The sequence below is a fragment of the Ammospiza nelsoni genome, chromosome 2 (assembly GCF_027579445.1).
Source record: "Ammospiza nelsoni isolate bAmmNel1 chromosome 2, bAmmNel1.pri, whole genome shotgun sequence".
Lineage (NCBI taxonomy): Eukaryota > Metazoa > Chordata > Aves > Passeriformes > Passerellidae > Ammospiza > Ammospiza nelsoni.
This window is the reverse complement of record NC_080634.1, coordinates 44,300,819-44,589,176: the sequence shown is the minus strand read 5'-3', so window position 1 is coordinate 44,589,176 and position 288,358 is coordinate 44,300,819. Positions and strand designations below refer to the sequence as shown.

The following is a 288,358-nucleotide window of genomic DNA, read 5'->3' as shown; positions in this document are numbered from 1 at the left end:
AATAACTACCAATGAGGGAAGGAAAGAAAGAAAGAACAGCATGTTGGCTTTCTTGACACAAATATTCTCATTACAATTTCTAGCTCAAGTTCTGCAGATCCAAAAGATTTTGGCTCTCCTAACAACTAGAAGCAGAAAGAACTGCAGAAAAGGGATCAAATCAAAATATGTGTGCCAGAAAACGAACTTTTATTTTTGAACAACATTTCTTCAAAAAATCATAATAAAAGAGAAATTTAAGAAAGCATTTCTGTGCATTACAGCTGCTGCCGAATAACTTCTCTTCCATGTGAGAGATTTCTGTAAGTTTACAATTTGAGGAGAAGCAGTAACCACAGCCATTACAAAACTGAGTTACAAAATAATCAATGTCCAAAAAAATAGCAGCTATTGTTTCATAATTAACCACAAGTTAATTTTCATATAACATAATTTTAATGGGTTTAATCTTTAAATATTTAGCAATGGTGGATTATTTAGCATAGGGGTTACTCATTGATTTATGTTACACATTTCCATTTTAGTTTTAGTATAGTTCTATTTTTTTCTTTAAATTAGGAAATCATTTCTACATTTAAATATTAATTATTTTCTTTAAAAAATAAATAAAAGTGTATTTAATGTAATTATTACACAATTTTTAAAACCTATTTACCTGAATAAATAAATAATCTTCATCCTGCTTTAAAACCAGTTTAAACTTCAGGCAGAAATCATAAAGATTTAATATTCATGCTATGTATTTAATTCTTAATGCTTCAAATTCTTTTTATGATTGTTAAACAAGTTCAGTAACCAGATTGGTGTGGAATACTTGAATTTAAAATATAAAATTTTGTGTTAATTTTGCAGTGACAGGCTGTACATTTAAACACAAATATGGCGAAGAGAAAAACCTCATACAGTTATTTGAAACACCAGTACCTCAGGCAAACTGCCTACTGCACACATTTATATCTTGCTGGATCAAAATAGGAGTTGAACTTGATGATCCTTCAAACTCAGTATATTCTATTATTCCATATGCACTTACAAGTCATTTGTTTAAATTATAGGAGAACTTTTCATCAGTTCAGAAATGTTATTGGAGACTACTAGTCTACCCAGGCTAAACGCTCATGCTGAAGAATCACACCCACTAATATTTCCCCTCAGATTTTTCCATTCAATTTAAGATACAATAGGTCTTCTAAAACAGAGATCTAATCTTAATCTATAGATACAGAAGAGCAGAAGTCCCTGGTTATTCTCACCACTGAAATGTCTTCATTTCTATTATTGTGATGGTTTGTACAAAATAAATTTGGACTTTGTTAACATGAATATTCTTGGCCATAAGCCATTAATATTATAGGGCCATATTATTATTGGGCCATAAGCCTCAACGGTCCTATAAACAAGGATAAATCTCTGCTGTTATTGAAGTAGTATTTGCATGTAGTGAAAAGTCATAGGATAGCACATGAGAATCTGAGCTACTCAGCCCACAAGGGCAGCAGCCAGCCCTAATTACTGACTTGAGCTACTGGCCTTATTTCCTCTGCTCTGAGGGCTTCATATTGCATGAAGTATGAATGCTTCTGAAACACATTTCAAAGATGAAATAAAGCCAGTGATACTTTTGACTGAAAAATACAAGGATGATCATTATAAATTCTCAGCAGAGACAAATCACTTTACAGTCCTGGTTTTTTCCAGGTTTTCCAGTGCCTCACTTTCACCACTGAATCTTTATCTGTCTTCTCTTTCAAAATTCGTATTACCTGTCTCCCAGGTTTTAGTTTGCAGAATCAACCAGACTTCAAGCATTACTTTAATAACGATCATTTAGTAATTTTTAAAAGAAGCAAGAGGATACAGACCTAGAACTAGGTTAATAGAGTTCTGGTTTGATTAAATTTCCCCTACTGTACTTCATATACAGTCCTAAAGTCATAAGATAAAAAGAAGAAATTCTACCAAAGCTAATTGTATAAAATTATTAAGTGTCTGGATTTATCAGTGTAAACTTTGATGTATTTGATAGATTCCCTGACTGACCTGAGCTAAGTCTCACAAGCAGCTGGAAGAACACATTACAAAAAATACCAGACTGGTATAAACCACAAAGCTTCTTCATGTCCTGTCAGATAAACAAAGGAAAAACAAAGGAATCCCGAGGTTAATTAAACGCACAGCCTATCTCCACAGACACACCACAAGCTGCAGAGGGAGGCTGCACATGATTTCTGGTTAAAAGCCAATTCCTATGGTCTTCTTGCAGCAGAAATACTCCTTTCAGAAATAAAGAAATAAATGCTCTGGAATTGCCACATGAGAAGAATCTATACATTACAGAGTTGATGCACTGCCAGGAGTGTTACAATTTCTGGCCACAAGTGATGGCGCTGTAAGAAAGGTCTGCTGGGGGATGAAGCCTCAGAGGTGACCCCTTTCAATTCTGCTTTTCTTGTGAAAATGTGGTGACCTGGAGGGAGAGCAGAGCAGCTGTAAGTAGTTCTCTGCCTGCTGTGCTGCACAGAGAAATGCTGGATGTGCTGGCTTTCTACACAGAAAAATGCACTGTTTCGATTTAGACAGGTAAAAATTATAATTGACACATTTATCTGTACATTCTTACCATCTTGTGTTTTTCAAGCAAATCAAGACATTATGTCAGAATGCTTATGAAAAGCCTGTACACTGCTAGATTTCTACTGGTGTAGCTCAGATATTTAAAGCATGTAAAGGGCAATCTTTACAGAAATAATTCATAAAGAGATAATGGGTTGGAATATTTTTGCCTGGTTTCTAAGGAAATGAAGAATTTACAGTCCCTCTTCCCATTAGCTCCCCCACAGTCCCTATAACTTCTGGAGCTGTCAGGCAACTTCTACTACATTTGACAGGAACAGATGTCTCACATTTAAGAACATAAGAAATCCCTCTCAACTCACTGCAGTAGCACATCTACCCATCCCACAGTCCACTACTGCAGGAATGTTGGAGGGCTTATTCCTGCCTGCACCTCCTAGCAATTAATAAATAATTTCTTACATATTTTGATAAAACCAGCAGGAGGGCAGAAGAGAGACCTCAAAATTAATGCCCTCTCTGAAATCCTTTTTGCAATTGAGTTTGATTAGATCTTCCTGGCAGCAGCCAGCTAATCAATAGATGGGTATCATGAGCCAACTACTGAGTGTGCATTTTGTAAATGGTGCCTCTGTCAAGCTGGCAGGGCAGGGAAGGACAGCTTAAGGGAAGATGACTGCTGGACAGGAGCCAGGAGTAAGCATAACAGAGCTGGTGTACCTTGCATGTTTGTTTGCTCATGCTTTCTGTGTTACTCTTTTAAAACATTTCTGGTGCTGACTGGCTTTATAACAAGGCAATGGCAGTGCTTTCAGAAACCAAGCTAGTTTGCAGTAGGTCATCTCATCCCCTCAACATTAAAAGCAGAAGACAACCTAGACACAGCACAGTGAAACATGTCTTCTAACCCATTTGTCTGAACACTTACTCTCACCAAACCTCAGGAAAAGAAACCAAAGAAGGATTAAAAACAGCAAGTGTATATAACTTAACTGTGAGTTGACTAAGAGGAAGGGTAGATGAGAACAGTCTGGAAACTTGGGCAACAGAAAAAAATACTTGATATATATAAGATATATATAAGAAAGAAGGTAGAAATCTAATGAAGACAAATTAAATGGGTAGAAAGCTGGTTTGGGGGTTATAATCTTTGCTTCCTTGTGGAAAAGAAGAAACACCAAGGCTTCAGATGGATAATTAAAACAGCACAAAACATGGAAACCTGGACTTTAGAGAACACTTTCAGAAAGGTAAAGAGATGCTGTGGGTGTATGTGTTTCTATTTTCGATGAGGTTTTATCCACATGAATCTGCTTTTATTTTTTTTCAGATATAGCTTAGAGAAATCTTGTATTCACATAGAATTTGAGAAGAAGTCATCAAAATTCCAAAAGGACATCCTCTTAGACTTAAATCCAACTTTCTGTTAGTCAAGAGGAGGAGGGATTTTTTGTCTGAATTGGAAAAATCAGTCATCATCTGGTACCCTGTGTCATCTGCCATGACAGCTGGTGAGGGCATACATAGTAAGGGGTGCACAATGACAGATGTACCACATCTGAGTGGGAGTCAAACCTGTTTCACAGACAGGCATCCATAACCAATCTCACTTCCCACCTGCCCCACACCACCCTCTCCATGTAGTCAGACGCTGCTGTGCCTCCTCAGTTTTCCTTTTCTTTCCTTTCCTGTCCTCTGCAAGACAGCAGAGGTCCAGGAAAGGGGAGTGGGTAGAGTTACACTGGCCACTGATTCACCACAGTTCATGCTGATGCCTGTGATAGCTCAAACCTCAGACAGAAATAGCTCAAATATTTCAGCGAGGAGCAGTGCTTCTCCTTGTTTTCCAACTGTTTAAAAATATTGGTGGCATACATGTGACTGCATCTGGGCATGATCAGTGTTCTCAGAAAATTATTAATTAAACACCAATTATTTATGTAAATAAGAGACTACAGGACTTGCAATTATTTGTTGTGCTTGCTATCTAAAAATGTCACCCAAAATTCAACACTTGAATTCCCTCCCCAAGGATACAGCTAAGTTCCCTGGTGTTTTTAATGAGCACACAGTTTAATTAATTTGGAGAATACTTTCCTATTCCCTGCCAAGATCTTTTTTTTTCCCTTAAATGCATAGCAACAATTGCTGGGTCAAGGTAAGAATCACATTGACCAGGTCTGTGAATCTATATTACATTAAGCCAATACAGTAATTTTTATATACAGCAACCTTCAGAGCTGCTCAGAAGTGAGCACTGGCCAGGTGGGAGTGATGCAGCATTACTGTGGCATTCCTCACCATTACTGTGTGAAGCAGTACTGTATTCTTAGCAGACAAAGCCCCTTCTTTTTTTAATTGGTGCAGTTTGAGTGGCTGATTATGAACTTAGAGATCATGAGGATCATGGATCATTGATTTAAGTGATTAATCCATATAGATATCAGTTATGAGAGGTGATGGGTGGAGGCATTGAAAGCACTGTCTTCTTGCTCCTAATGCCACTGTTTCTTTTTTTGCACCACCACAAGAGCAGAGATTTTTGGCCCAAGGTGCAAAACTGACCTGAGAAACTGGGAACTGCCTGTGGGTTATTTGCTGGGCAGAGGAAATCTCCCTTCACATGGATGGAAGCATATCAGCCCCAGATAACAATAACACTCCAGTAACATCAGAATTGAATCCCAGCCTTAGGCTCTGAAAAAGAGACTTCTGACATGCTTTTAGGAGAATTAGCATTTGTAAGTAAAATGAGGGGTTATGTTTTTATTATAGGCCTTTTACTATATCTATGGGGCCTGTGGAAAATTCTGCTTGTACTGCAGTGGAAATACCTATGAAGAAATATAATTGTATTTTGACATGTTACAGGCAGTTAGATATGTTGATAGTTGGGTAGTTATGCATCATCTGTAAATAAATATCTTCCATCCATCAAGCAAGCGTACAAGCAAAGTGTCACTGGAAAAATACACATTGCATTAATGCAATCTCTGATGAAATGTTTTTCCATCTGTCACAAAATTTGCCATAACAAATGGGAACTCTGCGCAAGCTTTATTTTAATGTATGATTTAGCACCAGGCCTTTTACATCGTAAATAGTTAGTAACAACAGTATTTCAATGAATTTTTACTGACCATTTATTTCAATGTTTAAAGTTTGATAATATCTCTTTCCTCTTTCAGAAAGACTGGGGTAGCATTCTATCTAGCTGGCATGACACCAAGAAAAACTCCTCTTTGTGCTCTCCAACAGCAGATATATTCTTAGCAGAGGTTCAGGCATCACAGTGTAAGTTACCACATTATTAGGTATAAGGAAGAAGTCTTTTGCAATGATGGTGGTAAAACATTGGAACAGGTTGCCCAGAGATGTGGTGGATGCCACGTTCAAAGTGAGGTTGTTCAGGTGTCTAAGCAACTTGATTGAGCTGAAGGTGTCCCTGAGCATGCAGGGGGGTAGACTAGATGACCATTAAAGGTCCTTTCCCATGCAAAATATTCTATGATTCTACAAATTCTCCTGGAAGACCACAAAGTAATGTGTGGGACAAAGAAGCTTCTTTCTTTAGTCAGTCTGGGTGGAGCGGTTAAAATGGGTAGGCAGACTGTCATTGTGTGTACAATGTCCAGTTCCCTCTCATCTCTGGGCTGAATGGTGGATGCCCTGCCCCTGCCTCTATCCCAGTGTCTTCATGTGCTTCATGGCTAAATGAGCTGCCACATGAAGAAGACTGCAAGTGCTTCCTGGGTTTAGCTTAAATAAAAGGCAAAGGAGTTTGGGCATATTTCTTCTTGTGTGTCTGGCTTCTCTGCATTGCAGGAAAGCAGCAAGTATCTATGGCTGCACTACAGCACCAGTGCATCTTTCACCAAGGTTACACCAGGAATGGACTTAATATTTTACCCTTTGGATGATGTGAAGGAAAGAGATTAATTTACAGGAATATTTCAGTGTTTGTGATTAGACTATGACCTGGGCAGTGGCAGTATGGCTGACAGTGAGAATTCTAGAACTTCAAAACCTCTAGAGGTAAAAATTCTGAAAGAATACTTAAAGATCAACAACAGTGGGCAAACAGCACTACAGTAGTGGCACCAGAGTTCAGTTTAATCAGGAACATTAAACATTCATGCTGTAAAACTCTGGCTCATTGTGTTAGAATGTCTTCTACATGCACAGACTGTAACAAAAGGCTGGTGGGTTGGCTGTAATGTAATCCCTGCAGAAGCAAAGAAAGTTAAAAATTAGGATTAGAGTGTTATTCAATGATACAGAGTTGCACTTGAATCTCTTTGGGAGTTCAAGCTAGAGAACTGCGTTCAGTTTTCCACAGAGTTCCAGATAATGAGACAGTGGGAAAAAAATACTGTGTTTTATGTTTTGTCTACCTTCTTATTTATGTATATTTAAATATTTTAAGCAAAAAGCTTTTTTTGGTACTTAAATATAGTGCTTCTTTGCTAATATCCACTGAATTTATTCTTTGAGTTTGCATAATAAGTTTTTGGCTCTATGAGGGAGGCTATAAATTCAGTATATTGTTTTTTATTTTTAATGCCTTTTCACCACTGTAATAAGTACACTTGTTGAGAGCTCTAAAGATAAGAATAGGTTATATATGTTTTTAGCAGTTGAGGAAGGTGCCCGTTCTAGACTCTGGAAAAACCTTGTGAAGAAACTCATAGATTCATGCAAGGAACCTGCTGAAGGATAAAAATTGTTGACTCATTTCCCTGGTGAATTCTGAACTGAAGAACACAGAGTGAAGAGCTGAGGGGGAAAAAAGCCAATTCTTATCTACATGGTAGTTACACTTTTTTCAGTAGCATGCCTCTAGTTCTACTAGAGCAAATCAATGATAAATGTGTGGAATTCCTATAAAACTAGTATTAGTTTATTTACAGACAGAAACTGATACCCTAAAATACAACAGGTCAGATCTTTAAACCTCAGTTTCTTTTTTCTTTGCTTGTGTTTGCTGGAGATCCTATTACTGCAAAATCATTATTTTTCCGGTTTTCCTCTTTCTGGGTGATATGCTTTGAAATTTGTTACTGGTTTGTAACTCTTCTTCAAGAATTTTTCCATATACTCCTCCCTAGTCATTGGGTCTGATGTAGCTGTCCCTACATACTTTTATTTCATCCAAGTGCTTCATTTCATTGAGGCCCCATCCAGGAGATATTTTGAGGAAAGACAACGCAGCTATTGGTGTTCTTGTGCAGAGTGCACTGCAGCCCCAGTCTCACACTGGGGTGTGCCATGGCTCCCCCCATTGCATATACTACAAAGCTTTTTCAAATAAGCCAAGATTCTGGGGAAGGCCTTGTGAATAGCCAGTCCTCTCCTGATCTGCTCTGGGTACACAGTCATAGAACATAGCCAGATCTGGGAGCTGAGAACCCTTAAAAATCTTAGCTTAAAAAGCTTAGAGGTCTTCTAGAAGTGAGGCCTGAATGGATTTTGTATGGGACCCTGGGACAAAAAGACACTGAGCTATGTGCTCTGCATACATCTTTGCCATTGTTGTTGCCATTATAACGGCTCAAAGCTTCAGTACTCAGTTCATAGATTTTTTTTTTCTGGGTTTTTTATGAAGTCTAAGATATGAAAACAGCCGAGCGAACAAGCGAACACCTTCTGAAGAGAAAAACCAGCTGGCAAGTTAAATAAAACAGTTCTGTTAATACAGCCCTGGTGACATTTGCACAATGCACGCAGTGACACCTGACGCTGATGACTCCTATTCCTACACTCTTGGAGTCTTACAGAAGTGGTTATTTACTGCATTAGGCTGATGTTTTTTATTACCTTAAAGCCAGTGCTTTCTATTTGCCCTTAACAAATGTCATTGCGCTGATTTTTATGTATTCTCCAGTTTATATTATTTGGATTTTGATTCCACTCTTCAAAAGCTTCCCACCGTTTCAGATTGGTATCATAGAGACATTAATGCAAATCACTGAATAAGTAATTCCTTGAAGTATTGAGTGGGAGTAATCCTAGGACAGATTCTTCCTGAACATACCAAGACTACCCAGGAAAATAAGCCATTGATAACAGTGCATTGAACTAGACGTCAATAAATAGCATCACAGATGGAGGAAGGATGAGAGGAATGATTCAACAAAAGACAATAGCTGGAGCACCACCAGGCTGTGAAAGGTTTTAATGATAAACAGATTTTATTTAAGAGTGGGAAACATATGTGAAGAGGGACACACCACTTTGGGCTTTGGGGTTATTTTTCAGCAGTAGCATGTGGAGAAAATTCTTTTATCAACAAAGTGAATCAAGTTCAGAATGAGAAAAGAACATGCAGTGGTCAAGTCAAGAGGGTAAAATAGAGTTGCATGAGAAGCTGAAGTGTTTAGAAAGAAAAAGTCTAGGTACTCGAGCTAATGGACAAGAAAAACCTATTTATTAAAGTAATACCTAGGAGGAAGCAACCAGCTCTCCACATGTACTTTGCTTATAAGCTCTTGAATAAAGATACTCAACCTAATTCCAGATGGGTGTTTAGTCATCACAGTATCGTGCAGAGATAGTCGCTTGCATGGTACATTTAGCTGTAGATATTTTTTGCCACCTATCTGTAGAGTTGTTTAGCTGCCTGAATATATTTAACTACCTAAGTGAGTTACCTCTGCATGATTTTTCATTATGCAGGATAGATTTGCGCCAAACAACTCAGCAATTGCATAAGAATTGCATGCTTTGAAATGCAGACAAACACAATATTTCAGAGTTCTTGCTGAAGTCGCTGAAATAAAAGCAGCAAAAAAAGAGTATTAAATTTTCAGTATTAGTTTAAGAGGAAATGTAACTCCATTCTTTTCATATGTTTGTTAACAGTAATCTCTCACACAATTAAAATTTTGCAGTGATGTTTACCAAGACTGTACCCTCAGAGAATCAGGACACTCATACTCTCCCTGTCCACTTCTGGCAGAATAATTGCTAATCCCTGCTTACAAAAGGAGAAAGAAAATTTATTTTTTAACAGGTAAAATTTATAAAACCTTTGCAATGCTGTAAAAACAAAATCTATATCTACCAGTTTAATCTGGCCTGAGAATGAAGGGCAATAAGAAAGTTTTTTACAGGTGCATCAGCAGCAAAAGATGAAGACAAGGGAGACTGTGGGTCTGTTGCTGAGTGAGGATGAGGACCTGGTGGCATAGGACACAAAAAAGGCTGACATACTCAATGCCTACTTCACCTCTGTCTTCACTGGTAAGACTGGCCATCAATAATTCAAGACCCCTGAGGCCAGAATGGAAATCTGTAGCAAGGATCACTCCTTCTCAGTGAAGAAGGATCAAGTTAGGGAACATTCAAACAAACTCAAAATATACAAGTCAGTGGGACTTAATGGGATACACCCAGCAGTGCTGATGATGCTGCACTATGTCATTGCAAGGGCACTCTGGATTATCTTTAAAAGGACTCAGTGATCCTGGGAGGTTCTTGAGTCCCAGTCCTCCCTGCCATGGGCAGGGACATCTCCCACTAGACCAGGCTGTTCAAGGCCTTGTCCAAACTGGCCTTGAACACTCCCAGGTTTGGGGCATCTACAACCTTCCTGGGCGATCTGTTCCAGTGCCTCACCACTCTTACAGTAAAGAATTTCTTTCTAGTATCTAAACTAAATTTCCCCTCTTTCAGTACTGGGTACTACAGTACTTGCCCAGTACTATGGCTCCTGACAAAGAGTCCCTGTCCAGCTTTCCTGTAGATGCCTTTCAGATACTGAAATGTTGCTACAACATCTCTCCAGAGCCTTCTTTTCTCCAGGCTGAACAGCCCCAGCTTTCTTAGCCTGTCTGCATGGGAGAGGTTCTCCAATCTCCAACTTTGTGGCTTACTCTGGACTTGCTCCAACAGTTCCAGGTTCTTATGTTGCTGGCCACAGAGCTGGATGCAGCACTCCAGGTGGGGTCTCAAAGAGCTGCGTAGAACGGGATCACCTCCTCTGACTGGCCACACTGCTTCTGGTGCAGCCCAGGATGCCATTGGCCTTCTGGCCTGCATGCACATATTAGTGGGTCCTGTTGAGTTTTGCATATGCCACCAACCCCAGTTCCTACTCTGCGGGATTACTCACAATCCATTCTCTGCCCAGCCTGTAGGTATGTCTGAGTTTGTTACAGCCCAGGTACAGGACATTGCACTTCACTTTGTTGAACTTCATGAGGTTTGGACAGGCCCACCTCTCAGGCCTGTCCAGGTCCCTCTGGATGGCTTCCTTCCCTCCAGCATGGGAACTTTCCCCCTAACACGTCAACTGCGTCACACAGCTTGGTGTCATTGGCAAATTTGCTGAGGGTGCATTTGGTTCCCTGTCTATGTCACCAACAAAGATGGAATGCTGAACAGTACCCTACCTCAGTAGGTATCAACCCCTGAGGGACACCACACATCACTGACCATGTGGACAATGAGTTCTTGACCACAACTCTTTTCACAGAATAGAATCATAGGTGATTATTCTTAATTTCTCCAGTTCCAGAAAAAAATCCTCAGCATCCTATTTATTAATAACTCATTGTATGTGATTAGTGGGTTATCTCACACTGCAATCTTTAATATCTCACTGCTGCTAATACCAGAAAGGCTGTACAAAATGCAGCAACTACTACAGTGGATAAGCTGCAAATGATGTCAAACTTCTGCAGCTCCCAAATACATGAAGTATATTTAGTTGTCTAAGAAGACACAGATGTAAAGTCACTCTTGATTGCTGTTGGTTAAATATAAAGCAATTTCACTGAAGCCTTTCATTTATGATGCCATAACACAACATGAGCTATGATCTCTAAACCAGTAAAATTAAATTGTTCATCTGAAAAAATGTTGCCAAGCCTTGCATGGAAAACATTGCAAAATCAATACTCTTGGTAACATTACTGCCACTTAACAAATCATACCTGGGCCTCATACAAAACATCTCTAAATAGGGTAACATATAACTTTTATGGCAGAAAATGTGTAATACACACCAATTGCAAAACCAGAACAGTTACTGGTAAATTTAAATGTGTATATAATTCCATCGTTACCGTTTTCTCTTTTAAATATTTCAATGTTGTTTGGGCTCAAGGACCTGAAATTTCAATGTTTTGACTCAATATTTTTAATTTATTTTAAAGCACTGTATCAAGTACTATTTCTTTAGCTTTTATATACTACTTTTTCTCTACATCACATACGTAATGGAAATTATTGAGCAACCAGGTAGTGGTATAGCACAGCACAGCCACAAAACATATAAATATGTATGCCTAGGGAGTTAGACTGATCTCTGGATGCATAGATCAATAGCAGACATAACATCAGCAATAAACAGATGTAAGGTATAGGGAACAAGCTTAACTTTTTCAGTCTTGCTGTCATAGTGACTAAACTTAAATCTGCATGCCAGCTTTACAACAGTGCTGGATGTCCACTCTGGTGTGTATGCAGCGTATGATAACTGTGCTTAGTGGTGTTTAAAATGGTCCAGATTGTGGCAGAACAGAGAACTGGGGAACATAGCTTGGAAACAGCAAGTGGGTCACTGCATATTTCCAACTCCCCCTCTAGAGAATTTCCATTCGCCTGGCTGGCTGCCCTGCTGCCGCCTGCCCAGGAGCAAAAGAGACAGGAGGGCATTGCAAAAGGTGGAGAGAGCTTCAACCCCTGCTCCCATGAGCCTACTCCTTAGGCAAAAAGAGGAGAGAGATGAAACAGAAAGCATCTAGCAAAACAACTTAACTCTTTCCTAGCTGCACCGTGTGAAGGAGGATGGTAAGGACAGAGAAGGAAGCAGGAGGAGCAGCCAGGACTGCAGCTGGTGCTGAAGGACTGGGTGAAGGGAGCAGACTGGTGGGGACGTGGGAAAAATACAGTTGTGTGATGGCAAGCTATCTAAATGCAGTAATGGGGATCGTCCTTATACATATTTTTCAGGCTACCTTAAACACTGAGTTATCTACTTTAAACATACACCCAGTTTTTCTACCCTGCTCCTCCCTCCTCCTGTGTTCTTCCTTAATCACTAAATAGATATTCCAATTAGGAGCTGTGGAAAGCAGGTTGTTGTCAAGGTAGCTGAATATCTTCTTCTCCCTGTGTGGAATTTTAAGTTTTATATTCAGTTTCTTCTACTTTTCCTCTAGCTTCTGTGCAATGTTCCACTTAATCTGATTTTCTGTTTTAGCAATTTTTATTACTGTTGTATTTTACATCAGAGCTCTTATTTATGACTCAGTCATCATAGTCATGGTTAAATACTGGTAGTCCTCGCCATATTTATGCAAGAAGGGAATCAGGAACTTGCCATTCAGGAATCCCAATAAAAATATGATGGATTGAATTATGCCCTGATTAGTTAAAATTATATGCCTGTCAACAAGCAGAAAGTCTGTCTCAGCATTCAGGATACAGAAGACTATTGTGTTCTGGTAAATGAGGCAGATTGATGAAAAGCCTTTTAGACAGATGAGAGAAATCTCCAAATTCATACTTCAACTATTGCTCCTAATGGATCCCCCAAATACTTGAGTCTCTGGAAAATACTGGATGTTCTTTTATTTCTATTGCTGCAGAGTATGAGAATTTCTATCATTTTTAATAACATGGAAGAAAAATTAGATTGACAGACTATATTCACAGAGCCATAGAATCTTAGAAATGTTAAGGCTGGAAAAGATCATGAAGTCCAGCCATCCACTCAACACCACCATGTTCAGCATTAAACCATGTCTTCAAAGACATTCTTTTTTAACATTTTCAGGGCTGATGATTCTACCACTTCCCTGGGGAGTCAGTTCTAATGCTTTGAAACCCTTTCAGTGAAAAAGGTTTTCCCAATTTAAACCTCTCCTGGCACAACTTGAGGCTATTACCTCTTGTCCTATCCCTTGTTACCTGGGAGATGAGACCGACCCCCTCCTGGCTACACCCTCCTTGCAGATGATTAAATAGAGCAGTAAGGTCCCCCCTGAGCCTCCTTTTCTCCAGGCTGAGCACCCCCAGCTCCCTCAGCTGCCCCTCACAGCACTTGTGCTCCAGACCCTTCCCCAGCTCCGCTGCCCTTCCCTGGACACGCTCCAGCCCCTCAATGTCTCTCTGGCACTGAGGGGCCCAGAACTGAGCACAGGATTGGAGCTGTGGCCTCAGCAGTGCTGGGTACAGGGGGACGGTCCCTGCCCTGCTCCTGCTGGCCACACCTGGCTGAGCCAGGCCAGGATGCCATCGGCCCTCTGGGCCACCTGGGCACACCCTGGATCATGTTCAGCTGCTGTTTGCCAGCACCCCCAGGTCCTTTTCTGCCAGGCAGTTTTCCAGCCACTGCCCCCAGCCTGTAGTGGTGCATGGAGCTGTTGTGACCCCAGTGCAGGACCTGGACTTGGCATTGTGGAACCTCATACAATTGCCCTTCTATTCAGCTTGTCCAGATCCCTCTGCAGAGCCTTCCTGCCCTCCAGCAGATCAACACTCACACCCAACTTGGTGTCGTCTGCTAACTTGCTGAGGGTGCAGCTGCTTCTCTCATCCAGATAATTGATAAAGATATTAAACAGGGCTAGCCCAAATACTGAGGCCTGGGGAAAACCTCTAGTGACCACTAGCACTCCCTGGGTCCAATTTATTGGACCAATTTATTCCAAAAAACTCAGAAGACTAACCAGATATTTGTTATCAGTAATCTGAAGTCTTCCACTGGTGGACTACACTTAGGTTCTTTTTACTAACATTTCTGTATGTGGTATACAGTATATATAAAATGAGTCTCAATGAACTAGCTTTAGAATTTTTCTCAAGACATTCTGCATTGTTCCAAAATTGTCGGAATACACATTATGTATACGTTGAGTAAAGTTGTAGTGAATACATAACTTGAATATTTAATATAGTACATGTAAGTTGATGTTTAATTTAGTTTCTGCTTGTCACACAAAGTAAAAATGCATTTATTTTATTTAGAGTGATTCCCTGCAAACCAGCTAAGTCAGCTGAAATCGGTCATTTATTTTTAAAGTAAATACGGTGCTCCTTCTGTCCCTGTTTATTTTTTATTTATATATACAGATATAATTATGTGCATGTGTGTGGATGAAACTGTAACTGCATTTTCCTCTGATTGTGAGCTTTAAAATTCTGCCATCTATATTTTGTTTCTGTGATGTCACTTCAGGGACATTTTATGATTTCAGTAAACATTGCCTTGAGGTTCTTGAAAATATACGGCCTCTTTAAAGCAAGATAGAACAGATGGAAACTTCATTGCTTAAACAAATGGCTACAATTTTCTTCAGGGCACAAAATACTATCATGAACTTGACTGAGATCCTAGGAAGCTTCCAGAAGCTTTTAGTCCTTCTTTGTTGGCAAATTATAGAATTCACAAATTTTGTTCAATAAATGTTTTTTTAAAATTCCCTTGTGTCTTTCCATTTTCTTGTTTTCTTTTTTTTTTTTTTTTCTGCTTTGAAGGAGAGAACCGGCATTCCTGATTCAGATGACCTTTTGGATTAAATTATTATGAGATAGATTTTGCATGACAACACAATTTTCTTGTTAGCTGTAGAAATTACACTGCAGGTGCAACAACCTAGACTATTTTAAAAGACTTCACATTACTCAGTTACCAATTGTCACAATTTAATCTAGTAAAAAAGTGCTGTGAAGAAGTGATATGAACTACCAAATAAATTTTCTTTGTAGCATTTTTCATCCTTGAAAGAAGGCATAGAACTTATTCTTTCATAGCCTGCACCAGGCAGAAGCAGGACTATAATTTTCCCATAATACACATTAATGTAAATCTCAACACATCCTCTGAGTCAGGATCTTTATTGATCTCGGTTCAGAACATGCTTGTATCTTTGTGTGTGAGAGAGAATAATCCTAGTGCTTCTACAGCTGTTTTAATTTAAACTCCACTGATAAAACACATCTATAATAAGGTCTGCTGGAAGAGTTCCCAGCCCTGACAGTTATCTATAAATTAATGGGAATCATATACTTGTGCTTGTTTGGAAAATATGTATGACAGCCTAAAGCAGATAACAGAAGTCGCATCTCCTGGAGGATGCTTGCAACAAAGGTAAGCTCTTGTTACAAGTTTCTAGTTCTGGCAACACAGTCATGATGTTAATACAGTCAAGAATAAAGTTTGAAGTTTAGTTAGAAAAACAAGCTCAATATGTTTCTGTGAATCAAGCATAATTAGACAAATTATCTATGGCCCAGTCTCTAAGTTGCTCTTTATGATACTGTTAAGTGTTAACTTGATTTTGGCAGAAGTCCAGACTGGATTTCTTTGAACCCTCAAAGTATTTGCTAAAGGTCCATACATTTCATGTTCTCTTGGCATTGCTTCAGCACCTGCAAGTTAGTAGAAACAGATGAATCCTTAGCATCACAGAGAGCAGATTTCCCCGGTGAGACACACCAAAGGTTTTTACCTCCGTTAGTAAGTTTTGAGGGTGGGCAGTGTGACATGGCAGGTATATGTATCACCTCTGTTTGTATCCTGCAGGCTCATAGAATTGACAAGACAAGACACGACATTGAAAGCCAAGACAACTACGCTTTGCCTCAGCTGTGCTTATAAACCAGGACCAAAGTGTGGAGTGAAAACTGAACCAGGTCACAATGACCGCAAGTGTTTACACAGAAGACAACAGGAAAGCACAAAGGGAATATGAAGTAGCCATGGGACAGTGCTGGTGAATGTGGTGGGAAGTCGTCATAATATGGTTACAGTCTAGTCAAATATGTGAGTTTTGTTAGCATCTCTACAGGATTTTTGTGAGAAACTGGAAAAAAGATAGTGAGGCAGCTTTGTTTAAAGGAATTTGCTTAAAAGCATGAAAGGCAAAGTTGGAGGAAAATATGTGTAAGGTTGGTTGGAAATTAACCAGGGCATGAGAGAATGGTGGCATAAACTGATTGAGAATGACAATGTGCCCTCCCAAAACCCTTAGAATTAGGGAGAAAATATTGTGTGAAAAACTTTGAATGTGAGGATAAGCTAAATAGGCTTAATGCAGTAGCTGTTGCCAGTGGAAGGGCTATCCTGCCAAGTATCAGGCTATCACTGCAATGGCATTCTGCATCAATAGCAGAATTCACTTATTTAGGGCAAGAGAAAAGAATATTGTAAGAACTGAGTCACAGAATCAGGTTAGTCTAGATAAACTTAGCTATGAAGATGAGGCTTTACCCGGAATTTCATAAAATAAATGAGCATGCACACCGAAGACCTCAACTTTGAGTCCAGGTGACAGGCAGGTTGATGATTTCCACACTGATGAAGAAGAGAGTTGTTAAAGATATGTTGGATAAAGAAAAATTAATAGGAGTTTAGCCATTTTTGAGATTTAGGCTTTGACTACTCTCCCTGTCAGATGTGGGAACAGCACTGAGATTTTTACTTCAGTAGATTTGTGCTTATTTATATTAGGGGATTATCTGGCTCATTAAGATAAAAATTGGATAGTGTTAATCTTTCCTTTGAAGTGCCTACATGTAAGTTCTGTACCCCATGAACAGCAGTTCAATCCAACTGAAACACATTGAAATACATTAATATACACACACTTGTTTGTATAATAATTGAGATATTAGGCTCTGCTATGCAGAGCACCTTTAACAGTATCTCTGAGTATTCCTTTAAATTGCTCTATAGTAACAATTTTCATTAGCAGTTAATTTGATGTTTTCTTTAACTCACAGGGGACCTGATTCCAATCTTAGTTCATGTAGCAGCTTATTAAACAATCCTGAGTATTGTGTCTCTGTTTTTTGCCTCAGTTTCTCTTAGTGTGTATGAAGAGAATAGCAGTGCTGACTGCACTTGTCAAACATTCTGAGAATAGCTGAGAAGCACTATGTAAGATGTGGGCTCATCATTAGCAGCTTATTCACACATCAGAGTTGCATCTCCACATGAGGGGAAATGTCATAGCAGATGAGTTTGTTTCTAATCTATTTAAAAATCTTATAATAAAGTACATAAAAGATAGTTTGTATTGCAGTTTAGACACTTTAAAAAAAGCAATAAAAAAGAGAAGTCTTATTCTAGCTCATGTACTTCTTTCTTGAAATGTAGCCAAGTCCGAACACTAAACCCTCTGGTTTAACAAGCCAATTCTCAGTCATTAAAAAAAATATTCAATGGTCAAAGTTATAGTAAAAAACTTCATTTACATTTTGAAATGTTACCATTTTCTCTCTCATCTTTTAAAAGTTCCCATGATCTCAACACCAGAATTCCCATTGCCTGTGTGCACAATTTCAAGTCAAGTGATTACTTGAAAGCATTTTGGGGTCGTCTAGGTTGTATGATTGAGGCCTTATATAATAACATTTATCCCTCCAAAATCTAAACAAATTAATTGTTTTGACAAACAGACTGTTTCAAATGGTGTGCTGGAGAATATATAATAGTGGATGTTATATTCATTCTGTTTCAGTCTGCTGCCTGCATGAGAGAGAACACTGGAAGTTGAACAAGCAGACTCATATGTGTAGGTGCTCATGACAGAAGGAATAGAAAGGTGGTAAAAAAAAAAAAAAACAAACACGTTTTTTATTTTAAATAACAATTAAAATTTCAATTTTAGAGAATAATCACAATTGATTATACTGCCTATAATTTTGAAAATGGTAGATGTGTCTCAGAAAGAGTTATGGGGTTTATCCAAGATCCAGGAAGTGAATGAAAGGACAACTGGGTTGGTGTTTTTTTTGTCTATTGGAAAAAAAAGAAAAAAAAAAACAAAAACAAAAAAACAAAAAACAAAAAACAAAAAACAAAAACAAAAAAAAAACAAAACAAAACAAAAAAAAAAAAAACCCAAAAAAAACAAAACCAAAAAAACCCCACTTCAGATACTGTACAGAGAGTAAAAAAGGTAGCACTATCAATCCCCAAGCTAACTTGTAATTTTCATTATAGTTGTACCAAACCTTGTAAATAACAGTTGTACAGCCTTCAGAGCCTATTCCCTTATTACCTGCCATGTACTCCATGCTAACACAAAGTCTTCTTCACTGTGCAAATGTCCTCATTACCCCCCGAAACCATTCTCCTGCATAAGTATGACAAAAATAGAATTTTTACTCCTTAAGAACAAATTAGTTAGGAAAGCCAAAAGCCCACAATATCTCTACAGCATAGAATTGTACTCACAGCTCTATCCTGCTATCCGTCATCCTGGGTAACACTTGCAAACACCTCTTATCCAAAGGCAACAGCAACAGTCATCCCATGGGCATTTCTGACTCTTCTCTTTTTATTAAGGCATTATGGTCTTGGGATACCTTAGGAGAAAGAAGCCAATGACACCTGCTCTGTGACAGCCAAGGGATAAGAATTCCTTCATTCTTTATGAAATGTGACTAATTTTGGCCCCTTCTTGTCTTCCACTGTGGCACACAAAATTTTGGAAGCACAACACTGTGCTTTGCCAGAGCAAAGAACGGAGGCATGTTTGGGGCCTCTCTTTAGAGCAACCATCACTTTTCCTCAGGGACAGGGAATGAGTAGGAACCTTCCAGTGTTTATCTTGTTATTAAGTACTGATCAGTGTTTTTTCTTTAAAGTATTAGAAATTGTGAATATAATGTTTTTTATTTCATGTTGCATTTGTAATAATCCCGTGCATTATTCATCAGTCAGTAAAGAGCTCAAGTTCATCAAAGAAGGAAGTAAATAATAACAACTAGTCTGTTCAGTGTTATTTAATAATAGCAAATCTACTCCAGGAAGCCAGGAGTAATCACCATTTAATGTATTATACAGCAGCTGAGAAAAACTGATTTATAAACCCAGATGCCAGGCAACAATCTAATAGTGATGTCATGTTGTAGAAAGCTGAAGTGATTTTGCATATGACCCCACTGATCTTTACAGTCATTTTTACAGTCATGGATGGGCAGGCCACTATCACTACGTCATCCATCCAGAGTGATTAGGTCTCCAGTGGCACAGCTGGCATCTTTCCTGGCTGCTGGAAGACAGCATATGAGTGATGCAAAACAGCTTCTGAGGAGCCACAAAATGTAATTTGGCATTATTTCCTCGTTAGGTGGACTGCAAAAGCCATGAGCATCTCTCTGGGAGTTCCTTATCAGAAAGCCAGGCCAGGGACAGTCAGGGTGAACATGACAGCTGGGCACATGAACAGATGTTTAGAAGGTTCTCCTGTGGCTGACCAGCACGAGCAATTGGCAAACTTGAGGTTGTTTCTACAAAGCAATGTGAATGTGTTTTACTTCTGAAGGTGGTATTACAAACAACTAATGAGGGACTACAGTGCCATTTTTAATGACTAAAAATAGGTAAGCGTCTCTTAGTCCGTGGAGACAGAGCATACAGAAAGACACTGCAGTCATTGCAACATGACTCATTTGTGCCAATAAGGAAAAGAATAACATACTTTTCAGGCAAATCAAGATTATTGCTGCTATGCTCAAACAGAAACAAACCTTTGTAGTGTTTATTTCGGAAAGAAGGAAGATTCTTGCTTTCTGATGCATCATTAGGAAAATGTTGGATTTGTTGGAGATCTATCAGCCTAAATAGCCAATGACATCTTTCATTGTGACTGTTTTGCAAAGATCTCATTGGCTGTTTCACCAAAGTTTTTTTTGGTACGTTCGGTTGTTTCTTGTTAATGGTGCTTTTTGCTCCAGTTCAAGATCATTTTTACCCCACTGAAATACCTGTGCTGAATTCCATGCTGTCTAAGAGAGCAGGGTATGGTATATTAGCAGGAAGTTAAGAGAGCTCATTTCCATTCCTACATCTGCCAATACCAGCTTTATGAGGCAAATCACCAGCTCCCAAATTCCCTCACATATTCAGACTTTAAGGGAAAGTTTACATGAGATATAGTGCTTTTCTCTCTCTAGTATTTGCAAGTATTATGCCTACTATTAATATAACATAATTTGAGATAGGGTTAAAGGTTGCTTTCTCTCAGCATCCTCATTTTTTCCATGCCAATCAAGAGACATTATATACTTTCAAATCCCCCAGTTTTCTGTGAATGATTTCTTTTGTGAGAATATGCCTATTATCCATCAAGAGATCAGTTGCTCCCTCATGTGGGGATCTGTTAATACCATGTATAGTTCATATAAACCTTTGTTTACATACCATGAGTAAAATCAAGAGTTTACAAGCTGAGGATCTATTTTAAATGCAAATCTGTGAGTAACTGGGTCTCATAAATGTTATTGCTCATTCCCCTCAAGTGAGCCACCCTGATCCACAGCAGAACAGATGCTTTGCAGTACTGATAGGTCTGGGAAGTCTGAAAACCAAGAAGTAACCTTAGTGTTACTGCCACTGCATACTGTATTTGGGATCACAGCATGGCTATTCTTGCTGCATTTACAAACGTATGTTTCCTGTAGATGTGGCACTGAATTGTGGCTGTCACAATAAAAGTTCCTGGTCTCATTGTTCAACTCCATGTGCATATCTGATAATGAACAATAACTGGTATAATTTTGTTGCATTCTGGGTTTCTTACTGCAGTATATATGCAAGAGATTCTCAAATTTCAAAGGAAAAAAATTCCATTACTATAAAACTTGCTCAAAACTATAACAGCGTGTCTAGTGAGAAGTTAGGGTAAAATAGCTGGTATGATGGGCCAGGGATGAGTATAATTTAGCTGTTATTTCAGACTAGTGTTGCCCTGGGACCACCATATCAACTTCTTCCTCCCAGAGGCACCTCTGATTGCTAGCACTGATCCACCCTGCATCATACTCCTGTATCCTAAGCATGCAAAAATTGGCTAGTTCTGCCTTTGCTGATGTCTCAGAAGATTTATCCTATCATAGAATCATAGAATGTTTTGGGTTGGAAGGGACCTTAACGATCCTGTCATTCTAACTCCCTGCCATGGGCAGGGATGCCATCCACTAGACCAGGCTGCTCAAAGCCCTGTCAGCCTGTTCCTGAACACTTCCAGGAATGAGGCATCTACAGTTTCTCTGGGCAGCCTGTGCCAGTGCTTCACCACCCTCACAGCAGAGAATTTTTCAATAATATCTAATTTAAACCATTTCAGTTTAAAGCCATTCACAAATTTCCTATTACTACATGCCCTTGTAAAAAGACCCTCTCTAGCTCTTTCTCATCCACCACTGCTGTAGCCCCATCATAAAACATCAAATTTTTTGAGCACAATTTTCCTTTAGTAAAGTCATGTTGTTTGTCACCAATAACTTTGTTATTTTCCATGTGCCTTTGAATAGTTTTCAGTAGCATGTGCTCCATGATCTTTTCCTTCTTTAAAAATGGGGAGTATGTTTCCGTATTTCCAGTTTGTGGGAACTTCATTGCCACAATTTCTCAAATATGATGAAGAGTAGCTTAGGCACTTGATATGCCAGTGCCTACAGGACCCACTGATAAATTTCATCATGTTTAATGGACTCATGCACCTTTAATTTCCTTAGAAGGTTCCTCTTCTCCCATTTCAAAAGGTCTGGCTTCAGTCTTGCTTAATGGGGCAAAACTTTTGCTTTGCTTCAACATAGGCAATATGACTGATTTCAAGAATACTTTTAAAAGTCCATTTACATTTTTGCTTTTTACTCCTTTCAAATGTCTTTAGATTTGGATTTTTATTTTAGTCACTAGGTAGATCTCCAGTTTGTAGACTCAGTCCCTCTGGGGTTTTACTTTTCTATAAGTCGTATTTATTTACAGAAGATTAGACAAAAAATTAATGAAGGCGTTTTATGCAAAGCTTCATCCCATTGTTTTAATAAGGCAAGACTGGTGAGAGATTAGATAAGAAAACCTTCAGTATTGAGGTGAACTCCCATGAGTATAGAAAACATACAAAAAATTGGCTTATAGTTAAGGTTATTGAGAGGAGACTATGTCCTATACAAGGATATATTTGATAGAGCTGTATTTCTATACATCTCAGTGTCTTGTATGCACTGGCATGCAATCAGTAACTTATATATGCTGGTAAATTATATGTACTATTTTACATATAAAAACATAGAGTAAACTAGAGATTTTGGTTATATTAAATAACCCTGATTCTGCTATTTTCCAATGTTATAAAAAAAGAAAAAAATAAATTCAGATCTTTACTTTTTCCACCTGGCAAGATATGTAACATTGACATGCTGCATGGGACATTTCAGCTTTATTTATGTGATGGACAGCTTGTATGAAAATTTCTCTCATAGATTGAATCTGAACATTTTATTGCTCAAGTAGGAAGGAAAAAACTCAGAATGACCTTTGAGTATCATATCTTCTTTTAAAGTCAGATTGATGGCTTCCCTTCTTTTCTCTCTCCTGTGCATTTTTCTCAATAATGCATAAAAGCCTGGAATAAAATCTCCAGTGTGTAATGCATAACTAATTTTATTTTTTTTACTCCAAACCCTGGCAATTCAAAGCCAAGTAAACACCAGCAGGCTGCATTCACTTACACTATGCATGTTGATGCTAATTGCAGTTCCCTAAACATTTTACATTGTTTGCACAAAATAGCATTGCTCTGCCTTCAAACAGTCAGTTCAGTGACAGCTGGAATGAGTTTATCTCATACTGCTTAGTGTCAGGTGCATTCTTACAGCTTTCCTGTCTCCTTTTGAGGGCTAATTAAGGCATTCTTCTCTCTTGTTTAACACTTACATTTAAACAGCTGCATCTCATTTGGATATAATGCAAAGATGGGCACCTGGCTTTATTTCCCTGAGATAATTCTGGGAGCTTTTTTTTGCTCTCCCTCCTCCTCCAAAATGGTTATTTTTGTGCTTATGTAGGGAAACGAACTGAAGTGGCTGTAAATGGAAAGAGCTGCTCTTCATTCACAAACAGGGCGCATCTTCCCAGGATCCTTCACAGCTAGTCTCCGTAGGATTCTTGGGATGAGAGCAGAATGCAAAGCAGAGTCCTTGAGCCTTTCATCAGCCTGCTGTCTTTGTCAGGCTCTGGTCACCTCAGGGGCTTCTTCCTTGTTACCTTTTTGCATCTTGGGTTCTTTGGTTGTTTCTTCCCACGTGAACACAGAGTTTGCAGGAAAAGGAAAAAAAGGAACAAGTTCAAAACATTATCCCAGCAGAAAAACATGGCAAAAGTAACCATAGCAGTTCCATAAAACCTCTTGTTCTATGTTAGCAGAGGTCCGCACACAGGCCCAAGTTCTCCAAGGAGCACACCAATATACAGAGAAGTGGCCCGGACTGCAGCCCAGCCTTCAGGCATTAAGAATTTTGACAGATTCAGCAGCACCTTGCACAACAGTCTTGGTGCAAGGTACAAGCCTGTAAGATGTAGCACCTTTTGTGGTTCTCTCCATATCTGCAGGTCTCCATCTTCGATGAGGTGACTTCTTAAGATTATGAAAAAAAGAAAGAAAAATGTTTCCAAGAAGTTATGGAAGAGAATGGCAAAGATCTAGATCCATAAATCTCTGTGGGACTAACAATCATCTTTGCTCAACTTTTTATGAATTTTTCTTGTCAGTAAAATATTACTAGGGACATTATATATTAATTCTGTGTTTTAAGAAATAGAGTACTAGGCTGCAATAATCCAGATAATAATAATAGTATATATACACACACGAGAGAACTAATGAAATAGGAAAACTAGACTGTAATCAGAAGTTTAAGGGCAATATGATTATTGATACAAGTTAATGATGACATGTTCTTATTTCTATGCAATTGATCTTCATTTCTCAAAAGGAGCAGGGCAGGAAAAGCCTTCACTCCTTGGGAAACAGTCTGATGGGAAGCAGAGGAACACAGGAGATGTGTCACTCCTGTGCTGCTAGGGGCCAGCAGGACAGCAGTGCTGAGGCTTGCCCACCTGGGGACCTGGGACAACTGAGGGCATCAACAGGCTGGGACTCCAGCTGTATAGGACTGCACACAGAGAGGGCTTTTCAGATTACTTAATTTTGAAGCTATAGCAAGTATCAGCAGGTGTAAATTGTATTTTTTTCCAAAGGGTTTGTAACTGGGCAGGTTTGAAAATTACAAATGGCGCATCTGGTTTGGAGGCTAGAGACCTCCAATGAAATTTTCAAGCTTGTATATGAAATTATGGGACACTAGAGCACCAAAATATGAAGAGTAGCCAGGAAACATTAATCCGATTACATATAAATGTCTTTATCTGACCTTACAGTCACTGAACATTCAAAGTACTAAAGAAAGAGAGAGGCATGTCTACAACAGACTTCTGAAGTAGTACATGCATTCATTGTAAATTTGTCCTAGGAGAATTATCTCACATACAAACCTCTAAAGGATAGATATTTGAAATAAGGTGAAATTGATATCAAAATTCTACTTGAGCAGCCTCCTTTCCAACCTCCTACTTAAAAACACCCAATGGATATTTACTAAACCACTCTGTGCAGAGCAATGTGAGTCCTGAATATAAAACATTACTGCAGCATTGCATATGGAATGCACCAAGCAATCCTGAGAAGACAAGATGCTTCTTACAACATAGAATTTTATTATTCATTTTTTCACCTAAAAAAATCAACCTTTTATGTTACAGCAGAAGTACACTGTCTCTGAGGAACAGGACTGCACTGAAGACAGATTGTTGCTTCTCATAACCCATTTCTGCATACATAAGTTTTCTGTTCCTCAAATATATTAATGATATAATCACAGGGGAACTATCTACACTGATCGCTGTGTAAAAACTGAAGCTTTTTAAACAGCCTTTCCTTGCACAAAGGCTTATTATCAACTTGGACAGTAGTGCAAGGTTTGGAACAAGGACCTGGGTTTATTGCCAGATTTTATCATGAGAAAAAATGAAGACTAGATGAGTTGGTTGTCATTTTGTTCTTGTTTCAATAGAATATTTTTCCACTGGAAGAGTCATCTCCTTCAAAACCTAAACTTGCCTCAGGAACTTATTGATTTTTACAAATAAGTATCAAAAGGCAGTCCTTAAATCTCTCCATTTAATTCAAGTGATGTTAAAGTGCTTCATGGAGACTAGATGAATAATTTCATTGAATTTGAGTAATTGCATTCAATGAAGTATTTTACTTGGGTTATATATTTTTTTTTCATTTTAAATTCTAGATTACAGCTTTACATTTACAGGTTGTGCTTTACATTTTCCTCTCTCCAGCCTGGTTGATATCTTTCACTGTAAGTCCTTTTTTCGCTATTAATAATGGATCCCGACCTTTTCTCTTTTTGATAAAAGTTCAACCTGCATTAAGGATAAAGATGGGAAAAATAATACATGATAATATGTGATCCATGTTAAAAGATCATGTGGTGTTTTCTTTGAGCCACAATAAGCCATTCTATGGGGCAAGAGATTACATTCCAGTGAAATTTTAACCAAAAAGAACTTTTTCAAATTTGTTTTTCGCATACACTAAAAGACACATTCTTGAATCTATTTCAGCTCCTGATGTTGTCTGAGCCATACATCACTTCCCCACCCAGCACAGTTGTCCATTCCTCCCACCAGTACAGGGCACAAGGATGTCGGTGCTATGATATGACCAGAGATCAGATGGGCACGTGCATACCAGAAGGAAACTGGCACTGAGTATGAGAGGCATTTTGTCCTTTCTGGGAAGGTCTCTCAGGCAGCAGAATTCTTCAGGTGAAGAAGCTGGTTTTAAGAATACAGAAAAGCAAAAGCAAGATGGGGAAGAATGTAGAAAGTGGGAGGATATTCAAGCGTACAAAGAAACACAGATCTGTGCAGAAAAGAAACTACTTTTAAGCATTACAGGAGAGGAAATTGGTCAGAGGCAGGAAGAATAAATATTGGATATGCAAACTGGGACTAAAAACACTGGAGTGATTCTATGACTAACAGCTGATGAAGGTAGCAGGATACATATGTGGTAGAGAGAAACTAAGCTAAAATCTCTGGCAGCTCATGCCCTCTGATAAAACACATGGGCAAATGGTCAGAGTATGCCAGGAGGTCAATAAAGTCACAAAGGAACAAGGGAGAAGATGAAGTGAGTGTGATGCAGTAAAACAAATATAGGGCTTGGGCTGTGTGCAGGGAAGAAGACATTAATGTCAGTAAAACACTGACAAGAGCAGTCTGAGAGGAACATGAAGGTTCCTTGAATCAGGAGACCTATGCAAAAAGGTGGTTCCAGAGAAAATGGCTTTCAGGAACCAAAAAAACCAAACCAAACCAAACCAAACCAACAAAAAAAGTGACACTTTATTTTACTGAAAGATAAAGAGAAGATAAATAAGAAAGTGCAAATTAGAGACATGCAAACTAATGAGAAGCATTCAGGTGGCGAATTGAGCGCTGCTCTGTACTTTCTTCATTACTTCCCTCTAACAAGGGGACATTTAGGGAAAGGCTGAAGATGAAAAAACTAGTAAAAGGAAGTGTATTTTCCCTGCTTGGGTTCTAGAACACCTGCTCATGAGGCAGTAACACAGCCAGGAGCTCAGCATGACTGAAAAAGGGATGGAACATTTGCATGCATGAGGCCATGCAAAGTTACAGGCTTATAAACTGTAAACAAATAAAAAAATTGGAAAGGGTAGAAGCCTCCTGCCTCTGGTTGTTTCCCAGCTTTTAACAAAAAATATAAGAAAGATGCTTCTTTCTTAGGGGCAGTTTTTGAGATTTCCAGTCTCATAAAACTCAAAAAAATTTATCATATAATAACATTAAAATACTCTGATGTTGGTGATTCTCTATTGTCAGTATTTATGTGCTCTTTCAGCTGGCTGTCGGTCACGTGCACATTTCTGGCTATGTCTGGGCAATCCCCATGATGTGCCAGTCACTGACTGATAACTCTTGTCTAGATGTGTGCTCACAAAGTCAACTACCCCTGGTCACTCTTGCTGGGGAGGGCCTTTAACAACACACCATTGGAGCCTGGCTTGTACCCAAAGGCAGAACTGCTGTTGTTAGCACTCTGGAACAGGTGTCAGTCATGCATTAGTTGCAAATCTGATCTCTCTCACTTAAATTAGGACGGGTGATCCCATGCTGGGGGCAGATGGTTGCACAGCCATCTACTGCAAGGAGTGCCTCTGCCTTACTCTGGGGAAGGCTTAACACCACTGCAGGCAGCACCTGGGCCCAGCAGGTTCCCCCTTGGTATCCATATCTCAACATATGGCCACATTCACACTAGGGATAGATAGGTGAGGACTACCAAAGGAAAGCATTATTGTAGATGCCCCAGCCTGTAAAAGTCTGAACTTTCCATGGGCTCAGATTCAGCAAAGAACTAAGTAATGTGAGCTCTAGGAACTGTATATCCTCAGGTATGTTATTAAATCAATGTCTTTCATTCCAGCTCTCCCATCTCTATTTCTAGCTGCTACTTGCAAACCATAGTGAAATAAGAATATTCCTTGCTGCTAAAAACAAGCCATTCAGTGCTTCTAAATGATATATGAGCTCCTCAGTGTGTGTGCCAGTACAGGATCTTCTGTTGAGTTAGAAACAGTACATTCCATCCAAGTCCCAGAGGGGTGCCTATTTTGGTGTTTCAATTTAAAGGAAGAGTGAGATTTTGAAACAAATTGCCTATTGTCTCTTTTTGTTGTGCTTTGATTTGCACCACAAAAATGGTCTTGGAGCAAATGACCTGGATTTCTCTGGATGGAACTAAAGGAAGATGTGCTCCTGGGAGTGTACTTAATGCACTCCAGCTGTAAAGGACACTAAGGTCATGGGACCAGTTGAGTCCTAATATAAACCCACTGAAATGTGCATATCACAGATGTCAGACCCTAAACATCAACATTACTTCTGCAGATCTTACTTGTCCACATAACTTAATAATACTGACATAGCAAAAGTCACAAAATGACCCAGACAAGTGTAAGAGAAATGACTGCATAAAAACTATTGTCCTGTTGCTCTTCCAGATTCAATATGCAGACAAAATTACTATATACTGATGATCTACTTTTCCTCAGAGGTACCAAGGCATTTATCAACATGATATCTTAGCAATGTAAAAGACAAAAAATGTTGTGAGCACCATTTTAAGGCTCTAGTTTTTCTATTTCTCTTTTCCCATCATTTTTCCCCCTCTCCATCTTTTTAAAGTTTTTTAACTTACAGACACCTACAATTATGATTTTTATAGCACTCCCTTAGCAGGTATATGCTTAACTACTAAAAAGGATTCTCAATTTAGGTACAGTGCTTGGGGGCTGCAAAGCATTATGTGACTGCTAAGTATTATTAAGATGAAGAGAAAGCAGATTAATGAGGAAGGCATTCTGCTCTGAGATGAAAGGGGCTGAATTAGCTTTTCATACAAAACCTTGTCGGGAAATCCTGTTTTTGCGAACATCACAAGCTCCTGATAATTTGTTTGTGTAATGCCATCAGAACCAAAACACCTTCCCTGTTCATCTTTAAATGATTAAGCAGGTTACAACAAGATGCTGAGGTAGATGGATGGCATAGTACTTCATAAGACAAACAGAACAGGAAGTCCTGATTCCCTGGAAAAATAAAGAGGAGAGGCTTGACTTGACTTTATTGATGACACTTAGGATTATCACTGAAGTTTTGAAATTTTTCTTTAATTTACTATTTCTTCAGGTTTTACATTATTAAGAACAAATTTTAATATTCTTGCTTGCAAATACAATTATTTCAAAAAATTTAAAATTTACCAGCACATAAAAACCAAATCAAGTTAAAAAACCCCCAAACATTTCCTTTAAAACTTTGTGACAACCACTCAAAGATATTTTGGACCAAACTGCTTGTGAAAAACACTGTGCAGTCAGAAGGCAAAAGGAAAATCATTTGAATTAATTACTTACCTTCTGATTTATCTTTGGAATTCTATAAATCAAAGCTCTGCTGTAGCTCAGCGCTCAGCCACTTCTCACTAGCTTTACAAAGGTACAGCTGGGCACTAGCAGATCAGAACCAGACCCATAGGGCACTCCTTCAGTTTGACCCTAATATTCTCACTGGCACTATGGAACATGGCATAGACTGAAAATGTCAGGGAGGACCAGAGATGGGCTGCACTGTACTTTTAAATAACACCTTTTCTTCATTGAAAGAAGAATACTTCAGAACATATGAATATGTTCCTAAAATATGTCAATATTTAGAGATAACGCCACAATATTAAACATAAGTAAAGCATTTTCCAGATATATCTGCAAATAGAGTTTATTATTCATAAGTTACCCAATATGCAAACATTCTTATTCAGCAGGGAATACACCACATGGAGATATTTTATTCCCAAGTACATTCATGTAGGCAAGAATTTATTGAAAAAAGGATGGAAGTCTATGAAAGCAGAAAATAGCAGTGTCTAAATTTAATGATGACTCCATTTCAACTCAGTGGTACTGGGTCTGGAAAAAAGAATCCAAACAAATTTTCTCCATAAAGACCAACGTTAATTGAAATGGTGAGTGGAGGTGGAGAGAAGAATATAGTCACAGGTTATAGGGCCAGAAAAGGCTTTTTTCACACAGTCCAACAGTGCCTCAAGATTTTCCAAAGGTTGTGTTGTACCTTTGATTTCCAATATTCTCTTATCCTTAATGCTAAAAATGGATTAAATAATCTCACTCTGAACTGATCTGACTCCAAGGGAAACATTTAAATTCTGTTATCAAGTTGCTCTTAAAATTTCTCTCAGTTTGGCTGAATGGGGTGAGTGTATTATAACTCTGACTGTAAAAAGAGCCTCACTGGAATCACACTGTAGGTCCTTCAGGGAGCCCCTAACTCACTGCATCCTCTTGCAGTTCTTGGCCACAAAATGGACCCTGGGCTTCCGTTCCTCATTTCTTCCCTACAGAGCTGCAGTACCAGATCTGCACTCCTCTCAGTCATGCTTTCTCTATGCATGTTAACTCCCTCAGCCATAACTGACTGCTCCTTACTCAGCTGACTCTTTCCAGGCTGCTGCTTTCCACAGCACAGTCTTCCCACACTGCCAGCACAGTCTGTGCTGCTTACAGATGTGTGATCTAGTGCTAAACCGTTACAAGTTTTCAAAACTAATAAAACTTTCCTAGAAAATGTTTTTATATCATCTTCTAGAAGATATCTCTGGGAATATTTAATGGGTGTTATTTTTAAAAAAGAAATTTGATTTTCTTTTCCTGAAAACCATTACGTGTGATCTCTGATCTAAAACTTTTTATTGTTGCATTGTAGAAATGAACTTGAAAGTAAGTAATTTGTGGTAATGTCCTACTAATGCTGCCAAGATCTATATCCTTAAGCAAATACAGGTTTCATTCCAGACCCTACTTTGGGATTTCAGACAGTCATGAGTCAGATTTTCCATGCTGCTAACACCCAGGCTGCTCCAGTGGCTCAAACCTTGGACACAGCTATGCAGCCCAAGGACCAAGTCATGAAGTTTACATTTCTCAACTGGACCAGTGCTATACCATTCTCTACAATCCATCTGACAGGCACCCTACCTGCCATAATGCTGGTATGAGCTTTGTATCATTGTTGATATGCTTTTTCAAGAGAAAAATAGTCTTGCTACGCAGCATAGCTTCTGATTATTCAGGCTTGATAAAACTCAATATTGTGTACCACAAATGGCTGCTTCTGGCAGCTGCTGCTATCAGTTCTTAAAAGTGCTGAAATTAGATGGGAAAATAGGCAATAGGAGAAAACAGTTTCTCTCACCCACATTAACACAGCAATGTATTATAGCAGCGGGAAGTTCTTTTTTGCCTAACAAATGGCCAGAAAAAAATACAGAAGAAATATTAGCAATTTTCTTTGAGCATTAATTGAATTGATCTAGTTCTGATTACCACAATCTGAAAACAGCTTCTCCAAAGTACAGAGGATCTAATTATTCCCAGAAGAAATTTCCTGTAAATCTGAGCTATAGTAAGTATGTGAATGGACTAAATATTCTTGCAGTTCATAACCCTGTAGGTATCTCTCTTCTTACATGGCAGAAAAGCAAACAGAAACATTAGAGGCACAAGCAGAAAGAACAGCTCAAAAAAAGGGCTGTATCAAGCAGAAAAATGTGCCCCATGTAGCCCCATGAGCTTCTCTTTGAACTCTAAAGATGTTTGAGGATTCAGAGCATCGTAAAGGGTCAGAACAAGGACGCCAGGGCACCTCACAAAGAACAGCTTCAGCAAAGAACAGATTGTTAAAAAAGGGGTTCCAGATTATCTCCTGCTTGACAAAGACAAGACTGTTTTGTAAAGGCAGCATCTAATGCCATGTGGCTGAGGATAAAAGAACAGCAAGAGTCATTACCACAAGTAGCAAGTCATCAGCTTTCTCAATATGCATGCCCAATCCTTTAATCATTTACCATGCACATGCATCTTGATGGGAATTCTGCCAAAGTATAACTGTTAGATTAACTGCTACAAAATCTTGAAAAATTAGAGCAAACGGTCTGTGCAGGAAGGGTAATGCACAAAAAATATCAATATCTTTTGCATTGGCAGCTGAGCCAAAAAAGCCATGAGAAGAAAACAATAGGAAAGCCATTTGGTCATACCATTTACTTCATTAATATGCTCCCTTTTTGCATGGAGAATTTTCTGAGATGCTCCTACCATGTTACCTGCTAAAAGAAACCCAACCTAAATATCCTGGGCACAATATCAGGTCTGAAAAGGAGCAGTTTCATGAACTTGTCAGAATTTGATTAGGCAGACAAAATGATCTTTATTTCATGGTTTAATAGAATGCTACTGATATTGCGTCTGTGGTAGAGCTTATGTAAACCAGCATGGCATTTCTGAATTCATTCACACAGAATGTAGTGCAGGAGTGACTATCATTGCTCACAAACCTCATTTCAAAGCCTGAAGTGTCTGGGATATACACACCTCTCCAAGGCCTTAAAGGAAGAGACAACAAGAGTAGCATTTGATAAGTGAACAATGACAAGATTCCCAAACTCTTTGTTGCAGAATAAGAACTGGCTGAACACTGAGCTGAGATCCCATCAGCATCCACCTCATCACATCTTCTAGCCTGCTACTTCCCATATTTGGAGATTCAGATTTCCTTCCATGTCAACAAGGCCCCAGACTGCTCCTAATGATGATAAAAATGATAAACAAAATTATAAACAAAACAATATTACAGGAGCTTCCCCACTAAGCTTAAAACAAATTATACCAATACTTCAACTAATTACCTTCCCAAGGGACTAGGATCTCACAGAATCTATAAAAGGCCAAGAAGCAATTCTGCTCTGAGCATACTCATCTATGTTCTTGTATGCTAGATTACTCTGACCAACAGCAAAGAGAACATTCCTGAGGCATGTGGAGGGAAAATCTAACCAAGATAGTCTATTTCTAGGCATCTGGCCTTGTCTTATAACCACTGAACTACCAAACAATTTTAGGGAGTAATTGCTAGAATTTAGGCAATTAGTATGGATCTAAAGTATTTCACTGCAGAGGTGGCCATTTCTATCTCCTATCTTGACCTTGGCATAGTGCCCTGGAGCAGCACGTTGCCTTCCTCCCCTTATGCAATGATGGGCTGTTTTGAACCTGTCAAAGTCTCATTCTCACTTCCAAAAGAGTTAGAAGACGACGTTAGGTGTGCCGACTGCTGATTGTCTTGGTAAGCTTGCACCACAGCTAGAGGCCAGTTTAGGTAATCTTTGCTCACAGCTGTGACTCCTCACAGCCTGCTCTCCCATGATCCAAAAATATCAGCCAAGAGTTTGCTTCAAGTTTAATAATTAACCTTAAAATAATCTACAGAATGGATCATTGGCTGAAGAAGGGGCATCAAATAATTTCACTCGGGGGATTTTGGTAGTTTGCTTTTCCATACAAAAGCAAAGTTTATAATAAATGCAATTCATACCAAGTTTGATGTGTTCTATTCATAACAGTGACTGGTGTGCTTTTATTTCAATCTATATACACCATAGAAGTCTCAATAAATGCATAAACTATAAAGAATTTCCTGTGCTGTAGCAAAGTGTCTAGTTAGTTCTGTAAATAGGGACTTGTGGCAGTGATGACAATTATTTCAACAGGATTTCCTCAAACAGTGAGAGTTTTCAGAACCATCTCTGATTGTAAACCCATGACTTCAGTTTGGCTACAACTGATGCCTTCCCACCCAATAATTCATAGGCTGATGGGAAGATAATTCTTTTTTCTTTGCCTGCCCAGAGGCCAAAGTATGGTCACATGAGTTATTTTAAAAACTTTTTAAAGAAACACTATATGCACACACTCTTTATTTGGGCATTAATTCAGTAGTATGATTGGTGCATGTTTTTCCATTTCTAAAGCTTTGGTTTTCATTCACCTCTGGGCTGTAGTCCCAGCCTTTCATAGGCTTCCAATAGGTAAGTTTAATTGGCTAAACTATATATCTGATGGATGCAAAACCAACGTGGTATAATTATCTCTCTAAACACCTTTTTGTGGACAAAGGCAATCAGTTTTAAAGGAAAACAAAATATTTCTTCCTTTCTGGGTGTTTGTCTCATATATTGAATAAAAAAAGTTCAAATTAGTGATTTCTTACAAGTATATATCCATAAAATTGGTAAAAGAAATAAGTTACTTGTAATTTTTTTTCTGAAAACAGCACAAGTGGAATAAAAATCCTATTCAAAATGAGAAAAAAATAGAGTACTGAAACAGGTAGCCCAGATTTCATTCTTTTTGCATTGAAAAGAAAAAGCCAACTCATGCAGACGGAATAGGAAGAGAAGAGGATTGGAGAGGCAGACCCTTGTGATTTGTGCCATTGTAAAAGAGATTCTGACGTGTCTGATCCACTTATAGCACCACACATTAAAGAAGACAAAGAATCCCTCCTGATATGTTGTTTCACCTCAAGAAAGTGGGAACCAAGCCTTCTGCAGAAAAATCTTACACCAGATCCTGGGCAGCAGAAAGAATCTGGGGCTACATTTGTTCACATCTCAGCTGGAAACAGCCTTCTGGGCTGGAGGGACTGAGCTGCTGTCACCTCTGATGGCCCAGGGACAGCAGTTTTCCCCCCAGACTTCTGGTTTTGAGCACTTGCCTCCTTCTCTTGGAGAACTCTCCTTTGTTCAGAGGGAGTATTTTCCGTATTTTCTTATCATGTCCCCCTCATTTTGCCTTGCTTTCTCTTCTGCAAGCTCTGCAGCACAGGCGTGGGTGGGAGCACGGCCTCTGCCAGCAGCACCGAGGATGAGCAGTCCTGACTCCTTGCAAATAGGAATTCAAAGACAGCATCAAGGCCTAGCTCACAGCAGGAGACCTTTCTCACCCAAGAAGAGCACAAACACCTTAGTTATGCACATATGGAATTCCTGCATGGGTTCAGCTTTTCTTCCTCTGCATCACTGAAAAAAATCTACTTTTTTCTAATATCATGCCCAGACAGTAATTGCCATTTGTTGTCCAGACAGATGTAGTCTCTCTAATTCTTAACGTTCTCAAGTTCTTCTTTCCGCAGTGCCAACATTAAAGATCAAAAGATTAGCTCAAATACGAAGAGTAGCATAAAGGACAGATGAATACCCAGAGGTACAAGGAGAGGCAGAGGGAAAAAGAAAGGAGGAATATCTTGGTTCATGGCAGCATGGTTGAAGTATTCGTCTTTAAAGTGTTCAAAAGAATATAATGGTGATCTAATGAAATTTCAGTCTTACCTTTCAAGTACTCAAATATACCCTGAAGCAGAGTCAACTTTCTTTATTGTTAAAGTATCACAATAAATGTTGTATGGTTTAGCCGGATTTTTGGAGGTTTTTTTCCGTTTTTAAAATTTTTTTTTCCTCTTAAATGAACGTTCGTTGTCAGTGTACAAAAATTTTTCAGACAAGTGCTCACAACCATGCTACTGAAATATTTTTTTAGAACTGTGTTCTCCAGATTAATTTTCAAAGGTTGACTTGACCTTCAAAAGACTATGTTATCTGTCCTTTTTCTTGTCATTTGATCAAAGAGGCTTTGCCTCTGTCTGGACAAGAAGAAATCACACAAATATTCCTTTCCTTTTTTTTCTGGGAGGTTCCACCTTAAATTTTTATTTCTTGCCTTGCTAGACAAAAATTGGTGTCTGCATTCTAACTGCTGACACCAGCTTTCACATCCCTCCTGAAATTTATTCAGCTAATCGTGCCTTTTCAGTTAATACACTTACATGGAACTAATAACATAATCAAAACACTGAGAGGTTCCTTGTAATAAAATATACCCTGCCTCACTATGTTTCTATTCTGACCTTGACAGTGAGCTTTTTTTTTTTTGCTTCAAGTAATTAGTTAGATGGCTCCTACTCCCTCCAGAAATTCCATTGCCTTTTGTGATCTGAGGGGTGTCTGAAATTATTGCTTCAGTGTTTTGTCAGTTTTTCAAATCATTGCCCAGCTGGGCTTTTTCTTTTCTTCATGGACACTGGAGTAAGGACTAATTTCTAACACAGATGAGAGCTTCTAGGTGAGGTGAGCAGTATCCATGGCACTGGTCACCAATAAACTAAAGTCATAAAAACCCAGGACATTTGAACCCCAAAATAGCACAGGTGCACCCAAATAACAAGAACCTGTGGCATGACTAAGAATGAAAAAATAGAACTTTTTCCGTGCAACTTTTCTTCTAGATAAAAGTAAAAAAATGTGTTGGCTAGAAAACCAAATGATGCACATTAATTTGTAAGGTGTTTTTTAATGGCTATTCAAGGCCATTACAGGGAAATGAGTCACAGTCCCATTTTCTTCTACAGTCTGGACCTCCAAATGGGACCACACTTTCCATGAAGCACTGTGAGAGAAAGTTCCTCACAGCCTCAGAGCCTAGAATGCAGATAGGGATAACCAAACCTTTACCCTGAGGTTCTGTGGCCACAAAATATTTCAAATTATCTATGCTCTTCTATCAAGGATTTTTTTTCCCCAAAGGAAAATAGTGATATTTTCTGTGGAAAAATCTATCTCAAACTGTTTATAGTATAAACAGTTTCATCCTATTTTTCTCTGTCTACCTTGGTACTTTTCCCCTTTTTCAAATTCCTCAGGGAAAAAGAGCCTTGAAAATGGAGAAGATGAGCAAGATTCCCTGAGCATATTCTCTTTTTATTTTTTAGAAATATATTAGACCTCAAGGAACTTGTATGTCCACATATAAGTAAAATATAGTATTTTACATTCTTGTAGAGAAATTTGCAAAATAGTCATTGTCTGAAAGGATGTCCTCTAGAAAATGTGTAAAGCATCAAAATGTGGTATTTTAGAAAATTTTGTCAGGTTGGGCTAAGAGAAACAGTACCCTTAGCTTGCAAAACTTAGAGCCAGAAAAGTACATCTCATTCTTTTCTTTCTTCTTTATAAATCTTTTTGTTTTTAGAATAGTTCCTAATGTGTGACCCCATCATCTAATGTTACATAACCTGAAACTATTTCTTTTTTATATTGATCATCTCTAGCCAAAAACTTGAGCAGTAGGCTCTGCTGTTGGATCTGCAATGTAAATGACCTTTTTTCTTTTCCTGTGCTAAATTTCTGATACAGCTGGTGCAAATTCTGTGCAGACAGGAGAGCAGCAATCTGTTCTTACAGAAAAAAAAATGCAGAGAAATTGAGAATATTTTCCTTATCATTACATGAAAATGCTACAATATTAACAACAGCATAAGTTGACAAGCACAAAGACTCCAACCCCTTTACAAAAACATTTTTTGAAAGATGTTTTCCACCACTGAGCCTTTTTTTAAAGGATCTTTAGAACGGAAATCTAAAAGAGAGTTTGATCATGCATTTCAGAGGATATAAGGCTGAAAAAATTCCATATGCTGCATTTTCAAAACAGCAATAAAATCCAGTTCATATTCCATTTTTCATTAAAGATATATAGAGATGAGTAACACTAGAGTGTTATATAAAGGTTGTGCCAGTAAAGCTTTCTTTCTGCCTTTATCACTTATTCTATGTAGGTCATAAAATTTACAGAAAACCTCAACCCAACTTTCAAAACATATTCTCTCTCAAAACACTTATGAAGTCTTTTAATATCCTTCTTCATTTACAGACATACCTGGTACCCTAGGTCTGCCTAGGTACACCTCTGGGAGACAGAGAGAGAAAACCAAAATATAAGATATATGCTTTAAAGATTGTGAACATCCATCAAAAAACTTGGGTTATCCAAGTACTATGTATGTTTAACTTTATTACAAGCTTTCATGTGATAATTGTAGCATTGAGAAGCTTTTGAGATGTTTCATTAACCCAAAAACAACTTTAAAATCTCTGATACAGGCAAATGCTGGCTATTGTTACAGCGCTCACAACATGGAACAAAGCTCATGCTTCACATTTCTGTGGTTAAGTTGGACCAGAGTGACTGAACAAAGCAGCCTAAAACTAAAGCTAAGGATAACACTACTGTGAGATCTCTAGAGAGGCCAACATGGCAAAATTTTATGAAATATAGGATACCCCAAACTATTGCTCTCAAAGAAGATTTCCGTTTGTTTCAGAATTTCCACAACTTAATAAATATGCTTCATGGAGTTTGAGTGATTGATTTCCTAGCTTTAGCTTTATGCACAGTTTCACTTTTCAGCCTGCCAATCGAGGATCATCATACACAGTACTAACCAACTATTTGTTTTTTAGTGTAGCTACTGGCTGATAGCTCCTTACTGAAAATGCTCCTGCTGTTCCATGCGGCATATAAAGAGAGAAACTTACCCAGTCCCAGGAACAACTAAGAAATTCACAACATGGGGACTGTATCTCACAGATCTTACAAATAATTTGAGCTCCAAGAAATGAAAAAATAAATAAATAGATTCTAAACTTTACAGAAGAAACCCTGAAGACGAGCTGACACTTTCTTTTTTTATAGACGATGCTGCGTCTGCACTATCTGTAAGTCATCCATTTCTTGTGTTGGACATGACGTGTATTTATTTATATTACAGAAAGATAAAGTCCAAAAAGTAATTCTGGATTGAGCTAAGCATTCACCTACTTAAAAGTTACTCATGCTTTTCCCTCCACCCCCCAAAACCCCAATTTCAAAATTTAATTTTTAACATTGACAGCTTGGTCAATCTGAAATCCCAGAAGAATTGAAGTAGAACTGAATTAACAAAGTTAGGAGTCAAAATCATCTGTCTTTTAGCACAGGCTTATTCCTCAATAACAAAATTATCTTTCCTCTCTGACACTGGATGTTAGGTGAAGTGGACTCTGCTTTGTTGTCAAGCTCTGATTAATTAGCTTGTGAATTTTGCAATTCCAGAGGCTCGAGCATGTCTGTGTAATTTGCACATTGTATACACAGTAAATAGAGAGTACACTGAGCTCATTGGCAGACTCCTGTTATTGTCATATAAAGCTATCTAAACAGAGGGTTTTTTTTAGTGCAGCATTATTAATTCTTTCCCTATTATTGTGTAACACGAGGAACAGAAGGCTTTTATCTCCTTTGTTGGCTGCAGGCTTTCAGCAAAGTTTAAACACGAACTCTCTTCTGCAAGTACAATCTGGTTCAAAACTAAATGCAAACAAATGCAGGTTGAAAAAAGTTCTTCAAGAGAAACTTTCTCTAACAACATCCTTCCCCATAACAATCAGTTCCTGATTAGGACTGACCAGTCTTCACTCTTCATTATGGATTTTGGAGTCTGATCTTCCTCTGCCTCATATTTCTCTCTCTGCAGATATGCCAAGCTTTCCTTTTCAGACACACCCTATTACTGCTCTCCTCCCACTAAAACTGGTGTAAGCTATGCAGAAGCCCCATGCTCCCAGTCCTTCGCACCCATCCAGGCAGCTCTGGTCCCAGTGTCCCTGTCCCTGTGCCCAGCAGGCTGTCCCTATTACTGCAGAAGCAGCACTATGGGTCCGGGCACCAGCAAGGCTGGAGTTCTTTGGGACTCACCCAGCACTGGCCTCCCACACACATGCAGACTTGAGGGAAACCTCTCTGTGCTGCTGAGAAAAGGATGAAAGGGATAATCCTGCCAGCACATCAAAACAAAAAGGGAGGAAGATGCAAAAATATTTAAGGAAATAAAAAAGTAGACAATAAAAAAAATTCCTTTTCCATATAATCCCTTTCTGGAGGCTTTACTGTTGAACATCTGGATTCAAAGCTATATTCCAGGTGGGTTTTTGGTCATTTGACCCTTGTGCATCTCACCCAGCATTTTGCTCGTTGGAGGCCCTTGTGTTTGTCTGATGGGTAAATAAAAGTAAGTGGCATTAGCATGAACCTGAAATAACTGCAGATACCACCAGTACATGTGAGAAATCACATTAAACTAATTTTAACCTGTGATCCTGCCCTTTCTCAATGGAAGTTCTCTCTCTGTTTAATGAGGTGTGTGTCAAGAGAAATCTGCAACAAACCACTTATCTGATTAACCAGGCAAAAGGTATGGGAATTAAATACCAACAGACATTTCTTCTCATGCCTCAAGCTTAAACATCCTACTCCCTACCCTGAAATATACACTTTAATTCTGTATTTGGTGAGAACAGATGACAGCCTCTGCTGTAAGACTGAGAATCTTGTAAGTAGCATAATTTCAAGCAGCCAGGAAGCTGCCTTCTGTTCTGTACTGGTGAGTAGAGGACTCAGTGGGCTGACATACATTTCACAGCTCTGCATATTAGAACTCCAGATTTCAATTATCACTTCAGGTACACATGAATGAGAAAAGAGGGCAAAATTGTAGTGAAAAGCTCTTGCAGGCATAATTTGTGCTTCTTAAGGTGCTTGGTTATGAAAGAGGAGTACAAATGACCTACACAACAATGTTTAACAAATAAGAGACTAAAATGTTGGTGTGATGATTAGCCTTTGGTTTTCCAGCAAAGAAAAGTCTCCATTACTGTATTCTTATGTATTTTTTCCCTAACACTTTCAGACTGTACTGGAGATTCAGATCAACAATCATAAACATGTGCTAGCCCTCTGTCAGGGATGACTACCAGATTTCACCTTGATGACCATCAAAATCAAAGCAGAACATCTTGTGAAAGAGAGTACAGAAGGAGACCCAAAGAATTTTCAGCATTACTTCCTTTAAATTACTAATACTCTGAGCCATAGATATTTTGTAATCACTGATCAAAGTTTGTCAAACTTCACCTTTGAGATCAAGGGTATAGATTTTCAAGTTTTCATTTTTGAGTGTAAGAGAGCTTACTCTCAAAAAGTCTCATAGGTGAGATGCATAACTATGTGTGTGTTTCAAAGGGAGTGAAAAGTTTGAATGTATCTTTTGAAAATTAGCGGATTCCCTAATGGTGAGATTAGATTTCCTATTGTTTCCATGTGATTGCTGGCATATCATAATACAAGAATTCTAGACTAATTTTCTGTGCTTTGTTGTTTGTAACAAATTTTTTTAAAAAATTATTTAAAATTTATTTCTTTTTTCTCTTTGTTTCTACTTCATCCTATGCATACTTTGAACTGAAATCCTTAAAGAGACAACTGTTGGACATCTGTTTCACCTTACAATGTAGGCTGCCAGAGCAAATAAGCAAATCAAATGAGGAGAAAAAGTAATATAAAGCCCTACTGTTCAAAAATTTTGGCATACCCCATTGTTTTCCATCAGCTGGACATAAATTTTTTGGTGCTACACATCTTAGTTTTTCATGTGAACAACAGTTATGTGTCTGGCTCCCCATCCTCTAGCAAACGCACTGAGAGCAGCCTGAGTCACTCTGGATGCCCATGGTGCAGGCATGCACATCTGAACAGAAATCATGGATATTTTACCAATAGAAATTGAGTTAGTGCTGTCTGTGGAGTATAAATGCAATTCATTGTCTTCTGAGGCAGTCAATAAAGTTTGTTTGATTAGACCTTCACTATAAAGCAGGACAGGGCTACTTCAGATACAGACCCCCAGTGGACAGCTTCAGCTACCTAAGTATAGATGCCTCGTGTCGTGTTAGGTGCCGTGGTACATCTCCTGGTGCCTTCCGTAGTCAATTCAGAGAGGGGCAGATCTATTGGAACTCTTGGCTCAAACATACCATCACAAATTTAGAATTTCATGACATTGTACAACAGTTTTAAACAGACCTAGATGCCTCTGGACCCGAGAGTAAAAGCAGATGAATCCCAACTGTCAGGACAGAAGAGCAAGTGAAAATATGAATGGCTTCCTCAGCTTAGCTCCAAGCCCTGTAACAGTTTACATGTGTCACACAATGGCAGTCAGACCTGAGCCCATGTCATACTACTGGCCTTTGGGAATTTTCCTACAAAATGTAAAAGAAACCTTTTTCTTTTCTATTGGTGCTCTAGTCGTAGCTGTTGTTATTGCATTTTGATACTGTCTAATCAAAAAAGTCAAGTATTAGATCAGCAGGAAGCACAAGAGCAGAATCTGACTTTCAAAAATCTGATCTGAAGCCCAGGCTCTGGGCCACATGGATTCTGTTCCTACTTCTTCCCACTAGTTTCCTATTCTTACTCTTTTCCTTAACACCACTGCAGTGAAACAGCAACAGACAATTAGACCCATTCTTCTAATTTTTCTGACTTTCTTTCCTGACCCTAGCTGAGCACACTTCTTGTTTCCAGGCTGGAACATATTTTTTGTGAAGTCATCCAGGTCTCCCTCTCCACTGAGCCCTCTCTGTCTGCCTGCTGCTGTGTTTGCCTGTAAAACACACTCTCCCCTGCTGACTCTCAGCAGGCTAACTGCTGGCATAGATTTTCACATTTTCTCTATTGGATAATTACATGGAAGGACTCCACATGACTAACATTACTTGTCTCTAAAGGTTCTCATTTTCCTGGGGTGCTGAAGCTAAAGCTGGACTTCCATCCATGATACCACAGAAGGAATGCCAGGGGTTTTTCCAAAGCCTTCCCTTGTGCACTCCAGGCTTCCCTTGCTGCATGAAGGTTCTAGATCATTCCATGGCACACTAGCTAAAGGCAACATCAGACATGCTCTGCTTCATTTCTACAAGAAACATAGTTCCTTGAATGAAATTGAAAAATTCACGCCAGAATTGGAAACATTAATTGGAAGTCCCTAGGAGCATGTACAGGGGAGCTACATACCTCTCTTGCTCCCGATTTAGATGTCACTCACTGTCATAACTGATGTCATTGCTGCAGTTATGCACACAGTGAGGACGTCCTTGGAATCACGGTTGTAAAATATGGAAAACACTGATGGACTGATACAAAAATATCTTAATTGGTGTCATATTCCTAGATTTACCTGTGCCCCCTAATCTGCACAATCACTGTCATGTACAGAAGGTTCATGGATGAATGTTGTGGTAGGGTTTCTCTGAAGAATTTCCAATCTCGGAAAGGAAGCTGAAGCATTTAGATACTAAATTGGGAGGAGCTGTTGACTCCCTTGAAGGCTGAGAGGCCCTGAAGAAACACCTTGACAAATTAGGGAGCTGGGCAATCACCAACCACAACAGGTTTCACAAAGACAAGAGCCGGATTCTGCTCCTGGGACAGGGCAACCATGGTTGTGTGTGGAGACATGGGAATGAGTTGCTGCAGAGCAGTGCCACACAAAGGGACCTGGGGGTCCGGGTCTGTGCCAAGTTGGACATGAGCCAGCAGTGCCCTGGCAGCCAGGAGGGCCAACCCTGTCCTGGGGGCATCAGGCACAGCACGGCCAGCTGGGCAAGGGAGGGGATTGTCCTGCTCTGCTCTGCTCTGGGGCAGCCTCACCTCCAGGGCTGGGGGCAGTTCTGGGTGCCATGATGTAAGAAAGGTATAAAATTATTAGAGGAGAGCCAGGAAAATGGAAAAAGGCCATGAGGGGAGGCCATATGAGGAGTAGCTGAGATCACTTGGTCTGTTCAGCCTGGAGAGGAGGAGACAGGGGAGACCTCAATTTGTCACAACAGGATACACACAAAATCCAAGTTGTGTTCTGTGTGGCATAATGATGTCAAAAGGTCACTGGACTGATAAGTTTTTAAGATTTTCCTGCTAAATAATCCTCTCTTAAGTTGTCCTTAATAGAAGAGATTTACACCTCATGTATGGAACGATGACAATAAAAAGGCGGTCAGATAGAGAAAGCGTCAGGAATATGCTGATATTTTTATAACATACATCAAATAAATCAATCCACTTACCCTTCTCTTGAGATGCCTTGGATAACTACCTTCAACATGTCAGTGGTTTAAAAGAAATTGTGTAACCTTGAGATATAGTAATCCAAGCATTCCACAGTTTCATTCCACCTTCTCTCCCCCTGCTCTGTGCAGCACTGTGTTTGGCCATGCCTGGCTGTCAGGTCAGGGCAGGGCAGAAGGCCTGACTTTCCAAAGGCTGGCACACTTGGCTAGGGCTTCTCTACTTCTGTGTTTCTGTATGTGTTATATAGGCCTGTCACTAAAAAACAAATATACTGGATGTCACGGCAATAATAACTCTGATACAACGTGACATTAGGCACATTCAGAATCAGGATATGGTGTCTGCTCTGACCACATTGCTCAGTGTCATATGAGGCTTTCACTCGTTACCTACTGAAGTACTAAATATTGATCAAGAAGCATCCCTGTTAGCTCCAAAGGCTCCACAGCTTCTGAATAAGGATACACTAGGATCTCTGCACTCTCTAATCTATTAGGCAAACTGAGAACATCAACACCAGCCTCTCAGTCTTATGAAAATTTCAGTTACAGATCTTTTTGTTTTGAGAGGTGTTTTTAAGTGATTTTTTAAAATCTTCTCCAGCTACACGTTTCCTCACCTACCTTAAGCTAATTTCTGTATATGTTCATGGCAAAACAAATTTCAATTTCATGCATCTAGATTTGCTTCTGTAACTGTTTATTTGATAACTGCTGACATGCTTATCCAATCAGAGAACAAATATAATTTCTTTTCAGTCTATGAAATTAAATGGTGGGGCCTAAATACACAAAATTAACTACTTTCAGATCCTTCATCCTATTATCTTTTGAATCAGGTATATTAAAGTGAAAAATTAATGCAGTGAAAAAAGATGTCCAGAGATGATGTGAAGTAAAAAAAATGACTGTTGGCTAACATAATACAAAGTGAGTGTAAATGACCTGGTACTTTTTCATAACTGCTGCTGCTATTCACAGACACCACAGAATCACTGTGATACTGTACAGACAAGGCTGAACTACCTAGCAACCCATCATGGATGTTTCAGTCAATACAGATTACAGTACAGATGCACTGCAAAAGAAGTCCTTTATGTATCAGCTGTTTAGGGACTTGAAAAACACACAAAATATTCATGTCAATCTAAGAAAATACACTAAAGGATTAGAATAACATCATGCCTCTTTGCTTAATGTTTTTGACAATGTGTTAAAAGTGTGGTTAATTAGATACAGAATAATGTAATCTATAAAATTTTTAGCTCTGCATTGGAAAACAGTCTTCTAATTTAGACTGAAGACACTATTTGCAGAGAAAATTGAAAAGAGATGCAGTAAAGCATATTGAATAACCTTCGGTTTCTTAGAAGTTTTAAAAAAGCATTTTTAGATGGTTACAATTAATCTCTTGCTTTACAGACTAGTAATATTACTAGTAATGACTACCTGTTTTCACAGAAGTAAATTCACTTTTTCTTTATTGAAGCTCCCACACTTTAAAAGACATCCTTCTGACTGGCATTCTTGGAAGATGGTTTGTTCAACACTTTGGATTTCATAAATGCACATGTAAATTATCCTGCACTGTTACATATTTTACAAGTACCTCTGGATCCATAATCCCAAGGTGTACTGGACACAAAAATCTGAGGGAAGTACTGGAGTTTCATATACAGTCATTGGGGAAAGCCAGCAACCAATAGGACTTCCAATGTCAGCTTTGTATGTACTAACAAGAAATGAGAGAAAATATTTTCTTTCTCTACATCTTTCAATGCCTATGAGAAGAAAATTATAGCCTGAAAACCCTTCCTGAATTTCCACATCCCTTCCCCTTCATCTCTCTCACAGCCTACTAGCCACACAGGTAGCAGGAGCAATCAATTTAATGCCTCAGATCAGGCCTGTGTCTCCTCATCAACACTCTTGTAAAAGAGCTGAAGGCAAAGCCTAACCCATCCATTTTCCATTCAAAAGTGGAGCCAGAGGCCAGAAAGGACGGAGCCTGATTTTGTAACTTTGCAAAGATGACACCACCTTCCTACAAAGGAACCCTCTCTACTGCTGTACTACTTTAGAGTGTAAAGTTCTGACCCCATTAGTCTAAGAAATGCTGCAGTCTCTTGTCCTCAAACAGCAGCTTCAGCATTCCTTCTACCTTCAAGGAGACTTGTAAGGCCACTCGCTGCCATGTCAGACACTAGGGGAAAACACAGGGAGTGGCAGGAAAGGAGGCAAATTGAGGGACATCATTTGTAATGTAAGATTTTTCCACAGGGAAGGCAACTACATCTACCCTGATTACAACAATGAAGCAGATGAAGCTGGAAGTGGTGCAAAGGAAACACAAAATCTGAGTGGTTTTGCACATTTACAGGGCTGGAAGCTAATTTTCTCAATAAAGAAAGGGCTGCAAGAATTTCCAAGGAATTATGACCTAGTCTGTCACAGAGGTGCTTGAGAAAGCACTTATCTTTTCCAAGAAACTGAAATTATTCTTTGGGCTATTGGAAGTTGAACCATTATTCTTTTCAAAAATATTTTTCTTCAACTCTCCAAATTCTGCAGTGTGCTTTTGTGAGTGCTCAAGTCTGCATGACAATTGTGATTCATGGTGGCCTTGAAATCTGTGAGGTTCAGCCTCTCTATCATCAGTTTCATAGATGAGTAGATACTGTTTTCAGCCTTACCTGTATTTGGTCAACACTTGCATTTTCACTTGTTATGGCACTTCTAATATAGCATTCTTCTCTGCAGTAGCTGTTCCTCAGCTCATTTCAAACATTTCCAATATAATGCTGTGATAAATGACTAAGCTGAAATGGTTACAACTCTTTGTATGAGGCTCTTTAACTGGAACCAACGGGAATTTGGTACTTTCAGCAAAACTTGACCTGACCATATTAGTAAAGAAAGATATTTCACAACCTGGTGTCATGAGCAGGGAGTCAGAAGGTAGTCTGACTTATGCTTGGTTGGTTTTGGCACACAACTCTCTGTCATGGTCTTCTGTCAATAAAAAGGACACCAATCACTGTCTCCAGAGAAAACCAATACTGCAGTGTGAGATATTCAAGGCCCTACCCAAGACCTACAAAAGAACCTAGAATATGTTGCTAGGAAAAACTTCCTTATAAGAAAAAAGGAGTTGTCATTAATTCTTTCCTAATGTCCAAGTCGACTCAGAGAATATATAGACATAAGGAACACCTAGTCAAGAGTATTAGCTGTGTTTATCTGGATCAATCTAACAAAAGTGTCAGAAAGAGAATTTAGAGTGTTATTTGTTATCTGAAATCAATTAAGGGCTGTAGAGATAATATCTTTCATTAAAAACGTATAATCTTTAAAGGGTAAAGATATTTGATTTTGGGCACCTGAGATGTTCTCATATTCCAAAAAAAAAAATATATACAGAATAAGACTTCACAGCTATGGAGTGGAGCCAACTGCTCTAATTCAAAGAAGGTATGTCAATCAATCAGGTAGGGCATCAGAGGGAAATAAAAATTGATACTTGCTCAACAAATTACAGGAAGGTGAGAAGTGATTATGGCCACTCCCATAAAAAGCTGCTGATAGAAGTCTTCTATGCTCTTTAAAGGAGCATTCAAATACAGAAAAAAAAAGTTCTTGTTCCATACAAGTGTGTTTCTCAAACATAATAGCAAAGTAAGTTTTTCTGCACTGACCAGCAATGTTTGCAGCCCTAAAGAAGAGGAATTCAAATATTCTCATCACTCTCAGAACTTCATATTTCATATATGAAATATGAAACAAGATATTTTCCAAGTTATAGAGTGGGACCTAGAAACCAGGCAGCAATTTGTGAATTTGGGATTGGAAGCTAGAACCACTTTTGTCCATCTTTTTCTTGATATGATCACGTTGGAAATTAAAAAAAAAATCATTGCGATGTCAAATTACATCTTTATTAACTGATATTAATTAGCCCAAGAATCTGCTTCACAATTAGTATGCTAATTTCACACAAACTGCTAAAATTACTTTTCTAAAAGCTGTGCAAAAAGATTGGATTTTAATTTGCTTATCTGTAAAGGGCTCACATTTTTCCTTTCTTACTGGCTTGATCACTGTTGGAATGCCACTGTTTTGTAAACATTCATCTCTATAACATGCTATTACCACCCTCTCTTTCATTATCATCTCATAGCACAAGACCTTCTAACTCCCAAACATACCAATAAAGAGTCCTTCCCCTTAGTGCAATTCAACAATAAAAGTTACTGCAACAAGAGGATGTTTCCCAAGAAAATGATTGTAACAGTCTGGATCAGGTAAGTAAATCTAGTTACTGCACCAAAATATCAGCACAAAGCAAAATTACATTTCTATATCAGGGAACCAGATCTGAAGAAGACAGAGCAATGTTACATGTGCATAGGTCCAGTCTGTGCCAAAACTGTAGGAAACTACCGAATAAGTAAGGAGGAAAAGACTTTACTGAAAAGCATTATGAAGGTGACAGATTTTTATGATTTTACTAACATATACTCTTGCACATCCAAAGGCAGCCCCTACCTTCAAAGTAATCTCAAAACCTATTGAGCACTCTTTCCTTGTGTTCTTTTAAGAAGCCTAACTTCTTTTCTGTCTGCTCTATTCTGGCTGTTCCAAAAGACTCACACATAGTGTTGCCACACCTGTATTGATGCAGGTAATATCTGAGCCCTACTAGTATTCTGCATCATTTACAATGATTTAGGCAGGCAAAATGAGAAGAGATCATATTGGTAGAAAACATTGGTTATAGTCAGCTGGCCTTGTTTTTCTTACTCAGAAGCTTCTATTTTTCCCTTCTGCCTCCCTGAGCTTACTGAGACAAATTGGATGTAAATAAATCGTATTATCAGGTCAAACAGACTAGGTATGATTATTCATGGGCCAGACAATTGTTCTGAGAAAATTTCATTGACATCTAAGCCTGGGAGCTTTTACATTTCATTTTATTTACTTCTGTTCTGCATAGAAATGAATGAATGTTACTTATTGACAGAAAGAACCCTTAAAACACCGTGGCACAGAAGTCTCTTTCACAGAACTGTCAGAAGAGACACGAGGTAACTGGTAGCCCTTCCTACCCAACATCATCTCTCTGAAGTCAGCAGGCTACAAGTCAGGATGCAGTGCAACCTGGGGAGGCAGAAATGAGGTAAAACTGTCTCGCCCAACTCTGGCAGCTACTGCAGTGGGATGCAAACTGGGAGAAAGCAGAAAGCCCCTAAACTTCAGTGTATGTCCATGCCTAGTGGTGAAGCAGCTATGAAGAAGGGGAAGAAGCACAATCTCTAAGCCTGCACAGTAAGAGAGGGAAGATTTCAAGCATCTCTTCTCTTCTTCCTTCAGTTCTCAATACAAATGTGTTGCTTACTCATGCAAAACCACAGTTCTTTGCACCCAGACCCCTCCCACAGTTCATTATTGTTCCTAAACACAAATATATTGAGTACACATCAGAAATTGCATTATCTTGAAATAGCTGCACTTTTCATCATCCTCCCTTCTCCCATCTTATGTCTGCCTTAATTGCTTCAATCAAAACAGCTCTTAGAAAGAAGCATCAGCTAGACTGAAGGTACTTAGCAAGATTTAGGTCCTTCTGTTTCCTCCCACATAATGTTAGCAGATGAAAATAGATGGCCCTCTACAAACAGATGATCTGTGTATTACCTGACATCATATTCCACTTTGCGACCAGAATGGGGCTGTTTGGAGCTTTTTATTCCGAAAATTCTAAAGAATGCTCCTTTTCCCTGAATCTTGCATTTTACAAGTGAGTTACCGTTCCCTTAGGTCAGAAAAAGGAAGCCTTGATAGCCAGAGACAGCTGCAACATAGCTGATATAGTATATCCATTATGAGTTTGCTTTAGTCACATAAAAGTTCTGTTGATTTAAGTATTCATGTGTGTCTAATTCTGCTGCATGAGACAGAGTTTTCAGGCATCTGTGTGCAATATATCTTTCTATTTACCCCTTCCATGTGAAATGAGGGAATAGTTTGTCAGTCTTCATCCTGATTTTTTCCTCTGTAGTGTTCCACTTTGCCTTTTGCCATGCTCACATCCCTGCATCCCACTTTTCAATGCAACTTTATTTTGGCAAGGAAATCTCCTCAATTGTCATTTACAGGTGGTAAGAGAACAACTGGCACTGAAATTTTTCAATTTGCATCACATAGGTCTCTTGGAAGCTTTAAAATTCCAACTTAATTTGAATCACATTTCCTAGAGATCAAGTAAAATTTCATACTAATTAAGGGGAGTTCGTGTCTCCTTCTAAGCCCATGCAACTCTGATAAATCAAACCAGCTTCCCTAAATTTAAGTCAGCTGAAGCCTTGGTCCTGACTTTTTCTACTACAAGAAGCTAAGAAATGGGATAAAAGACATATAATAACAGATTTCTTGCACAAACAGATGGAATTTTTAAGCTTTAATCTGTCCAGGTGTTGAGTAAATCTTCCTTAACTCATATATTGTACCTCTTTAAGTAGAAGAAGGGGCTGGAAGTAACACCACTGATATTGCAAAATACACTACAGGATTCACTGCATCATCTAGCTGTATCTTGGGCATTCAAGAAAAAAATGAACTTATCCACATGCCTAAGATTTCACACTAAATTTCATTATACTCCCCATGAAGTCAGTGCAGTTATTGGCTTTGATAACTGCAGAGTGGGCATTTTTATAAACAATGGTTGTAGCTTGGTAGCACAAATACAAACAGGTCTCTCTGAGATCTGTTGGCTGAATGACACCTGTTGATATCCCAATAATTGCTAATTAATTGTAATATATTTAACACAGCATCTTACAGAGCAGTAGGTCAGAGGCATATAGCAAGGCTGTGGAAACTGAGCAATGAATTAAGCAAAATATTAATAAAATAATATTATATACAACTCCATACATGTTAGAGAGGAGCTTCAGACAATGAGAATAAATGTAAAAATAAATGTAAAAATATGAAAAAGACAAGGTAAAAAGACAAGGCAGTAATTATCATAATTAACATTGGTTTTGTTAAAAATAGGATTTCTTTGTATAGCAGGAATTTAAGAGAAAAAGAAAATGGCACCATATTTGATTTAGAACAGGCTATGCAGGAAAATCCTGAGGTAGGTGTTAGACATACAAAATTAAGTGAGAACAAGTGTATATGGCACCTGGTACTTCCTTCAGCACAGCGCAGTTGAACCTTTTCTAGGCAAAGTAGTATCTTACCATGGATGCTAAATACAGACTACAAAGAGGCAATCATGGGACAAGAGCACTTACACAGCCTTTACTTCTTTTTAATAATATTTTAAATTAATTTTGACTTTGTATTGTCTGCAATTTCCATGCCTTGGGTAATTTTTTCTAAAACTGGTTTAGCAAAAATATACTATTTGTTAAAAAATATTTTAAAATCAGAGAATATCCTCCCAAGAATAACCATTACATGAAAAGGTCTGCGCCTTTTTAAGGAGACAGTTCCTTCAACAAGGGCTTGATATTCACGTCTCTTTTTCTCTTTTATGGAATGAAATTACTAAAGGACCACTAGAACACATTTGCTGTATGAGAACTGGCTGCTTTACACAATATGAGATGGTGCTCAACTTAGTCATGAGATGCCTTGGGTACTCTGCTAAAGCAATACAGTAATACAGGACTGGATTAATATGATGCAAGAGTCTGCAGAACTGCCTTGTACACCACCATGGTTTGAAACTGATGGATACCACAGTCCATAGGGATATTTTGTACAAAACTTTAAAAAGCTTGAGAAAACTTTCCAAGTAAGGAGATGTATTTTGAGTGATAAAAATAAATAATAGTAGAAGTAAAAAAAAAAAAATAATCAGAACTGTACCAGTAATATAAGTGCATATAAAACCCTAAAAAAATAAAAGAAGTCTCTTTGAATGTTACTGTAGGAAGTATAAGTATTTTCCCTTACTCAAGACAAAGTCACTCAAGCCCAGCTGCAAGGGCATGAGATTGCACATAGCTCAATCCTGTCAGCCCAGTTACACTTAGGAATTGTTTTCCACAGGCCACTTGGAAAGGGAATTATAGCTTCTGCCCTTATATTCTCTTAAGAACTGCTGCACAGCCTTGGGTCAGTCTTGTCCCAGGGATAGATCTTCATCCCTTGAATAAATAAAAGACTTTAATGAATCAAGTTCTTGAGTGGAAATTTCAAAACAGCATTAGGCTTTCATTAATTTCTTAAAATGATCATTTGCTGGCTGCCTGATTTCTCACATGCAAGACTGTAGAGAGACATATATGCCATCTGGTAATATGTTATATTGCATTTACCTTTTATAATGTTCTCCAACAGGTGCTCAGATTGTGGCCTACATCCAAATCATGAGGTCAATGTCTAAATCATAGAGTCATAATATATATATTTAATTAATGCAATTTATAGGCTTTAAAGTTAAGACATATTTTAGTATGCAGAGGTATTTGGTGTGGCCAGTAGAATTTTATGCATCCATCCACAGAGCTGTAAATTGATTTTCTACTTGAACTCCCAAGGTTGCTCAGTAATTTCAAACTATTATAGAAAGATAATTTTCATTATATTTTCAAAGATCTCATTAAAGAAGAAATTTGGGGTTAACATCTTCTTGCTCTTCATTTTCAATAAGCATTTCTGTGAATCTTCTATTGCATTTTTTAAAATGTAAATAACATGCACACTGATTTATAATTTTTGTGCATATTGTCCATATGTATGCAACTGTGTGTGAAAAGGAAGAAATTAATTACTCCAAAGCTATAGTTTATCTGTTAAACATATTAGTTACATATGGATCGCAGAACCAGGATCATAATTTTGTGTGAAATTTGTGTCACTGTTTTGCAATCCCAACAGGTGGCCGACATTGTTAACATTCTGTCAATTTGCATCTTCTGTTTTCATGTTCTTTTTCTATTATTATTTGTTACAATCAAAATAACATTAGACAATCTTTTACCTCTCTTCCTTGCAGCCTCTCCAGGAAAACACACAGGCTCCCACACACTTACAAACAAAACCAGCACAACTTAATCAAACTGATTTTTTCCGATGAGAAAGCAGCAGAGATTGTCATGGCAAATGCGTTACTGAACTACTGCAAAGCCGTGGGGAGAGAGCATGGTGAGTTACGCCAAGCCATCGTCATTCAGGTCAGAGAGTGGGCACGGAGACCAAAGCAATCCTGAATTCAGGGCTGCAATCCTAAATCCTGTTAGCAAACAGCTCCTTGCAGCACAGATCTCAGTGCTTTTCACTGGTATTAATCAGCCTGGATAGACCCTTACGCTGCTTAGCCAGGCTGCCTCCAGCTAGCCAGAGCAGTTTAGTCTGATGCTCACACCACTCTTGCCTGTGCAACAATGTGTGGTGGTACAGTCTATCTTTAGAGGAGCCAGAAAGAATGAAAATCAAGAAGAGTCATGAGATGAATTTATTTCAGTGATTTTTAAAAGCTCACCACAGTTAAATTACTGTATGAATTTCTTCAGCATATAAATGAAATGCAGCTCTGCAACTGAGGTTTTATTCTTTAAACATCCAAGAAAAAATGTTATATATATTCAAAGATATCTGCAATTATTTTTGTGCTGAAATTATGAATCTATTATTTTAAAAAAGATAAATATCATTAGTAAGCAGACTACACCCTGTAATGATCATTTTATCATTTAGATGACTCCAATGTAAAACCTATATATTTTCTAGCCTTCCTCCAGATTTTTATATAATCCTTCTGTCAGGATAACTTTCCTTAAAGTCTGAAATACATCTCAAGGTTTTATTTGCAAAGGCAGGAAAAAAAAATTTCTATGCACAGGGAAATTACCTTCCTAGCATAGGCTCAAAGCTAATAAAAGCTTCTACTTAAGATTTGTCTTTATGTCTATTATTCAGTATTTTCCAGCTTTTTTTTCCTCCTCTTGCTTTTAATTTTTTTTTTTTTATTGCTACTAAATTGTATAAAATACTGTTCTACATGCAAAGTTGTGTATGTGAAGCATTGATCCTGCAAGTGATAGCAAATAATTGAAGTATGTACTGCCAAGTCCTGAGTAATTTGTATGTAATGTGGGAAAAAAGAGAAGTCTAGAAGATATTCAGAAGCCTTTTTTATCTATCCATCTACCTATCTGTCTGTTTCGACACTTTAGCTTGCAGCAGTGCTCAAAATGATTGCAATAGTTAAATCTGTATCTTTGCTCCTACTTTAAATCCCAGTCTTAAGAGGATGAGAACTCAGAAAAATTCCCTCCAGGCTGGTTTGACATATGGTTTCTGACAACACTGCCAGTGCTGCATGGTGGAAGAAAGACCAGATAAAATAACTTTCAGGAGGAATCTTGTACACACCTAATCCCACCTAGGACTGCACCCAGACAAGCTTGAAACCTGGGCTCATGGGAATATCTTGTGCTTTGGACAAGGCCAACTACAAGGTGCCGCACATGTGTCAGGGCAAACCCCAATGTATAAGCCCAGGCTGGGGATGAGTGGATCAAGAGCAGCCCTCCTGAGAAGGACTTGGGCATGCTGGTGGATGAGAGGCTGGACACGACCCAGCCATGTGGACTCACATCCCAGAAAAGCCAACAGTGTATGCCAGGCTGCATCCAGTGGTGGGCAGCAGGGCCAGGGAGGGGTTTCTGCCCCTCTGCTCTGCTCAGAGCCCACTGCAGGGCTGCATCAGCTCTGGGGCACCAGCACAGGGAGGACAGGGACCTGCTGGAGTGAGCACAGCGGAGGGACACCAAGATTAGAGGGATGGAGAACCTCTCATAAGAGGAAAGACTGAGATAGTTGGCATTGTTTAGTCTGGAAAAGAGAAGGCTTTGGGGTTACCTAGTTGTAGCCTTCCAGTACTTGAAGGGAATTACAAGACAGATGGAGAGAGACCATTTACAGGGGAATGTAGTGAAAGGACAAGGGGGAATGGATTCAAACTGGAAAAGAGAGTAGGTTAGATTAGATTTCAAGAAGAAATATTTTAGTGAGAGGGTAGTGAGGCACTGGAAGAAGTTGTGGATGCCCCATTCCTGGAAATGCTCAAGGTGAGATTGGATGGGGCTCTAAGCAGCCTGGTCTAATGAAGTTTCCCAGCCCTTTCTCTCTATTGCATAAAACATTCTGTTTCCTTTTCCTGATGTCCAAGATTATTTCTCACTTTTTTTTCAGAGAAGCATTTTCATGCCTTCTCCATGACTGCTGCTCCTTTCAGAAAGAGTTTCCTGTCAAAGGACACTTGTCAAAGCTACTTTCTTATCCTTCAAAGTTTCAAAATCATGCCTAGGTATTTTCTGGCTCTATCATTGTAAAATGTCGTTGCTTTCTTTCACCCTTACACTTTGACTGTGTATTACAATATTAGGAGATAGAGCTCTTTGGAGCAGGAGCCAGCCCTCTGCTGTGGTGGGACTGCAGTTTGGATCTAGATTCATCAGCAGGTGTTTAGGTGATGCCACCAGCAGAAATATTATCACTGTGCTGAACCATGGCAGTGCTGTTTCTAAGGCTCCCAGAAATTAGCATGACATCCTCTAAGCCTTCACAGGCACAGAAATGTCCCTGAAAATTTAACTGAACTGTCAATCCTACTCAGGGCAAATATGGGTATTGCTCCCTGTATCTCACTGAGTTTACCTTGGTCTGAATACATGACTTACTCCATATGCTTAATGCATTAGGAAAAGAACCCCGATTTAGTCAGAATAAACTACAGGAGATTGAAATGCAACAGATAAATCATTAGTAATTACAACTTCATATCTCATTTCCCCTAGAATAACAAATGATTCCTCATACTCATGTGGCCTAACAAGCCAAGTTGACTCCTTATGAGCCAAACTATGACTTTTTCCCAGTACAATTATTAATTTGTTCCTTTCCATTGTACGTGGAACATCACCAAAAATGATTCTTCTTTTAGCAATTAGAATACTGTAGTCATAAGTATTTACTTACTATATCCCTTCAAATTTCACTAAGACATTGAGTCCTTACTACAATCTAAAATTAATGTGATCACCTCCCTGCCCCTAACAACTTTTAAGGAAATTGTCTGAAAGAAGACACATGCTGCAGCAGAACAAATCAAACAAGAAAATTTTAGGAGAAGCCCCCTTAGCCACTGTTTTGGACTATACGTTTTAAAAGGTTGACAAGAGACAGATGATGTCAGAAAAAAAATAGGATTGTTGGATATTTCATATCTAACCTTTTCTTTATTTTTTGAACTGTCATAGTTCAACCCCAGCTGGCAACTAAGCACCAGCCAGCCATGGACTCAATTCTCCCTTAGTGACATGGGGCACAGGATTGGAAAAGTGAGAAAAATTGGTGGATTAATATAAAGATAGTTTAATAGGCAAAGCATGGTGTGCAGCCATCCCCAGGAAAGCAGGACTCCGTCACACATAGAAGTTGCTTAGGAAGACAAATGTCATCACCCCAAACATCCTTCCATTCTTTCTTCACCCAGCTTTTTATTACTAAGCAGAACACCATATGGCCCTGAGTATCCCTTGGGTGAGGGGGGTTCTGCTGTCCCAGCTGTGTGCCCTCCAAACTCCGTGTGCACTCCAGCCTCCTCACTGGTAGGGTGGGGTGAGAGGGTGAAGAGTCCTTAGCTCTGTGTAAGCCCTGCTCAGCAGTAACTAAAACATCCCTGTGTTATCAGCTCTGTTTTCAGCACAAATCAAAAATTCAGTCCTGTAGTAGGTGCTATGAAGAAAAATACCTACCAGCCAAAACCAGCATATTAACCAAGGGAAATAATTTCCCTTTCTCCCCAAAAACCCTTTCTCACTTGGAAACCAGTAGGAAAAACTAAATAAAATTGCAATTAACCTCCCACTCCTTTCCATATTTAACCATAAAAAAAAATAATGAAGTTGTAGCTATGATAAGCCATTCCACACAGCATAATGCTACTAAGTTGCTCTCCACACATTAAAAAAAAAGTTTAAAATCACATGGGTCTGATTGCCATTTGCACAAAAGCCACTAATCGCCCGCCACTTTGGCAGTATAAAAGAGCTTTGAAGTGGGTACAAATTCTTGTTCTGCATTCTTATTAAGTCTCCTTTCATCTGTCAGAAACATCTAAAAAAAGACAATGGTAATGTCTGTAAAAACTTCCCATCTCACTGTAAAACACACAATCTCATAGTAGCTGTTTATCACAGTGTAAAATTCAGGGAACCTACAACTCAAGAAACTACATCAAAGTAACTGTGTCTTGTCTCCTCTAGCACTTTACACTGAACTGTCTGCCTATAAAAGCAGTGTTAATAGAGTTTTCAGATAAGAATATAAAATGCTGAATCTTATTAGATTCTATTAGATTTGAATAGGGTACCCAGTTGTTATCCCTGGGTCTGGCAGTAATGATCACTTCACTCTACAAAGGCAGGCTTTTTAATAGGAAAGGGCTCTGCTATTTCACCCTCATTTTAATCTTCCTGTCCTATTTCAGAATAACAGGTATCTGTTTTAAACAGGAACATGTGATTAAATCTTTATTAAGAAGTTCTGAATCAAAAACATTAGTAAAGGGATTCTTGTTCTATAAAAGATGTTGATGAGGTGCATGTATGGATATATCTGTAGGTATGAGGCATGCACCCATATAGGACAAAACACTTTCAAATGATGTTGGGCATACATGTGAATAACAACTGATGTCACTGGAAACGGTCTGAATGTACAAGCATAAATAAATGCTCTTGCAAGAATCACAGGACTGACTATGCTCTGACTCTTCTCTCATCTACCTTCATGACCTTTCCTTGGCCTACTTTCTCTAAACATCCTGCAAAGTCTACAGGTCACAAAGCTCAGTGCTGCTTCCAAAGGTCTATTACCATCCAGACTAAGTTTTTCTGGTCGTACTGCAACCCCCTACCCCTGGTCATTCATGGCTGAGACAACATCAAAACATGAAAATATTAAACAAGAGAGTAAAATGGTTTATTTTCATTTGTCCTGTACTTCAGCAGTGAGATTGGTTCAGAAAACAATCTGCAATGCACCAGCCTAACATTGTACTAGGAAACCACATGGCAAGACCCACACAAAACAGCTTGAATTTCCTAGCATCACTTATCAAAAACAAAGAATCAATCTATTAATTTAAAGAAATACCAAAGAAACAAAACAACAAAAAAACTCCTCATGAATCTCCAATGACAACAAGAAAATACAACCACCACAAAACAAAACTGAAAGAAACCAGATGTAAATTTGAGCAGCAATCATATTTGAATGAACCCTTACACCACTACAGTGTTTGAGAGAGAGCTCTTTGTGTTTGTGTTCTTGCATGATGAATGGTTTTTACAAGCCTGTTTCAGACAGCAGAGTGGGGTGAGAAAACTCCAACAGTAGCTTGGGGAGAATGCCACCAGCCAATAGGGTATAGGAACAAACAAACAAGTTACTCAACTGAGAAAATTCAGGAAATTATTTTCCACATCCTGGACTAGTCTGTCTGGCTGCATTTCTCCCCATCCTTAGCTGTAATTCCTTTGGCTAATCTTAACATTTGAAGATAATCTTTCCCTAAGTGATTATTGATTACTACTTTGAGTATCATCTACTCATAGCTGACTACTTGCTGTGCCTGCAATGTGCTATTGCTGCTGTCTGTGCAATGGATGGGTTTCAATCCTAAGGGTTTTTATGCTGATTTTTAGCTGCTGCCAATACAAGGAGGGCATCTAAGCACACAAATGGTATGCTCCATTTTTAGGAATACTCTGATATGAATATTCTATGAGCTCGCTTGTCAAGGAAATTGGTTTTGCATGAATCTTAATTTTAAGTGACTAAAGGGATCACAAATATTATCTTGGTGATTGGTTTTGTATCATTCTTGCAGCTAGATTTCTAGTTATATAGAAAGTTTTCTAGCTCCTGGATAACAGTGAACAATTCATCTCCATCCAAGGAACATATGCTTCTCAAATAATACCTGTAGATCATTATTAAAGGCAGAGTAATTGTGATTTAACCAAGCAATATGTATAAAGTTATTTTAATCTTTTCTCATAAATCACTTATGCTGGCCATTTAATCAATTAGGTAGAAGTCCACTAAAGGCCTGCTAATTTGAGGAAAATCTGCTGCTACAGAGACTTACGGTACTTCAAAGTGTCCTCTAGACATTATTTTAGAAATGGCAGATTGAAAAAAAGGTCTTTCCCCAAATAAGAGAGTAGCTCTGCACTGCTTTCAGGAGAATTTGGTTGACTAGCCCATAGCTATCACAGCAAATGAAATTGAGGGGAACCAGAACACTGTAAAACTAGGAATTGTGGTCTTCCAATGCTCTCCAGTAACACAGACAATATATTCAAACAGTACCTCACTAGCCATATGCACTGCAAATTTCAGTTCCTGATCCTGAATTAGTTGAATGGGCTCAGACTGTATATAAATGTTCTTCTACTGGTTAGCAAGCATATAATCTTATTCTTGGAGAATATTTTATCAAGATAGACTGAATAAAATTGAATGACTATTTCAACTGTTCTGTCATTTTTTCCTGAATTTTGGCAGGCTATTCTTTACTCAAAGATTTAGTAGGGCGACATGACAAGTCTTATTGTTGTGAAGGTAAGTAGCTTTTAACAGCAATGTTGAGTTACTCAAGAGAGAAAATTTCAGTCCATAATTAGGGAAATAGAATTCTTCTCTGTCACAGCAGCACTGGAACATCTCACATCTTTAGTTTAAACAAATGTGTGCCACTTATGTCATAGGAAATCTACCTTTCAGTTTGATCCTTTTGGATGTTTGCCAGCATAGTATTGAGGGCTTGAAAAGTGAATCTTTTAGTGGTACATAATCCTGGCACCTGGCATCTTTAAAACCATTGCCTGTCAAGCCAGCAAAAACAGATGTTCCTGTCTGTTTGGCAGTGCTGTTGAAGCACATTTAACTCTCTGTATCTATCTTTATGAGAAGGAAAATCTTTATCATTTTTCTGATCATTATTTATCTAAGAATCATTACTCTGCTATACAGTTTATATAATAACAGAAAATACATGAGCCCTTCTCTTTGGCCATCCACATCTTATAATAAATGTGGTAAACATTTCTTACAGTAACTATGCTGGGTGCTTGTAAGGAGAACTGACTTCAAATTATCTTCCACTCTTTACCTCATTGCCTTTCTTCTTCTCTTTTTTTTTACTTTTCTTTCATGGAGTGTGGATGGACTTAGTACAACTTGCATGTTCAGCCAATGTTATCAATCTAAACTTTAGTCTCAATCAATTAAGATGGTAAAATGCATAAATTTTCACCGCTGGCTAAACAAAAGCAGCTATTCTAAGAGGAGTATTGGCTATAACCATGGTGACCTACCAACACAAAACCTCTGCACTGTCTTGTAACTGTGGTATTATATTGTAATATCAACAGCAACCTTTCTTCCTTTTGCATTTATATTTTCAAGAAAAAGAAGCTTCAGCCATAAACCCCTGGTTACAAAGATGTTTCATTCCCCTGATCATACCAGTAACTTTTCCCAGCATATGACACTATGAATAAAGAGAATTTCACAGGGACTGTGAGGGCAGCCACAGCTTTAATGCTTCCTTGTCTTTACTAAAACAGCAGAACCAAACCTGTTCCACTATGTTTTAAATGCATGACTGCATTTTTGTAGTGTTTTCATTTCAGGAATACAGACTCATCCTGGTATCAACATCTGAAGTCCACTGACTCCAACACCACCCAGCTGCTACTAAGGTTTTGTATCAAATGCACATTCATTGTGTCTAATAAAATTAATTCAACAGTACCTAAAGAAATAGCTGAAGCAGCATCAGAGCCATTAATGTTTCTCTCTGAGAAATGACAAAGTGAAAAGGCAGCAAAATACTTGGAATGTTAAAAAAAAAGACCGAATATTTTGTTGTTTTTAAAAAAAAGGAGCAAAATAAGAGATTATGGACTATATACTTACCGTTTTTACTTACATTCCCAGCAGATTTTTTAATACATAAATAATCTAGATATTGGCAAAAAGCTTGCAAAAGACATGCACAATGGCTATCATGTACTTTTGAAGAACACCTTGTGTTAAATCAGTCTATATTGTCTTTTATAAGCAAGATAGCAAAGACTCAAGTCTGGACATGAGCTATCTGATATTTAGGAATTTTTACTCCAGGTAGCTCAAATGATGCTTTCACAACCAAGTTATAAACATATGATCTAGATTTAAGCATCATACTTTTTGTTGCTTTTCAAAATAATGTATTTTACCAGTAATCAAATAGAAGAATGCCTAGCATAAAACTTCACCTGGGTTTGAGTTTGTCTTTCCCTTCATGGCAGGAATTATGAAATAGAGTTTATGCTTTTGAAATCTGCAAGAAATGTGAAAGTGGGAATGGATAATTCAAAGTAATCTTGACAAATTGGACACAGGGAGTAGAAATAATAAATAAAATTCAAAGGGTGATAAGGGGCAAGTTGTACACTTGTGCAGGAAAAATCCATTTAAACAGAATACAGAACAACTGCTTAGGAAACACACTTCAGAGTAGGGTCTGAGATTACAGCAGATGACAGCTGAATATGAGTCAACAGTGCCACACTTGTGAAAAAAAGTAGCATCGTCTGCAGGTCATACTGAAAGCATAAGAATCTGCAGTTCTTGAAAAAAATTCATGCTGAGGCAGCTGCATCTGGATCATTTTTGATCAAAACTTTCCAAATAAGAAAGTCCAAAAGAGAATTAGAAGAATGATGAAAGGACAGGAAATTCACCTGTCATTTGTTTAGAACAGTTTAGCTCATGGTGTGAGCTAAAATCAGGAAGACTGAAAAAATTAAATGGTTTTGTCTAAAGGGGAGAAGATTGAGGAGGTAGCTAATAACTAAGTATGGCGGCCAAACAGAGAGAATGTCATGCTAATAAGAGCTAAGATAGGTAGATAGGAGATTGAAATTGTACTAACAAAAATTCAAGGAGGACTTTAAAGACATTTTTCCTTTGGTAAAGATAAAGGAATTAAACTGCTGAAATAAACTGCAAAGAGGAAAGGGAGAAGTTGTTTAAGAATAAGCTAACTGAGCATTTGTAATGATATATCTTAGAAGGTACAGTGGACTACCTCTCCCCCTCCCACCACCAAAAATGCCTTCTAGTCTTATTTTTCTGTTATACTTTTCCTTCATTCTGTTACATTTCCTTTGTCTGGATATGGATTGGACTATTTCTTCATTTGTTATGTAAGTGTTTTATGATATTAGCTAAATCCCATTAAATCATCCCTTGGGAAGAGTTATCAATTATAATATCAGCTTCTAGAAAGTTAATAAAATGTCCATTTCTTTGAGATATGTCACTTCAGCTTTGCAGTTAACCATCCTGCATTTGAGCACTGCCAAGCTGTTTACTGTTGTATCTTTGAGATTTGACAGATTTTATTTGATAGATGGTGATTTATTCTTTCAGCATATCAACATTATCCATTTAACTAAATAAATAATACTACAGATGAGTATTAAAATATAAATGGCTTACCCTGCTGCATGGATGAAATAATACTTTCTAGCAGGCCACATTCTTGGAATAAAAAGAATAAATTATTATCATCACTTCCAAGATTCCTAATAATTTACAAAATATATTCTGTGTTATCATTTATAGGGGTACCTCAAACAAAGTTTCACTATTTTATGACCTGAAAGCAAAAGGTAAACTACTAAATATAGTTCATATTGTGCAATGGAAATGCCAATGAAAAATGCCTACCTCAAAGAAGAATTTTAAAATCAAACCTCCCATTTGAGCAAGAATTTGTCATTTAGAATAGCAAGAGAAGCAGTATTGCTTCTTGTGCAGATCACTTCTTTCAATATCAGTTGCCTATTTTATTGGTACAATTACAAATCAGTGCAGAAAGGGAATGATGCCATCAGTTATTTATGTCTATAAAAACATTGTTGTAATAGCTTTAAAAAGAGTTAAGTACTGGTCCTTAGGGAAAGCTGGGGTGCCTGTAGCCCAGCCAGCACAATGTAGGCATGAGTGGCACTTAGATGACCCAAAAGTCCACTTGTTGGTGTTTGCATCACTTATCACACACAACATTAAACTCCCTTCTGAAGGCTCTCTTGAGGCAGAAAAATTGTTCGTGTGTGGAATCAATCATCACTCTTTACTCCCAAAAATGGGGTGGCCAGAGCCAATTAAGGCAATGCTTATTGAGGGTGATCCCCAGCCCTTGCAAACTCCAAAATCATTCTTGCTCTCTGTCTGGAAGATTTCTGTTGGGCCTAGGCCCAGGCTATCATGGAGTCCAGACTGACAGACCTGGAACAGTGCCCTGGGGCTGGCACTGGTAGCTTGCCAATTGCAGTCTTTACCCAGCTCCTGAGGCACCAGTCAGGAGTGGACTGGGTGTCTGATTTCAGACCTCCAGACTGAATCTAGTTTAACTGAGGCATTCACTGGAAAACAGGAAATGGACAGAGATACCTTATGTACAGCCATTTACAGTCACATATACTCCAGAATATGAGTCCAGACACCACTGTAGTGCCATCATTTCCTTTTTTTTTTACCTGAAGAGAGCCCCAAAACACATATGGGGCTCCTCTGAAAACCTCCAATGTTCACCACTGATTGCAAAAGAAGGTTAGGGGTGTTTTATAGATCCTCTATATCATCTTGCAATGCAGCGCCCAAGTTAAAGGCTCTTGAGAAAACATTTCAGGTCTTACCTTAGACAAATTATAAAAGAATAGTTGTTCCATAGTTCTGAAGCAGCAGAGGAGAATTTGCTTTCAGGATTACTCTAGAGTTATGAGTTCTTTCCTGTGAGGGTGGTGTGACACTGGAACAGGTTGCCCAGAGAAACTGTGGATACCCAGTTCCTGAAAGTGCTCAAGTCCATCTTGGATGGGACTTTGAGAAAACTGATCTAGTAAAAGGTGCCCTGCCCATGGCATGGGGGTTGAAACTAAATAATCTTTAGGAGGAAGGTCCCTTGCAATTCAAACCCTTCTATGATTCTGTGATCCAACTGAAACAGAAGATACCTGAGAAACTTGAAAACATTTTCCCTACATGTCTTTCCCTGTTTGTAATAACTACAGACAGGGACTACAAAACTTCATGTAGCTTTTAAATGACAATATAAGGTTACATCTATCTAGTTACATCTAACAGAACAAATAAATTGAACTACTACATTAAGGCCTTGTTCTACCTATAGTCTCTCTGTTCAAACCTCCCCTGACATCCTTGGCAGTTGTGTTGTGGACTCAAATGAATTACAAAGAACAGAGGTACAACCTGTTCTGAATCAGTGTGAAACCTTTGCATTAAGGCCATAGTTCCAGTTTCCCCCCAAAGTACCATGACTTTTCTCAACTGATTTCATGGAAGTTTTCCCAATAACCTTCAGGACTTGGGAAAAAAAGAGCCCTTTCTGAGCACTTCATAATACTGATTTAGTACTGCAAACCTCACACTTGCCATTCCAATCTTACTTTACATATTGATGAATATCACATTTCCTCACCCAACTACTAGCAATCTGCAAAGAATTGCCTGCCATTGCTTTGTTTTCAAAATGAAAAAAAATCTTTTAAATCTGGCCTTTCTTTGTGTGCCTTTCCTTTACTCAACACTCATATGCAGGTGATGTTAAAGCACACTATGCAGTCCTTTAAGACTGCATTACCCATGGGTATGCACAAAAGAAAAAGTACTTTAGTATGAAAAATTAATGTAATATACAGTAGAAATAATCTCTGAATCTCAATTAACTTGGCTTCTGAAAGATTACAAACCAAAAATCAAATTTTATTTTATTTACTAATTTATTGCCTCCGGTTAGCATATGCTGTTACAAAACACCTTGGAATTGCTGTCAATAAGAATTGAAACATCTGTCTCAATAAGGTTCTATTAGGTAGCTGTTGTGGTGTTGCAAGCGTCCCCAGAATGAGATGAGAGATGAGAATTTGACTCCAAGTTCTCAGAAGGCTGATTTATTATTTTTAACATTATATTAAAGTAAATTATATACTAAGTCTATACTAAAGAAAGAGAAAGGAGTCATCAGAAGGCTACACAAGAATGAATAATAAAAACTTGTGACTGACCGGAGTCCCGACACAGCTGGACTGGGATTGGTCATTAAGTTAAAACAATTCACATGGAACCAATGAAAGACTCACCTACTGCATTTCAAAGCAGCAAAACACATGGAGAAGCAATCAGATAATTATTATTTACATTTTTCTCTGAGGCTTCTCAACTTCCCAGGAGAAGAAATCCTGGCGAAGGGATTTTTCAGTAAATATCATGGTGACTGGTAGCAGCATACATGTTGGGGCCGACTTTTTTCCAAAAAAGCTTTTCACACTGGCAATTAATCTTTTAGCTTTCTGAGTGTTCATTCAGATCATAAAATTATTTAGGAGAAACTGATAACCTGACAATATCCATTTGCCTTCCTCTTATCCCTGACATTGCTGCAAGTCCCTATTAGTTCTCACTTCTTTGGAAAGGCCATGAATCGGAGTGGCTCATGATCATATTTGCAGAAATCACACAATTACCTAGATACAGGTTTATTCAAAGAATGAAGCCTTCATTAAGAATGTATAAGGCTCTAAAAATACAACAGACACCACCTCTAATAATGCAATGCACAATGTCAATTTGATATGACATGAAACAGCCTTGTAGAGAAGATGCATTTCTGACTGGCTTTATATGTCTTTTTACCACCATGTTTGAAAATAGGCCTGGAGGCAGTACCAGCAGCTTTTTTGTTTCATTCTTTGCAAGATGAAGTCTAAAGATGACAGCAGTAACTATGAAATGCAAATTCATAATAGCCACATGGAAACAATATAAACTGTATTATAATGTGTTGAAGATATCATAACTCACTTAATTGAATACTCTACAAAACTTCCGAAATACTGCTGGGATGGGAGTTGGAAGATCATATGATAAGCTGTGCAGATTCTTTTATTGCCCTGTCAATCCATCCTCATCCTCACCATTAAGTCTTCCATTTATTCATTTGTCTCGGTGAGTCCCTGTAAGCCTTTTCATAAAATGGAATCCAGGGATTTTTTGGGCTCAATTTATCATACAATAGAGTTTGAAACACCATATCTTTCCCAGAAATTTATTGCTGTGTGACTAATAACTTTTTTCAATGACATTGCAAACCCAGCCACGATAGAAATATCACAAAGTTATGACCATTTGTCTGGGATACAAAACTTCACAAAAATGAGTTGATGCTTTCAGTAGATCACTGCTCTCAGCAAGACTCATTACAATAGACACTAATAACTCAAAGATTAGACTGACCAAGGAAAACTATATTCCTTAGGTAGTCTTCTTATGATTCCAGGTCACAGACATGCCATATCAGTTCTATCAATTTGACAGAATAAACAATTTGGGCTTCATGGAAATGTTATTAAGATGTGGTCTTTAAAACACTGTTTTTTGAGAGACATAATTTTCAAAGATAAGAAGCTAAAGCAAATGCTATATTAATGTTTTTAATGCTGATGTTATTTGCATGCATAGAGGCAGAATTTTTCATGTATTTCTATGGCCATGCCAATAATCAGATATAATTTCCTTGACTAACTAGGTATGTGACACACTGAATATGTATACTGTATGTGATTGATGTCTACAGTATTGCATGTATTGTTAAAGGTGGCATTGTGGTTTCACCTGCTAAACATTTGTTGTGCAGTATTCAGTGCTTGTACAGTCCTTCACTGTGCAAAAACACTTTATGTTAACTGTAAATACCAACCAGGTTAATTAAACCTGATATGCAGCATACTGAATATGGACTTGCAATACAATCAGTAAACAGCACTTCGATCTAGGAAACATTGGTTTTACTCCTGACTGCTCTGGATTCTGTGGTTCTGAATAACGTCTCTTAATGTTTAGTCTTCCTGAGTGACATAATTACAGATTTATAACTGCCTACATAGGCCTTAACTTTAAGGGTCAGTGCGTTCAGCTGGTTGCAAGTTCTTCCAGTCACAGATGCTCCCTGAGATGGAATCACATTGCCCTAAAAACTCACTGTATCCCATTAAAGTAGTCAGTAAGAAAAATTAAATTGCCTAAAGCTACAAGGAGAAATAGCATAAGCAAAGGGGACTGGTAAACATAGAGGCAGGACACTCAAATATTTAGGTTTTTATCAGTAATTTCATCCTTAAAAGATATATTTTTTAATCTAATTTATTAACTTTAGTGCACTTCCTATTATCTTTAGCTTTTTAAAAACTATTTATATTTTTTCTAGAAACTTTTCTGTTTTATAGATGAAAATTGCTTGATATATATTTTCTTATTTTCTTCAAAAAACTAAGAACAGTCACTTTTTCCTTTCTTTAGTCTCACTCAGTAGATAAATCATTTTGCAGAAAACCTGCATGAAATCTAAAAAAGCACTAAGTTGTCCAAAGTGCAGGCATTAATGGCATCTGCAAAAGAGTTTGACAACCTTTCCTATGTTTCCTACATACAGTTTATTTGTTTATGGCTTATCAGGAAAGTAAGCTTTCTGAAGGTGTTTGAAGTTGTGTTACTGAAGACAGGTAACAGCTGACAGCAAGCAAGCTGACAGATTCTTTGCTTAGAGTGCAAGACACAGCTTTTCAGCTGAATGATGGAGGTATCTGGTTCCAATGTTGGCCTAGAACTCTCCACCTCAGCAAAATGCTTTAGTTTGACCCTCTGCTGTGAAGCAGAATGTTTAATTCCATCCAGGAAATTCAGGAATCAAGCCTGCGTGCATATTGCCAGAAAATGCTCTAACTGAGGAGCTCTGCTGCTGCAAAGGAGCCAGTGGCTTGTTCTCCCATAATGTGCTTTTTACACTCATGTTCCTGGCTGTAGTGGGAAGGAAATCAAGGAGAAAGGTGGTTTACTGGATACAGCCCCTTTGGCACTCCCTCTTTGCTTGTTTAGCCATTCCCTGTTTTGTCTACTAAACATAGCCACAAATGTCATCTGTTGACATCCACCTTTCCCCATTCACTGTCCTCCAGCTTTGTCTCAATTGTATTCCTGAAGCCAGGCAACTACATCTTTGTGCTGTCACCCTGGCTGCCAGGGCAGGAAAGGCCCTTGGGGGCCCTCATGCATATGCATAGTCCATTTGTATTTTTCTCTTGCTCATCATTAGTTTTTCTGTTCACTGACTAGTTTCAAAACTTGTTTTATGGAAAGGTCAACACCTGAAAAACTATTGTATATACAACACTTGTAGCAGTGATCAAGCAGATCGTCAAGCAGGTGATGAAGGAGAGAATAAAGAACCTATTAACACCCCAAGTAAACTGTAGGGTGATGCAGGAGCTAAAGATGTCATTGGTGCCAGAAAACATAAGGGAGATGAAGTTCTTCCTTTTTCCTCTCTTTTCCTCGACGTACTAACCATGAGAAAGCTTCACTTGGATTTCACAAAGAGACACACCAAAATCAGATAGTCATGGGACACAAATCTGAACAAAGCCAAGATTTTTAATTTCCTATATTCAAAAGACTACTTGGAGCACTCTATTCCTGATAATATTTTCACACAACAGTATCTGAAGCAGCTATCATGTAGGCATAAGGACTAATTGTCAACAGATAATTTATGGGAAAGGTTTTGGTTTGTTCTGGTCACATATTGTCAATTCACAGCCAGATTCCTACTAATGAAGTAAATCAGCAGGTATTTCTCTTTAAGTGTGTATAGGATATTCACACATTCACACTAGAAGAGAGTAAATAATTGTATCTGTTATCCCACATTTAACTGCAGTGGCTCCTTTGGATAGAAAAAAATCAATCAATACCACAAGTTTTCACAGGAGGCATAAAAAGCTCCCAAACTTGTAGTGATTAACTTGAAAATGCCTCAGTGAATATTTTTTCTTTTTCTGTCTTAGGGCTAGTCAAGCAGGATGTTCTGGCATACAGCTGGAAGGATGATGGCCAACACTTGTACTTTTGTGTTCTGGTCCCTGAAACAGGTGTTCTAAAAAGACAAATGCACTTTACAGACCCAGAGATTATCAGGGCTATCAGAAAGCAACAAACGTTAAGAAAAGTTGTGGCTTATATAACAATAGCTTCAGTTTTCTATGGAAGAAAAATAAGTAGACCCATTACTGAATTTAAGAACAGGATCAAAATGGGATTTTTGACAATAAAAGTTGAAAGAAGGTTACCTAGCTCCCACAGCAAATATAAAAAACAAAACAAAACAAAACAAAAAACCAGAAAAACAAAAAGAAAAAAGAAGACATAAGAAGCCCATATGAAATACCAGAGAGGAAAAAAGGTAGCATTTCAGTTGCAGGCATAGAATCATAGTATCATAAAATGGTTTGGCTTGGAAGGGACCCTTGATATCATCTTGTTCCAGCCCTGTTGCCATGGGCAGGGAACCTTCCACAAGACAAGGTTACTCAGAGCCTCCTCCACCCTTGAACACTGCAGGGATGGAAAGTACACAAAATCTTTTGATTTATAGATTTTCTTTTTTTTGAGTACAGATGTATAGTAGAAGATGAACAGAGAGGACACTAAGAAAAAAGGAGCTGTCTAAAAGACATGCAGCTATCACTTAATGTCCAGGGACTTGACTAGACCTCTTCTTTTTAGGTTGGCCAGATGGATGAACTAAAGAAAGGTAAAACTGAAGCAACACATATATTCAATGTATACCCTAACAAGCTCATTTACAAATAAACTTTAAATTTGCTTTCAGCCTTGAGTGGTGGAAAGCAAAACTTTAGTAAAGAATGATGCTTCATCATTGCCTTGCTTTGCTCGTGAGTGAGTGTAGGAATTACATACTCTGCCTCAAATTCACATGGAATATTTTCATTTTATTTTCTCAGCCATGAAAATAAATATTTATTGAAAAGCAACATAATATTTCATTTTAGTACTTAGGATTTTTTCACGTCTATGCAATAATTGATACCATGAAGAAAATCATTACTGTACCCCTGATAAGACAGGAAACAAGGCCTTAAAACTCACTATATTGAATTTTCTAAAAGACACTGGTGTGGCAGGCTGATTTTTCATTAAAGTGGAGTAGTACAAAAAACTAAGGAATTACTCATCCTACTGAGGTACTGCCCATGCAGCGCAACAGTTGCCTGTAGTGCTTTGTTTAAAGATGCATCTTTGCAAAGGCTTCCAAACATTCAAAATACAACTCCTTTTTCAATCATTTCAATTCCAAATATTCAAAATACATCTCCTGTTTCAATCATTCCAATTTCAGTAGGATCTGCATGCTCCGTTTTCTTTCAAAGTCAGAGGAGAACATGGTTCTGCCTATAAGAAATCTACAAAAGTCAACAAGACAAGATACCTCTGATGCTGAATTACATTGCACTGGTGAAGTTATTACTCTTACTATGAAGGACCAGGCAGACTGATTAGAACACAATGCAATCATGCTTCACGATGCTCATGCAGGGGGATGAGGAAAGCCATTTGCTTGCTGGTTGGTGTGCTACTCCCAGAGGTCAGAGGCCAGCTGTATCTAGTGCCCATCTGAAACATTCTGGGTGCTGGCTCAGACTGTGGAGCCAGCCAGTCCAACCCAGGAGTGCTTAGCACCAGCCCTCTCTATTTAGCCAGGAGCAAAGCACTTGGAATGCTACCAAACTGGGCCATTGAAAGAACAATCAAGCAGTACAGATGATCAAGGCCCCAGTGCTTCAAATAATTTCCTGACCTGCTTGTTTAGTCCTTGAGTTACCTTGACAGACGCACTGCCACAACACTCTGCTCTCTCTGTCCCTGTAACCTCCTACAATGAAAGCAAAATTGAGAGATCATGAAGCACATTGATTATGAGCAGAGGCTGGAAACACAGGAGTCACGCTTTTTTCAACATGCATGCTGAGAATCACCAGTTCTTGAAACCAGCAAGAGCAGATGTATGACAAAGTACTACTCCTAATGTTGGGTTATTATTGAAAAAAAAAAGTTTGCTTGTTTTCCCCAAGGCTTCTTCTAAAGGAGTTAAGCCTACCATATTGCCTGGAAGAAAAGACTCAGTTTTACTAGCCTTTGACAACCAAGTAGCCTACCGAGAGGATGGAAATAATAGAGAGGAACCTGGTTTCCATATCTCTTTTATCAATTTACAGACACTATAAATTCCAATTTGCAGCCACAGTTGCAGAATAAAAAGATGCCTGTTTTCTGCATCAGGCATCCTTCACCCATAAATTGTTCCAAAGCTACACTCAGTAAACACAAAATGAAAGGAAAGGTGCAACAGGAGGATTTCATACTCATGAATTTAATGTGAAAAGTTTCAACCCCATTGCATTTATGGGTTTGGGAGACCCAAAGTAAAGCTCTGCCAAGGGAAGAGCCCTCACCTCAACATTTCTGGGAAAGCCCAGCTCCTTCTTGTGATCATCTGTACAACACTGAGGTTATTTAAGCTCTCCATCTAAAATAACATACAAATAAAATACTACAGTAACTCATACGGGCAGCAGAAAGAGCAGGCCTCTGAAGCGTCCAGATCCTATGTGATCACACAGAGAAAGGAGGAGAATAAATTTGGGATTCTTTTGTCAAAAAACTAGAAGAGAGTAGAACTGGGTTTTCTTTTTTAGTTTATGGGTTTATTTTTTTTTTTCTTTTTTGAGAGTTTGTTGGTGTTTTGTTGTTTTGGGGTTTTTTGGTTTTGTTTTTTTTTTTTTTTTTTTGTTTTTTTTTTTTTTGTTTTTTTTTGTTTTTTTTGGTTTTTTTTGGGTTTTTTTGACAAAGCATAAATCTTTTCCCAAGTTCTTAGGGAAACAAAGCAAAGAAAAAGTCTTTCCAATGCCACAGCTAGACAAGGTCAAACTTGGTAAAAATGTCAACCTGTGTAAAAATTAACTGAGCCCTTTCTCTAGTACAGTTTCACAGAGAAACAAATCATGCAAGGAGTGACCTCACTGAAAACCACATATTTGGTCGAATATATAACATTTGAACATTCAGTTTTAAATATCTTTTTACTTCTTTTAATCTTTCCTTTTCTTTTTAGGGGGGAGAGGGGGTAAAGAACATTAAAGCTGCCAATGGCTTACTGAAGAAAAGAGTCAAGTGAACTCAGCTGAATTTGTAGACAAGCAATCCCCTTATGGGCATCACAGAATGACTGAAAACTACCACTGGTCTTATAGCTCAAATGCAGCTTCTCAGCAAGTCTTTCTCCCTGTGCATAATAAAATCAGAGACCAATTTTTTTCGTGCCAGAAGCCCATAACTCACCCAACAGCTTTCTTCAAATTTTCTGCATGGGGTGAAGGAAGGGGCATTGAAAACATGAATTAAACATTGGAGGAGAAAGCAAAACAAACAAAAAAATGGAAGGGAGGTTTTATTTAGTTTTAGCCTGAACAATAAATGTTTGGGTTAAATTATTTCTGAATATTTCTAAATATGGTACAATTAGCATCTTAGACAGTTTTCATTTTATGTGCTGTGCCACTGATTAGATATAACTTCACTGAAATAAAATCAAACCAGAAATTTAGCCTATTGTAACAGATCTTGTCATTCTCAAAGGAAATTTTCCAATGTTTCCAGCCTATTTGATGTTCAAGTTTATTTTGTCATTCAGTATAGGATGACCTTGGCTACCAGTTAACAAGGGACATTGTCTACTTAATAGAGCTGACAAAAGGCACATAAAAGACAGTGAAATATACATAATACTTACTAACTATGACTAAATCCCACAGGGCACAACTTTAAGAAAGAACATTTGTGTTCTGTAATCTTCCATTATGACTGGGGGGTTTTATTTCTCCTACAGTGTCACAAAATACTGGCATGCAAAGCCTTGGTCTCCATGAAGTGTATAAATCTAAATGAATTTCCTTATACACTGAGATTACAAGCTAGAAAAAAAAATCGGACAAAATAGCCAACTAACAGAATGGAAATTTAAAAGCTAGACAAGCTAAGAAAATGAAGAATGTAACTCTTGGCAGTATTTGAGAGAAGTCACCTAGAAGGATGGTGAGGAAAATAGACTAGTAGAAGAAACTTGGCTTCACCACAAATTCTGGCCTTGCAAAGGCAGATATCACTTCTCAGTTCCACCATAATCAATGGCGCAGTGCACAACTAGATAAATGTAATTTATACATATAAAAAATTATTCAACAACAGGGAAAATAATCTGCTTTGTGAAAGGAAGGGTTAAAGGATTTCTCTTCCCATTACTTCACATTATTTGTCCTATGTGAAGAAGTGCACTTGAGTATTCCATGGACTACATTTATGAAGGGAAAATAAATCTTTTGGATGTAAGCCCAAATAAAGAAGAAAGAAAGAAGGTACAGCTGACAGTATGTGACCTGACTTCTTAATGTAGAATGGGGGATAATAACTCAGAGACACCAGAGCCTTCCAAACCCACATTGTTATAGCTGAAGATAACATTTCAGATAATTCAAATTATGGTATATCTTCTCTATGTCCAAGGAGATCCAAAGGGGGCCCACTGTGATATTTTATAACCTAAAAGCTAAGTGCAATCTCCAGAGGAACTGATGGCATTATCTGACATAAGAGCTGCAGAAGCTTGTTTTCCAAAAACTGTGCATAATTTAACCAACTATTTTCCTGCACTGTTTTCTAGATGGAAATTTTTTAAGCTTCAGACAGAAAGAGGACAAAAGTGTTTATTACATCTGAGAGAGATAAAGAATTTTCTTCCAGATGACCTTTATACTTGCGTGCATGTATTGCCCAAAAATTAAAGTGGGAAAATGAAAATTATTTAAGCTGCAGTAAAACCAATATTATTTATTTCCCTTCCCTAAGAGTTATTGTCAAGACTACAGAAACTTGAAGCAAGTAAAGAAATGAAATTAATTTTAACAATGATTCTATGGCTCAAGTGAGTGAGTTATCACATTCTTATAGGCCCAAACTCTTCTTTTTAAACAGAGTTTAAATTTTCTGAATTCTACTTCCAGTTCCATGAAGGCTGATGCATACATAAAAATTAAATAGTTGAACAATTATTTGCATATCTAAAGCCTAAAATGTAGCCTAAGTGAAGTTTGACATTACACTCAAATTGCAGTTGACATCTTTAAAGTGCCTGTTTTCAACAATCTAGCCTTTGATATTGTTTAAGACCCTCTTGTAGAGCAAAAAAGGGGCATTTTCCAAGAGAAGCAGAGATTTTACAAAAACACTTTAAAAAAAATTCATTCCTATGCAATCTTTGTTTTTTCAGTATGTTTAGCTATGCACATGAAAACATGAAACTTTTTTTTCCAGCTTGCTCTTCAAGACTGGCACAGTTACAGGTTTAACCTTCCCTCTTAGACCAAGACAAATTGCTCTATCATTACTATTTTATTTTTATAGTCATTACAACCTAAAATTTTGTCTCAGCAGTGTGGCTTTTTATTGGCCTTTTGAAAACACTGGGTCAGAAAATTCAAACTATAAAGCAGCCATTACTTGGTTATTGATGCTAACCCTTTGATAGGTCTGAGGAGAAGTCAGGTACATTATGTCTGAGCCTTTGAACATTTTTTTCCTTTTCATTTCAGCAAGCATTAACATCAGAGACATCAAGCTAATCCTTTCAGCTTCTAATCAGTGTTGTGGACACTTTTATTTCAGCAACTGAGCCTCTCTTCAGCTGCTGAGAATTTCAGATTGAAATGTTAATGATTCTAAAAATGTCACTGAGATGACAGTGCCCCTTTCTGCTGCCTACAGTTTTGTAGGAAAACAAAGTTACTGGAAGAAACACTTAGTGCAGAGGAAGTACAGCCCGACTGCAACCATCCTACAGGTGTAAACTGACATTTTAGAAAAGACACTATCCTAAAGTACCACTGTTAGTAGTCAGCATAAATCTGTCTGCCCTCGTCCGTGCCCTCTTCACTCATCCTGCAGGAACTGGGTGTACTTTCTGCTATTCAGTGGTTTCACTAACCATGTCCTGTCTGGTGAGCTTCCCTGATGATCTCAGTGAGATTCCCTGAGAACCCCAGACCTCAAGACTAGACTTTTCCTATAGTGTTATTTTACCTTCTCCAGAAGATACCTATGTTGTCCACCAGAGAGATGCCACAGAGAAGCCAGAGTGAGTGAAAGGGCTATTTTCTGACTGAACATGTTGAATGCTAGCATTTGTTCTTAAATAATCAAGCTTGGCTCTGCTTTCTTTTCTTCCTCTCTTGCGACCAAACAGCATGAAATAAAAGTGAAGAGAGTGCTTTTAAATTTTTTTTGAGCAACATGGAGCTCAAAAAGAACGGATCACACTTTAAACCCCCAGGAGAAGGAAAGAACAAAAACAAAACCAAAAACAAAACCAAAAACAAATGAAAAACAAACACAAAAGCAAAAACAAAACCAAAAATTCCTTTGTTATAAGCCAGGATTTTCATACAAGTCCCAAAGTCCCAGATCTCAAACTCCAAAGAGAATATTAAAGCTTATTACGATTAACGCCCCCCCCCAATAATTTACAAAAATCACAAGACTTGACAATACTAAAAAATTTAAAACTTTTGTCCATTATAGAAGTGCACTAAAGAGCTTAAAAAGTTTTCATATTTTTGCAGGGGAATAAACTCTTTCTCTTCTACCTGCAAGAAAACTTTGATTCAGAGTGAAGGGAGAGACAGCTACTGATGCTTGCCAACAAAATGAGGCAGAGAAATTGTTCCTGCTCATAAAGGCACAGACACTGCTAGAAAGAATATCAAAATAATAATTATTCAAGATTTCTAAAACCATTAACAAATTTCAAAATGTTACTACAATCAAACATTGATCAAATCTTTTTTGCTTACTAGCTCTTTTCTTATAACAACTCCAGAATACTTCAGTACTGATGGAATATTTTGACCAACCTGGCTGAAAGTATATATGCAAAATACTTAATGCAGAATTATGGAACCCAGAAACCATTATAAACCCATGATTTTAATCTCTAATATGTGCTGCTAAATATTTTTAAAAGTATTTATTAATAGTGTCTGCAGTCAAAATCAGCAGCAAAACCATTTTTTACAATTCTAATACAAATTAATTGGTGTAACATCCGCAAAATCTTATCAGCACTGTCTTGCTAAGACTGAGCACTGATAAGCAACTCCACTATCCCTCCATCACACTTTTTTATACAGAATCAATGTTTAGCAAAAGGAGTGGTGTTAGTGATTGTTATCTGCCATATTACAGGCCATTTTGATATATCATGATAGGTCAAGCTCTTAAAATAGACATCATGCTTCAGAGCTTCGAGACTTCTAAATTTTGTGATAGCTTTAATTGATACACTTCTAAAGAACCAAGTCCTCTTCACTGATTTTATTATATGAACAAGTGGGGCTGCAACTAATTTTTCTTGATGGGTAAGTCAGGTACATTTCCACTGAAACAAGTGGGCACTGGTGTTTCATTCTCTTCCACTCTACACTGTATATGGTCTACAGCAGAAACTGTCTTCATTTTGCCTGAGTCTTTCTAGATGGGTGGTGGTGTTTATTTAGTGACCGAATTTGACTTTCTGATAGTTTATGTACAAAGACTTCACAGTCCTCAACAAAATAGTAATTTTTATTTCCAAGCCTTTCTTGCAGTAATTGCAAAGGAATATGGGTGCACAACACACAGAATTATGGTAATTCTTTCTAGTAACATTTGTCATTGGTAAAAGTGTGTTTTGGATTTATTCACAAGTTCCTCTCTAAGCAGGGGCAGGCCTGGTTTCACAAACCTTCTCAGCAAAACATAAGACACACAGACTTTCTGGATTCATGTTTGAATTTTCTTGAATTGTCACTATTCTGACCTAAAGACAGGTCCCATATTTTCCCAAGATGGATAATGTTGGATATCTTTTTCCTGCCATTTTTAAATGTACCTTGGTCCTGCTTATGAAACAATCTATTTCAATTAGGTAAATATATGCATACAATGACCAGCTTTGTCTTCAAAGCATTTTACGGATATTCCAGCCTTTTAGAGCATTAGCCTTTTCTTGATTAATTTGTAATTCCAGTATTAACATCTAGGTTATTCTTTTTTAAATAAGGAAAAAAATTCCTCAATGATCTCTATTGACTGAAGTTTCCAAAATAATGTTTACTTTCGCATCTTTGCAGTTAAATTAAAAGTCAGTACTAACACAAGCAATAGTTTGCCAATAAATGCAAACTACTTTGGCCTTTCCTGAGTCCTTCTAAGACAGCTCATTCCTAGAATAAATGACAGTAGCATTTTCAAAGCTGCTAAATTATTCCAATCCTACTGAAGCAGATACTGTCTGGCATGAAGGATCCTAAGACTGGTGAATCTGAACAGACAGGAGTAACTGAGTGAGCAGAATTCACTGTTAAAACTGTGATAAAGAGCTTAAGATAAAAGGAGAGATTTATATTGAAATAGCAGCTTACAGTAGCAGATCAGTTTAATTTACTCCACCATGTAGTAAGCAAAAAGCGTGTAAAAGGTGGGTAGACAGATTTGACTTGTGGATCAATATTCTGTTGATCTCTGGCCACAAAATAATTAATCTCTGCAGTGCAGGACAAAAGTAAAGGGGAATTTAATGTCAAATCAGTTAACCACAATCTGAAATTGAAAAAGCAGTATTGATAATGATGGTTAGCACAAGTTCCTCCTATTAAGTGATATCATCCAGTGCATTCATTGTAATGTATTAATTACACAGTGCAGTCAGCTTGATCTCCCAGGCTAACATCATAGCAATCAATTCCAGCAGTGTCTCCACCATTCTGTTAAGAACTACATTTCCTTAGCTGATTCTGAACTTCTTAGAGAAAAATGTAATTTCAGCTATCTGCCATAAACTCTCTTTATCTACAGAGCTCGTATTTCGGAGGGAACACAAGTCTTTGGAAAATAAATTTAGACATAATAGATCATTATTTTAATATATGTGGAAATTCCATTTGGAGACCAGCTTTATTTGTCAGGTGAGACTTTAAGAGACACAAATAGATTCAGTCTTCTTAAAAAAGGAAAATAAAAGAAAAGCATGCAGGGACTGATGGCAGAGGGGGTGATAGTAAAAAAGAGAAAACAAAAGGACACAGATAATTAAGCTCTTCCAAGAACAGGATATTTTTTAAGGAAAAAATACAGACAGTGTGCATATTAAATTAATAATGGAGAAGATTAGAAAAAAACAAAAACATTATGCAATTGTACTAAAATAATAACTGCTTGAAATTACAGGAATATTCCAAAGACTAACATTCTTACTTCTGGGCATCCCCTCAAGTAGTTGATAACTCATCCCTTATTTTAAAAAAGTGAGATCTTGTCAAGTTCTCTCCTGATGCATTGCAGTTTTACCCTGAGTTGTTCACGTGAAAAGTTCAAACATTTTTTTTCTTGTCCCTCATCAGAACCAAGGCTTCTCAGTTTTTCTCACGAAAGAGGAGTAGCCAAACAGACACATTGACCATGTTGGACTGAGATTTATTCACTTAATTTCAGCCAGCTGCCAGAGCTACCTGATCAAGAAGTAGCACTGAGGTTCCAGTGCCACCATGGGACACAGCATTGCCTTCCCACACAGCCATAAATCAGATCTCATGGCATCAGCTCAGTGCAAGAGAGACCCCTGCTAGAGCCACATCCACTTGGGTGAATTTGGAACAGGGCACCTTCCCTTTGTCACAGACACTGCTGTAAAACTAAGCCAGGTAAAATCAAGACTCATGTGGTGGGACACCTCAGTAAATGTCTGCTCTGAAACTAGTTACTCAAGGATCTCCCTCTAAACACAGAGAAAATGGGGTTTTTTTAAAGGTTTGGGTTATCTGATCCATTTTAGCTGTCCACAAGCTAAATCTCAGAAGCTCCTGTTTCTCTCCACTGACTACAAAACAAGGTTCAACAGCCACCTTAGGTGTAAGAAACCACAAGAAATATGAATTTGGTCAGATAAATGAATTGCCTACTCCTTTCACTGGCTCTCCAAGTATCATCCTGTATCTTACTGCAACTTCTCAAAAAAGCATTTTTCCCTATCATGCACTCTTTTTTTTTTAACAACCAGTTATTTACCTGCAACCTCTGCTATTAAAGATCCTTGAAATGAACAGGATAGAAAAAAATAATATTTCAGGAAGACTTTTTGCATGAGTTAAATGAATTTGTTTTGAAACTGCTTCAGATACAACAATTATATCAGTCATTAGGGATTAAAGAAACATTCTTAACCCACTGTAACTTATTGTCTGCATCTGTAATCTACCTTGAGGAAGAAACATGAACCAGAGCTACAAATACTTGAAAGTTGTAGTGGAAGACCAGCAGAAATAAAAAATAAAAAAAAAGACAACAGATAATGCAAGTATGTAAAGGGGCAGTACTGTCAATTAGAACTAATTTTTCAACAAAAAAACCCTTTCATATTCATACTACAAAGGCATACTGCCTCTGCTGTTAAAGAGAGTATGTTTGTAGATTCACTGGGGGAGGTAGAGAAAAAAAATTGTTGATCCTTCATCATGATCTGCCATTATTGACTGTACTAAAAATGAATTATGGCATTTTAAGATACTTACTGATATTGGCAAAACTCTTCCTGAATGAATCACTGCACTAGAAATCAGGGAAGAACTATTTAATCAAGATCACTGGTCCAAATGCAGGTAAAACTCAAATGAGTAATTTCTAAACTGAAGCATATTGGTAAACCAAAAAATTAATTACTCCTGAATGAATTACAGCTTAAATTAAAGTAACGCTACCGAGTACCTGCAAGACATGAACATTCTTAAGTGCATCTTGTTAGCACGGCAATATCAGGACCCTATTCCCACTTCAGAGGCACTTACAGCTCAGCTCTGCAGGGTGCCTTTTTCCCCTAGTTGCCTCAAAATGTCAAAGGAGGTGTCAAACATTTAAGTACCTCTTCCAAAGTGCCAAAGGAAATATTACAAGGGTGTCTCTAGAGTCCAACAGTGATATCAGAGAAGTAACCAGGTTAACTCAGGCAGCTCTCAGCAGAGAGCAATGCCAAACAAGCAATTTTACACCAGCTCCTGGTGTATAGCCAGTGGTGATTAGTTTACAGGTAATGTGGGCTTAAAAACAGCTACATCTGTACCTCTGCCAAAGGGGCTTGAGTCAGATGTACACAGGGGATGCTCAGAGAAGAAACAGACACAGAAAACAGTTCAAATCCAAACCCATCTCCAATGCTTAATTTTTAGACTAGATCTCATTGTTTATATTCCAGGTATTTTCCTTTGTTGCCACAATGTGAGCTGAAGACATCAGAAAACATGTGGATGGTTCAAATATTCAATAAAGTTAAGTGATGGATGTATACTTGTTTTCTCTGAACTCTGTACCAAACCATTAAACATTTGATGTTACATTCTCTTCTGCTGTAAAGACAAGTAGTTCTACTTAATCCCAGAGAATTTCACCCACTCAGACCTGTAAAACAATCTAACCTCCTTCAGTGTTGAGTTTGCCTGCATATCACTCAGGTCAGAAGCACTTGTCTGTGTTTTCTTGGTTTCTACCTTTTAATGGCTGCACTTTGCCCTTTTTGCCAAGAGGGAGCTAGCAAGCGAACTCAGAGCAAGATATTATTTTTGAGTATGAAAAATGTTTATGCCCCACCAGTCCAGCAACCATTCCTTTTACACTAATGAGCCGTTAAAATCTGTGTTAGAGGATCACTAATCTTTCAGGAGGTTAACATGTAGCTCATCCAATTCTAACACTTTGATCACAGAAGCAGGATTTTTGGGAACAGAGCATGTTTTATTAAAAAGAAAAGGAAACACATGGAAAGAGAAATGCATTGTTAAGATTTAGGAGTGCCTGTGTTATTTCAGATATTTATACAGGAATAAAAGCTTTGACTCTGATCCCATTTTTTCCACTGTTTTGTCCTGCAATGACAGCCTTCTGACATGATTAAAGTCTTGAAAATGCAGAGTAGTATAAAGTCAAAGATGGGGCAGAGAATCAAACATTAATAGCAGTGACCCATCATAACAGCACCTCATAAGAGGCATCTCTTGTGCATCTTCAAGACATTAAGCATGGACTGAGAGAGGCTGGCCCCCTTTGGGACAATGGAGGTCACCAAGAGGCCCCCAAAAATGGGGATTCTCCAAAAGCCCAGGTCACCAAGTGATGCATGGTAGACAGATAGTGAAGCTGGTACTTAAGACTCTGTAACCTGAGTTTTAGCCACGAGGAAGAAAAATATCTCTAGTGGAAACATGAAGCTCAGAGGGCTCATACAGTGCAGCAAGCAGAATGCCTATGTTCTCAGCAATTCTCAACAGTATGCAGCTCAGAAACCAAATCTTCTGCAGAGATAAAGCTGGAATGTGCCCTTGTTTCCAGCAGGAAAAAGAGGGGTGGTTTGGTCTCCTGCCCTCTCCTGGTGTTAATACTTGGTTGTGCCCTTGGTGGCCTCAGCAGACATATTTATCAACAGCCAGTGAAAAAATAGCCTTCAGGTCACAGCATCTCACAGTCACATGCACTAAAACCTCCTTTTTCAAATGCAATCATTTATTTTTCAGCTACATCTCATCCTTTGAGATGGATCTTCACGTTATAATTCACCTATGAAATTCACTGGAATTATTCACAATATAGAAGAGGGTGCAGCGTACCCAGCTATGCTGCACGTAGTATAAGAAAATTGAAAATCAAATAGGCTTACCAACAGCTCTCTGCTCTCTACAGTAACCTGTCAGCGCCGCTTCTCTGCAGCAAGTGACAGCAACAGGAAATGATGGGATGCTGACTGCTCTCTGCACTGCTGGGACCCAATAATACAGTATTTCCTTTGTGGTACCAGAGGAGCTACCTAGACCTCAGAGATGAATTCTCTAAGGACCCTGCAAAATATTATCAGCCTCTTTCTGAGACATTTGTAAAAACACTGAAAAAATAACTGAGTGATCTCCTGCTGCCTGTAGCTGATGCACAATTTGGTGAGCTCTGCAGAACTATGCTAAACAGAAGCATCTGTACATTTCCTGCTACTGCTATTCTAGGTTGGCTGTTTCACTGTAGCAATGTAACAAAATACATACCAAATTGGAAAACTGACTGTGGCTGTTATGAAGATTGCTTTATTTTATTTTATATCCTCACAAATTATCACAAATTATTATTAGCAGATCATGGAGGTTTTTTTCAGTGCTCTAGTCACTACTCGAAGTTCTTTGTTAGATAATTTCCAATAATCTATTCTGAATGTCAATTAAGAGTGTTCAAGGTAGGAAGGGTTTTGGCTGGGTAGTGAGCACACTATCTCAGTTCCCAAACAACCCAAATTCAACTCATCGCAGGCACTCATCAGAAAAAATATGGACCTTTAACTTCTCAAAACTTTTATGGCGCAGTGTCTTGATTTGAAAGACAGGTGTCTGCTAAGGAAGGCAGGAGCTCCCCTTGGAATGGAAAAATATGACCCCCTTCTGAATTTTTATAATTTTGAAATTAAAGGGCTTTCAGGCAAAGTCATGGGAATAGGAAAAACAGTTCTTCACTAGTATGTATAACAAGGCAAACAAACAACAACAACTACAGCATTAACACCAAACAGAGCTGGGAACCCAGTGTCAGCCTTTCCGCTGTGGCGCCTTCCCCGTCAGTGCAGTTCCGGTCAAGGCCAGCGGGGGCACTGGTGGCTCCTGGTGGGCGGGGCAGGCGCTGTGATTCCCCCGAGGCTGCAGGGGGCGCTGTGGCGCGGGGAGCACGTGGTGACAGGGGAAGCGCATGGCAACAGCAGGAAGGGATGGAGAAGGGATGGAGGAGTTTCTTTTATGGATCTCCAGAGGGCGCCGGGATCGGCTGCCCATCTGGATAGCAAAAGGAGCTGTAGCAGTGTGAGACACAACTGCTCACTTTGAAAATTTAAAAAAGGTTTATAAAACCTTAACAAAAATACAACAAAGGACTACATAAGGAAAAAGCTGCAGTGCTGGGAACTGCCCCTTGTGCATACTACGCGGCCAGTTCATCTTCAAGATGGATGAATGCTCAGTCTTTTATACCCCTGGGGGTTGCATCAGCCAGCCCTGGCCCCTCCCAAAGTCTGTCAGTCAGCTCTTCTTTGCCATTTATCGGTGGAAACCATTTTCTTGTAACTTGATTGGAGATCATGTGTTGCCATGCCACACCCCCAAAGCACCAAGCTTGTCCATTCCCAACTGCCCCAGGCAAGGGGTACACGTGCACACCTTCTTTTTCACCTGTCCTAGACAACTCTGGCTGTCTGATGGCAACAATACAGGGGGGGAAAGGGAACTATGGGGAGAACAGAGGACATCTAAACTACAATAACATAACTATACATCACTAAAGCTTTTCTTAAGATTCAGACAATAGTTATCTTTTAATTGTGAGAGCCAATCATCTCATTATTCATCTATAACAGCACGAAACCTCTGGAGAAGCAAGCTGGAATGGCAGGACATCTGGCAGGCAGAGGGGGAAAAGCTGCAGTGCAGCACAAACCCGGAGCAATGGCAGAGGTACGGTGTGGGTTGGGCAGTAGCAGTATAACTCTGGGGTACAGTAAAAGGTTCCTTGGGCTTTTCTCATCGGCTCCGGTGGTCCCAGCTCCCGGTGGGGCATCCACTGGCTCTGGGCTCCTTGGCAGCAGAGCAGCAAAAGAAGCCAAGAGGGCAAGCTCAGTGTCAAAGCATAAAACAAAAGCCAACAACAACAAAAAAAATCCACACCCAAAAAAGCCCAAAAGCAACAAAAAAAAAAAAGAACAAAAAAAACAAAAAAAACCCCAAAACCAAAAATAAGCAGGCAAACCCCACAGAAACTGGAGGATCCCTGGTCAGAAATACCAGCCAGGCATGTTCAGTCTAACCACCCACTGGAAGAGAGCAGACTGCCTCTCGCCTTGCTCCCAGCTCTCCCCAGAAACCCTGGCTCAGCTTCCCTTTGTCACAACAGCCCCAGAACCAGAGAGGACAGCAGGTGGACGACAGCTGCCACCCCTGAGCACACAACCAAGCAAAACAGATCAAAAACCCCAAAAATGGGATGGGATAATAAACAATCCCCAAGACACATAGCCTGATTTATGCATAAGAAAACCAAATCTCTTTATGTTGCAGAATAGAGAGAAAAAAGCATCAGTTCAAAAGCCACTCTGTGCACTTCCCATATGGATATGGCAGTGAACAGTGTGGTAGAAAGGAACCTATGTTCTGCTGTGTCTTGGTTTCTACAAGTAAGGAGAGGCATAAGACAAGAACAGCAAATAGATCAAAAGTCCCAGAAACTCACAAAAAAGGATGAGTAGACTTAGCTCAGAGAAGAAAAGAAACAAGAGATGTTCTAAAAATGCCATGCAACCAAGGAGGGTGAAGATGGGGCAGATTACACTTTCTCATTTGTAAACAAACCTGTGAAGACCACGTCCTTGTTGTGCTCAGTGTCACTTGAGAGAACAAACCAGGGTTTCAGAAGCCCCTTTTGGTCCATGTGCAGGACAGAGCAACAGCACCCTGCTCTTGCCTCTGCTTCCAAGTAAAACCATGTGATTGTTTCTGCAAATGCCCTAGCAAAGGGCTGTGGAATGAATGCACATTAATGTCCAGGCTAGGCCCTGTCCAGTAGCTGCCCAGTTGCTCTGGCTGCATTATTTTGCTGTTAAATAGCTCTAGCAAATCTTTGAGAGTTACCCAAAACAATGAAAAAAAATTTTTAAAAGTGCCAATAAAATAAACCCTCAACACTGAGCAGGTGACAAGGATATTTTTAAATATATTTATTATATAAGAGATAAACAAGACTACTTTGCAGGCAGAAACACCTTCTGTTTCTGTTTCTTCAGAAATATTTTCCACAAAGCAAGCATGAGTTTCAGCCATTTCTTATCAGAAACTGAAGCTGACTAAATCGTTCAAAGAACATCTGTTTTAAAAATACCCTACATCATATTGTAGACTTCAGTGAAAAAAAAAATTTAAAAATCACATGCAGCTGGATGTCTAAGAAATTATAAATCCAAGGAGACATGTACAAGGAGAGGTAAATTGCTGTGGTTTAATACGGTAGCTAATTTTGTCAAACTGCCCATTTTGTCTGACACACATCCTACTAGTTATTGAGTTACAGCTTCTTCAGTATATTTATTGATAAGAATCAAAGGATTATTCAAGTTGACTCTCACTGGCATTACTGATGAAAGACTGTGAACTTCAGTATGACTGAAACAATGATAAATTAATAAACTATTTGCTCCTTATTACATAAATGTTCAGATGCTATTCTTACTCCTAGACATCAAAAATTTTAGGAAAAGTAAGCCAAAAAACTTTTAAGAGTGGAGTTTAGAGAAGGAGGGGTTGGGGTGGTGGGAAAGGTATCCTAAGTGTAATCTGTCCAGCTTATCTAGAATACAGACAAATGCAGTGAGCTGGCAGCAGTTTATAGTGCGACTCCATAAACAGTTGGCATGTAGATGGCATAACAGTACCACTAGTCAAGTGTAAATCTGTGTGCACTGTGTTCAGACTGCAGCTAAGAAACTTTAACTATCAAGACTACAATGGAACAATGAGTAGGTTTTACTGAAATATAAGCATCAAAACCCTCTTATTCCCCATGAAAAAACAAATCCTGATCCTTATATTACATTTGATGTGGTTTAGAATGCCTATAGTTGTTTTTCTGTGTTTCCAGCAAATGCACTAAAGAAGACTCATGGCTGTTTTAAGCCCATATACCTTGATTTACTAACCTACCTCACTTATTGGAACTATTGCAGAAGAAGCTGGATCTGTATTTGATATATTGGCAGATAATACTCCAGTTTACAAAAAGTCATTAGCTATTTATCAGAATCATGTGACAAGCAGACTTGAGAGGCACGAAGTAAATGAGCAGTTGTTACATGTGAATTAAGTAAAGCCAAAACAAGATGCATGATCCCCTATTCCAATCTTTTCTATAGTTCTTCCTGTGATTCTGCTTCCCCTTATTTACCTGAAATAAAGTCTACAGACTTTCAATATCCAAAAAGATGAAGAACCCACTACTCCTCATGGAAGGCACTCACCAGTTTTTTGATCAGAAAAAAGTTTTAAACAAAGTTGTCTTTCCTTCACAGCCTTTGGCTTTTACCTCTTCCCTGCACCACTGACACACATTAAAGGTGTCTCCCTGTCACTGCTTCAAAACCACAAGTAACATTCTGTCACCACCTGCTTAGCTCCTGCAACCTGACTGAAATTGTAGTTTAACAGTAGGCAGAGGTGTTGGGTGTTACTGAAGAACAAGGCACTGGGAGGCAGGCAGACATTCAAAGTTCTGGCCACACAAACCATCAGGCATCTCTGAGGAAAGGAACTCTGAAAACCTCGAGCTGTGACCCCCAGGCTGTGCCTTCAGCAACCAACAGGCTGTGTTCATCCTGGAGTTCCTTCCTGTAGATCCCTGGATTTTGCTGAAGAAGAACCATCCAAGTTTCAAGGTGTGGTTACTCACTGGCTCACTATCAGAAACAGTGCAAGATAAATGTGACTTTGGGCAACGCTGCTATTTGGAAGTATGTATTTTGTCAAATTTTCCTGCTTTGCATGGAAAAGGTACCGACAAGGTATCTGAGGAGAAAACAGCTGGACTACAGGGAAACTTCCAAAATGCTATTCAGAGTCTGAATCCATCTAGTTTCAAATTCATGATTTTCATACCTTCTTCAGTAATAAATATTCTCATAGTTCCCTAATATTCCTCCTAAAACACCTTTAAGTTTTACTGGTTTTAAATCTGGACACTCTAGGTACTTCATCTTACTGTAATTCTTGCTTCTATACTTTATTTTTTTTTTAAAGAGCAACTATTTTTTAAAAATGCATTGAGAACAGATGTTTCTAGTTTAAAAATTCAGCTAGTAACTGCATTTGGTAGGGGGAGGGAAGTGGGGGAAAAACCCACTTAAAGGCATAGGGAAGGGGAAAAGGGGGAAAAATGTTCATTTCTGTAGCAATCTTAAACAGCACTTACATGTTTTCAGACTTCTAGTCTTGCCATGTAAACAAATGTTAACGGGTTCAATTGCAGACAATTTTTAAAATTATTTTTGTATTTTTAAGGAGATTGTCTATGTCAGGCAGAGTGAGCATAGTCTGAAATATGTCTTAAAAAAAATAGCAGCCCCATTAGATGCAGTCTGAGATGCATTTAAAGAAATGAAATAAGGGGGTTTGATGCTATTCTATGTGGCTAGCAGTATTCTGATAACACTGCTTGTCTTTTCATAAGATGTATCATGATCTCTTAGCAGGCAAAACCAAAGTCTCTTGCAGTCACTGAGGCAGGCAGATTTGATTCAAGAGATATATCACAGCTCAAGGACATGGTGTCAGACACATGGAGCTGGCTGTGGACATGGAAAAATCTTCCTTTAACCAAGGTAAAAGGAAGTGTTATCATACTGTGTTTTCATTCATAGTAAAAAATAGCAGTCACTACACGAACAGCACATAAAAAGCCTGACACGAAGCCAATTAAGAAGTAATATGAAAATTTCTGCTGTCATAAAAAAGTTTCAGATCTCACCTAAACTGTTTTTGAAGTCCTTGATGAGACTTATCCCTGAAATCCTAACATAAAGAGAATTACTGTAGTTTTTGTAAACATATATAAAAAAGCATACGCTCTTCAATTTTATTGCCAAAATTTATTACTACTCTCTTGTAAAAATTACAGTGTTCCCTTTCTAAAGTACTTATAAAAAGACCAGAAATTCTGTCAAAGCCTTTTGTAGACATGTTCCATAGAAAGGCACCATTAAAATAAACTGCATCTATACTGGTGAGACTCACTAGGAGCAATCATTCTCCATACTCACATAATTCCTGGACTCCTCAAAGGTCATCAATAAAGAGACATATAAGGACATAATTCACAAAGGGAAGTCATGTAGTGCATCCTGTCCCTGGGCACAATTATTTCTGCCTAAATCACTCCTGACCTATGTTTATTTACCCTAATCCTAAAAAAGGGAATTAAATCTTGCCATTTCAATGAGGATCTATTGGGCAAGCTCTGGTCCATTTCCTTGCTCTTCATGTCATCCCATTGGCTTCTCTTGTTTTCTCTTTGTTCAATATTTTTTCTTTCTATCGGTAGTATTTAATTTCTTCAGCTTTTTCAGTTTTTTCTCTGTCTCTTTGTTTGGATTTCTTCCCTGATTTCTGGATTTCAGTGGGAATAAATTTGGCAAGTTTTGGTCCTTTTCACTGCACCTCATTTCATCTCAGTGCAATTGCCTTTGGGCTCTGCATTTCAAATTTTCTGTGTTTTTTTCAACTGTATTTTTATTTGAGCATATCTCCTTTCCAGAGTGTTTGTTCCCCCTTTTTCCTGCAATTTAAGAAGAAATTCCTTCCAGGAAAGGTAATGTAATCTTGTGATTTCAATAAGGATCAATTGGGCAAGATTTGGTCCAGTTCCCTGCTCTTCATGTCATCCTATTAGCTTTTCTTGTTTTCACTTCATTCACTAATTTTTTTTTTTTTTTTAATTTTTGTGGTATCTCGTTTCTTCAGATTCTTCTTTGTCTCTTTGCTTACATTCTTCAAGTTTTGGTTTTTTTCAGTGCATGTAATTTCATCTCAGTACATTCGGTCATAATCACTGCATTTCAAATTTTCTGTTTTTTTCAATTGCATTTTAATTTGGTCATATCTCCTTACCAGAGCGTTTGTTTTGCTTGGTTGTCTGATTTCAGGATTTCATTTCTTTTCCTGATAGGAATTATTTTGTCATTTCCGTTATTTTCACAGGCACTTCAGACACATTGCAGAGCTGTTAACACGTTAAAGTGAGGTGTTTGCTCTCACCTTATCTCATGGCCCTAAGATTTTCTTTCTGTGTGGCTTAGGATCAGTATATACCACATCTGGTCCTGTCCTTTTTTGTACCTGGAGTTGTAAAAGGCAGAACAGGCAATATTGCATCTGTACTTCCTGGCCTTAGCCCATTCCCATGGCTCTACAAGTCTCTCCATAACTTGGTGTCTGTGTCGTAAGAGAAGGTAGGGAACCTGTGGCTGTGTGGCTAAGGACTTAGGGCCAGAGCCTTGTGTGAGCCTCTGGCTCTGGACAAGGAGTGGCAGCTGCCCTCTGTCACACCATGGACAACCCCTGCATGCTGTGTGGGCTCAGCCAGCCTGGCCTCCCCTCCATGCCCCTCTTCCCCTCCCCTCTGGGCCAGCACTCACACAGCCTTTGCTACACTCATCCTGAGCCCCTCTGTCAGCAACAACCAGCATTCTCCCTGGTGCCACTATATCAATTGAGGGAGCCACAGCCAGAGGGAATGCCCAGGCCTTTGGCTGCCTGGAGAAAATGGGCTGTCACTCTTCAGCCTTGTTAAATGTTGTGAGATGGATAAACCCCAGAGCTCAGGCCCATGGGGACATTGCGGCATTTTCTGGGCTTCCCAGATGGAGAAGGAATTGAGAATCTGACTCCATTTTCTTAGAAGGCTATTTTATTATTTTATGATCTATATTATACTAAAAAATACTATTCTAAAACTATACTAAAGAATAGAGAAGGGATACAGACAGAAGGCTAAAAGATACTAATGCAAAACTCATGTCTCCCTCCAGAGCCTCAACACAGCTGGGCCATAATTGGTCATAAAGTTAAAACAATTCACGTGAAACCAATGAAACAATGACCAGTTGGTAAACAATGTTCAAACCACATTCCAAAGCAGAAAAACACAGGAGAAGCAAATCAGATAATTATTGTTTTCATTTTTCTCTGAGGCTTCTCAGCTTCCCAGGAGAAGAAATCCTGGGCAAAGGATTTTTCAGAAAATATGATGGTGATAAAAAATGGCCAACATGGTGATCTGATGTCACTTCTGTCTCTGTGGACAGCCTCTTGGGCCAGTGCTGTTGTCACCTCACAGTAGTTTAGCCCCAGAAGTCACCCTTTATTCTCTAAATTTTATGTCACAAGTCATAATTATATGAATGGGTGTTCAATCATTTACTACATAATTCCTATATTTTAGTAAATACTGAAAACAGAATGACTGCCATGTTGGCTGTTGCTGCACAACATGAATTGTATTTAGCTAGAGAATGATGACAAAGCGCTACTCCGTTCACAGCCCTATAAGTTGTTTCTTGGCAAGGTACTTTTGTCCTGATCCAAAACAAAGTGCACATTGTTTCTTCTTTGGTCTACTTTTGATTATTGTCAAAATTATACAGATTTACAGACTTTATAACTGCCTTCCAAGGTAAATCAGCACTAATTTTATTTACAGGGATATAAAAGAACTTTAGGAACAGAAAGTTTAAAGTGTCTGCCAATTTGAGATGCCCAGCCTCAAAATCTAGTTTTGCAGGTCTCTTAGCACAATATTTATCATTCGTCTCATACTGACTTTGTTTTTGTAACATCTGTGTACCACCAAAATCCCTAGGGATTGGTATTTGTCTCCTTTGAGCACAGGAAAATAGACTACTGACATATATAAAGATGTCTGTCTCTTTAGGTACATAGACAATTGAGTCAGTGGAGAGCGATCAGTACTTCCACAGCAGATGACCCCTTTGATTAAGATGAATAGCAACATTAAATGTTTCTGTTTCTCTCCACTGACTGTAACAAGAGTCTAATACAATCAGTCCTAAGGACAAAGGATGCCTCTTCAGCATCACAGACTGGTGGTTGTGGAGCAAGTCCTCTAACTACATGAACTGTTCTGCTTCCCTAAGCCTTGATTCTGTACACCAATGATTTTAAACACACAAGAGGAGGAAGTTCTGGGTGTCACCAGGGCTATTTATGCAATCTGCATGGGATATTTATTGAATAATACATATAAACAGTAGCATCAAAAGCCTTTTTTCTTCTAATTTATTATTTCTTATTCTACTCTAACATGATTCATGTTAAAAAAATACTTCAGTACTATGTTTATAGCTCCTATGGGTACTTGTGCCATGTAGCAACACCCTTTATTAGGGATAAAATCTGAGCAGGAAGTGAAAAAGTCAGGACTTTATTATGAACAGATTTCCTCTCTGCATAATACTGAAAAAAATATTCCTTCAGCAGCAAGGTGAATGCAAAGGTCAATAAAAATAAGCAATAGATATCTTCTCAGACTTGCCAAATCTACTGTTCTGCGCTTACCATTCTCTCACCTTAGGAACAAGAGAACCTATTCCAAGTTTTTGAAGCCAAATTGCACACAAAGAGATTTAACAGAAAATATGTGTATTATTTTTTTCCTAGTAGCTTTGCTCACAGAAAATTTGACTTTTATTTTCCTATTATCTCTTTCAAACACCACCATTTAGATTACCCAAATCAAAGTTTCTTAGATTATCCTACACATGTCAACAAAAAGTGTTTTTCCTACACAAAAAGTGTATAGTGTGTCATTCCCCAGGCACCAAGCAACCCAGCATCCCTTCTGTCCTTTGCATGGCACAAAGTATTATGTTACTGTGAGTGGCACAGGTCTTGCCTGTTCTCACCTTTGCAAATCTTGGCAGAGAGGTCCCTGCAAATTCTGCTTCTCTGCTGCTGGCATCCATCCCCTTGCACAAGAATATCAGCCTAGCAGTCATTGTCTGTAACCTCTGTCAAAAGGATGCCTGATCCCAAACATCTTTGAAGCTAAACACAAGGGACAGTAAGATATGGTGTGTGGGAAATTATATCACTCTCACTTTACAGAAGTCCACTTTTCTACTGTGCCCTATTTGGCTGCAGTTCAACATGGGCCACAAATATTTCTTGTCTTCTCACCCCCCATAGTTTTTCCTTCCCTTCAAGAAAAACACTATTTGGTAGGAAACAGAAAAAGTATGTGAAACCAAATAGATATCATAGCCTTCTGACCTGGAGTAAGCCATTTCCCAGCACCTTCAATTCAGATCTTGCCATTTAATTAATACACATCAGTAGAACAAAACAGTCCTCTTCACCATTAATTGCAACTAGTTTGTGACCAGTTACTTGCAACTTATTTCAGGCAAGCTTATGAGAGGATGTTGGCAGACATATTTTGGTAGTAGTCCTCAATATGGAGGACCTGACCCTGCACAGAATACCTGAAGAATCACTCTATATGCCTGAGAACATTGTCCAAATACTCCGACAGGCTGGATGCTATGACCACTTCCCTGGAAAGCCTGTTCCAGTGCTCAGCTACCCTCTGGATGAAGAACCTTTTCCCAAAATCTAACTTACACCTCCTCTGATTCAGCTTCGTGCTGTTTCAAGTCCTTTCACCGGTCATGACAGTGAAGAGATCAGTGCCTATCCCTCCTTCCTCTTCTTCCACTCATGAGGAAGCTGCAGACTGCAGGGAGGTCTCCCCTCAGTCTTTTCCAGGCTGAACAGACCAGTTGACCTCATCTGTTCCTTGTAAGCTGTTCCTTCTCCCCAAGACCCTTCAACATCTTTGTTGCCCTCCTTTGGACACTCTCCCATAGTTTAATGTCTTTTTTATGTTGTGGCACCCAGAACTGCCCCCAGCCCTGGAGGTGAGGCTGCCCCAGCCCAGAGCAGAGCAGGACAATCCCCTCCCTTGCCCAGCTGGCCGTGCTGTGCCTGATGCCAATGTTCTTCGATGGTCATCTACAATCTTGGCAACTAAAATTCATAGTTCATTCAACTAGTGGAATCATAGACTGAATAGGAACATGGGTTCACAACCCTTGACAATTTTCCAGTATCTTCTTCCCTCTGCCCAATCTGCTTTTTCTCTGGTATAAAAATATATCCATCTTAATTGATCACAGTTGTAATTTAGTTTGATACTTACTGTGTTACTCCTCGTGGAAAGCTTGTTCCTCTAACAGCTTGTCTTCTTTTTGATATAAATATAGATATATATGTATATACACAAAAGCTACAGAAATACAAATATTCCTCATTCCCACAAGCATTTTACTAAGTGCTCTTCTGTCTGTTTGCTAGACAAATGAAACAAAGGCTTTATTACTCTACTCAGTGATCGTTTTAGATCATGGTTGTCAGCATGATTCATTGTCAAACTGAACTTGCATCAGGCTGTAATTTTGTTTCCTTTGGAATGCTGGTTTCTGCACAAAATGGACATTGCTTGGTGTAGACAGGAATGTTCTTGGTCTGAATACTTTGCAGATTCAGCATGAGGGTGACCCATGAATTTATACATTTATATAATTTTGTTTTCTCTTTTATCCCAAATAATTTTCTTATAGGTTTTAGGATATGATTTGTTGATTTTTGTTTGGCATTTCTTTTGTTTCTGTTGGTTGGTTGATCTGTCAGGTACCAAGTGCATTTTTCCACTGATCTATCTGTCATAACCTCAAGTCTTACTTTTATAGCATTAATGGTCACCTCAAACCCCATCATTTTATACAGGAAACTAAGTGTCTTTCTCCTCACATGCATCACTTCACATAATTTCATTTTATTGCCCAGTCACTCAATCTCATAAGCACCCTATGTAGATCTTCATAGTGATCACCTGTCTCTTTTATTTTTAATAGATTCATATCATCAGCAGACTTTGAGACCTCAGAGCTCACACTCTTCAGCTCATTTATGAGTATGTTGTCTGGAGAACAAATGTATACTGCACAGAGAAGAGCTCTCAGTGGAAGGTAAGTGTGAACCTTCAACACTTTGACTTTGGTACGAAAGCATCCACCTGGAAATTTTGTAGGACTGACTTTCAAATGCCAATGGTTGGAGGATTGCACAAATTGTCATTTGGATGTTCCCTATGGAGATGGGTGCACTAGGCTGCAGTGGTGCAGGCAAGAGAAAAGTTTTCCGCTCACACATCAGAGGAGGTAAGGAAGTAGTAAATCCCAGATAAGATGGGAATGTTTGTGCAATATGATGACTACATATAAGTAGTAGATGACTCATATAAGTTTTTTAAGTGCTCTAGTTATAATTTGATAGAGTGAGGAAGATACTCTGACCACTTCCCAAATGACCAGAGCCATTGGAAGTTCAAACAAGACAAAATCCAATCAAAACTAACATTGATGCTTGAAGTGAAGTAATAGACTGTTGGGTCAATACCTTGACTTCACTTCAAGCATCAATGCTAGTTTTGATTGGATTTTGTCTGTATTACTTCATATATTTTGGTTGTGAGTTGGTATTTTTATACAATGATGATCTCACTGAAACAAGTTACATTCCTGTTATGAAAGCTGGTTTGTAGTTGATATTGCCTTTGTCATGCTTAGGGTTTTAAAATAACCAAAGATGTAGACTCAGCTTCAGACATAGGAGTAACTGTGTCTGAACTAATGTCTATGGAAAAGAGTTCAGAATATATATATACATAAAATTACATATATGAAATTTTAATGTATAATTCTATATATATCAAATTATACTGGATACACTTTATAATGTGGATAAGCTTTATAAAGAGTCAGGATGTTCACAGACCCTTATTTCTACACCTCTGTGGCCAAACTGCAAAGTCATCTTATCACAGCTGCATGAAGCTCTCTATCCATTTCAATCACTTATTTGGTAAATAGTTCCATATTGGAATGAACCCCCATACCAGAATTTTAATATCTAAGAATAATTTTATGCATGGTGTTACTCTCTGCTACACTTGAAGTTAGATATATCTTGGATATAACAAAGCAATCATTAGTGGAATTTTATTCTGCTCTCAACTCAGGATCCAGTATTTTCACCCTCTGAGCAGAAGGCAAGATACAGTTGTTGGTCTTACTGTAATGACTTATCTAAACAATAACTGAGAGCTTCACATCTCATTATTTCTTACTTTTTCACTATTTCATAGACCTAAATAATCCTCTTCCTAATGGGTCAGTTTGTACCCAACAGTCCCAGAACCAACGCTACAATCTTTCCAGATGATCTCATTTGAAAGACTCGTTCCACCAAACTACTTAATCATTGCAGCTTTAAATGCTTTGGTAAAGTTTCATAATTTCATAATTAGTCCACTAACTCTTTTGTTATATGATGTTCTTCTTCTGAGAAAACATTAATCTTAAGTGATTTTGATATTTGTATTAATATAATTGAAGTATGCACAATTTTGTCCTTGTCTTTAGAATTCCATTGCAAACTGCCATTTTGGAATGGATTGATTAGGTTTAATCACAGACCAGATTACTAAATATTACATATCCAGCATAAACAATTATTTTGCTCCCTGCTATTTTATGCTGGCCAGGAATAATGAATTATTTGTCACTATTTGTGGTGCCAAAGGTAATGGTTTTTTTCACACAAAGACAACTGATCACATTTTTCATTGCTCCTATTAGTACCTGCAGCAACTTTTCAGTTCTTATTGTCTCTTGTGAGTTTTAATGTATGTCATATCTACTGTGCTAGGTCATCTTGATGGCTTTTTTTTTTTTTTTTTGATCCCACAAAGTAATCCTGCACATGATTTAAGCTGTGTGCTTAATGCGTCAGGGCATCCAAGGGCTTTTTCTATCACACTTACCACAGCACTACTTTTCAGTGACTCCATTTTACTTGCAGGTCAAGGCATTGCTAAACCACAGCCTTTTTCCATTGAGCATTCCTGGCCTTCCAGAGCCAGAACCAGTCCAGGTAAATTAGCACAGCTCTACTTATTTCAGTGGAGAAATTATTTTTATTGCCTAATCCTTTCTTTATTACTGTTAAAGCTTAGTAAGGTCATCTAGTGAAGATCCCACATAGGAATCAATTGTCCAGCACAGTTATCAAAAAATAGGGAAATAAAACCCCAGCCACATAAAAGAACTCTGGTAGACTCTAGCTGTTCAGAAAATCATTTGTTGTAGTTTGATTATGTGTTATTCCCAGGTGACATTTATGAGCCTCATGTTATTTTTTAATGTCTGTAATAATCCAACAGAAAGTGCACTTGAATAAATTCCACACTGCATTTTAGATGATGTCACCTTCCTGGGAAAATTGTAGCATTCCTCATAGTTTAAAATTTTTCTGAAGTCTGACTTCTCCATTTTCTAGTTCTAAACTGATACACCTGTGAACTTCATGTCTTTTTTTCCACACACACATTTTCTCTGCTTCTTTTCTGCACTGGATCACAAAACCAATGGTACAAAGATCATGGCAGTGTTACCTATGCTTTGGGAAAGGCTGCCAACTGTCATAGGCAGTGATCAAATTCAAATATTGTTTCAAAGAGTCTTTTTTCCACCCACTCTGTAGAAGCCAGGCTACCTAGAATATGATTCAGTAATGGATGGTGTTGTAGTAACAGAAAGGGCTTTTTCCTCCTGCTTTGGGTGTGACTTCCTCTCCTGAAATGGATGTCCATTTTCCAGTGAATCCTAAATAGACATTCTTTAAGGACAGCTAAATCCATGTCTTTCTCCTCTAAGTGAAAGTAATTTTGAACTATAAGAAAGTGAATACTTCCTATGAAACATATAAATTACACTTATAAAGAAGAACCAGTTCAGAGAATATAAGGGAATTTGTCTATTTATCTATTGGTTTTTCAGGACTGTGTAAAAAATACCCTAATAAATAGTATTTTAAATACTGAGATCCTCTAACAGTAATTCCCAACAAGTTATGGTACTTATAATAAAAATTAAATCCAAAATATATAATACAAGGTGACTTCGTGAGAATATATTGGTGTCTAAAAAAAGAAAGCATTCAAGCTCAGTGTGCAACAGTGATCAGAACGAAACTCCTATGTGATTTGCCAGGAAGTAATTTACATAGATATTGTAACAATTTAGAATTGTTGGAAGGTTTTTGTTTTTATTATGAGAGTAAATCTGATTAAAGAAAGTAACTTTTTGATTTAAAAATTACTGCCTGGATGTTTTGCCCCGAAATCTGTCCTGTGGGAGTGGTGTTTTAATGAACCTGTGAACTTTTTGCCTTTTTTTTCCCACCCACACATTTTCAAGCCATCGGGCTGGTTTTTCTAGAGTATTTGGTGCCATTTGAAATGCCTTCTGTATCCTGTTGGGCCCTCAGATGTTACTGCAGAAGGGAACAGGCTTCTATAAGTCCTGAGTGGTACCAGTAGGCTGCAATGAATTCTCTAGAACATTTCTAATCTTACATACATTTTAGATAACTGAATCATACTATGTATGCTCCAAATAAATAAAAAGAATTGGTGTGACACCCAGAAGAGCTTCTGCATCATTGCCATTTCTGTGCTGCCAAGCTGTGGGAGCATGAGGTCAACTGAGTACAAGGAGAGCCTCCTCAGACCACTTTAACAAACTTCTCCAGCCTCTGTATCTCTGTCTACTCGCAAGCATATAGAAGAGATGCCACAGTGATTACTCTGTCAGCAGGGCAAGCTGCAGATTTGAGAGCTATAGAATTGCACAAAGTATTCCATAACATTGAGCCACAGAATTATTTGGGTTGGAAAGCAATTTAATGAACCCCTAGTCCAACATACCTGCTACAGGCAGGGACAGGTTTCACTGGATCATGCTGCCCTAAACCTCAAACAACCTGACTTTTAATATTTCCAGTGGCGAGGCATCCACAAAGTCTCTCGGCAAACTGTTCCAGTGTCATACCACCCTCATGATAAAAAAAAAAAAAAAATTAAAAAAAAAAATTCCTTACATCTATTTTAAACCACTCCTCTTTTGTTTTAGAACCATTGTCCCTTTTCCTGTTACTACAGACTCTGTTAAAAAGGCCTCAATTTTTCTTATAAGACCCCTATAAATATTGAAGGGCCACAATAAAATTCCACCTGAACCCTTCTCCAGGCTGAATAATCCCTGGACACATTACTTCAGGTGCTGTCTCATGAGACAAGTGATGATTGTTAAAATTCTGTACATACTCTGTTCTTCCCTTTCTGCAGTAGCATCAACGAAGGAGTTGTTCTGTAAAACACTTTCCACTACTTAACCTTCTCTTTTTCCCTTTACTTGATAACTTCTCCATTCCTAAGAAATCTTGTTCTTTTGCTTGTAAAGGATGATAATACAGAATCGGCCAAGTAATTAAACCTCCAACCTCTTTGTTTTCTAAGTCTTATCTTTTTATTTTAGAGGGTATAGTATACCTCTATAAATATAGCTAAATCAGTAGATTAAATATTCTCAAGTCTTGTTGTGTGAACACAAAGGTCATTTGTTCTGATGCTGTGCTGATTCTGTAGATTCTCTTAAGAGAAATTAAAGGCAACCCTACTGAGCTGGGCTGCGCTATGAGTATGGACTGTGGGAATTCCTGCTCTCTGGAAAAGACTTCTTACTGAGTCAGGAGCCAAACATTTCAGCCCCCATCACAGACTGACATGTGCCTGGTCTTACCCAGGATAAGAACAGAAAGCATCTGCTGAACCGTACCATTAGAGGGATGGGATTAGTACCTGCATTTCTGCACTGGAATGTTCAAATTTCATGCAGCCCTGGGAAGGTGTCCAAGACTTCCATAATTTGATCACTGATATTTCCATATATCAGTTTCACCTGAAAAATACTCAGGTTCTTCACTTAGAACCCCCATGTTCCAAAGCTGTACAGGAGGTACACTACTGACCTGTAGAAATTCATAAAAAAAGATAGCAGGGATGGATTTTTCCCTCTCATAGCAGTGAGGCAGCCCAAAAACTTGGATCTTGACAGTGGTATCAATCAACCACAAAAAAAAAAAAAAAAAAAAAAAAAAAAAAGTTATCACTTTTTAATCATATATCAAATTTTGTAAAAAAATCTATAGCAAGACTAAAATGAAAAATAGCAGAGAGATAGACTTGGCACATCTAAAAAAGCACCTGGTAGATTTTCAGAGGATTTAGGAATTTGTTTAGCTCTTTGAAAATAATTCATTTTAGTCACTACACCTTTTTTTTAAATGGCACTTGAAATAATTTTCAATATCTTTAAATTTCTTAAGATAATTATGTTTCATATAACATATATCTGAAAAAGAGAAAATATTTATTTAGATATATATTTTAAACATTTTTCTTAGTAGCAACTGTGTATTTTTTTTCCATTTATTTTCCCCCCAGTTGTTTTCTGGGTGGTTTCTTTGGGTTTTTGGTGGAGTGGGGGGGTTTGTTGGTCTACATCCTTGGTGTTGCAATACACTGAGAAGCTGGGACACAGAGCAAAGCTCTGTTAAAAGCTTTCAGTAAGATTTCTCTGTCTACTGCTTCTGTGGTTCCCATTCTACTAAATAATTCCCATTCCACAAAATAACTAAGTGGGTGCTTATACTTAGGTTTGTAAAGTGGTTCAATTTGAAGATGGATGCTGCAAGGTTTAAAATAAGGCTCAGACATTTTTCAGACTCAGGGCCTCATTATTTTCCTTCTATCTGAGGCATGCTGTATCAAAGGGCCACAGAAAATCATCCAGCAGTAACGTAATCATAGATGCCTGAGAAGACAGGCATGGAAAAGTCCGTAAATAATGGCAAAGCTTTTCTTTATTTGAAATAGTACAGCTGGAAAAGCCTTTACGTAGAGGCTCTTACAATTTTATGGCTTGCCAGTGCTGCAGGATTTCTGCCTCCCTTGAGTGGATGTGTAGTGAGAAAGCTGAGGTGACAGCTATCACTTACTGAAATGCAAGCCACTACAGCTAAGCAGTGTGTATGAATTTCTTTTACAAACCACATGTGGCTTTTCTTTGCCTACAGAGTTCAAATAAAAATGCTTTATTTGTGAAATTGTCTTATGCACCTTGTATAATTTATACAGTTCAGAATGCCATTTAGCATTCAATGATAATGTACTTTGCAGTTGAGCTAATTTGTAATATGTCTTATAGAATGAAAAAATTGAATTTTGTATCTTTCCTATTTTATTTTGTATCAAATAAAGTAAGTTTTGCCATGTCTAAGTTTTGTCAGTATCTTCCTACTCTGATCCGAAAAGAAAAAATATCTACATGGAACAGCTCTATATTCTGTGGCAATAAGGATTAACAAATTGCACAAAATTAGTATTTGGGGTATTTTCAGTCAATGAAAAATACCCCCAATAACTAAAAAGTCACAATAAACTTTGGCAGCAAGATGAACTTTGGAAAAATCCTATTTACTAATGCCTTAGGAATTCATACTGAAACTCATATTGATATTTCATTTGCTTTGACTTCTAGGAAACCATCCATGTATTGGATCTCAAGTACAAGAGAATACTACAGAGAAATATACTAGAGATTACTGAGTACAAGATATTTCACAGAAGTGCACATTTTGGGGCTTTATATCTCATATAGACAGGTGACCCCATAAAGAAGTGTTGACTGCAGAGGACTAGAATTTAAATCCGATAGGTACTTGACACAGCTCTTCCACAATCATCAATTCCTCATCATCAATTTAGCACCTTTGAACCTGCATATACTGCTCTTTAAAAAAGCTGTCCAAAGTCTGCCAAACTCACAGGGCCCTGAGAATTTAATAAATAATATTTGAAAGGTAGATTCCTATCTTAGTATTGGAAATGTTTGATAGATTAATGTGACTTGATTAGGAAAGATACTGGAGGACACAAGGGTAGGAATTAGGTGCCCAAATACTTTCTAGAATCAGCCTCCTGCACTGTATGCTTATTTAAATGTAGATGTTTACATAGTTACTGAGACTGGGACAGTCATTTTTATACTACATGTGAAAATGTAATTCCCAGAAAAATCAGTCATGCTAAACTGCACCAAAGGAGTAAGGAACCTCTACTTCATAAACAGCAACTTATTTTTGTTTTCATACATTTTTCTACTTTAAATTATACAATGAATACGATACTACATCTGGGCTAATTCTAATTAGGAATATTTTCTGAAAGACCAGTTCCAACCACTAGTTTTTTATCCCATTTCACAGCAGGAACTAATTTTCCATAATAATTCAGTTGAACAGATAATTTGCAGTCCTTTTCCACAATATTTTGGAGACTTATCCTATCTTCAAAGAATTTTTGCTTCAGTTTTGTGTACTAATAACAGATCAATTAATTAAAGAACTGGATCAACTGTTTTTGACTCAAAATAGAGCCAAATTCCTCAGCCTTTTAAATCTTAAATAGAAAGCAAAGTCCAGAGCAAATTTCTTGATGGAAAATACTGTGAAAGCTATGTTGTAAGAAATAAATAACATTAATGCTGAGGGGGTCTTACAGAGCTTGCAATAGAAGTCTCTTTCTATGGTGGTTTGAGATGATAATATACATTAAATTTCATGGTGGATCACACTGCTTTTCTGTGGCTTATGAGTCAAGAATCACAAAATCACTGATTCATTAGGCTGGAAAAGACCTCTAAGATCATCCAGTCCAACTGTTAACCAAGCACTGCCAAATTCCCACTAAACCATGTCCCCAGTACCACATCGAACCTGGCCTTGATCACTCCCAGGCATGGCGCATCCACAGCTTCTCTGGACAACTCATTCCAGTGCCTCACCACCTTCACAGTAAAGGATTTCTTCTAATATCTGACCTTACCTTGACCTCCTTCAGTTTAAAGCTATTCCCCTGTCTGCTGTCACTACATGTCCTTTTAAAAATCCCTCTCCAGCTTCCATCTAGGTTGTTTTTGGGTACTACAAGGCTGCTTTATGCTTACTCAGGAATCATCCAGTATTTCCTGTTTCCTCTTGAACTCTTAGCCTCAATACATTTTGTAGCAATGAATGATACTAGTATTTCACTTGCTTATCTGTTTGGTTTTTTTTGATGTCAGCTTCACTCATGTTCATGTGTCTGCAGCTACACTTACTTCAACATCTCTTCAAGTCCTGTAAATTTGGAGTCGAACTCTGAAAGTTCTCCCCAGAGTATGGGATTAGCTTGGGGAAAGAATAAATTATGCACAAAAGCATTATATTCTTCTCCTGTACATAATAATGCTAGCATGAGAGAAAAATTAGCTTATTAATGTCATATGAAGTCTAAGAGTTTTAATAGATAGTCCAACCTGGTATCATATTCTTTTCCTCTTTTATGCTGAAGAAATGGTGTTCTCTGATGTAATGCTGCCAATCTGCCCTTTCCATTTTCTGTTACAGCCAGACTAATTTTTATGTATCTCATGCCCTTTGGGTCTAAAATCTGCTTAGTAGTACTAAGAAGCCAAGTTTCTAGGTGCCTTTGAAATGCTAGAGAAGAGAAAGCCAGAAAGATTGTCCAGGGTTCCATTTACCTTGTGTCTATTTTAAAAGCACATTAAATCAAGAGCTTAAAGCACCCTTGCTAATTACTACTCACTATAGTTAATCATGGGACAAGATGGTAAAACAGCCTACTGAATCATTTGGATAGACTGCACAAGGATTTGATATTCTGTGGTGCTATGTCTTGAATTTCAAATTGCTCAGAAAATTCAAATCCATTATCTAAATCAGCTAAACACTGCAGCCTTTGGGTTCAGGGCTAATACCTGTGTACACAGGATAATAATCTCCTGCCTTCTCAAAAGTTTTGAGCATACTAGCTGGCAAGTATAAGTTGCTTCAGTTATAGGACAGAAAGCCAAATATCCCCAATATTACAATGAGATATGGTATCTACCTTGTCCTTGTAAGCAATTAGAATGAGGACTGACTAAAAATTCCACTCTCCCTTGTAAATAATAAATCAGTACCTTCTAAGAATTTTGTTCTCTCTTGCATGCATGACATTAATCCTATGATGCCCCTGCAAAGGTGGGCAAGAAGTATGAAAACAGCCAGACACGGTGGATCTGCTGGGGTGGATCTGCTGTCACAGCAGATAACAGCACCTTTGGATACCCTTTACAATGCAGGAGGTACTAGAAATTTTTCTACTGTGTACAGCAGCTGGCTTACCCTAAACCTGGCCTTTTGACAGTCCTCATGAATAACAAGGGCAATTACTGAATCTAACTTCAAAGAAAAGCATACACAGAACCTCTGTTGTCCAGTTCTTCTGTAAAACAATGACAAGTTATAATTAATAATGCATAACAGAGGTCTTACAGAAATTAACATATCTTGAAATAGCTCAGATACAATTTAAGATACGGAATGATTGTAATTGCATCAGTTCCACATAGTATATTACAGAAATTGTATTAAAGACATGGTAATTCATTATTATTTTTAGTACTACTAAAAGAACCCATATACAGTTACAAGGTGTTAGCTGAATTTGCATAAGGATACCAAAGGAAATCTAATACTCCAGAAATGCATCCAAGTAGTGTAATCTCTAAAACAAGCAGATAAAAATCCTGATATTTGCTGGAATCAGATCCCAAATTTCTATGTGTATATTCTCCGGTATTTACAACCTTAAAACCATAGACATGAAAATCATAATCTTGCTTACGAAAAGAACGTTAACTGAAAGTCTTTTTCACTTGCTTACTCACGTACTCAAATACCTAGGGTCCAGCTGGGTTCATCCATGAAAACTTTTCCATATGCAAAAAAATTGGGTCTTAGAGTAGTAAAAAATGAATCACTGATGACATCATAAACTGAACACAGGAGAGGATGGCTACAAGGTCTTCCTTATGTTGGTGATGGGCATCTGGCTGATAAAAAAAAAAAAAAGTTTTTGAAGCCCTCTTCTCCAGCAAATACCTAATGTATCAATGTCAACCTGACAATAAGCCTACTAATCATATTAGTTCAACTAGCCACACATTGAATTAGCCACACATTTTTGGCTAAGGGAATGATAATGCACTGTGCTGAATAAGGCTGCTCTATTATCCAAGGTTTAATGGTCTGAAATGACAAATGGTTTGGTTGGAGTTTGGATTAAAACCTAGAAAAATATGTATTGAGGATATTGGTTATATGTGATTTTCTCTTGGCCCCACAATTAAACTGAAATTTTTTTTTTCCTCTAGATTGCTGCTGAAAAGTCATAGCAAGATACCAAGGAACTGGTTTTCCTCTATATTATCTAGAGCAGAGCTCATTTTGCAACAGATGACACATGAAGAAAGAGCTGGACCATGCAAAAAAAAAATCAAATATAAGCAATATAGGAATTTTCTTTTGTCTAGGAATAGCTTCTTTCCTTTAATCAAAAAGAAGTCATATATATTATGAGCCTTCTAATGAAGATGAAAACACAGTGATCCACAGTATCAAGATGAATATGGTACCACAACCAAGATGAATTTCCATTACATTAAAGCTCTTTATAAAGTTATTAATTTGAAAACATGTTTTACAGAAATCATAGAATTGTTTAAGTTGGAAAAGGTCTCTAAGATAATTAAGTTTAACCCAGCTCTGCCAAGTGCTCCACTAAACCATGTCCCTGTGTGCCACATCTACACATCTCTTAAATACCTCCAGGGATGGTGACTCCACTACAGCTGTGGGGTGCCTGTTCCAGTGCTTGGCAACCCATTTGGTGAGGAATTTTTTTCCTAATATCCAATTTAAAACTCCCCTGGCACAATTTGAGGCCGTTTCCTTTTATCACCTGTTACTAAGGAGAAGAGACTGACACACACCCCACTGAAAACTCCATCCAGCTCCACAGACTTATGTGTATCTAAAGGGTGTACCAGCTGCTGACCATTTCCCTGGGTTATAGGGACTTCGCTCCTCATCCCTGTCTTCCAGCTCAAAGGACTGGGTACTGGGGAACAATTGATGTCAGTATTATGGACTGAGGCAAAGAAGGCATTAAGTTCCTCAGCCTTTGTTGCTAAGTGTTCCTCTGTATCCAGTAAAGGATGCAGATTCTCCTTGGCCCTTCTGTTTTTGCCATTGTATTTGAAAAAGCATTCTTTGTTGTCTTTTATGGCAGTAGAGAGATTAAGTTTTAGTTGGGCTTTTGGTCTTTTAATTTTCCCTTTCATGACCTCTCAACATCCTCACAGTCCTTGTGAGTTTGCTTGCCCCTTTTTCCAAAGTGTTCCATAAACTCTCCTTTTCTTCCTCAGTTCCAGATAAAGCTCTCTGTTTAGCCAGCCCCTTTGACTTATCTTTTGGCCCATGGGGACAGCTTTCTCCTGTGGTTTTTTAGATCTTCTTGAAGAACGTCCAGCCTTCCTTTACTACTTTGCCCTTCAGGTCTGCCTCCCAAGGGACTCTATCAACTGAACTCCTGAAAAATCTGTGCCCTATCATGCCAGGGCTCATGGGGCATAGAGCAGTCATAGAGGAGGTGCCTTTGAGAAACCTATATGGGAACACGATGAGAGCACAATGTTCTGATTATGTATCACATCCTTTTTTTTAATGACTCAAATAGAGCGTGGAAAATACAAAGTAAAGCGCTTTTAAAAAAATAAAAAAGGCAATAAAAATAAGTTCACCAAAGCACTAAATCAGAATAAAATGAATGAAACCTTTAAATGTCGTTTCAGTAACTATGTGCAACAATGCCCTTAACCAAAATGAGTAGAGAAAATTTAAAAGGCCAAGCATGGGGATCTCAATATTTGTTTGTCCTTTGTACCTTCTACACTGCAAATTAGAGGGAAGAAGGGGCAACACTCAAAGGCTAAAAATATGGTCTCTCAGCACAAAAAGAGCAAAAGGATAAAGAGAATGCAAAAGATGACAGCATTTGGATAAAAGCCAGTCATATAAAGATATCAGCACAGAATAATAAAAGACACTGGCACACAGCCCAAATCAATTATGGAAGATTAGTGCAGCATAGGCCAATACACCTGCCTTCAGAATGTGCATAACAAAGTTCAAGAATAGCTACAAAAAAGGGAAGAAAAATTGAATTTCAGGAGATTGCAGGAAAATGAAGACAATGTTAATTATAAATAAAAGGAAGGCACAAATGTATTATTATTTCACTACACCTGTTTATCACCTCTGTATGAACTACACAGCTCTAAATTTTCTCATCACAGACTCCACCTAAGACAGTGGGTATGGAACATATTGAGACACCTCATCCTGTTCCCAGGTAGATTGTCCCTTGATGTTCAGTACTTTAGAAAAGATACAAATTGGTATAAGATCCCAAAAGCTGAATTTACTCAAAATGTGATACATTCCTACTAAACCAAGCATGTCTAATATGATGCATTTCAATTTTTAAAATTAATAATGTTTTATGGAGACTAACAAAAGACTTCAAATAGACTACTGCTCATGAATCAGTACTGCTTGTAAATAAGCTTAAGGCCATTTCCATCACTCCCTGAGAAAAGGAAACATGATTGCCTTGGGTACCTTAAAACTTAGGGTAAAGGTAAAGTAACACATAAATGCTGTGCAGGGTAGTTCAACATACATTAATAATTGGCTAGTGGGGCTATAACTAACAATTACTTGGACTACAGCTCAGCTGTCAATCACATTGAGACTGTGACTGAAAATACCAACAGGAAGCCAAGCATTAAATTCACCTACTGATCAACTGCTCCGAACTACCATTGCTGATTTACTTCTTTAAACTATGGCTCTTTCCTCAGCAATTATGTACTGAATTCCAAGCTAAGTATGCTCATCTTCCTTGGAGTCATTATTTTTCTTTCTTCATGCTTCTCAAACACCTAACATAAGAGCAAGCCTCCTAATTTTACATCTAAATCTCTGTTTACACTATTTAAAGTATAACAGACTTTGAAGGGCATTTTCAGACAAACAGAAAATTGCCCCTTCCACCTCATTTGCTTTTTCTTCTGTATGTTCAGCACCAGAAATGAGAAGAATGCATTATTATCGCTTCTGTAGAGTTATTATCGTTATTTTGTTATGAAAACGTTAAGAAAATGTGATTATAAAATAAATTGTAAATCATAGACTGGTTGCCTGCCTCACTGTCACAAAGCTACATTACTAGAACTGAGGTCCTTTTCATTACTGATTATATCCAATGAGGGACATAAGATCTTTCTCATGCAAATATATGATTCTGTGTGTGTTTGTGCAGGTGTGAAGAGGTAAAAGTGTCATCTTTAAGACTACAATAAAAATAGGCACATAACTTCCATTTCAATTACCTAAACAAATTCTTTCTCTGTTAAAACCGTGAGATTTGATCAGAAAACATTGTTTGAATGCTTTTGTAAAACCTGCAGTAAGCCTCCTTTATCTTTTAATCCAAGAAAGAGACTGATCATTTTTCCTTTTACAAATTGTTCTTTTCAGATCTCAGTGACTCAGCTGATTTTGCTCCAGATTAGTTTACTTTGACACCTGACCGAAGACCATAGCTGCAGATTCTGTAGTTCAAAGCAGGGATATTTCTTTCATCAGTAAAGAGCTGTAGATGACTTTGTTGAAGTTTTCGCTTGGTGTCTTAGATCTGCACCAGAACCATGATGTGCTTAGTCTAACACACAGCTGTCTGTGTATAGCATCACTATGTGACTCTTTGTTCTGCAGATCTGCACAGGCTAAATTCAAATATCTAATTGATAAATACAATTCATTCCCACCTCCAGTGACTTTTGATATAAACTAACTGGTGATAGAGCCACGCAAACAGCAGATCTCAAAAAAATCTTGGTTACTCAATGAGTAGTCCCACAGTTCTTCTTTAAACTGTAGGTGGAGAATGGTAGCAATAAAAATGTGCTGATTTGGTCAGTGTTAACAGAATTATTAAAAAGTTCATGGTCCATTTCTCTTTTTCCTTCCCAAGTAAATCTGCAACAGCAATGGAGATACAATTGTAATGCCTGAGTATCCTACTGTGGCTGAAGATGATGCACTCTTCTGAAAATCAGATTTCCAAAATTAGTAGGCAGTTTTAGCAGTTTGACCTTTATTTAAAGGTCAAAATCAGTTTTCTGGTGTCATGTGGTAAACTAAATCAAGTCAGACTCAGAACTGATGCCCCCAAAGCCCTTTTACAGTATGTTGGATGTTTATGCCCTGCCTAGGAAGGTCACAAGTTCTCATACACTGTTCAGTGGGTTCATAATGGCTAATAAAGACCTCACATGGCCTATCCCTGCTTAAAATAAATTTTCATTGCAACACAGCCAGAGTGACCCTGCAGCAGAGCCTCTAATGCCTGATCTTACTGATTTACCCCATCCAGGGCAGCTTCTAAGCAAGCCAAGTGCAGATGAAAAACTTTGGAAGGAAGTACAATGGTATTTAACACTGTTTGGTGAGATTGAAAGACTTTAAAATATGCACAAGACTTACACCAGGAAGGCACATGAAAGATGGCTGGTAAGCTTAACATAAACTGTGTCTGAGGAACTGTGAATCAAGCACTACAGTCACCTCCTGCCAGACACCGTAATCCCTGAGCTGTTTTAAATGATCATATCACACACTTTTCAGTGCTTAGTCAAGGTCCTTCTTTTAGACAAGCCTGTCACATCAGCATGCAAAGTCATTGCCCACACGCAATGGGACAGTGCAGCCTCGTCAGGAAGAAACAGAGAGAAAACTTTGTAAGGAATGTTAGCCTAATGAGTTAAACACTGACTCTTACTTCCATTTGTTACCTGATAGTTTTGTGCAATGTGACCCCAGAAAAATAATTGCAGTTGATGATTTCCTTATTTCTACAGTGTGAATTCTACAGTGTCAACAAACACCTAGATAGTTTCCCATTCCTGAGGATTAGGCCATTTTTGTGAAAACTCTTGAAAATTAAAATGTCCTTAATAACTCTAGAGGAATGCTGAACATAGCACTAGAGCTGAGACATGCACTGGCACAGGGCTGCCCTGCAAGCTCTGTTGCAGACCACAGGACTGAGAAATGATGAAAGCTTCTCAGGGAGAGCTGGTTAAATTACCTGGTTAATAGGTTAAAATAGCTGGTTAATAGGTGAAATTACCTATTATCAATTTGTTCTCTTTTCCTACTGTTCAATCTCTTTTCAAACTAACTGTTTGAGCTGAAATGCAACATTTCAAGAGTTTGCCTCAGGCTGATGTCTTTTCATTCCCACTGAATAACTACTATACTGATATTAAGATTGCCACGGCAAACTTTGAAAAAGCATTCTGTGCAAACTTAGTTTGGTCCCTTGTGCACAGCTATTGCAAAGACAACTAACAAATAACATGATCTGAGACTATTTTGTTCTTACAGTCTCTGCCTCATTCAGTGCCCAAAAGGGAGGTCAGCAGAGAAAGCAGGATTCACCTGTACTGCCTCCAGATGTGTGCAGCCCTAAGGTCGACAGCTGAAGTAGACAGTTTGTGTTTCCCTTAGTTTCCCAGAAAAAAAAAAGGTACTTCAGGGTGCAATTCAGTTTATTCTTAGACACATTAACACTGTTCAAAACCTGTCAATTTTTGTCTATGTTACAGACATATTTATGATTAGATGCAGGGTTTTATTTGGCAGATCATATACTAGTTTTTAATTTGGGTGCTACAGTGTATAGTGAAGTACATCATCCCTTTTCTCAAATGGGATTGGGGTGCAAAAGATTAAGTTTCTGTTAGTTGTAGACTGAGATTTATAATGTTTGGTATTATGTAACACTACACATATTCAAGAAACAGCGGACAGTAACTGTTAACTTCAAATATAGTTATGCATGCTCTGAACTTTTTCTAATGAGACTCTACTGTCTCCAGCTGGGCATCCAGAAAATGAAAAACATAGAGCTGAAGACCAGCTGTGAGAAATCTGATTTGTGTCATCTGTGTAACAACACACAGGTGGGTGTAGAAACCCTTCCATGACACTCAGCTGCCTCAGGGATTCAGTTTTCTTTTCCATCTACCTCCTGCCCCACTCAATTAATGACTTTAAACAGTGCAACAAACAAATTAAAGGTTTTGCAGGCTATCTCCCTTTGTACTGCAAAGTCATGATTTATCTCCATTAGGTATATTTAATCTTCTGAAAAAAGTAGTTTTCACACATAGTAATTACAACATATGCCAAAAGGTGGCTGAATTAAGTTTCATGAAGTGCTTTATTTCAGAAATGTTTTAACTCCTGATTGGTAACTTAGGTTTTCTTAAGATAAACACCTAAGTCTGTGCTAATCATCTGCATTTGTCTTACAAGGCAAAAAGAAGTCCATTGGAGGTAGGGGAAGGGTTAGGGGAACTCAACACTTCTAAGTTAATTATGAAAATGGCATATTGGATCAAGCACCCTCTGGTGGCACCTGATTTTCTCTCAGACTGCAAATGGAATATACAATGTCTAAATCAGATTTAGCCCTCAAAGTTTTGTTTACTGTTCTAATTTTTGTTTTTTAAATCTATGTTTAGAGCACATTACTCTGACATTTGTTTATTGAGTGCATCAGTATTTTAAACTGTCCACAACTGCTGTAGGAATGCACAAATCTTTCTTTTCTTTGTATTTTTCTACTGCATGTTTTTATCTTGTTCTGCCATTCCAGAGGTCTCCAGAGAGGCCATGGTATTTAATCTAATACTTCTTGAATTAAAAATCGAGCTCAATAAATGACAAAATATATTTTACTGTACATGCTACTTCCTAGGAATGTATTGAATTAGTACGCCTTGTTGGGTTCCCCCCCAGGAGACTGATTTAGTCTAATGATAGTGCAAGGTCATTAGCAGTATCAGCATAAATTCTGCTTAACCAGTGCCAGGTGATTTACTAGTTTGTGTTAATGTGTTGTGTGCATAAAACTGTGAACTCAACTCCTCTGTATGACAATGTGATCTCAAGAAAGATTTGGGCAGCCTGAATGTATTCCCACTAATCTGGAACCAGAGATATGTCATTCTCACCAATGCCCCTAAGATAGGTTGAAGACTCTCATTGCCATCCAAAGCAGATTGGATAATATTTTTTCTTAGGAAGCTGATTTAAGAACTACATATATTTAAAAGAAAACCTTAAGCATGCTTTGTGTGCTTTCTCATTATTTATAAATCATGTCAATTTGAAAATCTGGTTACTTGTATATTTTTATCAGTTATATATGGGTTCTGGTTTTTTTATGATCTAAAACAATCTTCATTAAAGAAACCAAACCCAAACTGTAAGTGCAGAGGTACATTTTACAACAGCAAGGGTGACTGGAAGGTTCTGCACATGGGTCAGGACAATGCCCAATATCAATATGGACTGGAGAAATAAATGGATTGAGAGCAACCCTGGGAAGAAGGACTTTCATCAGTGGATGAAAAAATGGACATGACCTGTCAACGTGCACTAATGGCCCAAAAAGCCAACCACATCCTCAGCTGCATCAAAAGAAGCATAACCAGCAAGGCAAGGGAGGTGCTTTCCCCCTCAATTCCCCATTTGTGATACTGCACATGAAGTGCTGCATCCAGGTCTGGATGCCCCAGTGCAAAAAAGACAGCAACCTGTTAGAGCAGGTCCAGAGAGGGACCCTGAAAATGGTCCAAGGGCTGGTATACCTTTCCCACAGACACAGGCTTACAGAGCAGGCAATATTCAGCCTGGAAAAGTCTCAGGGAGGACTTTATTGACTTCCTTCAATACCCAAACAGGGCTTATAGAAAAGATGAGGAAGACTTTTTACCAAGACCTGTAATGACAGGACAAGGGACAATGGTTTTGAAGCAAAAGAGGGGAGGTTCAGATTGGATGTAATACTTGTTTTGGTTTTTTCCATTGTGGGGGTGGTGAGGTACTGAAACACATCACTGATAGAAGTTCTGGTAGTCCCACTGCAGTAAATGTTGAAAGTCAGGTTGGATGGGGCTTTGAGCAACCTGATGTAGTGAGAGATGTCCCTGCCCATAGCAGGGAGGTTTCCCAATGTGACCATTATTGTTCTTTCCAACTCAAACCCTTCTATGAGTCTATGATAAAAGCTCAGAGTTTTGCATTTTTTACTTTTATGTTCTGGATTTTTCTGTTTAATTATGTCAAATTATTGATTGCAAATTGACTGAAAATGCTTCATTTTGCTATGTCTATGAAATGCAGGCAAATCAAGAAAAAATATGACAAGTTTGCTTTCCAACAACATAACTAAAGTCAGTACCAAGAGGGTCAGCAATGGAAAATCGTTCTCCATTCTGCATTGCACATTTCTCACTGCTAGCCAGAATCTTCCCTATTTATGAAGTGGTGTTGAAAAATTCTTGAGTGGGAAAGAAAAACAGAAAAAAAAAGGCTGAAGTTCTTGGATGATGAGATTTAGGAAATATGTATATTGCATATGTGTGCCCAGACCTCAAAAAGGAATGAAATTACCCATACAGGAATGAAAAAAAAAAAAAAAAAAAAAAAAAAAAGCCCAGCATCATGGCTTGGCAGTTTTGGAACACTGTCAACAATATAAGTCAGTGATGTTCTATTGAACTTAACAAAGGATTAAATGCAAGTTGTAACTCAGGAGGACAAGAAAATTTTGCACAACTAGAAGGTTTCGTCCTTGTCAAATCCTTAAAATATTTCAATAAAGTTATGATTATCTGGGTGGCTGTATAGAGGAATTCACATAGGACCCATATGTATGATGGCTGCTCAGAACTTCAGCCTTGGGAAATTGAGGGGAAGTCTTTATCACCAAAGGAAGATATTTGAGCTCTTACATGTCTTCTGAATTGAGCACAAACTGCAACACAGTAGATGACAAGAAGTTCATGTGCCAACATTTTTGTGCCAAGACATGAGTTAATGGCTTCAGCATCACGATGCATTTCAGTCTTTATAACAATGCTTGGGTGATATCTCCTAATTTGTTTACAAGATAATTTACAGAATTTGAAAAGTGTTCCCATGCTGAAAACATGCTGAAGAAAAAAGATGCTGAGGTCAAGAGAAGGCATATACATCTTGCCCCAGAGAAGAGAACACAGAGCAGCCCAGAAGGAATGTCTGGGCAGTATTACACACCATTACTGTTCTTACTAAAACTTGCTGTTTTATTTGTAAAGTATTATCTGCAACATACAGACAGAAAGCAGGAATTATCATGAAAAATTATGAGTCTGAAACCTCAGATCCTAGAAATACTACCAGTTGTAAAACATTTCCAGAATTTCTCTAAAATTTTAGATGTCAGTTTTCTAACTCAAATGTATTTGAAGACAAAATCTGTCATAATTTTGACAGGTGCAAAGAAATTGATCACAGAAATAACACAAGTGGTTAGGTAGAAGATACAAGAGTTTGAGGACAGCTCTTTTACTAAATCCAAACTAATAGTTTCAGATTACTGACATCCAAATATTTAAGACTGAGCACAGGATCCTGATAAACCATTACTGTTCATCCACAACACAAGATCCAGAGGAAAAAATCAACCAAATTAAAACCAGTCATTAATCACTTGAATTACCTAACACTGATGGTGGGCAATTCTGGGTCTCAAGATACTGTAAAATTGATTTCCTACTTTAAAATCAAGTTTTGATCTTTTCTTTTTCTAAAAGATACCACATTTTTAAGCAAACAAAGTAGGAGGTCAGACAGCAAAACAGTTTAGCTTATTAATGCAAGAAGTCAATCTATATTATGTCAGAAAGGTCTCTTCAGCTTTAAATCTACAAACCTGGGAACAGGGCTACAGAAGAAATACAGTCTTTTTGAAGTCATTGCTTTCTTATTATGAAAAGCTTATGAGAAAACATAGCCCAGTATTTTTAAACCTGAATTTATGTCTAAATGCTGGTCCCACTGACATAAATTGTGGGCAAAAACCCTACCTGACCTCAGGAAGGCAACATTTCCTATTTCATTGTGGATTATATACAGTTTTTGAAAGCATGACTCTGAATATTGCATGCACACTAGAAGTCAATTGGTACTGTATCTAGGTACCAGGGCAACAGCCTGAGTGACATGACAGTTTCTCAAAATTTAATATATCAGCATGTTCAGCTTGGGATATTGTTTTTCTCCCCTTCCTATGTGCATGTTGGTGCAATAATTCTCTCAACATTTGCAGTGGAAAACTGTCCAAAAGTTACATAAAGCCAGCAAAATTCATTTAAGAGTTGGGACCAGAAGCACATATATGAAAGGGAGAAGGGCCCAGCATCCTGTAGCAGTGCATGCACAAAAAGGAAAATCAGAAGACTGGATAAATCCAACCTGCCTGCAGCTGTTCTCAAGAATGGGCCAGACAAGTGACTTGCACAGCTGGCTGCTGGAGGAGGACAAACAGCAGCAACACCTGCAGGTCTGTGGCCCAGATCTAATATTCGGTGTTTTAACATGAGGTTCCACAAATCAATGCTACATGTGTAGTGACACCAGACAGCACTGCTTGAGCTTGTGTTTTATAGGTCTGGTCACCTAAAATGATCAGTTTCACTAGGGATTTTCTGTCTGTGTTGTCGAATCACTGCCTGCAGGCTCAGGTAGTAAATCTGGCCATAGATCGCTGTGCTGCACTTTTTTTCTTGATGTCATGGTGCCTGGGGCAATTTTCTTAGTAACACATGACTCTGCCTGTGTTTTCCAAGTCCAGACATATAATGGCTTTGGTCTAATTATCCTTACATTCTTTTGGTCTTCCATCACGGTTACAGTTGTTTACTTAAGAGATATTTCAGCAATTTTGAGATTTTTTTCCATCCTGCTCTATGTACCTCTGCTCATTCTTACATCTTTGTCACAGATTATAAACTAGGGGATGAGGTCATTGCCCTCATATATAACAAAAATCACAGTGCCTGAAATTAATTTTGGAGGTTTATTTTTCTTAGTTGTGGTTTTCCAAGAAACTGCAGAATCACTTAAAAATTTATCTGTGGCTTGTAGTATAGAAGATATGAACATGCTTTCCTCTCTTGCCTTTACAGACTTTCTAGAAGTGATCAATAGACCCCAAGAGTTCCTAAGCACAGCTTGAAACCACTTGACTGGTTTTAGGAAAACATCAAATCTTGCGTTTCAGATTTTCAGTGGTGAAGAACTTTGATACCTCCATAGCTTTCCACAGAGAAAAATGTGCCTTTTACTTCTAACCTTAATTTGTCTGTCTCCAGCTTTCACCTTGATATGTCATTGTCCACCAGACAAAACAGCCTTCTAGGATCAATATCCTACCTCCGGGAGGTAGCTGTGACCCCTCTGATTTTCTCCTTGACAAGCTAAATGGCTTGCGATTTTTTAAGCTTTTCCCTGAGTGGCATATTTCTCAACCTCCAGCTAACCCTGTGGTTTTCCTCTCAGTGTTTCTCACTTTATTATGATCCTTTCTAAGACTTTATTCATAGGAACTTCAGGCAACAGTCTAATAATAACAGAAAAAGGCATAATGCCCCTACTTTAACTGATATTCTCTTTTTAAAATAAATATTCAAGGATCCCAGAGAAAACTCACAGATATCTTGGATTTTGCTACTTAATCAACATAGCTCAAATGTTCTGGAAAAACAGTGCATTTGAGCTCCACAGACAAACTGTATTACTCTGGAGCATCTCCCAGTCAAAAATGATAACAGAGATGGCTACAGCCCATTTACTTTCTTGATAATCTACCCCCATCATTATTTTCTGCATCAGTGCTTTCTAGAATTAAACACTCTATCCTATAACTATGAATGTACTTTTCCCCTGTACTCTCTTCATAGTCAGTGGAAAGAAACTGGACCTGCCAAACCACCCCAGCATGACTGCCTAAAACCTCTGGGCTAGAGGGTCCTCTGATGGGAACCCAATTCTCTCCATGAACAATGAGAAACTTGCAACTGGCTAACACCAGGCACTTTCAGGGGACTAAAACAAGGTAAGGTAGATGCCACAGGCACTGGGAAGTGCTGCCAGTGGCTATTTTGATGCATAAACTGGGCCAGGGCTCAGCTTTACACTTATATCCAGTAACTACACATCTGCCTCAATAAATCACCAACACTATAAACCATCCTATTGTTACTCCCCCAAAGTTTTTGTCATCTTCAATAGTCATCAGTAATAGCTGCAATTTTCACAGGTCGTTGTTGGAAATGCATGTCACAGCATATGTCACAGTGGAGACAGCCACTGTACACAGAGCAGCACCATACAATTTCAGAAAGCACCTGCCCATACAGAGTAACAGCACACTACTCCAAAAAACTTTGTGGTCTAGGCTTTATGGCTCTTCAGCCCAACCTTTTATACCCCTGTTCATGCATTGCACCTGTGTGCCCTCTGTTCCCTTCCCTGACTGGTCAGTGCACCTGGGCACTCCCTGTCCCATTACCTCCAGTGCTGCTCACCTGCTTTTCACAGCTGTAGCCCACTGGGGAAGAGGCTTGGCTGCAGCCCCACTCCCAATCACCACAGACTGTGTGCCTACAAGTGTAAACCAGTGCAGAAGAAAAAAATTAGGCTAAGTGGCACTCTCTTAAAGAGAATCCATTTAATAATTTTCCCCTTTTTCATAAACATTTTTAAGCCTGTCATTTAAGAAGTTTTGAAAACACTTAGTATGCATGGCTTTCATTTCATATGATTCAAATCATGCAGTACCAATTGGTATGTTATGAAAGCCATAATTGGATGCTATTCTGCTAGTCATCCAGATTTCCAAGTTGGCATGATAAGATTTTCCAGGTTGATAGAACACAATTATATTATTTTGTTTTTAATTTCTATTAATTAACTTTTTTGTGAAGACTTTTTTATTAGGATTCCAATTGAGCTGACAAATCTATAATTACTTAGGTTTCACACTTATACATCAGCATGTCCTTTTATGCAGCAACCATGACTTGGTATAGGTCTTCCTATAGAAGCCGCCTGATGCTTTAAATTATTCCAAGCACTTAGAGTGCAGATTAGCCAATGTGCTACAATTTTTGCCAGAAAGCAGACACAGTGATATGCTTATAAAACTGTCTGAGTAGAATCCAAACTTCTCTCTCTTTGATGAGGGTTCTATGACACCTTATTATAAAGATATTTTTCTGTCTTTTATTTAGTCTAGTGGTTTTGAAAGTGAACTGTAGAAGCTGTAGCAACAGTCATAGGAATGCAGGCCTTTAACAGTCTACCAATGCATGTTTGCTTTGGTAGACTGTTAGAAGCATTTTGCTTCTCTGTCCCAAAATCTTTCTGTCCACCTGTACATCAAATTGGAAAATCTGGAGGTTTTTTGATACTAGGGCTAAAATAAATATTTGATAATTCATAGAGCTAGGCCTCTGTTTTGGACCCCACAATGTTATTCCCTGTTTTCTGATCTGAGAGACTTGTCTACTAGAGAAATATTTTTTGCTTTAAGAACAGAGTGGCACTATCCCATGCTTTGTACAGGGAGAAACAGAAGTGTACAGTGAGCATATGATATTAGTTACACAGGGCTCCTCTTAGCAGGTATCAAAGCCACAGGTGGTGGAATCCACTTGCCTGTATCCATCATTGTCTAGTTGATAAGGCCTCATGCTGTTTGCTTGAGAAGTCTCTAAGCAACCAGGTATCTCTGCTACATAAACAGGGATTTCATCTTATGTACCAAAACAGTATGTACTCTTAAAAATGAAAAAGAAAAAAAGTGCTGAGGAAAGCTCACTTCTGTGCCCTGGTCAGCTTGAGGAAGTTTCAACTTACAGTCTCTATCAAGCCAGGGAGCATGTCAGCCAAACAGCTGTGGACTGTTAAAGACAAAAGTCTCTTTTACTCTTCTGTTAAAGTTGGACCTTTGCAGACAGCAAGGCATGGGGCCAGAGAGACTGTCTCTATACCCAGGTCTTGGGAAAACATATGAATTTTATATAAGCAAATTTATATGGATGAATTTCAATACAGAAAGAGAAACAACCTGGGAAATACTGCCATTTCTTGACTGAATTGAGCAATTGCTCAGATACTGTCGAAACATCTTTTGTCTGACTTTTGGCTGGAAGGTAATCTGTCGTTCTTTCTCTTCCACATTAAAATGGCCACTTCCCCAAAGAGAACCAATTACAGATTCCAGCATCCCGAATCTAAAAGAGAAGGAGAGCCTGAAGGCACTAAGAAAGGCAAGACAAGTTGTGGTAAATGTCAGAAGAGAGCTGGGGAGCAGGGATTCTATTGGCATTTTCTGGCATTTACCTTCTAAGGTAACTCGAGAGGCAGACCCATTGACTGGATGAAGAGAGAACATCTCCCAGGCTCCCCCATACTCATTCATTCTGTGTCCTCTATTTGACATTCTGTTTCTATTAGGATGATTGAATTGGCCACCTTCCCTCTGTTCACTAGTTCCCCCCTGAAATGGGCACCTAAAATATAGTCACATCTGCTCACAAATGAAGCACTGTTGGAGTCTTTCCATTATCTACCACATGGGAGCAGGATTAGGTTCGCTGTCAGTTTTGGGGAACATGAAAGGGATAAAGAAGCATGAATTATGCATAACAGAATTGCACCCTACTGGTTTCCTAAGACATACAAGATGTTTCAGTCCCATTGTCATCCTAGCATGCTCTTGGAGAAAATGCTTCACACAGCCAGAGGCAGAACTCACAGTGTAGCAGGACTCATCCAAGACTCCTGATACAGCACCATATTGACATTCTTCTGCTAATGACGTATGTTTCATGTTGTTAAAGATCTGGCAGCATATAACCATCTGTTAGACTGGCTAAGACTCCATAAAGTGTTGTAAGAAATAAACTGAGTAGGGAAAAATTTATTAGAGAACTGTTAAAACCTGAGCGGGTTCTTTTTTATTTTGGGGTTTTTTGCATCTTCCTTTTGATTATTTTCATTGCAACTAATGGAAAGAAAAATAATATTAAACTAGCAATCTGATTACAACCCTCACATACCTTTGGTTTAGACCTAAACTCTTCCAGGCAGTAATACAATATTTTAATGCCAGAACCAATTTAATGAGGGTCTAAATTAGTAAGAAGTAACTTTTTATGAAAAGCTTTGGACAGTGCTTGGCATGACAGGAGAATCCCATATATTTCTCCCAGGGACAACTGCGGATTATTCCCCAGTTGTCCCACTAAGTCTTCCCACCCGCCCCGGCACAGCTCGGAGATTTGAGGCATTCGGCCCAGCGATGACTTTTACGCGGCCACCGCGGGCCCGAGGGTGACGGGACCGCCGGGTGCGCGGCCCCTGTGCTGGCGGAGAGCCCTTGGCACACAGTTCCCGTCCTATCCAGTCGCCGGGAGCGTTCACTCCGCACCGGGGATAGCCCCCTCCCCGCACCATCCCTCCTGCCACTCTGCCCGGAGTGGGGACGGCGCGGCCGGCAGCTCAGGGAGGGCCCGGGCACCGCTCCCGCCCCCTTCCCGCGGGCCCCCTTTCCTCCCCCGGCGCGCAGAGCGGGCGCTCCCGGCGCTGCAGACCCCGGCTCCGGCGGCTCCCGGGGGCGGTGCGAGGCGCGGTGCAGCCCGGCGGCGGCCGCGGGGGAGCGCGGCTGCGGCAGCCCCCGCCTGCTCCCGGGGCACGGCCGTGCTGGGCGAGGGGAGTGGGCGGCGGTCCCGGCCCGGGCGCTGCGCACCTCTGGCGAGTTTGGCCGGCCCAGAAGGGCAGCCGAGAGTTCAGCATGCAGGAAGTTTTGAGGCAGCTCGGAGAGTAGCGCGGCGGCGGTGACCGCTGCCTCGCGTGCTCCGGGGTTTTGAGCTTTTTTTACGGGGATTGTGCCTTTTTTGCCCCCCGCATACAACTCCCCCAAACACGCAAGCAACCCGCAACAATCAAAAAGTCCGGTAAGGGGGAAGAGAACACGAGCGAGGGAAGCACCCTCGGCGGGAGAGGAGAGCCCGTTTCTTCGCAGAGACACGGTCCCGCTCGCAACTGGTCCCAATGCAACTGCTCATCCTCCTCCTGCTCTACGCCGTCGTCTGTGCGAACTTCTGCAGCCGTCAGGGCACCACCGCCCCTGCCCAGAGCGGATCTATAAAAGCCCTGCGGGCTTCCAACATCAGGCGAGATGGTAGGTGTCCTGCTGCTTTATTTATTCCCAAGGACTGCTTTTGCGGGGATAGCCCTTAAGCGCGCCTCGGGGCTGCCGCTGCCCCGTCCCAGCAGCGAGGGCCGCTTGCCCAGAGGGCGACTGGGGTCGGTCCGGGGGGGTCCCGTCCCGGGGGGCTCAGCCAGGTCGTGGGGTCGGTCCCCGGGCTCCGGTCCCGGCGGCCGGTCCGGGAGCGTGTGGCCAGGTGGCAGTAGGGAGGTGTGTGGGATGAGGGAGCGACTCTGCCCGGCGGCTGCACCTCCGGGCCGTCCCAAACTTCTCGACTTCGAGGAGGTGTCCGGGGAGTCGGCGGCATCCCCAGCGTGCCGTCCGGGCTTCCGGGGGGGCAGACAACGCGGAGTGCTCGGTCCTGGCTGCCCAGGCGGGCCCCTCCGGGCGTCCCTCGGCACCCCATGGCCCGTGTGCCTGTGATGCGCCGGCGGCGGGGCAGAGCGGGGCGAGTGGCCGCTTCGTGGCGGCTCCGGCCGCACCGGCGCCGCTGCGGGGGCTCTCAGGGGTGGTGTGTCGGGGGCGCTGCCGTCGCCCCAGGGCTCCCTGGCGGGAACGGGATCATTTCCCAGCCCTGCCACGACCTCGCCGCCTTCGACTGCTTTGAGAGCTGTCGGCGTGCTGCTCGCCGGGTTAGGGGATTTCCTTGCCGGAGGGTCTGAGCCCAGGGCTTGGTGCTTCCCTGGGCACTGCCCCACCAGGACTGACCTCATCCCCGTGCTGGCCGGGGATGGTGCGCGCCCCTCAGGGCGGCAGCGGGTCTCGGACAGCGTGGGAAGGGTGTTTTCAGCCTGAGCTCCCCTGCGGTTCCCTCCGGGAGCTGCCGGCAGGGGATGTCCTGGACAGCCGAGGTGCTGCCAGGGTCTGCAGAGCGGCAGTGCGGGACGCAGGTGCCTCCCGTGAACGTGTGCCGTGGCCCCACGGGGAGCGAACGGCGAGACTGCATAGAGAAATAGTGAAATTCACTCTAGAGGTGAATTGCAGCACTGGACTTTCAGTTTGGGAAGAGTGATGGGCCTTTGGCCAGGGAGCAGCCTGGAATGTTCCAGCCTCACGTGGGAGAGCTTGCTTTTGCACATTGCCGTGCACCACCTTCGACGACGGAATGCAGGATGTTCTCCTTGTGAATGAACAGAGTTAACATCAGTCTTGAAGTTAACATCTTCCAGTTGACAGCAGTTATATATTTTATAAACTCTTTTCAAAAAACCAGGCCCTTGAGCCATTTCCAAGACAGTATTTGCCATTGTTTATTTTCCAGCATGTATACAATGCATGTAATGGGTATACAGTTGATTTAGGAAGATGTTTTTGTTTAAAGTTTGGAGCCATATTGTATTAATAATATTTTTTATTCCTTTCCTAGTCCCTGAAAGAGGACTTAGAGAAGGTGGAGGATATTTTTTCTTATAATGCAAATGTTGAGTCAGGAAGCAGGATAGAATTGCAGTTCTTTCTGATATACAGTAGTCAAATTTAATCTCCTTAAAGAAAAAAAAGTATGTTTTTGCAATAAAAGTACATTTTTGTTATTTGTTTCATTCTTTAAAATTTTTCTGTGTTTTATCAAGCTTCATGACTTTTTAGCCTGCCATCTTTGTAGAACTGAGACCATCTCTGAATATGTCTAAGCAAGCTTGCATCCAGCTCAAAACAAGCTTTTTCTTTGAAAACTTACATACTTAGAACATCAAAATGTGTATTACTCTGATCGTCTCTGTATAGTCAATGAAAAAATCACTAACCCCTAATATAAATAAAAATTTTCATATTAATGGAAGTGTGATGGGTGTTTTACTCCTCAGAAGACTTCCAGTGGTGAAATTGCTTCTTGGAGTGATGAAGAGAACAAGCCTTTGAAATTATTAGTTAATTGCTGTCTTTCTAGTTGTGATAATTTAACAATTTGATTAAGCTTTGCACCTTTAAAATTACTGGAGGCAACTTGTAGTGATTGATCTTTGTGGGTACCAGGTGGACTAAGACTGGGGCTGTTGGAAGGTGGCAGATATATGTGTAATTACATCCTACTTTTCATCTTTGCTGGGACATGTGGGCCTTGCAGTCTGCAGTGGATGTGCCCATGCCAAAGTCAGACGCTGCTGCAATTCCTGAGTGCATGTTACGGACGTTCTGAAGCGGTCACAGACTTCATTGAAGTGCAGACCCCTAGCATGCTGCTTCCTTGGTCTCTTCTCTCCCTATCTTGGGAATTTTCTCTGCAAAGGATGGTTTGTTCTGGTGTGGTGTTGCAATGTTTAAAGCAGATCAGCTGCTGATCTCCCTGATTTTACTCAAATGAAACTGTTGCTTGAGTTGCTTGACTGAAGGTCCATAATATTTGTACAGCCGGAGGTTTTGAGCAGTATTCCAAATGTTGCATGCATGTGACGGGCTCACAAGCAAATGCTTAGACCACAGTTGGCTGTAGGCCACTAATAGTATTTCTGTCTTTTGTAATTCACAGTGGTGTTTTTGTGTTGTTTTGGTCTGAAGCAATTATATGGAACAGCATGAAAGACATGTGAGTTGTGTTGCTGAGTCAGACAGTATTTTTTGCTTTGTAAATATTTGCAGATATGACAATACAGAATGGATCTGAGAGCATGCAGTATATTGGGGTAAATGTAGTTTAATATTGTGCTCTGGATTAACGATCATGATTATTAGATTTTGAAATTAAAAGAGAAGAGGAAATGAGGCCTATTGAGCTTCAAAAAATATCTTAGGAAGTTCAAGACCACCTGCACATTTTATTTAAAAAAAAAGCAACCCTTTGAGTTCCAGGTCCAGTGGTACTGTATAACACAGAGTTTAATATGAAGGCTTGGTCTTGCTTCTGGCCAAAACAAACCTTTGTAGTGTGCATGATTCAGTATTACCTTTCTTCTTTCAGACTAAAAGAAGTTGGCCTATTTGTAATTGCTCTTACTTAAGACTGAAGTTGATCTGATAAGAAATCTATGGAGGAGGGCAGCTCATACAAAAACTGCTGTTTAATGACTACCAAACCTAACCAGACAGTACTTTCTGCTGAAGATATTAAGAATATAAATAACTTGCTTACCAGACATCCTCTTGTCCTAGTTGAAGGACAGTCATTGATGACTCAGCAGTCCAGTATAGCACTAATCAATTTTTTAAAATGTCCTGGAGATGCCAGCGACATTTATAGCACAAGTACTGGTATTCACTTAGAGTGTTTATTAATGCTATTAAGCTAAGTACTTTGAAGTTCATCAGAATGACACAGAGGTCTTCCAGATGCTTCCATTGTGCTATTTTGACTCAGTTTCCCAGTTTGCAGTGTGCAGGTAATACTACCTAATTACAAGAAGTCTGGTATTTTGTTTCTCCTGTTTTGGTTGTTGATGTGTCCTCGGAGATGAAAAGTAGAACATAAAAAGTGCTAAATAATATTATTTACTATATAATGTCTAACTGAAACATCACATGCTTTTTCTTATCAGTTATTGAATGAACGTCTGTTTAGTATAGGGAAGTATGCCTAGTCTGTATCTTCAGACGAAGCATCACCATACATACTTTAAACTTCAAACTCCAGAGTTCAAAGAGAAGACAGAACAGAACAGACAGCATAGTGTCAGGTCATTTCAGTGTATAAACAACTGAAAGCCATGGAATCAGTATCTTCTGATGTGGATTTGAAACCATAACATCAGATGACTCATGATAAGATTCCACGCTCTTGTGGTTTTCATTATGAATCAAAAAAACCCTGGAATTTTCAAACTTTGCTTTGCTTGTGTACCACCAAAATACAAAGAAAAAACTGTACTTTACAGTTCTGGATAACTGCCCACAGCTTTTGGCTCTTTAAGGCCCAGTCCACATGGATGCATGCCATTAACTCTTCTTCCCTATATTGGCTGATGCCTAATCACAGGGAAAAGTGTATCGTAATTTGGGCGGTATTCTCTCACCAAACAAATGTTAAGTGTCTGTCCGGGGAGAAGATTGTGTTGTTTTTTGTTGTTTGGTTGGTTTTTTAAAGAGGATAGGTTTAGATTAGATGCTTTAAGGTCCCCTCCAACCCAAGCCATCTTATGATTCTGTGGTATTAGGAGAAATTCTTTACTGTGGATGTGGTGGGGCCAGATGTGGTTGCCCAGAGAGGTGTGTTCAAGGGGTTTCATCAAGCTGGTCTAGTGCAAAGTGTCCTTGCTCATGGCAGGGGGATTGGAAATGGATGACCCTCAAGGTTCCTTTCAACCCAAGCCATTCCATGATTCTGTGATTGTATGTTTCTATGAGTTTATGAAGTGTCTCTGGTATCACTAGTGGTCTAGAACGTCACTTTTGGAATGCACTTACTGAGTTATTTTATAATAGGATTGTATACATTTTTTTAGAGAACTCTGGTAACATAAAATCTTGTCAGCTGTAAAATGGGCAAAATAAGTTGGTTTTTACAGGCTTTATTTCCTTGTTTTCTAGATTTTTTTATAGAAATATGTATTTCAGGCTTCATCAGTTTGGAAAAAAAGGCGTTACTAATGTCCCTGCAGTAATGCACTTAGGTCTACAATTATCTGACTTTGATGATGTCTCTTATCTGTATAATTAACAGTTTGGACTGAAATATCAAAGCATATTGCATGAGAATTCCAACCCTGAGTCAGCAGCAAGCAGCATAGAGGAATTCTCTAAAGGAACTTGAAATATGTTTTATCAGGCAGTTGTATATCATAGTGTAAGTCACTATAAATTCTTCAGTCTCTCGAAACTTCTTGGTTTTCATTTGGGGCTTTTTTAAATATTACTGTGAAACAGAATTAGGCCAGCTAATTCTTAAAGGGCTGGAAGAGAACACTTAATAGTTGTATTGCTCTGATTTGTAGAAACTGAACAGTGCTGAAAATCTAAAATAATGTTGGGAGTTCTTTTCCACTGTTTTGCCACAGAGATGTTGTGTTTCATAAATCATCTAGGAGTCAGCATAAATAAAAAATTCACAGGAGATCATTGGTGCAATAATGTTCATCATGTGCTTAACTTTGACCATCTTCATAATTCTGCTAAAGTCAAGGGATTCAAGTCACACAGGACAGTAATAGGAAAGCTGGAATACCTTATATGTAAATGAGGTGAGTAAAAATAATTGTGTATTTTTTTATGAACCGAGTGTACCAAGTATTTGCAAAATTAGGAATCATAGAATTGTTTAGGTCGCAAAAGACCTCCAAGACCATCAAGCCCAGCTGTTTACTCAGCACTCTTACAATTGGCCTTGGGCCGTAGATCCAGCCTGTCCAGATCCCTCTGCAGAGCCATCCTACCCTGCAGCAAACCAACACTCCTGCCCAACTTGCTTTTATCTGCAGGCTTGCTGAGGGTGCACTCGCTCCTCTCATCCAGGGCATCAATAAAGATACTCAGCAGGACTGAACTCTGTTGAACTGACTTGTGAGCAGCCACCAGCTGGATGTAACTCCATTCAGCACCACTCTCGGGACCTGGATAATAGGGCAGTCTTCTATGCAGGAAACAATGCATCTCTCCTAGCCATGAGCATCTGTTTTCTGCAGGATAATTCTGTGGGATGTGGTGTCAGAAGCTTTACTAAAGTGCCTTGGGACTGGCTGAGACGGCGTTAATTTTCCCACATCAGCCCTCACAGTGCTGTGGTTTGTACTGGTACTTAGAAAGGTGTGGATGACACAGCAGTGTTGTGGCTACTGCTGAGCAGTGCTGGCACAGCATCAGGGCCATCTCTGATATTCTGCCCCTCTCAAGGGGCTGGGAGTAGGAAACGCCCTGGGATGGGACACAAATTCAGGTCCAAATTAACCAATAGGGGTATTCCATACCATATGACATCAGCTCAGATATAAAAGCTAAAGGAGGGAGGACGAATGGGGGATATTTGTTATTTTTCAGTGTTTGCCTTCCAGAGCAATCACTACATGAGCTGCAACTTTTCTTCCTGGGAAGTAGCTGGATATCACCCCCTGATGGAAAGTAGAGAATAAACTTTTTTTCTCTTTGTTTATACACACCAAATTTTTGTTGGTTTTTTTTTTTTTTTTTTGGTTTAGTGAAGTGCCTTATATCAAGCTACAAGTTGTTTTCCATCTTACTATATTACTTTCCCTCCCTTGTCCCGCTGAGAAGGGAGTGATAGAGAGACTTGATGGGCACTTGGCGTCCAGTCAAGATAAACCCATTACCTAAAGTCCCGGCAGACAACATCCAGAGCCTTTCCCTCATCCACTGAGTGGGTCACCTGGTCACAGAAGGAGAACAGGCTGGTCAGTCAGGACCTGCCTTTCCTACAGCCGTGCTGCTGGGCCTGATACCCTGGTTGTCACGCATGTTCTGTGTGATGACACTCTGTGGACTAGCTGTGCTATGACATTGCCCTTATGGGTGTCACATTTGCTGACCTCCAGTTAACTGGACCTTCCAGATTTGCTAGGACTATTGGCAAATGGTGGAATGTAGCTTGGTGAGCACTTCTGCCAGCTCTGCATTTGCAGAATAAATATAATTTTCATCTTTAGAATATCTTCTAATATAGCAAAATAGATATTCGCCTATCACAGAATACGTTTAGTTGGAAGGGACCAAGAATGATCATTGAGTCCAGCTCAATGATTTTAATTCTCAAAAGTTTTTAGCATGATCCCAGCCCCAAAGAAGGGCTGCCCTGGCTTGCTCTGGCTTCTGTGCACCTGCAGGGATTTGACATCAGAACACTAAAGGAGTCCTAAGAAATAGCATGAAGGCTCTCTGTTGGCATTCTCTGTAGTAAGACTTTGCCCACTAATGCAGGGAAATTTAGTAGTAATCTTTTAGTCAGTTGATTCAAGCTGTATTGAAGAATTGCCTCCAAAATTCCTGCAATTGTATCTGTGAGGTTGATTACATTACACCACATTTTGGATAAAAAAGAGCACTTTTATAATTTTTTATAATTGCTTCTGGGGATGTTCTCTTAGCTGAAATACTGGATTGCATAGAGTTTGGCAGTTTGTTTCAAATCAGTCTCCTGTTTACAAAGCTAAGGAAGTGTGCTGTTTTGTGTGAAACTGGAGATACTTTCTCTTGGGAGTTTGGGTTTGGCTCTAATATTTTTGGTAGTGAATAAATGCTCCATGATCTTGAGCTTCCTATTGTACTTGAGTAATCTTCAGTTTCATGTTTCTGTTTTGATCTGTATCCCACGCTGTGAAGGCAAACATCCCATGTTTCTGCTTTGTTAATTAGAGCTCTGTGTATTTGGAGATGGTGGAGGAGGACACACTTTTACTGTCTGTTCAAACTTCATGTCCATGTGTTCTGGCCTTGCTGTGCCTTGGGACTTGATGATGTTGAGACTCTGTAAAACTACTTATTAAGCACTTAGGTCCATGAAAAACTTGAAAAATAGCCATCTTGACTTTTGTTGCACTAAAATCAATGACAAAACTTCCATCAGCACTTCTTGTGGCAAGGCCTGACACACAGTTCACACATGAATTAATACAAGATAAAATGCATAGGAATTCAGTGATGAGTTTGTAATACAATCAAAGACTCACAGAAATGTTTACTTTGAAAAAGACCCTAAGATTGAGTCTACCACTAAACTATATCCCTTAGTGTCACATCTACACATCTTTTAAGTACCTCTAGATGTAGTGACTCAAACGTTTCCCTGGGTAGCCTGTCCCAGTGTTTGACAGCCCCTACAATGAAGAAATCTTTCTTAATATGCAATCAGAATTTCACTTGGTGTTGCTTAATGACACTTGCTCTTGTCCTATTGCTTGTTACTTGGGAGATCAAGCCCCACCTGGCTGCACCCTCCTTTCAGGGAGTTGCAGAGAGTGATAAGGTCCCCCTGAGCCTCCTTTTCTCCTGGCAGAACATCCCCAGTTCCCTTGGTCACTCTTTGTCAGGTTTGTGCTCCAGACCCTTCCTGAGTTTTGTTTCTCTTTGGACGTACCTCAGCCCCTCATTTTCTTTCGTGTAGTGAGGGGCTTGTGTACAGTATCAAAGGTAGGATGTTTGGTTAGTGTCCATACACTGAGACAAACCCAACAAATCCTTTGCACTGATAGAGATGGAGGGGTAACTGATGTAGTTACAGATTGTGTAGCAAAAATGCAGAACAAAGCCTTGTATTCAAATGTCCAGTTTCTTTTTCTCCTATACTGACTACCTTATGTGTCACACACAGGATATCCTACAAGTGACTTCAGCTGCAGTACATTTCTAAACAAGACTGTAAGGAAACTTGTCCATATTTTTCAGTGTCTTGCATTGTTTCTGTTTGTTTTTTAAAGAGGCTCCAAATATGATATGCGGGGTTTTCTGTTATTGTTTCTTTTTGGATCAGTTGCAAAAGATTTTTCTCATAGTTGAATGTATTTCTAATCTGATGTGACTCAGAAAAAGTGGATTGAGGATGAAGCAGAGACCCAGACTGGCTTGAGAGAAGGAATAAGAATAGATACACACAATGTTGATCACCAGATGTACTGTGGGATCTAGAAACCCTTTATGTACTGTTCTGCCCTTAATTTTTCAGCCAGTTTTCTTGAAAGATAAATCCTTTGCCTTAGCAAACCGGTGGCAGTAATGCTGAGTGAGAACAGCAAGTAGGTGGTGATAATGCCTTGGCATTCTTTGTGGAGATGGACCAACACAGCTTCTTAATCATGATTCCACAGCAGGGATAATCACTGATAGAAGTGATTTCACTCACACATCCAGATGTCAGTAAAAGGGTTTAAGACCTCCTTGCAGAAGCCTACAGGGAATTTTCTGCTTTGAAATTGATAGAAACTCCAAAGTTACGGTGCTGTTTCGCTTTATAGATCAGGTTGTTAGTCTGTTCCCTTGCTCTGTCAGCCACATTCACATTGCTTTGTTATGTTTCTGAATGTTTGGCAGATTGCACAGGGGGATGCTGGTTTGCTTAGTCGCTGGCCATATGGTGTGACCTGGGGTTCCCAAACCCCCAGGTATGCATGTATCACAGCTACTCTAGTAAGATGTCTTTGAAATTGTGAGAAGGCGAAAGGGATTTTTTTTTTCATCCTCCCAATTGAAGAAGACTGTTCTGCACCTGAATAGGCTTGACTTTATTTTTGTTTGGAATTAATACTTATCACCCAGGAGAGCTTATTGACATGATATGCATTTCTCACCAGTTCCTGATACTTATAGGATCCTGGAAAATTAAACTCTTCTTTTAAGCAAAATACAAAAGTCTAGCATCATATGTAGCAGTGATCTGGCTGCTCCTAGTATGTGTGTGGTCTGCTGTTACATAATTAGCCTGTGCAAACGTTTGAACCTCCAGGGTCAGTTCTCTGCCAGCGCACACGCCCTGTTTACAGCATACTCTGGGTGTCTTGAGTCGTGCCGCTGAGAAGTGGCTGCAGTGACAACCACATCTTTGCAGAACCCTTGAGTAATGTTAGGGTGTCTTGAGTCTGTTCTGGGACCTGCATGGCAAAGCTTGATCTCCATACCTACAGCCTTGCCTCCCAACAGACTTCAAGAAATGAGGAATTCTCTTGGCCATGTGACAACATAGAAACAAGCATCACTCCAGAAATAAACTTGTTTGCACCACAGAGGAACCTCATGCTATACTTCAGCATACATCTGAGGACTGATCCTGTACCTGTGTTGTTCCCACACTGGCAAGCAAAGGAGGATGAGAAGTAGATCAGTATGGCTGTTCCTTGCTCTTTCTCCAGTCTCCTCACCAGTCACAGCACACACAGTAAGCCTTTCCTGGGCAGTGTGCATGCACTTGACAATATTTTCCTGCAGGCAGAATCACTGTATGTAAATACCTTTAGTTTCAATGTCAGGGTTGAGCCCTGGCAGGTTGGAGAGGCAGAAGTGCCACCCACAGCCACGGATGGGCAAAGACTGGAGAACCTTACCAGGGTGCAGCCATCCTTAAAATGCTGTGGCCTTGCTGTCTGTGCTGTCCTACCTCCTGTCTACGTTCCTGCTCAGAGCTGCCACTGTTTTTGCAGACTGAGAGCCATGTGCCATACATGAGGTAAAATAAGAGGGCGTGTGAATAGCCAGTTTTGGGGAACCAAGAATTACACAAAATGACAGTGTGATGTCCTGTATAAAAATCAAATATCTTGGTTTTCACATGCTTGCCTGAATATGACTTCAGTGACATGGGAGTTAAATAGCAGTCTCTTCTCTGAAGAAACCCTGGAACAAAACAGGGAAAGCTGTTATTCTGCTTTTGTTACTTTGCACTTTTGTTCTCTGCGTTTGGTTTCATCTAGCGCATAAGGATATAGAGGAAGGTCACGAAGAAGAAATCACAATGACTGGATATGTCAGTTCAGTTTATTTTTTTGAAGAATGACTTTAAAGTCCTTTTTATCAATGTGTGGAGGATATTTTTCAAGGCTGGCAGGAGCTCCCTTTTATTTTTGTACAGGGATCTCGTCTCAGGATTTGTCTCCAATGACCGTGCCATTTCCTGATTCTCCTGCTATCTTTTGTGCCATCACCAACCTTTGCAGGATCTAAAGTTAAACCTTGTCAAGCAGATTGCTTTTCAAGTTTACCTTAGGCAAGGGAAAAAGTGTCACCTGTTTTTCTTATCACAAGTGAGACAAAATGTATTTCTATATATAACATATATACAACAGAAATGTATATTCTATATATATTTATAAATGTTATATATATATAAATATATAATATTTATAAAAACTATAAATGTTTTTATAGTGAAATGATTGCAAATTTAAGTACATGTCATTGCAGTTTTGACAATGAATTGCTAGCACATCAATTTCAAAAAGGTATTTGCAGGTAGTTTCAAAGGTATTTGGCCAAACCAGAACAAAAATACTGTGAGCTGCCTTGCTTCATTCTAGGGAGGTACCCAGCCTTGTCACCTAATGCAACTTCTCCTTCCCTTCTGTTTCCAAAGCTGGGAGAGAAGCATTTCCTTCAGTTATTTATTATAAATCAATATTGTAGATTTTTTAAATTCTTATTTTATAGTTACTGTAGCTAACACAAAGCCTGTTGTTAAAAGACAAACCACTATGAACTCCACTATATTATCATTATCTTGCTGACTTGATGTTCTTTCCAGTTAAAAGTTGCTTAAAATTGCCAGATAAAATGGAGGATCTGCTGCCAGCACGTGAAACCAGGCAGTTCTCTAAATTGGTTTTGCCAGAGGTTCCTGTGTGTGCAGCAGCAGCAGCTGGCAGAGCTTTTCACAGGGCATGAGTGGGGCTGGTGAAAGAGCTGACCCCAGGAAACCCAGGGAGCTCCTGCTGGGGGCTTGGCTGAACCCCTGTCAGAGCTACCTAAGACACACACTGTGCTTGCTTATCAGGGGCACCAGCAAAGAGATGTTACCCATTATGACTGCTGAATAGTTTCACATAGAATGTCCACTTTTTCATGCACGTATGCACAGCATTTCTGTTAAAAAGCTGGTAAATTTTGACTGACTGGTGCTGACATCTGGGGCTCAGAAAAAGAAAACTGGCAATACTTGAAGCTCAGGATTTCTAGAACTTGTCAAATCTCCACATTTACTGTATTCAAAACAAAGCACTGCTCTCACAAACTTTTCACTAAATATTTGCTTTTAAAATAAAGTAAAGGAAAGCAGTGAGAAAGAATGAAAGCATCAGAGATATTTTCATTTTGGTTTTTGCCAGGACGTAAAAAAACGCAAAAAATAAAAGCACTGTCAGGTCACTGAACATGTGGGTTTAACCTGAAACATACTTTTTAAAAAAAGAAATTCAAAACCACATTAGGTACAAAGCCGAATTGACTATGCAGCCTTGTTAAATGTTCAAAATAAAGAAAACAGATGAACTAAAAATCTTGAAGTTTTTTTTGTGGTGGTGGTGAAGGCAGTTTTTATGTTTTGGGTTTTTTTGTTAGATGCGTTGTAGGGCCAGACACAGTGGGAGTAAAGGGTGAAATCCTGTATGTTCAGCCATGTACTGAGTGTCATAAGGAAGATGAAGGAGCATCAGCCCTGCTTCACTTCCCCAGATAATCTTCCCTTGGTTGTACCAACACAGTGCAGTAGAAGGGGAGGGCTTGTTGTAAATGACTGGGAAGGCAGAGAGAAGTTGGATAGTGTGCCAAGACTCCTCCTTGCTTCCTGCTGAAGTGACAGCTCCATGTCTTGCTGGTGAATGTGGAAGGGCATCCTCTTTTTTCAGTGTGCATTGGAAGGGGCTCACTCCTGTGTCCGTATCACTGAAGCCTCATCTTAGCCCTGTGTCAGCAGGCTATCTGAGATATTGCCAGATTTCACTTTTCCCAGTTCCTCCATGTGGTACTGCAGCTCTGGCTAAGAAAAAGATGTCCCTGATCATTGCAGGGTGATTGGACTAGACGACATTCAGAAGTCCATTCCAACCAATTTATGGTTAGATGATTCTATGAAAAATAAATTATGTGTTCAGTCTCTGTATTCCTCAAAGAGCTGTGTGGGAGAGACTGTCCATGTGCACCTCATGTGAGATATATGTGTATTTTGTGCGTTTGTTTGTCAATGCATGCAATTTTTACTTCCTGTGGAAAATGGACACTAGGTATAGATCCTGTCTTCACCTTGTCCCCATGACTGGGAATAATGGAATTTTAAGCATTGTGGGATTGTATTCAATTTGCAAAAAAGTAATTTACTGTAATTGTGACCTTATGAATGTAGTGTGATTTCAGCTGCAACTCACCTGTTGATAATGAATGTTTAATAAAATGCTAATCTATTTTTACAGTTTTTCTGTTGTGAAAGTTCAGGTACTCAGATAACTTAATTAGCACTAATTTCCCCAGTACACTGATTAGTGTCTCAAATTTGTCAATTTTTAGACATCTTTGCTAAAAGTTGTCAAACTATAATGAAGCTGTTATTGCCACTGTGGCTTGAGGGCTGTCTTTTCAGTAATAACTGGTATCTTCACATTCATACTCTATGAACCCATATTTGACTTTGAGTAGAGAAGAGAAGGAATAATAAATATAACAGTTATGGCTTTTCTGCCTTGTGGTATGAAAGGAACGTTACAGAAAACATGAGAGGGAATGTATTCATGTGTGCTCCACTCTAGATTTGCTGTATGAATGCTGTCCTGTATGCAAAGAAACATTTGACTGAAGAATAGAGTATCTAGCATAGTGTCTCATAAATCCATCAGGATCACTCAGTCAATACTGGGACAGCAGCTGATTCTGTCTAATTTTAAGTATGTAAATTGTGAGTTACTCTTTTATTATCCTTTAGTGATTACTGTCTCTGTCCTTATATTTATTCCAGTAATTCCTAAACTGAGAAAGGAATACCTCAGACAGCTCCTCATAAAGCTCCTTTGCTGCAACATGATTGAGGCTTGCATTCATCATGCCAGTGCTGGGGATGTCAAGTGAAAGTCTTACTGATTCTCTGGAGTTCTCTGGTTTCTAGTGCTCTAAAGGATCCAGTTTTAAGACCTTACCCGTATTCTGCCACCTTCTCCCACATCCTGTTTGTCTAAGAGAGTTGGTTCCTGTGCCGGTGTGTGCATAGCAGCTGGTCTGTCTGTGGAAAGGTGATCAAACAGTGTGCATCTTGCTTGATTCTAGTGCAAATACCTGTTTCCATAGAGCATTACAAAGATAATAGGCAGTGTCTATGCTGTAACATTTTAGTTTTTTTCCTTTGGCTCTATCTGCTGGAATAATTTCAGAATAATCCTTTTCTGTTTGCCTCTGTTTTGCAAAGAATTCCTGACAGACCAAGTGGCATTGTCAGCCAATGATAAAGTTTATATGTCACATATAGTTAGGATTTCTCTCAAATCAGTACAAAGTTTTATAGATTTGTTTAGGCTCACAATCCCTGATGGTATGCATGGTCTTAAGCTGATGCTGATCTCTCAGTGCCTGAGACCTAACTCTGAATTCAGGTGTCAAAATGGTACAATTTTGTTAACAGGCCCTACAACTTTCTATTTAAAATCTGTGCAGGACTTCTTATTGTTCTGATAGACATTGAAAAGCAGGTCATGCTTTTTTTTGCTTCTACAGTTTTGGACTTACCTGGACATAAAACTTTAATGCTACAATACTAAATGTGTTGTTCTTAGATATAATATTGGTTTATATTTCAATGAAAATCTTTCTAATCCTCTCTTGTTTTGAAGAATTGGTATGATATGGTGTTGATGAAATTAATAGCTTTTTGAAGGTCTGTTTACTTTTTCTGTATTGTTTATATCTGTTGCATTGCAAACTAAATGCTGGTGGTGCTGCTACACTGCAGATTATTCTGCAGAAATCTCCATGAAATCTGCAAAATTTTCTTTTCTTTTACCTAGGGCTCCATTGTGTAATAAAAACATTCTTAATAAAAAACATTTGCTACCTAGCTTGAAAAAGAAACCCATTTGAAATTATGGCAGCTTATTTGAAATTGTGAGCAAAATGTCATACTTAGCAAAATGTAAGACACGTTACTGGATAACTGTAAAAGGCTTTCATTGAAATCTGTTAAATTCTACGTGAAATTTTGCTGTTTTCTTAATTATATATGGAAGTGAAGAACTATTTTTATCTCTGAAGGTCGGCCCAAGTTTTGCAACTATAGCACAGTCAGATGCAGTTCATTAAATATCAGTATGGACCACATTTACAGTAGGTTGGATAATAGCTTTGGCATTTCTTTTTTTTTTTTTTCCAAAATCTGCAGTCTTCAATTGCTACTGTACAGAAATTTTGCTTTCATTATTCCTGTTTTCAATTGATCTGAAGTTGTAGAGTAAATATTCATTATTCATTTTGTTCAGTTCACTCAAAATTGAGAAGTTAGTTTGGGCTTATTAAAGTCCGCAGACCAAACAGATCACAAACAGAATAATTGGTTTTCTCTTTCAGTCCATAAGTAAAACCCAAATGTACAAAGTCAGCACTGCAGAGAAAAACATCCAAAATAAAAACAGGAACGCACCTGCACAGATGCTTTAGAAAAGATTTAAATTTTCATTTTATTTTTGGGTCCATGAATCATTTCAGAAATGTGGCTGCTATTGGTGAATAGGAGCAGTTGGAGTTAATTAACAGGCAAATTTTCTTTTTACTAAGTCAAACATGTTATGGCAATTCTTTTTCTGATATTTTCAACACAATTAGGTGTTTTTTCTTAGCTGAGAACTATTTAAAATGCTGAGATATAGATATTTTAATTTAATTCTAATTCCTGTATAAATGGAGCTTGTCATAGTCAAAACAACTTTATTCTGAATATGTTCTCTGACGTCTTAAAATCATAAAATTCAGGCTGCACAGTACATGTATGATGAGACAAAATAGATTTAAATATTATTAAACATAGCTCATCTTCCTGGCGAGCAGAACTGCTTGATCTTGTGCTAAGTTATATTTAATTGCAGACAGTGTGTTCTTGATGGTTGTGTCTTTAAATATTCTTTTAAAATGAGCAATAGGGGTCTTTAAATATTCTTTTAAAACAAGCAATCTCAAAAAATAAAAATGAAAACTCAGAATAAAATGAAGAGATAAAGCTAGGCTTCCTACCTGTACCTTTAGAACTGAGCTGAAATCTCAGATGTGATTCAGTCCATCTGCCTATCTCCACAACAGATCAGAAAATATGTCATGCAGTCAGTCACTGCATCTCAGGTCCTGGCTGCTGGCCTTTGAAAGGTGTGTGTATGTGTATGTACAGCCATCTGTGTCTGTGTGTTGGTTTGCTGTGTGCTTAAGGGATTTATACACATTTACATTTACGTTCAGTCTGCCTTTCCTTTTAAAGGAGGCTGAAATGCAACTGGTTGAGAAAAAAAGTTCATTTTAAAAAACTTTGGTGGTTTGAAAAATGGGACATCTTGCTAAAGCTTCCCTTACAATTGAGGGGGAGAGAAAGGCACCTGCAGAGAACTGCTCATCCCATTTGTTTTAGATGTCTGCCTTCAGGTGGGATGAATTACCTTCTGCATGTGTCTTCTTTTTGTTCTCAGAGCAAGTCTAGGGCAAGTAGGTCACTAGCATAGCAAACTCACAAAATTACCTACAAATATTTCTGGTTTTATTGCTCTCTGGGAAACATGGTTTGGATCTTCTAGATCTATTCAAAATGCTGCATTTTTAGGATAAGACTAAAGATTTCTTCAGAGTGATGAGCAATGACAATTTGTAGTTATATTCTGACTAGTAAGTCGTAACAGTCCATTACTCTGCAAAATGCAAGCTTCAAGAATAAACATTGACTACCAATGCTTCTGGGATAAAATGTGGAGGGTTGACACTACTGTTGGAGTATGAGAAGATTTAGGATTAGATTTGGCTTCCTTTTTTTTTTTTTTTCCCCCAAGATCTCAGGCAGTTATTCAATAGACTAAGGCCAGCATATACTTCACAAGATCTTATGTTAGCAATTTTTTATGTGTACAGAGGTCAACTGAGATTAATACAGCTCACTCCTGTCAGCTGGTTTAGACCTTATAATGGTATATTAGTGTCTGACTCATGGAGAATGAATTTGTCAGAGGTTTCTGGCGGAGTCTGAAATCACTGCTTGTAAGGAAGCAGCTCTTGGCCACACCTGGTTGAAGGTACATAGTCACAAAAATAGAGCCAGGGATTGCTGCAGAGTTGAAAGTGCTGGAGGGAAAGAGGATTGATTGAATACTGCAAAGAACATCATAAATCTTGTTGTGGTAACATTTGTAGGATTATACTTTGGGTGTGGTCTAGTTGCACGAACATGTAAGTACAAACACGAATTTACATATTTTGAGCCCAGTACCTCTCTACCTTCTGAGTCTTTTTAGTTGTGTTTGTCTCACTGCTCAACCAGCTCTTTTCCCTTTCCCTCTACTAAGTCTTCCTGACCAAACCCACTCAGGCATAGCACTGACTGAAAGATCTGCACCTGCAGCCCTCCTCCCTGGAGCAGCTGTAGTGCATGTAGCCACTGACTCCTGCATGTGTTCTGCACCTCACACTGTGTAGTGGGAGATACTTACTACCCATCTGCTGCTCACATGTTGTAAGGTACTGTGTTCCCTTGTTGATCAGAAGATACGAAGCAAAGTAAATAATCCCAAATATATTTAGAATTTGTTTTAGCATTTTCTTCCTTAAATTACCTAAATGCAGATATAAAATGTCCAAATCTTACTGTGTTAAGGCTTAAGCATAATTTATTTTGTTCAAATCAAGTGTAATTCTTTGCACTGTTGAAGTATTGCAAACTTAAGGCTTTTTACCTCATTGGTAGGCTGCCTTACAGAGTTCCAGAAGTGTTTGGACAATACCCTGAGGCACATGCTGTGGCTCTTGGGGATGGTCCTGTGCAGGACCAGGAGTTGTACTCCTTGATCTTGGTCAGTCCCTTCCAACTCAGTTGATTCTGTGATTCCATTATTCTGTGGTTCTGTGAATGTGAGCTGCATTCCAGACTTTTCCCCAGTGTTAAGGCATGCCATAATGTTCTCCCTCTGGACTGACTGCTGAAGAGGGAGGATGAGGCTCTTCCCAGCTCCCTGGGAGACATTATTGCAGTCTTTCTTCTCTCTCTTTTCCTGCTAGTCTTCAGAAGGCTTACAGAACTGAAATACCTTTGAGGCTTTATCCTCAATTTAGCCAACAGGTTCAACAGTTATTAGGGAAACTCACAAGTGGGAATATAGGCATAAAGCAAATCCACACTGGTGATGTTATTGAGTGCTTATGGATTAAAAATAGATTTTGTGTATACCTAGAAGTCCATTTATGGAAACATTACAGCATGAAATCAGGCTTCAGTGCTGCCTAAACTCTCATTTCACAGGAGTGTGGAATAAACTAGTAGTGACTTCAATGGGAATAGAGTATTGGGAGCTTTCAAAAATCCCCATCCAGTCATATTTTTATTTCTGAGAGAGTTATGAGTATTTCAGATAGTAGAATTTAAACACATAAAGGAACAAAGAGTCATAGAAGGTATGGAATTTCTCTTGTTTTTCAAGCAGAGAAAATTAATGTCTCTTTAAAATGGTAATAGTCAAAAGAAATTAATGAAAGCAAGAGCCTGGAAAGATTCTGTTCCATTAAGAATGAACATAAGCTTGTATATCTAAACTTGCCAGTAAAGGTAGTTAATGTATAATTCCTATCTGAAAGTAGAACAGATGCATAATATAAATGGCTGTTTGCATGGGAGAAGTAGTAGAGATGTAAATCACGTTTTGGATATTAGAATGAGATTTATATTGTGTCAGGAACACCATGAATCTGCAAGGTTTGTTTAGCATTGTGCAGTAGCTCTGAAACCAAAATAATTGCAGCTAGAAACTGAGCATTCTCTGACCATCCAAATACTGTTTCTGGTTCACTCATACAGAATTTACAACACAACTAAAATTTCATAACTCAGCATGCTCCATTTCTTTCCTTTCAAGAAAAGACACAGCCAGCTCTTACCCAGCCCTTTACATTATTTTCTTTCAACTACTGATGTTAAAAAAAAACTTATTTGCAACTTGGATGTTTGTCTCAACAAATAATTTGTAGTTTAAATGGTATAGCTATTAACTAGTTGTCTTCTCAAAGTTAAGCATGAAAAGCTGATATACACAAACATTCAGAGGGGGCTTTGGGTGTTGCTTTTTTTGTCTTACTGCTTTTATTTGGTTAAATTAACTGCACCAAAAAGAAAAAAAAAATTGTGTATGTATATATATATAAAATAATAATCATAGTAAAAGACCTAGTAAGTAGAAATGCAGAAGTGAGAGCATGTGTTAATGGCACAATACAGAAAAGCCATGGGGCTTTTTCTTTGGGGCTCTTTCTTTGACTCTCTTTGGGAATATAGTGGAACCCAATTTAAATATTTAAATGAAAAACAGTAATTCTGTAGAGGTCTCGTAAGGATTTATTTAGTCAATAAATTCACTCGCAGAAGTTCATGTGGTAGAAGTCTTGATTCAGAATATTTCTAAAGGTATTTGATTGCATCTAATGTGAGATAAATGGTTTAATATATTTTGGGCAATGTTAGGAAACTTCTGGACTTGACCATATGCCCTGGAAGATAAAGACATTACTATCTTTGTTTCCAAAGTTCAGTACTGGACCCTGAATGAAATTGAATAGAAACTCTCCTTAAATTAACTGAATGTTTATAGGGCTAGGAGTCCAAATAGAATTAAAAAAAAAAAACAATAAAGCCATGAACCAAAAGATGTTTTTCTTTGTTATCTAATATTACAGAATTGCTTATGCCTGTTGTTGTTTTAAGTTGCCCTTTGAGGAACTTGGCATGAGCACTATCAGTAGGGAGTTATCAGACTGAATGACTGATTTGACCTGTTTCATCAGAGTTCTTTCTTGGCCTCTATTATTATTGCACTTAGATTAAATAGAAAAGCAAAGGCAGATGTGTGTAATATGTTGGAGATAATGGTTTCTACAAGCTGTGGCTGGTTTTCGTCTCATCTGGTTATTATTATCTGTTGACACACTGAAAAATTCACTCGGAAGTGATCAGAACCAAAGGATTTTAGCATCAGTCCTCTCTTGGACTGAATAGCTGTCCACTGTGGGAAAGGCTAGTTCAGAATGAAGGAACTGAAGAGAATAATAGCATTTCATATCTAAATTTTAGTCTGCAAATTGAAGGCTTTCAACATGAATTAAAAGTAAAGCTAAGGTACTCCTTTCTCTTCCTGCATCTCTTCATCTTTTCACTTGACATCTTCATGAGGTTCACAATTGTTAGGTGGCTTTTTCTTCCTCCTTTCTGGCTTGGTCTGAAAAATGCTGAGAGTCATGGCTCAAATATAACAACAAATTTAAATTTGTTTAAATTTAGAGTAGATCACTTGGTGTCCTTCACATTTTGCAAACCTGTGGTCTCTCTACCCTAAGCAATAGTCCACTTTCAGAGACTTGTTTTGCATTATGTCTGGAGTTTCCTTATCTTGATTGCCCTCTCCCATTCTGCAACTGAACTATTTCCGTCCTTCATTTTCCTGTGCAGCTCATTCCACTTTGTATCCTTCAGTAGGGGTAAGTATCACCTCACACTATCTACTCTTCTCATGCCTTTTTTATTATGCTTCATTAAACTAATTTTTCTGGGGTGTGAAGTTTTTCCCATTAAAGAGGATGCATCTGTCTTCTGGCTAGGGAATATTCCTAAGGTAATTTCCTGCTCCTCATGCTTTCTATGAAATCCTTTGCTAAAATTCACATACTTCATTTGTGCCAGTACTTCACCTTTGTCCCTTTTCTTGCTGACACTGCAACTGAAAGGGTTGCCTCAGTCCAAGTATACAGGTCAAGTGAACTCCATCTTAAAAATAGTATATTCTTTGCTACTGCTGGTACTACTTGGGGGCTGTAACAAAGCTGCTTAGCAGCCTTCCTACCATTCTGGCCATGATTTGTAAGTGCCAAGTTTTCATCTGTTTGCTCCCAGATGAACTCTTCCCTCCATGTTGGGTGTTTCTCTTTCTTTGAAATTAACACTGTGGTGTATTTATAGAAAATGAGCATGTTGTGTACTGATAAGCTGACCCTTGCTAATAGGAAGACGTTCTGAGTAGTTTTGTTTCCTAATCCCTTCTGGAATGCAGAACTAGCACGCTGGTCTCCAGTTTTAGCACATGAGGGCTATACTGCTGTTCAAGCAGTGGGCAGCGTATTAAGCGTGGCTGAAGTCTTACAGAGATGACAGATGAATTAGGTTCTGGGTGCTAAGCTATTAAAATGCTTTCCTGAATGACAATAAGTAGTTTTATGAGCAGTGAGCTAATAAAGATTGGTTTCTTTAGGGTTTTCAGACTTTATGATGAGAGCCAGTGTGGATTCCCTGATACCTGATAGGGGTCCTCCAACCGTGCAGCCTTTTCCTGAACCAGTGTCATTAGAAGAATCCCTCTTCTAGCTGGCATTCTGTTTTCTCTTAACTTGCAGAAATACTGTACTTTGCAGCCTCTTTTCCCACCTCCCATTGGTTCCAATGGGCTTGAAGGTTAAAAGTCCAATAGTGGGTATTGACAAGGAGGCATGGTGACTTCGTGTGCTTCCATGGATAACCAGCTCTAAAATTCTGTGTGTAAATGTATGTCTTGTACAGGATCCCGTTGGCTATTGAATGCTATTGTGCATGCTTCAGTCAAAGTGCAGTTACTGAATTATAGCTCACCAAGTGAACGTGTCACATGCTTAAAAATAGTAATATACTTTGACAAAAAATATATATGACTGAAGAGTTTTTGTGGAAACAGTTTGAAGGCTGGTATCCTACCTCTGTCTAAAACAGTTCTTTGTGGAAAGTGGAGATAATGATACTCTTGAAATACCAGGCATCCACACCCCATTGAGGTGGTAAGTGTTAGAGCTCTAAAGCTTTGCACCTCTGGGATTTTCCGTTGGCTTGAGTGTAAGAAAGTGAGCAAGATCGTTTGACACTCACAATTTACTGGGTGTTAAATACTTAGAAGAATTCTCCATCAGAGTCACAACTTCCAATAGCCATTTTTTGAACCTCTTGTTTTCAAGAGACATATTTTTTGGCCCTGAATCAAGATAACACTCAACTCCCATCCCATTGACTTCAGTAGCATTCAGCTTCTTTATGTCCATGTGTGTACATCCTAAACAAAGGGCTGATTGCAGAAGTTATATGAACCAGTGGCCTAAAGGTGAAAATCTCCTTCCGAGATGCACTGTCAAATCCTCATACTTAGAAGATCACAGGGCTGCTGTGTGCCAGCAGCTAGAATTAGAGGGGCTCTCAGCAAAAGTTGCATGTTACTGCGGGGTGAAATGTGATCAATACTTTATATTTGATATTATTAGTTGGTGGGTTTTTTTTTTTTCTGTTGAGGGGAATAATGTGTTTCAAGAATGAATGAGGTTAACATAAACAGTATAATAAAAGAAACTTGAATACAGTTTTAGGGTGGAAAGACTGAGGAATCTTTCTCTTATACTGAGATGTCTTTCCACACCATCTGTGTATTACTGTTATTTCCATCGTGGTTGCTGATCACCATGTGGACGTTGAATTGAAACACTGATCTCACCATCTCTCTCCTTTCTAAACAAAAGCTGTGGTTTTTTGAGTCTTGGAGACCTTTTTCTTGTTTCATGCCACTGTAGCTTGAATGATTCCAGCAGAAGTAGGGTACTGCAGAGGAGAGGCCTGATGCATTACAGCTGCAATGCTGACAGTGGCCTTTCAAAGAATGCCATTGTAGTGGGCTCACATGATTGGCATCAATGCTGGGGGTTTTAGCCCAGGGTAGTTATTCTACAAGAGTTCTTGCAGAACTGGCAAGCAAGTTAAATTGAAGAAAAAAAACCAGAAAAAAACCAGAAAAAAACCACTAGATTGATTCTGGCATTCTTCATTAAACAGAGTGCACTATTTCATCAAAAGGTTACTTCATTGCAATGACATATTTCCGAATAGGGTTAGAATAAAATTTTTGTTTCATTACTTAAATATCTTTTTTAAAAAAATTAAACTTGCTGGAATCCATTGTTAAGTTATTCCACTGGTTTGGAGTTAATTTAATCTCATTTTCAGTCTGAATTTGTCTAGGCTTGTCTGAACTGTAGCAGCTTGCTGTGCCTCAAATATAAATATTTGTGTTAATGGTAATGAGAATAGAAGATGTGTACTGGCTAAGAAAATTTTAAGTCTGTGAATTTGCTCTAGTGTGAGAGACTATTCCCAGCATTTTAAAGCAATAAAACAACTTGTTCTTTATGTGAGTTTTATATAGTTTTGTCACTTAAGAGGCTGACTGGAATTCAGATTTTTCAAGATAACTTTACACTTTATTACTAAACTTTAAAATAAGATGTGACCTGAAGTCAAATAGCCCTGCTATACTTGTGTGAGGTATATGTCAGGATGATTTCCAGACTCAGAGCAGCTTATGATCTACCAGTGAAAATCATGGTCATAACACAGCTGCTTTGCCAAAAATACATACCTTGCTTTATATCCTGGATCCTCCATTAAGGTTGTTGTTTTGAGAAGAATTTTTTCCCCCATGAAGTTGGATCTGTTCCTTTCCATACAGGAGAACTCTGGAATTGGCTATTTTCTAGCTGATAAATGGGGACTTACTTCTGTCTCCTGTCTCCTCCCTGTGTTAGGGCATGTTGCGTTCCCTCTGACGTCTGCTTTATGTGTAATACCACGTCTTCCTTTTTCTTTCCTATCATGAAGAGAGATGTTTAAGTTTTGTTTGGGACATATTTGAATCCAGCAACTGTCTCCAGCAGTGGTAATCCTTCAGATTTGGTGAAGCTTTATGATACTTTATTAGCTCCACACATAACTAATCTGAGATGTTACCTCTTGCTTAACAGAAGCAAGGGATTGTGGTTCAGAATGTCATTATGAAAAAAGGAAGTAGTGAAGTTCACTGGAAATTATATTAATCTATTAATTGTTGTAATGAAGCTTTCAAATACCAAGGTAATATTCCAGAGAGTTTGAGAGTCGTGCAAAGTCAGGAAAGAGTGAATATCAAGTAGTTTTCCAGAGGAAAATAAAAAGAATAGATTGTGGAAGTGGCAAGCTTCCTGGTTGGAGAATATTTCTAGCATTATCTAACATGCCAGTGAGACAGTGAAACTTTGGCAGAGATCTTTCTGTATACAATGTTAAATATTGTGCAAAAAAAAAATGCTAACATGTGTTGTTAGTTAGTGATTAAGGGAGAAATGCTGATGAAATAGTTTGCCACAGAAGATGAAAATAGAAAAAGATATCATCTTGTTTACAGGGATATGCAGTAGAACACAGACTTGCAGTGGGTTCAGAGTCACACACTTGCACAGATGTTCCCTGAGGCTGCCTTACTGATAGATTTTTTTCCTCACTGAAGAATATCCCCTGAAATGGGGCAGAGTTGGTGACACCTTTCAGTTCATCTCACTCAACGATTTAAGCAGTGTGTATGTGAAGCTGTTTATCTGGGTTCTGTCTGCAGGAAGTGAACAGTGACGGGCTCATTCTGAAAAGTCTTTACCACACCTCAGACTGATGTTAAGGCAAGATGATACTAATCCCCTCATCTTTCCCTTTTTTCTTTTTTCCTAACCTTCTGACTGTCCTGTGGGACTGGTTTTACGCAACAGAAGTCTGCATCTCACAGTTAACATTTCAAAGCACGCTAGATGTTTCTTTCCATTCAGTTAAAAACTTTGGTTAGGGCATTTCTTTGATCTATGACCTGTCTTCTTCCTTCTGTTCCCTATTTTATTTGTCCTAGTCCCCAGGGAAAATATATTAGTTTACATTATATTTTCAACTTCCTTTCTTTCTCTTTGTAAATGAATAGGCTAGGCCATGTGTTGCTCTGAAGAGGTTGTAGCACATGAAAGATGTTGCACAACTGGAACCAAAAATGGCTGGAAAAGCTGAAAGCTATGTTAAACTGCCAATTGCTGTGTTTGTGTCTTGTTGCTAGAGAGAAGTTAACACAGTTAATATATGGTAAAAAAAGTTGTGTAAAGACACAGTAGAGAATAAATGAAAAATCACTTGGAATGTAGAATGTTTACTGAGAGTCTGTCCCTCATAATTTTAGCATCTTAGTTAAATTGGACTTTTCCTTGCACGGCACAGGCTGGAAGCTGCTGCACTTTTGTGCAGCAAAAATGGGTTAATGTGAGTGGTAGCAGAAGTTGCAGAATGGAATGAAGTGGAATGAAGGGATTTCAGTAGGTGTGATCATGAATGACCTCACTCCTTCAAATCCTCAGGAGAGCCACACTATAACCAGAATAGATGCTAGATAGTTGCATAAAAGTAATTCTTAATAGGGTTATTTTTGCCCCCAAGGAGAATGGACTGACCTTTCATTCAGAGGTCTGTTACTTGCTGGTCTACTACTATTCCATAGTACATATGTATTTCTTTCTAAGTATACCAATGATAATAGCAAGTAGCAACATTCAGCTAAAGGTCCTGAAGGTCAGGAAGCTATGAGCTGGGGAGAGAAGAACAGCCTGTGCTGTAGCTGGGCTTGGTGAGAGGAAAGCAGGAGCAGAGCAGGAGGAGAGAGGAGCTCCTTGCTCCTGCTTTCCTTGCTCCATTTGCACAGGAGATGGGTGTCAGACCTGACTGTCAGCATCTTGAGGTGCCAGCTGCAGTCAGTGTCAGGGCTGGGGAGGGCTCTGCTGGGCAGAGGATGTGCTTCTGCACCCCATTTGCTACAGTGTGATGCTTGTCTGGTAGGAAATTCCCTGAATTTAAAATATTCAAAGTTCACTAAGCGGCTGTGGTGGCAACGCTTCGCTGTGCCTTTTGACATTGTTCAGTAACACTGCAGTCATTCAATTCTCTCCGTCCATTTTGCATAAAGGAGAGGAGATTGCTGTGCCTTGGGGATAAATGTAGACATTCCTCTTTCTTACCCTTATTGATTTCCTGTTATAACTTGTAGCATAATAGTGGTAATAGCTCGAATACACTGTTTTTCTCAGCAATAAACGATGTGATAAAGTACTGGTCCTTTTGTCTTTTAATTTGCTCTGGCAGCCACATAAAGGCTTTTTACATAGCACAGTGATAGTTTTATTACTTTATTCAATTAGAACAGCAGACAAACCTGAATGAAGTATGGAGGTACAAATGTAGTTCACGTCTCGTACCCAGAAAATCTCACGTCCAGAACTGGGTATTTACTATTACACACAAAATGTCAGATTTAGTCTGTGCTTGTACATTCCAGCTCTTTTGACTGTGGAGGAAACCCAAACATTGAATTAGGTGGGGTAGAAAACTTCAGATGGCTTATCCCACTTAGTAAGCTCTTTGGCTGTAGGGACTGCATTTGTGTATACCCAGTGCAACATCGGACTACCTTAAATATGTTTTGCCATCAGCATAGATACAGAGCTCTGGATAACTGGGGAAGCTTTCCCAAGGAGCTGGGTAAATGCCTTGGTAGTTATTTCACCTTAAGCTTTATGGTGCTGCACCTGTAGTGTTATAGGTATTCAGATTTAGGTGTAGTTTGAAAGATCAGGCAGGGGTTTCCATGAATTACTATTGCAGCAGATCATGGCATAGTCATGTCTGTGTTCTGCAGTCTCTGACTCGAGATTGATCTGGAAGATAGCACTTATGTAGTATCTCATCTCCACCAAAATTCTGGCATGATCCATGATCCATACAAACTTTGTATTGTGACTTTGAAGCTAGTACTGTGTAACAATTGAGAAGTGGCTATGTCATCTAGCATCTCACCCTCAAAGCTGTACAGTTCTAATACAATATTTTAATATACTGATGATTTTTTTAAATGTCAGGTTGCTGTACTAGAAGCAGTAGCAGCTACTTCTTTGTACAACTTCTTAAAGAAAATGGATTTTTAATAAATAGTTTTCTTGGTGTTTGTTAAATGAGATTAAGTGATGATATGTAGAATGTGATATATAGTATCTTTGCACACATGTTATCAGGGCTCATTGAGTGACCTTTAAACTAGATTTGAAGGGGAAAGGATTAAAGCCAGAGGACATCACACTGATGTTTGGTTTGAGAGAATGTGTGCTAGCAAGGTGATTCTGTCTGCCATCTCAGTGGAAGTTGTGGATGGACATCCAGTCCGCAGTAAAGATGGAAGGGTTGATGATGTGCCTGAGAATGGTCACACTGGAATTAGGACTTCTTCCCCCAGAAATGCAATGGGATCAGTAGCCCTGTGAAGTGTATCAGCAGCAATGCACACCCCATGGGCAACAAGCAGGAGGAAATAGAAACAGTGGCCTAGCAGGAAAAATTGTGACATTGCCTTCACAGAAATGTGGGATGACACACACAACTGCTTTGCTGCAATGGACAGCTACAAGTTCTTGAGAAGAGATAGGCAAGCAGTGAGAGATGATGGGGTGGTAGCCCTGTGTGTTGGGGAGTGTCTCAATTGTCTGGAGCATAATGATGGTGACCATAGGGTTGAGCATTTATGGGTAAGAACCAGGGGGAAGGCCAACAGGGCAGCTGTCCTGGTGGAAGTCTGTTACAGGCCACCCAGCCAGGATGAGGCAGCACGTAAAATATCCTGTAAGAAGTTGGGAGAAGTTTCACAATTACTAGCCCTTGTTCTTGTGGGGGATTTCAACTTACCAGATGTCTGCTGAAAGTACAATACAGCAGAGAGGAAACAGGGTATTCCTGGAGGCTGTGGAAAAGACTTTCCTGAAGCTGGAAGCTGGTGAGGGAGCCAACTAGGGAGGGTGTCCCCCTGGACCACCTGTTTGTGAGCAGAGAGGGACTGGTGGGCAGTGCGGTGGTTGGAGGCTGTCCTGGGCACTGCAGTCATGTTTTTGGTTCCAGTTCCTCTGAACTTGGACTTCAGAGGGCAAACTTTGATCCATTTTACAAGGGTAGCCAAAAGAGTCCTTGGGAGTGAGCCACAAAGGGCAGATGGGTCTAGGAAGGCTGGATGGGCTTTGAGAAGGAAATCCTAAAGATGCAGGAGCAGGCTGTCCCCAGATGTCAAAGAATGAGCCCGTGGGGAATGGATGGCTGAATGGAGAGATCTGGGTGGAACTTGGGAAGAAAAGGAGAACTTGTAACCTTTAGGAGAAGAGGAAGGCAACTCAAGAGGACTAAAAAGAAGTACCATGAGGTTATGCAGGGAAAAAGTGAAAAGAGCCAAAGCCCAGCTAGAACTTAGACAGGATAGTGCCATAAAAGACAACAAAAAATATGTTTTCAAATACCTTAGCAGCAGAAGGGTCAAGGAGAATCTCTTGTCATTTACTGGATACATGGGGAGATACAAGCTCTCTGGGGAAATGGATGGTCACCACCCCAGGAGGTATTTGAAAGACGTGGTGCTTAGGGACATGGTTTATAGTGGTGAAGTTGGGAGTGTGGGGTTAATGGTTGAGCTTGATGATCTTAAAGCTATTTTCGAATCTAGATGATTCTATAAATCTGTTTCATGGTTAAGACATACAGACATTAGCTAATTATTTGTCAACAAACTGCTTGCACGTTGGTGATGGCAGAACGAGAACTGAGGTCACATGCCTTCCCAGGGGCCACAAAGACATTCAGTGCCTAATACAAAGTAGTTTCTGGCTTTCTTGGTGTAGCCTCTTGCACACAGAGAGCCTCTTTTCAGCTGTGCAAAGACTGCAATAACACAAGGTCGAGCCAAGGAATATAAAATCAGAGGAAAGCTGGAGACATTTCCTCTGCTACACTCTCCCTACTTTCAGTAATCAATATCACTGTGGAGGCTTGCTGAGCCATAGTTTGCATCCAGACTATCATATTTTACAGCTTATGATGAATCCATCCTCTACAAATGTCTAATATTTTTTAAACTCATGTAAACCTTTTCCATTTCCTGTTACAGTGAGCTGTACAAGGTAATTATGTGCTGCATGGAAGCTATTTGATTTTGCTGCCTGTAAAGGTTCTGCTTATATTGCACAATGTCCATTTTCCTCACTGTGATGTGACTTTCATCCTGTCCCTGTGCAGAGGGTAAGAGGTTTTGGAGAGTGTGGCTCAGAGTACCTGGCTGAACATGGGTACATGGTGACCATCTTTTTGCCTCTTCTCCTGTGCGAAATTGTGCGTGACTGGAGTGATTGGCCTCTTTACATGGCATTCCTTGGCTATAGGAAAGCAAAGGAATATCCTTTTCCTTGGTCTGCTTTCTTTTGGCAGAAAAAGGTGTCAGTGGCACTTTTGCTCACTTCCAAAGTGAAGTTATATTCAATGAAGTGTCTGACCTTCCCCACACCCTCTGTGTTGCTAACATGCTGTCCCATTTTCAGCCTAGGAATAGAAAGGCATTTAATTCTTAAAACCACCAACCAGTTATTTCAGTTAATTTTAGTTAAGCCTCCTAAACACACTTACTCCTGCTAATTAAAAAAGAGAAACCTAAAGTCACATGTAAAGTGTTTTTTAATACACAACCAATTGTATTTTAAATGGTGGATAACAATAGTAGGTAAGGTGAAAATTAATATGCATTGAGATCTGAGTGGTTTCTGTTGTTTCTTTTTAATACATTTAATAGTTGAGGGGGAGGGGTGTGTATTTGAATGCTGGACTGGTTTCTTAGCTTTCACAAGAGAAAGGAGCAGGGAGGAGGTGGCGTTCTCTCTTAAAGCCAGTGTGATGTGGTGCTCCTTGCAAAGCTGGTGCTGATCTTTGTGCAGTAATGAGTACCTCTGGCATGAGAGGGACCCTGCAAATGCAGCAGTATCAACTTTGCAGCGCAGCATCTTCCCAGGTCTGCCAGCATTGCTCAGAAATGCTCAAAAGCGCTAAATGCAAATTTTCAAGGTCTTTCCGAGTTGTTCAGTTTTTAGGTGGAATTCCCATTTGTCTCAGGATGGCACTTTTCCTCATTCCTTTGGATTGTTCATTGGAGACTTTCCCACATGTCTTCCCACAGCAACCATTTCCAACAGCATGACTATGCAGCTCAGCTCATGTTGTTCAGGAAAGAATTTCCCTTTCTCTTCTCCTTACAGAAGTAGGAGGGGAGGTGGCAGGTGCTTCATCTCATTCCTGTGCTGGGCAGCTAGCCAGCAGTTTGTGGAGAATGTGTCACCTTTTGCAAAGATCTGACAGTGGAGGGAAAAATGTCATTGAGAGACCTTTCAAGTGCTTTTGGACCACCACTGGACTAACAGACAAGGATCTCAAATAAACTCTATAGGAATAAAATGCTTGCTGAAAGCTCATGAAACCTTTAATAGAAAATATGAAAAATAAAAAGTTATATTGGGAACATACTCTCAAAAGCTGCATACGTGTAGTATTTTATGTGTGATAGGTCAAAATGCTAACAGAAAGTTTAACACCTAATAAATCCTGTGGCTCTTTAGAGTAATTCCTCTTGAACTCCTAATATTTCTTTAGGTCCTGGATGTAGAATACCTGTTCTGCAGGACTGCTCTGCTACAGCCTGGCTTGCTTTATAGTGGTTTTTTTGGGGGTTTTTTTTATGTTTCACTGATTATCCATGGTGCTGTCTCCTGGCATCTCCCCAAGGAACTTTCTTCCCCACCTCAGAGACTAAATCCTCCCTTAAGTCGATGATTCTCAATGAGATAATTGATGATCTGGTAGGATAAAGGTTGGCTTAGGGAGATACTACTTTTTCAAGTTCAGCTGGCCCACCAGAAATGCTTTTAAAGGAATGTTGTCTGTGTTTGTGCAACTTCTTGTGCTCAAGACACACCACACAGGCCACCCTGGCAGAAGCCAAGAAAATAAACAAAACAGCTAACTCCTGCTTTGTCTTGGGAAGCCAAGATGCTTCAGCAGCTTCTGTTCCCTCAGTGAGGACTCAGGAATTAATTAAGGATCCTTGAGTTCAGACGTCCTGCATCGTGTGGGTAGCATTGCAGCGATGGTGATGCTGGAGATCATGAGAGCAGCGAGGGGTCTGTGTCAGATATCTGGAAGTGCCAGGTGCTGGTTGCCTGCGGTGGCAGCATGGGAAGTCAGGTGGAGTTAGGATTGTCCAAGATTCCCACTTTTGTGGTTGCGACTCTCTCTGCACTGGGAACTGGAGTCGATCAATGAACCTCTTGTCCTCCTTCTGACCCCCCAAATATAGCTGGGCAGCTCAGTGTGAGGAGAGTGGTGGGGTGTGTGGGCACTGTGCCTCTCCTCTCCAGCATCTCAGGAATAGCAAAGTTGGGTTGTAGCCATACATTGTGAAGTAAACCCTCTTGTTTTACTTTTTTGGCATGAAGCATAGGTTGTTTATACAGGTATGTTGATGAATGATCTCTGGTTTCTGCTAGTGGAAATAAAGCAGGCCAGCATTGTTTTAGCTGACTAATTCTTGCTGCTGTTTCTTTCCTTGCAGTACGGAAGGGGGCTGGGATTTTTCTAGTGCCAAACCATGCAATTCAGGCAGACTTTCTTGTCTGACACGGCAGCAGTCTTTTTCTTGTGCCCAAACAGGGTTTGACATGACCAAACATCATTTGTATATTGAAGTTTTAATGAAGTGTTCTCTTTGAAGAAAACTGCTTAGAGTCTTTCCAGCAATTGAATCTCTGCAGATAGTGGCCAGGCTCTCCTGGAGTCTGCCAGCCAGCCCTTCATTTCCAGCCCAACTTTGTGGGAAGCTGTTGCAGAGCTGTTCAAGGACAAGCACCCAGGAGGCTGTACGCTACAGTGAAGCATTCAGAGCTTCACCAGTGATGGTATTTTATCTCTTTGGTGCAGTAATACAGCAGAGCTAAGAAAAGACTGCATGACTGAGTGTCAGGTGAAGCTTTTTTGCCTTCATTTCTTCTGGATACAAATTAGGCAGTGTAAATTTGTCTTCTCCGAGTGATAAAGGACCTGTGATATTTTAAATTCACACTTTGAAGAATTGAAGAACAGAAAGCAAATACTTCAGCAACATGATCTCTGAAAGAGGAGTTCTTCACACTGACTTTCTTCATTTTCTTCTTTTTTGCACTTAGTTATAGTGATCATTTACAGGTTTGAATCATCTTCTATGGGAGCAAGAAGCAGTTTTGAACACCTTATTTTTCGTATTTATTTAGGTACTATTTCTTCAGTCAATCAAAGTATATGATGTATATGTTTCACTACTTTTTGCAAGTTTTATCATTTATAATAAAGTAATTAAACAAAATAACATTTTAATTATTGACTTAATATGTTTATTTCTAATAACTGCATTCAAGGCTTCAGAGCTGCAGTGCTCATCCTCTCACCCTGTGCTTTTACTCACAAGATAAAATTAGAAAGCAAGCTATCTCTGAAGCTTTTTGTTTTGGTTCTTATTTCCTCAACTCTTTGCTAGTTTCAGCTTTTAATGAATTATTCAGTGAACCAAAAATACTTAAATAAACTGTCAAGAAAGATACATTATCTGTATTTGCAGAAGAGACTAGTGCTGTCAGAATCAGTTTGAGCACTTGGTATTGTAGGTGCTTAACCACTGTCTTCCATTTAACTCGCTACTAATAAACCACTTTAGTATTTGACTTGTTTTGAAACTTTACAACAAGCACGTATTATTTAAATTAGCCAGTGTAAGTAAAACAGTATTAATGTTATATGTTTTAACAGACATAATTCCTCTCATTTTGAGTTTAATTAGGGTTATTAGACACAGGTGAATTCAAATGCAATAGCACACATTAAAAATACAGTGTTTACGTTCTCCTTGGTCCTTTCTTAATTGACCTCTACTCACCTGTAGTTGGACAAGAGGCACCCTGGAGAGCCAAGCTCCATCTAGTTCTTAGGTCAGAGACAGCTGAAGCTTGTGCAGGGACTCGAGAACCCTAACCACCCCTTCATGGAATCACAGAACCTTTTAGATGGGAAAAGATCTCTAATGTCATCAGGTCCAGCCGTTTACCCAGCACTACCAGGTTCACCACTAATCCATGTTCCTGAGTGCCACATGTAGAAGTCTTTCAAATACCTCCATGGGTAGCGATTCCCCTGCTTCCCTGACCATCCTGTTCCAATGCTTGACAGCCCTTTCAATGAGGAAATTTGCATTAATATCTAATTTGCACCTCCCCTGGGGCAACTTGAGGCCATTTCCTGTCATCTTTTCACTTGTTACCTGGGACATGGCATCATCCCCAACCTCTCTACAACCACTTGCTTTTAAATAAGGTCCCCCCTGAGCCTCCTTTTCTCCAGGCTGAACACCCCCAGCTCCCTCAGCTGCCCCACACAGCACTTGTGCTCCAGACCCTTCCCCAGCTCCGCTGCCCTTCCCTGGACACGCTCCAGCCCCTCAATGTCTCTCTGGCACTGAGGGGCCCAGAACTGAGCACAGGATTGGAGCTGTGGCCTCAGCAGTGCTGGGTACAGGGGGACGGTCCCTGCCCTGCTCCTGCTGGCCACACCTGGCTGAGCCAGGCCAGGATGCCATCGGCCTCCTTGGCCACCTTCTGGGCACATGTTCAGCTGCTGTTGACTAACACTGTCAGATTCTTTTCTGCTAGACAGCTTTTTTTTATTATTATTTTTTTAATTTAGATCTCCTCTTCATTGTAGCCTTTCCTATTCTTTATGAGGCTTTAAAATTGTTCTATTTCAGGAATCATGGATCAACTCCAGCTCGCTTTTTATTATCATGCATAAAAACTGTTCTCAAAGTGTATCTCAAAGTGTATTCTACATTCAAGGTACCATTTTAGCCTTCCTTCTTCACTTCCATTCATAGAAAGGAGAGGTTCTGAATCTTGTGGTCTACAGTTCGGATAAAGCCATGTCTTTTGTCAATTTTTGTTCTTCTGTACTATGTGTCATTCTTTCTTCTGCAATACTTTGCTGGGGATCCCAGATGTTCATCAGGAAAGGTTGTCTTGTCAGAGTCCCTGCAAAACAGCCAAGCTGGGAAAACAATGGTTGAATAAATTTGATGGATTGAGCAAACATTTAATGAGGACCAAGGGAGCAGAGGAGTGAGGCTGCAAGGAACATCTAAAGTAGGGCATCTGCCCTCTGTCTCTCTTCTCCATCACTTTGCTTGGGATGAAAGAACTGAAGCCGGCTGCCTTCATACACTTAAACACAGCAAATTATAGCAGAAGATTCTCATCCCAGACAGTCTGTGTATGCTCCCCTGCCAGCATAGAAGTGCCACAAACACACTGCAATAGGGCTAGGAGAGCAATCCTATGACACAGAAACAACTTGGTAGCTTTGTCACATAGACCACAGACCTCACTGTGAAATCCAGAGAACGCCGATTCACTGCTACAGAAATTCCTGACCTCATCTGTAGCTGGGATTACCCTAAACTGATGCAGACCATTTCTGTTTTACTATTATTGCTACAGAAATTCCTGACCTAATCTGAAGCTAGGATTACCCTGAACTGTTGCAGACCACTTCTATTTTAGTACTATTTTGGCAATGGTTTAACTTCTCACAATTGTCTTATTCTTGTGTAGGAAAGAAGGTACCTGAAAAATGGCACACTTAGTCTAATGGGAATTTGTTATCCAGCTTTGTCCATTTAAAAGTAAATGGACACCTGTAAGTAAGTTTCACCTTTTCTAAGGGTGTATGGAGGTTGAGCTCCTTTCCAGCCTCTCTTGGGCAGCTACAGAAAAAGCCTTGAGGTGACAGAGATACCTTGGCTTTAGATGACTGTACTTGGATGAATCCCGCCTTGGGTAGCATAACATGCATTTATTTTCTACTACTTAGAGGGAGAGAGGAGAGAAAATTACCTGTGTGAGTTCAAGCGGGTAAGTATCTTGGACTCAAAGCAGGAAGAGAGGGAGTGGTCCATTCCCTCTGGGAGACTTTTAAGCCAGGGATAGTTGCATGATATAAAGAAGCCAGCTCAATCTTTCTGTTTAGAAAGCATCAGCAACCAAGTAAGTGTCTGCTTTGCCTTCTTTTTTTGGATTTTTTTTACTTAGAAATCCTGGATCTTTGTAAAGGCCTGCATTCCTCTCTATTGCAATGTTGATTTCATTGTGGCTTTTCTTGTTGAGAAACTTTATTGATGATCTTTCTGTTTCCAAATGTCTGAGCAAAGAGTGGCCAGAATATCTGTTTCAGATCTTGTTTAACGGCAGAACTGCCGGCTTTCTCATCGGGGTTGATCTGAAAGCTCCAGCCTTTCCACCTCTGTCACAGGTCCCAGCTGTCACGCCTGCTGCCGAGGTCTCTGCCAGATGTGAGCCTTGCTGGGGGCTGGCAGCCTCTGCTCTGACCTGGAGCCAATCTCTGCCTCCAGACTCAAGCCCAGTGAGACCAAGAGTGGGGAGAGCTCAGCAGTGAATTTCTTTTGGCCTCAAGGAGGCTTTTGGGGATTTTTATTTTTTTTTACAAGCAGCATACCATTTGCACATTTCAATCCCCTGATAATGCCAGATAGTTGCAGTGAGTGAAACCACAGAAGTGGCCAGAGTTAGGAGAAGCCTTTCAAAAGCAAAACAGTTTAAAGTTATGGTACTTTGCCAAAATGTGTTAGGCCCAGATTATATCTAAGTCAATATAAAAGATTAAAGTAGGGGTCAGGGGCAAGGTCAGGTATCAGGCTGAAGGTTCACTTCAGCTAAGAGGCAGCAATTACAGCCTGTCAATAAGCAAAAAGGACTTGCCAGACAATTCAAAAGCTTTATGAACAACCATAGCTTGTTTTCAGAGGAATATGTGTTACAACTGTAGTTTGTGTTAATGTTCATGAGATGAGAGATTCTTCACATCTTGGTGAGTGATTGGAGTGAATAGTGTGTATTGGGTTTCTCTTCTTGCTTAAATACATAGAGCTAAACACTCTGTACAGTATATTGTCAGATGTGAGAAAATTGGCACTGATGCAAAGGCACTTTCCAGTGCTCTAATAAACTAATCATAGTGCTCTCACAGCCTCAGACAGCTGAAATTGCTGTGCTACTCTTGTAGACATCTTTTGCATTTGCGGTCAAGGAAGCAACTTTTATTTGTATGAACAACTCTTGCTGGAAGGAGTGGCCTCACAGTAGTCTCACTGACATGATGTGAATTCAGGTTATTTGGAGGGAGCAACATAAGGAACTGCAGGATTGTGTTGGTGCCATTGACATCCATTACCTATGCTCCAAAGAAATTGGTTTCAGTAGCATCGGGGGGATCATGGTGCCTTGTTCAGTTATATATTAGCATGTGGGAGAGGAAAACAGATTGCAAAGAGGACAGATGGTAAAATGATTCTGGGTAATGAGGGAATGATGAAACTGACTTGAGGTGTAAGGGTTGTTTTTTTAAGGATCTTACACACTTTTTTATTGGGTGTCTGTTGTACCCCATGTGCTTCTATGGCTTCTTTTAAGTTGTTATGGAGTTGTGCTGAGCAGCCACTGTTTCTGAGAAGTCAGAGCTGCAAATGCCCCAGTAGGGCTGGTCCTTGCCCCAGGAAGGGAAGTGTAGCCCAGTGACTGTCCTGGGCCTTCCACCAGCCAGCCCCGGGTGACTGCTGTGCTCTGGTGTTCCTCTGTCACAAGTGCCAGAGCTCTTTCCTGCTCAGACTGGTATCCAGCTGGTTTGGGAGATTTAAAATTACGCATCAAACCCAGGGAAGGCTTCATCAGTCTTTCTCCACAATTGATGGAAAGAGCTGTCCACCTCTCTAAGAGGGTCCATCCAGTTCTAGCATCAATATCTCTGGTGAGTGGTATGAACCATCCACTGTGTATTTTTGGTACTCTGTTGACAACAAGGGAAGCTTCAGTCTGATTTTGTAGGACTAAGATTTAGTCTTCATTCTCTTTGAGATGACAATAAAGCTGGGTTCTGGCAAGGGCATGAGAGTATGGCTGTGTGGGTGGTTTGGAGCAATGATTTAGATAGTGCCTTGAATGGAAAGAAAACAAATCTCAGTAATATTTAAAACTTGCTGGTTTCAGAGGTGGAGATATAGGTTTCCTCTGCATTTCATCAAGTGCAAAGTGAATAAATTTTAAATATATTCGGTTTTCTTTCCTTTTTTTGAGTAAAATTTTCATTGTTAGAGGAATTAAATGCTTAAATAGTTTTATTTTTAATTTAGTCTCTTAATAGGAATAGGTAGAGACGTTATCATTAAGTTTTGTTTGCTTGAAGGTTTTTTGGTCCCATTTTTAAATAGGAAATGCTCATAAGTTCCCTACCATTTTTGTACTAAAATTTAATACTGCTTTAGTGGTTAGCTGTGATCAAGAAGGAACTGCTACTACTGTGCAAGAATTGTTATTCTGAAGCAAAAGACCAGGGTACTTAACACCTTTAACAAAGCTGTTTTAAACATAAGGTAGTAAAAGCTGACTCTGTTATTGCAGTCCGAAATTCTATGGCTGCATGTAAAAGTGTGCGTTAGAACTGTGTCATTGCCTCAGGCAGAGGCATCCCTCTGCTTCGTGATTGATGAATGTCATCTGTGCCTGCAACGTCCTTCAGCCCCATAAATGCACTGCTCAAACACAGTGAATTTTCAAAAGTATTGTGATTGTACAAAAAGTATGAATGTTTGAAATATTTGAAATATCTGAATTACATTATAGTGGAAATAACTGTGTGTTATAACTGAGACTCTGCCAGCGTCTCCTCTGCAAGTGTGTTCTGTTTTACATTCCCAAACACATGCCAGACTTCAACCACAATACATTTTCCTTTTATCCTTAACATAACCATGCTATTTAGATATGTACTTTTTTTTTAATGGCCTAGTTTTTGCCATAGTATTTGACACTGTACACAAATTATCCCTAATGCATTTAGGCAGTAGACTGTAACTGAGGTGGAGCTTTTGTATCTTCTCTTTTAATGCAGAAACAGTCATTATAAGGCAAAAGATGCCAGACATAAACTGGAAATCAAAATACAGTTCCACATTATTTCCTAGGTTCTTTCTCTTTCCTCATTAAAACCTTAAAGAGGCTTGAGTTCCTGACATGAGTTCCCCTTTCTCTTTTTAAGCTGATAATTGTGGGGAACAGTAGTTTTGTAATAATAGTTTGCTGTGAAGTCCTATGCAGATGGAAAATGTCTGCATGCACATGTCTGCATAAGTAGAGTGGGAGAGGAGTATGGCTGCTTTAAAAGGGATGGCTGCATTCAAAGAGTTAGGGTCAGTGGCTCAGGGTCTAAGAGCTATTTAGTGCACTCTCAGAAAGCTTGCCATCGACACCAAGCTGTGTGATGCTGTTGAAACCTGTAGATTTATTTTCTTGTAGTTTTGTATAATGACTTAACTACATCTGCTGTTTAAAAATTAATACCATGTTTGGTGTCAGGAGTAAATGTACTCTCTAGGTTGAGACAATGGCAGTGTCTAATCTGTGGTGTTTTTTTGCTTTGAAAGAGAATGAATTGCAACAGATCAGACTAATTTTATGCCATCAAAATAGCTATACTTATAAAATTATCTGTAAGGTTATTGTGAACTAAGCAAATTATACCAGAAGGTCGTGAAATTCAGAAGCTCTGAGATTTGTGTTTGGAACTTGAAAGCAGATGAAACAGTGCAAATAAAATAATTCCTATGTTGTACTTTTTCATGTCATTGATCTTAGTTTAGTTGGTAATTGCTTTTAATGCACTGAAGATTCCATCATATTTTTTCCTTCAGTCTTATACAATGTTCAATATTAAAGCATTCATCACCCAAAATTTTAGTGATATTCTTGTGGGGAATTATAGTGGAGCATCTTATTGAGCTGGTATATCATTTCATCATAGATAATATTTCTAGAAGTTGAAGCTCTTATGTGAAATAAAATAATTTCGTTTTCTCCGATCACAATCACAAGACATTCAGCAATTTAAAAATGTCTTCAAACCAATAGATATTATGGCTTTGATTTCAGAAGAAGCTTTTGCAATGTTAAAGGGACAATACAAGTTTAAAGTTTTTGTTGTAGTAAAGTAGTTGACCTTTTACTGTTGATAGACATTTCAATCCTGTAGGAATGTAGTTTGTAAGTTGGTTACATTCTGCAAATGTACTGAGGGTGAAAGTATCAATGACAAGGATCAGTCCCTGTTCAAAGTCTGGCCTCTGGTTCCTGCACAAGCGAATAATGCTGCTGTGCACATGTTCCTGATACAATAGAAAAAAGGTTAATACGGTGCAGAATTTCTCAGTAAGAAAAAATAAAAGCTGTTTTGCTGAAGTGTGTGGAACAAGCTGACATGAAAATGTACCCAGGTTTTATAAGCCCTTCTCAACTTCAAATATACCTACAAATAGACCTTCTAGTTCTACTATGATAAGTGAGTGCTCTTGGGCTCAGATTTGTATACTACATGACGTGTCTGGAGGAGTTACAAGCTCTTGAAATGGGAATGGTTTGCTGTTTGTTCTGTGTGTATGTATTGAGGGGTGTAGGTAATTGCACATTGACCTTTTGATATAGCAGCCCTAACAATTGCTGCTATAATAATCATCCTCCTTTCAATTCCACGGGAGAATAGAAACTGCAGTTCTACAGATGGCTTCTAATTTTATGTATGAGCTTGTTTAGGGTCATCTATCATTGAAGAACATGCTGTCTCCTCATTGTGGCTTTTAAAAAGTCTGTAGCATGCTGACTGTATTTAATGACAAATGATGCTGAATGCAGGCAGATCAAGCCATCACCACATGTGCATCCTGGCATCAGCCAAATTGAGTTGCTTTACTCCTCTGCCCATGATGAGAGGTGGTGGTGAACACTGCTGCTCTTCCAAGTGATGGTGAGTGATGGCCCTGCCCTAAGTGCTGGCCAGGTGTGGAGTGGGGCTTCCTTCTGTAAGGATTGTTCCCTGCAACCTTCTTTAAAACACTGTGATGACTGGAAATTAATCAGCTTCTGCTGATACGATGTGGGTCAATGTTGCTCAAGGTTGTGGTATTACCTTTAGGGGCATGGATGTCTTTGAGAACAGTACTTGACTTGTCAAAGATCTGCTTTGGTTTGATTTTGGTTGGGTTGAGTTCTTTTGCTTGTTTGGGCTTTGAGTTTGGAGTAAGGAGAGTGGTCTGGTCGTCTGTGGTGACAAGAGAAGTCAGTGCCCTTCTGTGACACTAATTCAAGGTTTAGTGTTCTGGCACTGTGCCTAAATCCATGAGCTGGTTTCTGTTGGAGATGTATAGTCTCAGTGAGCTAAATCCAGAGCTTCTGGCTAAGCCCATATTCAATAGTTCCATGGCTTTTCTGTAAATGTTAATGGTGTTAAACCAACAGAATGACTTCAGAAAGGTTCAAAGTGGCAGGGGGCAGGAATGAGTGTCCATGTAGTGAAGGAGGGCTTGACACTGGGACTACACTGTTGGGAGACATGAAGGCAGAACTGTTAACATGGTGGGAACAGAAGATCATGGGCAGATTTTGAGAGGGATCAAACACAATGTGAGAGAGTCAACCATGTGAGAGAACTTCCAACAAAAGTTAGTGATAGGATAGAAAAAAGTAATGAATATTTTTTAAGACAGAAAATAACAGGAAAGGTGCTACATCATGATCAGGGCATAGTGATGCTGACATTGCCACGTGCCTCACTTCAGAGGCCTCAACATTAATGATTACAGGCATTGAGTTATCTTTGTGCTCTCTGCTCCTAGAATTGACTCCAGTAGGTCCAGGAGATAGTGTATTCTGGGGATATCATGGAGAATGTTTGCATTGTGTGCATGCATACTGCCAGTTAAAATACAAGGAAAAGCAGTCAGTAACATTTTTCAGGTTACTGTTTTGGATTTCAGGATTATTTTTTTTTCTCAGCTTCTCAATGTCTTCATGTTTCCCTATATCCATCTTAGGACTCCTGAGTTAAGAAGTGCGAAAGTGGTCTTTGTTTCCCTGGTATATAGTGAATGTTTCTGTAAAAAAGAAATAGGAACTGCTAAGAGGAATCCAAGGAAGCAGCTCTTTCCACACCTTAAAAAAGCTACAGCAAGTTCATTCCAAAAAAAAAGAGGTTGAAAGAAATGTGGAGGACTCAGAGGAGCTAAGTGAAATTTGGCTTCAATTATATTAATGGTAAAATTTCTTAGATAGCCATGGAGCTATCTAGTGTTGCAGCTTTGGATTTAGTTTCCATTACTGCCATTAGAAGTACTGCTGTTACCCTGATCTAAAATGAACACTGTGGCACTTTCCCATCATTGTACAATACTGCAAGGGTCACTGGAAAGAAAGCCCACACTAAATCCAGGTATTTGCTTCGTTTACAAAGCGTTGTTTTATTGCTGATTTATCATGGGGTAGAAAGTGTGGGGAGGTGTCCCAGCTGTTTCCAGACACCTCCTGTAGGGACTCTCCCCTTCCTGACAGCTGAGGCCATATCCCCCTGTCTGGCATAACAGTTGTACTGACAAACAAGAAAGATAGCCACAAAAAACTCCATGTCTTTAGTGTGTAGCCTTAATTCCCCATCTGTCTAGCATCCTGCAGCTATTAGAGATGGATAATTTTCCTGCAGGGTAGAAAATATTCCCTGGAGCTGTGGATCATGGGGGATTAGGGGTGCCATTACAAGGCCACTAGCTGGAGAGGGTCTTCACATCTCAGGCAGGCCCTCTGGTTTGTTATCAGAAATGTGTGGGGTTTTGTAGTGACTTTCCTGATATAGTTTGTCTTAATTTATATTGTTCTCAGTTGCTGTCTCTCAAAGTTTTTCTAGCAGCTGTTTATCATTGTGGAAGTGTATCTCTAGTGGAGAGGAGCAGATGGGCACCTCACTTTAGACTCTCTGGGGAATTAGCTTTGTGAGTCTGTCTTACAAGCAAGTTGGCTTTAGAATTTGCCTTTGTTTTGCATTTGCACTGCCTAGGAGTTATGAAGTTAGCATGGGCCCAGTGACTGTGTAGAATCTGAGCTTCAAATACATTTTCCTCGTGATTGTCCATGTCCAACACATTCTCTCTTGGGTTAATCAAGTTACTAACTATATTTTAATATGAATTCTGATGCTGTGTCCCTTCTGTCTGATACTTCATATATCCATGTATCTAGATAAGTTCATGTGCATTTGTGGAAAATTACCTCATAATTTTGCATAGCTATAGTAAAGTAAACTTAACCTGAAAAATTGACTTGAGAGAATCAGGAAACTGCCAGTAAAAGTTATTAATTGGTAGAGAAGAAGCTAATGCCTCATCTTCATATTTACAGGGATCTTCCTGTTTACAGGATTCAGGCAAAGCACCGAAGGTGCTTAAGCAATATCATGTCAAAGAAGTGAGTACATAAGGAAGGATGTGCAGGTTTGGAAGAGGCCTGCCAGGCTGGTAGCTCCATCCTTGTGATCTTGCATGCATGGTTGCATGGCAGAGTGGCTGCAGTTTTGTGTGCAGCAGAGGAGCTGGGCATTGACCAGGGCATGGCAGTGATGTGCTCACACCCAAAGTGGGAAGGTGGGCAATTAAATAGCATAGGACTGTGATACTAGAAACAAAGCATTTCATAACCAGTGCTGTCAGAGGGAATTTATGGAGATGCACTTGTGCAGAGTGATCTCGACAGCTGGATCCATTCTGTGTTATCCCAGAGAGGGCCACTCCCTGTTTCTCCCCCTGAAGCACCAGCCACTCTTCTAACAGCATCTTCCCATATCCACACTTCCTGCACAAGAGCCTGCCTTCCCCACACCCCAAGGCAGCAGCAGGCAGCAGAAACCCACTCACACCTTTTCCCTCCTTAGGTATGCTGCCCCCCCATGCGCCACCTAAGGTTATTCCCTCTGTCTCTAACCACCAGAAATAGCAAACTTGTCCCATCTGCTCCCTCAGAGTCAGGCAGAGGAGCCTAGAGGCCTGTGAGCTGGCGTGGGAGGAGGGTTGGCTGCTCAGCCAGCCATTCTTTGTGCTGCCCCAGGAAAGGCAGCCAGCTGAATGTGGGCACTGGGTTTGACACTCCAGCTGCCAATTGGGCCATGCTGCTGCAGCACATTCCAGCCATGAGCAGTGTAAAATGATACTCCAGGAGTACAGATGTGGTTTGATGGCTGGCGCTTGCTTCCCAACATTCCTGATCTGTGCAGCATGCTCATCTCACTTTCTCTTTTTTCATTTGATTGAAAAATGATGAATACACTGCTTTTCTGCTGTGTAGGAACTTGGGTCAGTTCTCTCTTTTGGCAGAAGAACAGAGGTTGTGGTACAACTTCCACACAGTATTGCAAGCCTATAAAGGCATCTGCTGTTCTGCTTGTGTAGACTGCTTGTGTGCATGCAAACATGTATGCCCTCAGTGCTTTTGTGCTCTGAAAATGCTTTGTATTTTCACGCTGTAGGAAGGCAACTATCAGGATACTAGGAGAAACAGAATGGCAGTCACAGGATAGATGAAGTCAGAAGGCACCTCTGAAAATCATCAAGACCATTTCAAAGCAAGGTCACCTGGAGCAGATGACCTAGGGCTGTGACCAGCTGCATTTTGAATATCTATAAAGATAAAACTCCACACTTTCTGTGGGCAGCCCTTTGTAAAATTTGACCATTCTTGAGACTAAGTTTTTTTTTAATGATGTCTAAATGAAGTTCCATGCATTTCAGTTTGTGCCCATTATCGCTTTTTCTTTGATTCTAGCTTCATCTTCTTTACACCCCCATCAGGTATTTACATTCATTGATAAGAGCTTACCTTCTCTGGGCTGAGCAGAACCAGCTCTTACAGCCTGCCATCATATGACAGGTGCTCCAAGACCATAATCATCTTTGTGTACCTTCCCTGGGTGTTCTCAGTCTGTCCATGTCTCCCTCAAGCTAAGGGCCCCAGAACTGGGCACAGCGCTCCAGGTGTGTCTCAGCAGTGCTGTGCAGAGGGGCAGGGCTGCCTGCTGGCAGTGCTCTGCCTGATGGAGCTGTTGGCCTTTGTCACAGGGACACATTGCTGGCTTGTATTGAACTAGGTGCTTACCAGGACCTTCTCTGAAGAGCTGCTCTTCAGTTGTTTGATCAGTCTGTCCTGGTCCTTGGCATTATTTCCTCACAAGTTCTTTGTTGAACTTCATGGGGTCCTTGTCAGCTGATTTCTCCTTTCTTTTTGAGGTCTCTCTGAATGGCAGCAAATCCATCTGATGTATCAGCCACTACTCCAAATTTGGTATCATCTGCAAACTTTCTGCTGCACTCTCTTCCATCATCTAGGTGATTAATGAGGGTACTAGGCAGTATTTAGTAGATGCCAGTATGAACTATGGGGTGCACCACTGGTGACTGGCTTTCAGGCTGGTCTGGATTTCATCTCACTGGCCACAGCCCTGTGAGCTTGACAGTTTTCAGTCACACTCACTCACCTAGACTATGCTTCATCTGTTCATAGCTTAAAACTGCAGTTGTTTCCTTGTCCTTTGTTAGCAGATCTTAATTCCTATTCAGCAGGAGGCTTGCATTTCCCCTAGCTTTTCTGTTGTGGATATACTTGTGAAAGCTTTTGCTGTTGCCTGTAATGAGATTAAACTCCAGATTGGCTTTAGTTTTTCACAGCCCCATTCCTGCACATTCAAGCTGTTTCAGCATTTCTTCTGTCCTTGCTTCCACCTCTTACACTCTTTATGTTTGAGCAGGACCTTAATCATCCGTGGAGACTCACTGCCACCTGCATTTACTTCCTGATTTTTAGGAATGGACTAATTTTGAGCTTGGAGGAGGTGATCTTTGAAAGTCAACCAGCTCTTGCACACCTTTTTGCTCCGGGATGATATCCTATGAAGTCCTTCCAAGCAGATCCCCTAACAGGCCAAAGTTGATTCTCTTAAAGTCCAGGTCTGTGATCCTGCTGTTTGCCATGCTCCATCTGCTCAGGAGCCTCACTTTTACCATTTCATGGTCCTGCAGCCAAGGCTGCCTCCAGCCTTCACATTTCTGATCAGTCCTTGTTGGTGAAGATAAGGTCCAGCAGAGCTGGACATAACTAAATAATCCTCAGACACAGGGGTTTTAAAGTTTGTCTGTGGAATGAGTTACATTTTCCTGAGACATTGGTATCTTGTATTTGTTACTTTTTATTTTTCTTCAATGAATGGAAATTCACAGCACCATTCCCCACAAGTCTTGGTTCAGCAGATTTGTACTGTGGCCTGCTCTGTTTTTGTAGGTGCCATTGCATGAACATTACTTCTCTCATCCACTAAGTATTATCCTGTATTTCTGTGCAGTGGCACTTGAGGAAGCAGAGCCACAGTATAGTTATTCCTGGCCAAAATTTTTAACATTATTTGGAGACTTGAATGTGGACCATGTGAGCACCATTCTTTCTGAAAAGCCTTTTTAAAGATAAGCCAAAATTAAAGACATAAAATCATGTCTTTGTTCCCTCACATTGCAGAGAGATTAAGTTAGTTCTGTTGTCTTTTGTGTGTGCTTGTCACATTGATCTCTTCCTAGCCTGTTACCTGTGCCAGTATGAACATGTCTTACTGAAACTGGGCTTTGGGAAGAGACGTTAGTACACAAATACCTCAAGTCTTTCAACTGATACTGCTTTTACCAGGTTTAGTTTGACTTTTTTTGTTAGACTTGAATTCTTGCCCAAAGACAAGCCAATGTTTGGCTCTTGCCTTTTTCAGAAAGTGCTGGTGGTGATATAATCAGTTCCTTACTGTCAGTGTGTCACTTTTCAGTTGGCTAGCACAGCAATACATTAAAAACTTAAGTGGGTGGAAAGGAAAACCAGCTTTAATGAATTAAGATGGTTCATAATTATTTCTAATGTTACTGTTCTCTGAGGACATAGTCACCCATGAATATGCTGCATTATTTTAAAAAAGACTAATTTCCCCAAAAGAGAAAGATAATTTTATATAAAAAAGCTAACCACTCACCATCTATGTAGATATTTCCATTTACTTTTTTATTGCAAGCAAATGTTATTAGCATAGTTCATAAACGAAGAATTGCAGTGAATAGTATAATCTTGCCTTTTTATGCATTTGTCTCCACTCATGGACCTCAAAGTTGAGTAGCTTTGGTGAAGCTGGGGAGAATATTTGCCCTGGATATGTTTAGGTAAGTCAATTTTTTCTTGATAAGAAGCTGTACAGACCATAGGACAACATGGAATGTTGTATTATTCAGTATTATCCCTTTCCCCCAGAACATTTTTATGACTGTCCAAGCTTTTGATCACCATCTTTTTACATTATCAAATTCACTTTCTGTGTCTAGAGGCTACAGAGATTAAAAAACTGATATCTCTTAGAAAATTAAGCTCCAACATTCATCTTTGGTATCTCTTCCTAGATCTGTGGCACTCCCTCTGGTGTGTACTTGCCAGGAATGCTTTGCCTGGGTATTTATAGCAGTATTTTTTTTGAAACTAAATCTTTTATGATAGACTTTGGCTTTTGGGCTCATTTTTATTCCATATCTCTACTTCAGTTGCACAAGACCTGTGACATGTGGTAATCCAGTGGAATGAGAAGAGTTTTCAGTTTAATATAGGTTTACACAAGTTTTGAGACTTTGTGCAAGTTTTGGAATATAATTCAAACAACTTTTTCCAGTAGCATCATTGATGTCTTCCAAATATTTCCTAATATACTCTGATAATTCTTGGCTTCATAACACATTAATCATTAAAGTTATCTAGCTAAAGAAATAACCTGGGTGAAATGAAGATTAGGTGAATGAGATACTGAAAATGCATCGGTAGGGATATTTCTTAAAGAAAAGTAGGTAGATCAAAGATCTCAAAACAGAAGGAGAGGGAGCTGACTGACAGCTCATCTGTCTATGTGTACTCCCCTGGGTGAAGGTCTCTGATACACAGCACTGGGTCACTAAGATGATGGTTTAAGTCAAACAAGGCTGACCAGTAAGAAATCTCAGTTTGTTTTGCAAGTTGTGTTGTCAATTCACTGATGTTCTTTCTGTTGTATACATTATGCCTGATATGAATTTCCAGTTGTGGGCAATTGCCCACAATTAATAGCTTGGAAGTGTGCTTATCTTGAAGAAACAAATAGTCTTCGATGTTTCTTGCATCATACCTGAGGGCCTCCCTCATATCTACTCATTCTGCTGACCAGGCCTCAGTCACCTGAAAAGTCATCCTTCTCACACCTGGCAGTAAGCTTATGCTTTCTTGGTTGTCTGGGAGAATTTAAGCAAATGTGTAAGAGTCCATTACATAACTGCAAATTTAGCTTCTTTTAGAGTCCTAAGTTTTAGTAAAAGTAATGAGTTCCCAAATGTCTTCGTTTGTCATCACTTTTCTATGTAGTTTCCGGCCCTGGGAAGTCACTCAACCTGATACTGTCATCCCATTCATTTTGTTGGGGTTTTTTTGTTTGTTTTTTTTTTTTTTTTAAATTTTTAGCTGTTGACTTCAATTTGAGCAGATCTAGGCCAAAAGATTGTTTAACTGGTAATATGGTAAAAATATTACTTAATAACCTGAATGACTTAAGAGGCGAAGAAGCCTGTTTTTTTGTTTTCTCCCTTTAGCTAATTCATAATGGTTTTCATCCTCTCTTCTTGTTACTTCATTATTCTCCCTTCTTCATTTGTAAACTCAAAATAGTTGCAGTAAATACGGGGGAAAAAGTAAAAGAACCTCTCATTACAAATGCTGCTGAGATTGTAGCTCTCTTAGAAATACCTGTGGTAAGTTTCAAGGAGCTGCAATATTGGGCATGCTGTGATGTGCTGTGTGCTATGATAGCTACCCTGCTATCAACACTGAGATAGCTAATTTAAAGATAGCTCCAATATGTTCCCTTGAGCTCTGGTGATTCCTGGAGTGTTGACTGTGAATAAGTACTCTGATTACACAGTGAGTGAGTATTCTATATAATATATGGGGTATACCCAACAAGATAATGGAAAATAGAAAATGGAAAATGGAAAAGGAATAGTGCTTTTCTCTGTTTGCAGGTATTCAGTTTGACTGTAGGAAATGAAAAAGGTGAAGGAAATTATGTGAAGGAAGTGCAGGACACCATCATAAGAATTACTGTCTTTTTCTTCTTGTGAAAGGGCAGCATTAAAATTCAGACCATCCCAGCAGCAGGAGCAGCATCAGTGCCTTTCAGGAACGGGGAAATGCAATTCAACAGTGCTTGCATTTGTCAGCAGATCATGGGATTGGGAAGGGGGAACCCACATTAAAGATGTCAGCATTTCTGCACTGAAATTCAGGTTCCAGAATAGTGTATTGTATCATAATTATTTCCTTTACATTTGATCCAGTGAACTTTACTCCACTTTTGCAGTCCCACATCTGTTTTGTTGCACAGCTGTAACTGGTTTAGAGTCCCCATAATAAAAACGAAACCCCTTTTCTTTCAAAGCAGTCTGTAGTTTGGCAGGGAATAAAATGGCTACTTCAGCACTGGTGACAGAAAAATCTGCCTTTCATTGACAGAAATAATTTTCTCCAGACTCTTGTTTAGGCACACTGTCTGCAAATATATACCCTTAAGTACCTTAGGGGTTAACATGAGGCATAGAAATACAGTTTAATCTTTTATGCTTTGTAATAATTTTCTTTACTGTATTTCTCTGAGAATTCTTCTCCCTCTTATGCTGTAGTGTTTCATTCAATTTCATGCATTTCTCTGCTGAAATGCTGTATTGCAGTTTCACTTCTTTATCTTTTGTAATAAAGAACGTATTTTTCTTTATAAATAATTTGACTTTCTCTGCTAGTATTTTTTCCAGAATCCTCGTTTCCTATTCTGAACAGAAACTGTATGTAGTAGGGTGGTTTTACAATCCAAGAAGTTCTAGAAGCCCAGACCTGACCTGCAAAAATCTCGGGTTTGTAGTTCAGAAATACAACAAAAATAAATTAGGAGAGCAAAATGTTATTTGATGATCCAATAGCACAGTAGCAAGAGAGCTCTGAATGCTCTCTTCCTACTCTAAAACCAATGCAGGAAACAGGGACAAAACACACTGCACCATTTTTGTCTTGCATCCTAAAATATTTTTCAAATTTCTAGTTCCTTCTCAAGCTGCAGACTCAGCCTTTGGTGAGAAAGAACGTGAAGCTGCCTCTGGGCAGTGGGATGGCAGATTTCCGCAGCAGTTGTCTTCTTCAGCCATTCCGTCTCCCTCTGCTTTCCACAAGTTCACCTCAAGCCATTCAGCAGGGAATTTACAAGCTATAAAACTGCATTATTCAGTTATGAAGTAACAACCTCATCATCATGACTTCAGCAAGGGCTTGTAAAAGGCAGCGTCAGATTTATAAGCAGAGGAGTTGCCAGCTGTGTCTAACAGATGGTTTGCAATGACAGACTTGCTGGTTTTTGTAACTCAAGGAGGTAAAATTCTGATTAGGTGTTCATTGGTAGCCTTTCTTTGTAAATTATTAAATGGGTTAAAAATAAAGCCAAATACTTCAAGCACTTTTTTTGGGGACATTGGATGCGATTTTCTACATTGCAAATGAACTCCCACATTCTTTATTGCTTTTGCAAAAGCAGTCATGATGCAGAAAAATGCTCTTCTTCCATGTCACAGTTTGGTCACTGTCCCATGTATAGTTTTTCAGTTTTCTGTTCTTTTGATGTTTTTTCAATATGACACCCAAGTAGCATGTTCACCCTGTGGGTTAAGTAGAGGGCTGGGGACTCAGCTGCCTGCCTTTGGAAGGGTAAGAGGCACATTGCTTTGCCCTCCAGGTACTTCTTAACTCTGTTTTTGAAAAACAGAGGCCACATTTTCCTTTTTCCCTTTTTTTTGGGAGCTCACCAGATCTACGTGGTCTTTCAAAACTAATTGCCAGTGGCTCAGAAAGTTCATTTATCTCACTTGAGGCTGTATTTCATCACATTTATTAGTGAACTGAACAATATTAATGAAGGCATCAAGCCAGTTTTTTTTTTCCTCACAGAAGCATGAAAAAGGGTGAAAGACAATGATATCCCTTTTATTACCCACACATATCAGACTAAGTATTTGGACTATCTTAGGAATTGTTCTAAGACACAAAAACTATTATTGCAGTCTGGACCTATTATTAAGGACAAGCTGGAACAGAGATATTGAGAGGGCTTTCACCTTACTTCAGAATAGCTGTTTCCCATTAACTCTACCCGGACTCTCTAATATTGCAGAAGTTGTTAAAAGGTATTTAGAGATCATTGAAAGATTAGGCATTTAAAGATCATTTTGAAGGTACAGAGTCATCTGCATGAATCTGGAGATCTTAGTAAGTCCATGACTGCCTGCATGGACACTTCTTCTCTTTTACAAATTAGCCCTGTAATATTTCAGCAGTCATGAAATTATGACATATTTAATTAGTAACATTGAGACTTCATGATAATATCAACATAGTTCTGTCATTTTTCCTGATTTCATGAAATCCTGTAGCTCGTGGAAGAGTGGGATGTTGTCTCATTTTGGCACCAGTGGTGTTCTGGTGGCAGTCACAGTTTAAACAGAGACCATGTCTGCTTCTCCTTGCTGTGATTGCCCATCTGTTTCTTCACTATCATTTGCAATTATTTATCTCCAAATTGAGGAAATATAAAGATGGCTATTCTGGTTTTGTAATAATGGTATTCAAAGTCTGATTCCAGGTATTGAAAGTCTGATTCCACACCATTCTGAAAATAATAGAACCCTGAGTATAACATTATGCAGTGCAAGATTACAAACAAGAATAATTTCAAGAAAAACACTCAATGCATAATGAACTTAGCAAAATTAATAGTTGCTGACAGTTAGTGTTTGCCTGAAGGTCAGAGTGACAAGTCTGGTTGGACAGAGGGACACTGTGTATCATCATAAGCTTGGGGTGGCATGGATGTGTCAATGTTGCCAGCCCATTGGTGCACTGAAAATTATTTAATTCTGAGTTGCACAGACTGTTGCTGGGGGGGGGGGGGGGGGGGTGATGCTGAAATGTCTTTCAAAAGGAAAAAATATTTTGAACATGAAAGGAGGAGTGGAAGCAGCTCTTCAGCAGGTGGCTTCAGAGGTGAGAGGTGTGAGACATGAACAGGGCAGTGATCCATGCTTAGGGGCAATGTGAGCACTGCCCATGGTCCCTTGGAAGTGGTCAGAGTGAATTGTTCATCTCTCGATGGATGCCTGGGAGGAAATGGAGGAAGTCTCATCTTCTGACTGCTTTTAACCTTTGCTCCAGGAGTGCCTTTTGAATAGCAGTATCACAAAGGTACTTTAACACATAAAACATCATGGTAGGAAAAAGAAAAAAGAAAAGGAACAATTGTATGAAAATGCATTAGGGGAGCAACATTTCTAAAAACACCATGTTAAATCAATAACATTCCTCACCAATGCAATATGAAAGTGTGGTGATATTTTAATCAGCTTATACATTACTTTGATATTTCTGACTATCCCATAAATGCTATGACAGTCCTGGAAATATGGGTAGATATTGCCACACACCTTCAGTTTCTCATTGTAATGTAACAGATTTTGTATAAGGAACGATGACAAAGTCTATGGCAGCCCTATCATTAGTATTGTCATTTAGTGGTTCCAAATTACTCCAGTCACCTTCGTAGACTTTGCAGTTATTTATTATTGATTAGTATCAACTGAGATTGTAGAATTCCATAGATACCATAGCACTCTAGTCAAGGGTTGAATTAATAGATAAGGGGCTCATCGGTGCAAATCATAGAATCACAGAGTCATTAAGGTTGTAAAAAACCTCCAAGATCAAATCTAACCTGTGACTGAGCGCCTCCATGTCAAGTAGACAATGACACTCAGGGCCACATCTTGTCATTTCTTGAACACCTCCAGGGTGTTCAAGACTCCACCACCTCCCTGGGCATTCCATTCCAGTGCTTGCCAACCCTTTCAGTGAAGAAATTATTTGGGATGTCTGACCTGAACCTCTGCTGGTGCAGTGCAGCTCCATTTGCTTTTGTCGTGTTTGTCCTGTCCTGTTTTCCCACTGGTTGCCTGCGGGGAGAGGCTGACTCCCATACTGGGTTTGTGCCAGTATGCAGGCTGCTTTTGCACATGTGGAGGCTAAAGCTTGTTAGCTTTTGTACAAATTGATTAATGCAGTATGGGCATGGGCCCTGCTGGGGGGTTTGAGTACAATTAACAATAATGATGCTTGCTATTAAAACCTGGCATTTATTAAGCACAGACAGACTTCAAAGTCTGCTGCAGCTGAGGGCTTGGGTGTGCCCTGTCCCATGTGGTGTCTATCATCTTCCTGAGCCACACCAGCGCTGGTGAGAAAGCAGGGAAGGCTGCAGGAACTACCAAGAGACTGCTTAAACTCCCTTTCCGAGACAGTTGTCAGGATCCTGGGAACAGGAAGCTCAAATCTTCCCTCAATCTAAAATTCCAGGTAGGTGCCAAACCCATTGAGTTCAAGAAGCCTCACTGATTTCAAAACTTTGTCTCTGTTGTTAATTTTTGAAATTGTTAACTGCATTTATCTAAAAGATTGCATACATTTTCCACTGACTTTATAATGGCTTTAATTTAATATAAGACAATTCCTACTTATTTCTTTCTATAGAAAATGCTCAGAAGTCAGTTTTATGTTGGCACATCAGAAAATGAGACCAGTTGTACTTCAAAACAACACTTCAAAGGTTTTATTGATTTTTGGGGTGTTTTTCAGAGGAATGTTTCATCAAGGGCTTTCAGTGAAGTTCTTTCTTCAACACTTGTAATATACAGTGCTCTGAAAAGTCATAATATTGTCTTCTTAAATGATTAACCTTTGAGGGCAAAAGCATCAATGCCTGAGGGGTAGAATAAGTTGAGACTGATGTATATTAGTTAGTAGTGCAGGTTTTTCTACTTAGATTTACAACATTTAGAACTATGTCCTGGCAGGAAGCAAGATGTGAAGGCAATTTTCAGTTAAAGGTGTCTTCTCTGGGAGCACATGTTCAGCTTCTCAGCTTGTGTGGATGTGTGCGAATGTGTGCATATTTTATTCAGTCTTAATCTACAAAATCTGAATGTTGTAATGTGATCAGCACTTCATGGTGGTCTTTCTAAATTTTATACAAGATTACACTTGTGAGTTGCATGTGTTTATAGGCAGAGAGAAGGGTGAGAGGGAACAAGGAGAAAAAAAGGTGTTTTGTGGGATACGAGATAAAAATTTTATTTTGAGTCTTACCGGGTCTGTCTGTATTGCTGGAGATGAGCCATGGCACAATTATGCACTTTTCTTGGAAGAGTGCTGATAAACCCCTTGTGTCACACCAAAGCAGAGGGGGGTCTATGGTGGAGATCAGGGAAGCTCCTGGACAAACAGCTACAGTGCTCTTTAAAATTATCTGTAGGATTATTGCTCGTATCCATTTGCTTTTAAAGCTACACTCGATTCTCTCATATGGCCTGGAGTTTATCCTTCTAATTCTGTGCTTGGAGAGAGAGCTCACGCGCCCCTGAGGGCAGCCACCACTCAGCGCACTCCAGAGCTGGCTGGCACTCCACCCACCGTGTGGTTGCACCACCCTCCAAACATCCCCAGTGTGTCTTGGAAGGAAGGACTGGCTCGGCTCGGGTCCACTCACAGTCCCACCGGGCATTCTTAGGAGTGACATCTCTTATGAAGACTTCATTCACTTCCTCCTTTTTCTTTTTCTTTGTCTTTTTTTTTTCCCCTCAAGATTGATGACTGTGCTACACTTTGACAGCTTGGGATGAGTTTTTCCAAGATGAATATGTGACCTAAGCCATATTATTTTAATTATTTTCTTTAGAAAAATTATGACCAGAAAATGTCAGGAATTTCTGGGAATAAAGCAGGTGGGAAATAAGTTTGTTTTCTGTTCTTGATAAATGTGTTGACTTTGAGTAGCCATAACTTCTCTGTATTTTGATGAAGGCATAAAATTTGTTGGGGGGTGGTTGGTGGTGTGGATGAGGGGCTGAATTTCCTATTAAAAAGTAGGTTTTGTTGTGTCACTGCTACACATATCCAAGAGAAAAGTTGGGTATTTTTTGGTGCTGAGTGGATGCTCTGTGGAGCTCCTGTGAGTGAAGCCATGTGGAGCATCTCCTGGTCGAGGCTGAAGATGAATTTCCCTGTGGTCACACCAGGGTTTCTGTGGGGAGCACAGGGCTACCAGTGCTTTCTGTGACATCCCAGCTGGCTGGGTGGTGTAGAATAGTGCTGTCTTGTGTAGGGGAAGCACTTTATTTGCCAATGATCACCAGGAGGAAGGGACTGCTCAGGAGGGGCCCCACACTCTGCTCCTCCATCTCCAGGCAGTGCGTGATGTGCTGCCTCATGTCAGGTGTGTTGTCTCCAGCACAGGAATTGGAGCCTGCACCCGTGCATCGTTGGCTTCTACAGCATTTGGGGTCTCTGGTTCACTCCTCACAGCTTCCTCACAGACTCCTGACTCCCAAGTCATGGTACTCAGAATACCCAAAACTGGCAGCACCGAGTTGGAAATCACACTCCTCCCACTGACCCCAGCCAGCAGTGGTCACTGATGGTGGGAGTCCTGTTTTGGTGTGTGGTCTGTTTGTTTCTAGCCTGTGTAAGTGTTTAGTGGCTTTATCTTGAAGGTGAGGTAACTGATATACCCTCCAGGGGTGATTTTAGATGAACTAGGCACTTTGTCTCGTGCATGCAGGTGAGTTTTTTCCAATGTAAGGAATGATCACATGGTTTGGGGGCTGGCCATCACATTTATGTTAATAAAAGAAAAGACAAAGAGCCAAGGTTTGTGATGCCACAGCAGCACCAAATGGTGGAAGGGGGAAAAAAACATAAATCAAGACCTACTGTTTTTAACCTCATTATTCCACCTAAGGTGTGCTAGTTTGGGGAGGTTTATGGATAAGAAACAAGGAGGAAGAAATGCCTGCGTATCCAAGCTTGTGCTGCTCAGTGAGAGCACAGAATTAAAGCTGGTTTTCAAGAAGAAGTCAGAAACAATATATTTCTACAAAATCAGATAAAGTTGTCAGTGTTGTCAAGTATTGTAGTGTGTATCAGATTGTGTCAAGTCTGTTACAGCCCGAGTGCTGTCTCTCTGGTTTTGAGTTAGTGGAGGGGAAGAAAAAGATCTGAAATGTGTGGTCTTGTCCAGAAGAAAAAGAACAGTGAATCTTTTTTAAATTTCTGCAGTCCCCAGTTAGGCATGATCAAAGTACTCCTGAGGTATTTTAGCTCTCTGCCTCTCACTAAAACTTAATACAGACCATTCACTTCAAGCTGTGTGTGAGAAGCCCCCTGTTACTCCAGTGAGTGCAGTGTATTGACAGCAGGGCAGGCAGACCAGAAAGCCAATTAATCTTTCCTGAAATCCCACTTGCTGTTGTTATAGAAGCTATGTTAAATTCTAGTAGCTGGTTAAAACTTGTGGCAGTGGTCCCCAAAGTCCTCAGCCCTCTTGGTAACACCAGATACTGTGATGGTCCTGGTCAAGGTACCCAGCTGTGATGAAGGGGACTGAAGCAAAGAAGGTTGCTGGACCTTGCCCAGGAGTGAGCAGGCCCTTGGTGGATGGGATGGGTGCTTCCCAGAGTCCCCAGAGTGGGGTTGGAGAAACCAACAGCCCCATGCCTTCGCCTGCAGCCTCCTACTTCAAGGTGGGCATTGCCGCACCAAACAATGAGCATCCTAAAGTGAGATGATTCACATGCTTCTGCCAGCAGATAAATATCTTAATTAATTCTGAATCCACTGAATGTAAATGGAGCTTATGTGACAGGTTTAGTGGGATTTTCAGCAGCAAAGGTACGACCTTCTTCAGCATTCCAGTCCTGGTTCTGCTAAGGTCACATTTCCCAAAGATAAACCAGTCTTATTCTCTGCCATCAGTACCATTGGGCATCTTTTTTGTCCTGAGTCTGGCATGAATGAAAAAGAAGAGGAGGTTACTCTGACCAGGTGGAGTCCAACACAAGCAGTGTTAGATTAAATTTACAAACTGTTAAGAGCAGTCCTGTGGAGAAGGACTTCAAGGTACTGGTGGCTAAAAAATTAGAAATGTGCAATGTGCACTCACTACTCAGAAAGCCAGTCATGTTCTGGGCTGCATCCAAAGCAAAGCAGCATGGCCAGCAGGTTGAGATAATACCCACGTGAAGTGCTGCATCCAACTCTGAGGCCCTGAGCCCAGAAAGAAAAGCATGGGTCTGTTACAGCAAGTCCAGAGAGGGGCCCTGAAAATGATCCGAGGAGTGGAACACACCTCCTATGAAGATAGGCTGAAAGGGTCAGGAATGTTCAGTCTGGGGAACAGAAGGCTAAGGGGAAATATTACTGCATGTTTTCAACACATAAACAGGCCTATAAGAAAAAGATAAACTTTTTACCTGGGCATTTAGTGTCAGTTCAAGGGACAATGGCTTTAAACTGAGAAGAGGGTAAGTTTGTATTGGATGTGAGGAAGATATTTCTGCAGTGATATGGTGAGTTTCTGGAACACGTTGGTGAGAGAATTTGTGGATATCCTATCATTGATAGTTTTCGAGGCCAGGTTGCATGGAGTCTTATCTAGTGATGTCCCTGCCAGTGGCAGGGGGTTGGACTAGATGATCTTTGAAAGTACCCTCCAATGTAAACCATTCAATGCAAACAAGTTAGCATAATAGCCAATATCTGGTCTAACCTTGTCATTGTAAAGTTTCCGTGGTTATTATATGCAGGAGAGTGTAAGGGAGCATAAATGAGTTCCTCAGTGGCTGGTGGGGACATATTTCTAAGTTACATAGCAAACTAATTATGGCAGTCAAGGACTGCAGATCATAGGACATAGTTTATAATCAAGAGTTGATAGCACATAAGAAGTTATGAGTAAGGCATAATAAGTTATACAGCCTTTGGAAGTCAGGACAAGTACTGTATATGTGCTACAGTGGAGTAGAGTGGGTCAGTGAGTGATGTATAGGTGATGTGATGAGGTCAAAGGCATAGGCCTGAAAAAATGATGTTTGCAGGAGTTTTCAGGATAGATATGAATGGTGCACAAGTCCTTGTGATGAAAGTGGAGATGACAGCTTAGACCATGTTTCAGCTTGCTGTGAGATAACAGGTATAGCTTATGCATGGCAAACATAACAAATAGAGGACCTGGAGTGAGAAGGTGCTGCCTGCCAACACTACAGATCAGAAATATGATGGTAGAACCCCTATAAATGAGATGTAAGGGACTACCTGATTCTTTTTCTCCTTATCAGTACATCTTTTGTCATAGATATCTACTTTATTGCATACAGCAAAGCTCAGCATGTCAGCTGTTAATTGAAATGAGTTATCCCAGGCTTGGGGTGTGCAGCAAGGCTTTGATGTCTCACTGCCTGGCAGAGATGGTTTCTTAATGGTTGCTGTTGTATTATGTGTAAAAGTACACAGAGAAGTCTGTGAACATTGTAGTGTCAGGTTTGGTGATTTAATCCATTTTCTTGTTTAGAATTGCAGAATATCAGTGGTTTCAGTCCTCAGAAATGGGACACTTGACCATGATTTGTGACTGTCGCATTAGGAAGGAGCTTGGCACTCTGTCAGCTTGGCACGCTGTTGGGTCTGCAACAAACTCTTGAATGGGGGAAAGCAGGCAAACAAGGAATTTCAGACTCTGGCCCCTGAAAACCATGAGCATGATCTTTTAAAATAAATGGTTGTCATAAGTTTGGTTTTGAAGCATTCAAAAGGACTTTCATGACTAATAAAACTTGAAGTTGTTTATATTAGAGTTTTACCTTTGGAACAAAAGTCTTCCATAAAGGTCCCATTCCTGAAATCCAAAAAAGCCAAACGCCTTCTTTGGGCTATTTCTTACCTTGGAAAAATTTTTCCCCGCATTGTAGCTCTAAATAACTTTTTTAAAGCTGCTCTTTTCTTTGCTGACTGTGGCATATCAGAGCCGCCTAACCTGAAGTCCAACATGATGTTCAGCTCCATTATAGAGCCTTGCTTGCTTTGAGTGCACAGACATGGGTCTGCAGGACCATTTGCTTGCATCATGACAGCTCTGTCAGACTGGCATCCTGACCTGGCTCTGGACCTCAGGACATGGAGCAAACCAAACAAATTATGAGTGCAGAATGCCACCGTCCCATGGTCCATTGCTGGGCTGGCTGAGCTACATGCAGTTCTTGCAGCAAGCATGGGCTACAAATACGGTATAGCCCATTATTTAATTTTTGACAACCAAATGCACACAACCTTATCTCTGCTAGGACAGATAATCCTGAGAGGGCAGGGAGTGAATTTTGCATATATTGTTCATGCTTGTAAGAAAACAAAGAGAATGCAGTGACACTGGTCTCGTTCCAGGCGTTCAGGTCCATATGTAATTTCAGAGACATGAGAGGTCACACCAAGTGCTGTTGAGGGCCTTCAGATCCCTTTGGCAAAGGACAGGAACTTCCTTCACCTCAGTCTCACCCGGAGCAGGGGTGAAGCTCTGTGAATAGCTATCTGGTTCTCAAGGTCAAAAGTGCTGCTTATTGAATATGGACTTATGAAAACAGCTATTTAAAAAAATATATTTTTTCTGTGCTATATGCCTGACTAAGTGTGATCTGAATGTCTTCAGAATATTAAGGAGCAGCTGCTGGGTCCCATAGGACTTTTATCTGACTCACATTATAAAGCCAAGGTGCTGCTGCTAAGGAAAAATTCTGCAAGGTTCCTGGAATTTTTTATAGGGTCACAGAAAGCTATCTCCCCTGTAGTTGAACTGTACATATCTGTCTTGTAAATTGTAAATTTTTGCTTGTATAAAATGGGGGGTTTGGAGAAAAAAAAAAAAACTCACAAAAAAGACTGCAAATAAAAGCCTTCTCCCCTCATAGTAATTGACGTCTTTATTGCTTGTTTGCTTCTACTACTGCTGCTTTAAGACATTGTCTAGATTGCACAAAATTTCATTATGTTGCCACCATAACTGTGAGTTTGATTATTTGTTCTAACCCTCTTTTCTTTACCCAATATTGTAATTGGGTTTTTTTTGCTAAGTTGACCCTTCCTTTTTTCTAAACATGGGTTCCCTATGAAGGCTACACTAAAAGTACCTGTACAAAAAAAAAGCAGACAATACTGTTTTAGCAACTTCTCTTTCTGTACACATTGACCTTTTCCATCAACAGAACAGCCATTGACACACATGCTCCTTCCAATGGTTAGGATCCAAAGTGGAATGAATTGATACAGTTGCTAATCTATTTTTCTGCCTTTTTGATATGTGTGTGCTTTCAAAGCAGCAAGTAGGAGAAGTGGTTGGGTTCCAAAATGAATTGTGACAAGTAATGATCCTCATACCTGTCAAACACATATATATGCTGTCACACTGGATGAAACTGAAGTAGAGATGTTGTCTGCTTTGCTAGATAATTTCTGGGAAAGGACAGGGTTATTAGCTTGAAGCTACTTTCTCTGCATTCCTTTTCCATCCTTCATTTTACTGATTTGAAAGATATTTTAGATGCCATGTGCAGTCCTTGAGATGTGGTTAAATCCTTCTCAGAGTCCATCATTGGCACAGAATTTGGAGAATTAAATTCATACCTGAATTTAGTGGAAAAAGAATACCGTTACTTTTCTGATGTAGTTTTAATTAGTTTTGCTCATAATCCCTGGAGGCATCTAGAAGAAATCAGATTCGTGAAGATCTATTCCGTCCTGGTGCTGAAATCAAGCTGGGGGACTCCTGTGTGTTGAGTTGTTAATATTTCCCTGTAAGTAGCCAAGTGCCATATCTCCATCCCATATGCAGGTATCAGTTATCACAAATATTTGTGTCTGCCAGGCTGTTCCTCTCACATGTTCTCACTCTGCTTTTCTCTGGCCACAATTACATCTGTGCCATAACTTCTATTTTCTTCTAAAAAACATCATTGTAGAGGTGTTACCATCATTTCTAATTGCCCCAGCCTTGGCCAACAGCAGCCCCATCTGATTTTGGGGATTTGCCAGAGATTGGCTCTGCCAGACATGGGGAAAGCATCTGGCAGCTTCTCACAGAACCCGCCCTCCTACCAAAACCTGGCCTCGCAAAATCCAATGCAGCATTTTGTCAGTTAACTCCTGATCTCTCATCTTCACATTTGAGGTTAAGAAAGGGCAATTTTGGCGTTATCTGATTTCCAGAGATCTCTCTGATCCCTCTTATTAAGACACTCAGTCTGAAACCGAGTGGGGCTGGCCTTGGAAAATGCTGTCCATGAACCCTTGGAAAATGCATGCCATGAAGGTCAGGTGCTTGCTGTTCATATCAGGTTATTCTGCCCATTCCACCCGCGTTTTACTGCATGACCTTGAAGGGATCAGTAGAGTGCTGCAGCCATAGCATCTTTGGGACCTCTTTGTTAGAGTGGTCTTTAGAATGCTGCCAAATGCTGTGAAGTAAAATTAATAAGGAGAAAGACAAAGACAGCAGAATGTCTTAGTATAATTGAACTCAGGAGTTGGGCAAGCAAGAGAGAGGCAGTAGGAAAGCAACCTTCATTCGTTCTTCTGTGCAGAACCATTGTTTCTAATCCAATACATTTTGACTGTGGGCTATAACCTGTATGCTGTCAAAGTTAAAATGCATGTTCATGATGTTCTGTTTTGATTTTATCATTTGGGAACTTTTTGTCTAGCAATAATGTATTTGTTGATTCTTGGATACATATCAATACTTACCTTGTCCTCATTTTTCTCTTTCATTTTTTTTAATTGACACTGTGATTATAACCTGTAGATAATGGATTTAGATAGTGATTTGGGTTTGGTATGACTGGGTTATTGGTTTGTTTATTTATTTATAAATTAGATAGCTAACTGCTGCGTGTTAATTCTCAACTGCTCTGAAATCACCTTTTCGGTGAGGTCTGAAAGAAGGAGATCCCAAATTTTGCTTCCTTTGTCTGTGTATTGTACTCCAGCTTCAGCCATGGACTTTCTGAATGAGGGCGGTCCTGTGTGTCCTTAAGACCTGTCTAGGTATTACTGTGGTGTGTTTTAGCACCTTTAGGAACAACGAAGAGGCATGAACAATAATTATTTTCATACATTATTGAGTTTCTTTTTCACAGTAGTATTCACCAGTTCTTGTATCAGTGATACATATAAAGACACAGAGAAATAATACTGCTTTGAGCTTTGGTTATGACTAGACTGTTCTCTGTAGAAATTCTCCCTCTTTGGGAATTATTTATCTTAGTGCTCCATAAAGCTTGCTGTTTGTCACAAAAATATACTTAATCCAAATTGCTGACTTTTATTTCTGGAAATTTGGTATTGTGCAATGACTTCCCTGAAGCAAACAGTGCAGGAGAGAGTGCATCAGGTTCAGATCTTGGGTCCCTGGTCAGTTCTGAGTCTCTTTCTCTAATGTAATTGCAATATCTAGACATAGAAAATGTAATTAAAAATGTTGCAGGAAATCCTGATTGTTGTAAGAAAAATGTTCTGAATTATTTGAATCCAGTCACAAATACTTGTAAGACTACAGTAGGCATAAGATTTTCACATTTTGGTGGTGAAGAAGACCAAAGTAGTGTTGCCCATGTTTTTTCTTTAGCAGAAACGAATGAGTATTGCACAAAACAATTGTATTCTGAAGAGGAGCAAGTTCTTCTTCTTACAGGGTGCATAATGCTTATGCAAGATCAGTAATTTTTGATATTATGAATTCTGTCCACGGCTTCTCTTTAATTTCTTTGCCTGTATTCTATGTATTTTTTTAAGGAAAGGCTTGGAAGTTTTTAAAAGAAATTTTGATATTAATATATGTTTTTAGCAATCACTTTCTAGTGGTAAATTATTCACAAAAATTTTTAAAAAAGTTGAAATAAAAGTTATTGATGTAATGCTGGAGTGTTTTTCCTTTACAGGTTTAGGAAAATGTCTGTTGAGAACACAGCTTTCTAAACAATAATTGAACCTTTATATTCCAGATCAGATGTCACTTTGAAAGGGAAACGTTAGCATTTTTTCTTCCTGTCTTTCTCTTAACTACTTTTGCACTGCTTTTACCATAAGTACAGCCCCATTTTTCAGCCTTTTTCCTCCAAAAGAATCAAAGTCAAGAGTCGATTGCATCTATACTGTTGCCATGGCTGGAATGCAATTTCTTTTTCTTCAATATTTTAAGCATGTGCTGCAACCCCTGAATGGACACAGATTATTGAACAATAGTAAGATAATGCAGAGAAATCTTCAGTCTCTCATTGTGTTGAAAATATTTGCTTTATTCTGCCTTTAAAGATGAATAGTTTTGCTGGGATACATTCAGTTCCTTTGATGTTTCAATATTAGAAGCTATAGCTCTTTCAGATAATGTTAAACAGAAGTGATATTTCTGTTGAAATCTTGATGGTTGGCAGAATTCTCTCACTAATATGTGAACCAACTGAAGGGACCTTAATCTGATTCCTTAATCTGTGCACCTTAATCTGATTCTCATACTAAAACACTTGGGTTCAGAGAATATGAGGCATATTGTGACTGGATGTTAAATGTGCTTTCGTCAAGGTTTTGGATTTGGATTTGATTTTTTTTCCTTGTTTTTTTCATCTGTCAAATTCCCTGGGGAGTTTTTCTTTGACTTTAGTAGCATTTGAACAGGGCACATAGGACTCTGAGAAACACGGTTACCTTGCCAAGGAGTTGTTTTCCTTGATCTGTTTAACCAAGCATTGATTTTGCTCCCCCATGTGCTCTGAATGCACTTCAGAATTAAAGCCTGCTGTTATTAGCAGTTTTTAAGGCAGGGAACAGTGTGATGTCTTCCTGAGCCTCTTTAGAGAACAGCAGCATCACTGCGCCTAGAAGAGCTTTGCAATCTCTGTGTGTTAATTACTGCTAAAAATTCTTACAATAAAGTAGGTATGATTCTACTTAGGAGTTTTGCTAAAACATGGAGTCCAGCCCTGGCATCTCACTGGCATGCAGTAAGGAAGCCTGTTGTTTGAGTCAGGAGTGGTTTAGCTCTTCTCCATTTTCCTCAAGCTTTTCACTTCCAGGAGAAAAGCTCTGGTCCTAGTGGTCTGGAGAGTGTGCTTCGTCTGCCCTTCCTGCACTCCCCAGTCTGGCATGAGAAGAAGGGAGATCTTAAAAAAAATCCACTTCTAAACTTTGCCAGTGGGACCCAGACACAAAACCAGAGAGGATCAGTGAAAATCCTGTGCGCCCAAAGGCATTCTGATTTTTTTCTTTTTAAGCCAATTCAATTAGTATAACTAAAAACGTTAATTTTTCTTGCGAACTTCCTTTTCTACCCTCAGACCACATAGTGTTTTTCTACTGACAAATGATGGGCATATAATTAGTAACGGATGTGGATACGACTTGCTTTTTACATGTTCTTCTCTTACTTGTCATTGTTGCACTTACCTGGTTTTTGTGCTCCATCTCCAGTTCTTTTCCTGTCCTGCCAGTTGTCATCACAGCAGCTTTTGCAGAAGGGTTTTATGTAACCATATGGTGCCTAGCTCAGGAAACGCCTTGAATCCTGAGGACTGCAGGTTGCTGCCATGATGCATTTTAAGAGCAGCAGCCATGTCACGGAGAGACATGTTGTCACTGAAGGTGTCCCCAGGCAGATGCGGCGTGCTCCCCTGCCAGCCCAGGAGGAAGGCTCCCAGGAGGCTGTGGGCACGTCTGTCCTGCGCTGTACGCTGCACAGCAGGAACCAGCGGGGTGCTTTTTCCGGAGTATTGTGTATCTGTGGTTTAGTTAGGTGCGAAAACCTTCTGTAGACCTTATTGTGTTCAAAGGGGAAAGCAGATTGAGAAATGTGTTGCCTGTCATCCTGACCAATGATATACAAGCAGTCTGCTGGGGTTTTTTGTGTGATTGCAAAAGGAGGGGAGGGAGGAGATGGAAGGCTCACACAGCAGATGATGTGATTGATCAACATGTTAACTAGTGTAGCAAAATCCCATCTGTTTATATGGTTTACATCTTTCCCAGCTATGAAGCAGGGATGAGGAGAAAAGAAGCACAGAAACAAAATCCATCATAAATGAAAAATTGGAGCCCAGTCCTGTTACTGATGAAAGTAGCACAGTTTCAAGAAGAATAAGATCGTGTCTTAAGAAGGAATCTGCATGAACATTCGTTAATACTATCCTCCTCAAATTCTGCTTGGCAAGAAAATGGGGCTTTTTCTCTCCCAGTCTCTATTTTTTGTTCAAAATGTATTAAAGTCACTGGGTGTCTTCTGCAATAATCAAACAGAATCTAGATTAAAGGATATTATAACAAGGGAGCCTTTCATAACTAAGTGCTACTCAATTGTGGTTGGAGTTTTTCAGTTTCTGTCTTCTTGGTTGCTCTCATTCCTGGCAATGGAAGTGAGCGGGATACTAAAATATACTGAGATTCACCCCTATTCTGATAGTTGCATTTCTTCCTGTTAAAATATGACACTTAAAAAATTATTAGTGCTGTGAGGAGATTCTGTGGAGTAACAGCACCATGTCTGCCTTGCTTCTTTCCATAGTTTCTACGAAGGAAGTAGCTGAAGTGGCTTTAATTCTGAATGAAGCAATGTTTATGGTTTCTGTAATCACTGTTTACTTTCAGTAAGAGAGCTTTTTCAAGTAATGGGAGTAAAATATATTCTTCTATCAATCTGTCTAAACATTAAGAATGCTATGTAGAAAACTATTCTAATTTAATCATAGATGTACTCATCTACGGGGAAGAAAAATCACCAGAGGCATACATGCAGAAATGTCTTAGCTGTGTATGCAGATTCTCAAAAAAAGGGCTGTGAATGTATAATTCTGCCTGCACAGAAATTCACACTATCAACATTTTGACTTCTGTCACAGTATGCGTGCTCCATGGGATGCCTGATAAAAAGATTTTGTAATCTGTCAGAAAATAACTATGATCTCTTACAAACACAGAATCAGGGGTAGTTCGTGTCCAGTCAGTCTGTCTTTGAGATCTCCTGGGTGTGGGCTGGGACAGAAGGTGGAAAGTAAAGACCTGCAGAAGCTGTGATGCTCACAGATAGCTAAGAGAGGTGGCAGTTTTACAGTGAAGTTAAGAAATACAATTCTGCCAGAATTGTAGAACCAATGTGATGCTCAAGTGGTATTTTTGGATCTAACCACAGTTTGGAGTACAAATAATATGAGTAATGACAAATGTATTGGTTCTCCTTATAAAGTAGTACAGTGTCCAGTCTCCCTGAATTGCAGATTTTGTCTGAATCCCAAGGTAATTCAGATTGCTTTGGTGGTATCTCTTCAACACATGACCTCCTAGGACTCCAGTCTTTTTCCCATTTTCTTTGTCAACACCTGCCATATCAGAGCCTCGGTCTTAGCCTGCAGGAAGTAACTGTGTGTTAAAAATATTTCTGCTGCTACCATGATGCTAATAATTTGTAGCTCTAACGTGTCTCATATCTTTTCCAGCAGCCAAGAAAACTCCCTTCTCTTATCTGCCACTGTTTAATTTAGAGAGAAATACTTTTTTCATGTTCTCTCACTAACCTTAGATATTTATGGTAGCATTAGTTGCCTTGAAAGTCTTTGTGTCCTGCTCCTTAATTTTTGTATCTGAGAGAAGATACAGTCTTCTGGCTTCCCCATAATCAGCCATGTGTTATGTTCTGGTGGAAAGCTGTTCTCTGCAAACCTTTTTCTCTACAACAGTTGGTGCAGTGTATGAGCTCTTGTCTTTTTTCTATTCATTCTCATTTAAGAAAAAAAATCCCTGCTTTTTAAAATTTTTCTTTCCTTTTTCAAACCTGTAGTTGGCTTGAGTTGATTTTTTTTTTGTTAATATTTCTTTTTTAAAAATGGTGCTGCCAGTGGACTTTTTTGAAACCACCTCCTCCAATTATTTTTTTTTGAGCTCTTGGATTCAGCTCTTGGATTTCTTCATTAATTGTTATAGTACATAATGACAGACATTACATTAGTTTTTAAAGATCCACAAATGGTATCGCATCTGAGTGGTTTTTTAAGTCGTAAACTATGTATTTCAATGTCAAATTCCTATTTCAAAATCTGCGTTTTAGCTCTGTGCAGTAGTGGCAATTTTGTGACCAGGAAAGGAAAAACCATGATAGGAACAATTGCCTGGGTGAAGGCTCGATTTGGGTCACATGAGCAATACTGGTTTGCACTGGTTGAGGAGCTGAAATTCTCCTGAATCACATGGGAGTCCCCAGTGCATGTGGGTGAGACTCTCAAGGGTGCCTGACTTGCTGGCCTGATTTGCCAGCAAATTCTAACAGCACTAAAGGTGTGTAAAGAGTGAATGAAAATAAAAAATTTTACTGAATTCAGCTATTACATTTATGTACAGAAGATAATTTGGAAATGACAAAAAACCCCAGTATATTAATACTTGCGTAAAAACAAATGCAAATGTTTCCCTTTGAATCAAACAATTCAGTCCATGTTGATATAATTAGGAATCTTCCCCAACTTAACCTGCAAATAAAAAATAACATGCATAAGTTCTTCAATTCTGTTTAATAGGTCAGAGAGGCACACCTTGAATTTTCCCTATGAGCCAATTAAGTTCAATTTCTCGTGAGTTCAGTGTATCACAGCACTGGGCACTTATTGTTGGTGGTCCTGCTCAGGTTAAAGTTTTCTCTTCCCCTTTTCACCTCCTGCTTTGGTCAGATCCTCAGCTGGTGTAAATAGCTGTGATCACTGTAGGGATGCTGCTGATTTACACAAGCAGGTGGTCTGGCTCCAGGCTGTCTTACTGCTCTATGAAAATGGATTTGGTGAGCAAGCTTCTTTTGTAAATGTCTGAGCTGAGTTTATTAACATCTTAGTATGTCTCAGACAAGCAAGGGTTCTTTTGGAGTGCTTTCATTTTATTTCTTAGGAGAATGTTATGTTTATTCTTTCTTTATTACTTAAAGGCTGCATTGGAGAAACAAATTGTCCATTGAGATGGGTTTAGTGGGGCATTTGTTTTGTTCTTGACAGAATGGTTCTCTGCATCCATTAAAAAGTAGGAAGAAAAAAGAAAGGCATTTTATTTAAAGCTTTATTGTATGAAATAACCAAGCAAATGTGTATGTGGCTAGACTTGAACTGGTAGGTTGGGGACCACCAGTCCCTTAATTAAAGTGAATGAATCAGGGAAGACTCTCAGCCTTTACCTTGCAGCTGTAGCAGACAAACCCTCAGCTGGTGGGAACCTGGGGTTCTGCTGGGCTTTTAGGGTCTCTGGATGCTTTTTGGGGAATGCCACCGCCTTCTGCATGTCAGGACTGACCCATGCTGCTCCTGGGCAGGGAGGGAAGAAGAGAGAGAGAGAGAGGGAAGATTGCCTTCTCTTTGGCAAATATGTGCTGCACAAATCATGGTAGTGTTTGCATATGTCAGTGTGGGCTTAAAAATCTCCTGTAGACCTGTAATTGAGAGAAGTTCAGGGATGTGGGCAGCCTGTGCCATTGCATACTCCATTGTGTCCATAGCCCGTGATGCCCCTGTGGAGTGCAGTGAGAGCGATGGCTCTGAAACACTGCCCCTCGTTTTGGGCAATGAAAGGGCAAAGACTGGGCTGGCAAATCTGCTGTGTGGGAAGGAGGTGGCATGGAGTGTCTTGCTGTGATTCCACCAGTGCTCTTGGAGCCTCCCTTAGCTGGTGTCTGCTCCCCTCCCGTGCCAGTGTAGCCAAGTCCAGCATCTCACTGGTCCTTGCAGCTGCCCAGTGCTGCTGTGAGCAGAGAGCAGAAATGGCCAGTCATGCAGTGTATCAGTGTCTGTAACAGCTCATGAGGTTTGCCAGGCGGGGACTTTGTTTTAGTAGCAAATGAGAAATGAAGGACTGAGAAAGATGGAGCTGTTGTGAGATGGGGAGCGCCTTGAAAATGCAAAAAATGAACCACTCTAAATAAAGTAAATCAGTACATAGGCCAGCAAATGATAGGACAGTAGTACTAAATACTTAAACGTCTCAAACCTGATTTTAGTAACATGCAATGAAGCTGTCATTTACCAGAGTTGTCAGTTACTTAATTATAGTTTATACTAGATGTTATTTAAGGTCATACTTGTGTTATTTTCTTATTTACAGTCTAAACTATAAAAAGACCCAGAACATTTCACCCCAGGGAATCCAAAAATGGTTGCTGCTATGTTATCTAGAGTGTCTGCTGTAAAGTAGGACTTCTGAAGTCTCTAAATCAAGAAAGGTTTAAATTTTCATCCTTTGATGGACTTTTCTTCCATGGCTTCCATAGAAAAGACTGAGATAAACTAAGGACAAATAAATGAAACAGGTTGGATGTTCAAACAAGAAAAAGAGTGGTCTCTGGAATTCTTGCCAATAAATAGATATCAGAAAAACACAGTTTTGACACCAAATTTGTCATTAATCCAGCCTTCATATTTGTTATTCCAAGATTATTTTTTTTTCTTTCTTGTGTCAAACACATGAACGAAAACATTTTTCTCACATAGTATATTCCATTGCTGTTACAAGTAGAGATGGTTTTTTTGTCTTACTGGACTGTAATTCTAGATGCCAAAAAAATATGCAAAGCCAATTGAGTGGAAGCCGTTTGTTTGGGTAGTCCAGAGAGTGCCAAGGTATCCTTATGCATTTCAAGCAATAGTGTGGAAAACAGTTTTTGCAGGAAATGGTGCAATATGTCCCTGTCTCCCTTCAATAGCTCTGATACAGAGTGTTAATGAAATGATGTGAGAGTACTGTATTTACTGGACTTGCTCACCCTTTTTATCTCCCTTACATAAGCCTCTTATCTGGCTCCTCTTTGCCAAACAGCTGCTCGGAGCTGTGTTTAATAGTCAGCACGCAGCTGTGCCCTCTGAACAGACAGGACCTCAGCACATGGTGTTCACCCAGATGTGCAGCATCACTATCAGCACGGAACTGGGGTGACACAGGAGCAAAATAGTCCCCTTTGACCTCCCCTTCTAAAACAGATGGAGGTTAGGCCTTCTCACCTGCAGGCTGCAAGCCTCGGTGGCTTGGTGTTGATCTCTTGGGTTTCACAGCCTCTCAGGGACCTATTCTGGTCATGCCTCAGCCAAGCATCCAAGTCCTGCCTGCTGTGCAGACACGTGCATACCACCACTGTGTGCATCTCTCCTTTTTTGCTGTGCAATCTACATCAGGAAGTGTAAAGCAGAACCTGAGATTGCTCCCTTAAATCCTCTGCCATGATATCTACAGGCAGTTTTCCTCAGTATTATGCTTTCAGCTAGGTGGGGGAAACTGGGTTTGGTTGGTTCACCGTGTCTCTCTGGAAGCTTTAATGTGAAGGGGTGCTGGTTGTGCCTGCTGGTTACCCTTGAGTCATCTCATGTGTCTTCTGAAAGCTGGAGGAGTGAAATGTGTCCCTGTGTGTTCCTGCTGGTGAGATCTGTACCCAAAGCTGGCTGAATTTTTCATCGTAACTGCTGCATTCTTCTTTTAGTCAAACATTTCACTGAATCCACAGTCAAAGATGACTTTGAAGTTTGGCTTTGTCTCCAGTGCAACTGCACAGGGGACTCAGCTTTCCATTTAAAAGTGAGAGTTCATTGAAGGTCTATGAAAGTGAACGATTATTTAATTACATCCTGATTTGCCAGTGGTATACTCAGCCCTGCTCAGAGCATAAAGATACATAATGTCTGCTCCCCGTGGAGTCTTAGCAAAGTTCTGGTTATCATTGCCTCCAGACAGGTTTCAGTTTGCTTTCATCTGCTCACATAGAATCTGTTGTGCCTCTAACTTAAGAAACCTAAGAGTAAGTTAGGCTTTTCCTTTTTTTCCATCAACATCCCCCCATACGCTCTAGAAAGAATGTTTCCAATAACTTCCTCTTGGTAATGAGCCAAACAGCTGTTTTTCCAGAAAGGGCTTGGGAAGCTGAGGTGTGTAAATCAAACCTTTGGAGATAGCTCTTTTTCCAGTTTTAGTTTTGGCTTATGGTGGTCAGGATGTGTCTGTACTGGTATGATAGATGATTGCTGCCCATGGTACAGCAGCTCCTGAGTTTGTGGGCTATGCTGATACGTACCAGTATCATCTTCCCAGCCACTGGTCCCTAAATATTGGCAGTGAATGAGCTCTCCTGCACTCCAACCATGTGTAGTTTTGTTCCTAGGTGAAGAACTAAGGAAATGTCTAGATGATCCTTTGGTGCAAGATCATAACAACAAAAGAAAGCCATAGCCAAGAATTTTATGTGCCTGGAAACTTGGTTGAATTGCAGTATCTATCCACATGACAGCTCTGCAGCATTCTGATGCCAGACCTCCAGAGAAAATCCTAAGCACTTACAGGAAAGATCCCCCGCACTTCAAGTTCTCAGTACTTTCAGAATGCATGACTTAATTTACTTTCCGGACTGGGAATTTTGTTTCTCAACATGGGTTTTATCTAAATGATGTAAAGCCGCGCCGGTGGCCCTGCTCATATTCTGCCTTCATTCCAGGAAAAGATCTCAATGTCTTCTGCTCTCCTTGCACCAGTGCTGTGGTTTTCAGCACAAGAAAACTGAGACACGGGGGCAAAAAATGGGCTGTGGTGTGCTCTGCTCTGGTCTGAACTGTCAGTGACTGATGACAGAGTGCCTTGGAGCAGAAAGTAGAAAAGCTGCTGGTCCTTTAATTTTTGGCTTTATCTGGAGTCCTATTCCTTGCGCCAAGAATTTTTCCTGGATTTTACCTCTATCCATTCCTTGGAAAATGGACAAGCCATCTTTGAAACAATATCCAGAACCTATCTGTCTCTTGAGAGGAGACAGAAGTGGTCTGAGTTTTCTTGAGCAATTAGAAGAATCGCAACACAGGCTTCTGTTTCCTTGGAGGAGATTAAGTTGTGCCCTGATTTTGAGAATGGAGTTCATTTTTTAGCTGTTAGGCTACTCTACAAAAAGGAACAGACTACTAACAATCATACTTTAATGAATTGAGATCTGCCTTTTTTAGAAAAAGATTAAGGTAACTTTATGGTATTAGGTATTTAGTTCACCTGCCTTAAAGGGACTGAAGTATCCCCACAAGCTTTTATCTTTGTGCAGTTGGTTGGTGTGTGGACTCTAAGAGACAAATAAATATGCCCATGGCAAATGGAGTCCAAGGAAAGGTTGTCTGTTAGAATACTTTTGCCACACTTTCCATTGTAAGAAGTGACCTTTCACTCCCTTTCAGAGATTTTAGATCTTCAGTGCTGACATGGAGGGTAAGGAAACATCACATCACAAGAGAAAATTGCCTTGATTTGTCTTATGGAACAGATCTCCTTCTACTGCCTAATGTCCCAACACGTGACCTGCACTCTGTAATTGCCTATCTATCTGCTACAATATGTTCAACATGAGAAGAATTTCCCCTTTTGATTGGATTTTCTTTTTCCTTCTATCAGCATTTTTTTTCTGTAAAAAAATTCCATGTCTTGTTCAGACATAGAAGTGCTTGAGTGAAACAGTTTCTAAAACAGTATTTTAAAACAAATTCTCTTTTAAGACTTGAGCTATGCCAGATTTACGAGGCAAAAAGTCTTTGTTTGGTTGTAAAAAACTGGAAAATAATGAAGGGAAAATGGAAAAGGAATATATTTTTGTATTTATATGAATATATATTTTCAGGAGAATTTGAAGGAAGCTTCCCATAAAGGTCTAGTTTCTTGAAGCCACTGCCTAAACAGGAAAATTCAGAGTGTCTAAGTTCACAGTTTGCTGTTTCTTTGCAAAACGTTATGAGCCAATGTCCAGTGTTGGTATTCGTGTTTAATAGCAATTGTGTCTCTAATGGCACCATCTTCTCCAAGGCACTACACGAGTTTTATGTACCAGCCTTCTTGGAAAGATGTTGGCACTCACTGCAAACATCTGCTTTAGTTATCATGTTTCCCTTAAGCTCTTTGCAGCACCAGGAGAACCATTTCCTTCTGTGTTTTTTTTCTCACTGTTTCTCAAGGTTTTATGTGTTTTTATGCTCACAATCATGAGGATATATGCATTAGTCTTACTGCACATTATTAGAGCTACACATTCTTGATACACACATTTTCTTCTTTCATACTTACGAAATCCCAAGGAAAAAAATATATAAATATACAAACCTTCAGTTTGCTGTTGATTTAAGAGTCCTGCAGAGGTGCATTGCAACACTACCACTCATCATGAAAGAGCTAGCAGTTAGCAAAGTGTTTTATATGTTTGCCTAACATATGTTACTTTTCTAAAGACACTTTTGCATTACTATAACACATTCAGGGTGTTCTTTTGTGTAGAAGAAAATCTCTATCAAGAAGTCAAATAAAAGCAAGTAATGCAAGTCACTGCTAAAAGCAAACTGCTCTGAGTTTGGTATCTTTGCAAACATAATTAAGGAGTTGTTTTCTCAGCATTCATCTGTGGAAGTCCGGCGAGGCCTCCACTGCAGCAGACAAAAGGAGGGCCTTCACCCCACCAAAATGCAGTCCTGTCTGTTCTTCATTTCAGGACTATTTTTTCAGTTCTGTATGCAAAATGCAATTATGGTGGTGACCATTTCACAGGGAAAATAATATTGTTAAATGCAAATAAAAGTATGCTTATTACAGTGAGAAGCATAGAGGCAGGCTGTCTCTTTGAATTATGTGCCTGGACTTCCTTATCAATTGCTCATTTACTATTCTCATAAGTGGTCTTTGCTGAGGTCATGTTCAACCACAGATTGTGTACCACCAAGACTAGTGGGGTTGCTCTGCACAGAACCACAGGCAGACTACTAACCCTTCTATTACCAAATGGATGATAGCTCTGAATTGAATTTTAGGTGTCTGGAGTGTTTTCATTCTTTGATACCTCCTGTACTGGTGTTGTGCCCTGACTAATCTTGTTTCTTTCAACTAAAGCTCAATTTTGTTTCTTTTATAAATCCTCTATGGATATATTCTTCTAGCAAAGATCTACACACAGCTCAGGGACTTGGAGTGAGCAGATTACATGTGAGGTCTGAATTTAGCTGAACATGCACAGAGCATCTTTTGATATTACCTCTGTGACAGAACAGGTTGTGCTTTAGATTTGAACTGTGATGTTGCTTGGAGTATCTTTCCTGCTCCTGATAAAAAGAGGAGGCCTGTTAATAAGAGAAAGAGCAGGTACCTGGAGCTTCTTCTTTGAACTCCAGTGGCAAACCAGCCAAGTTGATAGTCTTTCATCAGCTCCCATGGGATTTAAGTTCACTTTTTAATTGCTCATTTACTGGGTGGTAAGTAAGATGTTAGGTGGTGTTAAAATGCTGTTCTCTTTTTTTGGGTCTTGATCCAGCAAACTCCTGAAGTATGGGCTTAACTATGGGTTTGTTGTGTTCTTGAAATAAATGGGGTTATTGAAGTTGTATAAAGCTGAAAGCAACTTGAAGTGATGTTTTGAATGGATCCACTGCCTTAATGTACTCCTACATACCCGTCCTTATACCGGATTGGCTGTTTCTCAGTTTAGTGCTTCTATAAGAGACAATTTGGATCTTTTAGCTGGCTGGGAGTGTGCTATACCTGTTTTATCACTGAGCATCCCAATCCTTTCCCTCCTTTAGTTGGCCTTCTTGGAGAACTGCTGGTTAATAGTGATGGGAGCAGAGCTGACTTGCATGAGTTTGGCCTCTGTCATTAAAAGGACAGAGATGTCTAGGACTGGTACTACCATATAGGATTATATTCTGCATTAGAAAGCAGAGGTGTGATGTTGTGTTCACTGTCTAGGATTCAGTTTATCGTTTATATCCATTTAAACAAACAAACTCACAAAAAATAAAAGAGCAAATCCAAAAAAACCTCTTTTTTTTAACAAGGAAAATGATCTTACAGTTTTACATCTTCCCAACAAGTTGTGACCAGCTATGGCATACACTATTTTTACAATGAACCGTGTCATCTTTTCATTTGATTTACATTGAACCTTATGGATAACAAAGTTTCTGCTTATTGCAGGAGAGTGGGGAGTAAAAAAAAGCCAGTGACTGCCTAAACAGGCTACCATAAATACAACTCGCTTGACATTCCTGTCCCTGAGATGAGCTGATTTGTGGTCTGGATTCAGAAGTGTTTTACTGTTCTTTCTCTGTAGATTCAGCTACGTAGATCAGGCTAATTTTCAACTGGAGGAGCTGAAGAGCTATTATTCTCCCTGAAGGTTATCTCATTTGTTTAAAAACTGGTGGCAAACCACTGACTGCTGTATTTATTTTTTTTTTTAAGACAACAGCGGTGGGGGAGGAGAGTTATATCTGGAAAACCCCCATGTGCAAAATCCCAAGGTCCCTTCCTGAAATAACAAATACTTTCATAAGTAATAAAATTAACTTCACCACGCTTCTCAGAAACTCTCCTCAGCTGTACCAGAGGGATGAGCTCATGAGGTTGTGCTCCATGACATTTCAGAGGGTGTATTTCTTGTCATATTACATTCAGAATATGGTATTTTTTCAGCCTTTACTGCTGTATCAAAGTTGGTTGGCCAACTTTCCCAAGGGGAATAAAGACAGAAGCAAACTTAGAAACAAAACAACACCTTAGGAAATGTGGGACGTGTTGAAATTCAGAAACCTTAGAAGGGTGGAACTGAGTATTCCATATTGTTGGTTAGGTCCTTAGACAAGGTCATTTTCTCAATTCTTCTTCTTTCTAAAGGAATTGACACTTACAGACTCTTCTTGCTGGATATATCACAGAACAGATGTCAGATTAGCTATTATCAGTTAGAAATTGCCTTTTAGGTTGGTTGGGATTTTTGAAATTATTATTACCATTTTTTAAGTGAAGGACTTCATTGCCTGTTGAATGATGATGATGTTACAAGCAGACTTCTGTCTATAGTAATAGGCATGTCATGACTAGGAGGAGTAGCTTTAAGAGGGAAGTGTTGATGTGTTGCTAAAGGTCACAAGGAAGTGCAGGCATCCAGAGAAAACACGGGATGAAATTCATCTTTCTGATTCTTGCTGCTCCTGCAGCATGGCCTCACTGGGAATGGGAAACATTGGATGCACTGGGCATGCATGGTGAGGCCTGTCTTGAGACAAGCACATTTTCCTGAATATTAAACTGTACATCCCAGTTCCCTCTCTGACACCCAGCTGCACTCCTTTCAGGGTAGGAAGGCAAACACTTTGGAAAATGCAGTTGCCTTGAGCATTTAAATGGGAGCTCCTCTAATTTGGACAGCTGGACTATCATGTATGCCATTATGTTTAAAATTTGTGGTTGCGAAAGAATTAAGAGGGGAAAAAAAAGGAGAGATTAGTTCAGATTAATAAAATATAGAGCAAGCTGCTTCACAATCAGCTCAGACTCTCTATAGGGAATTGCCTCACTGAAAAGGATGTCTTCCAGATTCCTTCCCATTCATCTTCCTTATGAGATAGTTTTTCTCCCCCAGTGCAAGGATGTGTTTGTGGCTTCTGCCATCTAGAATATCCTCCTCCTGTTTATGGCCTAAATGGCCTTTTTGCCTTGTGACTTAGCACCTGCTTTTATTCATTGTGAAATGATTTTATATGCTTTTTAGTAAATGTGACAGGCAGTGCATTATGCGCTGTCGTGTTTTATTTACTCCCATAAAGCATTATGGAATACAGTTAGAATGTGACATCCAGGACACGGAGTAGTGCTGCACTGTGTTGTGTTACAGCATGGGACAGTTCAGTGCCTTGAAAGACACACTGTCTTTTCCTTTGCCTATGCCTTTTATTAAGTGGGTTTTATCCCAACTTTTCCCTTGGTGAATGTGTGATTTCCATGAGCTCCCCCAGTGTATCTGATGAGGACAATACTTGCCTGCCTGGAAAGGTCTTATTTTAGTCTCATAGCTTTGTTGATACAAAAGGTATGAGAGTTGCTCACATCTCCTCAGGCTGTTTCCCAGATGCTTGATGATTCATGAGGAGCCAACCTCCTGGGAGCAACTCTGTGTTGACTGTGTTCTATCTGTGAAATCCTAATGAAAATCACCTTAGAAAATTCTGTGGTGTTTGATTACAGTGCTGGCTACGCCACTTCAGGTTGTAATTTAGTGCATGGTGAGGAGGGTGAGAGGGAATCAGGCTGTTTCAGAGCTCCTGAAGAGTCTGCTCCAGCATCACATGAGGGCTCTGAATAGCTTTAGATTTCATCCCATGTGGGCTATAGAAACAGTATTTATGGCCATTCTTATCAAACATACTTTATTCCATTATGGAGAGGGCTTTTCCTCAGAGTGGAATATTTGAATATCCCTTGTTTTACTACAGTGAGAATTTTCTCCCCATGCTTCTCTGCAGCCTTTCCTCTACAATGACTTTATAATTGCTGTATTTACCATGGTGGAAATAACAAGTCACTGTGCTTTGATTTATAAACTTCATAACACGTGCCGCTCTATTGCTTCATGTACCTGTACAACTTGGATACTGCAGAGCTGTGCCAGCCGTGACATTTCAGCACTGGTCTTGGTCAGGTGTGACTGCCTTGCAGGCAGGGCACTGCAGTCTGCACGATTCAGAGTTTAATTTAAATGAAAAGCTGTGACAGACCCTCTTCTTGACGTACAAGAGAGAAAATAGTGCTCATTCTCAGTTGGTGTGCCGTGTGCACAGATGTTTTGTTTGGGGGTATGTGTATGAGCACATTTCAGAGATACTGTCCCCAGAACTCTTAATTTCAGCAGCCGACAACACGAGAGTAAAGCCTGTGCTAGGACTGCCCAGGAAAAGGGAACCTTTCCCTCAGAATCACGAACCAGATTGAACCAAGCAGTGAAGTGCATGGTGACAGAGGGAAAATGACAGTACTTTGCTGTTCAAGACAGAAGAGTAATGGATTGTCAGGCACAGGATGAGTTTTGCCATGTTTTACTGCTGTAACTTTTGTTCCAACTTAGGGAATGGTTGTTTTTAACTAGATTTGTTATCATCAAATCTGGTTTATTTTTATCCCTTTTCTTGGACGTTTTGGATAAAGTCCTGTGAAATAGTGTCCTCTTAGCGTACTGGGTGTTTTCAGAGTTCAGAGGTCCTCAGGATTTCAGTAAGAGCTCAGTAGTGTTGGCTGGACATTTTGTTTCATTCCAGATCAGGGGAAAAAAACCCCACAGATGTCTTTTTTGTCCTTTTTTAGAGTAAAAGCAAATACAAAACAGACTTCAGCATAGATGTCCCTGATGAAAATCGCAACAAAACTAATAGGTGGGTGGTCTTTATTTTTACCAAATTGGCACTTTTCCAAAGCAAATTGTTTGGTTAAAGCAGAACGAAACAAAACTGACTAGTTCTGCACTTTTTGAACTAGGGCTGTGTTTGCTTAGAAAGGGTGGCTTACAGTGTGAAAGAATCTTAGAAAGATAGCACAGTTAGGTCTATGGAGATAGTTTTATAAGAAACATAGACTTTTTTCTTCTGAGTTTCAGGTTGTTTGGAAGCTAGAATTACTGTGCTGTCAGAAGAGTACAATGAATGGTTAGACAACCGTGCTTTGTTTACAGTTGCATGCAGGGAGGTATTTACAGCCAGGAACCAGTGAAAAGCAACCTAAAAAATAGATGTACTAATCAAGAAGTTTTTACTGTTTGTCTGGATTCTTCTTTTCAATGAACATTTATAAAACAAGTATATTTATTTCATATAAAGAACTTAGAAAAATTCAGTCACACATTAGATTTTATTTTAAAAGTGAAGACTTAGATTAGTGTGTGTGACAGATGGCTGCGGCTCGTTGCTTTGGTTTTGTATTTCCAGCATTCACAGAGTGGCCTGGTGGAGATACTTTCCCCCATTTGTTCTTCCTCAGTAGCCAGATTCAGGAGAAGGAACCAGTTTTCTATTTCCGTTGCTTGCAGTGGAACTGGAGGTTGATGTGGCATTCAGCAGTGTGGAATGATGTTCAGTTTAGGATAAAGACACCAGAGTCTGTGTGTTTACATGAAAACACGTGTCCAAATTCATGTAGATCCCCATACATCATGTGAGGATGGACCGCAGGTAGCTGACCTACAGGTGGAGGCTCAGAGATGCATGTCTTGACTGGGAACTGAAATGTGCTGTCATCTGAATGTTGCCTTGGAGCCTTCTGATCCTCAAAATTTCCCCATACTAAAGTTGTCAATGCACAGAAGAATGGTTGCTTGCAGTTTTTTGATGCAAAATGACCCAAATTCCAGTATCAGAAACAGCTGGGCAGTGCAAGTGCATCGTGCAACTGAGAAGACATTTTGGCGTTTAGAGATCTGGATCTTGACACAGTTCCTGTAATCCTTGGAGCCATGGATTTACAGCAGCGGAGGATTTACCTTGGTAAAAGTAAACTTTAGGAACAATTGAAGATCTGTTCACCAAAAATTGTGGAATTTTAATTAAGTGAAGGCTTGACTATTTGTCTTGAAGTTACTGAGTAAGATGGTTGATGGGATAGGATCTGGCCTCATTTACATTGGTATAAGCATGGAGTAGCTGTTTGAGTAAACAGACCATAGGCAGAAAATGGTTCAAACCATATAAATAAAAACATGATTTTAAAATCATACACGTTTCTGGGAGGAAATACTTAAGCACAGTAAAGAAATATAAATTCACCCATACTCACTTTCCTGCAGTCCTTCATTGCTGCTTTTGTTCAGAGGGCATTGCTCCCTAGAGCACAAAATTTGGGAAGCAGGACTATTTACATTTTTCATTTCAGTCTTTCTTCCTTCATTGTTCTCAAGCTTTTATTAAAGTTTAATTCTGTTTTAAAACCAAAGTGGTGAGAATGAACTTACATAATCAATATAAATGTAAAAAAATAATTGTACATTTCTTGTAAAATAAAGAGTCTATATACTTGAGTTCTGTTGTTCTTACTGTTTAATAGGGGATTGAATAAAGAGAAAATACAGTATACTTCCCATTTAATAATAACTGCTCCTAGACCCAACATTTTATAGACTTGAAATGCTAATAATAATTGTGCTGTGTTATAAACTGTTGTGTTTTTTGCCTTCCTGTAACTGGAACAACATACTAATTTCTACAAGTTGTGACTACTAACAGAGAGCAATCACCTCACAGACTTGTACCGAAAGGAGGAGACCATCAGCGTGGCAGGGAACGGCTGCATCCACAGTCCTCGCTTCCCCAGCAGCTACCCCAGGAACCTCCTGCTCACGTGGCGCCTCCACTCCCCAGAGAGCACCAGGATCCAGCTGGCTTTTGATAATCAGTTTGGGCTGGAGGAACCCGAAAATGAGATCTGCAGGTGAGTGCCAAGTGAAAGTTTGCAAAGCACTTCCTAAGGACCACCTTTGAGCTCACTGGCATGAGGCTGCAAAGCAAAATCAGGGCATCTCTGGATGGGTCTAGGATGTCCTTGCAAGGAGGACAGACCTTTAAGGGGCCCTCCCAGCTGAAATTGGACTTTGAGTTCATAAATAAACTGAGCTGTCCTGGACCCAAAGCAGTTTTGTCAGATTTTAGTCCTTCTCTAACATTTTAAGCACAAGGTACTTGTATGCTCAAATCCAGCTATCTAACAACATAGGTGCTACTTATATAGGATTTTGTCCTCTATCACCTCTGCCACATTTCAGCCAGGCAAGAAACGTCTTTTTCAGTAGGTGAAGGGCTCTAATTTGAGTGAGTAGGTAAGCATTTATATTGGGATGTGAGGGACACATAAAAATGTATTGAAAAATAGAATTATGTTCAAATTACTTGCTTATCTTTATTTTTACTCTTCACTGGTACAATTCCTTTTAAAAATTTCAAATGTAGGTCGACAAATATCAGTGTACTGATGCATGCTAATGTGTCTGTAAATCTGTTAAAGCCTGCTCTACCATATCCCGTGGCTTTGGTTCCCCTTTTAAGCAGAAGTGACCTTAAGCTCAGCTAATCTGGTTGATTAACCTAGGTGGATAAACTGTTTTGCATTAGTAAAGTACAGAGGTGAATCTTGCGAGCATTCACTAAAACAGTATAAATCCATGTGTTTATATTTCTTTTATCCAGCTTTCTTTTCTGTGGGAGAAAACAGGCTCAGGATTCCCATGCCCTCCAAAAGGCAGATTGCTGTGATGCTGCTTACTTGAAATGCTCAAGTCTCAGCCTCCAACTCTGCATGATTGTGTTGTTACTTACACCTTATCTATGCACAGAACTTGGTTGTTAGTGTTTCTGCACACCCAGCGTCTTCTTATCTTTGTCAATTAATTTGTGTTTGTAGGGCTTGGCATCTCTGCAGGCATTTTACAGGATGGATTTTTTTCCTTATTTTTCTTTGTTAAATTTTCTGCATTACTGATAGAGGGAACCGTTCCCGCAGGTTTGTTTTCCATGTAGCAATAAAAGAATGCAGCCTAAAATTGGCTCTCCTTCCCTGCTCCTTGGCAGGTCTGCTCTGGTGATGTTGGTCCAAGATCAGCAGCAGAGTCAGTAACAACAGTAACCTCCCAGTACCCCAAACAATTTCCCAGATTCAGAGCCTAATGCACACAGAAGCAGCCTGTTAATATTTACGTAGTGGATAAACTGTGGCTGACCTTAAAGCATTGCAACTTTGAAACAGAGGGCTAATTTACTGCGGAAAAAAAGATGAAGTATGGTCTGTCAAAAGCCATCAAATGTAGTGGCACAGTGAGGGAAAGTCAAGCTGTTACTGGCATTATGTGCTTGGAGAGCATCTTGGAAGACAGTCTGCTTGCTTTTTCCAGAGCAGCTAATTTAGAATGCAGAGAAAATCAAAGACCTTCCATCATCCATAGTGCTGGAGAAATATCACATCCTTTTCTGCAGTAAAACTTACCCTAGAGTTTCTGGAAGACCTTTGTTTGGGTAGTATTACTTCCAGAGTGAGGAATTTTTTGGTCAGACAGACTGTGATGGCTTTAAGTCTTTTAAATACTGTATGCAGTTGGATGTTTTGCTAATGCTCAATATATTTTTCAAAACTCGATCCCTTCTGCAGCTTCAGTCCCTGACAATCCCTGCAGTGCTGCTTTAGAGAGGCAGCCAGGGCTGTTTTAATTGAAATGAATGCCGAGAGCTAAGCATGTGCTTGAAGGCATACTGGACAAGTAATTCAGGACCTCTGCACCTTACCTTGCTTTTGTGTTTGCTTTTGACCTTAAGCTTTTTTCTCCACAAACTTCCTAGTGTTTTCTTTCAATTTTTTATTAATACTAATTATTGTAATTTGCATACTATTAAGACTGACCTGATTGAAATTCATTCAGGCTGAGGAATGAAAAGGTATATTTTAGCAGAGCTATATTTCTTCAGAGCTTCTGAAGAAGGAGAGGAAATATTCAAGGTCTTACAGAATGTTCAAGAAGTGCTGTTAGCATTTCCACAGGCACTTGATAAGAAATGATTCTGAAAAGCAATTAAATTACCCAGCCTCTGAGGCTCCTTGGATGCACAGAAGCAACTGAGAATACGCCTACTTCCATGATCGTTGCAGCAAAGCCTCTGCTGTGGAAAGCAGATATAATCCTTGAAAGTCCGTGGATTTTCTCTGTTTTTTCTGCTTAATCTGGCTTCTGGCCTCCAAAAATGGGGAGGCCAGGCAGGACAGCTTTCACCAAAGCTTACAAGGTTATCTGCTGCTGAGCACCACAACCCCTTGTGTTGGAATAGGCATTCACAATTTCGTGCTTACCAGGGGGCCAGGGTGGATCCTTGGGAGCTCTGCTGGGTACCACATCCATCGCCAGCAGGGAGTGGGAGATTGAGACAAGTTCATTTCTACCTGGAACTAAATTTTGGTGTGCTTCAAAAAAAGAATATTTCAGCAGAGTTTGGGCAGATTTAAGTGGTCATAGTGGATCTATTATTTTCTGTTCTGTGCAATTTGGCGTTGGTGAATATAAAAGCAGCAGAGCTGATATTCTCAAACCACATAGTACTTGTGGTTTTTATCTCTTGGGCTCTCAGCAGAAAAAGGAAAGCAGGTCTGTTATTTACAGAGCTATTCAGCTGCCACAATTGGGCAGGGAGGAGGGTGCTTGGCTCACAGACTTGGGGGTGGGAAGCAGTGCATTGCTAGCAAGAATCACTCAACAGTCCTGAACTCCTTTGGAGGGAGCAGATGCTTTGATAATAGAAAACATTCCTGGTAAAGACCTCCAGGGTTTTAAAGCTTAGCTGTACTGTGAGGATGGCACTCAAGCTGCCCCTCTTGTCATCACCTCTGCCTCTCTGGCAGCAATGTGTGGGGCCTAATTCTGCCTCCAAAGATATTGACAGATATTTTGTCATAGATTTAGTAAAAGCAGAACTTCATTCTCTGTCCCCTTTATTCTCCAGCTCAATAACTATACTCATTTATGTATTTATTTATTTATATTCATTTATACCCAAGCAGGCAAATGCACAGACTGGAGCAGTGAGTGCTGCCACTGTGTCCCTTCATCCCTGGGGTTTGGTGCCTTCTGCTCCTGGCAGTGCCCTCTTTGGGCTCAGGAACCACTGCTGTGGCAGGGGTGCCTGGCCAAGATGTGACTTTTCACAGAACAAGATGTGCTGTTGCATTTTCCCTGGTGACAGCATGCAGATGTCCCCCCACTGCAGCACACAGAGCGGCAGCATGCTTTCCTGCTTGAAAGCTAGACATAAATCTTTCCAAACCAGCTGCAGGAGCAATGTGCCACCTACAAGGGAGGGCCTAAAAAGCACCTTTCGGTATCATGCACTGCCCTGTGTCCCTCCTGCACCTCCCTTTGCTCCTGGCACAGTGGCTGCCCCTCTCTAGCCCTCTGACCAACAGAGCAGACTCCTGTGGCTGCTGCTGCTGCAGGGAGTTGGGTGACCACCACAAAGTGCACAAGTGCTTGCAGCTGCTCAGGTTGGGCAGCTTGCCTTAAATAATATTTTATCAGGTCGCTAAATTATTTACCCACCACATGAAACGCAATGTGTATGCTTACTGTATACTAAGCACATGCAAGTGCCTCTTATTGCTGTTTTAACGTGGTAGCAAATACTGTCATGTTCCAGGAGCACAGAAATCAGTCATTTGAGCACTCAGGCAGTAGCTTGCATCTTAGTGTATTTGTACACTGAGCACAGACTTGTCCACCATTTGTAATATTTAGTCAGATGTTTTGGAGTGGAGAACAGGGGACAGATGTCTTTGTGTCTCCAGCTGTGCTCCTGTCAATTTGCAAGCACCTTCTGTAACCAGACTCGGCAGAAACTAATTCTTCATACTCTTTTTCAGGTATGACTTTGTGGAAGTGGAAGATGTGTCAGAGACCAGCACAGTTATTCGAGGGCGGTGGTGTGGACACAAGGAAGTGCCTCCAAGAATAACATCAAGGACAAATCACATAAAGATAACCTTCAAATCTGATGACTACTTTGTGGCTAAACCTGGATTCAAGATATGTTACTCTCTAGTGGTAAGTCTCCTAGGGGTAACAGGGGTAAGAGACAGCTTGCAGTGTAAAAGACCGTCAGTTCTTGAAGACTAGATAGTGTAGCTAAATGTGGGATCAAAACACTAAATGACTGAAAGTAATTTTATTCCAGCAACTGCATTAATGCAGATCAAAGTATTTTTGAGATTGTGTCATTAAATATAAAATAAAGTCAAGTTCAGTTCAAGATTTACTCTAATTACATGTTTCAGAAGCACTAGCACTTTCTACACTAAATCTGCACTGCCACTGCCTTGAGAGATGCTGCAGAAATAGCAAAGAAATGGCTGCTCTGTGAACCCCTTTTTCATGTTCATTCGAGGTCAAATAAAAATACCTTGAGGGGTTATGGCTGTGATTCTCAGATAAAGAGTAGTTTATCATGTATTCAATGAAAGTCTGCATGCAAGACAGTGTGCTAAGGCTCAGACTGTATTTTTAATCAGATATCAATGTACCTCTGTGTATGCAGAAGTATGAGTAGTGTATCATGTACTGTTTCAATGAGATTAAAATCTCTTTTTTTTTTTTGTTTTTATTTTGGTTTTGTTTTAGGGAGCAGGAATGATCAGTACACTTAGGTAGATTTTGATACAAATATGTATTCCTTTGTATTGCCCTGATTAATAATATAATGCTTTTGGTGCAGTGTAGCTCGAAAGAGGCAGATTTTGCAAACACTCAGGAAATGGTAAGCAATAATTTATTATACTGTCATCATTATATTTTCCTATCCATCACACTTCTTATTCCCTTTTTATTCAATCCACTGTCCTTTAACAAGAATAAGAAAGCCTGGAATAGCAATAACGTTGTAACAGGAAAGATTCATTGTTTGAGTCATTTCACTTCCACCTCTTGGCTTTGCATGCATGTATGCCTGTGTATGCTAAAAAGAGTCCATAAACAGCACATTGTCAAGACAGAGCAAAGCTATAAAGATTTTGCTCCCTTGCATTTAAATTGTTAGGCTTCTAGTGGAGTAAGGCATTAAATTGTAAGTACATCCTGAGCTCTAATTTGAAGATAATCTACTAAAACTCAAATTCAGGCAGAACAGTCTATGAAAGACCACTGGGCATAAAAATGAGAGTGAAGCAGCCTTTCTTTATACTGTTTGTATTTCAGCACAGCCACAGAAACTGTGCTGCGTTTAGCAAGTTTTATTCCAGAGAGTATACAGATAGTCTGATAGTATTAGGCTTTCCAAAAGTGAATGTTATCACTCATAAGACACAGGACTCTCTGCACTAGAAAGCTCAGAAAAGGCTACTGTATTTATCTAATTTCAAAACTAGGGAGTAAACTGAGAATTTGCAATCTAGCAAATCTATTTACAAGAATAATCTCTAAGTGCACCCTCTGAATGAAGCACTGCCTTATTTCAGAGAAGAGCCCTGGTGATTGGTGGTATTTGTGAGATGGGGGCTGATTTTCAGTTAGCTGCTCTTCAGATTCCAAGCCATGCAACCTATAAGTGCAGGATTAATTCTGAGCAGAGTCAGCCCTTATTCCATAGTATTCCATAGTCCCCACAGTGCCTGGAGTGCAGTTCAGAGATATGCTGAGCACTGCTGACCCCTGAAGGTTGGACTCGCTGTGTGTTTCTAGTTGGTAAACCAGGGAGCATTAATGAAGCATGCAAAAGCATATGGTATTTTCTATGAGATTAAATTAAGGAGCTTTACATTGCCTTTTTTCCTTCCCTTCGTAACCTTCTCCAACAAAGGGCTACTTCTGGGGCCTTTCTTGGAACATGGTGCACAAGATATGCACAAATCTCTTAATTCCCTTGCTTTTTCTTGTATTTGGAGTTTGGTTGTATGTGGCAGTTGTTTATTTGTATACCAGACTCTGATAATTTTCCAGAGAAAATAAGTGATTTGGAATTTATTGATCAGCTCCATCTTCTGTGCATCATGCCAGAATGACTGGGTAAATTTCTCACAGTTACTCATGCAGCCAAGCAGCCTTGCAGCCCGACTCTTTGGCCTCTCATTAATAAATCTTCAAGGAAGTCAGTGAAGGTCACTACATTTGATGCAGATCAAGCTTTTACTTAGGTCAGCACTCTACATGAGGCACAAATAAGGCACCAGAGAGCTTAGCAGAAACATCCTTCACTATCTTTGTATACTTGTGTTTTTCTGTTAACTGCATATTTCAGTACTATTTAGAGAAACTAAAGGGGATTATTTTTCTGGAGAAGACATAAATTAGACTTGCATCACTTGTATCCATTTGCCTTTGTGAAGGCAATAGGAAGTAAACACCCCATGTAGAATGAAAGGTCTCACTGGGATTAGAACTCGGACTGATTCTGGAAAATTAGACCAAAAAGATACAAGGATGATCTTTAACAGTATAAGGTTGAAAAGTATATGGATACGTGTAATTATTTAACTGTCCCAATATAAGAGAGTGACAGGGGAGAAAAATCTGTATAATAAAGTCTGACCATCTAATTACAGCATTTAGGAACTTTTGCTTGTCAAGGCTGTCTCCCCTGTCTCCCTCCACCTTCTTCCTCCTCTTCCCTCATCTTCTGTGTTTTGGCACCTCTGCCTCTGCTCTCCCCTCTGTGGATCTGAGGGACTCAGAGGGCTGGAAGGGGAGCAGTGATGGGGGTCTTGAAGGCACAGGACAGGTTCAGTATGCTGCTGCCTGTCCCAGATCTGCTCTTCCCTCACCAAGTTATAGCATTCCCTGGAGTGGGAGCTCCTGGGTGGACCTGACTCCAGGAGTCAGGAGTTGTGTGTGTCCCACTTCCCACTGCTGAAGTCAAATTGCCTAAGAATCAAAAGTGTCCTAACCTCTCTGGAAAAAGTCCCTCCTCCTGTGTGCTGTTTGCAGGAGGAGGTAGGTGTGCAAAGCTGTTCTCTACACTCGACGCTTCACGTTCAAAGCCCCAGGTTTGTTGGCTTGGTCTGGGTATCCACACGGAGAATTGTTTCCCTTGAACCTCTTTAAAAATCGCCCTTTTCTTTAAGGCTCACAGATCTAGAGCAGAAATAGTCTGGAGCAAGACCTAGACAGCTGTTAGGCATGAGCCTCATGTGATTGCAGATATTTTTTGAAACTCCTCCCTACCGTTATCACCTAGAGCCTTAATATTTTTTAATCCTTTTCTTGAATTGCCTTAGAAATATTAAATTGTATTATAGAAGGAACTGAGGTATTCTAGGGTGGTGGGTTTTTTGTTTGTTTGTGGGGTCTGGGTTTTTTTTGTTGTCACACATAATCATTCACAACAAACAGCGTAGAAATCTATGAAACAGAGGAGGATAAATTTATATTATCCCCTTTTTCCTTCTGAAGTTCTTTCAATGTCATAATTCTGGAAAGGGATGTTAGCAAGATTCAATCCCATGTTTTACAACTTCATTTGCATGGGCATTTTGTGTAATAGTCTAGGAACTCATTCAGGAACATGTTTCAACAATAAAGGTGAATGGAATTAAAATTCCCAACTGTGCATCTAATTTCATTTTAATGAGACAGCTAGAAAATGTTGGATTCCGTTTGCTAATTAGAAACATTATTTTAAGTTTATTGTAAAAGGCACATATTTGTTATACATTTATAGCAATAAATTCCTATTGCTGTACTAATTGCTTGATTAATCCTAAATGAAATCCATACTTTGGAATTTTGACTAAAATCATTATTGGAAACAAAGACTACCAAAAAACCTAGGAACATATGTATATGTACTTGTACAAACATGCATGTCTATAAAGGTGTAAGGATACATGTACATCTTTTTTACATACATACACATGTCGTATTAAACAGGAGCACATAAGAGCATTTGTCCCAAGATAAGCTTATGCATCAAAATATCAAGGTGTTAAATTGTAAGTAGTTTTGGTTTGTTTAAAAATCAAGTTTTTTGGATAAGGGAGCCATAAAAAATTAATGGAATGGAGGAGGGAGGAACTTTGAGTTTGGATCCATATGTGAAATTTTACAGGGAATAACTTTCTGCTAAACTCTCTGTATATAGGTCACCACACCTATGATTGAAAAGAGAGCATAGTCACGAACAGGGCTAAGACACCACAATAAAATTTACTTTCCCATGCAAAGAATATTGACCAGTCAAAGTTTGCTCAAATTCTAGGCTTAAACTGTTTAATACTTGCCTGTTAAGCTCCGAAGAAAACAAACAAAATTGGAAGAGCAATCAGAAAATGAAAATGCGAAAAATAAGAAGCTGATCCTGAACTTGTATTCATTGCTATCACTCTGAATTAAGTGACTGGTTCCCTGTGTTTTACTACACTTGTCTGCACAAGTAGTGCAGCAGCAGGCTTAAGGGTTTTTTTAAATAAGTCAATAAATAAATGCCCTTAAGAGTTAACACAATCATAAAAAGACTCACCAGTGGGAATACAGATCCATAAAGATCATAAGGAATGATTAATTCTAAACTGAAGCCAGCCTGGATGGTGCAGGAATCTGCTGCTGTACATCTGGTTTAGCTTGTCAGTTGTTTCACTGAATGGACAGATAATTCATTTCTGTATCCGGGACAAAATACTCTGCCTCAAACTCCATGTAATATATCTCATGTGACAACAGGAGTGATAATGGTGCATCTGTACTTTCCCTGCTATTAGATAATCCACAGAAGGAATCCCAGTAAATTGCTGGGAGTACAAAAGAAAGGGCATGAAGTGGCCTGGCATGTCTTGGTTAATAAAGTGATTGAACATGAAATAGATTTCACAATGAAGAAAGAAGAACTTAATTGTGACCTTTTGTCAATTCTTCTGCTACTTTCTCTGATTTCAGTTTTGGTTGCCTGACTTTTTATAAATACAACCCATGTGCAAAACAGTTAACAATCTATATGATGAAACTTCCATTTTCTTAAGTTTTGACAGAAAACTATGTTCTGTGTTTTGCTCAAGGCATACTATCCTCATAAAATTATCTCCCAGAGGCTCATCTTTCAGGAGAGAAGTAATTAAGTCCTAGGTTCTAATTAGATAAGGCTTGCTCAAAATCTTTAACGTTACTTCTCCAACTTCACATAAGCAGGAAATTTAAGAGATTATCTATGCAAAATTAATTTTTTTTTTTGGCAGATGTTAAATTTTTTAAACACCAACATAAGATGACAGCATGTTAAAAAGAGATATTACTTCTTGGTGTATCTTGAGACATGGAGTATCTCAGAGTAATTTTATATGGGGAAGAGGAATGCTTTCCATTTAATAAGGGCTCCTGAGTGTCCAGCAATCCTCAACCTGCTGCTTAATTCACAGGACCTAACCTGTCCTTCAGCAAAGTTTGATGAAGAAAGGAAGGTGGCATGGTAGAAAAGCAATGCAGTGTGTTAGGCTAGCAAATTCTAGTTCTCCCAGTGCTCAGAGCAGAACAAAAGATAGTGAAGGATACAAAAAAAACAAAAGTGAGAGTCAGCTTGGCAATAAGGAAAGGGTATTCTTGGATTCAGAAGGCATGTCTGGATGGTCAGTTTCACAGGCAGCATTGGCTGCTCCAGGGACAGCCAAAGTTTCTAATTAAAATATTTATGCTGACATTTGCACCAAACCCAAGAGCTTTTTCTGCTTTCAACATCCTGTCACACCTTCCAAAACCCTAAACCTTTACTGACTGACTCCCAAGTCTTGTCCGCCCAGTCTGTTTTCCTCCAGGGTGGGAAAACCTGCAGGTTTTCAAGTGTGAGATGCACCAGCTGAAAGCAGCACATGAGTCACAGGCAGCCTGGGGGCTGCAGCCAGAGCAGCCAAACCTGACATGACCCAGCCCTTCACAGTCAGTTGTCCCAGACTGCATTGTCCCCCGGTGTCCCCTAGGCTGTGGTCCCAATGGAGTCCTTCTCTTGGCAGGTCTTCTGAAGGTCTGATGCCCCTTCCATGTTTACTCTTGTCTCAGACACTAAGATTGGTCTCAATCCTTCTGCTACGTGACTCTCTAAATTTTAAACTTCATTGGGAGTCTCCCTATTTTGTGTCTTAATTTTAAGGCATTCAAAATTCAGAGGTTTCAGGGAGAAGAGGAATCACCTGCCAGCTTAGCATTAGAGGATGCTGCAAGTACTAGAGGGAAGGACTGATATAGGATTGTCCAGGAATGGCAATGAAACAGTGGCAGCAGCAAAGACAAAAAAGGACAGTAAAATACAGTCCAAGTTCAGAAATAAAGGTTTTTGTGGGTAAGGCAAACACACATAGTAGAAGAGTCAAGTCCACAGAGAGAGAGAAGGCCGCAGAAACACCAAAATGCCATGGTGGGAAAGGTAGGTGAAGCCCCAGACAAGCAAATATTCTTGAAAACAAAAGGAAAATGTGCAAAACTGAAGGACAGAGAGGCTGTGGCTGACAGTATCAAACTGGTCCATGCACACCATGAAAGAAGGAGCCTTCCCTCCTTATTAGGAAGGTATTCACCTGTCACCTTTTCTTTGCAGTCACATGAATACAGTTTCACTTGGACTCAAGAGGGTGAATGGCAATAGGGAAACATTTTTAACAAGGCAATGAAGAGAAGGAAGGATTTGGGTAACCCAGAAGAGTCCTGGTGGCATATTTCAGAAGGAAAAGAGGAAAATGGATGGGTGATATTAAAGAGGAAGTGGACTTGAAATAAGGAAGACTTTGTCGAGGAAAGGAGGGAGGGCAGGTATGGATCAAGTGGAAAGCAAGACAAAAGTAAGATCGTTTTGCTAGATCAGCCTCTTTTGGCAAAACCTCTGGCTATGAACTTGAGGACTGGGTTTGAATATATTTCAAAAGTGAAAAGAGTTGATTGGGAGTGTGAATGAGGAATTGAGTTATGGCCAGGGAAATACAGACCTTCTTGCAAGGAAGATAGCAGAAGCAGTGGGACCATATAAACACACAGAAGCTCCTGGAAGCTGTCAGACTTCAACTGATAAAACAGTTGTTTTAATCAGAAAGGAAAATAGACCTTAATGCCTGTGTTTTCTCAGCTGCAAGCATGTGTGCCTGGCAGTTTACTTGTTTGAACAGCATGAGGGAGAACTGGCCATTTGCTCTCCTCTGTCCTTGATTTGCTGACAGCTCAGTTAAAGTGTGGCTTCTTCGCAGGATGTTGTCATTGATCTGTCTTAACATAGCAGTAGTCCTGCTAATGTCCAATTCCTGCTGAAAATGCTGCATCTTAACTCCAGTCATGTGCTATTCACTGGATGAGAATTTACCAAACGCATGGTGGTGGCCAAGAACGAGGAAATGAAGCACTTGTCACCTTCAAAGGACTGTACAAACACAAATGTTTTATTTTCAAATCCAGTATCCTGTCCTGTCTCAAATAATTGATTCTAGCAAAACTTAGAGGCATTTAGGTTCATTTAGGACGGCTTTAGATTTTGCAGAATTGCATTTCCTGCAGTCAGAACTTACCTGTTTAAAGAATTCCTGAGGAAATTAGTGACCGAGAGGAAATTTCCACTTATTTCCAGGTAAGTTAGAGGAACAAAAGACACCAACAGGGGAAGATCATCATATGCAGTACAAGAGGGTTACTTACCCTTAGACAAAAACTATCAGAGACTCACAAGCCTCATTCAGTATGACGATGATTTCTTGCAAAATGCAGTAAAAGTAAATTAGAAAGTGCAAATTGCAAGAAGCACACATTCATATTAGCAATGAGATCATAGCATGTAAGAGTAGCAGATTAGAGTCACAGGAATGTTGCAGTTATTGGAAGGTGTGTGTACTGGTAGAACAGTGACTTCAGTATTTTAATTGAATGAAGGGAGCTATGGTATCATAGCAACTGGCCATGATCTTGCCACTGTATTTGACTAAGTGAGGGCATGTATGAAGATTCACAGTAAATCATCTGCCCTGTTTGCTTTTATGCGGTTGTGGTGTAATCCCAGAAGGAAATTAAGCACCACACAGCCACTCACTCATGCCCCTCCTCTCTCCAGCCTGGTGGAATGGGGAGGAGGATTGAAGTAAAACTTGTATGTTGACATAGAAACAGTTTAATAATTGAAAATAAAGTAAAATACAGTAATAGTGATGATAATAAACAGTAAACAAAAAGTGATGTTCTGTGGTGTGGAATATCCCTTTGGTCAGTTTGGGTCAGCTGTCCCAGCTCCTTCCCAGCATAAGACTAGGAGAGAAAAAAAGAGTTTTTGACTTAGGATAAACATGGCTTAGCAAAAACCTAAATCTGTGTGTTTCCAACACCATTCTCTTTCCAAATCCGCACTGTAACAGCTACTGAGAAGAAATTAACTCCAGCCTAGCTGAAACCAGTTCACATGCCTGTATTGCTTCCTGGTTTATAATCACATTTTAGTCATAATATACCCAGATACATAAAAAAATTCAGTATGAAAGCTAATCTTTTCCCTGTTCTTCAAATGTCAGTTATAGTCAAGAAATCTCTGTTAAACAAAAATACAGAGTACAAGAAAATCAGACTTCCAGTGAGCCGGAGTTTGTGATACAGATTGCAGCAAAATTGTTCTATTGGACAAGTAAGAAATTAAACCTGTTCCCAAACTTGGGAAACTCTTATGTAGTTGTTTTAATTAGGGAAACAAATCAATGATTCGTAGTAGTCTAGGAACTTTTAGAATTAATTTTGGTTAGAAAATGGATAGAAGATATTTAAGGTGTTGTTTATTAAAACTACTCTGGGTAAATCAGTTCGTTTTTAAAACGATTTAATACTTAAGGTTTTTTTTAGAGCTTGCCAGTATTAAAATCCATAATTCTACTTACCAGGTGTGTTGGACAGCTTTCTCATGGAGTAAAGCAGTATTTTTAATTAACATTACATATGTGTAGGTAGCAGAAAGGCTGGATCCAACACCAAAAATCATAGTGCATGAAATGGAGGGGTACATTTTATGTGCCATAATGAGCATAACCTGGGAGGAGGCAAAGACCACCCTGTTCACTGTCTTTGCTTCCCATGTCTGTGCAAATAAGCAGAAAATATAAATATCCTGGAGCTGGTGTTTTGACACTGTAGAAGAGACAAACCAGTCACAGCTTTAATTCATTTTCTGTTAGAAGACATAGAAAGGCCTCATAGCTAATTTGCCTTCTTGGAGTTGACCATTAAGAAGACACCAGAAGAGGAGATGGCCAATGCAGTAGCAAACTGAGCCAACATAAACACCCAGTCAGTGCTGCTGGTAGACTTGTTATCCTCTTTTGTGTCTGCACTAAAGAGGAGGGTAAATGCAACCATTTTCCCCTGTTAACTAATCCCAAACCACACATCAGTATGCATGAGCATGAAGTGAGTTTGTACCGTCAGACTTTTTTAACAGCACTCATTATTAACCTGTCGATCACATGAACTATTTGTTTGAAAAGCAGGACAGTTTTAGACCATTGACTTGAGGATGTAATGCTGTCTCTGTAAATCCATCTTCTGTCCTTTGCTTCCACTTCAGCAACAGTTGAAGAATTTTGGCGTGTGAAATGTTCGTAACATGAAGAACGTGGTTTGGTAAACCTGGAGGGTGTTTCCTAAAAGTTTAGTTAAAATGAAAGATTTCTTGGGAGAAGAGAGGGGCTATGCTTGATTCTATAAAAAGTTTAATTCTATTGCAATGCTGCAACGAGGTGTTAATTAACTTCTTCTGGTTCTTCAGTGTGGCAACACTAGTCTGACTTACTACCATGGCCACAAGGGAAGAGGAAATAGCCAGTTATTCCCAGGCCCTATTCCTGTTGAGCGGCCTCTGCTCTAGATTTTCTACAGAAGATGAAGGTGTGCAGCTTAATTTAAGTGTACCAACTGTGTTGGAGAAGAGTAGGAAGTCAGTCTGCTTCCTCTGGAAGTCTGTCAGAAGCAAATACCAAAAGTGGTATGGTGCATTGAAACATGCTAGACCTCCAGCTGCACTGAGGAACTTGTGAAAATCCATCACACTAGGTGTTGGTTGCAAGTTGTCTTTTAAGTCAAAACAAGGATTGCGTGTCTTCACAGCCTTGTGTAGGGAAAGGCTCAAAGGCACAACTTCATGTTCTGTGCTCCTCCAATACTATTTATTTGACTGTGTGTCAGCACCTTGCAAAGCCTGGCAGCACAATCCTGCTCTTGTACTGTTCTAGCTGAGTTTGGGTTGCAGAGTCTCTTTCAGCCTTAGCACTGTTCAGTGTGTTTTTGCCATTCTTGGCAAGCCAGGGAACACAATGCATTGTGTATAATGGGTGTTTAATTGCTTACATAATAAATCTTTGCCTTGTTTGTTGCAGCAGCTGTAACTGCTGTAGACTACTTACATCTCTGGATCAGATGATACTGATTGTTTTAAGATTACTGAATCTAAATTTAGGCTTTTTTTTTTTCCCAGTAATGTCTAATGCAGACAAACCTAGAATTCTGATGTGAAGTGATTCAGTCAACTTTCCTTCAGGACAAGAATTTTCTGTATTGTAAATTCATTACTTGATCATCTAGTATAATTTTTAAATATAACAAGCACATACAGAATATTTAACAATGGACTAATAAATCACTGTTGAAAGACATTTTTTCTTCCATAGAAGGTTTTAATTTCCTTTTGTTTTTAATGCCATACCATTGCCTGCAATTGTACCTCTTATTGATTTATGATAAAGAAGTCTGTTCATTTTGTTGTGGGTGTATATCTCCCTTAGATATTTGCAGTGTGCTTTCATGCTTCTTTGCTTTTTACTTAGTCAAGCAATGATGTCCATATTTAGCTTTTAATCTTATCCTGAAAATCAAGCTATTTAATCCTCTCAGAGTTTTTGATGTTCATATCAGAACTACCCCAGATTGTCCTAACTTTTTACAATGTCTCTCTGGGTCTGGGGGTTCAGGCATCACCAGGGCTGTGTTATGGGTGGTGTTATTGTCAAAAATCATTTTGGCATCAGTGTCACCTGTCAGGTTATGCTTCTTAGGCAGGTCTCCATGGCAATTGCCAGCCTGTCTACCCTAACACTGGGAATGTGTCCTTTAATGGGTTTTCTTTTGTCAACTCAGTCCATCTTTGGGCTCCCAGGTTTCCTAGGCTCCTCCTTCCATTCAGCATGTAATCCAGAAACACATTAGGTTGCATCTTTCCACAGCAGACCTTCCTTGTGTTGGGTTGTAATACCCATGCAGTGATTTTTGCATGTCCTCAGTGAAGATGGTTGTGCATGCAGTTGCAATTTCCATGGGTTTGGATGCAGCATCATGACCTAAGGGAGAGTGCTGGCCTCCAGGCCAGGCTCCACCAGTGCCCTAACACCTGCTCACAGCCTGAGACCTTCTCACCTCAAATATAGGTACATCAATTGTAAAATCCCACAAAATTAACTTCTAAAAGACACAAGAGAATCAGGTGGTGTTCCAGCTTCCAGTCCGGGACACTGCCAGCAGGGTGGGCTGCATGGTCAGACCAAGACTGATGAACAAAGGGGTTTGTCTGCTGTGCTGTTTCATTTGGATGCTCACTTTCCCTGTGCCTGCCAGATTTACCTGGGTCCTCTCTAGTGTTAGAAATTACATGCCTAGAGAATAGAGAACAGCAATCCCAGGTTTCAAACCAGGAAAGGGAAAGGACAAAAATCAGCTTCACACCACACTGAGCCGCTGGTCTGGTGGGTGTGAGAAAGCTTGTTGCTGTTCTCATCCCTGCCTTCCTTCTTAGGTGGCAATGATGACTGGAGCACTAGGGATCTCCGCACTTCCTTTTAACAAAGCTTAGTTTGGGTCTGACTGTAGCCCCCGGCACAGGTCATCAGATTGTCCTTCCTCCCTGCTGGGGAAGCTGGTTTGCTCTCAGGCTGCTGCTCTTGTTTGCTCAGCACAGTGGTTCTGGCTTCAATAACCTTCACAGCCTTCACCACATTTCCAAAGACAGTCATGGTGCTGTGCAAATTGTGTTTTGTATGCATGCATCTTTATTAAATTTACAGCCTTTGGTTTTGCCCTGAGCACTCAATAAAGTCCACGCATGTCTTCATAATAAAATAGGTGACACACATGGCAGAGTGGTTTTGGTTTGCTCTTACACATGTATATTTACACGCACATCTTTTATTACTTGCAGGGTTCCTGTCATTTTTTTAGACTTGATAGGATAAATCTTAGTTGAAAATTTTTGGCTAAATGGCACTGTTACATAAAATAACTCAGCATGTTGCTGAGCTTTGTGCTACTGAACTGAACACCTCCTCCAGCCCAGGGCTTGGGTTCTTCATCATTCTTTGCCTGCAGCCTCATCTCTGTTTCAACCCACAGATTTCTCTCCATGTTGAACTGATTTTGAACATAAATGGCATGCAAAAAAAAAAAAAAAATCATATTTCCTATCTCTTGTAATACCAAGAAAAATTCAGTTCTGTTTTCCTCAATTGTCAGTTTGATAACTAGTCAGAGCTTAATTAGAGAAAGTCTGAGCCTGTAACAACACAGGGTCAGATTTTGCAACTCATCTGTAGCACTGAAAGTTGAAAATAGCTTTTAGGTACATGGAATTAGTATATCTTCTTGTTAGATCATTTTCAGCAGAATCAAATAACAGCCAATTTTTCTGTGACTGGTAATAACAGGGGTTTTTTTAATTTTAATAGTTTTTGTTCAGAAATATAGCTTAATTGTACAAAATGGTGTTTTGTGGCAGATAAAACTTATTTTCCAGGTCCCTTTTCTAACCTGAAGAAGCCTGTTTTTTTTTAAATATAATACTTCCGATCTTGGCAGCTATAAAAAGGCTTCCTTTCAATCAATATTTTTGTCCTGATCTTGTCCTTAGGTCATGTTTTGTGAAAAACAGTAATAAACTTTTCCTTAGACTGTAGGAATCGGGCACTATATTGTCTAATTTTGTGTTCCTGATTCTTGGCACTGTTGTTGTCCAGCCATGGAGCTTAAAGGCACGCTCTTGCAGGATCAGACCCTCTAATAAGGAATCTATGTATCCAGAATTGTCAGCAGAGACTTTTCAATGGGATGTATACAAATCAAGGCATAGGCACAAAATTGTTTATACCCATCACATTTTTAGCATGGCTAGTTTGGAGCTAGCACAGGCCCTGGGCTCTTTCTAATGTGCAATTTGTTGTGACCACTCTGTTCTACAGGGTAATAGTTGTGTCTGAATGAGTCACACCGTGTCTGATCAATCTCTGCCTCATTTTACCACTTAATATAGATGTAGCCCAGAAGTTATTACATGGAGGTCATCTTTTCTTTCATTTTCTTGTAACTCCTGACAACATTGTGAGTGACACTGTTAACAGCATTTGTGAGACCTGGAATTCAGTGTTTGCAGAATTACGGGTAGGTTTGAAAAATAATTTTATCTTTGAGGAAAGAAAAATGATACTTAGAAAAAACCCTGAAACCTGAGAAAACAGCTTAGAAAGTATGAGGCTAATTTTTCCACTGTTGTAGGACAGGGTGAAAAAAAAAACACAAAAATTTATCTCACACCAAGGTCTGGCCAATTTTTTTTTATTTTGTTTCAATAAATTTGAAACAAAAAAAAAATCCTGAAAGAACCTGGGCATCATGTGGACAAGTAGTCTGACTGCTCTGTGTGGTTTGTGTTGCATACTGAAGAGGCCACTATTGATAGAAATAGGCTGCTGAAAACTTTTCTTTCTCTACAGAAAATTGGGAATGCTCTGTTGGTGTGGGAACCTAAACCAAGCACAAAGCAATTGCTGTTTTTTTACAGATGAGGTGGAACTTTTGTGCCTGATTGGAAATGAGATCTTATTTCCAAATGTGCATTGTACTTACATGTGTGTATTCATCTCTGAGCCGCCTCTCCTCTAAGCAGGCATGGTGCAGACAAGGTCTTGTGTGCTTATCTTCTGCTGATGGTTAGGAAAGAACCTGAGTGCATCAGTCATGTTCTTATTCAGGCCTGCCACTTCTTTTTGCATATGCATGAGTTGATACAGAAAAATTGGCATTATTTAGCTCTGAAGAGAGAGCAAAAAGACCAACTCAGAGAAGATAATGTAAGGCAGCAGAAATGGGACACTCTGCTCCCTATACATATAATTTATCTCTGTCAGAAGTATGTTAAAATAAACACTGTTTTCTCAACTTAGCAGCAACTTTGTGTGCTGACAGTGCTAGCTCAGTGCTGGTTCAGGTACATTTTCCAGATGCATTAAGGAATAGATTAAAAGCAGAGACAAAGTTTGTAATAGCAGCTGCTGAAATTAGGAGTATTGCATGAGTGTGAGCCTACTGCTGCTGCAGTCCAGGTCTAGTCCTCCTGGACAAAGATGGACAAGGTAGCCAGGAGGGCTGTGCTAAAAACCAGCAGTATAAACTAAACAGTCTGTGGGTCTGGTACTTTAAAAATACTGTCTGATGTTCAGGAAATGCTCAAGAGTTTTTATACCATAGAGCAAGGTCTTTCTGCCGGAGTGTGTGAGAGCCCTCCCCAGTGCTTTCTCCTCATAAGCCTGCATTGCTGATGCAGGTGGGCAGCTGAAATGCCTAGCCTGTGCATACCAGCACTGCAGGGCCAGGATGGCAGGGGTTTGGCATCTCCACAGATGGGGTATGTAACTACTTCTGCAATTTATATCAATACTGATATCACATCCATGCAGTATGAACCTTACTGTGCCTGTTGTCTTGAGAATACCCATCTTCAGTTTCCAGAAGAGCTGCTTGCACCCACAAACATCGCTTTTTTCTGAGCATAACCCTGTTCTGCACCCATAGGAAGGTGCAGAACATCCTCACACATCCCTGCCAGTGAGGAGAGCCCTATCTGTGCCCATGGTTCCCCGGGAGATGGTGGTTTGTGGTGATGTGGTATCCCCTTGGTGGTGATTTGTGGTAGTGGGTGTCCCCTTGGTATGGGGAGAGCATCCCTGTGCCTGGGGAAGATCTCTGTACAGGCATAAGTCACCCTCCATGCCGTGCCACTGTGTTACATTTCAGATTAATGTAATGATTTTTTATCTTAGTTCTATTCAGTCTCTTGGCACCAGTTCCTTTCAGAGTCCGTGTGTGCCATCAAATAGAGTTTATGGCTTGTACCTTTTTCTCCACTTACATTCTTTAAAGTGAAACCTTGTTTTTCTTACCTGCCACTGCTTCTGACCTCTGGTAATCCTACCATTTTTCTTTGTATTGAATGATGTTTACAACTTCTTTTTTTTTTTTTTTTTTTGCCAGTTCAATTTTCTGTGACATTTTCTATGTCATTAGTATAAAACTGAATTAAACTGTTTGTCTTGATTTTCATCACTTGAGAATATTAAGCCTATTATAATTTTACAGCCACCCTTAGTCTATTTGGTTATGCTTATGTTTAGTCAGAATTCAAATAAAATGTGTTACACACTAATTGTGGCCCAGTACACACCCTCCTGGTCCTGAGATTATGGTCTCAGTTTGGTGTTTAGAAGGATTTTCAAGACCATTTTTTTTGGTAAACTAATCCCGAAATGTTAACATGATTTTGTTAGATTGTTTGCAAAAGGTGGCAAATGTGAGGTGCTCTTTACCTGGTCTTTACTCATAGTATCGCTCACAATTGATATTTGCAAAATTATACATAAGATAAATGAGAAGCTTAACTGCTCCTAAAGTACTTGTGTTTAGCTTTAACAGCAGTGGTGTTTCTGAGGAATAGATCTGGATCTGGAAGTTCAGTTGGAATAGTTTGGATTTTTCCTTAATTTAGCTCTTTGATGAAACTCATGTTAAACAAAATCTCCAGTCAGCAGTATCCTGTGCTGTGTGCAGTAAATTAACTGCTTTTGATCACATCAAAAACCTGGAAAAGCTACGAGAAAAGAGTTCTTTTATTCTTCAAAGATTAGGTTTTTTCTCTATTTTAATGATTGTTGAACATCTTAGAAAGCTTGGATAGCAGTCCTTTTTTGTTGTCCTAGAAAATGCAATGCCTTCCAGTCAAAGCAGGAGGGTGAACAAATTGCTTTGTTTTGCATTATCTGTGAAACATAACACATGCTCCTGCTGCATGCTTACTGCAGAATTAAACACCATCCTCTGACAGAGAGCTCAAAAACAAATGGATCCTTCACAAAAAATCAATAGGCTGGGATTACTGCTAGGATAGCTAATGTCCCTTACCAGTACTCTTCTACATGGTGTCCTCAGGTTCAGAGTTAAATTTGCTGAGCTCCATTAGAGTTTTTTGTTGTTATTATTATTATTGCTTCCATGTTTCTCCCAAATCACATCTGAAGATGTAAGTGTGCATGTCCGAGCACTTTGTACATCCTATTCATTTAATATTCCAATGGAAAACTTGGAATATTAAATGAAATTACACTGTATTTGTTAATGATTATTTTTCTGTGATTATGGACCATGTTTAAAGCTATAAAAAATGTGTAGAAACCCAAGTGGAAAGAAGTTAGAAAATTAATAGCTTGCTCCTAGGAGGTTTTCTCTCATTAATATTTTTCCTTCTATCCCTGGTACTGGGGCCTTTCAGTACATTACCATTTGGTATGAGTCACACCAAGAAGGAGGACCTGAAATAACCAGCTGTCACTGCCTTCTGTTAACTCTGAAAGAGTTTTTTGCCCACCTGGACACTACCGGGCAAGTGAAGTATCAGCTTTTCAGTTTTGCTCAGGGCAGAGTCACCTATTACCAGGGAGGCTGTTTCCAAAACCCTGCCAGTCAGTGTGGCAGGAGTTCACCAAAGTCCTCACAAGGGCACTAGGTACTGACCTGACATCAAGTTTTTGGCTCATGGGATGACTCTTCCCAAGCTCTTTTCCCACTTTGATGTGAAGCATCACTCTGACCAGGACTCCTCTGGATGTTTGCTTCCCACCGCCCTGGCAGAGCCAGCATGGGGCATTGCAGGGGGACCAGCAAGCCCTGCAAACTGGGATGCCACCATGGCCCAAGTGTGCTTAGACACAGACCCAAGGTGAGCAAGGACCCCAGTTGCCTTCAGACTGCTCCACTGTCACTGCCAAAAGCTGGGCACTGCAGACCATAAGGCACCAAGAGTCACTTCTGAAAGCAAGTCTGCTTAACATGCAATAGGAATAGAAAGGGAGTGAGGAGCAGATGCAGTGTAAGTGTAATTTAGCTGGATTGCATCCCTGGATTGCTGTAAGGTGAGCCAGGGCTCACACAGAGATGGTGAATGGCTGGCAGCCTATAGCATCAATGGCAGGAGAGTGGCCAGGGCACCTTCACACTCCTAAGTCTGACCTAGAATGCTTACAGGGCACTCGTCAGCAAAAAAAGGTGGTTAAGCATGCAGGAATTTAGGAATAAAACTACACATCTCTTTATCAAATAAACTCATTCCAGACTGAAGGATAGCCTGGAATGGAAGGAAGTGCTGTCTAACAGATGTAATTGGACCTTAGAGGAGCATCTCACCCAGTGTAATGCAGGAAACTGTCCCTTGTGCTTGGATGGTACACGACTGTCAAAGGTCAGGTAGTGTAATGCAGAAGGGACTATCCAGCCAGGGACAGCTTGCTAATCCTAAAAGGTTTCTAAAAGGTAATCTCATAGTCAGTTTTATTTTTGGGGTCTTTTAGGGGCCAGAGAACAATCTGCAGAGTAGCATTTTAGTGGTTTTTTCAGCACGCACAATGCTGAAGTTCATTGCTCATGAATGGGAAAATCAGAGTATCGGAGAGGCAAGCTGGATGACCTTGAGCAGCACAGAATTGATTTGCAGTGAAATGGAACAGCCCAAAAATGGGCAAAGAGGTTACTCATGTAGAGATTAATAGCAACAGTATTTGCTGTTAAATGGCATATCACTGGTTATTGAAGAGGGGAAGAGAAAATTTCTCTGTACTAGGCATGTGACCAATGAGGCTGTAGTTGCATCTCTCCTGGAATACTTTGTACAGTTCTGGTCTCCATGGTACAGAGCAACTACATTTTTCTTGGACTGAGTTCAGGGACAATGGGGAGAAGAGGGCATTTCTTACTAAGGGCCAAGACAGCTTGGCTTGCTTAGTGTAATAAAACGGATGCTGAGAGGAGATATAACATCTCTTCAGAATTACTGCAGGAAGCAAACTTGGGAGAGGAAGAAAAGGATAAAGCTGGTACTTACATAAGTGCAATAAAGATAAATTTAGCTTGGAAACAGCCAACCAGTCTGAGGGATTTGGAAGAGACAGCCTAAGAGAGAGAGCCTTTCCAGTTTTGTGTCCTGGTGTTTAACTGCAGAATCAAAATTTGCCATTCAGATAAAAATGGCAAAGGAGGAATTGCAGAATATTTACAATGAATGTTAGTTGATTTGTGTTTTGTTTACAATTGCTTAACTGCAGTATGCAGCAGATTAGCTATTAGCAAATCCCTTGTACATGGATATATGAGGACAGGTTTCTGTGATAAATGGAAAAAATAATGGTAATGCACAATTTGCACAGCTTGGTAATGAAGTCCTTGTGGTTATGAGTAGGAAACAGGATGCTCATAGGCATAATAGTGTCAGATGACATCTGATTTTTCAAAGGCTGTTGTCTCATTTGAACAAGTATTATGTGACCTTTTAGACAGATCATTTAAAGTCAGTGTCTTGGACATTCTTCCAGTATGCACCCAGCAATGCCTATTTCCAGGGCTTTGTGAAGGATGAAGAGGAGTATTGATGAAACATAACTTACTAAATACATTCTTCTGCTTCAGTTTTACTTCAGCTTTTCATAAATTAATGTAACAAACTGCAGTTAACCTAAGTCATTATTACAGCCTTAAACTTTTGAAATTTTAAGTATCTTATGTTTCCCATTCATTTATAGCTAGTAAATGTGTCAGAAAAAATCAAGAGGGATTTTATATATTAATTTGCACTAGTATTAACTTGGTTGATAAGGTTGTAGCTACTGATATGTAGTGGCAACCGGGCTTCAGAAACTCAATTTATGTCTTTTTTGAGGGGCAAGAATCACACTATTACACTTGAGATGAGACGGTTTGGTGGCTGTCTGACCTTTTGTTACTGACTTTAAAATACTGTTGTCATGGATGCCCTGCCTTTATGGGACTGCATCAAAAAGCAGAAAAGAAAATTCAGTATGATTAAAGTTATTTGTTGATTTCTTAGCTGTTCCAGTAACAGCTGGTGTCAGTGGTAAAATTTGCTCATACTTCCAGTTTGGATACTGCTGCCTTCACATTACAGCTACCTGGATTTTTTAATGCTTGCACTGCCAGATGAAGGAACTTGTTGACATTGGTAATAGGCTCTTTTAGCAGAGGATGGGTTATTATCTGGAGAGACAAGGTCAATTCTCATCTAACCTTTGTTAAAAACACTGGCCTGCACTTAATGTTTCATTGCAAGGCATGATTCCCAGATTATGAGACATCATTGTTGCTCGCTCTCCAAATTCAGTAACTTTTATTTTTATTAATGTCTGGTCACTAGAGCTGAACACTGAGCAGCAGCAGTTTGACCATTACTGTAAGAAAAATGCAGCCTCTCGCTTCCTAGTAGCCTGCTTTAGGTATCTTTCAGCATCCTTAGGAGGTGTTAGTAAATATCATTATGATACTGAATTAAAACCCAGTAATGTGACAAAATGAAAGTATGGTACAAGAAAAAGATATTTCAAAGTGTTAATCTATATGCTTGTATTTATAGAAATTGGAGTGTCCTAAAATGCTGCATGAGAAATTAAATTTAATCAGTTGAAGTGTACAAACTTGAATGTGTATCACAGCATTTTTTTGAATGGAACCATGATTTTTCTTTTACCTCTAACTTATGTAACACCATTTCTGTTATACAGCATGTTCTGAGTTTGGAGTTTATTTGCTTGAAATATGTGTCTCTTTGTATAAGAAATGTAATATCTGTAAATATAATTGTTAGTGAGAATATAAGTATTATTGCTTGTGGCAGGAAAAAAAAAATTTCCAGGTTATTATATTTTGTTGTTACTATATACAAATACAAGTTTATCTGCTTATCAGCTACCTGTCTCTGAATGCATAACTCTGAATGCAATAGATGTTGACTGTTTTTCAACAATGAGTATCATTGAGTTTCTGTCTATTAACCTAAATGTTAGGATAATTTTGTCTCTTTTTTCTTCAAGTTGCAATTTACTCTAAATTTCCTTACAGACCTTCCATTGTCCTTCATCCCTAATTCTTTCATTCCAGGGAGAGCTCACAACTTCCTTTTGTTTTTTGTACTGGACCTCTTTGAACATGCTCCATTTCACCCATGACTTGTTTCTGCGGGATCATCTGTGTGTCTCAGTACATCCATTAGCCCCGTTCTTCTGTAAATTTCTAGAAACTGCTTTTCTTTTGGATCATTTATAATTATGGTGTCTAAATACCACAAATTGGATGACCACAGGCAGAACTCAACACTTCAGCTTCTCTGTCTTAATTTTTTCTTAGTTTATTCATTCTTCCTCTTTCTCATGCTTATTTCCCCAAGACCATGCCTGCATTTGACCCTTTCTCCCTCATTTGTCTTCTGAGTACAAGGGTACAGTAGAGAAAGTGGCTCCTTTAGGAGAGGACCTTACTGAACCAGTGAGCCCAAATCATCAGTCAGGGTACTGCCTGTAATCTAATTTTTAATCACAACTCGTTTGAGAACCTTTCCCACTCACTGAAGTGGAGAGCATCACCTCAGCTTTCATGAGCAATAGTTTGTAGTTGTTTTGTCAGGTGAACATTTTTTTTTACCAAAACTAGTCCAATCACCCCAGAAAACTGCAGATTAGGAAAAAATAGAGAAGTTTATAGAGCTGTGAGGCTGCTTCTTTGCACTGGAGAGAGCTGTCTGTGTGTTGTGCTCATCCTGTGGTTGTTATTGCCTATCCCAGGCATCCTTCCTCACAGTAGTCATGCACCAAGATGACAAAAGACTAATCTGCAGTGAAAAAACATGTAAAAAAGGCGAAGAATCACAGTACTTCTTGCTTTTAATTTGAGGACCAGGCAGTAACTCAGCATAGCTGGGAGTACTCGGAAGTTTTGCCACATGGGTGGTACAACAAAGTGAGTCATGACAATATGCTTCTCAAACTGGAAAGCTTCCCAGCCACATCCCGGGTATTTTCCTGATGTCTCTCAGTTCCTAATGTCCCTACCAAGCCCCATGGCTTCAACACAGCAGAGCCTGTGCTGCTGCAGGTTATGGCTGCAAATCATCTCCCTCAGGAACCAGTGCTATCTGGCTCTGCAGTCCCTTATATCATTCATAACTTTGATTTTGCATCATGATCTCCACTTGCAAAGACCTGAGTGGAACAGGGATTATTCCCTGTGACTCCTTGTCACTTAGTGGCCATCAGTGGTGAGAGACAGGCTATAAAGTCCGTCTGCAAAGAAGAGAGTAGCTTTTCTTTGTCCAAAACAGAGCCAGGAACAATACATCAGTGTCCATACATATTTAACTCTGGGGACAGACTCAGAATTTGTCTTGCTGAGGTGTAATTTTGGAAGTTGATGTTTGGAAGTAATTTTTCTTCACTGAGTGTAGCTGCTATCAGAAGGTGATTGGTAGTTCTGTTGTTCTGCCTGTCTTTTTGCTGCTTGTAGAACAGTTCAATGCTTCGCTGAAGTCTCTAGTAAAGTTTTTATGTTACCATGACACAAATACAAAAATAGAAGCACTGTTGTCAAGGTGATGTAGCCAAATTATTACCACCCTGTTGTTCCTGATTCAGTAAGAAAACAGATGAGAATTTTGGTCGTTTTTTTAATGTTTGAACTAAAAGTTTTAATGTTGTTTCAAGTAATGAAGAAGCAACAGCAAAACAACAGCCAAAGCGATCACAGGCAAATTCAATGAACGAGGTAGAATGAATTGAACAGATAGCACTGAAAATAGATTTGTCCTTCAGCTTCTGCTAGGGGCAATGGTGAGAAGGAGGAGAGGGTTTTGTAATGATGAGAACCACTTTGATATTATTATTTGAAATAGCTGCGAGCAGAAGCCATAGATAATAATAATCTCCAAACTGTAGAGGTTGAAAGCACCGCAAAGCCAAGAATGACTGCAGCTGCCTTGAGTGGTGGTGGAACAAAGCCATAGAGTTGTGAATAGTTTATGCAGATTGAATATAATCAGAGTTGAAATGTGCAGTCATCAGGTTTGAGATCCAAGAAGCAGGTGGTACACGTGTCTATATCAGGATTTTGGAGGGGTTTCCTGGCATGAACGAACTCAAAGAATCACAGACTAAAGAAACAGTTTTTATATCCTCATTTAGATAAAAAAGTGGCCCATCCCTTTGAACATAAGACTGCAGTCTTCTCAAAACATTCAGTGAAGCAAATTGTTTCTGTTTTAAAATAATGCTTTAGAACTCAATGCCACTTTTTTTCCTGGAAGTGCTAAATGGAAGCTAATGACAGAGAGGAAATTATTTCCAAGTTCTGCAACTGGCAGACTTTACCAGAGTGTTCATAAGCTTTTCAAATACATTTTTATTTAATTTAAATTGCTGCTTGTCAAAAACTGGGCAACCAAATGTGTAGAGAATGTGGCCAAGAGAGGCATATTCAGAATGGTGTATGATCTGATTATAACTTTCAGATCTCTTTACTATTTTTAAGAAAAAAATCTGCATTGAAAATTTCACCAGTTTTTCTTCTGTATTCTTAGCAGAAAATGACCACACAGTTATAAATGTTTTTATTGCTCTGCAGCTTCAGTGGTCACTTAGTGTTGGGATTTCTTAATTTCTTTTAATCTTAAATACTGAAGAAGAAGAAACAGTAACATTTTTGAATAAACAATCCTGTAACTTTTGAGGCATTAAATATTTTTCTATAGCAAATGGAAAACATTAAAAAACCAAGCATATTGATTCTGGATCTGAAAGTAGCTCTCTTCCTTCTTGGGTAAAGGAGCATTTTATTGGCGAATTAGCAAATTATGAGATCAATTTTTGGTTTTCCATTCCTAAGAAATAATTTAATATATGCAAATATATATATATGTATGGTGCAATACAGGATCAAGTCTAGCAAGCATCAGCTGTGCAGTTTCCTTTCCATTTCCCCTTTCAGTTGCCAGCTTAAAAAAAAGCTTGTCAGATACTGACTCAGTATGAAGTCATGAGCACAGGCATTGATCCAGGTTCCTTAAACCTTTTCATTATATATTCTATTATTAGAAATTAAAATCTTGGTATACTGTCACTTCAGTCCACTTTCCTTACCTGCATATTCATGCTGATCATTAGCTATTCACTGCATGTGTGTGTTTAATAACCATTCTGTAATGCTCCCTTTTTTTTTTTCCATTTTTCACAGTTTAGTTATCCAATTGGAAATTAATAAAGCTGCCAAAAGATTAAAGAAATGGCTTCTTCATTATTTAGTAGTGATTGCTCATCACTGGTCAGACAAGTGGATTGGGATTTAGGTGACCACATGTCAATATCTACAGTTTTTACATCTGTTTCTAAGATCAGCCTCCCAGGTTCCCTTTATACAATGGAGACAAAAATCCATTTTCAGGGTGCACTGTCATCCCAAGTAAAGCTTCTAACCCAGATCAGATGATTTGCACCCCAGAAATGCCAGGTTTAGTTGATTGGAAATGGAAACAAGACTTGCTTAGATGTTAGCTTCATAGTTGTCCTAAGATAGATGTTATGAATCCCATCCCTGTGCTCAGATTAATCATAAATGCCAAAGATTCTGTGCAATGACACCGTTAATGGCAATGTACTGTGGCTGGGTTTTTTGATGTAACAATACGTAGTGCAGTGATGATCATGTACTGTTCAGCACAAGTACCAAAAGCGGTGCAGTCATGTTAGGACTACTTTTGAGATGGATTAGATTATCCTGCTTTTCACCTGGACTAAGTAGTACCAGGGAATTAGCATGTTCACATTCTTTCCAACAGATCAGTTTGGCAACTGCATTAATACTCTGGTTGTAGACATACAGAGATGTTGTTTAATATTTATGTTGGCAGATGAATGTAATGTCCTTGACCAGATTAGGTCTTGCTATGCAAAGCAGCATAGATCGGGTTGGTATTATTATTATTACTGTTATTGTGGCTGATTATGATGATAATAATAATAACAACAATAACAATAATAATATTCATCCATTCTTGTCCAAGCAGGCTCACAAGGATTTTATAAACATTGAAAAGGGAGGAACCTGATTAGAAGTAGCTTTATTGAGGAGTGACACATAGCAAGGGACTTTTGCATTAAAAAGGGTTAGAAAAAGTGACAGATGTTGAATGCTGAAAAATTTTTTAGATTTTGTAATTAAAGCCTTAATGGTGATTTTTCCTGTGTGTTTCTCTCCTTAGGATGATTTCCAGCATGCAGCCTCAGAAACCAACTGGGAGTCAGTCACAAGCTCTGTCTCAGTAAGTAATTTGTCACTGTTTTGCCTGTCAATGGATTGATAGAGTGGCTTGAATCCAAGTCAATAAAATGGCATCTGTACAGAGAAACCATGTATTCACCTTTGAAAGAAGATGAATAAAGTTTTTATCCAACTGATAAAACTGGACTCAAACAGTATGTTTTTAGGGATAAAAGATTCAGGAAATGCCCTTTGCTGTTGTAAACACATGAGACAGCCATTGGGAAACATTTCTTGTTTTCAAACTCATCCTGCCAGTATGAAAATACCAGATACAAACCTAAATTTTTAATCAATCATTGAATGTCTCGACTTACATGGAAGACCATACGTAAAGCAGGCTGGCAGGAAAATGGATCTGGCATTTCATTGTCAATACTGAGATTTTTTTTTAAGTGTTTCCAATAAAATATATCTGAAGTCAGGTACAGTTACTCCATATTCAGCAGTGAATTGCAGCTTGGGAGAAAAATCAAGAAAGAAAAAAACCCAAGTAAGCTAGTAAAAAAATTTAGTTTTCTCTTCATTACATTTGATTTGTGTCATTGGCAAATAATCTGCCCTCTCTGCCGTTTCCCAGTGCTGGGGAATGGCACAGTAGCATGAGAATTCATAATATGGGCAGTCCTCTTCTGTGTGCTTTGCTGCCTGCTCCACACCACGTCATGGTTCTTGTTAACTCCTCTTAAAACACATGAGATAGGGGTAAATGAGACCAATGTCTGAAGCATTCATGGAAGAGAGCTTATTAATAGTGCCTTTGTTACAGTAGCTGCCAGGAGTAGCTAGTGAATGAGCAGTGAATAAAATATGGGTTAATTCTACTGGTAGGGGTCCAATCGAGGCAGCAAGTAGAGAGAAGACTCTGTGCTGCCAAAATTAGAAGATGTTAAGCCAATCTCACTTGTGTTTACTCTTGAATTTGCAAATGACACTTGCCCTTCATGATACGATTCACTGATTGCCTGGAACCAACTGTGCTGAAAGTCTTGAGGAGGGATGTTAGCAGGGGTGAGCTCTACTGGATGTGCCAAGCAGGAGATGATAGAACAGGTTTACTAAAAGACACAGATCCATTTTTCATTCTAATGTGGGCATGGGAAAAAAACCTCAGTGTAATGGCATATTTTGTAAAAAAATATGGTAGGCTGATGTTTGAAAAAGTAAGCCTAGGGCTCCCTCATCAGGTAAGTATGTAAATGAGACTAAGCCTATGGTAAATGCCATGTTAGTTACCATCCTTCGTGTCATAAAATGCACAATATACCAAACAATAACCCAGTATCCCTTTCATATTGAAAAATCAAGTTCATCTTTTTGCTTCTATACTTTTTTTCTTAAAAAAATTTTTAATATGTTGCAGCTAAATAAGTTCCATACAAATATTACAGGTAGCAAGCTGATGCCCAAGGTCACGTGGAAACCTACAGCTAAACCAGAAGCAGAACCTCGGTTTCATTGACTTTCCTGTGTCATTCCCTATCTAATAAAATATACTTTCTCCAGCACATTGCACCCACAAGTCCTTTTTATCCTCAGAGAAAATAAGGCAGGGAGATTGAGCAATTTTTCACAAAGGCACCAAGGAAAATGTCTGAGGACATCCAAGTTCTTCCGGAGAGAAAGATTCAGGGATTCTGTTATGGTCTTGAGAAGCAGAAGGACAAACTCAGACCTGTGAGTCTTGGACAAGGTGACATGCAATTCTGCTGATGCTCAGGTAGCATGGCAGGTCTCAGTTTCTTCTCTCAAACCCACAAGTAACTCAAAGACTCATTTTAGGATATAGACACATTACAACTCTCAGAATAAAAATTTTTGAGTGAGCAAATTCTTTCTTCCATGTCTGAGGTCATATTACAGAGTTATATTTTGGCTTGGTTTTTTGTTTGAGTTTTTTCTCAGAGAGTTTAAAAAAATGCTTCTACCCTTAACCTATCACAGCAAACCCAGAAAAAAAAGGAAACAAAATCTAACTCCTTATAAGGTTAGTTTCCATTATATGTAAAGTAATTTTATGACCAACAAAAAACTGTGGTGCACATTGAATTGCCTGTCAGGCTCACAATAGAGATAGGAAAGTGAAAAGAATGAGTGAACAGAAATTAAGGGCAAGAGCACATACAAAAAAAAAAAGATACCTTTGTGTTGCAGTAAATTAAAAATATACTCAGCGCTTTTAAGAACTGCAAAGGAGGTACATAATGTGGAAGATCTTCGCTCCTTGTTGCTTCTTACATTTCTTCTTGCCCCCTCTTTGGATATGATCTTAGAAGTCAGATTATGACAAGCACAAAGCCTCCCAAAGCCAGCACCTCATTCTTGGCAGGACAAAAGAGGGGCGGTTGGGTTGGCAGCTTTGAAGTTGTTTTTGGGCCTGTCACATGATGTTGCTGACAGGAGGCTATCTCAGATGTTGAAATAATTCCTCTTGATTTGGCTGTCACTAAGAAAAAGTTAAGCTTTCTTCTGTGTTTTAGCAAGGCTGCACAAATCTCTTGAGTAGGAGCTTTTATTTGAAAAGAAAATGGGGAATCCCAGCTGCCTGTATGAGTTTGACATGCCCTGCATATTCACAGCTTGACCTCCACTTCTGTAATGAAATGTGCAGTTGAACATGTGGGAAGAAGACTCCTGCACTGAGTAAACCACACACTTGTGGCCTGATTTTTATGCTCCCGTTTCTTCAGCATTCTTGGAGCATCTCTCTCACTTTTGAAAGGCAGTCAGGGGCTGATCTTTCCCTACTGGACTGCCATGAGCTCCACCAAGCTCTCCTCAGTAAGAAAGTAGTGTTTGGGCGCCTTTCCCTTTTGTAACCCCAGCCCCTGTGTTAGCACTCTGCATGATGCTCCTGCAGCACTGCTTTAGATACCAATGCTGTGTTCACTTTGCTGCTGTGAGCTTTTCTACTGCTGGGACTTACACCTCTCTGACAGTTTCTAGTCCCCGCCATGTAGAAGTCAGGAGAGAGGCTTCAAGGTGTGCCCTCCTTTTTAAGGGATCATGAATTTTTACAGGCCTCTGCACTGTGCCTTGGCACTGCACTAGAAGGGCACTGTGATCCCAGGTGGGCCCACTGAAACTTCTTGGGCTGTTGGTGCTAAGCTGTAAAGTGCAGCTATGCTTTCTTGACTGCACTATTGTAATGTTTGCTGTTTCTTCTCTTCCTGGTTTTTAATGATTTGGACTGTCCATATTTTCAGCAAACATAGGCAGGAAAATGTGAAGAGTTGTTGGCTGTGTGATACAGCTTACCATTAAAGAGATACAGCTTACCATTGATATATATATTAAAAAAAATTATATATATACATTAAAACCATTATAGGAGGAATTGGAAGACACAGTCCTGCAAACAAGTGAGTGAATTTACTCAAATGAGTTGACCCTCCCATTTTGACCTAACTGAGTGAACTTAATCACAAGGATTAATAGTTTAACATATGCATTTACCTGGGAGATGAGGCAAAACAAATATTTTGGGAAGCCATTAATTTTAACTGGCATATTTCTGGTGCATTACTTCAGAGCTGGGTTTTCATGAAAGAATTTAGGTTTCTAGGGTTTCTCCCTAACATTTGAACTTATAAGACCAAACAATTTGTGTGCTATACTATGCCTGTTTTTGGACAAAATTGATTGTTGTTCTTCAGAAAGTAAGAGATCTGTATTAATAGTTTTTCTTGTGCATATTTTACATACTGTTCGGTCTTGTGCTTGGATAATGGAAAAAGTGATATCAGGATAGTGAATATTTTAATACTAAATTAAGAATTTTAACAGTGTTTCAAGTCCTCTCCAATAAAACTGAAAATGCTGCAATCATTTTGTCAAAGTCAAATTGTGCTGAAGTTCAGTGGGAACACTCAGAGAACAGTACTTGGTCCTTACTGTTGGAAAATAAGTATGCCATTTGGTGTTATAATTGTGAGGATACTACTATGTTACTCATCCAAATATTCATTGTTATATTGCTGAGATCGTAGAATTATAGAATGTTTAGGGTTGGAAGGTTCCTTAGAGATCACCTAGTTTCAATGCCCTTGCAGCGGGCAGGAATGCCTTTCAGTGGACCAGGCTGCGCACAGCCCTCTCCAACCTGACTGTGAACACTGTCAGGGATGGGGCATCCACACACTCTTTCAGACCTGTTCCAGTGTCTCATCACCCTCACAGTAAAGCATTTTTTCCTTAAATCTAATCCAGACCTGCCCTCTTTCATTTTAAAGCCATTCCACCTTGTCTTATCACTACCTCCTCTTGTAAAAAGTTTCTCTTCATCTTTCTTGTAGGCTCCCTTCAGGCATTGGAAGGACACAGTTAGGTCACCCTGATGCCTTTTCTTCTCTAGGCTGAACAATTCCAATTCTCATAGTTTTTCCTTCATCCCACTAATCACCTTGGTGTCCCTCCTCTGGACTCACTCCAACAGGTCCATGTTCTCCCTGTGCTGACACCCCAGTGCTGGTGGGATCTCAGCAGAGCAGAGCAGAGGGGCAGAATCCCCTCCCTGGCCCTGCTGCCTACGCTGCTTTGGATGCAGCCCAGGACACCGTTGGCTTTCCTGGCTGCGAGCATATTGCCAGGTCATGTCCAGCTTCTCACCCACGAACATCTCCAAGATCCAAATATCATGGTTTTTTCTGTTTGTTTAGTAAGTTATATTTTTGGTAAAATGTCAGTTCGATGTCAATTCATCTTTGTTTTTTAATACATTTAATTTTGGGTAAAAAAGGGCCATTTTTCCAAGTCTCTAGCCATGCCAAAATTGTTGTCCAAATTGACCAGAGAAAGATTGTCTAGTGGACTTCTTTGCATTTGTCTTTCTCTGCTGTGGTCTCTGATCTGCCTCATGTGAAATAGCAACTGTCATTTCCATTTCTGTGGCCATGGCCATCACAGTGCTTTCAAAAGACATTTTCATTGCTTCTTTGCATATATTTAAACCATCATTCCATTTGAAGACTGCATCTGAATACTGAAAGTCCACCAGTGGCAGTACTTTTGCTCCTAGCATCTCTCTGGGATTTACTTGGAAATTTCTTGGTATCTCTTCTTATAAAAAGAAAACACAGGTGTAAGAAAGTCCTGGTCCAAAGACTTGAAAAGATGGCCCGAAGTAACTGTTTCTCTCAGTAATGAAACAAGCTTGTCAGTAACTGTTTTCAGTTGTTTGAAGTGGTGCTGTGATTTATTCCAAGTACACTGAGATGTATGTCACTCTTAGGGGGTATCCTATCCCTCTCCATCAGTGACTGACCCTACGCTCACAGCGGAAGCGCTGGATCAGACCATCGCCGCCTTTGACACGGTGGAGGATCTGCTCAAACACTTCAACCCGGACTCCTGGCAAGAAGACCTTGAGAATCTGTACACAGACAGTGGGCACCATTATCGAGGCAGGAGCTACCATGACAGGAAGTCCAAAGGTAGGAAAATACTTTGGGACATACTTACACATACTTTGGGAAAAGGACAGGATATTCCTTCACTCCTCATAGGAAAGTCCATCAGTCAGGTGTTACATTCTGGCGCTCACGTTCCTGTTGGAGTCACAGGGCAAGGCACCACCTATTAAAACCAGGGATGTGTCGTTCAATCCTTAATCAGTTTCCAGGTAGGATCTCACTTGAGAAATCAAACTGAAAACATTTTTACAATAAATTCACAAATAAAAACACAGGTCCACATGTAAAGACATATGATTCTAAGCTTTACCCTCTTAATCATTGCTTTGTGTGTAAAGCGTGGGGCTCCTAATTACCTGTGTTATCATCCTTCTTTAAATACCCTGCTTAGGGACTGTTCTCTGTTGAGTGAGGAATAATCACTTTTATCACATTGTGCTTAGGGAAGCATCTGGTGCAGACACCTGTATGTGCAGCTGGTTTTTTTAGGATGTGAACATTTCCTTGTTTTTCATTATGTTGGCAGGGAACATTATTATGGTGTAACATCTTTGTCTGTAATTGAGCAAAGCACACATTTCTGGGTTATGTTTCTTGTTTCCTTCTGTTAGTTCAAATCATCCACCAAATGGTAAAGCAAAGGGGTGTTTAGCTGGCAGAAAGAAACACTATTGAGAAGTCACAGTTGTGCTCTGAGGGGCCTGACGAAATTGCCCTTCATGTGCAGTATAAATGTAGGAGGTCTGTTAGGAGTCTTTAGGATGACAGCCATTGTAGTGTTCACACCAGATCTGGAGTTAAAATTTTATTTGATTTCTCATGTTGTCATCTATTTTCAAGTTACGTAATCACGTGCATTCCTATTTGTAACTTTAAAATTATAATTCCCAAATCACAATTCCAATTCTGTGCAATCTATCATTTATTTACATCTCAGATCCCATCCCCCCATACCTTAAGCATGTTATAAGGAGCAAGAGAGAACTGTAGTTCAGTGTTTGTTACTTGTTATCAAATTATGAGGCTTTGCTCTTAAAAGGGGTATATAGACTACATCTGTATTAGGGAAAACTGTCAAGAAGTGTTCCCAGGCCCTGAAATACTGTCATTATATTGCTAAATTGTCAGCTTGGTCATTGTTGGGCATGAACCAGGATCTGGCACAGGCCCCCTGCCATTCATGTGCCCACCTTGACTTGGAGAGTAAGAGGTGAATGGCAGGAATGTGGGCTCTCCTGTGGCTGTTATCCTTGGAGCAGGAGAATAACCTCAGGCACCTGCAGGTTATTCTGTAGACACAGTACTGGTGTACAGTTTCCAAGACAGGTTGGCTTTCTTTGTTTCTGGGCTCAGCACTTCAAAGGAATCTGTAATGAAGCCCTGAGCACCCATTCAGCAAGAAGTGAACCCCTTTACTTTGCTCCCTTTTTAGCACGTCAGAAATTTCAGGCAAGCACCACCATTGTTGGGGAAAAATTTCACCTAAGTATCACTGTGTGACTTTCAAGAGTGCTTTGATCTTCTGTGGCTGTGTGGAACATGATCTGTGTGTCCCTTATACATCCAGGCTGGATTTGATGCCAGTAGATATGTATGAAAAAGAAATGAAGGGTCTGTTCTGTTTTTAATAGAAGCTGATTAGGATCCTGTATCCTGTACTGGTTCTATTCTCCAAATATCATTTCATTCTCAGATCCTATCTGGCCCAGTATCCCAGATTTATATTTAAATAACCACATAAGTATAAAATAGCATTTGATGCTTTGTTGATGCTAATTATGCAGGCTGCAGGTATCAAACTGATCTGATAGTGCTCAGAAAATTCAGATGCATAACATTTTTCCAGTTACAGTTTTAATACTTGACTTAATAGGCTTTTTTGTTGGTGGTGGTTTGGTTACAGGAAAAAGAAAAAAGGTTTTATAACAGTTTGCCTTTTGTTTTTGAACTAAAGGCCAAATTCCCTGACTGTTAGCAGCTCTCTGGGCTAAAGTACCTCACCACAGAGAAATCTTTTAAAAATTTCAGTTAAGAATTTTTTTTAGTCATAAACTTCTGACAAGATTAAAGGCTTGTTCTTGGAGGATGTGAGGAGTAATGAACAGCTTTAACAAATCCTTAAATTAGAAATGTTTGGTGGCTTTTAAACACAGACAGAGTGGATCTCTGAGGAATGTTTATAGGCACTGGGGTAACCTTGTAGCAAAGAGAGCAGTAGATTATATCATAATTTATTTCAGATACCTATCTGTTTCAGCTTACAGCTTAGGTTTTATTTTTTTATCCTAAGTTAGAACAGCCCTGAGGCAGGTAAGAGCAATTTGATGTAATCTCTGCCTATCTTTCACAGCATTTTCAGATCACACCATGTAAATGGTATAAATTAATCACTAATACTTTCACTCCTATCCAACCTTCTACCCATACCAAACTCTGGCACAAAATTGAGCTAAGAGAGGCAGTGTTGCTGAATACTAATTTTGATTACAGGGTCAGGTGATAAATGATATTTAAATGGTGTGTTTTCTTAATTCGCCAGTTAATAATCTACAACTATCAAGGTCAAGTAAATAAGAAGTCAGTATTTTATCATAACTGAAACTCACAGAATCGGGGAATAGATTAAGTGGGAGGCCACCTCAGGAACTTAAATGCTCTTCCTCAAGGCAGGGCCATCAATAGAAGGTTGCTCATGACCATGTCAAGTCAGGTTTTTAATATTTCCAAGCATGGAGGCTGTTCAATCTCTCTGGAACCACTCTCTGAACAAAAACAAACAAACAAACAAAAGCCCCAAATCTAGTTTTCAGTGTTTAAATAGCTTTTCATATATTAAAATTTGACTTCAGAACCTTTTGTTCTTTAAAAGTAGTCTCTGGCTCCATTCTTGCTTCTTCCCATCATTGCCGCATTGATGCTGATGGTATGAGGCCCAGCAAGGCAGAGTTCTGCATCCTGCCCCTGGGTCACAGCAACCCCAGGCAGTGCTGCAGGCTGGGGACAGGAGCTGGGAAGCTGCCTGGTGGAAAAGGACCTGGGGGTGCTGGCAAACAGCAGCTGAACATGATCCAGAGTGTGCCCAGGTGGCCCAGAAGGCCGATGGCATCCTGGCCTGGCTCAGCCAGGTGTGGCCAGCAGGAGCAGGGCAGTGACCGTCCCCCTGTACCCAGCACTGCTGAGGCCACAGCTCCAATCCTGTGCTCAGTTCTGGGCCCCTCAGTGCCAGAGAGACATTGAGGGGCTGGAGCGTGTCCAGGGAAGGGCAGCGGAGCTGGGGAAGGGTCTGGAGCACAAGTGCTGTGAGGGGCAGCTGAGGGAGCTGGGGCTGTTCAGCCTGGAGAAAAGGAGGCTCAGGGGGCCCTCAGCACTCTCTGCAGCTGCCAAACTGGGATTGGTCTCCTCTCCCAGGCTACAAGTGACAGGACAAGAGGAAATAGTGTGAATTTACAACAGGGGAGGTTTAGATTGGATATTAGGGAAATGAATTTCACAGAAATGGTCATCAGGCATTGGAATGGACAACCCAGGGAAAGTGGTGGAGACGCCATCCCTGGAAATATTCAAAAGGTGTATGGATGTGGCATGTGGGGATATGGTTTAGAGATTATTATGGCAGTGCTTGATTTACAGTTGTATTTTTGATGTTTGAAGGTCTTTTTCAGGCCAGAGGATTCTGTGATTTTTTGTATTCGTACACATTAATGTATGCATATACAGATCAGTCTTTTCCTCAATATCTCTTGCAAGTACCTGAAAGTTGAAGAGTGTGTGGATTAAATCCATATTTATGGTAACTCCATTCAGTCTACAAAATCTGATCTCACACCTCCACAATATTGATGCAATTCTATTAAGTTAAGTGCATTTCTTTCTACTGAGACCAAAATTGCATTTCTATTGAAATTTCTATTGCATTTCGTACTACTGAAGTGAGATATTGGTATGAAATATGTCTCACTAATAACCACATGAAGTTTGATATTTAATTCTGTATATGTTCAGCAAGGTTTGCTGTTAACCACTCCAGTGAAAGCTGACCATAAAATCACAGTGCAATCCAGATGGCAGAACAGGACAGAAAAGAAAGGAGAAGATACATTCAGATTTTCACAATTCTGAAATGAGAAGCCTTGTATAAGCTGTAAACTATGGTGTACACCTAAATGAAAATATGATCGTTATTTCAAATAACCTCTGCAGTTGTAAATATACTCATAAAGGGTTGCTACCAATTTCTGCAATTTAGAAACTCTGAAATTATAAATATTCAGCTTTGTGTTCATCCTAGGTTGTTAGGAAAAAAGTATTATTTTAAAATAATTCCTTTTACATTTCTGTAATATATTGATGATCTCAGTGTCATAGTAATTTGGTTATTACAAATATTAAGCATCTCCAGAAAGATAACATTTTTGGGTTATTTAATACTGTTCATGGCAAGAACACAGGTAAAGAAGTAAACTTTCACAATTAAGCATTCACAAATGCTGCATAATTATGTTGAAGTTCTTCACAGACAGGTTTCTGTTCTTCTAGCGAGTCATGAGGAGAGTTCAGACATGTTTCGAGGAAGCATCTTCATCCTGGTTTAAATTTCTGAAAGCATGAATTTATCTGGCTAATAGTATTAGAAGAGCTTCTAAGAGATACTGTTGCAAGCAGTTCCATCCACCAATTAAACATTATTTAACTTTTCCCACATACTTATTTGCATTTATATTTTGCTGTTGTTTCTGATTTCTTACCTCCCATTGAATAAGGATTTTTAATTAAAAAAAGATCTCCACCTGTGAAATAGTTTCCATACAAATGAAGAAAGAAAGGAAAAGAACAAGGTCACTGTTTCTCAACATAGAAGTAAATCCAAATGTCATGGAGCTGGTACCCCAAGAAAGGAGCTGGTACCCAAAGAAAGGGGTTGTCTTTAGAAAGGAATGGCGTGGGGTTTTTTTTGTTTTCCCATAAATAAACCTTGGAAGCAGGAGCACATGTAGGTAGATACATTCTGGTAATTTACAAGACTATCCCTTCCTCTAAGCTCATTTTCTTTTTTTGGAAATAATACACAAGAAGCCCTTGGCTATCAGAGGAAATTAATCAGGTGGGACATTCTTGCAATAGCATCTCTCTCCAGTGACAGCTTTAGAAGTTAAATAAATAAACACTTGCTGGCATAGCCACACTGCTCTCTGGAAGGGGAATAGTGAAGTCAAACCATGAGTCTTCACGGAATGCTTCTGCTGTTCACTGCCAAATCAGTTCCCAAGATCAGGAAAGTTTCACCATGTCCTTAACAATAGTTTTTAATTGTCATAACTTAAAATGGTCCAGCAAGAAGTTAAAATTTTAATGTTGTTTCTCAGAGGCTTGCAAGCAGTGGCCAATAAATTACTGCAAACGTCCATGCACTCTTCCTTGAAAGATTCTGGGATGGCTGCCAGCAAGTTTCAGTGCACCAGACAGGGAGTGCAGGCATCACAAATGCCGAATGCTTGTTCATTCATGGCAAATTTGAATATTCCAAGTACATGGAATACCTTCTTAAATAGCTGATAATTTAAAGTATTCCCTGGGCTTAAAAACCAGAATATTTTTCCTACTCTTCTTCAGTTAGGAGCCAAGTTGTCTGTTGCATGCAAACTGCGCACATTCCTTCATTTCACAATCTAATTCAGATCTACATTCCTACCTTCCCTCTCTGTGACAAATTACATTTTCCCTCGCATGTTACATGGTGTAATTGTTGGTCACTGCAGTGAAAGGTTTTCTTATTAAACCCTTTTTTAAAATGCTAGTGAAACCTATAGCATGTTATTTATCACTGGAATAAGCTGCTCTTTTCCATTGATTTCAGTGAAGCAGTGTCCAATAGTTTGGCCTGCTTTTGCTACTTGACCTGTACCACAGCTGGTAATTGGTTTGCCTGTCCATAATAGGCCTATATATTTTGCCCTTTGTTCCATGAAAACAGTTATAATCCTACTGAAATCTTGATCTTTTGTTCCTCTAAAATAATAGCTGCTGTATTGAGGAGATTTGTCTTGGTGCTGTGATCCTACAGTAAATGCAAATTGCAAGATCTTCTTAGCTCATGAGAAGGATTTAGATAGCTCCCAAGTTTTCAGGTATATTTAACAAATTGCTTATTGTGATATCATTAAGCATGTGCCGTGGAACAGTCAAAACCATCATCCATATGTGTTGAAGTCTAAAAGCCACAGGGTTTGGTCAAACTTTGGTATGGAGAAGAATTATTTTGTCAGTGTCAGAGCATTTAGATGATTTAACCAGTGGAAGATGAGACTAGGAAATTATATTTCATTTGTTATTGCCATATAATTGTGAGAATATCATTATGTTGGTAATCCAAATATTCTTTGTTACAATGTTGAGATCATAGAATGGTTTGGACTGGAAGGGACTTAGAGATCATCCAGTTCCAGTGCCCTTGCTGTGGACAGAGACTCCTTTCACCAGACCAGGTTGCTCAAAACCCATCCAACCTAGAACACTTCCAGGAATGGGGCATCCACAACCTCTCTGGATAACCTTTTCCAGTGTTTCACCAGCCTCACAGTAATGAATTTCTTCCTAATATATAATCTAAACCTATCTTTTTTTTTTTTTTTTTTTGTACGAAGCAATATACCCTTGTCCTATCACTACTTGCCCTTGTAAAAAGTCCCTCTCCAGCTTATTTGTAAATTTTCCAACTCAAGTTCAGCCAAACCATAGCTTCAGATACAGCACTGCTCTGAATGTCTTTGATGGCTTTTACGGTGCTTCTAGTTTACCTGCAGATCTTTAGCTGTATTGACCCCAGCATTATCCTGTGGGGAACACAAATATTAACCAGCTGCCAGTTGTACTTGGAATGGTTGACCATTTTCATCAAGTCTCAGATATTCCAGTTATCTACTGAATTTGTAGTCCACCTATTCCATTATAGCTCAGAAATCTGGCTGCAAGGATGCTATAGATCACTTTCAAAAATCAGCAGATGCCTCTGCTGCTTTCACCTCATCCAGCAAGACAGATGTCTCATCAGAGCCAGTTCTGAGGTTGGTCTCGTTAAATCTATTCTGGATGTTCCCAGTCACCCCCTTGTCTGTCATATGCCTGGGCATTGCTTCCCAGAAGGATTTGCCCCTTAATTTCATCATAGGCTGACCAGTCTGCAGCTGCCCGAATCCTCCTTGCCTTGCCTTGCCTTGCCTTGCCTTGCCTTGCCTTGCCTTGCCTTGCCTTGCCTTGCCTTGCCTTGCCTTGCCTTGCCTTGTCTTGCGGTATAGGCTTTGACATGTGGTATAGGAATACCATGGCAAGGTGGCTGCCATCTCTTACACCTTAGCTCTGCTCTGTGACTGATGCATGAAAAAGTGTAGAATGATCAGATCTGAATTTGATGCAGATAAAGTGTTAAAAGCAACCCTAACAGACCAACTGTCTTCTTAAAATTAATCAGTGACCGGCAGCAGAGGTTTTCTTCTCAATCTTTAAGTCCTCCTTTTTCAGAATAAAACTTGGCATTAGCTGTCGTCTCTGATTTCAGTGCCTACCTCTGATGAAGATCATAAAATCACAAAATATTTTGATGAAAGCTTCAAGGTAAACACATGCCATAAAGCTATGTGAAATGAGGATGGTTTTATTTAAGAGGATTTAAGGGAAGGAAGGGGCAAACATTGGCCCCCAAGTATCCAGTTTAGTGCTCCAGTGCATCTCTTTCATGTTTGCCTTACTTTTAAGCTGTCTCTGATGCAGACATTCTGCAATAGTACTTGGGAATTATTTGCATCCAGTCTAAAGAACCTTTTAGTTCTAGTTTTAAATAAAGGACTCCAGTGGTTTCAGACCTTGATAAGTAAAGCAGCTGGATTTCACACCAATCACACTAAGGCTCGGTTACATTTTAGTCACAGCAGTGAAGTGATGCATGAAACTGACTGTACTGTAAAATCTCATTCTTATATGGATGAGGAAATGGACTAGCTCCAGACAGTAAAACAATCCAAAGACAGGAAAAAATGCATATTAAAGCTTTCAGCAGAGAGAATTCTTTAGAATAAAATGTGCTCTTTTGTTGGGGGGCAATAAACTGTGGTCTAGAGCTTAGGATTTAATTAGGCAATGGGAACTGTTCTTGTGTGTCAGTGTGGTGCTATCAGAGTACAGGATACATTGTTCAGAGTACTCTGCATGCTCACCTTATTCCCATCAAGCACTGCAGTTCTGTAGAGCAGAGTAAAAAAGGGTGTAGGTGTTTACCTCCAAATGAATTTTAATGGAGGATGACTTGTTTGTCTTTTAAATTGTTTATTTAGGCTTTTCTTCTCTGCTTGAGATTTCTCATTTTCATTTTCAACATCACTAAAATAAGACCTTTCTGCTTATCTGAGTATCTCATAGATATTCCCCTGGATTGCTGCAGTGTCAGTGTGGATGATCCAGGCTTTCCCCTCAAGCAATCTCATTAGTGATGAAGGCAGCAAATTTTCAGCCCTCTTCCTTTAGTAGATTTTTCTGTCACATCAGTTGGCTGAAGTGAATAGTAGCCAGCTAGTGCTTTCCTTTACCAGTTAGCAAAGCTGATGGCAAAGGTCCTGGTGAGAATGTTTAGAGGTGTGGGAAACACTTCCTTGTGGAAAGAATTAGCCTGAAAACCTGCAGTGAGAAGAGGTGGCTTCGAAGAATGACAGTGGAGAAGAAAATCTAATCTGTTAAAACAAAGAAATCAATATACCCTGGACTTGCCAGTCCTGGCTAAGGACACTCACAGTGTATTTTTCTCTCAGTGCATGAGTATGCCACCAGTCCCATTGATTTTGTGCTTATAGCAAGAGGATGATCTATACCTTTTCTGGAGAGATGCTAGCTCTCTGGAGAGAACCACTGAGATTTCATGAGCGAATGTATCATAATTGCTATAAAATAGCAATTTATCTGCTAAATTCCCATTGACTGAGATAACACCTTGTCAAAAAAGTGAATCTGCTACGATTTTCTATAATGGCATTTCTGATATTGATGTATTCTTGTCTCTTGCATATCAGCCTTTTTATTATCTCCAAGTTAGGATGTAAAGGTGCATGATGTTTACAAATCAACCGCTTTTTCCACAATTAACTTAGTGATGTTGACAAGGCCTGAATCACAGAAAGTATGAAGTGTCTTTGTTGTAAGGTTTCATATATTTGTATTAAAGCACAAGCATAAGTGTTCTCAGAAGCAGAGGTTATATTGACCTGTTAAACATGCCCTGAAAATCTGATATGTTCACAACACTAGACTGTTATCTCAGTTCTTATTTGAGCCAATCCTGTTTTCCTGTCGATGCTTCTGTGAGCAAATACTGTTTGGAGTCAAACTCAACACAAGTTCACATGCCCCCCACTCCAGAATGAATTACTGAGCTTTGAACACTTAGTTGGTAGACAGAATACAAAGGAAAAAAGAAGACAGAAAAGGAAGGAAAAAGAAATCTATTTCTATAGAAATAGTACTCATTAAATTTGTTGCTTTTGTCTGTGTCACAATTGTGGAAAATATATTTATAAAAGCGGTTTTTGGTTTAGTTTTAGTTTTACAAGCCAAAGCTAGAAACAGCATTTAAACTTACATTTGATAGTCTATAAGTTATTTTTGTGGCTGGCTTTACCACTTGTTTACATGACAGATCTCACATACTAGGCATTTAAACATCAACCAACTACTGACACTCAATGGGCCTATTAATTTTAATTGTATTTATTTGTATGCCTCTTATAGTAACACTTACCAGATAAAATTAATGCTGCTTAGATTGATTTCTCCATCTAAAAATGAAGTATCTAAATTCTATTCATAAACAGTACAGACAGGCAACTTGAGGAAGAAAGTCATGCAGGCTGTCCTAAATACTCTTGCCATGGAAGGGATGAATCACTCCCCAAAAATGTTTCTCTAGTGACCACAGGAAGGGCCTTGTTTTTGCTTATAATAAAAAAAAATAGAACCTAGCATCTAAGTAAGCCAGGTGTAAACAGAGAAGGGAAGAGAGTGTCAGAGGTGAATCTCTTGCCCAAGGATCCAACTATGTGGAATGACAAAGCAAATAAAATTATCAGTCTTCAGCTTTCAGGCCAGTATTTTACTGCAAACCTTCCCTGCACCTTTATAGTCAGTGTGATCTATGCTATGGCAGTCTGTGGGAAAAGGATGACAGCCTGGATGGCCACCTGTAATGATTTAAATTTGGTAGGCTTATCTGTTCAGAAATCTGTTCAGAAATGTGAACTACTCCTGTAGTTCACATGTTTTTCACCCAGCACCCCATTATTCTGTGTATTGACTGCCCGGGGAGCAGCATCAGCCAGAGGAATGTCCCCCACTCACCTCACTAATGAAGCTTCTTTTTGCATTGCAGTTGACCTGGACAGGTTGAATGATGATGTGAAGCGTTACAGCTGCACTCCAAGGAACTACTCTGTCAATTTAAGGGAGGAGCTGAAGCTGACAAATGTCGTTTTCTTCCCCCGCTGCCTCCTTGTCCAGCGCTGCGGCGGAAACTGTGGCTGTGGCACTCCAAACTGGAAATCCTGCACCTGCGTGTCAGGGAAAACTGTGAAAAAGTATCATGAGGTATTTTCATTCTTTCTTTGATACTTCTTTTGGGTATTCATTGCTTCCATGGATTCTGAAGTCTTTTCTCAGAGCTGTGTGTGCTGCTTGTTAAGAGACTATGCATGTATGAGAAAGGGGTGTTGGCAGTATTTTTGTGTAAGTTAACTCAGAAGAAGTTGGGGAGAACTTTTGCCACCTCTGAGTGGATGCCACCACAGCGAACTTGGAGAACCACTCATCCTAGTGAACTTTGTTTCAAGAATGAGCCTTATGTTAGACTGATTTTTCCCAGTCAAGGACTAATACAAAGTAAATGTATATACCACTGGAAGTACTCTTTTTAGTAGCACAGAGACATGGGTTCCTTGAGATACTTGACTTCATTTCCTCTTTCTGTAAACTTATGCTCACACTTGGAAATTACAATTAAGTCACTTGTAAACTCTCTTCCCTTCCAGATTTATTACTTATATATTACTAAAGCTGAATCATTCATCCTTCGCTTTTTTTCCCCCACTCAGCAATTTTTCAGGAAAGCAAAATTTTTGCATAGGAACAATGCCCATTATTTAATCCATTCAGGATGCATCTAGAGAGGAAAAAACACAATGAAAGAGTATTTTGTATTCTTACCACTAACACAGTATTTTCAGATCAAGACATGAGCAATGTTTGTTCCCTAAAGTGAGCCTATCTAAGAAAGTTACTTGGTAGTTGCCTTCCAGTTGTTGGAAGGTAGGGTAGCTGCATGCCATGCTGACTTAATTCTGACACATATCTTTGTAAGAGCCTGATTTACCACTTGGCTTAAGGCCCAAGAGAAAATGGACTTGATGGACTTTAAACCTGGATGTAATGCAGGCTCATAACATTAAGGCATTATCTTGAGAGACCCTGGGGCTGCAGTAGCAGAGGGTTGTTGAGGGCCAGAACAGTGTGGTCACTCTTTTCAAAGGTAAGAGATATTTTCTTACACATAACTGCATCCTCCACATACTAGGACTGGAGAATAGTTAATATTTTCTCTAATTTTAAACAAGATGCAAGGGATGACCCTAGTAATTGCAGAGCAGAAAGCCTTATCTCAGTGGTAGAAAAGTTAATTGGAAAAAAATTAATAGTATAAAGCACCTAGATGACTATGAGCTGATAAAATTAACTCAGAATGCCTTATATATGAATAAATATTTATACAGCACCACATTATTTACACAAGAATGCTAAAAGGACTGGCATCTCCTGCAGAGAGCAAACAGTCAGCCAGACAAGATCAGACATGGATTAAAAGGTGGTTAAGAGATAAGGAGCAACGAGGTGGAAGAGACAAGCAATTTTCTAAATGGGAAAGGGCTATCTGAGGGTGCCCCCAGTACAAAGATTATTATTTCATGTGTGTTCAGTCTGGAGGGAGGTGAACAGAGAGGTGGCAAAAATGACAGGTGGCACAGGAGATAACATACTTGAACAGCAGAGAAGGCTGTGAGGAATTTCAGAAGGTCTTCGTAAATGCTTATAAATGCAGTTTAGAAAAGCAGCAAGCATTAGGATGAAACATCTCAACTATTCATTTATACAACTCTGGGTGTGTGAGGGGAGGAGGAAGAAATGAGGGGTGGAAATCGGGCTAAAGGTCAAGCAGTGAATCACTGTGAAGAGCTTCAGGAAAACAGTTTAGTGCAGTGATAAGAAAAAGACAAGTGACAGTCTTCTGCAGGAATGGAGATGAAGGGGTAATAACACAGTAAATATTGTGGTCTGGATAAATTGGTGTGGGACTTGACCATTGGTGCTTAAAAGGACAAAGGCAGGACTAGAAAAAATAAATAGAAGCAACAAACATACATCATGAGAGATGATGGGGAAGATATAGATCAAAAACATTTTTAAGGAAAGTGGCTCAGAAGTTTTGGATCATTTCATTTAGGAAAAAAACTAAAGAGAGGACACCGAAAGATAGGAAATCATGAATAGTAACTAAAGGAAAATTGGACCTTCTTAAGTAATCTTTTCATTAAGATAAGAACAAGAGAGAGACTGGAAGGAAACAAAATTAAAATTATAAAAAGGAATTGGGTTTTTTTCATGGTAAATCTGTATGGAATTTCAACACTCAACTATGAATGGTGCATAATTCAGAAGATTTCTGAAAGAACCAGAAGTCCAATATAAACTAAGGAATCCTGGGTTACAGCTGTATCAAAAATTAAGTCAGCTGCTGACAGTAGCTAGAAAGAAAAGTGCTGATTATAAATATGTTGTAAAGCACTTTTTTTCAGGTGTTTGGAAACAGGTAGTGCTGGAATACCAGAATATCACACTGGCCAGATATTGCTCAGCATCAGGATGTCACGACTTATGACTGCCCTAAATTAATCACGAAATTCAGGAAATTCAACATTCAACATTGACACAAATGTATCACTGCTAATTTATTTTCCTGCTCATTTCTACTCTGAAAACCATATGAATTCAAGACAGTGTTTCATCTTTAACATTAAATGGCCTTTGTAAGTTTAAATTTAAATTTTATCCCTTAGGGATGAATTAACAGCTCACTGAGCAGATACTTAGCCTAGTGTCTCCCATTAACATGAGTGGAAGTCATGCAGATAAATTCATGTATGACATACTAAAGATGTGTCCATTAATTTTAGTCCAAAATGTTTTCCACTTTATTATTATTATTAGGCACACACAGTTAATCAGTTTTATTCTTATTCTCCTTTGACACTTTAATTTTACTTAAATACCAGGTGGAAAAGGCACTGAGGAGAGGCCTCTCCACATGCCAGTTTTAGAACTGTAGAGCCAGTTTACTCTCTTAAAAGCCTATTTGAAACCCACTAACCTTATCCAAAGAGCCTTTACTTGCATAACGAAGGCTGGAGCTTTACACTTATGAAATCCCCAGCACCATTAATTTGGTTAAAAAGCTCAGCCTTCTACTGCCTGAGGACATAGGCCAGATTCAAACACAAGTCTCAGTTAATTTGATTTACAGAAGACACCAGTAGGAAATACTAGGTGTTGGAGCAAAGAAGGTGTTTGTAGTAGATGAGACTTGAGTCCTGCGGACTCTGGACCCCTTCTCTTGCCAGACAGATTTTCCCTATCCTGGAGCTTCTTCTGCTGAGCTCCTGAACCTGCAAGAGCTTTGTGTCCTGCACATGGATATGCTAGTCCTCAAAAGTAAAAGTGTCTCTGGAGATCACTTAGAAGTTCCCTGGCATTTCTGAGCTACCCAGCATTTCTGTGTGAGAAAGACGGGCAAATTTTCCAGAAGCAATAGGCTCCTTTTTGGTTTTGTGGCCAATGCTGGAGTAGCTGCATGCTGGCAGCGGTGGGGACCCTAAACTCCAGGGTGTTTCCTGAAAGAGAGTCTTCTAGTCCAGAGAGATTTCAAGGTTATCTTCTCCTTATGCTCTTACTGCTTTTTAGTTCGCTCTGAGTTCCTGTTCAAAGCCTCCCAGTGTAATCACTGAGCACTCTGTCCTAGCCTGGCCTCTCAGGACTAATAGCTGTCATGTGGAGCCTTTAATTCTCCCAAGCTGGAGAGTGCTGCTCCAGTTTCCCGAACGGAATGTACTGCTCTTTTCTATCATGTCTGACTGTAGGAAGTGATGCAAAAACAGGGAAAATGAGAACATGAGATGGCCACAATAAGGGGTAGGTTTTTCTTTATTGCCCTGGGAGATGTTAATCATGAGATCTTCAGTCTTCTTTATAGCCTGGAGGTTTGCCCTGACTTTACCAAAATACTCAGCAGTTTTCAGAAATGAATGGGGTCATAACTTGGGTAAACAGATAGTTTTATTGGTGGGGTTGGATTTTTTTTTTCCCCTTGCTGGAGTCTTGTGATGCTCTGTGGTTTTCCATGGCTTCTGGGTTTGCTTTGGAGCAGAGCAAATACTCTGGACAAATATTCATGACTTACCACACAGTGTCACGAACCCTTCAAACCAAACAGGCCAAGTCCTGGCAGTGTCTGAAAACGTCTCTCAGGCATAGTCTGCCATGAGTGATACTGAGTTATTTTGCAATGCTCTGTGCAAGGGAAGGACAAAGCAGTGCATGGAAGTGGATGCAGCACACCTTAATCAAAGCTCAGCCCTACAGCTGTCTTAACTTTCTAAAGCGGACCTGATATAAAAATGTGCTTCCCGTTGCAGTTAATTTCCTTAAAAATACCTGGAGCTTCTCTTTAAAGAGGCACAGGCTCTAAACCTGGAGATTACTGAGCACAGAGAAGGTGTGGGGGAACTCAGGCCAGGACTCAGTTCAGCTGTGGCTGTGGCTGTGCCATCCAGCCAGCATGCGCATGTCTCAGAGAAACAAGAAATCAGTTTCCCCATCTCATTGCTGTAACTGATGAGATGTGAAATGAGTTTCCCTGGGGAATAAGTGCTCTTAAGGTAGCAACCAGAATTTGTCAGAATGTATAAACCTCTGCAAACACAGTGCTGAGCTGCACACCTAAGGGACATAAAAGGAAAAAAGAAAAGTGGTGATAGCTGATTGCAGCTTTTACCTACTTATCTGTCTCTCCTGTAAATCCTGATATGTTGTCAACTGTCTATAAGGTGATTCTTCCCCCACCCCTTTATGAAGCATTATGCCTCAATTCAAGTTCGATCTTGACTGCAGCTTGTCTGGTGCCTTCACAGGACATAGATTCAGTTAATTCTCAGAGAGAAGGTTTTGATCAGTGGTAGGGTGGCAGTTTCATAACCTTTGGTTGCCTTGAGAGAGGCAGTAGGTACCGCAGAGCACACAGCTCTTGTCACGAGTTGCTGGGCATAAAAACAGCTTCAACTGAACCCAACAGTGCAAAGGGAAAACAAGACAGAGGGAATATTATACAGGAGAAAAGAACACAGGAGCACAATAGAGAATTAAAAAGTGGAACTTCAGTGAGACAAACTTACTGCAGTGGAGTTAAGAAATGTGACTAATACAATTTGATGGTGCCGGGGCTTTTTTCTTTTCTTCTTTCATTTTTTGGAGAAATGAAAAGCAAACATCAAGCAGGCACTTGAGAGAGAGGACAATAATTCTCAGCCTATCCTTATGCAGGGAAACATAAGAAAACTGGTCAAAAAATGATCCAAATGCTGCTGACAGAACAAAGGAAATTTGCTAAGGGATTAAAAGGAGCTAGAATCATCAAAGCAGTGTGCAAGGACTATGGTCTGATTGTTGTATGTCCTGGAGTTGATAGTACATGTATAAAGGAGATAAAAGGTTGTTATGGTAATAAAGGCATAGAATTAGCCTGACAAAAGAGTTAATTCATGGAATATTGTACAAGAAGCAGCAATGGGATTTATTTGGAATGCAAGTATAAGGAAAAAAAATGAGTCAGAAATTACTGCTAGGTCACAGGATGAGCAGAGAGAACACAGAAGTGCAGTGAGAGAAAAAGGTTTATTTTAAACTAGATGAAAAATGAAGTTCTTTGGTTGACATCTGGAAGTTAAGTGAGACATCCTGTAACATGTCAGGACAGAGAGGCAGTTTGGGAAGGAGGAACACCTGTGTCTAGTCAGTTAGAAAACAACAGCTGTAGCATAATGCACACATAATTCCTGACAAGATCAGAAAAAGTGAGGGTCTTGTTGATGTCACATATGTCAAAAACATCATCGCTTTAGTGAATGCTTCAGGTACTTGAGTTTTAAGCCAATTAATTGTTTCCCATGTTAGTTGTATTAAAACCAGGTGTTTCTTCTACATACAAATAAAAAAAATAGAAACAATAATCCCATCTATATTTAATAATCCCTTAGTTTGCCTGCTACCAGTGATCAGCAAGCCAACTCAGTTTTCTTGTCTCTGATAACCTGTATTTATCTCTGGTAAGAAAGAATACATCTTTGGGTCTGTCATTGGTTTAGTCTATGTTCCTACTAGAGCAAAGGTCCTTGTACTAAATTATGAACCACATTCCCATGATACTTGGCTTCTTATACTCAGAGCACAGCTAAACCATGTGTGACCTTTGGCTTAGATAACTTTCAAAGACTGCAGAGTAAGAGTTTTTATGTCTATCAGAACTTGGATCTGTGTTGAATGTTTTGCACTTTTGATGCTTCCTCTTTCATGAATCTCAGACAAATATAATTTGGTTTTCATGCTAGAATGGTGTTATTTTTAGATGTGCAGAAGGAGATTAGATAATGCTGCATAGCAGAATTTTAAAATAAGTTCTGCAAAGTACAAATTTTGCTATCTAAAATAGCATCCAGAGTCGCTCACCATCCTCTGTCACAAGAATATGAAGCTAATTAGATATTGGGTAAGCCATAGTCATATTATTGATTTTCTGTAGGCTTCTTAAGCCAATCAGAAAGAAAAAAAAAAGCAGATTTTTGAGTGAGGCTTCATTTTTCTGTTGGTGCTTAAAATACTGGTGAAGAATTTATAAAAACAATGTTATTGTTGTTACTGATAAGTAAATGATAAGTCAAAAATGCCTGTGGGGAATTTTTTTTTAAGTTTTGACTGGGTTTGCTATCTCCATTTGCTTTTTAATAAAACAGAAATCAGCCATCATGGACTGCCATGGCTAAATGTTGCCTGACTGCAAGGGTCAGTGATACCTGGCTAGGACCATGAGCAAATGCTGAAGGGATGGTTCACCTCATCTGCCTCTACCCATCTAACACTTTGAGTCCAAGCTTTGGGCTCCTTTCCTAGACCCCAGAGCTAGCCCTGCCAGAGGTGGGTGTTTCAGGTGAATCATGCTCTGGAGTTGCTGCTGCATTCCGGCTTCTAGTGGAGACATGCCATGTATGGATCAGGGTGAACAAGTTCTCTCCAGCTGGGTCCTTTTCCTGGCAGTCACTGCCACTCTGCTGTCCTCAGCCCCACATCTTGACGTGTTAAGAGTTCTTAAGTGTTCTTACAGACCTGCTGAGATGATAGGAACCATCAGCCCTGACTTCCTGTGCTCCCCAGGCGACACGAGAGCACCTGCTGCCCCCGGAGCACAGCCCATACACCTCCTGGAAAGGCAGTCCTCAAACAGGCTGCAAACCCCCCAGTTCCTTGGAGGGCTGTCCAAGTGATGCGTGGGCCTGACTTAAACATGTGTGCCCTAATTCCACTTGAAGTTTTTCTGGTTTCAGATTCTAGATCCTGTTTTTTTTCGTGGCTTTGATCTCATTTAAAGAGGCTTTCAGAAACTGGCATCCAGATCCAATACATGATCAATGAGCAAGATTGCTGGCAGGGAAACACATGTAAGCATTTTTTTTTATATTTCCTAGATCACTGCCCCCAAGGAAAGGAGAGTTGCGTGGTGGCTACAGTCATCTTACCTTGAAACTTCTCAGATAGATACTCAGACACATCTACAAAGTAAAATACCATCCAGCATATTAGTGTGCTCCTATGGGCCTCTCTGCACAGAAAATGCCCTACTGCCTTTTTTCTTGTGTTATATATAAGCACCAAATCCAGCTCAAAAGCAGAATAATGTCTTGATTTTAATTTACTTATTTTAATAGTTTGATAACTATAATTTACTCCGTGTTTGATAAGAGGGACATGACTGTAGTAACATGCTCTTTGTGAGGCACTGATCTGAGTAGCTGAAGCACTGCAATTTGGTGAGAAGTGAAAGACCCTGATCCTTTAATTTGAAAACTACAAGGTTGTTCCTTTTCACCCCTAAAAAAGAAAAGAAAACAAACAAACAAAAACAAAAAACAAGCCTTTTGAGCATTCTCGACCTGTCATATCCATATTTTCTTACAGCTACTGATCCCATGAAAAAATGAGTGATAAAGTGTCCTGAGCATAATTTATTTGAGCTGTTCTCATTAATTCAGTAGTTTCTCAGTTTTAAGGACATGACCATGTGATAAATAAACAGCAGCTATTTGCAGAATAAAGGGTTGTCTTCCTTCCACTGTGGTCACCAGAATTGGCCTTATTTCCAGATTCTTTTTAATTTCCTTATACTTAGATGAAAATAAAACTGTTAGGTGGGAGTGAGACAGGGAGCTTTGAATATCAGCTCTGTGATCAGCTATTAAAGTAGCTCTGGAGGGGGATCTGGACAGGCTGAATCTGAGACCACTTGTGTGGGGTTTAACAAGGCCAAGCGCTGGGTCCTGCACTTGGGTCACAACAGCCCCAGGCAGTGCTACAGGATGTGGCAGAGTGCCTGGAAAGCTCTCTGGCAGAAAAGGACCTGGGGGTGCTGGTTGACAGCAACTGAACATGATCCAGAGTGTGCCCAGGTGACCAATGGCATCCTGGCCTGGCTCAGCCAGGTGTGGCCAGCAGGAGCAGGGCAGTGACCGTCCCCCTGTACCCAGCACTGCTGAGGCCACAGCTCCAATCCTGTGCTCAGTTCTGGGCCCCTCAGTGCCAGAGAGACATTGAGGGGCTGGAGCGTGTCCAGGGAAGGGCAGCGGAGCTGGGGAAGGGTCTGGAGCACAAGTCTCACATCTGAGGGAGTTCAGGGTGTTTAGACTGGAGCAAAAGAGGCTCAGGTGGAACCTTATCCCTCTCTCTGAGTGCCTGAAGGAGGGTGTAGCAGGTGGGATGGGCTTCTTCTCCCAGATAACAAGTGTCAGAACAAGAGAACATGGACTCAAGTTGCGCCAGGGGAGGTTTAGACTGCATGTAAGGGAAATTTTCTTTACTGCAACAATGGTCAAACATTGAAACAGGCTGCCCAGGGAAGTGGAAGAGTTGCTATTCCTGGAAGTATTCAAAAAGCATGTGAGATGTGGCGCTAGGGGACAGAAGTTAGTGGTTGACTTGCTGGTGCTGGGATGAGTGAGGGTTGAACCCAGTGATCTCAGAGGTCTTTCCCACCTAAAGGACTCTATGATTTGATAATTTCAGCTGTGTTCAATCACTGTTTTCCTGTCTTGTCTGAGGAAGTGCCTGACAGTTCATTTTCTTATCAGCAAAGCATATATACTGTGCTAATGCTTCTTCATAAAAAACACAGAGAAAGTCCCTGAGCTGTCGGATGGTCTGTTAACTTAAATACAGTCCACGTCTTTGCTCTTATCCCATTGCATACTTTGATTTGTTCTCAGCTGGAAAAAATCAGATCTATGTACCCTATGATTTTGCAAACTGCCAGTCATCTGGATTGGTCATAATTTGCTGGAAGACTTCTTTAAATAAGGAATTTATCATGGGTTCATGTCAGCATCTGTACTTGATTTTTAAAGTACATTTTCCTTGAAAAAGCATCTTTGAAGTTGTGCTCTATTTTTAGCTCTGTAATAATTGCAGCAACCTGATTGGGTTCAGTTCCTTTGTGCTTGGGATGACAGTGTGATACAGCAAATTGTCCTAGTGTCCATCAGGATTTATTGCATATATGGATGCAACCAATGTTTGAAATCAATTCAAAGATACTATATTTTTATTGCTCAAAAAAAAAAAGTAAAATTATGTTTCTCCATTTCTAACAGGGCAAAAAAATTCTGTTTTCCCAACACAGTACAGCAGCATGTCTGTAGCTTGCTTAGGCACAGTCCTTCCTTTCAGTATTACATAGGCTAAATATCAATTTCATCACAAAACAGAGAACAAAATAATAGACTCTGTTCAGTGCTTATCACTTTTGTTATATCTCATGACTTTTCTAGCCTCAAGGCATTAATGGCAGAGAACAAATTGTCTCGTCCTGAGAGCTGCTAACCTGCCTGCCCTTCCCCACCCACCCTCCACAGCATCTCTGGTTGTCCTTTGGCAAGTGCTTCACATTTGCTTTCTGAGGCTTTCTAATTCTGTTGAAAATGCTAATAGTCTGTTGATCAGGAACACAGCCCCTTATTCTCTGTCATTTAAAAGCCATCTCAACTCTCGTTTGGTATTATGACATCAGAATACAGAAACTGCTTTGTAAAAAGGAAGAAAAAAGAGGATTGTTGAGTAACAGAGTGATCTCTTCTAAACCAGTATGATCTGTTAGGGCAGAAACATGGGTGCTTCAGTGAGGTGCTGAGATGTTACAGACATTTAGGTCCCACTTCCCAGCTGGCCACTGGCTTTGGGAAGACATGAACTTAACAGACATCTCTCCATCTTTGAACAAGCAAGAGAAATGCAGCTGATCTGGCAGTCACTTGGCCAAGCCAGCTCCTTTTTACAACTTACAGCCCCCTTCCTAGGAGTCTCAGGATCATCTTGCCTAGATGCAATTTTTTCAGAAATGTCTATTATGATGCATGCTTCCCTAGGAAGTAATTTTGCTTTCTTTTTTGCTTGACATTATTCACATTAAATTCTTCAGAAATCATTTAGGTTGAGGCAGAGATTTTTAAGATAAGCCAACAGAACTCAGATTCCACCGAAACTCAGTAGTATCTCACAGGTATTTTGTGCAAACTCCTTCATCTCCTTCTGCCCTTCACAAGTATTTAAGTTTTGGACCAAATCTAATGATAGGTGCTTCAGAAATTTCAAATTGCATAAAAAATGTTCCTTTTTCTTAACAGCAGAAATATTCTACAAGAGAGAGGAGGGGCAGGGTAACTCAAATAGGAATGGGACTGCAAAAATGAGCCAAAGGAAACCTGCTTGGTGGTTCGCATGCAAAGGAGCAACTCTGGACATGGTTAGGAAGCTGCATGATACAAAGATACCTGATAGGAAAAAATACAGTCTGTCCAAGCTCCAGGAAAAACAATACAGCAGGATGTCAAAGTGTGCAAAGAAAAAGCTGGAATTAAAACAAAAATGTGTCCAAATTAATGATGACCAGGGCCATTAAGGGCTGTTGGTGCCCTTGGGGCCCCAACGTTCTCATCCTCAGATCTCTAACAGCGTTTTCTAATTCAATGCATTTTTGTTGATCCTCCCAGGTGCTGAAGTTTGTCCCTGAGGCTGGGCATACCAGAAGAAGAGTCAGAATCAGGAACAACATGTCCTTGGTAGACATACAGCTGGATCACCATGAGCGTTGTGATTGTGTCTGCAGTTCAAGACCACCCCGATAAAAAAGGAAAAACAAAGAAAGAAAAGAAAAAACCAGACACACTAATTGCATCTTACCGGACATTTACTTTCAAGCAGGATTGCTCTGAGGACCTTTACTCACTAATCATTTGAAATTTGCTACTAGCCTGCCTTTGCAATTAGCAAAAACCATTGCTGTGCTGATTAGTGTCATGGCAACTAAACAGATATATCATACATTTATGTACCAGCATCCAAGGATTTAGGATTGTGGTTATCTGTAGCTAGATTCTGAGGCTTGAGATTTTAAAAGCTCAATTGCAGTCCTTAGGCACACAGTGCCCACTGGATTTAAATACCAGGTGTGTAGGTTTCTGTGGTAGTTGACAATGAAATAGCATTGTGTTTCTTTTTTACTCACCAGTTCCTACACTCAAATTCTGCTCCCATTTCTACCTCCTCAGCTCTCCTGATGGTAGGTAGGGTTTTATGGTGGGTATAAATGAGGAGAGAATTTGAGCCTGTAGGAGTGCAAAATGGTTTGCCCCACTCTCAGAGGGAACTTCTCAGCATTCTGGCCTGACAGAGTGAGATAGAATGTTTCAAATCCATCATTACATAAAATCAATCACACATCAGAAAAGTCAAATCTCGCTGTTTGTACTGGAGCAAGTCGTGTGCTGAAGTTAGTAGATGCTTTGCCTTAGCCAGGACACTGAGGGTGGTAGGGGGTGCCGAGGCTGGCACTTCTGCCATGGTGGCTCCAAGGCAGCCATCGCCCAAGTGCTTCTGCGAGAAGGGGCTGCTGCCAGCTCCCCAGGTGAATGAATACCTGTGGGCTGGGACTGATTTTGGTCACTACCTACCTGATGTGGATTCCAGCCCCTTGCCCAGAGTGGCCCCACAGTTGCCCAAGAGGAGCCCCTCCATGGAAGAAGGGAGAGCCAGCCCTCCCCTTGGATCCTCCTCGCAGCAGTTCGAGGAGTGCCGTGCTTCCCTGTGGAGGAGATGAAGATAGGGCACTTGTTTGTTGAAAATATTGATTTGTTTTGCAGTTGTGTTACTGGGAAACAAAACTGTGTTTGAGATTTAATTATCATTATTTGGTTTGGGGTTTCTTTATTTGTTTTTTAACTTTGTCATATATGCATTAATCTTAGTTATCTGAGGTTAGTTGTCTTATTCCAGCTCGTGTATTGCCATGGTTAAAGTGTTGACAGTGAATTTCTTTTTTTTTTTTAATTGCATTTTGCTGAAGCATATTAACTCATTAAGTAATGTCTGTCAGTGATCACAAATGTGCATCATTTATTAACTTTCAGAATATTACTAAATAACCACCTCATAATAAAATTAGCACTTTAAAAGCTACAGCATAGCTTCCTATGCCGTTTAAACTATTACAAAAGTGCTCTAGCTGAAAAACAAAAAAGATCCTTCCAAGCTGGCTTTAAGGATTTTCAAGTGCTGCTCCAAAAATGTAAAAACCAGGCAGATTTAAGTTTTTCAAAGAATTGGAGTTTTGATCATGATTGTAACAGAGGGAGTAGGGTGGCACATTTAATGGCTGAGGTTTTATGTTTTATGGTAGACATAGGCTGCATCGAATTATCTTGTCTGTGTTGGCTCTTGTCTGTCTGTCTCTCTGAAAGAGTGAAGTAGGTTGACAATAATGCATTATAATTAGTGGAAAATGGCATGTGCTATAAAATACAAGGCCTTCAAACCAGTATGTTTTAGTACTCCACAGGTTTGTTACAAAAGCACCCTAATGTTCTCATTTTCCCTCTTCATCTGCTCAAGTATTTTGTAAGTGCATTTTATAATTTTAGCAAAACTTTGCTGAAAGGTCCCTTAGAAATGTTGTGTTACTTTCTTTCCTGTACTTTAACCTTGGAGATTCAGAAAGTGTGGGGGTTTTATTATTTATATTAATTTTTCCTCTCTGGCTCCCAGATGTCTGTTTAAAAACGCTCCTGAATGCTTACTTTGGAAGTGATTCATCATTTTTCAAAGCAATTCACATTTAAAGAACAGCCCTGTAACCAAAGATTACCACCTTCATTTTGTAGTTCAGGACTATTTAAAGAACATCTCATTCTTTTTCTGTCCCTGGCTTAATAACAAGATTGACCCAGCCCTTCCATAAGTTTTAGCTAAGTTTGGAATAAATTTGCATGCAACACCTTGGCAGTATACGGATTGTTTCTGAGATACTGAACTCCTGTTTTGATCTCTGTCTGAATCATGCCTAAGCACTCTGATTTCATAGTTAGCATTGGTTGCAGGATACACAAAGTGCTCTGAGTGGTCCTTTGATTCCCGCCCTGCAAGGGAACTGGGCCGCAGGCAGTGCTGTGCCAGGCGTGTGCCACACAGCACCGCCTGCCTGCCCAGTCCCGCCCCAAGTGTTGTGAGGGGCACTCACGACTCCTAATCAGAGGATTTCAGCCTAGAGGCAGCTGGGAGAGGCTCTCCCATAGTGTGCCTTAGCCCAGAGGTTGAAATCACACAGTTTGGGAGCATTCCTTGCTCTCCTTTGACTATATAGAAAGATTAGAGATTTGATTTGGACATCTAAGTGGGATACACAGAGGTAGACAGTATGAATACTGCTTTTAAAGGCTGAACATCTCAGAATTCAGCTAACTGAGTCAGATAAAGACAGCAGTGGATGCCTGGGTCCAACAGAAAAATTCACATGCAAAGTAAAAAAAAAAAAAATCCTCTTGCTTAATGAAGTTTTAACCTTCTTAAATGTAAGCTGAGTTTGTCACAAATTTTAAAATATTACTCCTGGGACACTTATTAATTAATGGAACCAACTCAGTGCTTCCTGCTGCCATACAGACACCGTGCTCCCAGCCAGTGCAGGAGGGTCAAGGATGGGCTTTGTGTGGCAGTGTGGGGATGATGACATACATGTGAAATAAGAAAAACTCCCCAAAACCCAAGCCCCAAGATGCAGTGACCCTGGTGAAACCAAAAAACAGCAAAATTTTTCCTTTTTATTTATTAGCAGAAATTGCAAAGGTGTATCTTCATACTTTTTTGCCTCTTTTGTCTTTGTATAACTGTTATGTTGTTTACAAACTTAAAGAACAAAGATGTTAAAAAAACCTAATCTGGTTCAGTTTTATTTGTGGAATTGGAAAGCCCCCTAAACAAATACATTTTCAAAGGCAATTCAGAAAGAGTCCTGATTTCAAACCACTCATCAGCTTTTTATTTACCATATTCTTCTGGGATAGAGCCTACTTTCTCAAGTGCAATCCATGTATATTTTTTTTTATCTCAGTTAAATGCAGCTTTCCTAGCAGTACGTTTTACTTGGTGCAGTATGTAATGTGTCTTATCTTGATGAAAAAATAAATACTGCTTTTGAAAGAAGACACTCTGAGTGATTATTCATATTTGGATGAAGAAAAAATCAAAGACATTTCCACAACTTGACACCATCCATGCTCATAAGATCTCCTGAATTTTAGCAGTCATTCTCAGGAGCATCAGGGAAGGACCAAAGTGCAATTTGGGGATAATCGAGTTTGAACCCCCGAGCTGGCAGAGCTGACAGCTTCCTTGTGGAGCAGCAGCAGTGTGACAGCAGCACAGCATTTCTCAGAGCTGGATTAGGACATCCCCCCATATTTGGTGCTGATCTCAGCCCCTGCAGGCTTGGCATGGCTCCAGGAGAGATGTCTGAACTCATCTCGCTATAGCTGCTCCTTCCTGCCAAAGGAGGCTGCGGCAGGAGCTCTGCTTCTCACCTCAGCAAGGGCAGAGCTGAGCATGCAATGCCTGCAGGGCAGCTGAAGGAGCCTGGGGCCTCTCATGCTGGGCAAATTCGAGCTGTGCTCCTGGGTTTGGGCATTTCCTCCAGCTTTGCCAGAAGCAGCTTTTGCTGTGTTGCGGCAAATAGTAACCTTCAAAGCTTTGGTAACTACTTTCAATTTAAGGTTCTTGTGTTAAGCTGGAGCTGCCTTAGGCCTTCATTGGATCTTGAACTGAATAAGAACATGAAATTTTTGCCCAATTGATTATTCACGAGCCAGATCCCCTGTCTGATAAGGGAAATAGAGAGCATACAGTAGTCTGGGAACCCAGCTTTTTAGTCTGTCCTCATGCATGAGCACCTTTTTCTGTACAGTGCTACTGATCTGAAGCAGTCAGACATTCAGATGAGCATATTTATCCCCTTTGGTTTGCTCCTTGTTATTCAGAGAAAAAAAATACTGAATATTTTTTCTTTTTTTTTTTTTTTTAAGGCAGTCAGAAGATAACACTTGCTAACATTTGCTAACAAAGGAATAATTTCTCATTTCTCTTGCATACGGTGAACAGGGCCATAGTTAATGGGTAGAGGAGATATTTTTTGCCTTTTGGAAATGCACTGAATAAACTTCATAGACAGCAACTCAGCAACTCCAAAATGTTCAAGGATGGCATAAAGCTCCTCCCACCTGGCATTGCTACACACCTCCATAACTAATGGCTAGCGCTAACACCAGTTTGTCCTCAAGGAATGTGTAAGTGAAAGCTTTAATAAATCTGAAACTTGGGAAGCAGCTCTGCGTCTCTTCATCTGTAAAAGTATTTGGTTCACAACATCATTCAGGAACTTACCATCACCTTTTTCTAAAAATAGTGGGTTTTTTAAATGTTCATCTCCTCCTTTTTGAAGAAGAGAATCTTCCTCTAGCTAATTTTAAGAACTGTAACAGCTGTAAAAATACTTGCCTGTAAATTCAGTCAAGATTTTTCTTGCTCTTGTCCAGAGTGCACTGCCCATACACACTGTTGTAATGTAAATTCAGCAGAGGTCCAATTTGTACTTATTCTCCCAGGGACTCCAGTGCAGCACATAATGAAAATTTAGAAATCAGTATTCCTGTCCCCCATTATAGGAGTTTTAACTTTGTTTATTGACAGTCTTGGTCAAATATGCTGAAATAAACATTCATAGTTTATTTAGTCATTCATTGACAGGCTGTGAAAATCTGCTTTAAATGTTCAAAGTACAAATTCAATTTTCTATTTCTTTTCAAAGAATCATAGAATGGCTTGGGTTGAAAGTGATCTTGAAGATCATCTAGTTCCAAATACTTCTCCTAGAAATGGAAATTCCAAACCAGCAAATGTTATGCCATGAATAATAGGAGGGAAATATTATAGGTTCAGTCTGTCTTTTAAAACTGATTTGACTTAAGATTGTCTGAAATTCTATTGGCAAAAATTTATATTTCAAAACTGAGTTTATATAACCTGCTTTTTGAAACTGAGTTTCAAAGCCTCATTTATGTATTGCTTATAGAAACTTGCTGTGGCACAGACATGCTTTAATAAAAATGGAAATAGTTATGTAATAACAGTTAATGTATTTGATGCTCCAATTTCAAGCTGACAAAGATTTTTGCTTCACTTGAAAGAATTTCAGTTTCAGAGCTAGTACAAAGCAAACAGGATAAAAACGACTGGGTACCTTCAAATATTTTGACATAAAGGGTCAAATTCTTTGACATAAGGAAAAAACCCTTAACTTTTATTCATTGCATTTCCTTAAAAAAATAATAAGAGCAGACATCTTAACCTTTTTGTTTTGAGTTTGGAGAGTATCGTCTCAAGTAGGGGATACATCTCAAGTAGGGGATACTGAAATGAGCTCTCTCATTTCAGTCTGAAACCAGTTTACCCTTTCTGAGATGAAGGTGGTCCGGAGAACCACCCTTCATACCAATACAATTCTGTCAAATATTTCTTTGTGCTCCCCTTCTCATCACTTTTTGTCAAAGAATAAAAAAAAATGTTGGTAATACTGTCCTTCCACTTGCATTTATTATGGGAAGAAAGAGGATTCCCTCCCTCAAAATGGGGGACCATTTTACACTGAAGAATCCCAGGCTGGCTGAGGTGGGAAGGGACCTCTGGAGATGGTCTTGTCCAGCCCTCTGTCCAAGGCAGGGCCATCTACAGCACTACAGCAGTGCTCAGTCCAGTCCAGTTGGGTTTGGAATTTCTTCGGGGATGGAGATTCAGCTCTTTTTACTAGATTATGTAGAGCAAAGGTGAGGCATTGGTTTTGACAAATTGTGTGGAGACAGAGAAAAGTCTGATGAGCCCTTGGACTTCCACTGAGGACTGTGGCTCATGGCAGACTCTCCAGTCTGTGATGACCAGGCCTTTCTCCCTGCCACATATATCCAACAGTATCACCAGGATGGTAAATTCCAGGACCAGAAAAAGCATCTTAGGTGGTGTGGGAAGGAGGCCCAAACATCCGTGCTGGAGGCTTTTCCCCCAATGTAAGTAACAATTTTTTAGCTTAAATGACTAAAGACTTCTGCCAGTGCACAAGATGAGCAGAAGGACACATGGCCCAGGAGGGAGCCCCAGTCACCTCACCACAGCAATGGAGACCCCAACACCCTCCCTCCAGGCTGCCCTGGAGAGTCTCAGGGATGTGGGATACCCATCACCACAAGCCAAGAGGACAGGGTCCCCATCACCTCACAGAAGGGAGGGTGTCACTGTCAGGGGACCGTCATGGGAGGGTGAATGCATCAGCCTCCATCCAGCTGCCACTCAGGGGCCACTAACACTGTTCAGCAAGCCATCACAGGGATCCTTACACACCAGGGAAGGACTGGAGACTGCAGTTATTTTGCAGCTTCCAGACATGTTCTCTCATTAAGGCATAGGAAAGCAAATTGTCCAGCTTTCCCAGAATATACAGGTCAGATGCAGTACAGAGCTGAGCCCCCAGAGCATCTTCCTGAACTTGTAGAGCACCTGATGTAAGAGGCCTTCATTAAACTGTTCTGATACCCGGCAGATGGCATTCCTTGCAACCTTTACATCAAAATACCAACCCTTGGATTCTGTTGCTAATTTATTTCAAAAGGTCACGCAAGGATTTGTGTGCCCTCAAGGAATTGATTGCATTATAGGAAGCTGCACTTTCAGTATTCAAATAACCCCACATTGACAAAACGCTGCAATTTTCTCAGTTAAACTGTATCTGAGCACCAATTACACAACTGATTATTAAATGAAGATAAGCCATGTAGGCTGCATGAAGAAGACTAATTGTTTTTTTCAATTAAAATAAAGGCACTTGGGTCCAAATTAGGACCCTGACAAGAAAAGGTAAGCAAATTAGTTTCACTGGGAAATGCAGCTACCGCATACCTGAAATGTTCAGGAGCAAATGAGTCAGCGATTTTAATAATCAAAATGGAAGTATCCCTTGAAAAGTCCTTCTACATAAAGCTAATTCAAGGAGGAAATGAAAACTAGTCCTTGCATTTTAATATCATAGCTGATTGCAATGAGCTATGGCCAGCATCGAGAGCTTTTTATTTTATCTGAGTTCTGGCTGACAAGCATTTTAAGAAGCTATGCAGCGTTCAGCAAATACTAAACTGCTGTTCTTTACCCCTCACAAAAGTGTTTATTGAAAAGCAGAGACCAAAAGGTACTCATTGGATAGACCAAAGCTCCCATGGACGCACAAATCTATACATCAAAAAACAAAACAACACAGAATGTTTACAATGATTGTGGGTGTATGCTGAGGGAGTTTTCTTGTGGCTGATGTGTTTACAGGCAGCAGTTTGCTTTTAGTTCCCAAAACACCATGTTGAATATTCATGTAGGACCCTACTATAAGTCGGCAAAGTAATAACCTACCTATCAGGTGGAAGTGATAACCCACCTATAAACCATATTTGAGGCATCTGCTAAGTGAACTGTTCCTCCCACTGACACCTCCTCCCTTTTCCACTGCATCCTGACACTAAACCAGATTAGCATTGCACAAACTGCAATGTCTGATTCCCGATGACATTGACCTTCAGGAACGTGCAAGTAAACACTCGACTACTGGTTTGACCAAAGAATCAACCTGACATTTTTAGCTTATCAAAGTGAAAGCTGACACACAATATTGTTATTTACTCTTTATAAAATGTGTGCAACCGACAAAATTACAGGCAGCATAAAACAGGAAAAAAGGTGCCTATAGGTAAATGCTGGAAATTTTAAAAGGACATTTTAAAGCCTTTAACTCAAAGAAAACTTATGGAGGCTGCATGCTCCAGAAAAAACAAATTATCTAGGTGGTCCTTGAAAACTGCAAAGGACCTTATGAACTTTGCTGCATGTAGAGCACCTGATAAGGTACCAAATAACAGAGAAACTTGCTGGACAGTAGTGTATAATAAATTACTCTTTAAGATGGAGTGATTTTTATTATCTCAGGAAGTTTCCAGAGTAATTTCTTTAACTGCATTTTGTTCCAAGAACCTGCTTCTCCTCAGTTTAATAAAAAACCCCAACAATTCCCTGATCAAATGCATCTTGGGAACTTATCTGTGTAGGTATGATTATAGCCATAATATATATAAATTTTTAAAAAAATTTTATACAAGTATACAAACTATTCCATAACTCTATATTTAAAAATAGGCAGAAAAAGTTCAAATCCTCCACTAAGATAAAATTCATCAGCAGGCAAAGAGAAACATTCTTACACTGTAGGTAAATTTCCTTTCTTTAAAAATCACTGAAGGCTTTTAATACAAGTGCTCTGCAAGACAGTCTCATTTTTCTTCCAGGCTTCCATTGTTCACACAAGAAATCCTGAGATGTCTGCTCAGCACAGTTACTGAAGGTTGTTAGTTGTAGTTCATTGAAACTCTTCAGCTGAATTTCTTTCTGTGCATTTTGCAGTTTGGCTTTTCTGCACAAGACTTGAAAGATTGCCAGCAGCTACACTTTGTCTTTTGGGTGTTAAGGCCTACATCAAAGAAATGTGCCTTTGATAGAGAAATGCAGTGCACGAGAAAAGAGGAAATGCTACATATACATCTGCCAAGGTTTTTGAATTTTAGACATTGCTGTTGACCTCAGATCTCTGTTAGAAGAACGCCAAGGTCTCACTGTCTCAATATATAGCAAATGGTGAACTGCATGAAAGCATGAACACCCCCCTTTCTTTATTTCACCTGCAAGCAGCAACCTTGAGCTGTGACTCCTAGAAAACCCTCTAGCACTATCATTTTCATCCATGGTGATAATTAGTCTCAGGTTCATAGGGCCACAACCTACGGAGAGAGGAGACCTTAAAGAAGTTATCCAATATGTACTACAGCAGTCTTGACAGAGTGGGAAAAGACACACAAGGATGAATAATGACTATGAGCCTTCTTTCCTCTAACAGCAGCAAGATTTGAGACTTTGAGTCTGGCTTTCCTTCCATTCTATATCATGATTGTACCCTGTTATCAGTTGGATAATTAATGGAGTCTTTGGCCCAGAAACCCAGCATTGTTAAAATGTCTGGTACTGCATCTCTGGCCCAGCCTTTTATACTCTGACAGTCACAAGGCAGAATCAAGTCAATGCAGGACAGCTTTCCTGACCATAACACAAATATCTAAACCAGGTCAGGGAAGCAGAACAGAGAGGAAGAAGCACTCCCTTGTCAAGGTCACCCAAAATCTCCAGTTGTACTTTGGTACAACTTGTACAGCTTTGGTTCCTAATGCATACCAATTAGCAGGTGGTACCATAAGAAGTGGGGGCTGGTGAGGCATGGAAAGAGTATCTCATACAAGGCAATACAGAGGATTACGAAGCCTTTCTGATGAAGGTTGAAGGCTGGTCCCAGTAGAAGCATTTGTAGATGGAAAGCTGAATAATTGGACTGAGTTGTCACTGGTAACTAAACACACCTCTCCCTGAGTTTTGAATAAAGGTCATGTAGATTCACTGTTCCTACTTGATTGTGTAACCATTCTCCACCTCTTCCTTCTAAAACAGTGGTTTTACATGTTATTGCTACACAGGCCTGAACTGAATATGAGGTTAAATGCAATTATATTTGTTAAATATGGCCTTGAGGCAGCATTTACAAGACTAGAATGCAGATATGTTGGCATGTTCTGTAGAATGTAAGGTAAATTCAAGCACAAGCACACTATTGCAGTGCAAATAAATAATTTTCTTCATTGAAGAAAATTACTAATACAATGCTGTTTACTCACACTGCCTAGTCCAAGGCAGTTTTTGCCAACTAAACTGGCCATGATGATTACATCATCCATTATTTCACACTAAAATCCATGGAAACTAAAAATAAATGACAGATCACTGCAAAGTCCTCTCCCGTATCTATTGGCAAACAATGCTCTGTGTTCTTTCCAGTGATGACTGAATGGCAGGATGCAATGTAACAAAATAGTCATAAAAACTGCAGAAAACAGAAACTTCCCGTCTATTAATTCTGAGCTGCCTCTTCATTCTGAACAGTTAGGACAGACTGAAGCAATGGGCAATTCTAAAGTACATTCTGACTAATAACAGGAAGACTGAGTTCCCCCAAAAGAATTATTATGAGAGAATGTACAAGTGGCTGGGAAACCTACCCTGCCCAACTGTTGTTTGGAATTCAGCTGAAATGGATTGCGTGAGGCAGAGGAAGCTATAGAAATTCCTCTTTCCTTTGGGAAGGATGGCAGATGGATTTATCACGCTTGTAGAGTCCTAATTCTATTGAGGCCCACAATGTCATATATCATGTCATTCACGGTGTGGATCATTACAATTGTTTTGAGAGGTAGTTCTACAGGAAAATACCAATCCTTAAGCTCCCAAGCTTAGCTGGAGTACATGCTTAAAACTCAGAGCTTGGAATTTCCATTGTTTATATTCCAACACAACCAGTTTGCTCCAGGTTTTTCAGGTCCCTCCATATCAGCTAGTGTGCAAAAGCAAGGTTTAATTTTAACCCCATGTCCATGTCAGTTGTTTTCCCCAGTGGATTCACAGGTCATCTGATTCTGGTCCACAAAGAAACAGTTATTCCTTCTGTGGTTGTCCTGCTGATTATTTTACATTAGATCTTGACTGCAATAAATTTATTTTGGTGGAATGACAGGGCAAACCTCTTTGTGCAAATCAGAGCAGCCATGCTTCTCTTGAGCCGTAGTTTTCAGCTTGTGCTGCGTATTTATTTACCTGGATCAAAGTGATGTCACCACAAGTTAGAAAAACATTCTAAGACCACACATCCAAAAATGAATATAACTCAGGGTTTCAGTTTCCCCATATTTCCTGATGTGTGATATTATTTGGAAAAATAGTGAAACTTAGAATAAATATATAGATACCTTCTTCACAAATACTTATTTTCTGTAGAGGCTTTCCTGAGTTTTTGAAGATAAAATCTCTCCTAAAACCATTTTTTTTCTGAGAAAAGCAGCCAATTTTTAAAGCAGGTTCCTTTCCAACCTGTGCACAGCTGGTGATTTGGACCCCCTGATTCCACCTACAGTCCCTGCAGCAACATTGCTCAGTCAAACCTCATCGGCATTGGCCAGTACTCATTCCTGAGCAATGGGTGCCAATAAAATGTGCCAGAAGAAGCTGAACTCTTGAGCACTCCAGGAAACTGTAGATATTGCAGATGTAATGACAGAAAGCTGGCACTCACAGGATTATTTTTTTAAGAGACATATATGCTAATTCTGGCTGCAGAAAAATAAAAATATTTATCTAGCTGTCTAACATAGCTGATTATAAATTCCCAGTCACTGTAAAGACAAACTGGATATTGAAAATCACCTTTGAAATTCAGAATTTTTGTAAAAACCTAATGTGTTTGTTTAATCAATGTTGGGCCAGCTGAAGTGTGTGGTGCATTAGTAAAATCCCAAAGAAATAATTCAGCAGAATAATATGGACAGGATAAGCAATATAAATTTGGGAAGAGACATTAGACTGAGAAACCGTGGTGCAGTATGCCTGGTGGGAACTTCACAACAGCCAAAAGCTCTGATGATTAACTCCCCATGACATTCAGGTATCACAGAGGATAGAACTGGTCTTATTAGTTGAGGAATGGGTCAAGGAGCATGCTATAAATTATGCTTTTGCTCTCTCAAAAATCTTCTCTGTGTTTCTTACTGTCCTAAAGAAATCCTAGATTGCAGAGAAACAAATGACAGAAGCCTTGCAGGAATTAAAGTGCAAGATAGGTACTATGGCATCTTATTTCTAGTGCTGTATTTCTTAGCAGCACTGGCAGAATGATAGAGAAGATACCATTTAATTTAATGCTGCTTTCATGCTGTAGAGAAAGACTGGATTAATTTTGTTTTGATCCAGTAAACAGAGATAGATTCTAAATACTAAAACAAATTTGTGCTGCGGTATATTTTGCAAAACGTTTTTTTTTTTAATTATAGGCAGTAAATATCATAAGTAAGCTTAAAAATAATTACCTGTGCCGTTTTTGAGACAGAAAACATTGTCCAGAAGGACCAATTGCAAGAACTGTTGCAATTGCAAGAACTGTTCTACAATGAGGTAGAAATATTTATATACAGAATATATAAAGTATCAGTTTCCTGCAGTTAAAAAGATTTTGGGTTTAAGATATAACTTTAAAGAAAAAAGAGAAGTGCCAGAGGGGTACAAGTGTCCCAAAGCTGGAAGCTGAGAAAAATTCATCATAAACTGGAAAATAAGTTAACTTCTGTGTTGTTAATTCTGGTCTGGTTTCATGGATCTGAGCATGTCTAGAGGGTACATCTTCAATCTCTGAATCTCAAAGAGACTTGTTCATAACAGAATTTCAGCAAAGCTTGTGTATGCATGCTTAAGTTAATTTCTTGAAGGTAATGAGGTTTGGTAATGTTGTCACATTGACTTAGGATGGTTTGTACTTCATCCAAAAAGCTAAGTTCCAGTAGCTTTGATATCAGTCTAGTGGACTTTAGCTTCTTCTGCTTGACCTCCACTGTTGCTGACACATAGTCATGAAGTGAGCTACACCATGGAAGTATCAGCATTAAAATTAACTGAAAAGGAAAAAACCCCAAAACCTCAGAATCATCACTTTAAGCTGTTAGCAAAGTCTGGCTGGGGAAGGCAGTATCACCTTGTTCCCTGACAGCAGAGTGTGGAGCTTATTCAGCTTTGTATTTTTGCAGTTCAAGTAAATTCTTTATCATAAATTAGGTAATTTTAATAGTAATTGTTTTAGCTAGCTAAACTCAAGCTTATAGGGAGGGAGGGAGGGAGGGAAGGAAGGAAGGAAGGAAGGAAGGAAGGAAGGAAGGAAGGAAGGAAGGAAGGAAGGAAGGAAGGAAGGAAGGAAGGAAGGAAGGAAGGAAGGAAGGAAGGAAGGAAGGAAGGAAGGAAGGAAGGAAGGAAGGAAGGAAGGAAGGAAGGAAGGAAGGAAGGAAGGAAGGAAGGAAGGAAGGAAGGAAGGAAGGAAGGAAGGAAGGAAGGAAGGAAGGAAGGAAGGAAGGAAGGAAGGAAGGAAGGAAGGAAGGAAGGAAGGAAGGAAGGAAGGAAGGAAGGAAGGAAGGAAGGAAGGAAGGAAGGAAGGAAGGAAGGAAGGAAGGAAGGAAGGAAGGAAGGAAGGAAGGAAGGAAGGAAGGAAGGAAGGAAGGAAGGAAGGAAGGAAGGAAGGAAGGAAGGAAGGAAGGAAGGAAGGAAGGAAGGAAGGAAGGAAGGAAGGAAGGAAGGAAGGAAGGAAGGAAGGAAGGAAGGAAGATGGAAACACATAAACAAAAAAAAAAAAAAAAAATCCAACACCTAAGGAGAGAGCTGCAACTGCAGAAAATTATGCCTTTGCATGGAGTTGCAATGGCACAAAGTGAGACAGTTGTGAAAGACTGTAAAAACCCTGCATGTTGAAAAAAGTAAGCATTCTGAAAGTGATCCATCTTGCTTTAATGCCCTTTTGATTACAGCTTTGTGATCCTAGCAACACCACCTGCCATGTGGAATAATAGTAAGATTGGGAATTATTGTTATTAATAAAATGTCATATTTTTCCTTGTTTGAATGTTCATAGCAGAACATGCAGGCATTTAAATATGTAATTAAATGTTACCTGCCACCCCTGCTGACTGCACAGTAAATAGTGCCAATTTTTCAACAATTTTTTTTTGAGTAATGCTGTACTGCAGTCAGCAAATGATTCTTAAAACTCTGAAGTCAGAACAAATACGCTGTAAGTTTTACACAGTCTTTAAAAGAGATGAAACTTTAACCACCTTATTAGTTGCCAAAAACATACATTACCACTTTGGATTTTGAGGCAACATTCAACAGCTTGCCAGAGAAGAAATACTATCTGAAAAGTGCACACCAGCACTTTCCATATAACTTACAGAATTTTACTACACCAGGAGGGGTGTGTTTTACAGCCAATAAAAGCATGATTTCATTAAGGAATTTTATCATATGCAACACTACATAAACTACCTCTTTTTTCACTACGAAAATTCCCACTGAGATCAACTGGGCAACTTTCCAATTTCCAGACTAGAATTCTATGTAACAAACAGAATATGAAACAGTAGAAAATAGTTTTTTTTCAAACAAATTATGATTTCTAGGTAGTGGCTGGCATTGCCTTGTGAAGAATCCTGTTTCCCCACTGAAGTAGAAAGTTGTGGTTCCATAACACAAAAAGGGCTCTGAGTGCTCTCAGGCTTATGTCAGGGCTCTTCCATGCTAGAACATTGCTGAGGCTTGCAAAAGAAGTTCCACATCAATCAGAAGCAAGTTTTTCTGGGTAGCAGATCTCAAGTAACAAGAAATAGCTGAGAAAAAAAGTAAGGACCCAAAGAAACAGCATGAAGCTGAGTTGTGGGAGGTTTAGGTTGGATACCAGAAAAAGGTTCTTCACCCAGAGGGTGGTTGGGCACTGGAACAGGCTCCCCAGGGAAGTGGTGACAACACCAGCCTGACAGAGCTCAATGAGCATTTGGACAACGCTCTCAGGCACATGGTGTGACTCTTGGGGCATCCTGTGCAGGGCCAGGAGTTGGACTTGATGATCCTGATGGGTCCCTTCCAACTCAGGAAATCCTATGATTCTGTGATTCTTTGATACTAGTAATTACCTAATACTGCTAATGGTGTTGCACTGTACTATTTTTATGGACAATCCATTGTTCTTCCCACATGGCAATAACAGCAGATATCTTCTTCAATCCTGTTAATGTTAATGATTCAAATCTCTAGTCATTTGTGTTCAATTACAAGAAACTAAAATCTTGTGCATATGTTCTAATACTAAAATGACAGCTATGTAAGTGGCTTATTCACTGTGACGGAGTCAGTCTTACCTGAGTAAAACCAAGATTCATTTAATTTTCTGTTTGGATAGTGAATTGCATTGAGTTCTGTATCTTGTTCAGGAAGAACATCCCTCTAGATGTTCTTCCTGAATATTTCCTCTCTGATTCTATCAAAGATTTTTATTTTCGTCATCTGCAGTTTCAACTACTGATCACTCTTTGTTTTATAGTTTGGATAAACCACATGTCTTTCTAGGATGCATTTTGATAATCTCCAGAGGTGTCCTCTCATTATGGCTATACAGGAGAAAAGAAAACTCTGATATTTGGAGTCACTCCCATTCTTGCAATGACCAAAATGTAAATCAGAAATGAATACAACAAAGATGGATTTAAGTTGCTACAAACCACTTAGATATTTGACAGCAACTGATGAACTTCACTTGATCTAAGATCATAGAAATCAGTGAGACAGTTTCATTTCATTGCAGAACATAAAAAAGAAACATATTTATTCAAATTACATGGTTTAGGCATGGAACTTTGGAATTTGTGTAAACTATGAGATCCCTCTATAGTCATCAAGGGTGAGATTCAGTTGACCAGGTGAAGATGTCTATAACATAAACATTCACAAGCAAATCAACAGTAAGAACATCCCATGTATATAACATCCCATATATATATATTTAAAGATAGAGAAACAGACAACTTAAGATGGATTCCTACATTTAGTCAGAATAATTATGCCTGAAAATACTTATTTCCCTACAGCAATTTTAACAGCATGTCCAGTATCTGCCTGTAGACCTCTAACAACAGGTGAGATGAATCTCACTGTAGGAGTCAAAGGTGCCTCTGAGGTGGGATGAAGAACCCGCTGGACAAAATTATGTGTGTCTGGAGCTGTGCTTCTCTCTTCCTATTTTCCTATCTTCCTTTACTGAATTTAATGTAATGAGATGCAGCTTCTACCTTAGGCATCTGTTAGGTATCTGACAGTAGAAATTATTGCATTCTCTGGACATTGTACAAGCCATAAATTCTGTTAATAATATGACATTTAATCACAAAAATTTAGTACCTAAGTCCATATTTAAACTAGTTTTTTCTCTACTCTTTCAAAGTTACTGAGTTCACCCAGCTGTCTTTGTTTTCTTCAGGAAGTATATGTTCCCAGCACTTAGACCTTAATTGTCTGTTTTAATTTAAGAGGTCTATTGAGTTTAAGAATATGCAGTGCCAGTGTAATCTGATACATGTGAACAAACAACAAAGTATTGGCTGGGAAATTATGTAAACCAGATAACAAATGTGAATTTTCTGCAAGACTGTAAACAAGATAACCAAAGGCCAGTACAAAAGCAGTCTTGTTTAGTGTCTTCATTGTTGTCCTGTATATGGAGAAGTAAAAACTTTATCATATCTTTAAATGACAATACATAGGAGGTTAAAAAAAAGGAAGGCACAGTGAAGACAGTGCATTATAAAGTCTCAGTCCAGAAGGACCCCATTTCTAGCCAGCAGAAATTACACAGATTTCAGTAGTGGGAGCGAAAAACCTCTGTGCCTTGGTGGACTACCTCAGTCCACCAATAAATACAATCTGGGAGATGACCAGCTGAGTAGAGTCATGATCAAAGGACAATTACTGTTGGCACCAGGCTGAACATCAGCCAGCTGTGTGCTCTCAGTGCAAATAGTGCAAACTGCATCCTGAGATACTTTAGGGTGATTTTCATCAGCTGAAGAGAAGGTGGGTGTCCCCCAACATTTACCACTGATGAGGCAACACCAGGAATCCCATGTCTAGACTTAGTCCCTCTAGTTCAAGAAAAGCATCAAAAGACTGGAGAAAACACAAGATGGTGAGGAAACCTGTGCTCATGGCCCATAGGGAAAGGCTGAGGAAATGGGCTTGTTTGATCTGATGAAGAGGAGAGTTTGGGAAAAGCTAATAGCTGTCAGTGGCTGCTTGAAGGAGAATTAGAGAAGCAGCAGTGTGAAACTCATTTTGATATAAGATGATGTAAGAAGGAGCAACAGTCACAGTTCCTGGCTTGAGACATTCTGCATGGACATGAGGAGAAATTTTTTTTTGCAGCGATGCAGCCCTGGCACAGGCTGCCTAGAGAGATTTTCAAACCTCCATCCTTGGAGGCTTTCAAGACTCATGTCACTAAAGCCACGTAGCTATCATCTAGTGTCAGCAACAATCCTGCTTTGAGCAAGAGGTTGGACAAGAAGACTCCAGGACTTCCTCCCAGCAATTTAAGTGACTCTCCAAGACTTGCACTTAGTCCTTATGCATATGAAAAGTATAAATGACTGAGGACTTAATTTTCAGAAATTAGTCAAGTAATTTCAAGGCCTTTTCAAACTGCACCAAATATGAAATTGGCAACTAATTTGTATCCTCTTCCTCTACCTTCCTTCCCCCAGGGCAGATCAACTGCTTGATAAGGCACATAGTGAGAGGAGAAGAGTTGCCTGAACACTGATATTCAGGACTACATTTTTCAGGGGCTCTGTGGTATCTGAGACACCCAGATGGAATCAGCAGATGTGAAACAAGGTCTGGAGAGTCCCAGGCCCTTGCGGAAAGGCAGCTTGAGACCTGTATTTAGAAGACTGCATCCCACCCTATTAGTCAAACAATTTGTGTATTTCTGAGAAAGCACAGTGGCTAGACCAATATTTTAGTGGAGCTTTTTTGTTTAAATGTGTCAGTTGTGGCAGATAGTTAATGCTAGCAATAATTTGATACTGCTGATTAACACACAAAATTGCAATATCTCATTTGAAACAGTTTTCAGGGTCTTAGGGTACTTTCTTCTAGTATTTATCATCAAACACACTGAAAAGGCTTTATGAATATCCTGGAGAATACAACTACATTTTAACCACTATTTTCCTTTAACCCTGCAAACTGTGTATTCAAGACTGACACTAATGATTATAAATAACAGTCATCCAAATTAATAACTGTAATACTACCAATTTGGGAAGAAAAGGAAGATACAGGATTATCTGGGCAGGGTTATAATTTGCTGGTGCACAACTCAGAATTTGAAGGAGAAGTTAAATATCCACAGAAAAACAGAAGACAAGCATAGCTATTTTTTTTCAAGATTATGTTTTTCAGCAGTTTTGTGTTTAAAAAAATTGAGTAGCAACAGTTAAGACATAAAAATATCTATTATGAAAGCCTCAAATTCACAATGAATTAGACAAATGCCCATGCTCCAGAGAGAAAAGGGTGTCAGGAGTTGCCAAAGACACTGAGGAAATATAGGGATTTAGCTGAGTCTAGGGACCTCTGGAACTTTTCATCATTAATTCCATGTTGAATCACCTGTACTGTTTTTCTTCCTTTGGTTGTTTTTGGCTTTTATTAATTTTATTTATTTATTTATATTTCTAAAATATCAATCATCAAGAAACCAACAAAGATACAAAAATTTACCTCAATCGCTGGTTGCATTAGACCCAGCAGAAAGCACAAACACAGATACACTGGGACGCATTTGCATGTTCCAGTTGTCAGTTGCACTAATTAATCTTTGTGGAGTCTTTTTCCTAAGATATTTGGTTCTGAGTTTTATTTGGCTAAATTTAATAGAAGAAGATATTCTAATGAATTCAGTTCTTCTGTTTTACCAATTATTCACAGAGAATTTATTGGACCAGAATAATGTGAACACCAGTCCCACACAATTTTATTGCCTGTAATGAGAACCCAGAACATGCACAGCTCTATGGATGACCCCCAAAAGACATAAAAACCTTAGGAGAGGTAAAGACAACAGTGTACACTGAGACAAAATCTCTTCATATATGGATACCAAAAATTTGAAATCCCAGTTGAAACATTGACTCAAACACTGGAACCTACATACAGTCCCCAAACCAGTGTTTACTTTTTAAAATTTCTCTTCAAAGCTACAGCAAGTGAAAAGCAGCTGCTAACTCTCAGTGACATTTAGCAAGAGCTCTTCCATCTTTAGGGAATCGAAATTGATTTTCCACAGTTACCAGTGTAAAGACCCTTTGGCTGGGAACATACAATGATATCAAGATCAGAGGATCCGAAGGCAGCAGCTTTTACAGGGTTGGACTTCAGCCATGTGGTCATTACAACTAAAAATTATTGTCTCCCATTTTACACCCTGAAGTCACCAGCAATTAAAAAAAAAAAACTTCAGCAAAGAGATTCCTGCAAATTCATGGAGGCTATTCTCTGAAGTCAAATATCAACCTCAAAAGAATCTGATATAGGAGACAGAATCTGATATAAGAATAGGAGGCAAGACAAAAATCAAAGCTAATAATAAAATAGCGCAGCACTTAGTGCTGGACCTGCAGTTGTTGCATGGTACAGCCAACATATATGCTGTTCTCTTTAATCCCACTGCTGTTGCTTTTTGGGGAAAGTCAGCTTATGCAAACAAGAAGAGGAACTTGGCCTGCTTGGTGGGTAGGCTTCTGGCATGGTCACACTGTTTTTTCCTTTATTAAGAATACTTTAGAGTCCCATTTCTCTTTTTTTTTTTTTTTTTTTTTTCCCTCAGGGTCCCACCTTGTCTGAAGCAATACTTGCTCTTAGGTAGACAGTTTATACACAGCATGCACCTCCTCTCTGTCACTATTTTCTCCACATAATTCTGAAATTCTGAGCCTCTTTTACTGCAGACCTCAAGTATCATTCAGCCAGACAAGAAGGCAGAAGAAGGAAAATTTCATATGGCACTGTACAAACCAATCAGGAGAGAAAAAAATTATAATAAAATTCTCATGGCATAAAATAAGAACAGGGAGAGATCACTCACCAGTTGCTGTCATGGGCTAAACAGACTTGACTTAAGGAAATTACTTGAATTTATTACTACTCAAAATCAGAGTATAGTAATGAGAAGTAAAACTAAATTTAAAAACACCTTTCCACCACCCTTTCCTCCTTCTTGGGCTTCACTTAATTCCCATTTCTCTATCCCCTCCCCTCCAGTGGCACAGGGAGACAAGAATGGGGTTCATGGTCAGTTCATATGGTGGTGTTTCCTCTGCCGCTTCCTCCTCAGTGAGCCCTTCCCACAGGCTACAGTTCTTCATAAACTGTTCCTGCATGGGTCCCTTTCATAGGGTGAAGTCTTTAGGAGCAGGGTGCTCCAGCCTGGGTCCCCCCACAGGATCACGAGTCCTGCCAGCAAATCTCCTCCCGTGAGGGCTTCTCTCTCTATGGGCCACAGTTCCTGCCAGGGACCTTCTCCAACGTGGGTTTCCCACAGGGTCACAGTGCTCTTTTGGGCAGCCACCTGCTCCAGTGGGGTTCCTCCAGGGGCTTCAGGTGGATCTCTGCTCCATCATAGATTTCCATGGGGAAGCAGGGGCACAGCTGCCTCACCATAGTCTGCACCAGGGGCTACAGGGAAATCTCAGCTCTAGTGACTGAAGCACGTCCTTCCCTTCCTTCCCCTCTGACCTTGGGGTCTGCAAGGCTGTTCCTCTCACATATTCTCACTCATCTCTCTTCTGGACACAATTACATCTATGCAATAACGTTTTTCCTTCATAAATCTGTTATCCCAAAGGCACTACCACCATTGCTAGTTGGCTTGGCCTTGGCTGGTGGCAGTATGTCCATCTTGGAGCCAGCTAGCATAGGCTCTCTCAAACATGGGAGAAGCTTCTGACAGCTTCTCACCACTCCTCTGGTCCCTCCCAATTCCAAAACATGTCCATGAAAACCCAATACACTGTAATACACTTTGGAGATCCATTCTTCCTTCACTTCCTTCCTATCCTGTGCTGAATACCGGGCTGTCGGAAAGGGTGCATTGCCTCACACCTGGGAGCAAACATTGACAGCTTTCTATAAACTATTAGATACTGAAGTCAAGGTAGGACTGAATGCCTTCAGGGTCTCTCTATTGTTAGTGGAAAGAAATCTGATTGAAAGAGAATCAGAAAGTAATTTATTGTATTCTTGCTACCACACAATGTAAAACCCTGTAGGTATAGGAGTTATATGACTGATATAAATGAATATATTAATTTACATATTCTTCTGAAGGTGTTGCACTGGGTATGATGTTTATCCATAGTTACGGAGTGCCCAGTAAAAGACTGAATTCAGAAGCGGTAAAGGGGCAGATAAATCCATGAAAATATATTTTTGAAAATGAGTCTGCCAGCTCTTAAAAAGATGTAACTGGAAAGGCTCAGAACTGTTAATTATTTGAACCATTTAAATGGGAAGTGCTGGTTTTGTATTTAACATTTCTGCATTGCACTAATCTGTGCTGGCAGCAGAGTCAATGAAAGGTTTACAGGGAGTTTGAACACAATGTGATTTTTCGTAGCCAGATAAATCTTACTTGTCCCCACTATCCTTATTATCCTCCTGACAATGAATCTAGCCATTGGAATAAATGTGTAATTGAGATATATGCTGCAGAGTGAACTTGCTCTGAAAACATTTTGCAGGAAACAGCCGCAAGTGAAGGCTCAAGCTTTGTATGAGTTGTGTGTAGTTCTCATTGCTCTGGGGGACGGGAGTCTCATCTAGAAAACAGGAATGTGCATCAGTCAGGGAACTGTTTGACTTCCAAATTCATTTCTGATTCCACTTCAGTAGCTGTAAGGCTTTCCTAAAAAAAATCCAATTGCTAACAGCTGTGGGATTATCTCAGGTGTTTATTGCCTCTGTTCATCCTGATTGAAAACAAGAACAACAAAACCTGATCACAGGTATCACTTTGGATGAAAAGTGGAAATGAAATGGCAGGAACAAGAGGCAAAATTGACTGGATGAAAAATAGCAATTCCCTCATAATCTTCTCATGTAAGCTGCCAAGTCTTGCCCCAGAGGTACTTGCTAAGTTGATAGCTATAAGAATATAAACCAAAAAGTCTTCCTGATTCACTCAGTCCAGTCTCTTGATGTTACATTCAGCCAAGTCATAAGTTTCTCCTAATTATCTTTAACAAACTCTGCCTTAAAGAGTGTTGACTTTCTTTCCCCTGTTGGAGGAGCTTTGAAGAAATCTACCAAAGATTCAGTCTTTAGAATTTTCGGAAATTTCTTGTAAATTCTGACCTATTTTTATTTATAACCAATTTACTTATATCAATTATGTTTTCTGCCAGAGAAGTCCTAGAGTTCAAATGACTCTTACTTACCTTGGAGAAATATTATCCATATTTTCACAATGAGCCAGCATCAATTTATTTGCAACCTACCTTTAAACCCTTTCTTTACACAGTAGCACCTTTGACCATTCAAAATCTCCTCAGAAGAGAGATCTACTTTGGAAGACTACTTACCAATCAGACTGTTACCTAGGAAAAAGAAGAAGTTTGGGATTTTTTTTTTCCTTCTCAGGCTTTGAGGGTTTGAATTTCTTATTCTTGGATCCCTTCCCAGAATATGCCCTTAGTTCACAAAAAATGCCACAACACTAGCAGAACTGGGGGTATTGCACAAGAAGGCAAGTCAAATTCCAGCTAACAGGACAGAGTGTGTCTGGGGGGAAGCCTGACTCCTGCTTGTATCCAGTTACCTGGACATCACCCTTTCCCTTATGCACTGATAGAGAAGACTTGCTCAAAGTCAGGACAACCACCTGTGTCTGTCAGTAGCTGTGAAGAGTTAATACCCCTTTCTCTCTTCTCTTTGGAGGTCACTGCAGTTCTATAACTGATATCACATGGGTTGGGCAGTGTGAGAAGATCACTTCAGTGTAAGGTAGTCATAGCACTGTGGGACAGAGCATATCAGCCTCAAAACACCTCTCCAAACACCTGTTTCTCGGCTGTTGATGCAGGTACTGAGGGCTATGTGCGCTTGTTTCTGTCCCAGCTCACTGGGAAGATGGCCATTTCGTTCAGCAGCACTACAGAGGGAGCTTCTATACTTCTTTGTGGGATGGGAAGGTCTGTTCTTCTGTCTACGACTCTTGGAAATGCTACAGGCAATGGGAAAGTGCCAGTAGAGGTAAATGAGTCATGCTGGTCAGTGGAGACAGAGGTCCTTTTCCCTGTGAGAAGTGGGGATTCTTGCCTTAAGTGATTTATAAACTAGGTATCTCTACCACAAATATTGGCCAGCCATCCTCTAGTAGCCTGCTTTTGATTCCTTCAGTTGGCTTAATTACTTTGTAAGGAACAAGAGTAGAGAATGAAATTTGGACTGTACGTACCCCGTTCCAGCCACCCAACCCACACTGTTTTCAAGGTTTGTGTAGGAGGATCCTGTCAGTAACACAGGTCTGCATCAAAGGTCACACCATTTCAGTGCACCAGCTCTAATGCTGCATTGCAAGCTATCTCATTTAGTGAAATTATAGCACAATTAATGGCTACATTAAAATAGAATTTGCATTGGGGAACTTATGACATTCCCATTAAAAACACATTAGTTCATAATGATTAACACTCTTTTATTGAGCATGGAACAAATTAATCTGTGGATGCTTTGTTTTACCTGTGCCCAGGAAAGCAACTTGCAAAAGTAGATAGGGGACATGCATTGTCTCTGTTGTAGATAACTATTCAGTGCCTGTTTCAAATCACAGCAGGTGGAAAGTGAACCTTAACAGGGCTCTGTGCAAACAAGAACAGAAGAAATTCATAATTCAAAAGAATGACTCAAAACCACACCTGCTTTCTCTATGACAAAGAGAGCCACGACCATTTCCAAAATTAGTGCATTGGACTGTATTTTTTTCAGTGATGCTAATTATTTTGAATTTGCTGAAATTATAACTTTTCAAGCTTGTGACAGCAGAGATCCATTGATGCTGAACACAAGAATCCTTCACTTCTTCAGCCAATGCTTAGATGCAATCCATTGGTGTGGTATTTGTAACTAAGCTTTGCAGAGTGCAGATCTTGATAGTGATGGGAAATAAAGCTGGATTATGTTTTGGAGTATCTGTCCTGCTGGGAGAAGCTGAGTGAGCTGGCACTGCTCATCCTGTAAAAAAGGCTGGAAAACAGGTGATGTTGTCTTCAGTTATCTGATGGGATATTACAGAGAAGATGGAGCCAGGCTATTCTCAGACCATCATGGTTCTTCATGTTCCATTTGAGATTGACATTAGCCTAAGTCTGAGCAAAAACTGACCCCAAAACAGCACAAAAAGCTCTACTAGCAGCTAGGTAGCCCAGAAGCCTTTCATCCTCTGCAGAAAATGTTTCTTTGATGCCATTCTTTTGCCCAAATGACTTTAAAGAAAGAGAATATTGTCTCAGTACTTTTCATTTTGTTAGCTACTTGGAGATAAAATATTCAAGGCTACTGGTGGGAAAGTGATGTTTCCTAGCTGGGCTATATTGTTTCTTATCCAAACCAAAATCCTATGAATTGTTAAAAGAATATTTAAAAAACCTCACTCTGAGGCTAAAATAAGGAGCACAGAGCTCTACAACTCAGCACTTCAGGAAATCAATACTCTTAAATAAAGGGTAGTTTGTTCATCTCCATATTTTTTCATTAACTTAGTATTGCCTCTCACGTGTCCCTTACAGGAGATTTTTTTAACTGGTCAGCAAGAGGGATGCTGAAAGACTAACTCCCTGAACATGGAGCAGAATACATTTTGATTAACAGGTTGCCTTGTTACCAGAATTAAGTAATTAGAGACAAAATATTTATAGATGCTACAAAGATGGAAATAGCAGCAGTAGCATAAAAAACAAGTCTCCTTGATCATACACTGCTGGGGAAATCATGATCGATTTATTCATGGCAGGCATAAATAATTTGCATGGGTTGCTTGTACAAAACTAATTTCACCTTCTGAATTCTTCAGTAGCAACACAAGCATCATGACGGTTTAAAACTGTCACACTGTTGAAGAAATAGTGCAGAGAACCACTCAAAAATTGCCCATAACCTAAAATTTGTTTGATAAAGACTAATCAACTTCAGCAATCACCTTAATAAAAATATCATTATGTTCATAGAAGTTATGAATGCAAAGATGCAAAGACAAATCTGTATTTTCAGAATCAAAAAAATAGTCCTAATTTATTGAAAAAGGCACTGTATTTAAGGTTATGAATTTGGGAAACAATTATCATGTAGCCCTCATTTTTTTCTCAAAAAGCTGTCTATAAACCTGGAGTTTTCTGTATTTATCTCTGACAAGAGGAGCATTTGTAGGGAGTTTGAGCTAAATCACTTGAAGGTCATTAAACAGCTGTTGCTATTTGTTTTGTTTTATTATTAAAATATTCCATTCATATAAAGCACTTTTAAAGAGATCAACATTTCTATGCATGATTCTTCATTTATTTCATGACAAAGTTAAAAGACCTTATAGACTATAGACCAGTTAAATTCTTCTCCACAATAATACATTTCCAATTAATCAGAAATGTAGAAGCCAGACAGGCAGCTATTGTCTCTTGCTTTTCTTTGTTTTCTTTATGTCTCTTGCTTTTCTTTGTTTTCTTTATGTTTGCACTAAAATTTGCTATACCTGATTTGTATATCTATAATGTAACCATTTATTGGCATATATAAGGCAGCAGGATGCTTTCCTTTCTTCAGTTTTCTCTGTAGCTACTTTTGTATACAGTAAATGAGTGTGGTTTTTTAAAGTATATCCTTGTGAATTTGCTAAATCTTGCTGCGGTGTTCATGGTAAAAATTTCTGATTTTAACTTTGGATCATTGTGCGATTTATGTGAGCTGTTTAAAAGCAGTTTCAGTATTTAAGTGCAAAATCAGAAAGCTGTTTTATTTATTTGTCATAATAAAAAAAATCTGCAGAAGTCTTCCACCTGATTCACCTTCCACTTATGAAATGGCGTCTTCTGTTAATATTTCTGGAGGTATTTTGAAAATTTTTCTCCATGTGTACATAGAAAACCAGCAATTTTTTTTCTCCTAAGTGATGCTAAATATGTGTTAGTGTACAACTATGCAGTAAACTAATGGTTAGCCTTTACTAAATCCTATTTACCAGGGCATTTATAGATAACTTGGATGTGTAGAAAATGGAAGGATAATTTCTCAGGACAGATTTTAAAGGACAGACTTAAGGGATATTTTGTCTGAGAGGGATTTATTCACCACTCCATTTGCACCCATAACTACTTGACATGCCCTAGGGAGAAAAAACCTCCAGTTCTTGGGATTGGTACATGCTTTTGTGTAAGGAAAGGGTGCAAAGCAAAAGGTACAAGTGCCAGTCACCTCACAGTCTGAAAGGTGCTGCAAAGTGTGATTACTGTGCTTAGGTCTGTAAAGGTACTTGACTGCCCATCAGACTTGGCCTTTTCTCCCACCACCACCCTTACTGGCCAGTGGGAAAGTCCAGGACAGCTGAGTTAACAGGGGCTTCCCAAATTGCCTGCAAAGACATGGGAGAATGTATTGTGGTCTGTAGTTTCTTACTCATGGGAGCAGGTCTGGCTCTCATACTTTCTCTGCAAGGATCCTCAATTACAAGGCTAAACAGTGACAACCATTACAGCAATGATAACTATGCAGTGAAATTTCCATTTGTTCTAGAGGAACAGCTCATATTTACTGGAAAACAAAGGTCCATCTCTGGTTTGTGTGGCTGAAAAAATCCTCACAGAAAAGGTATATTCATCCTAAAATACTATGGCTCTATAATTCTTGCTGTTGGATTTTGCTTTAAACCAGGGTGTAACTCCTGCAACATCACATCCCTCTCTGTCCCCAACGGGATATGCCATCAGACAAACTGCACTCTAACAGATAGAGAATTATCTCACCAACATCTACAAATAGCAGAGTGATAATATTTTGCAAATAACAGTGAAAGAAATGCATTTGAGTGCTCATTATATTAGCATCCCTGTTAGAAGTACACCTCAGCTCCTAAAAAATCCCCCAGTGTATGCATGATTACAAAATATGACGTGGTGTCAGTCTGTTCTCCACAGCGTAGTGTATTGCTTGACAGCTAATGTGCTTTGCTGCACTGTTATTAGCTGTCTTGCTGCAATGCAGTATGTTACAGAGAGTAACTCTGGTCTGTGTGCCTCTGACCTGCTCAGCCTCCAATTCACAGAGTTAATGCTGATTATCTTGGAATGGTAATAACATGATTTTCCAGTACACGCCACAGAAGTGATCATACAGTTAACAGGAGCTATGACTGTCAGCCAAATCACACACTGAGCACAATTATTTGAGCCATTAATTGCAGTATACCATTTCCTCTTGAGATAGCAATGATTAAAATTTATGCTGATAGATAGCTCTAGAGTAGGACTGAAAAAGGAGATTTCTGAATGCACATGCAAGTCACACCTTTGACAAGAACTTGCTGATAAGCCTGACAGTTTATCACTGCCGTAACAAGAAGGAGCATAAGCAGCATCGATGTAAAACAGCAGCATCCAATGGACTGAACACCAACACTGAGTTTTCTAGGCAGCTCCTGAAAGATTTGTGCTGCTGTCCGTCTGCAGATGGTCTGAGCACCTCTTATGTAAAATCAGCAGGCATAATGAGGCATTATTAGACACTCAGCAGGAGCCTCTGTCCTTGTTTTTCCGAGCAAAAGCTGTGCTTGCTGAGCTGATGAAGCTTTAGAGTCCATTGGCCCAGATCTTCAGAGCTGGTCAGATAACTAACAGGTATTGATTTCAGCAAAGCTCTGAGCATCTGGACGCCCAGGCACTAAATCACTGTCACTGTATAGCCTCTCTGTCTCTAAGGGTTGTTAACCATCATCTAATAATGAATCTGAGACTGCCCATCCTGGCAATGTCAATACCATGAGATAAGATTTTGTGACTACGTAAGCTTCATCCCATCAGCTGCTGGTGCAAAGCAGTCCCTGCCACTCTATAGAAGGTGATCTAAACCCAAGAACATCACAATCTGCATTTGCACAGATCACCCTGCTCTTAGCCAGCTGTGAGTTCAGCTGTGGCAGTGCAAGCTCAGCTGCAGAAGCCTTGTTGGTGGCAGCAGCACCCACTACCCCTGCTTGGAGCTGTCTGTGGATGGCCAAACCATGGGACTGGAGGCAGCACAGCGGGGGCTGGAGGGACTGGCGGTGTCCACAAAGAGCAACCCTCCTCACCTAAAATACTGAGAATATAATGAAAACTCCCCAAACTGCAGCACAAGTTGCAGAATTAACATACCATTGTGCACTTGGTGAACTGCACATGCGCACAGAAACAATGCATCTGTGAGCATGGACCTGCACAAGTTGCAGCAGTCAGCAATACTCAGCACAGTTATTCCAAATGCCCTACTTCAGAGTGGGGATTGGGGAGATCAGTCCTGTGCCACTTTTATTAACCTGTTTTAACCGTCTAAACTCAAAAATCTGCCAGTCATGAGGAGCCATTATGAGGAAAAAACACTGCTGAAAATCAGCTCATGTTCCCCTTTGAGGAAAAACCCCCAAAAACAGACTCTGACACTGGTGTATTCTGTTTTGGTTTTTTCTCCTGTGAATGATATTTTGGACCCAAACCCCTATCCTGCAACACAGCTCTGTGTGAATGCTGATACCCATGGCCTTTAGGTGCTGTAATCTGTATATTGTTTTTAGGCTTGAGTAACTGATTCTCTTACACTGCCAGAGCAGACAAAGCTTTGATGACCTGCTCCCATGTGGTGTACAAATTCTAGGAAGACAGGACAAGGATAGGCAAGCATGGCTGTGCTCTGCAACAAAACATTTTTTCTTAAAGGCATTTTTTCTAAAAGCAAAAAATACTTTCAGGGTGGTAATACATTGCTTTAAGTTTTAAATGTAAGAGTCCATCTTATAAAATTTGATGCCTGTGTGAGGGTCCTTGGCTCCTGTGCATAACCTTGCCTATGCTTATAACTCTCTGAACATTGCAGTATTGCACCACTATATGATAAGTTCACCCAGTGCACAAAAACCCTCAGCCCCCACACCTTTCATAGTTTTTGGCTTGTGCAAGCAGCTTGTGAGATGAACTGCATGGAAAGTCCAAGTGCCTTTCCCATGAACAACATCCTACTTAGCAATAAGCTGAATATATTCTTACTTGACCCTTGTCTTCAAAAGAGTCTATCAACTAGCTCCTTCACCTCTCTTCAGTTCATAGTTTAGAATGAAGAACAAAGGTTCATGGGTTTGGATTTCTCTGGGCTCTGTAATTAAATAAGCAAACCACATGATAGATACAGAGAAATATGATAGATACAGAGAAATAATTAAGGATAGAGAATGTTGAAGAGATGCTGTAGGGTCAGGATTTTCTTGTTATGGGGACAAAAATTATCCTTGATTCCTACAAGAAGAATGAGGATTTCAAAGACAGAGCAATACACCCCACTGCATTGTGAGACCCTGAGAAACAGGAAATCACTTGTCCTTTAATTTTAATACTTATTAATACATCACTGAATTTCCACTGCCCATTAGACACCAATTACCAAATTGAACCAGAATCCATGGGCCATGTCTCACATGTAACTGCTTGCTATGTTTTTCTGCAACCTGGCTTCACTGGGAAAGAGATGTGGCAAATCTCTAAACAAGCACCAGACAATGCATAAAATGTGCCCATAAAATGACCCTCTAGAGCTTCTGTTTGGTGCTTCACAAACATTTCTCATAGATGTCTATCCCAGCCATCTGCTGGTTCCTGCTCTATTTGTTTTCTCTCTCTGTGTAGGTTGTTGGTATTCTCCCCACACTGGCTCTGCTGCTCAAGCGATCCATCACAGCAATCCATCTCACCTCACATGTCAGTAATGTTGTTGCCATTCAGGCAGCAAGACATGGGTAGAAATATGAAATAGAAAATGACCCTCTTATGTCAAGGAAAAAATAGACTGAAAATTGGTCATTGGCTAAGCCTGGTGTTTTCGGTCTCAGGAATCATTCCCTATTGTCTGCTATAGAGGAAGTTGTCACATCAGCACAGCTTGGGTACAGGACAGAAAACAAATCTTTGATAAATGTCAAAGCTGCTTTGACCCAAGAGTCACTGTCTGGGATTTCAGCTTTGTTTCCCAGTAATTACTGTAGTTCTCCAGACAATTATTTGCACTGACTCATGAAACAAAATCTCAACACAGATAAGGAAATTAACACAACTTAGTTTTAAATTTGTAAAAAAAAAGACTAGAGCCCAATAGCCATAACTTCCTCATGGTTCAGTCTCTACCTGAGTTTCCAAGTGATTTCATTGAGATTGACTCTGCACTCCCATTCCTGGAAACCAGATAATTTCCTTATTCACCTGAACTGCCTGGCCTCACATCTCAGCTCAGATCAGCAACCACACAATCACAGAACCATAGCTTTGAGTCCTTTGAACACCATATTTTTTTTCTAAGTAAAAAATTGTTTAAGGACAACTTCTTTAATTTGAACTTCATATGTTAGAGAACAGAGGACTGCCTTGCTGCTGGCACTTACAGGAAGGTGAAGCTACACATGATGTTAGGAGATTGCTAAATCCTGCAACCTGACAGGAGCAAGGCTGTCATATCTCCATAGCCCCAGATCCAGCCATCAGTGAGAGTGCACTGGTGTCCCCCAAAGGCACATGTGCATATACAGCACATTTATCCATCATATGTACATATATACCTGGCTGGCCACACAGAGCATCAGAGCTAGAGAATACAGCTCTCCAAAAGACACAAACCACACCAAAATGGCCTCGTTCTGTCCTCTGTCTGTCAGCTCAGGTAGAATGTCCTGTGCTGGGAAATGTGATCCTGCAAGGTGAATTCCTGCAGTAACTGGGCTCAGACACTCAGCTGTTTCAGCAGTTGTCCTGGGTTCCCAGTTTCCCCAGCTGCTGGCACTTGGACATCTGAGCCTCTGAGGCTGCCACCCTGCAGCTGCTGCTGTGGACAGCTCTCTGACATGCAAACACACACACACACACATACACACACACACACGCACACACACACAGAGGTGGGTCTCAGACATCCCAATTCCAGTCTCTCTGATCTGGACCCTCTGGTCCCTCCAGCAGCCAGCTTGGTCTCTCCAGACACCAGAGTCTCTTTTTCACCAGATAAACAGGGCCCTCCAGCCCCTAGTCTCAGTGCAGGGGCTGTCACTGCACAGAGGACAGGGCTGTTTCCCTGGAAAAATGACTACAAGTGGGGTTTAGTCAGAGTCCAGGATGGACTACACTGGTCACACATAGGGCACAGCCAGGCAGGTGCCCTCACCAGCCCACAGGTGTACATTGTATCCCCTTATCCTACTGTTTTCCCACTCACCTCTCACCAAAGCACCTCAGTCCCCCTTTCCCCCATCCTTCATAGAACATCCCCTAAAGCCCATTCAATCCTAAAATATCCATTCCCTGCCCCTCAGTGGTGATCCTCACATCCCGTTGTCAGTGGGGGGATGGCAACTCTTGCTTTGGCTTGTGGTGCTGAGGTGCTCCAGCCCAGGGCCTGAGGCTCCCCAGAACACCCCAGAGGGGTGTTGGGCCCCATGTCAGTGATGGGGACACCAGGAGTCTCCATGTCTCTGTGCCTTAGGGGCCTTCATGGTAGGGAAAAAGCCCTCAGGGGGTTAGCCACCCTCTTTGGATGCCCAAAGAGCAGCAACCTGGGAAATATTTGGGATTCCCCACACTCATTCTGTGGGCTCCTCTATGTGTGGGGACCAGCTTCATGCTGCATAACCCAGCACAAAAACTATTACCTGATTTGCCAAAGGCTATGGCATTACACTGCATCAAATGCTTCACTTTTAATCTTTGCAGCATTTAAGTTCTTTTAAACACTTTGTCCTATTTTCAGTTACCAAAATTTTGATTAAAAAAGAAACAAACTAGGTTTGAAAATACTCATCTGAAGGAAGTCACTTAATCGCTCATTTCCTAAAACATGGTCTCAGGCTTAAGATTTTTTTCTAGTGAAAATGCCACAACAGGGTACATGTATTTCCTGTGGATCATGTTTCTACCTATAGGACAGTTATGAAGTACCTGAAAACTTCACCTGTGCCTGAACTCTCTAAACAGCCAAACTAACAGCTCAGGAGCAGGTTGTCAAAAATTAATCCATTCTGATGCAGCTGAACTCCTAATTAAACCACATTTTTTTATTCTTTTAAACTCCTTTCAATAGACAGGGTTTTTTTTTGTAGAAATAAAATAGAACAGGAAGCTGCTAACAGAATAATAATTTAGTCACTGAAAAAAGCTTTATTGCAAATTATTCGGTGAAGGAAGTTTTACTTAAACTGAAATGCTGTACTCCAAAACTTATATCATGGTGTATAATACTACCAGTGGGAAATAAAACACATCATAGCCTTGCAAAGAAGAATTATTACAATGTGTGAAACCACCATATAGAAAGGGATAGGCTCCCCATGGTCTGAAGAACTTTAGTTGCTTTGCTGAACAGCTAGGCTATTTTCAGAAACTCGGATACATTATTTATAATGTCAAGAATAATTATGAAAAGTCTTCTCCTCATATGTAATCAAAACTTACTCTTGCAGTTTTAAGCCATTCACCCTTGTCCTGTCACTACATGCCCTTGTAAACAACATCTCTCTGTCTTTCTTGCAGGCTCCCTTCAGGTACTCAAAGGCTGAAATTAGGTCACTCCAAAGCCTTCTCTTTTCCAGGCTGAACAACCCCAATTCTCTCAGCTTTCCTCAAATAAGAGGTACTACATCCCTCCGATCATTTTTGTGGTCCTCCTCTGTACCAACTCCAGCAGGTCCCTGTCCTCCCTGTGCTGGTGCCCCAGAGCTGATGCAGCCCTGCAGTGGGCTCTGAGCAGAGCAGAGGGGCAGAATCCCCTCCCTGGCCCTGCTGCCCACCACTGGATGCAGCCCAGGACACGTTTGGCTCTCTGGGCTGTGGGAGCACACTGACAGCTCATGGCCAGCCTCTCAGCCACCCCCAGGTCCCTCTCAGCAGGGCTGCTCTCCATCTCTTTCCAGCCTCTGTTGACACTGGGGGATGCCCTGACCCAGGTGCAGCACCTTGCACTTCATTTAGTAAAACCTCAGGAGATTGCCATGGACCCATTCTCAGGCTTGCCCAGGTCCCTCTGGATGGCATCCTGTCCTTCAGGTGTGTCAACAGCACCACTCAACTTGGTGTCCTCTCAAAACCTGCTGAGGGTGCACTCAATCCCTTAACCTGTGTCATTAATGAAGATATTAAGTAACACTGTCCCAATATGGACCCCTGAGGGACATCACTTGTCACTGATATTCACTGGGACTCTGAGTCATTGACTACCACCCTCTGGATGTGACCATCCAACCACTTTCCCCTCCATCTCACAATGTACCCATCACATCCATCTCTCCACACTGTACACTAACCCAATTAGTACAGAAATTAATACAGAAAAACTGCAATATCTTTAAAATATTTTATACAGAAAAAATGCAATATCTTTAAAATATTTTATATAGAAAAGCCCTCTTAGTATGTCCTCCTTTTCTTTGGTGTTTTGCTCACTCTTGTCAGTGCTGCTCTGGGTACTGACAGTCAGTCTGGGGGGTGTCAGCATCCTGAGGTCTATGCATGGAGGAAGGCTGGGATCAATATGTCTTCCTCCTTTTCTTCAGGAGAGGTTAGATGGTTATTCTGATTGTCTTGTGGTGCACATTGCATCATTTTATAAATTTTCTTATCCTTTTCTTATCCAGAAAAATTATTTTATAATTTTTCTTATCCTTTCTTTATTCCAAGTTATTTAGTTTTGTTCAGTTTTCTTTGGGACCTCAATAACTAATTTTCTGGAACAAGTTTCTCAGAGCAAGCCAAAGGTTTTCTCTCTCTCTACATTGTCTATACAATGAGCTGTCCAGATGCTACCTTTTTTAGGTTACCATATTTTATGCTTATTTTTCTGATAAAGAATATGGATTATGGGATGCATACTTCCTTTCCAGCCTCAAATCATTGATGGAGTCACATTTACATTCAAATCTCACCTTCGTTGCCATTTTTTTTATTTTCTTCTCCTGCCTTAGTTTTCTCAGTTTAATTAGGGAATAAATTAAATCACAAAACATAAAATTACTGGATGCACTGGCATTTAAATAATTTATGAACATGTTGTTTGATACTCTGAATAAAATTCTTGGGCAATGCAATGTTCTGGCATCAGGAACTTGCACTGCACTGTACACTTTATAATTGGCATATAGACTTCATACAAGTAAGATATTTGGCTTAGGCCAGGAAGGGTAACAGACATTGCTTTTCAGCCTACTTAAATTTTAATACTATTTTAAATTTTATTTTTATTTTTAAATTGTAGTCCATTTTAAATCAATAAGGATAAATATTCCTTATTCCATTTGTTGAATGATACCTAAAAGAACCATACAAACCGGGGAACTTACTGCTTAAAACACAAGTAGTTTTTACGCAGGATTCTAACATTTATTTAAGCTCATATGCCTCCATGCTAGAACATTTTAACAGACTTTTACAGTTATAAATGTGCAATCAGAAATACATTATACATGGTCAGCAGGTTGTGCAGCTTTGCCTAAACTGAACAAGCTGTTCAACTTACTCATCAGTGACCTGGATGTGGAGACAGAGTGCAGCCCAGCAAGTTTGCTGAGGATACAGAACTGGGAGGAGAGATACCCAAAGGCAAAGGCAGGGTCCTGCCCCTGGGGAGGAATAATCCCAGGCACCAGCACAGGCTGGAGGCCAAATGCTGGAGAGCAGCTCTGCAGAGAAGAATCTGAGGGTCCTGGTGGACAACAAGCTGTCCCTGAGCCAGCAGTGTCCTTGTGGCCCAAAAGGCCAGTGGGATCCTGGGGTGCCTTAGGAAGAGCAGTGCCAGCAGGCCAAGGGAGGTGATTCTGCCCCTCTATTCAGCCCTGGTGAGGCACATCTGGGGTGCTGTGT

General features: G+C 39.6%; 1 protein-coding gene across 4 annotated transcripts; it reads left to right on the top strand.

Annotated features, from left to right (window-relative positions):
- The first annotated feature begins 119,011 nt into the window (after positions 1-119,011).
- On the top strand, positions 119,012-256,790 carry PDGFD (platelet derived growth factor D). 4 transcript variants are annotated; one of them, XM_059465989.1, is made up of 8 exons: positions 119,012-119,468; positions 197,804-197,990; positions 201,951-202,131; positions 202,799-202,840; positions 226,397-226,456; positions 231,686-231,887; positions 242,272-242,486; positions 253,307-256,790. In XM_059465989.1, the coding sequence occupies exons 1-8, from the start codon at positions 119,339-119,341 to the stop codon at positions 253,439-253,441; spliced, it is 1,152 nt and encodes a 383-aa protein (XP_059321972.1). In that variant the 5' UTR covers positions 119,012-119,338; the 3' UTR covers positions 253,442-256,790. The 4 variants fall into 4 exon arrangements, with proteins under 4 accessions (XP_059321972.1, XP_059321971.1, XP_059321974.1 ...); XM_059465988.1 differs by having other exon boundaries at positions 197,786-197,990; XM_059465991.1 differs by lacking the exon at positions 202,799-202,840.
- Positions 256,791-288,358: the final 31,568 nt, after the last annotated feature.

What these genes read in the sequence shown, in the direction of transcription:
- PDGFD (XM_059465988.1), top strand. Translation starts at nt 119,339, where the DNA reads ATGCAACTGCTCATCCTCCTCCTGCTCTACGCCGTCGTCTGTGCGAAC. An exon ending in TTCCAACATCAGGCGAGATG is followed by an intron (nt 119,469 to 197,785) that starts GTAGGTGTCCTG and finishes GACTACTAACAG; the next exon opens with AGAGCAATCACCTCACAGAC. An exon ending in TTGCAAACACTCAGGAAATG is followed by an intron (nt 202,841 to 226,396) that starts GTAAGCAATAAT and finishes TTCTCTCCTTAG; the next exon opens with GATGATTTCCAGCATGCAGC.